The 264,387-nt window shown below is 37.8% G+C and overlaps 12 protein-coding genes across 19 annotated transcripts; 8 read left to right on the top strand and 4 right to left on the bottom strand.

The window, feature by feature from the left end:
- The first annotated feature begins 4,743 nt into the window (after positions 1–4,743).
- On the top strand, positions 4,744–18,264 carry LOC128227165 (tetraspanin-3-like). Its single transcript, XM_052937423.1, has 7 exons — positions 4,744–4,931; positions 11,464–11,655; positions 12,261–12,335; positions 12,635–12,742; positions 13,199–13,324; positions 13,659–13,742; positions 13,945–18,264. The coding sequence occupies exons 1-7, from the start codon at positions 4,869–4,871 to the stop codon at positions 14,038–14,040; spliced, it is 744 nt and encodes a 247-aa protein (XP_052793383.1). The 5' UTR covers positions 4,744–4,868; the 3' UTR covers positions 14,041–18,264.
- Positions 18,265–30,767: 12,503 nt separating this feature from the next.
- Positions 30,768–45,048, bottom strand: LOC128229139 (NAD-dependent protein deacylase sirtuin-6-like). The gene is made up of 7 exons (XM_052940854.1): positions 44,964–45,048; positions 37,480–37,685; positions 37,093–37,200; positions 36,743–36,870; positions 34,619–34,704; positions 33,957–34,037; positions 30,768–32,032 (listed from the first exon to the last, which is right to left on the bottom strand). The coding sequence occupies exons 2-7, from the start codon at positions 37,682–37,684 to the stop codon at positions 31,408–31,410; spliced, it is 1,233 nt and encodes a 410-aa protein (XP_052796814.1). The 5' UTR covers position 37,685; positions 44,964–45,048; the 3' UTR covers positions 30,768–31,407.
- Positions 45,049–45,989: 941 nt separating this feature from the next.
- LOC128229138 (uncharacterized) lies at positions 45,990–52,743 on the top strand. The gene is made up of 11 exons (XM_052940853.1): positions 45,990–46,036; positions 46,231–46,436; positions 46,835–47,074; positions 47,245–47,449; positions 47,944–48,076; positions 48,406–48,520; positions 48,702–48,878; positions 49,024–49,086; positions 49,316–49,569; positions 52,073–52,296; positions 52,526–52,743. Exons 2-11 carry the CDS (start codon positions 46,235–46,237, stop codon positions 52,650–52,652), a joined length of 1,740 nt encoding a protein of 579 aa, XP_052796813.1. The 5' UTR covers positions 45,990–46,036; positions 46,231–46,234; the 3' UTR covers positions 52,653–52,743.
- A 1,099-nt stretch (positions 52,744–53,842) lies between these two features.
- LOC128229032 (acetylcholine receptor subunit alpha-type acr-16-like) lies at positions 53,843–76,011 on the top strand. The gene is made up of 11 exons (XM_052940673.1): positions 53,843–53,906; positions 65,015–65,079; positions 65,345–65,490; positions 66,050–66,094; positions 66,195–66,304; positions 67,591–67,697; positions 67,942–68,091; positions 73,225–73,419; positions 74,823–74,909; positions 75,045–75,154; positions 75,342–76,011. Exons 2-11 carry the CDS (start codon positions 65,031–65,033, stop codon positions 75,858–75,860), a joined length of 1,518 nt encoding a protein of 505 aa, XP_052796633.1. The 5' UTR covers positions 53,843–53,906; positions 65,015–65,030; the 3' UTR covers positions 75,861–76,011.
- A 486-nt stretch (positions 76,012–76,497) lies between these two features.
- LOC128226355 (uncharacterized) lies at positions 76,498–81,602 on the bottom strand. The gene is made up of 4 exons (XM_052936235.1): positions 81,037–81,602; positions 80,684–80,769; positions 76,995–77,098; positions 76,498–76,623 (listed from the first exon to the last, which is right to left on the bottom strand). Exons 1-4 carry the CDS (start codon positions 81,600–81,602, stop codon positions 76,498–76,500), a joined length of 882 nt encoding a protein of 293 aa, XP_052792195.1.
- An 882-nt stretch (positions 81,603–82,484) lies between these two features.
- LOC128228874 (DNA repair protein complementing XP-A cells homolog) lies at positions 82,485–95,259 on the top strand. Of its 2 annotated transcripts, none has more exons than XM_052940407.1 (7): positions 82,485–82,589; positions 91,148–91,356; positions 91,635–91,741; positions 93,349–93,457; positions 93,636–93,801; positions 94,134–94,251; positions 94,568–95,258. In XM_052940407.1, the coding sequence occupies exons 2-7, from the start codon at positions 91,208–91,210 to the stop codon at positions 94,717–94,719; spliced, it is 801 nt and encodes a 266-aa protein (XP_052796367.1). In that variant the 5' UTR covers positions 82,485–82,589; positions 91,148–91,207; the 3' UTR covers positions 94,720–95,258. The 2 variants fall into 2 exon arrangements, with proteins under 2 accessions (XP_052796367.1, XP_052796368.1); XM_052940408.1 differs by having other exon boundaries at positions 82,521–82,581; positions 94,568–95,259.
- Positions 95,260–96,556: 1,297 nt separating this feature from the next.
- On the bottom strand, positions 96,557–119,642 carry LOC128226850 (uncharacterized). Of its 2 annotated transcripts, none has more exons than XM_052936930.1 (6): positions 119,431–119,642; positions 116,714–116,801; positions 115,235–115,371; positions 104,046–105,734; positions 103,559–103,624; positions 96,557–101,306 (listed from the first exon to the last, which is right to left on the bottom strand). In XM_052936930.1, exons 3-6 carry the CDS (start codon positions 115,334–115,336, stop codon positions 101,115–101,117), a joined length of 2,049 nt encoding a protein of 682 aa, XP_052792890.1. In that variant the 5' UTR covers positions 115,337–115,371; positions 116,714–116,801; positions 119,431–119,642; the 3' UTR covers positions 96,557–101,114. The 2 variants fall into 2 exon arrangements, with proteins under 2 accessions (XP_052792890.1, XP_052792889.1); XM_052936929.1 differs by lacking the exon at positions 119,431–119,642 and adding an exon at positions 119,280–119,357.
- Positions 119,643–121,992: 2,350 nt separating this feature from the next.
- LOC128226354 (mucin-17-like) lies at positions 121,993–129,084 on the top strand. The gene is made up of 4 exons (XM_052936234.1): positions 121,993–122,088; positions 122,748–122,872; positions 123,021–126,430; positions 126,518–129,084. Exons 1-4 carry the CDS (start codon positions 121,993–121,995, stop codon positions 129,082–129,084), a joined length of 6,198 nt encoding a protein of 2,065 aa, XP_052792194.1.
- A 13,350-nt stretch (positions 129,085–142,434) lies between these two features.
- LOC128227048 (C-myc promoter-binding protein-like) lies at positions 142,435–197,385 on the top strand. 6 transcript variants are annotated; one of them, XM_052937238.1, is made up of 30 exons: positions 142,435–142,539; positions 164,454–164,777; positions 166,417–166,732; positions 169,178–169,367; positions 170,662–170,718; positions 170,920–170,989; positions 171,497–171,666; positions 172,476–172,720; positions 175,138–175,260; positions 179,078–179,222; positions 179,448–179,541; positions 179,850–179,931; positions 181,482–181,662; positions 181,930–182,071; positions 182,520–182,665; positions 182,922–182,977; positions 183,150–183,212; positions 183,823–184,032; positions 184,223–184,343; positions 185,590–185,718; positions 187,756–188,065; positions 188,690–188,872; positions 189,363–189,488; positions 189,661–191,010; positions 192,848–193,119; positions 193,598–194,100; positions 194,344–194,494; positions 194,666–194,919; positions 195,184–195,356; positions 195,470–197,385. In XM_052937238.1, exons 3-30 carry the CDS (start codon positions 166,437–166,439, stop codon positions 195,604–195,606), a joined length of 5,979 nt encoding a protein of 1,992 aa, XP_052793198.1. In that variant the 5' UTR covers positions 142,435–142,539; positions 164,454–164,777; positions 166,417–166,436; the 3' UTR covers positions 195,607–197,385. The 6 variants fall into 6 exon arrangements, with proteins under 6 accessions (XP_052793198.1, XP_052793200.1, XP_052793199.1 ...); XM_052937240.1 differs by lacking the exon at positions 142,435–142,539 and adding an exon at positions 156,829–156,970; XM_052937239.1 differs by lacking the exon at positions 142,435–142,539 and adding an exon at positions 156,925–157,058.
- Positions 197,386–198,490: 1,105 nt separating this feature from the next.
- LOC128226353 (perlucin-like) lies at positions 198,491–204,578 on the top strand. Its single transcript, XM_052936233.1, has 3 exons — positions 198,491–198,598; positions 203,927–204,016; positions 204,297–204,578. Exons 1-3 carry the CDS (start codon positions 198,491–198,493, stop codon positions 204,576–204,578), a joined length of 480 nt encoding a protein of 159 aa, XP_052792193.1.
- Positions 204,579–226,899: 22,321 nt separating this feature from the next.
- LOC128227748 (tyrosine-protein phosphatase non-receptor type 9-like) lies at positions 226,900–255,420 on the bottom strand. Its single transcript, XM_052938557.1, has 12 exons — positions 255,302–255,420; positions 249,409–249,552; positions 248,359–248,448; positions 247,523–247,647; positions 244,249–244,354; positions 243,847–243,957; positions 242,531–243,195; positions 234,003–234,163; positions 233,569–233,647; positions 232,261–232,411; positions 231,561–231,765; positions 226,900–231,263 (listed from the first exon to the last, which is right to left on the bottom strand). The coding sequence occupies exons 1-12, from the start codon at positions 255,335–255,337 to the stop codon at positions 231,037–231,039; spliced, it is 2,100 nt and encodes a 699-aa protein (XP_052794517.1). The 5' UTR covers positions 255,338–255,420; the 3' UTR covers positions 226,900–231,036.
- LOC128227749 (2-phosphoxylose phosphatase 1-like) lies at positions 235,048–239,142 on the top strand. The gene is made up of 4 exons (XM_052938558.1): positions 235,048–235,670; positions 236,036–236,131; positions 236,381–237,368; positions 237,631–239,142. Exons 1-4 carry the CDS (start codon positions 235,631–235,633, stop codon positions 237,836–237,838), a joined length of 1,332 nt encoding a protein of 443 aa, XP_052794518.1. The 5' UTR covers positions 235,048–235,630; the 3' UTR covers positions 237,839–239,142.
- Positions 255,421–264,387: the final 8,967 nt, after the last annotated feature.

Below are 264,387 nucleotides of genomic sequence, written 5' to 3'. Positions count from 1 at the left end.
ACAAATATTTGATGCAATAACACAGTATGTGCAGTCCAAAAATTAACATCAAGTATAATTTATTGTAAAACAGCGAAACGCATATGTTTGCTGGACTGTGGTAGAACCACCTTCGAGCTCAGACAAATTTCAAGTGTCCGTATTCTATGAACAATCAAACAGTTAAATAAATACTGAAATTCAGCTCAAACTAATTACTTCTGATTTCAAATAGTTCTCTATCAAAACATATGTCAGTGTGTTAAAATAGATGCAAAGAAACAATAAAACAGTTTGCTTAAGTCCATATGGCTTCGACTGACACCTCCTTTGTTTGGTTATAAGCAACATCCTAATTTGTTGGCGTTTGCTAACCTGTAACAAACACAGTTGCATATTTCAAATCACAGATGTAAAAACATCTAACAAAATAATTTGTAAATAGGCAAACGCTGAAATTATGAAACTGGTTTCAATAAACAGAAACATGTTTTAACAAAAGAATGGCCTAACATACAGCATAACACTACGTATCATTTTATACTCCGGGTCCCGGCGTGAGCACATTGAAGGGTCCCAGAGTGACAGTTAACCACCGCACACCTGTCCTTGGCAGAATCAGTTGTAGGTGCCTTAACCTCTGCAAGGAACTGACAACTTATGTACATGACAGGGACAGTGGTACAGTGCGAATGGTCGTAGTAAGGATTCATTACCAATTACAACATACGTGACCTGGTCTGCCCGGGAATCGAACCCGTGTTGTCCGAATCAGAGTCCAACGCTCTACCGATTGAGCTAACCGGGCGGACGTTCTGTTTCTAAATAAAACAACACCCTTTTATGTCGATTTTTCTATCTCGATTTTTTGGCGAAAGCTAAGTCATATTTCAGCCCCTGTTGTCGAATTTCGCATATTTTCTGTGTCGGTTATGTTGGCCAGCAGATCGAGCGGAAGGGGCGAAAAATTCATGACGATTTGCGTCTTTAACATGTCAGATGTCAAATTCATGTAAAAAAAACATTTTATATTATCTGATAGTTCATATATTTTGCTCAACCCAGGCCCTGCTTACATATCCACGCTCCCCACCCCCGCAGCGCAACTGTATAACAAGACCAATTCAGTTGCGGGTGTAAACAAAGACATAACTGAAACTCAAATGTGTTGGGTTTGATGCTATATTTCTTATATTTCGTTTAGAAAGAAGAGACACAAAATGCTACTAGCCGGGTCCCCTTGTTTGACGCCTATGTTAGAATTGATTGGAGGAGACCTTTCATTTCTGTATCTTATGTATAATTTGACAACAGAATGCATAGATTGTAGGGTTTTTACAAATTTTGTACTTCTATTCGAAGACAAGAGTTTTCTCCATAATAAAACCCTATCAGTCCGGTCAAACATTTTCTCCCAGTCTAAAAATGCAACATATAATTTATTCTTATTCGCAAGAGATTTTGTGATAAGGGCGTGTAATACAAATATGCAGTCAATTGTCGATTTATTTTTTTGGAAACCGAACTGGTTGTCAATAAGTGTATCATGTTTATCCGACCATTTTATTAGTCGATTTACAAGTAATTTTGAGTATATTTTCGATAATATGTTATTGAGCGTAATACCTCGAAAATTCTTAGCCTCATGAGCCCCGCCTTTAAATATTGGGATTATAATACGTAATTATGAAAATTAGGCTACCGCATCACAAAAAAAGTATTAATACGATTGTCTGATTGTTATCTTGTCACTATTATTGGGGTATTTGGGGGAGGTACCTCGTGAATGATAAAATTAGATCAAATTACGTAAACAAACATTAGAAACGATGATTTTCAAATCCATAAGGATTATACTTTGTAGTGGACAGACGTGTTTTAGGGTGGTGGGCTAAAATTAGTAAATTTGGGAGTTTTACGGTGAAAAAATAATCAGGATTTTATGAAAGTTATACCATCGGAAAGTGCTTTTTAAGAGTTTGAAATTGATATAAAAATGGAATTAAAATGACTGGTAAAAGCAGAAGAAAAAAGAAAAAAGAAAAAAGGAGTGAAAGTGACACTGTACACATCGATGCCAAGTTTATGTCAGTTTTCGACAATTGTTTTCGCTATTTTATCACACGGAGTACGTCAGCCCCTTTTAGCAGGTTTTCGACATCTACGTTGATATGAACATATACAGTTGTTGAACAGTACAGTCGTGTTTTTTGTGCTCTCGCAAAAATTGGAATCTATTGTGGTTAACGTTGGATTTATGGTATAAAACTAATATGTGCGTATATGTCTAAATTATTGGAGTTCACTGGATTGAAATTAAAAGTTTATATAATATAATAAATAAGTTATTTGGGAAAATGAAATAAACAATAGGAAACAAAGACGCATAAAACGGTGTCCACTAACTTGAACGGTGGCTGAGAAGATCTCACCCAGCTGTAGTGATATATATATAAAGTCGGAGTCGGAGTGGTGATAATTAGGGATAATTGGATTTACCTTCGTGTGTAAAGGGGGTATTAAAGGTGTTTTAAATTGTATTTTTGAAAATATGGCTATGGGAAGCAATTTAATATAGTCATCTGATATAGGTAGTGGTGATGAAGCTGCAGCATTCGTTGAATCAGTGATGTTATCGCAGCGCGTGACGCGCGTTGGCTCACCAGATCTCACGAACAGTAAAAAGCGCCCAGCTATTAGCCCTGTAGAGCTCGTAGATTCACCTGTTAAGAAGCCCCGGCAGTCAGCTAAACGGACGCTTTATGATATTCAGCCGACGCCACCGACACCGGCACCGCGCCGAACGAGCAATAAAGTGGTTATTAATCAGGCTGACATTCATGTGGACGGTGACGTCACTGTTGAACAGCTTGTGCGTAAGATGTCTGCTGATATGCATATGCTCTTCACATCACCCAGTGAGAGGGTAGACAAACTAGAAGCTACCCTCGAACAGCGAATATCTTCAAAAGTATCACAATTGCTGGATAAACGCATTAACAGTGAACTGAATCGTATACGCAGGGACGTGGACGACAGAATGGACGTTTTTAAGGAAACCATGCGTGTTGACGTCAGCGAGGAGATTACGGAGCTTAAGGCTAAAGTCGACTCTCTCGCAGATAACCGTCCTGCCTCTGGAAATGATATTTCCAAGAACATTATTATTCGTGGCCTAGCAGAAATACAGAACGAAAATACCGTGTCTAGAGTAAACACGCTAGTGAAAGACGTTCTCAAACTCCACGGCATTACTTGTGAATCTGCTGAACACAAAACCTCAACAAACCAATATAATCCTGCTATTATAGTTGCCAGAATGAGGTCCATGGAAGATAAACGTAAAGTTATGTTGAAGAAACCCGAACTTCAGCGAAACCCACATTTCAATAAAGTGTTCATTGACCATGACCTCTCATATGCAGACCGTGTCATGTCCAGCAACTTTCGTGCAGTACTTAAAGCACTGAACAATCAGGGGCTTACCATGAAAGGCTCACGTGTCATACGTTCGCGTGATGGTTCCGTTGACATCAGTAGTCGGGGTGGATCGCAACGCCCACCCCAGCAAGACCAGCGGTCAGATGATCGGGACTTCCGAGGAGGAAACTGGAGGCAAAACTCTGGAGCTCGAGGCTGCGCTGGTGGTCGTGGTGGTCCTGATAGTCACGAATCGAGGACGTTTTCCACTCAAAACAATGAACCGGGAAGCATGGACGCACCTGACATTACTGCCCTTGATATAGCCTCTTATAGAACAATACCGTAATCAAGTTGTTAAATTAAACGACTTGATTACGGTATTGTTCTATAAGAGGCTATTAGGATTTGGTCGGCGTGAGGAAAATATTTAGCTGTTGAGAAACTAAGAAATATAGTTAGTACATTTGTACATGATGTTTGAATCTTAAAGTGAAATCTCAAGAGTGTGGTTTAGATACATTGTAGTTAAATATTGTTATCAAGGAGATTGTTCATAAACAATATCAAGGATGTAATGCTTAGCTTAGTTAATTAATAATTATACTTTTTATAGTTAAGAAAATCATGTCAATACTTAATAATAAACTATTATTGAAAGTTTTGTTTTATTTTTGACAAGTGTCGTACGTAATAAACAAAATGAGATGAAGAGTTAAACTTAAGAAACATGCACTATAGAAAGATTTTTCCGAAAAATGAGCAAAATCATTGCTCCCCTGAATTTCATGCTGGTCGTAATGGCCAGTTAGCTGTTACAGCAGATATTAAACTGATAAAAATTACATGGAGAACCATGTCATCCCTTTAACCATTGGCACAAAACCACTGAATGGAACGTAATAATTTCTTGGCATGCCTGCGTCGTAAGTAATGATAGAAAAAAACTGTATGCATTTCCATGGTTTACTCTATACGGAACTCCTTGACCATTTTCCATCGAAAACAACTTCGGAATTTATTAAAAGATAATTGTAGTGTTTAACGTGTATTTTATAAATTTAAGTTTAAAGTGAAACATCTTGCTAGTGAAGTGTATCATTTTATTGCATAGATTATTACGTTTCCCTACTGTAGAGTTATTCAGTTTACTAATTTGAAATTACTACGCGATCTACTTACAACGTATTTACATGTAAATGTACTCAGTAAAGATTTCTGACGTTGGTGTATTAAACCGACCATGTATACATCCGAGGTTGTTTTCGAAAATAGTTATTCTTAGCCACAGTGGTAAATAAATAGTTGTGTATAACCGTCAGACTTTCGATAGTTATTCTTAGAGGCAGTTAACTCAATGTCATATGACTGTGTTGTTGTTTTGGGACGCAATTAGACATTTTGTTATATCATTAATACGTGATCGAACCGTTTATAAGTTAAATCAAATCACCAAATAATTATTTGCGATGGCGAGCTGTTCTGGAACCTTTTCAAAGATAGCTTTGAGTGTCATCGGCTTCCTGTTTTGGGTACAGTATATTTTATGGTTCCAATCATGACAAATACATAGCTAAGCCTATATACGTACAGTACTTGAAATAGTGAAATAGTTAAAATACCAAAAAATGCTGTATACATTGTATAGTTGGGCACTTCTTTAATGGGGGGGGGGAGGAATACACCTATTAAAGAATTGTGAATGACAATAGATAGGTGGTGTTATAAATAAGGTCATTAAATGAACACATAAAACATAAAATTGTCAGTCAAATTTATAATAATAATGAATAATAATAATTGTTAGGTAAACTAAATTGTTAGGTAAACTAATACGAAAACGAAGCACTATATAAAATAAGGGATAATAAAGCACATGAAATTGAAACAAATAAGAAACAATACAAGTGTACTGGTTAGCGACCTATTATACGCCCGTATCACTTTTTCGCCCACCCAGTTGAAACCAGTCAAAACGAAATATGTCACACAAATCAGTTTCATTGCGGCATCATTTTTGACAGATATCAGCTGTTTTTTGCGTTCAAATGTTAGTAGTATGTTGAATTTGACCCAAATAAACATTGTTTACACTTCTGACCTTGTAAGTTGCGCGCGGGGATGACGTCATCACGCGCACACTCATTTGCATGAGGCCCCGTAAGGATTTTTTCAATTTTCATTATACCTTGCACTATCAGACGACATTATTGATTTGTCATTATAAAGTATAAAACCGGTGTTGAATTATACAAATACCAGAAATTGCTGTATTTTACGTTGAATTTTCGGTAAAGCAAATGGTAAAACCTGAAAACGGTGAAGTAATCGCCAAATTTTTTGTCTAAGAGAAGCAACTCAAATTTGAATTAATCATTACATTCTTGTACGGACATGTGTTGTCCCTCTTCGGAAGTCTATAAATAAGCATACATAATGTACATGTAGGTCATGTTTTAAGAAGGAATCTTGTTAGCTTTTCAAATTTTCTGCAGAGGTGGCTTACCAAGTAGGTGTTTATCATTTTAAACATACATAAACAGTATGTAATAGTTATATTTATTGATCAATTGTCGTTTTAAACGGTCGCTAGACTGGTGAAATAAAATAAAAATGTTTGAAGATATAGTTTAGAGAGAAATATACGAAAAACATCGTAAGAACAGCGAATTTATGGGATGGGCGAATAATTGGTACAGTAGGGTGCTTATTTTAGCAAAATAACAGGGGTACTTTGCACATGGGAATATTCGGAATCCCTAGCTAAAAAAAACAAAACAAAGTTTTTGTCTGAAGAGCCTACCTGTCTTGAGTGTAAAGTTTTATCGTTAAAGCTATCTTGTGTCAAAAGTAATGAAGGAAAAATCTCCATTTCCGGCTGAAAAGGGGTCGCTAACAATTACATGAAAGTGAAACAAAAAATAAATGATAACAAAACAAATCGAGGGCTGATCGCGAAACTGTTCCATTTGACATATTTTCAGAAAACCACTTTTTGGCAAATATATATTTAATACTGTGATACATATCCTACAAAAATATTAAGATCATATCTGTACAAATATTTATTTTATTCAACATTTGTCCTTTAGTTCCATCTGGCAAAGCAATTATATTTTACCGCGAAACTGTTCCATGTGAATGCAAGCAAATAGGACAGTTTCCAAGTCAAATTTAAAATCATTTCTTCAAAAGATAAATGTTCTATTTGAATAAAAGTGTTTTTTGTCATTCATTTCTAATAGATTTATATGAATGAAAAGTGTGGATCTAAACTTATTTTATCAAAATATGAAAATAAAATGTACTTCTTTTCTTTTCAAATGGTACAGTTTCGTAGTATTTTATCTTTGATAAGAATGAACTTTTACTGTGAAACTATTCTAAGTGCAGCACATTTCTCAATATTTGGCACATTTATTATCATTAATGATATATATATCATTAGAATATAAATATATAATTACTATATAATCATTAAATCAATTGAAATTAGAAAATATTCAAAAAATAAAGAGATGCAATGTCATTATGATCATATCTGCATAACGTGATGTGAATTGGTTTGTTTATGTTAATAAAAGTTTTGGATATTATTTAGTTTGAAAAAAAAAATTAAAACTTATTCTTATAATTACTATTTTGATAAACCTTTATTTATCATTTAAACTTTTAAAGTGAAACTCTTATTCAAAATCAATACAAACAATATTGAACCTTTGGGCGTCCGAAAATAAGATACTCAAATAATTATGTGTGTTTGAATTATCAATGTCCAAAATTTCAGTGTTTGTTTTTTGGGGTGATGGGGCTGGGTGTGCCGGTTCAACTTGGGCTCATCACTTAAATCATGGTTTTCGAAATCCAGTCCAATCTGCCCATGCATGACTGGATTATGGTCTTTGAAATTGTCAAAAACAATCAAAATACAGCTTGTTAACACATTAGAGCCTTCATTTCTTGTCGGATATTCACCAAACAGAGAAAGTACTGTAGATAAATATCGATTATGGCCCTTAAAATTGTCAACATTTCTGTGATCAATAGAGCTTCCATATTTACATTGCATGTAATATGCTACAAGAGACTAATGGTAGCGTCAATCTACTAACATGCCAAATTAACTTCATAAAAGATGCCCTATTACTCCCAAATAAGATTTAACACATTTATTACAATTGTTTTTATATACCAAAAAGGATGAACAAATGTCGACAACAATGGTTCTTATGAAGGATACCCAGTTTAATTTAAAAAGAAATGTGCAGAAAACATGGTATTGCTACCTTATGAGACTTTAGTAAATTGCAGAAATATTTTTAGCATTCACAAATTGGTCATTTAATATTTTTGCTTTTTCATCTATAAAATACACAGTTATAATATTGTTCAAAGTAATTAATATTATTATTAAGTAAGTAGTTGAGGGTGTATCACTCAAAATTTGTGTTTGTTTTACATACATGTGTATGTATTTATTTTGAATAAGAAAGTCACTTGAACTTCCCTATTGCCCATACATTTATTCTCTGGAAAGAAAATAACCAAACAAGCCTGACAGTTCAGCATAGGTCCTCATAGGCCTCTTGTTTTTATTTTATACGATTATATGAAAACAATATAAAAAAAAATATTTTGTAATTTTTAGTTTGACTATTCAAAAAACAAGGAGGCTTTACTACTCACCCCAGCGATGGCGTCTGGTTAAAGTTTGAGGGCAGGTTGTTATTTTCACTTAAAACTCCAATACCCTTCATTCAATTCACTAAATACATCTTAAATTTTACTCATTTGAATTTAGTCCCAGTATCTTAAAGTAATGTAAACATTCTGTTTGCTACGTACCATGGTATAAATTCAATTAATTTCTCTTAACTTTTTGACATTTTCAACATCCAGTTAGATAACAAAAAATTGCATTTTTCCCATTTCAACATGCCAGATAACCGAAAGTAGTCTAATTTAGCGGACAATACGGGGCGATACTATTTCCCGGTCCTGGTCTCAGCCGGTCCCTGTTTCATCTGGTCTATGTTTCAAAATTTTATAGAAGCTATCAGGCGTGATTGAGAAGGTGTGAATGATTGCCGGGGGGGGGGGGGGGGGGGGGGGGTAATACGATTACAAATGATATCATTTGATTTACATTGTTAAGAAAACAATCATTGGAGATTTGATGATAATTATTTTACCATTTATGTCATATTTAGTATCAATTAAACATATTATAAATTCTGGCAAAGATAAAAACAGCCATAAAATATACACATGTACTAAAATTAATGTCATGAATAACATAATAACAAATACATAAATTTGTGTATCACGTGACTTCCGATTGCCAAAAATACTAGATTGCGTTTCATAATAATAATTTCCAATTATTAAAGCTGCACTCTCACAGATTGAATGTTTTGACAACTTTTTTATTTATTGTCTGGGAACAAGCCAATTTTTGCGAAAATCCATGGAAGGCAGTCATATAAGACTGCTGACAAAAAATCAGATCGCAAAAATTGATGTTTAATGCATTTTTCTTAAACCGTTAGTAACCGCCATAAAACATTAATTTTCGAACGGAAATATGAAAATCTACAATCTGATTTTTTGTCAGCAATCTTTTATCATTGGTTTGCAGATATCAACGCAAAAATTTGCTCTTTCCAAGACAAAAAATAAAAAAGTTGTAAAAATGGTCAATCTGTGAGAGTGCAGCTTTAACGAAGAAGTACTGGTTTCAATATTTTTTAAACACAATATTGAAAGCTGAATCATATTCATACAGAGAAGGAAATAGATTATGACAATATCTTCATACAGGCGTAGATTAAATTTGCAATTTTTAAAGCACAGAACATGAGTTACCTTCATACTAACTTTTATAACATCATAATTAACAATGCAATTAAAATATTATCTGGAATGCGGAAAAACAACTGATATGTATCGCAAAAGAAATAGTGACATGAATAATATTCTCACTTACATGGTACTCAACACCTTCATTACTCCAATCCAATTTAGTTCTCAACAATTTAACACAAAAAAGTATGACGTAAACAAACAAAACATGTGGTGTTATATCATAAAAGTGTTGATATCAACAGGCAATTAATGAATATAAGTTGTAGGGTAAATCAATAACTGAAGGAGTTATAGATGTGTTGTTTCATTGAATATTTCTTCTTTCTTAATTTACAAGGAAAAGCTAACAAATGTGAAAATGATTGATTTTTATATATGAAATAACTGCAAATGTAATTATTTATTTACAATAGTAGCAAGGTAGTAGCAAAGCATACAACTACGAGTTCCACTTTGAAGCCAATAAAACAACACGAACACTGGTGATACTGGCAATAAACCGGCAGATGTTTACAATAAATTTAAAAACCTCTGAGTGACTGAGAAAAGTGGTAGTTTCGCGAGGAGTGTACTGTACTACACACATTTGTTTAGGACCAACACACAACAAAGATACATAACTCCATATTATCATTAATGCAAGTTATGGCCCCTGATTGACTTAGCAACTTCGGTTTAAGTTTTTGGGCAGGCCAAAGTTTTAGGGCAGGTTGGCAGTTTCACTTATAACTCCAATACCTTCATTCAATTCACTTAATACTTCACACAGTTGTTCAGGACCATCACACAATTAAGAGTTCATTACTCCATTTTAACCCTAGATACAAATTATGACCCCTGATTTACTTAGAAAATTAGGTTAAAGTTTTAGGGCAGGGTTAAGTTTTAGGGCAAGTTTGGATTTGAATTGATCACTTATATGCCCTTCATTCAATTGCCTAATTGCTTCGCTCAACTATTGACGACAATCTTACAATTTGGTTACATAACTACATTTTAACCCCAGATACAAATTATGGCCCTTCCTTTACTTTTTTTTTTATCTTTTGACTGATTTAGGTTTGACATATAATGACCAATTTAGGTATATGAGAATGGGTATATGGAGACCTTTCATGGGATTGGGTTTTTTGCCTTAGGATCAAGGTCAAGAGCACTGTTACTTTAATAGAAAATGGTTTGTATTGAATAACTTAGGTTAGGGTTATGTTGTAACCAAACTTGGTATACATGAAGAGTTTATGTAGACCTTTTATGGGATTGTTCTTGGGGCCCCTTCAGTCATGGTCAAGGTAAAGGTCACTGTTGCTAAAAATAGAAAAATGGTTATACTAAATAACTTAAGTGTTGACATATTGTGATCAAACTAGGAATTAAGGAAGAGTTTATGGAGACATTTCATGGGATTGCATTTTGGGCCTCTAGGATCAAGGTCACTGTTACTTAAAAGAGATAACTGTTTGTTACTTAAATAACTTAAGGTAGGGTTAACATATTTCGACCAAACTTGGTATGTAGGAAGAGTTTATGGAAAGAAAAAGCGGTGTAGTTTAGTGCGCTGTCCTACCACAGCTCTTGTTTACTTTGGTGCCAGTGTGGAAAAATGGCGCAAAATTATTCTGTTCAGTATTGGAATGCATAAGGTTTTACTTTATTATTAATGCACAAATAAACCTCTTTATCCAAAATGACTTCCCTGAGTTGGCTCAAATAATTTTGGTGTATGTAACTTTTTCAAGTTCCTTGAGACAACTTTGGTCACCCAAGTAGGTTAACTCAAGAAAGCAAACAAAAGGTGCCCAATGGTAACAGCCTTATATTCTATTACAACACAAAAAATAACATCGATTAACATTCAAATGGGTAAACAAGTAAACCAATCCATATCAATCATATTGCAACGCACAACACTAGTGGTGGCACACTGATGAAATTTAATCTTCTATAGGAACAGTCATACATTAAGGAACTCCTTCACAAATTTAAGATTTTGCATAAAATCTTTGGTGTGTGTTACTTAAACCCGGGTCCTGATCTTAATCTTGAGTGTCACTATGACAACATTTCCATGTGTTGTTACTATGACAACAATTCCTTTTAAGTGTCACTATGAAAAAAATCCTTGGATGCATTTATTTCACTATGACACAAATTGCTTGTTTATACTATGGCAACAATTTCTTGTGTATTCCATTGTAGGGAGCTGCTGCAGGACTGATATTCCTTGGAGCATGGGTGTTCAAGACGTACAAGCACTACAATGAGCTGACGACAGCCAACCTTACCCTGATCCCTGCCCTCATTGTGATCATCGTCGGCGTCATTCTCTTCTTCCTTGGCTGTATGGGCTGCTGTGCTGCCTTCAAGGAGAACAAATGTCTTCTGGCCGTCGTATGTACAGTTAATTCAATATCAATATACACAATAAACAGTTACAGTTCCATTTTATATGGTTTATTTTAAAGTGCGGGTTTATACTTTACATGAAAAAAACACTTAATGATGTGAAGAAAAAATATTTTTTTAAATTAGCTGTAGATTATATTGATGATAGCTAGATAAGATAAGGAAACAACCTGACTATTCAATTTAGCTTAATTTAAACCTTAGATTAATACTGCAATCTAATTAAAAAAGCATGTTATGATTTGAACATTTTAATATTGCATTCAATTTGATGGATGAAATGATTTTATTATTCACCAAAATGACTGCTACTGAAAACATGAAATGGCACCAAAAACTGGGACAGGTATCAGAAACTCTCTTCAATGTAGTAATATTTTTTCAAACATAGGTGTAATCAATAGTCAATGTATGCTTGATAATTTTCAGCGGTAAGGTATTGGTTCAAAATCCAAATTTCTTTTATGAAAAAATTAACAAAGTATTAACAGTTGCTAAATCAGATTTAAAAATAAGGAATGAATTATATCAATCGAAATCATTCAAAGATCATTTGTTTTTTTTATTATTATTCTTGATTTTTTTTGCAGTTTTTCTCGCTGATGCTGGTGATTCTGACAGCGTTGGTAATGGCTGGAGTGCTAGGATACGTTTTCAGAAACAATGTAAGCAAGCTTGTCCATCATCTTATAATTCAGTTTCTACTTCCTTGACAAGCCCGTTAAAATCTACTATTGTGTTTCTACCAGGAGCTTTGATGTAGGTTTATTTTATTGATTACCGGTAGGTCTGAATGTCTGAAATATTTCATCTATACCATATCAGTCAAAACTCTGCTACTTAAAACAGAATTAATTGAAATAATAATGTAAATATCTGAGATAAGTATATTAAATAGATGTGATAATGGTTTTAATAAGCCTTGTACTTGTCTTGACCTATTTGCACCCTGCTTATTCTGTAGCTTGAGTCCTCTGTGAAGGATGGGCTCACGCAGGCACTCAACAAGTACCCGAAACTTGAGAATGAGACAAACACCGAGAAGGATCAGATTGACTACCTGCAGAAGAAGGTAACATATCCACACGTTTGAATGTTACCACATGCATTGTCTAATAAAATAATAAATTATTGACATTATTGTGTTAATAGGTAAACAATGCAACACTGAAACTTAGGCTACACTTTGTCTATTTATTGTCTATTTATATGTAAATTAAGCATACATATATAAATATTTCAGTTATTATAAATTTTTGGTTAAATATTAAATAAAACAATCATCAAAGTTTTGGCCATTTAAAGAAAAGAGTCTTGCTACAATTAATATTAGGGTTAATACTGAAACCAGGATTGAAAGCTTTCATTGCAGACTTAAATCAGTCTTAAATAGGTTCCCTGCACTGGGTCTAAACTCAAACCTAATATTCAGGAAAGAGATTTACTGACTTGATTAACATTTTGGGCATTGACATGATAACAAGAGTAACAATGCTTCATTTTTAATGATTTAAATGTTTGTCCAAAGATGAAGTGTTGTGGAATCAGCAACTACACAGACTGGAAGAACACGACTCGAGTCACCGTTCCGCAGTCCTGCTGCATCAACGGCACGAAGTGTGATGTCTTGAAGACCTCAAACCTCTACAAGCAGGTACATTAAAGCCAACCTATGAACTATTTTATCTCTATGTACTGCAGCTGGATTTAGCACGTTAATTTATTGAAGGCAACCTAAATATTCAATAGCACCAATGTCGTAAAATAGCTCATTGAGGTAATATTTCTCGTTATTATATACTCAACTTTAAATAAAGATTCTTGTATGTGGTATCTTGCTGCCACATATTTTGGTTGTTCTTTTCCGTCAAAAAAAACCCCACAAATTTCCAAAACACAATTTTTAAATAATGTAATTGAACACTCCCTTACTTGAATGAACCAATACGGCATGTGTGACATTATTACTGTTTGTTATAAACTTGCAGGGCTGTCTGAAGCAGTTGGAGGATGAGTTTGTAAAGAATCTCAAGTATGTGGCAGGAGTGGCCATCACCTTTGCTGTCATAATGGTTTGTACACTGCCATACTGATTCCTAAATACCAATATGTACATTATATGTTTTAAATGTTGTTTTAGTCATATGTCAATTGGGCGGGTCTTAATTTGATATCTGAAAACAAGCACAATGTCTTAGGTGCTTATATATGAACAAGTGTGTAAAGTGGTTTGATACACGGCATTTCTCATTGTTTATTGCTTCATGTTTTTAGCTGCTGGGTATGATGTGCAGCTGTGTATTGCTGTGTAAGAGGAAGGAGGTGCGCTATGAGCTGCTTGGAGGGCCAAACTCCGGCCTCCGTGTGTAAACAAGCCTAACTCGCATCCAGGGTGGGGCAGTACCTGCTAGGGTAGTGATGGACATTCAACTGAGATGCTCTATTAACATCTAGAAATAATAGTGTTGATATTTAATACTACAGCATACTTTTTTAATTTATTTTTTTTCCATTAAGATTGATCGGATAACACCATGATTTTATTGATTCACATGTGTTTTAAAGTTTTTATGATCGATAAAAAGACGCATTACCGTTTGCCGCAGGTTTATGAATATTGTGTGATAATTTCCTTCTGTCTTTCTGCCTACAATGTATCACATTTTAAAAGTTAAGACTGTATTATATCAACTGTCTGATATGAACATTGCTGTTGTACGTTCATGTTAGATCATATTCACTTTTCAAGTTTGCATGTTTCTACATTAAAGTATTTTAAGTTTTAGGTTTTTTGCTATCAAACATTGTGCATCTTAACACAATTTTGTGCATATTCAATACAGAGACAAATATTGAACAATATTTAATAAGAACAGGAAGAATCTGCGTTTTTGTATGTGAAAACCGAAGAAACACATCCATAAATCAAATTGATTGGTCTTTTGAACTTTATAGCATGAAAACAAACAGCTGTAGATTTAGAAAAAATTGTTTTGAATTTTGATATTTTTATGAAAATATTCTGTTAGTTTGTAACTTTAAGATAAAAACTGCATATAAACAGGCTACTAGTGAGCATAATATTAGGATTGGACTTAGTTTGTTATTGATCTTTATATGTTTTAAAATGTGATTTTGAGATGACATTGCGGATTTTTTGTTTTTTTCTCATTTGTTCTTATTCATATGTCATGTTGTTAATGAATGCATGAAGGGTCTGTCAGACAGACAACCACAGTTGATGTGCTATGTTTGGTGTAGTTGGTTGCTAGTACCGTTCATATATCTCTGGAGAATGGTCATTACGCTGTAAAGGCAGGAGAAAAGCATGCCTTATTTAGAACTTCATGTTTTCTGGCAAGTCGTTATTAGATCCTGGCTTCTATAGTTTGATGTTATTATCTGGCTTCTATAGTTAGATGTTATCAACTGGCTTCTTTAGTTAGATGTTATCAACTGGCTTTATAGTTAGATGTTATCAACTGGCTTCTAAAGTTAGATGTTACCAACTGGCTTCTATAGTTAGATGTAAGAACAGGCTTCTATAGTAAGATGTTACCAACTGGCTTTATAGTTAGTTGTTACCAACTGGCTTCTATAGTTAGATGTAACCAACTGGCTTTATAGTTAGATGTTACAAACTGGCTTCTATAGTTAGATGTAACCAACTGGCTTTTATAGTTAGATGTTACAAACTGGCTTCTATAGTTAGATGTAACCAACTGGCTTTTATAGTTAGATGTTACAAACTGGCTTCTATAGAAAGATGTTAGCAACTGGCTTCTATAGTTAGATGTAACCAACTGGCTTTTATAGTTAGATGTTACAAACTGGCTTCTATAGAAAGATGTTACAAACTGGCTTCTATAGTTAGATGTTACAAACTGGCTTCTATAGTTAGATGTTACAAACTGGCTTCTATAGAAAGATGTTACCAACTGGCTTCTATAGTTAGATGTAACCAACTGGCTTTTATAGTTAGATGTTACAAACTGGCTTCTATAGAAAGATGTTAGCAACTGGCTTCTATAGTTAGATGTTACAAACTGGCTTCTATAGTTAAATGTTACCAATTGGCTTCTATAGTTAGATGTTATCAACGGGCTTCTAAAGTTAGATGTTAAAAACTGGCTTCTAAAGTTAGATGTTACCAACAGGCTTCTAAAGATAGATTTTACCAACTGGATTCTAAAGTTAGATGTTACCAACTGGCTTCTATAGTTAGATGTAACCAACTGGCTTTTATAGTTAGATGTTACAAACTGGCTTCTATAGAAAGATGTTAGCAACTGGCTTCTATAGTTAGATGTTACAAACTGGCTTCTATAGTTAGATGTTACCAATTGGCTTCTATAGTTAGATGTTATCAACGGGCTTCTAAAGTTAGATGTTAAAAACTGGCTTCTAAAGTTAGATGTTACCAACAGGCTTCTAAAGATAGATTTTACCAACTGGCTTCTAAAGTTAGATGTTACCAACTGGCTTCTATAGTTAGATGTTACAAACTGGCTTCTATAGAAAGATGTTAGCAACTGGCTTCTATAGTTAGATGTTACAAACTGGCTTCTTTAGAAAGATGTTAGCAACTGGCTTCTGAAGTTTGAAGGTACCAACTGGCTTCTATGGTTAGATGTTACCAACTGGCCTCTAAAGTAAGATGTTACCAATTGGCTTCCAAAATGTTGTTTCCAACTTGCTTCTATAGTTTGATGTTACCAATTGGCTTCTATTTGTGTTGAATCTCCACTGTCTTAGTGAGGGTAAGTGTATGTATAAGTACTTGTCTTTTATTGATTAATGTTTCTCTGTTGGTCAGATATGTTAGTATTGGTTGCCGATGAGTATATGAGTTTTAAATAGCATATGATTTTCTCTCCTTGATTTTCTTATTGATATCTGTCTGTTTATTAATAATTTATACAATTGATACTAATTTGTTTGTAGACTCCATGTTATTTTAAAATAATTGCTATTTATCTCTGCTTAAAAATTTTCATCAATCTCTATTGATTGTAATTTTGTCATTGTTATATCCAGTTTTTTTCCATAACTTTAGCCCAATTCCTCTTCTTTCAAACAAGTAATGTTTCACACAAATATCAATACTCCATTTAAGACACTACAGACATTTCAATTTGTAATCAAGTTTGTACAACCCTGAGAATTGTTTTCAATCCCTGATATTTGATAGTAAAAAATAATGCAATTTTGAGTAAATGCAGTTTTTGTATATATGTACACGCATGTATAATCCTTGATTACATGTCTAGATATGATAATGTGTTACTCTGCTTTCATTATAACATATGTATATATATAAATATTTGTATATATATATGCATATATATATATATATATATATATATATATATATGTGTGTGTAGTTCTCTAGCGCTTCTCATAATACACATTATTGTTATCAGCTTACATCTACATTTTGTTTTTATAAAAGAGTTGTGATCATAATGTCTCCATTGTAGTCTTATATCCCTCTATGTACTTCCCCTTCCAAATGTGCCTAATACTGTTAATCAGTGTTTTTGTGGGCATTTTGGCGTTAAACAGATGGTTTCCACTCAAAAATTGTTATTAGCATTGGTAGATTAGGATTGCTTTTCAGGTTTGTGGGGTCAATGTCAGATATTAAAAATGAAAAAATGGTTTCCGCTGAATAACTTCAGATGGGTGGAGATGAAACTTGGTGTGTGGGTAGCTTTTGTTAAAACTTGGCTAGATTTACGGGTTCATTAGATAGTATAATATATCGTCTAAGAACATGATTGCCGTGACACAGAATGATGAACAACATGACTTATTTGAATAGGCCTAAAAAATTATCTTTTGTTTTCTCGGTTCCAATATTTAGACAAAGAAGTAGTACAGTGCATTACAGATTTGATCAATTTATTTCATGGTATAACAAATATAAATAATACTTTATTTCATTTGGTTACACAAACTCAAACACTGTACTAATACTAATTTAACGTTGAAAATAAATTGGGATGTGAATCAACATGCAGCTCTGCTTGAGACAGTAAAAAATGTTTTTAGTTGGCCTTGCCTTAATCTAGACTTTAGTTATGACCTGCTGGTGTTTAGCTTCATTTAACCATTGAAAAATGTATCTGTGGCAGGTCACATTGTTTGGTTTTATGTGCTTGTACAAATGCCAAATGTTATAAATCATGTGTCAATGTACCAAGGATTGGATTAAGGTGACAGTGGGGTCTACGTCAAGGAGGCTGTTACTAAAATAGATGAAAACAAGAGGCCCATGAGGGCCTATGCTCTACTGGCATGGCTCTTGTGTTCATTTTCAATCCAGAGCATGTATGTATTGGTAATAGGCACCAAACATATTGTTTACTTGGAATGTTTTGTGTTTGGGTTAGCTGAAAACATTGCACTGTCAACATCTGAGGACAGAATTTATTGTAAGCAGATTAGTTGCATGAACTATTTTAATATGTGCCAATGACAATAGTTCATACCCAAATTATGTACATACTAGTTGCAGCACACATTCAAAGAGAACCATATGTTTTAAAGAAATGCAAAAATTAGTTTTCCTGGTAATACATCTGAAAACACTTTTTATGCCCCCGAAGGTGGGCATATTAAAATCGCACCGTCCGTCCGTCCGGCTCTGTAACTTTCCCTTGTATGGACAGATTTTAAAATAACTTGCCACATGTGTTTCACATACCAAGACGACGTGTGGCGTGCAAGACTCGTGTCCCTACCTCAAAGGTCAAGGTCACACTTAGTGTTTATTCACAATGGAGTGCTGCATATAAGGACATAGAGTATAGGTTGTCGTGTCCGGGCTGTAACTTTCTCTTGTATGGACAGATTTTAAAATAACTTGCCACATGTGTACCACATACCAAGACGACGTGTCGCGTGCAAGACCCGTGTCCCTACCTCAAAGGTCAAGGTCACACTTAGTGTTTATTCACCATAGAGTGTTGCATATAAGCATTGAGTATAGGTTGTCGTGTCCGTGCTGTAACTTTCCCTTGTATGGACCGATTTTAAAATAACTTGCCACATGTGTATCACATACCAAGACGACGTGTGGCGTGCAAGACCCATGTCCCTACCTCAAAGGTCAAGGTCACACTTAGTGTTTATTCACAATGGAGTGCTGCATATAAGGACATAGAGTATAGGTTGTCGTGTCCGGACTGTAACTTTCTCTTGTATGGACAGATTTTAAAATAACTTGCCACATGTGTTCCACATACAAAGATGACGTGTCGCGTGCAAGACCCGTGTCCCTACCTCAAAGGTCAAGGTCACACAAAGTGTTTATTCACAATGGAGTGCTGCATATAAGGACATAGAGTATAGGTTGTCATGTCTGTGCTGTAACTTTCCCTTGTATGGACCGATTTTAAAATAACTTGCCACATGTGTTCCACATACCAAGACGACGTGTCGCGTGCAAGACCCGTGTCCCTACCTCAAAGGTCAAGGTCACACTTAGTGTTTATTCACAATGGAGTGCTGCATATAAGGACATAGAGTATAGGTTGTCGTGTCCGGGCTGTAACTTTCTCTTGTATGGACAGATTTTAAAATAACTTGCCACATGTGTTCCACATACCAAGACGACATGTCGCGTGCAAGACCCGTGTCCCTACCTCAAAGGTCAAGGTCACACATAGTGTTTATTCACAATGGAGTGCTGCATATAAGGACATAGAGTATAGGTTTTCGTGTCCGTGCTGTAACTTTCCCTTGTATGGACCGATTTTAAAATAACTTGCCACATGTGTTCCACATACCAAGACGACGTGTCGCGTGCAAGACCCGTGTCCCTACCTCAAAGGTCAAGGTCACACTTAGTGTTTATTCACAATGGAGTGCTGCATACAAGGACATAGGGTATAGGTTGTTGTGTCCGGGCTGTAACTTTCCCTTGTAAGGACAGATTTTAAAATAACTCGCTACATGTGTTCCACATACGAAGACGACGTGTCCTGTGCAAGACCCATGTCCCTATCTCTAAGGTGAAAGATACACAAAGTGTTTATTCACAAGGGAATTCTGAATATAAGGACATAACAGTGTAGGTTGTCAAGTATGGGTGGTATTTTTTTATGTTCGGAGGATATTTAAAATAACTTGCCATATGTATTTGACACATAAAGGCAAGATCAACTTTTCATGTACTGACCTTGTTCGTAGGTCAATGTCACATTCGGGGGCTTTCGTCACATACTGTGACAGCTCTTGTTTTATCATTATTTTACTCTATGATATGGAAATTGCAGAAAAAATACAATTGAAATATATTTTTTTGGGGGGTTTTAGTGTGTTGCGAACCCATGCCAGTTTATTCAAGGAAAATTTGAAAACCAAGGACATATACCACAGTCGATGGATAATTTGACCTTTGAAGAATACCATGATAACATTATGTGATAATGTCAATCAACCAATCATGCTACATCGAAACGCTGAAGCTCAATAATAAGTTAGTAGGTCAAAAGGTCAAAATCAAGATATCAAAGCACATCATTGATATTTGTTATCAAAACTGTACACATGGTCCAAATTTCATTCCTGTAGCTTTAAAAAAAATTAAAGTAGGTCAAAAGGGTAGAGGGTCATCATATGATGCTCCACAACAAATATCAAAGGTACGAGCCTTGTGGTTTGAAAAAAGAAGATTTTGAAAGTTTGTCTCTAGGATACTTATGACCCCCGGGGCAGGGCAAGTTTTGACCCCAGGGGCATTATTTAAACCATCTTGGTAGAGGACCACTAAACGATGCCTTAATCAAAATAGCAAGGGTTTGCACCTAGCGGTTTCAGACAAAAAGATTTTCAAACATTTCCCTATATAAGTATACCAAACCTGGCTTGGCCAGTAATGACCCCAGGGGCATAATTTTAACATTCGTTCACAAGCAATTGTGTTCAGATGGATGCACGAACGACAGACACTTCTGGTCTTTGACCAATAAAGCTAAAAATCAACCAACCTCAACTGTTATTTTGATCCCGTTTTAACAAAGGCAAGGGAGAGTACAACCTAAAACCAACTGCACAACCATAAAACAAGTTGTCTCCTTTTAATCCTAGACTTGGCAATAGACTTGGCTTAAAATAGCATTTTTATACCCTCGACAAACGAAGTTTCAAGGGGGTATATTGTAGTCACCCTGTGGTCGTTCCGTCCGTCGGTTTGTTGGTCGGTCCGTTGCAATTTACCTTGTCCGGAGCATAACTTAACAAGAGCACCGCGAAACGGAGCATTATACGCCCGAAGAAGATTCGGCTTGAGGTCCTTTTAATGTAGTGATGATTTGTATAAAGTTATTTGAAAATCGCTTTATTAGTTACCAAGTTTTGGCCCGGACACGGAATAGCTAACGGACGAGTAACAAAGATGTGGCACGGACACAGAATTGCTAACGCCCCCCATGGTGATTCTAGTCTTTGAGGTATGGACCTGGAAATTGGGCGCGACACATCCTTTTAATGTAGTGATGATTTGTATAAAGTTATTTGAAAATCGCTTTTTTAGTTACCAAGTTATGGCCCGGACACGGAATTGCTAACGCCCACCCATGGTGATTCTAGTCTTTGAGTTATGGCCTGGACATGGAATTGCTAACGTCCCCCCCCCCATGGTGATTCTAGACTTTGAGGTATGGACCTGGAAATTGCGCGCGACACATCCTTTTAATGTAGTGATGATTTGTATAAAGTTATTTGAAAATCGCTTTATTAGTAACAAAGATGTGGCCCGGACACAGAATTGCTAACGCCCCCCCCCATGGTGATTCTAGTGTTTGAGGTATGGACCTGGAAATTGCGCGCGACGCATCCTTTTAATGTAATGATGCTTTGTATAAAGTTATTTGAAAATGACTTTATTAGTGACCAAGTTGTGGCCCGGACACGGATTTGCTAATGCACCCCCATGGTGATTCTAGTCTTTGAGGTATGGACCTGGAAATTGCGCACGACACATCCTTTTAATGTAGTGATGATTTGTATAAAGTTATTTGAAAATCGCTTTATTAGTTACCAAGTAATGGCCCGGACACGGAATTGCTAACGGACGAGTAACAAAGATGTGGCCCGGACACAGAATTGCTAACGCCCCCCATGGTGATTCTAGTCTTTGAGGTATGGACCTGGAAATTGCGCGCGACACATCCTTTTAATGTAGTGATGATTTGTATAAAGTTATTTGAAAATCGCTTTATTAGTTACCAAGTTATGGCCCGGACACGGAATTGCTAACGGACGAGTAACGAAGATGTGGCCCGGACACAGAATTGCTAACGCCCCCCATTGGTGTTTGTAGTCTTTGAGTTATGGCCTGGACATGGAATTGCTAACATCCCCCCCATGGTGATTCTAGACTTTGAGGTTTGGACCTGGAAATTGCATGTGACACATCCTTTTAATGTAGTGATGATTTGTATAAAGTTATTTGAAAATCACTTTATTAGTAACAAAGATGTGGCCCGGACACAGAATTGCTTACGCCCCCCCCCCATGGTGATTCTAGTGTTTGAGGTATGGACCTGGAAATTGCGCGCGACACATCCTTTTAATGTAATGATGCTTTGTATAAAGTTATTTGAAAATGACTTTATTAGTGACCAAGTTGTGGCCCGGACACGGATTTGCTAATGCACCCCCATGGTGATTCTAGTCTTTGAGGTATGGACCTGGAAATTGCGCACGACACATCCTTTTAATGTAGTGATGATTTGTATAAAGTTATTTGAAAATCGCTTCATTAGTTACCGAGTAATGGCCCGGACACGGAATTGCTAACGGACGAGTAACAAAGATGTGGCCCGGACACAGAATTGCTAACGCCCCCCATGGTGATTCTAGTCTTTGAGGTATGGACCTGGAAATTGCGCGCGACACATCCTTTTAATGTAGTGATGATTTGTATAAAGTTATTTGAAAATCGCTTTATTAGTTACCAAGTTATGGCCCGGACACGGAATTGCTAACGGACGAGTAACAAAGATGTGGCCCGGACACAGAATTGCTAACGCCCCCCATTGGTGATTGTAGTCTTTGAGTTATGGCCTGGACATGGAATTGCTAACATCCCCCCATGGTGATTCTAGACTTTGAGGTATGGACCTGGAAATTGCATGTGACACATCCTTTTAATGTAGTGATGATTTGTATAAAGTTATTTGAAAATCACTTTATTAGTAACAAAGATGTGGCCCGGACACAGAATTGCTAACGCCCCCCCCCCATGGTGATTCTAGTGTTTGAGGTATGGACCTGGAAATTGCGCGCGACACATCCTTTTAATGTTATGATGCTTTGTATAAAGTTATTTGAAAATGACTTTATTAGTGACAAAGTTGTAATGCCCCCCATGGTGATTCTAGTCTTTGAGGTATGGACCTGGAAATTGCGTGCGACACATCCTTTTAATGTAATGATGCTTTGTATAAAGTTATTTGAAAATGACTTTATTAGTGACAAAGTTGTGGCCCGGACACGGAATTGCTAACGCACCCCCATGGTGATTCTAGTCTTTGAGGTATGGACCTGGAAATTGCGCGCGACACATCCTTTTAATGTAGTGATGATTTGTATAAAGTTATTTGAAAATCACTTTATTAGTTACCAAGTTATGGCCCGGACACGGAATTGCTAACGGACGGACAGACGGACAGACAGACGGACAGACGATGGAGGCCATAACATAATACGACCCTTCGGGCGTATAAAAACTGCTGGATGGAATTGGAATAAACTTCATACAATGGTAGAGCATAATGAGAGGAAGTGCAGTGTACAATAACCATAACTCTATTCTTGCTTATTACTAAGTAATTGCCCTTTGTTACTTTTTTTGTCCGTAGTATAACTTGAAAAGTACTGGATGGAATTCATTGGAACTTCATACAATGGTAAAGCACAATGAGAGAAAGTGCAGTGTTCAAGAACTTAACTCTACTTTAGCTAATTACTGAGTCATTGCCCTTTGTTTATTTTTTGCTGTTAAACTTTTTTACCAGACATTAACTTGCAAACTATTAGATGGAATTTATTTAAACGTCATACAATGGTAAAGCACAATGAGAGGAAGTGCAGTGCACAAGAACAATAGCTCTATTTCAGCTAATTACAGGGTTACTGCCCTTTGTTACTTTTTTCTTGTCCGGAGCATAACTTGAAAACTATTGGATGGAATTTAATAAAACTTCATACAATGATAGATCATAATGAGAGGGAGTGCAATGTACAGGAACCGCAATTCTATTTCAGCTAATTACAGAGTTACTGCCCTTTGTTACTTTTCTTATCTGGAGTATAACTTGAAAAGTACTGGATGGAATTCATTGGAACTTCATACAATGGTAAAGCACAATGAGAGGAAGTGCAGTGTTCAAGAACCATAACTCTACTTCAGCTAATTAATTAGTAATTGCCCTTTGTTTGTTTTTTTGCTGTCAAACTTTTTTACCAGACATTAACTTGCAAACTACTAGATGGAATTTATTAAATCTTCATACAATAGTAAAGCACAATGAGATGAAGTGCATTGCACACGAACCATAACTCTATTTCAGCTAATTACAGAGTTACTGCCCTTTGTTACTTTTTCTTGTCCGGAGCATTTCTTGAAAACTATTGGATGGAAATTAAAAAAACTTCAAACAGTGATAGATCATAATGAGAAGGAGTGCAGTGTACAGGAACCGCAATTCTAGATCAGCTTATTACAGAGTTACTGCCCTTTGTTACTTTTTCTTGTCCGGAGCATAACTTGAAAACTATTGGATGGAATTTAATAAAACTTCGTACAGTGATAGATCATAATGAAAGGAAGTGCAGTGTACAGGAACCGCAATTCCATTTCAGCCAATTACAGAGTAACTGCCCTTTGTTACTTTTTCTTGTCCGGAGCATAACTTGAAAACTATTGGATGGAATTTAATAAAACTTCATACAGTGATAGATCATAATGAAAGGGAGTGCAGTGTACAGGAACCGCAATTCTATTTCAGCCAATTACAGAGTTACTGGCCTTTGTTACTTTTTCTTGTCCAGAGCATAACTTGAAAACTATTAGATGGAATTTAATAAAACTTCATACAGTGATAGATCACGAGAGAAAGTGCAGTGTACAGGAACTGCAATTCTATTTCAGCCAATTGCAGTGTTATTGCCCTTTGAGAAGGAGTTCAGTGTACATGGATCATTACACTATTTTAGCAAATTACAGAGTAATTGCCTTTTTCTGTGGGTTTTTTCGTCAAACTTTTGTCTGGACAGTAACTTGAAAACTACTAGATGGAGTTTCATAAAACTTCATACAATGATAAATCATAATGAGAGGTGGCATTCGGGGATATTAATCACCTTCAGTGATAGCTCTAGTTGTTTATACTTTCATGGGCCATAATCCAGTCATGCATGGGCAGATCTGGCTGGTTTTCGAAAGGAACTGAGCTCTAATGGATATCTAACTGCTGTACGAGATCACAAGCAATTGTTTACAGAGGCACGGACGCACATATGAAGTATACATTGCCATCGAATAAGCTCTACTGGCCTAAAAACAGTGTAGCTTGTTGAAATTGTTACAAGCCAAAGTCAGTTTCACAGACAAAAAAATGAATGCTATTTTGTATTGGGCTTAAACAGTATGAAAGTTGACAGGTTGATTCCACGCCTAACTGTCATGTTTTATTTTTCAATTGTCTTGTACATTGTATTTATGTAAGCTTGTATAAAGTCATTTGTGAAGGTGCTAAAATTCAAATTTATATATATTTGACTTTTGTTAGATATTTATACCTTCCCATTACATCGTTGATCACTACTTCAGCAGGCCTTGATGGGTGGTGATGTTAAAATCTTGAATTCATTTGGTGTACATGTCAGAAATAGACACCATGCTAATGGCAATTATAAAGGCTACGCCTTCCATGTCACGTGACCCCTCAGTACAGGCCCTCCTACATGTATGCTGAATATACAGAAGTTCTAGTACTTCTACTTTACAATCTGGTAAAAATAACATGGAAAGTGGTAACATGTCCCAAGAAGAGTAAGTATAGCATGAAATGAATTTATCATTATGATTTTAATTCAGGTAGAAATAATTTAATGTGTATATGTTAACAGGATTCAATTTTTAACTAAATATCATCAAAGCTTTTTAAAACTCAAATGTAGGGTTATAAAACGTTTTATCTTTCAAAATTCAACAAAAAAACTTTTGAGAAAAATGTCAAAACTCAACTGGAGTCGCTGTTGTTCTTCATTTCTAAAGTCAGAATGACCTGTTTTATATATTTTTTTATATAATTTTTATAAATAATTATTATGATATGAAATGCAAAAATATTCTAGCAAGCATCATATAAGTTACAAAAGATTACATGTATTATTCACAATCAAAATATGTTTTATACTGTGAAAATTTGGGACCATATATGACATAAGATCTTTAGTGCAAATTTGAAACATTTATTTAGATCATTGTAAAGTGAGATGTCTTTTTCTTATAATAAATATGTCTAACAAACACCAACAGATCCCTTCAGAGAAAAGCATGTTCGACCCTGAAGGGGTCCACTGGTCTTTATATACATTAAATTCTCTATTCATACAGAGCCCAGGCATTGCTAATTACCAACCAAGTTAACATCCGTTCTATGAACGTACTTCCGTTTATAACCGAATGTTATTATGAACCCACATCTGCCGCCTACAGCGGACCGTTACACTAATCATCTGCCTACAGCGGACCGTTACAAAAGCAAATGTATTTGAATAGGATTTATCTCTTTATGCACACGAAGGAGATAAACTTCAAAATATGAATGAATCGCAAAATATCACATATCACACATATGGTCAGTTTGGTAATAAACTAATACTATGCATAGCGCAACATTAAGGGAAAATTTCAGTTCCATCTTACTAGATTTGTCTAAACTTCTATCTGTAGTTGAGAAAGCATTTTGTAACTTAAAGCCTTTGGTTTACTAAGTTTATAAATATTAGATATACAGAAAAAAAGTGTATAACCCTACTGTTGATAAATGCGAATGGTTGAAGGTCTTGGCGGATAGAAACTGAGAAGCACCGCCTCATCTGGACACAGTCATTGATAAGTTGGGGATGGAACAGCTGATTTGAATGGCAGGCCACATCATGTTTATTTGGATTAAAGATTAAAGTCAATCAAGAGTTTTAAAAATAAAAAAGAAGGTCAAGTCAAGGTCATCCGAGGACAACATTGATGATCACTTGCCAAACTGTATGTATGGTCCATATTTCATTGCTGTAGCTTTAAAAATAAAAAGTAGGTCAAACAGGGTGGGGCCAGCTTTGCCCCAAGGGGCATCATTTCAACTGTATTGCTAGACGGTCATCATATGATGCTCCACAACAAATATCAAAGGTATTAGCCTTGTGGTTTGAAACAAGAAGATTTTGAAAATATTTCTTAAATAAGTCTCTAGGAAACTTGTGACCCCAGGGCAGAGCCAGTTTTGACCCCAGGGGCACAAATTTACCAACCATGGTAGCGGACCACTAAATTATGCCTTATTCAAAATAGCAAGGGTCTGCCTGGCTGTTTCAGACAAAAAGATTTTCAAACATTTCCCAATTTAAGTATACCAAACCTGTGAACCTGGGGCCTGGCCAGAAATAACCCCAGGGGCATAACTTGAACAAACATTCACAAGCAATTGTGTTGAGATGGATGTGCGAACAACCGACACTTCTGATATTTGGCCAATAGAGCTAAAAATCAACCAACCCCTTTAAACTGTGATTTAAACAAGGGCAAGGGAGAGTATGACACAAAACCAACTGCACAACCAAACTTGAGCTATCACTGAAGGTGATTAATACCCCCGAACGCCGCCTCTCATTATGATTTATCATTGTATAAAGTTTTATTATGAAATTCCATCTAGTAGTTTTCAAGTTACTGTGTGGACAAAAGTTTGACAAAAAAAAAAACACAGAAAAAGGCAATAACTCTGTAATTTGCTAAAATAGTGTAATGATTCATGAACACTGAACTCCTTCTCATTGTGCGGTACCATTGTATGAAGTTTTATTACATTCCATCCGGTAGTTTTCAAGTTATGCTCCGGACAAAAAATAAGTAACAAAGGGCAATAACTCTGTAATTGGCTGAAATAGAATTGCAGTTCCTGTACACTGCACTTCCTCTCATTATGATCTATCACTGTATGAAGTTTTAATAAATTACATTCAATAGTTTTCAAGTAATGCTCTGGACAAGAAAAAGTAACAAAGGGCAGTAACTCTGTAATAAGCTGAAATAGAATTGCGGTTCCTGTACACTGCACTCCCTCTCATTATGATCTATCACTGTATGAAGTTTTATTAAATTCCATCCAATAGTTTTCAAGTTATGCTCCGGACAAGAAAAAAGTAACAAAGGGCAGTAACTCTGTAATTAGCTGAAATAGAGTTATGGTTCTTGTGCACTGCACTTCATCTCATTGTGCTTTACCATTGTATGAAGTTTTAATAAATTCCATCTAGTAGTTTGCAAGTTAATTTCTGGTAAAAAAGATTGACAGCAAAAAAAAACAAAGGGCAATTACTCATTAATTAGCTGAAGTATAGTTATGGTTCTTGAACACTGCACTTCCTCTCATTGTGCTTTACCATTGTATGAAGTTCCAATGAATTCCATCCAGTACTTTTCAAGTTATACTCTGGACAAGAAAAAGTAACAAAAGGCAGTTCCTCTGTAATTAGCTGAAATAGTATTGCGGTTCCTGTCCACTGCACTCCCTCTCATCATGATCTATCACTGTATGAAGTTTTATTAAATTCCATCCAATAGTTTTCAAGTTATGCTTCGGACAAGAAAAAAGTAACAAAGGGCAGTAACTCTGTAATTAGCTGAAATAGAGTTATGGTTCTTTTGCACTGCACTTCCTCTCACTGTGCTTTACCATTGTATTAAGTTTTAATAAATTCCATCAAGAAGTTTGCAAGTTAATGTCTGGAAAAAAAATGACAGAAAAAAACAAACAAATAAAGGGCAATGACTCAGTAATTAGCTAAAGTAGAGGTATGGTTCTTGAACACTGCGCTTCCTCTCATTTTGCTTTACCATTGTATGAAGTTCCAATCAATTCCATCGAGTAATTTTCAAGTTATACTCCAGACAAAAAAAAGTAACAAAGGGCAATAACTCAGTAATAGACAAGAATAGAATTATGGTTATTGTACACTGCACTTCCTCTCATTTTGCTCTACCATTGTATGAGGTTTATTCCAATTCCATCCAGTAGTTTTTAAGTTATGCTCCGGACAAGGTAAATTGCAACGGACCGACCGACCAACCGACCACAGGGTGACTCCAATATATACCCTCCAAACTTTGTTTGTCGGGGGTATAAAAACAAGATGTCTCCCTTTAATCCTAGACTTGGCCTTACATGTAGACTTAGCTAAAAATAACATTTTTTTAAATACTTTAAGGGCAATCTAGGCATGCATGAGCGGATCTGGCTGGTTTTTGAAAGGAACTGATAGGATATCTAAATACTGTACAAGTTTCATCGAGATAAAATCAAAACTGAAGACTACTGTATTGTGTTCACAAGCCATTGTTTACAGATGCACTGACGCTCGGATACACATACAACATACACATTACCATCGCATATAAGCTCTTCTGGCCTTTGGCCAGTAGAGCTTAAAATTATTATGCCATTTTGCTCCAATGAGGTCAAACCCAGAACTGCTAAGAATTTTTCAGTTTATAGGAGTTCTCCCTTTCATATCTGCATATTATACATGTGTTTTACTGCTAATGTATGCACACTATTACATACTCTTACATGAACTTATTTTGTAAAACAAACATTATTCATGGTTCGTTTCAAAGACAGATTTTCATTACTTTGGAGTATGATGTTGTGGTCTATTACAACTAACATACTAGGATGTATTTTGAATTGTTGGTTTCAGTAAAGGCCTGTGCCAAGTAAATGCATTTATCAAAAAGTTCTTGACCTAAGTTCTCTAAAGCCTGGACATGTATATAAAACAAACCTGGTTTTGACAGTTTCATGTAAGTATTCTTATTACTATATCTCTCCTTCGACAAAGGGAGTCATACTGAGACATATTGTTTTTGTCATTAATATCCCAATCAGAAAGGCAAAGGGGATATAGGAATGGTACGCTTGCACGCATTTGTTTCTGTCACGCTTACGAGTCCAAAGCCTTACTCCAGTCTTTGTGCTATTGACTTCAAACTGCTATACATACACATCTTATTGAGGAGGAGTGCCAAGGGCCACAATAAGCATTATTTAATATGCAATATAGTTGATCAACTTGTTTCATTGAGTAGGTTGCATGGTTGGGAACACTCACCTTAAGTTTCATTGCAATAAATGAAATAGTAAATGCTGAGATATTGAATGTGCTTAAATGCTAAAACCTTAACCAGAGTTTCTAAGGCTTACAATAAGGGCCATAATTTGCATATTGCATATAATGCAAAATAGAGTTATCTTACTTGATTATTTAAGCAGGTTTGATGGTTGAGTTCTATTGTTTCAAGTATCAATGCAGTAAATTAAAGTGGCTAGACACAAGATGGTACAAAACACAGCAAATACAGTATTTCCTCAAAACAAGCCTAGAATTGTCAAAAGCGCAAGTTGCATGTGTCATAAGCGATCTGATACATCAGTAAGTAAATTTCAATGCGTCTAACAACATGATGTCAAATTTATGTTCATTTTTTACCATTTTCTTTTTGCAATCATATCATCTGGTGTCTTGCCCCTGTTTAAGTAGTTTCTGAGATACCATCATACATCCAGAACCTTAACCAGAATTTCGTACTCGAATAATAATATTATATGCAAAAAGGAATTATCGTACATGATTATTTTAGCAGGTTTGATAGTTGAGTACTGTTGTATTTAGTCTAAATGCAGTTGGAGTTACCTACTTACAGGTTAGGAACACTTGTCTTTTAAGCTTCATTGCAATACATGATTTTTTGTTATCTTAAATGTACTATTTTAAAAATTCAAACTCACTATGGTTTTGGATGTCATATATAAAAAGTTTTATTTCTTCCGTACATATTTAAACATTCTGAAATCAAATGGAATATTACACTTTTTTGGTGTTTGTCATCCAACACAATTGTTCTTTAGTTTCATTCAGTACAATAAAATATGCCTTGGTCGACAGTATTTACATCTGGTTGACAATATGCACCGTCACCCTCAAGGCAGTCAATATTTATATATTACTGAGCTAGGTAAAAATCCTTAAGATAATTGATAAGAGATCATTCCATTAATACAGTGTAAAATGCTATAACAACTTTGGACATGTTCAGCTAGGTGGAATATCAGTAAATTGTGAAGACTGCCTTTTCACTGTGCAGTCAACGGTTGCACTACCACAGACTCCCAATGCTTCCCTGAAGTGAACTGTTACTGACACCCAAGCTTCACTACTGGTCTCAACATTGTCACAGTCAACTGATGCACAAGTATTTTGACTGCTAAAAGCACTGTCAGTGTGTGAAAACTGGGAGTTACCACATAAGACCATACCATATGAGCTGTCATCTTTTCCATGCTCTAGCCTCAGACTGGTAAACTTGGAACTGCCTTCCTATTTCTTACTTTTGCAAAGTAGTTCTGCACAGTTTGAAGTATGTAATATTGAATAATTTCTTCAATTTTCACTTTGTTTCTCATCTTTAACTAAATCTGTTTTGATACAATCGCCAGGTTTATCTAACTTTTTTCTTTTAACCTCTGGTTCATTTTCAGCTTGAATGTTTTCATTACCAACTTCAGTTTTTATCGATGTATCATGTATCCTTGCATCAATTGGAGCTTTTCCAAGTACTAGTAATTTGTTTTCAACACAATTTTTGGTATCACACTCTTTGTCATCTCCCTCAGATTTCAGCCTAGACTGTTCTGTCCCCTCCCCCCTCTCCACCAGTGCTTTACACCCTGCCTGCACGGCTGTAACTGTTGGGTGGGGTTTCCGGACAAGGGTATCATCCTTAACTACAACAGCAAGGTCGTCCTCCCCTAGGCCCGTGTGAACAGATCGTAGCACCACATGCGGCCCATCATACTCTGGGACAATTACACCCAGTTGCTGGCAGACCAGCCTCATCACATCGTCCACATATGTGCAGATTTTCAGATCCGCCTTCCGGTCATGCTTTGTGGGCTGTAAGTTGACAATGACTACACGCCCACCAGATCGCTTGGTTATTAGGGGCAGGTTTCCGCTTGGTACGATCTGTAGAGATGTTCCAAGACAGATGCTGAGATCTGCCGCCCTGCGAATATGAACATATATTATTTATTTCAAGTAATACTTCATTCATGTACCAATTTCACTATTGTGCATTTAGCAAATCTGTAACATCCTTTTATTGCAAATTAACTTATAACAGTATTTAAAAGGTTATAACTTTTCAAACACTTTATCATAACAAGAGCCGTCGTAAGACAGCGCGCACGACTACGTCGCTTTGACTTAGAAGTGAATACAATAAAGATGTAATATTACAAAGTTTGGTCTCTTTATGTCAAACCTAACTAATATTATTCGATACATAAGGTGACTTTGATGCTGCCCTTCCACCAGCCGGCCTGAACAATGACGCAAGTCATTCAAATAACTTGATTTCCCATTATGAAAATGTGGTTAAGAATATACAAATATGCTTTTCAAAAGAAATAAAAAAAAAAAAAAAAAAAAATTCAAGGGCCATAATTTGTATTTAGGGTTAACATGGAGTTATGTTTAAGGAATGAATTGCGGGGTTGATGTCATTATCGGGGTATAAACGCAATTGGGCTGGTCTAAGTGTGTGGAGTCCGAAGGACTCCACTCGTACTTTGACCAGCCCAATTGCGTTCATATCCCCGATAATGACATCAACCCCGCAATTCATTCCTTATATTTACACCAATAGTTCATTATTTTATTCAAGAAACGTTAAAAAAATACTTCGTTTCATTTCGGATTATCTTTCAGTAATCCTTTCTTACCCATTCTGTAAATAGGACGACCCAACTGTTAGCGTAAACATTTTTTTCAAATGACGTCACAATAACGCGGGAAAAGATCAACCACTTGAAATCACTGTTAAACGTAAAATTGAAACACTTTTGGCAACAAAACGTTTAAAATATAATAACTTAGCACTTTCTAAAATGTTGATTTATATTTTACGGGACCTCCTGACACAATACAAACAATACCAAGATCAATAGTTTTCATGTTTATTGTTATGCGATGAATTGCGATCCGAACATATCCGAAGATATGGATGAACGCAATTGCCGAAAGGCAGTTCATTTAAGGAATGGAAGTTGAGGTGTAAATATTTCTTGTTGTAAGATGGTCGTAAATAATTTTGAATTTTATTAAGTGCATTGAATTAACGGTATAGAAGGTTTTTTTATTAAAATCCCAACTTGCCCTTAACTTTTACTTAAACCTAAGTCAGTCAGGGGCCATAACTTGTATTAAGGATATGGAGTTATGTAACCTCATTGGGTAATGGTCCTGAACAATTGTATGAAGTATTAAGTCAATTAAATGAAGGGTATAGAAGCAATTATAAAAAATATCCCAACCTGCCCTAAAACTTTAACCTAAGTTCCATAGTCAATCAGGGGCCACAATTTATATAAAAGATAATATGGAGTTATCTAACCTCATTATGTGATGGCTCTGAATAACTGTGTGAAGTATTAAGTCAATTGAATGAAGGGTATTGGAGTTTTAAGTGAAAATCCCAACTTGCCCTAAAACTTTAACCTGCCCTAAAACTTTAACCTAAGTCAATCAGGGGCCATAACTTGTATTAAGGATAACATGGGGTTATGTAACCTCATTGTGTGATGGTCCTGAACAACTGTGTGAAGTATTAAGAAAATTGAACAAAGGGTATAGAAGTTATTAATAAATATCCCAACCTGCCCTAAAACTTTAACCTAAGTTCCGTAGTCAATCATGGGCCATAATCTGTGTAAAGAATAATATGGAGTTATCTAACCTCATTATGTGATGGCCCTGAACAACTGTGTGAAGTATTAAGTCAATTGAATGTAGGGTATTGGACTTATAAGTGAAAACCCCAACTTGCCCTAAAACTTTAACCGGATGCCGAAGCCGGGGCGAGTAGTATAGCCCACCTATTCTTCGAATAGTCGAGCTAAAAATTGTCATTATGATGTCAAATAATGTACTTGGCTTGTTTTTCTGCACGGTCAAGATCCATGTCAGGGAGGGCATGTTCCCAGTCAAGCACTGTGTCCTGTAGCTGGCCCCTGGGTACAGACAATAATATATTGAATAGAATTATAAAAGTTTATCTATAAACACTTATTGCTAACTACCAGCCAAAATTGGACATACCGGTACATGTATCCGTTCAAAATACTTAGTTGTCAATAAAAACAGATTAGAATTTCAAATTAAAAATATTTGTCTCACCTTAACATTTTACTAATAATCAGATTTTAATCAAACTTCAATTGTTAAACAGCATGGGAAGGTGTGTCATGTATAAAATTTCTGATCCCTCGTCAAAAGCGGGTTAAACTTAAAGGTCAATGGAAGGGATTTCATAGTAATAGTTTACATTTCATATGAATATTTTTCTCAAAAAATCAGATTCATTTAACTTCAAAATCTTGAAGAGCAGCTTGTGGTGTAACAAGTTTAGCATATTACATATTTTCTAATATCAAAGGTTGAGGTCATATTTAAAAATAAAAACTTCATAATTTCGCTATAGCTTGGTGACTGGAGTTTTTCAAGCAAAGATATTTTTCAATATGTTCATGTACATCATGACTGTTATTGATTTTCTGTGTATAGATATGAAAAAATAGAATAGCTGACTGACCTGCAAGTACCACGGGATTTCTTCTGTATGCAGATGTTGCCTGTCAACTTCACGCCCATTGTCCTAACCACCTCACGGTTAATGTACTGCAAGAAAACTAACATCAATCATCATCCATAAATAGATTTTATTTGATAAACATCTTGAAATGAATGTGCAAAAAACATACATGTATTAAAGGCTTGCTATATATATGATCATAATCAAATGTACGGTTTTACAAGTAATTATAATTCTATTTAGATTAGTGTTTGAAAATCGGACTCCATTCGCTATCCATAATCAAATCGAATTGGACCAAGCATTTCGATATACTATCGGACAATAATCGAAAGTTCATAATATCAGCAAGGAATACATTCTTTATATACATTGTACCATCATGATCATTTAAATGGATAAACCTGGAACCAGAGTGTGTGATGCTATAGTCATGCTTTTTACATCAGTAAGTTAATTTCCATATCCTTTTTCTGACTTTAATAACTTAACGAAAAAAAAACAAAAACAGCACATACTTAATAATTGCGCATCAATTGCAGAAGGATGCACACCGCATCAAGTAAGTTATCTGAGCATTTTATCCATGTAAAAGCATATTAAATATTTGTGAAACAGCTTAACATTCATGAACCTTTTATATTAAACATTTCATTAGAACATCTTAATTTCATAAAACTTTCACAAAAAGTAAATTATTTAATTACAAACGATACCAAAAAAGGTTTCAATAACAGAATGCATCGAGCTGGGATCCCCGGAATTTGCAGGTCACCATAGAGACAGGTTATTGAAGAAGGTTTTTTGAAATATAAAAACACTTCAAAACAATTTGTTATTTCAGGAGAGTTTGTAAGTTTTTTTTGCATTCACCGCATTTGTGTAAGAGAGTGACCTCCCTTGTTAAAATGAACTCAACGAGAATTTACCGGAAAGAAAAATTGACATGAACGAGCTGTTTATGTGAAACCAGTTATACAAGATTGCTGACAAAAAATTAGATTGAATATTTTTATATTTAAGTTCAAAAATTGATGTTTTATGCGTTTTTCTTAAACCGTTTGTAACGGTAATTAAGCCATAAAACATTAATTTTTCGACTTATCAACAAAACAATATCAATACAGAACTAACAATAGTAATCATATACTAGATAGTTTCAAAAACATGTTGTAGAGTTTATAATGTAACAAGCAACAACAAAGTTATGTTCGATATTGTATTGTAATGCTTTTTTGTTAAAAAAAGAGGGTGTGCGAAAAAACAAAAACAAAAAAAATATAAAAAGAAAAATACTAAGGCAAATTGAAAAAAGACATTTTTGAGAGACATACCGGTATTCTAAGTTTGATGTTTAACGATAAAAATGCCCATTTATGTATATGGACATTAAGTTTGTTTTTCATGATAGCTATTTCACGTTCAATTTGAATGCGTATGTATATTTCAAAATTAGAAAGTTTGGAATCACTTGTCGGTATTTTGAACAAAATATGTAATATTTCATGAGTAGAATAATGAAGTTAATACTGCTATATTTACTACTTACATTTGTTCCAAATAGAACGGTAACCAGGTTGAGTTCAATAAATATACCTCTTGTTTGGAGATAGGTCTTTAAGTTATTACATAGGTCTTGTATGATATGGCACTCCCAGAATAAGTAATTAATAGTTTCTATATTGCTAGAAAACATGTCGCATAAGCTAGTGTTAGATAATTTGCATTTGAGTAAATATTCGTTTGTAGGTATGATTCTGTTTATTAGCTTAAATTGAAAAGCTCGTATACATGTATCAATTGTTGCAATCTGATTTTTTGTCAGCAATCTTTTATCATTCGTTTGCAGATATTTACGCAAAAATTTGCTCTTTCCAAAACAAATGATGATGATATTAGCTTATTGATTATTTTCAAAGTTGATTCTTAAAATACATATTATAATTCAATATTGATTAGAATTGGAACAAGATTTATTTCTGGAGACCCAAAATCTTATTCAAGGCCCATTTAGTATAAAACAACTATTTCTTTTTCATTCTATATTTGTGTATGCGCATTTTAAGTTGTCCCACAAGATCGGGCTACCCAGCTACCTGCCCATGTCTGGCCCCTCTGTCATACCTGCATAGCACACTTGTTGCACTCCTCAACAAACATATTGCCATGTAGCTCAGACATCCTGTTTCTAGGGAGACCAGATCGTACATGAAGCCCATCAACATTCTGACTGATCACATACTTTGCCAAGCCTGGAAATGATGTAACATGTTTGTGTCATATTGTGATTGGACAAGATTTGGTATGTGTTTTTTCATACATTTATAGATCACAATATTCTAGACCTCTTTTCACTAGTCTGGATTGAACTTGATTCAACAAAATAAAATATTACATCTGGAAAAAAATCTTCAAAAATATTTGCTCAAAGATTAACAAAAAGCTATTAAGGGTTTTCATTGAGGATCACATGCCAAGTATTTCCATGGCAACGAGAGCTCTGTGTGTAAAGGTGGGTACAGCACTCTCAAATGTGACATTGAATGTTGGCTTCTCCCCACGCTCCTCTAGCGTCCATACACCTGAAACAAACAGCTTACTAACACAAATATACCTAACGCAAAATAATATGTCTGCATTTATTTTTTACATATCACTACAAAACATCTAAAAATTAACAAGATCAGAAGATGTATACATGTTCACTGTTCAACTGAATGACATTTTATAATATAAACACTCAATAAATTGCTTGATCTTTCATTCATGATGAAGACAATACAGATCACTACAGATTAATCATAAATTATGGTGTTTAAGGAAATTTCAAATGTACATGCAGAAGTATGTGACAGACTTACCATTTGGTCCCCTAAAGTCCGGGATGCCTGCTGCAGTGCTAATTCCTGCCCCTGTGTGAAACACTATATGTCTACTGCTTCGGATCATAGAAACAAGCTTTGAGACTTTCTCAGCAACAATGTCAGGAGGGTCAAACTTCTCTGCCAGGCCACATTTTCCCTTATGTTCATACGCCGACAGGCCTTCTGCATAGTTCACTGACATGCTGGCAATAATTTAGGACAACAGTAAGAATGAAAGAAATTTCTATTATTCAGACAAGACTTTGATGTTTAGATAGTAAAACAAAATTGGGGCGATACTATTTCCCGGTCTCTCGCATGGTCCAGTCTCATTCGGCCTCCTTATACACGGTATCTAGGTATTGAAAAAATATTATTGCTTCTGGTAACAAATTGTGTTGCAGGCCCCAATTTCTCGAAACTTCTCAAGTTCCTTACAACAGGAATAAGCTAATCTCATTATTTTTGATTTTCAATAAATTGCTTTATATTGACTTGAAGAGTTTTAATACTTTAGATAGAAATTATCTTTATGATAATCACAATAAACCATTTTTACATAATTTAATCTCAGTATGTATCTTGGCTTATTGAATTAAGCTACTTAGGCCTATTAAGCTTAAGAAGTTTCGAGAAATTGGGGCCTGATGTTTGGTTAAGCAAAATTAACTATTTTACTTGCTTTTAAAAAGACAAAAAAATGAAATATATCATTTTCAACCAAATTAGTCAGTATTAAGATATAATTTATTTAGCTTTTTAAAGACTGGATATTTTTGGCGAGCATTTTGAGCGTAAATAAGCAAAAACATGTCTTTTTGTCATTGATTGATTATATTTAATATCTTAAATATTTACACTACATACAGTGATACTGATCACTCAATATTTGATCATTGAAAATGAAACTTTGCGTGCGAAAATATGTTTTTTAGCGTAAATAAGATATTAGGGAATAACTTAAGATAAGTGGTGAAAATAAAATGTTCTACATAAATATAGAAACAAGAGGGCCATGGTGGCCCTAAATCGCTCACCTGAGTAAGAGAGTTTAACCTTTGTAAACAATATAGATTGATATTTGTACTCAAAGAATATTGAAAAACATACTGATCCAACATGTTGCCAGGATATTCACTGACAGGACTTGTCACAGTTGATTGCACACTGACAGGACTTTTCACAGTTTCCTGCACACTGACAGGACTTGGTGATTGACTGCACACTGACAGGATTTCGTTCAGTTACCTGCACACTGACAGGACTTGATGAGTGACTGCACACTGACAGAATTTGATTCTCATACCTGCACACTGACAGGACTTTGTTCAGTTGCCTGCACACTGACAGGACTTGATAATTGACTGCACATTGACAGCACTTGGTACAGATACCTTCACATTGACAGGACTTTTTTCAGTTGCCTGCATACTGACTGGACTTTGTCCAATTGCCTGCACACACACAGGACTTCGTTCAATTGCCTGCACACTGACAAAACTATGTTAAATTGCTTGCACACTGAAAGAACCTTTAGTATAGATACACAAACAACAAACAGTGCACCATCCAATAAAATCAATAAACTGCCTTAAGTTCTAAAAATCAAATATTAGAACACATTCAGCACCTTCCACTAATATTAATGCTTTTTCCATCTTTGTTTCTTTAAATACATTAATAGGGCTTATTCACTATCCACACAGAAGATAATTTTGTAGCTTAGAATAAGTTTACAATAATCTACATGAAGTTCAATGGAAAAGTCTGATTATTAAATTTATCATTTAGTAAAAATTAAATTTCTTCTAAAGAATAAAGTGTATAATAATTATTTGAATCTATGAATCTAAAAAAAGAACAATAATTACCTTAGAAGTGACTATGTTGAAGACTTAATAAAATTTAAAATCTATTCCCTTGTTACAAAAAATAGAAAGTAGTGGAATCTCCAACAAAAAGGGAGACCATATTAGCAAGACTTGCTGCCCTTGCTTCGAGAGTTAACTTTACATTACTATCAGATTTTAACATTTTGGCCATTTTGTTCTTGTTGTTGTTGTTGTTGTTGTTGTTGATCAATCATGACCCCTTGCTTTATTTTTGTAGAGGGTCACTCAAGGAAGCTTTCTGTAAAGTTTAATTGAATTTCGACTGGTAGATTTAGAGGAGATGTTTTTTTTTAAAGCAAAATAGGAAGTTGGCCATTTTGCTGTTGTTGTTGTTGTTGTTGATCAATCGTGACCCCTTGTTGTATTTTTGTAGAGGGTCACCCAAGGAAGCTTCCTGTAAAGTTTCATTGAATTTGGAGCAGTAGTTTCAGAGGAGATGTTTTTTAAAAGCAAAACAGGAAGTCAGCCATTTTGTTGTTGTTGCTGTTCTTGTTGTTGTATTTTTGAAGAGAGTCACGCAATGAAGCTTCCTGTAATGTTTCATTGAGTTTGGACTTGTAGTTTCAGAGGAGATTTTTTTATAAGCAAAACAAGAAGCCGGCCATTTTGTTGTTGTTGTTGTTGATCAATAGTGACCCCTTGTAGTATTTTTTTTGATGAGTTTCATTGAATTTGGCCAGGTAGTTTCAGAGGAGAAGTTTTTTAAGCAATTGTTGACGGACAGACTGATGGACGGACTGACTGACGGACGGATGCCTGACACTGGACAAAGACCGATCACAATAGCTCACCTTGAGCACTTCGTGCTCTGGTGAGCTAAAAAAACAAATAAAAATGGTGAAGCACTAATGGTTCGAAATTGATATTCATATTCTGTAGTAATTCTTCTTTTTACTTCTGTTACTTAATCTTAATATTTTTAATCTGCAGAATATTATAGTCATGAACGTACCTTTCATTTGTTCCTCATTTAGTGTTGTTATATTTTTATTTAAAAATAGCAAAATAATTAGACTAAGAATAAAAAGTATTTGGCAAAGTCATCCGAGACTACGATTAACAATTAACACTTCAAAGTTTTCCGCCGCTGTCACTTGGCTACTGTTGTCAGGCGTATCTGTCATCACTTTTTTAAGAGGCCGATACTGTTTATTGCTCTGATATTGTCACTAAAGGTGCAAGTGTCAGAAAAATTACTCTTCTAAAATGTCTGGGTGTTCAACTGTGGATAATATATACTTAACCACTTAATACAGTATTTTGATAATGGAAAGAAGAAACTATGTGTGCCTCAATCCATCTAAAGCAAGCATTTGACTGAAATGATGGCTTGTAGCAAATATTTATTACTAAGCAAGGCAAATAGAAATGGTCAATTCTAAAATGTTCACAGAACACATAGAGCAATATCAAAACATGTGTTCGAAGAGTACAGAGTCTGAATATTACCCAAGCCTCATTAAAATAAAAATGGTGTCTGTCCACCAAGGGGAAATCTATCTACTCTGCTCTTATTTTCAGCCATTTTTAGTTACTCGAAATGCTTAAGCATATCATATCACATTTTTCCAATAGTTTACTAAGGTTTATTATTTGGAAAAAGGTTTTAGGAAATATATTTTGTAATTTTATTTCTAATAATGTTTTCATTGCATATTCCCCAAGTTAGTACAAAGAAGCTTGCATTATGAAACTTGATCACACATTTTTAAACCTTTTATTTAGTCTTTCTATATAACTGCCTAAATGAAGATGGAACCATGCAAAACCTTCCATGCCACAGAGTAAAAATTCTGCTGTGTTTGTAAAGGGGAAGAATATATAAATAAACATCGACTACACAAATGAGTATATTTAATACCACCTTTACAGCTTGTTTAATTGCAAAACTGAAGAAAATGAGTTACTTAAAACATTTTATCAGTGAATGAAAATATAAGATAACAATATAAAACTTGTATATATTCTAATGTTGTGAGCATAGAAGCTCCATCCTCTATTAGCCACAATAATGCGCATAAAGGGAACGTTTTTTAACATTTGGATATTTATTGTGTTCCCTATAGAGTCAACAACACAAAAATTGTCAAAGACTCTGAAGCAGCTGTTTATATGGACTACACCCTCTATATGCAAATCAGTAACCACCCTTCTAAGGCACCAAGGAGGAATCCCTAGAAGTATCAGAGAGGCAGTATGATTTAGACTATTGATGTACTCACGTGTAATACACTTGTAGAATAAATGTAGTAAAACTTTAAGTGTCTTTATTACATACCTACAGTGAAACACAACATATATATGTACTTCATGACAATTATTTTAATACATGCATATACTTAAAGTTTTTATCTTCGCCTTTAAAAACATATATTATTTTCATATAAAACCTATAATTATTTATTTTTTAATCATTTGTTTTATTGATTTTAAATATGTCGTTTTTGTTTTCTTAACAACTTTAATCAATTGTAATCCTATTATCTCCCAGTCATTCACACTGTCTCAAACATGGCTGATAACTGCTATAAAATTTGAAAACAGAGAGTGGATGAGACCGGGATTGGGGAATAGTATTTTCCACAAAATTAAAAGATATTTTCAACCAGTCATAATTATATATATATATATATATATATTATTAAACTCTTTATGGGGAGCGTTGCAGTACTCTTAAAGACTATTTCGGCTATAGAAAAATACTTTTTCACATGAGATTTACATATATCATTTGATAGCAGCATAAGGATCTCACCCATGCAGTTTTTACTTGGGGAGTTCAAAATGTATACAGTACAGTATTAACTATTAAGTTTACATTGTAGTGTGTGTGGGTAAGAACCAGCCGCCCGGTTAGCTCAGTTGGTTAGAGCGCCGTGCTAGTGTTCCGGCGGTCGTGGGTTCGAGCCCCACACTGGACATTTTTCCTCCTAGGTTTACTTTACTGGTGGCAGCGGTGGGACTCATGAAACCATTTGTCACAGCTGTGGCAAGGTCGCTTCATGATTCAATGCGACGGCTGTGACAAATGGTTTCATGGGTCATGTGTAGGTGTAACGGCATCGGACGCCCTTACTATTGATAAGTACTGGTGCTATGTGTGTAGGCAGTAAAATCTCAATATACCATTCTCTATTTTTAGACATGGCTGACAAGGATGAGATTGTTATGCCGGCGAGGGATGTTCGGATGCTTGATAATCCGGACATAGAGCGTGTAGCCTACGTGATAGAGAGGGAAAAAGAGGACTTGGATGAGGACAAGCTCCTGCGGAGTCCTCTGCTCAGGACATGGAAGTGGGAATGGCACATCTGTCCGTGTCCCCGGGACGCTCGCTACAAAAGGCAGACGCGGAAGCTTCCACGTCAACTGTTGAGGCAAACCCGCCAGCTCTGAGAACTTCTCCGAGGAAGGGGGGAGGAAAGGGTCGAGTTCCCATACTCCAAAGGTCACCTGTTAGGCGTGGCGGTAGAGGATCGGGACCCTGAACTCCTAGGTCTCCAGTTCGGAATGTGAGGGGTAGAGGACGGGGGCAGTCGAGGAGTACTGCGGAGAGAAGGCCTGTGCCTTCTTCTCGTTATGGAAAGAGACATTATGAGAGCCGTTCTCCTTCAAGGGACCAGCGTCCTGCGAAGAAAAGCCGGCAAGGACTTTGTGTGGTATCAAACTGCGATGTCCAGTTGTCTCGTGCCCATGCATTTCAGGATCATGTGCCGGGTATCTTCAATGAAAATCAGCACATGAATGAAGAGGTATCCGCAATTCAAGTGACTGCGCTGAATGTGATGGCCCGGATGTTGATTGGGTCCAGTGACTTAGAAAGGACCATGAGAATGGTGAATATGTCTATAGGACCGTGTCCATCATTTATGTTCAGTCAGCGTCAACGCCAGTGCGTTGATGGGGTGCAAAAGATCTTGGGGATATCTGCTCCGGATACTTGTGATGTGTTTCCGCTTACTTCTCCCGCGGCGTTGGTTCATTGGAGAGCGCAGCTAGTGCTGTGTGATCTCCTGGGTGGTGAGAGGACTGCGTCCCTTAGAGAGGAATTCAGGGGAGTGACGGAGTTGGAGAAACCCATTGGGTGGGACAGCCATTTTCATTTAGACAGTATGGCTAGTAGGGCGCGTCTTCCCGTAATGGACATTTCTACCGTGCTAGAGTGTCAGCCCAGTGATAGTGACTTTGCTATTCAGCTGGAGGGGGGCGTGGCCGTGTTCTGCGACCCGAAGTCTTACCCAAGTGCAGACTTAACTACTGCACTTATGGACAGGGGCATATGGACTGCAATAGGGATTCACCCTAAATCAACCTTTGACATTTCGGAGGAAGATTGGATTAACTTTGAAAGGTGTTTGGCTTTGCCAGGGGTACGTGCACTCGGAGAAGTGGGGTTGGATTATACTGTGCCGCCGAAAAAGTGGAATGTGCAACATAGAGTTCTTGACAGGACATTATCTAAATTACAGGGGGACCAAGTTCTGGTGTTGCATGCAAGGGCGAGGGAACAGGAGGACAACCTGTGGCAGCTGTTGTATATGCTTAAGGGAAGGGTACAGCCTAGCCAACGTATCCATCTGCATTGTTTTACAGAGATCGGGAAACCGTGGATTTATGGGTGACGGAGTTCCCCAATGTGTGCTTCGGGTACACAAGTTTGATTGCCAGTTGCTCAGGGGCAGCTAAGGAGGCACTACGGACCTTGGATCCGAGTCGGCTGCTGCTTGAGACCGACTCTCCATTTTTCAAAGCGAAAGGGGCTAAGTTGGGGAGCCCACTACATCTGGGAACCATGGCCAATGCCGTGGCGCGGTACAGGACGGAGTCCTGGCAGGAGATTCTACAGTTAGCTTGCGCCAATGGCAAGCGGCTGTATGCGCCCCCACAGTAGGGCGTGGCGTTGCCTCTTCTCAAGCTGGGTGAGGGGAGGCGAGAGGATCATGATGGTACAGCAACTATCATGACGGCCCAGCAGTGAGTCGTGGAGCATTCTGGTATCACCGGCTACGGAATACAAGGCAACACTTCTTTTTTAAAATGGGGGGGAGTGTAGTGGTTGTTCCTCAGCAGGAACTGTGGAGTGCTCCACCGGGGTGATAAGCGTGACGGTTCCCGAGCGGGAACTGTCGAGTGCACCGGTGCTAGGGTAAAATATCGGTGTTACTGAGTTGGACGGCGAGGCGAACATACATGCGCAACTGACTGTTAAAAGACTGTTAACTTTGTAGAATAAGATCTATTTAGGACTTCACGATATTAGGTGAGATACATTAACATACAGATACATAAATTTACAGATCTGTCACTTTAGGTTTAAGTCTAAATAGTTTCAAGCTATAAACGTTTTGTTAAATTTCTATGTGTAAATTTAATTGATTAAATTCCCTTCGCAAAGAGCTGCAGCCGATTTCCCTATACTGTAATAAGAGTTAAAGCACATAAAATATCCGAAAAATGTTTATCCGAAAAGTACTATATCAGCTATAAAATCAATGGTGATGATGCTTATAACAATGATTTATTTTCATAGTTGAATACAAGATTAAATACTGTTTAAATTAAAGATGAAAATAATATTATGATACTAACCTTTAATGAAAGTATTGATAAATTGTACTTGGTCTTGTTGTCTTTCTTTCGATGCAGACAACAGTTTTGATGATGCAGGTCTGTATGATTACGGTAGTCTTGAGTTTCTTCCCCTCACATTATCGGTGCTATATGGAATATAGGGATCAGACCAGACAAGGTTTCTATTTCCATATATTCCTTCTTAAATAGTTAGGTTGTGTGCAACCGACAGATGTTAAAAGTTGGTACAAGTAGCTCCCTTGCCTGGTGCTCGGCATTTAAAGGGTAGTGCTTAAAAAAGTGGTGTACTCAGTAAAGTTGTATCGGTGCTTTACACCAAGGAAGAGGAAAACCAAGAGGTATCTCCGCAAGGAGTTAGGGTATCGCACCCGGATATCTTGTATCTCACTCTGTTTTTTCAAGTCTTCCAATGTCTGTATTTGACTCCGAATTGCTGTCACTTCTATATCATGTCAAGTATCATTATGGCATTTTTAAAACACAATTTAAGGTAAGTGATGGTGTCACGGCGTAGTCAAGCCGTAATGCTGCCAATGGGCACGGGCAGACCTTGATAAACTCAAATAAAACAAAAAAAATGTGTGCCGAATATCTTAATCTAGTAAGAAATGTCCTTAACTGATTGAACCGAACAAAACAGAACAGAAAATATAATTTCACCAGTAACAAGCGCCTATTAGTATATTTTTATCTATATACAAATAATATGCTTTTTGGGGTTTTGATCATTAAAGTCAAACGAGTTAAACATGATAATGCATTAAAAGAATTGCATAAAATTGTATTGAGCGCTTTTAAAGATGACATAAACATTTCATATTAGATAACGACTAAATGTTTCTAAATTTGAGCCGGAGGTCGGCATTTTGACATTTTTAACCCAGACCAAGATATAAGACAACGGGTTGTATCACAAATAGTTCACTATTTGACGTTGTTACACGGTTTACTCGATAAATGCAATGACTATTGGTTTGCAACGATTCAACAACCCTCTTTTAGTAAGTGATTACATATATGTAGGATGGTTTGTCCCTATTCCGTTCATTCTCCATTCGCCACGTTCAAAGGTAAGGTGTAGTCGTTTTACTTGAAGGGTGTTGAAATGTTTGGGTATATTTTGATTAACATTTATCAGCTTAAATCTGACATCAGTTAGATGCAGTTCCCTTTTTGACATTGTATTTCGGAATACCATTCACTCCTTGAAACTGGATTGAACAACCGTGATTTTATATATATCGTTTAAATGTTTTTCATGAAGCGATATGATTGTTGCGAGGGCGCTTTTATGTCTGGCAACCTTTCTGGTTCCGGGTACTCTCGGTTTCAAGACGCTGAATCGAGCCAGCTACACCCGACTTCCTACATCCATCAACTCAAACGGTGCCGACGTCTTCCAGGGCATTAATTATGCCGCCGCCGACGGCGCCGCTTACGATCATATCAACTACATAATCTACGTCATTGGTGAACTTTTATACTTTTACATTACATGTATGAATGAAGAGTAAACTCCACGTCTCATGCGCGTTTTTTTTTTGTGTCCTGCCAACAATATTTATATTCCTCGCATTGAGATGAAGGATAGTACATTTTTTTACAAAATATAATACCTGATACGAGTATGAAGTCAGGATGCCAGACTATATTAAGTTAGCGAAAGTAGGGGTATTGGGGCATCCCGGCCCCTCTAACACCCCACTAAAATTTAGAATCATGTTAAACCGATTGTTAAGTAACACCACTTAAATAAAGCATTGGAAAGTCCTAAACTCTTTTACTTGACATGTTACTTTTGTTGGTTTCCGAGGAGTGTACTTTTTTAAAAAGAGCCATGTGGAACATTAATTTGTTCACCCATGCAGGTACAAGAAATCGTCTACTGCACGCCATTGACGTGGCCAACCCAAGCAGCCCATTGCGCATATTAACGCATCAGTTCACGGAGCATGAGGGAAACCCTCAGGCGGTGGACGTGTGTGGGGGTCGACTCGCGGTGGCTCTATCTGCGCACGTGGACGTTCTTGAGGGACACGTGCAGTTCTTCGACGTTGTCGCGCGCGGCTCATCCGTCACAGACATCCACCCCGACCATACACTGGCTGGTTATAAAGCTAATAATATAGTTTGGATTTGGTTATTTAAACTTATTTTAGTTTGTTATTTATTTACTTCAAATAAAGCTGCATTTAATGTTTTACTTCTCCCTAATGGATGCAATAAAAATATAATCCCTTTGTTCATAAACACAATATCTGTAAGCCAATTACCGCAGTGGGTGCGCACCCGAAGGACCTGAAGCACACTCCCAACTGTAATATGGTGCTGGTGGCAAACGAAGGGCGGCCGGGCAAGGACGATACCAATCAGTACCTCAACCCCGAGGGCTCCATCACCGTGATCGTGATCGATCGGAACAACGACCCCACTCTCAGAACTATCGACTTCCAGCAGTTCAACGAGGGAGAAGCAAACTTTAAGTACTTATCCATTTCTAAACTTTACATGATTTGGATGAATGCACGAACTAGAACTTAGTCATTACGTACTTTCATCGTAGTGGGCATCCAGCTTTGGACTACTTTGGTGACTCTATGTGTGGCAACGCTGGAGCAGGGAACTTTGTCCAAGTCCATTCGGTCGGAGGAAATCCGGTCAAGTCTATTTTCCGGATGGAAGTCTCATCGGGCCTGGCAAAATCTAATTTATATAATCATACAATAAATTCTGGCTGGTAAATGCACCAGACCTTTTCCATCCTTGAATGAATTCCGAGGGCGCAAATATAAAAAAACAAACATTGTTCAGTAGGTGCATGAAGCTTACAGCAGCGGTATTGAAGTTTGGTCAGATTTCCAATGGACATTATTAAGGTTATTTTAGTACGTAATTTGATATATAATATACATGATTAGCATAAAATGCAGTTTGGGGTGTTTGTTTTACTTATGTAAATGCTAACTTTCACCGGCAGCCAGAATATTCGCACGCCGTCCCGGTATATTCCGAAATCCGTGTACAGCGGGACAACGACGGTGGCGCAGGATATTGAGCCCGAGAGCGTTGTCATTAGCAACGACGGCCGCTACGCATGGGTCACGCTTCTGGTAAGACCGCGCTGTGTATACCGCAAACTATGCTTGCCGTGTCATGGAGGGATGCACTTGCGGTTTTATTTCAATATCGAAGAAAGAAGTATTAAAATATGCTCAAAAGTTTCATTATTGACTTGAAAGAAATATGGGGGATAACCCAATAACACCCGTGCCAAAAATTATATAATAAACATTGAGCTTTTTAGGGAGAGCCGCTTGCCAAAAGGTTGCCCCCTCTTACGTCAATTCCTGCCCTCCTGCACATGTATCTTACATATCCGAATATCTAAGTTCTGTAATTGTACGCTGGAATATGTTACTGATTTTACATGATACAACAGGAAAATGACGCTGTGGCGACTTTGGATCTTCGGACATATCAGGTGACGAAAGTGTCGCCGCTGCCCAAGAAGTTGTGGGACACATCGCCCGTGGATTGCAGCGACCTAGACGGGGGTAAGCACAGTCTTTGCTTTAAATTAAATGATATTTAAATTATCCAAACCTTTGAAACAATGAATCCAAACAGCATTTCATTCATCAACCAATATGCCACCATTATTACGTAGAGGTGCTTGAACGTGTGAGGTCGCACGTTTAGTTTCTGGTCGGTAGCTCATTTCGTTTCCTTTTTCAGGCGTGCACAGACGGACGTACGCGGGTCTTAAGTCAATGAGGCAGCCTGGCAAGATCACACTACTGCAAATTGGAAGTAAAAACTACCTGATAACCGCTGATGTGGGAGGTGTGACGTCATACACGTCCGCCCTGCACGGCTTCACGTGGACGGATACCATCACCGCCAGATCCTTAGGTGTTTATCGTGTTATATCGGCTATTCCATACAATACACACAAAACACTATAACTATTTCAAATATGTACGACTTTACATATTCATATATATGTTTGTGGTAACAAAGTTAATATGCTCAGTTTAAACAAGCGTTTGTGTTTCAGTGAACAGTCTGATGCCAGATCTAGTGGAACTGAAAACCCAAATGACAGATAATGGGTTCCTTGGTGAGTACAGCCGTCAGGTTGGAGTACCTGCATGATGACCGTTGCATTGTAGGTTATTGTCAATATTATTGCAATTGCAATATACTGAAACAACAACATAACGTTTTAAATGGCAATATATTTCTTTTGACAATAGTAACATATGTACAGTTGGTAGTACCATTATGATTTGTAAATGCATGGCATGTATGCGATGGTAGAGGTGTTGAATATTTTGGTGGCCTTACAGGTCGGCTGCAGGTCAGTACGATCGAGGGAAACTCCTTGTTTGACCCGCGGTACACGCACGTGGAGATGTTCGGCGGCCGCGGCTTCTCTGTGTGGGACTCCACTAACATGGCTGCACCAACCTTCGATTCCGAAGGCACATTGGAGGAGTACATGGACAGCTACTACCACTTCCTGTTCAACACGGACTACGCGGCGAACCGCGCTACCACGGGGTCGCCGGCTAATGACAGAGACACGAGCTCAGAAAACCAGGTACGACAGCGGGCACGCACCACACTATGGTGTCAGCGGCATTGTCAGACGTGCACGCCATATTCTTTTGTGAGCGACATTGTCTGACGGGCACGAAGCGAGAACACCAAAATATGCTGTAAGCGGCATTGTCAGTCGGGCACACCACACTAGACATCGAGGCATGTCACGCTAACCTGTGAGCATTGTTAGGCGGGCACGCAAAAGTATGCAGTGAGTATCAATGTCAGATTGGCGCGCCATACAAAGCAGTAAGGGGCATTGTCAGACGGGTAAGCCACACTATGCAGTAAGCGGCATTGTTATTCGGGAACATTGTCAGTCGGGCACACCATACAAGGCCGTGATTTACATTGTCAGTCGGGCACTCCATACAAGGCCGTGATTGACATTGTCAGTCGGGCATACCATGCAAGGCAGTGATTGACATTGTCAGTCGGGCACACCATACAAGGCCGTGATTGACATTGTCAGTCGGGCACACCATACAAGGCCGTGATTGACATTGTCAGTCGGGCTCACCATACAAGGCCGTGATTGACATTGTCAGTCGGGCACACCATACAAGGCCGTGATTGACATTAACAGTCGGGCACACCATACAAGGCCGTGATTGACATTGTCAGTCGGGCACACCATACAAGGCCGTGATTGACATTGTCAGTGATTGACATTGTCAGTCGGTCACACCATACAAGGCCGTGATTGACATTGTCAGTGATTGACATTGTCGGTCGGTCACACAATACAAGGCCGTGATTGACATTGTCAGTCGGTCACACCATACAAGGCAGTGATTGACATTGTCAGTCGGGCACACCATACAAGGCCGTGATTGACATTGTCAGTCGGGCACACCATACAAGGCCGTGATTGACATTGTCAGTCAGGCACACTATACAAGGCCGTGATTGACATTGTCAGTCGGGCACACCATACAAGGCCGTGATTGACATTGTCAGTCGGTCGCACCATACAAGGCAGTGATTAACATTGTCAGTCGGGCATACCATACAAGGCAATGATTGACATTGTCAGTCGGGCACACCATACAAGGCAGTGATTGACATTGTCAGTCGGGCACACCATACAAGGCCGTGATTGACATTGTCAGTCGGGCATACCATACAATGCCGTGATTGACATTGTCAGTCGGGCATACCATACAATGCCATGATTGACATTGTCAGTCGGTCACCATACAAGGCCGTGATTGACATTGTCAGTCGGGCACACCATACAAGGCCGTGATTGACATTGTCAGTCGGGCATACCATACAAGGCCGTGATTGACATTGTTAGGCGGGCACACCATACAAGGCCGTGATTGACATTGTCAGTCCGGCACTCCATACAAGGCCGTGTTTGACATTGTCGGTCGGTCACACCATACAAGGCCGTGATTGACATAGTCAGTCAGCCACACCATACAAGGCCGTGATTGACATTATCAGTCGGGTACGCCATATGCACAAGGCAGTGAGTGACATTGTCTGTCTGGCACGCCACATGCACTAGGCAATGTGTGGCATTGTCAGTCTGGCACGCCACACTAGGCAGTGAGTGACATTGTCAGTCGAGCACGCCACACAGGGTAGTGAGTGACATTGTCTGTTGCCCCCCCCACAGGGCAGTGAGTGACATTGTCTGTCGGGCACGCCACACAGGGCAGTGAGTGACATTGTCTGTCGGGCACGCCACACAGGGACGTGAGTGACATTGTCAAACGTGATTGTGAAAAAAATCAATGTTTCAACACTGTTGCCTGAATCTTAATCATATATGCGAAAACGGCACTTAAATAGATATTGTCCCCAAGTTCTTGATCAATCTTAATTCACTTATTACAGGATCAAGCTATGCTCACTATTTGTTTTAGTATCAAGTGTGTAATTATCTCCATTTAAAGGTATTCGCTCATGTGTTTGGACCAAAACTTAGTTTACTCAGTAATGCATCTGATAACACTTATCTATTCATTATTTTACTCTATGATATCGAAATTGCAGAAAAAAATGTTATAAACCAAAAAGTATTTTTCTTTTAGTGTGGTGTGAATTAACCAGGACTCTTACAAAATGGTGGATATTTTTACCTCTTAACACTACATTGATAAAATCAAGTGATAATATCAATCAATCAATCACGCAACATCAAAGCCATAATTAAGTGAGCATTTATGCTTTTGAAAATTGTGGTCTTCAAACCTTTGGGCAAATATCAACATTTGCTGAAGGGTTCCAGTTAGTATCTTAGTTTTAACACTTTGATTTGCCACGCTTTATTTCTTCATACAAAAAAATCATTTTACAAAAATATGAGTGAGTACCTTTAGTTTTTTAGATTTTAAATGAAGAAAACTGCTTTTATTTACAAAATCAAGTTTAAACAAATAGTTTGGCTAAATGATTTATGATTCTAAGCCCGGCTCCGATGAAGATTTAGGTTTTATATATATGCCAATTGATATTAAGACGTTTTCAATGTAAAACTTGGCTTACAGGGTGCGTTTGTCTCTGGACTGGACGTGATGGAGGATAACGGGACTGTGTACATGGTGGCGGGTACGCACGGTCCCGGTACGCTGTTTCTATACATGTTGAACACAGTTAGCACGCAACCAATCCCCGAGTTCCAATCCATCACACGGAGCGGCGAGTCCGAGGACATCTGGAACACTCTTTATACTAACAAGCAGCTCGGTGACCTCCGTATATCCGACATCGGGTAAACACCGCCGCAGTTTTGTGTCAATCAGGGTTGTCATTGTGGTGTTCAAAGAAGAACTCCCCTTTTTACCTGATGAGATTATATCATCTAACGGGTAATATATGAAAAGCAATAAGATCCGATATTTATCCATTTTTTGTAATTTTCAAGTGGTGTCTAATTAGTAATCACAGTGGGTCAAATAAAGTTATACTATGTCACGTGATATGGATGTTTTCTTGTGCAGGATGATTCCGAGTAACCAAAGCCCGACAGGACGGCCGCTGGTGTTCGTGACAGCCACGGGATCCGGGTCGCTCGGCTTGTATGAGATCATAGATAGCACACCTATCATACCCATTGTCTCCACATAGTGATCCCTGCACGTCGGTTGTTGGTGGGCGGATCTGCTTCTCCTGCCCGCTTAAATGTGCATTTTTTTCGGGAAATAAAAGTTGCAATATATACGATGTGATCAGTTGTTCAATATGAAAGTGAGACCTGACTGCGTGTAGACGCGTGCAAGCCATTGTGACGCGTGCATGCCATTGTGACGCGTGTTTAACATTGTGACGCGTGTATGGCATTGTGACGCGTGTATGGTATTATGACGCGTGTATGACATTATGACACGTATATGACATTGTGACGCGTGTATGACATTATGGCGCGTGTATGGCATTATGGCGCGTGTATGACATTAGGACGCGTGTATGACATTAGGACGCGTGTATGACATTAGGACGCGTGTATGACATTGTGACGCGTGTATGGCATTGTGACGCGTGTATGACATTGCGTCGTCCTTGAACGACACCAGTAGCAGCATTAACATACACAATGTGAATTCTTTCATAGAGTTATGATGGCGTTCTTCTGTACCATGATCAACTGGTATCTCCTGGACACGCTTACACTCTGAGTTTAAGTAGTGAAATTAGTTTAATTCGAATAGTTCGTTTCTTTGATGTGTTTTATTGAATCGTTCTCCTTATTAACATGTGAGCACGGGGTATTCAATAGAATGCTATTGCGTGACTGGAGGGTTCTCATTAGAATATTTTACAAATGGAACCGCACATTTATTTTACCAGAACAGTCACTGAATATCGCCTATTCAGTCCGGAAAATCAGATCAGCTTCATAATGACATTGTTGTTTGAAAGTAAGATCTAGATTACAATATAATAATTAAGTTCAATACCGGGAATTCTTTTGAATTTGAATAAGTTCAAGAAAGTGTTATCAGGCGTTCTTGTAAGAAGATATATTTACATGATTAAAATTGAATTGTAACGGATACAGTACAGAGCTCGGTCAGATTTCTTCAGTATTATAAATAGAACAGCTGGCCTGTACCTAGAAAGACCATTTATTAAATGAATTATTTTCATTACATTTTACCCAAATCCTATAGAATGATTATACTTGTATCCAAGTCTTGATAGATAAGTGAAATTAAATGAGACAATAAAGAAAACTGCGCGAGAGGCACAGGCGATCCGTGGTCCCCGATATATCGCGCTGGAGCTAACACCGCAGCCAATAAGCCAGAATCTGGACAACATACGTAGTGTTCGCTTGGAAAATAGAGTATTGTGATTCTGGAATTTGTCGTCATCGATAAGGTAACAACTGATAGTGGTACTGTCTATTTTAATGAAGTTTATTTTAATGAAGTTTGTATTAACTGTGTAACCTCTATTATGTAATTCAGAATGAATTGTTGCTGAGTGGTATTAAAACAGCAACATTATAATTATGTTCTACAGATTTTTTTTCTATAAACAATAAACAAATGAAATACTATTTAAGCAAAATGTCTGTTCAGGAAAAGAAGGTAAAACATTTCTACCAGCTAACTGACAAATAAATTGTTAAAAGGCACTAATGTGTGTAAAAATAAAAGTTACTGCACATACAACCCGAATTATTGAAACTATGTATGAGCGCTTGAACAGCGTGAGTGTGTCATTTCAATCAAGGGCTCGAGTAATTGGTGTCTTTTTGTACCATGCTGTACCATGTTGTCAAGGAGATCGAGTAGTTGGTATTTTCTTGTACCATGCTGTACCATGTTGTCAAGGAGATCGAGTAGTCGGTATTTTCTTGTACCATGCTGTACCATGTTGTCAAGGAGATCGAGTAGTTGGTATTTTCTTGTACCATGCTGTACCATGTTGTCAAGGAGATCGAGTAGTTGGTATTTTCTTGTACCATGCTGTACCATGTTGTCAAGGAGATCGAGTAGTTGGTATTTTCTTGTACCATGCTGTACCATGTTGTCAAGGAGATCGAGTAGTTGGTGTCTTCTTGTACCATGCTGTACCATGTTGTCAAGGAGATCGAGTAGTCGGTATTTTCTTGTACCATGCTGTACCATGTTGTCAAGGAGATCGAGTAGTTGGTATTTTCTTGTACCATGCTGTACCATGTTGTCAAGGAGATCGAGTAGTTGGTATTTTCTTGTACCATGCTGTACCATGTTGTCAAGGAGATCGAGTAGTCGGTATTTTCTTGTACCATGCTGTACCATGTTGTCAAGGAGATCGAGTAGTTGGTATTTTCTTGTACCATGCTGTACCATGTTGTCAAGGAGATCGAGTTGTCGGTATTTGCTTGTACCATGCTGTACCATGTTGTCAAGGAGATCGAGTAGTTGGTATTTTCTTGTACCATGCTGTACCATGTTGTCAAGGAGATCGAGTAGTCGGTATTTTCTTGTACCATGCTGTACCATGTTGTCAAGGAGATCGAGTAGTCGGTATTTTCTTGTACCATGCTGTACCATGTTGTCAAGGAGATCGAGTAGTCGGTATTTTCTTGTACCATGCTGTACCATGTTGTCAAGGAGATCGAGTAGTTGGTGTCCGAGTAGTCGGTATTTTCTTGTACCATGCTGTACCATGTTGTCAAGGAGATCGAGAAGTCGGTGTCTTCTTGTACCATGCTGTACCATGTTGTCAAGGAGATCGAGTAGTCGGTGTCTTCTTGTACCATGCTGTACCATGTTGTCAAGGAGATCGAGTAGTTGGTGTCTTCTTGTACCATGCTGTACCATGTTGTCAAGGAGATCGAGTAGTCGGTATTTTTCTTGTACCATGCTGTACCATGTTGTCAAGGAGATCGAGTAGTCGGTATTTTCTTGTACCATGCTGTACCATGTTGTCAAGGAGATCAAGTAGTTGGTATTTTCTTGTACCATGCTGTACCATGTTGTCAAGGAGATCGAGTAGTTGGTGTCTTTTTGTACCATGCTGTACCATGTTGTCAAGGAGATCGAGTTGTCGGTATTTTCTTGTACCATGCTGTACCATGTTGTCAAGGAGATCGAGTTGTCGGTGTCTTCTTGTACCATGCTGTACCATGTTGTCAAGGAGATCGAGTAGTTGGTGTCTTCTTGTACCATGCTGTACCATGTTGTCAAAGAGATCGAGTTGTTGGTGTCTTCTTGAACCATGCTGTACCATGTTGTCAAGGAGATCGAGTAGTTGGTGTCTTCTTGTACCATGCTGTACCATGTTGTCAAGGAGATCGAGTAGTTGGTGTCTTCTTGTACCATGCTGTACCATGTTGTACCATGCTGTACCATGTTGTCAAGGAGAGGTTCTAACTACTAGCGTGCAAAGTAAATAACGTTGTAAATGTATCCACCCGCTAGTTAATGAACGGTAAAGCTCCGCCTACTAGTTACCGTTCCTGTATGGGAGTTAATGTACAAACGAAAATCAAGGGACCCCACTAGCATACATGGTACACAACTGATAACTATTGCAACTATATTCGGTACAACAACACCTTTCAGGTGTTCACGTACTGTAGATGCAGTGCAATTACATTCTTATCAAATATAAACTATTCAGCAGTACAGTCAGTGCAGGAATGCCGCGTGCGTGTCACACATAATGTACTAAAATGACACAAGATAAGGTTCCCTATGGTTTCATTGAAGAACGGTGCTCAGATATTGCTAGAAGAGTTTAATTTTGCTCAAACATATGGTTCGGTTTTAAATGGCATCATATATCATTAAATTTACTACATTTCTGGAAACAACAGCATAACAAGTTCCCCCGTCAACTCCAGATGTCCTGATACAATCATAATGACTTCCTCTCCTCGCAGACAATCGCGGTGATTGTCTCTTTGAGCGGCCAAACGACGTATTGTCCGGCCGGTAGGTTGACCATGTAGGAATAACCACGCTTTTCGTGTCCATCCATCCATCGCATTGGACATCTATAGACAGAATAATGAGTGATTCATTGAGTGCCAGCAACTACATGCAATATAATAGTATACAATATAAACGCAAATTCGTTGGTAACTTTCATCTCAATTCAGGCAACATCACAATTCTAACTTCATTTACGTTTTCGGGGTTTTAAACATTTGAATTGATCGTGTCAGAGCGTTCTTAAAGCACAAAATGATTCTTATCATAAATGTTGTGCATACAGAAAACTCACAAGATCCAATGAAGATATAACAGATATCCATTTGTAAGATTTAATACCAAGTCTGGATAAAACATATTAGTCGTATTAAACGGCAAGAGTTTGAGACAATGATATTATACTTTACCCCATCAATCAGATGTTTATCAGGCTAATGGTCTATCCTTAAATTTCTTTGCCTGTAATTTCGTTACCAAAGCCTGGAAAATATCGTCCGTTCTTTACATGCTGTCATGCACGTTATTCAATTTGGTGGATGTTGATGCTCGCTTCCAGGATGTCAACAATATCATTACATTTATATAGGACGCTGTCTTGTAAGTTGTTGTTAAACTGTAATATCTGTTCTTATGATGTGTGGTTTATAATTCAACTTTATTTAAAAATACAAGAACGGTTGAGCGTCATACTAGTTCTTTGACATGAGACCGTAATACTTGCTCAGTCTTGAATACTTAACATGTTGAAAAACATGAATACCCGCTACCCTATACTAAACAGAATCTGCATGAACCTTACAAATTACTATGGTGTTCCGTAAGGGCCATTGTGATTTTGCCCTTATGCGAAGGAGCGAAGAAGCGAAGTGATGACGGCGAAGTCACGAATGCTCAAGAGCGAAGACACGAAGGCGAAGACGCTCGTATTTCGTAATTTCGTGACTTAGCCTTCGTGTCTTCCATCCTTCGCCTTTGTATGTTCGTACTTTCGCTCCTTCGCCCCTTCGCCTTCCAAGAATTCGGTGTTTACTTATGCACTGAAGATTTTTTGACACCTGCCAGCTACATGTAATAAGCAATACGTAGATGTTATCAATTAATAACTAACATGAACTTGACGTGCTATCTTCTCAGAGACAACGGTCTCGTTTATAACTCAGTGACCCTGTATAAATATGTTGCCATTCAGAAACAACAAGTTCAAAATAGATCTGAAAAGTAGTGCTGCTATATGGTTCAAATATTGTTTGATAGTGTTATATGGTTTGTTATATTTACACTATAAAACCACAGTATCAGCTGAGCTGTTCAGGCCACAATAGCTATATATCTCAATATCTCTATATATCCCGTCGTCATAGCAGATGTCCTCCGTCTGTCCGTCTGATCGTGTCCGGCTCATATCTTTTACAAGCCTTGAAGGATTTTCATCAAAGTTTGGTCAAACGATCAGGTCAGTGACACGAAGTCCAGAACCTATGTCGGTCCAATGTCAAGGTCACACGCTTAGGTCCAAAGATTGAGCCTCCAGTTTCAACTTGAGAACTACTGTGCATCTAGCCCCACAAATACAGAGCAGACAATATGTTTGGGAATTACATTCATATAAACTCATACTCTTTCATTTTGTGTTTGTAATTTCAAAGCGCCGTGAGATATTGCTGTCTCTCAGGCTACAATCTTGTTTCAGATTAAATCTGTCCATGGCATTGCCAATAAAAAGTAGTAAGAACACTACAGAATTGCAGGCATGTTAAATGATCGTATTCAACGCAATCGTGCAAACGGAGGGCAAAGGAGCGAAATTTACGAACGTCTCATTTGTCATGTTATTGGCCAACACACAAATGCAAACATCGAGTATATAAGTATCTTCTATGGCCGAGAGTGTAAGATAGGTTAATTCCGACCCGAGCGTAGGTTGTTTTGCGGAAACGAGGTTTACCGAGATTCCACAAAACACCCTGCGCGAGAGTCGGGATGAACCTAACTTACACGAGCGGCTGTGGTAGATGCTTTTTCTCCCACCTCAGTTAAACAAAATTAAGTAAAAATGTATTTTTTGCTGGAACTCTTTTGTGCTTAGTGAAAATAATTGCGTATGCATATGCGATAATTCGTGGTTGTCATTGATATGCGCGCAGTGATTTAGATTATGTTAATATCCAAATCGGTCTTTAAATAGTTCTAAGGAGAGTGAAGCATAATATTTTGATAGGTGCGTGCAAACTGGTTTATGGTGACATTTGAAGCGAGAAATAATTAATTAGCGTTCTAAACATTGCCACAAGACAAGGTTTCCATGATGCTACAGACGACAGTCTTCAACAAGGGGGGTAATTACAATGTGGTGACCATTAAAAAGGAGTTCCATACGAGCATTTAATCTTCGCCCGTGGGCAAGATAAGAATTTCTAGCATGGTTAAATTATTGCATTTACTTATCTGAGGTGGGAGAAAATGCTATCTTTACTTCTGACATGGTTTGAACAAGTAAGCCTTGGTGGAAACGATCTAAGTAACAAAAAGAAAACTTGAAAAATCCTCGATTGTCTTTGGCCAACACAAAAATACAAACACCGAACACACATAGCGATTATTGTATAACATATATTCCCACTACGTATAAATACATAACGATTATAGTCGAATATCCACCACCTTATTCATAACAGGGTAGTTTGTTTGTTTTAAACTACCTTCATAATAACAGTAATTGAAAATAAAACAACGATACCTTTTGACAACCCATAACCGTATACAAACATGTACATCCACTTCCTTAAACATAACGGTTTTGTTAAACATCATTATTCATTGAAACAATACATTGCGGTTTTCGTAGATAAATACAATAGATAAATGCTCACATAACTCACGCATACCGATTTTGCGGAGAAAAAAACCCTTCTTGCATATGTTATACAAGGATTCGTTTTCTTGAAATAGTAAAACTGACCAGTCGAAATAGTAAAACTGACCAGTCGAAATAGTAAAACTGACCAGTCGAAATAGTAATCCAACGAAAACCGGGTCACTGGAATGAGGATGTCGGCGTCAAAATGGCAGTTTCCGCGCGACAACTTTACTTAGAATTGATGTATGATGGAACTTGTTAAGTAGCTAACGTATATAATAGACGTACCTTGGGAATGCATTTGAGCTCAGTGCGTCAAGATCGATGCTACTGAACGCTTAAGTTAGGATTAAAGTAAAGTGATAAAAATTGGTATGTAGAAATCTCATGTGGAGATTGTCTATGGACCGGTGAGTCATGGTCAAGATCAAATCCAATGTTACTTAACGTAGAATAAAAAACATTTTTTCTCAATAATAAGTTCGAAACAAAATATTTTAATGAAATATGGTATCCATTTGACCTATTAACGTTTTGACCCGTGGGTCTAAAGGACATTGGACACCGATAGACGGAATTTTGACAGGCCAGTGAGACGGTCACCCGGGTAATGGACTTGGCTGAGTGTTGGTAGTATTTTGATAACGACTCAACCCACAGGCAATTTGACACGTTTCCTGCCCCTAATTGTATTTATGATTGGTATGAACAAAGTTAAGGTCAATGTCACTGCTTGCACTTGATTCATCGCATTGTGGCGTTTCTAGTTATTATTAGTTGTTGGAGACCATCCGAGGCTATCATTCTGGCACTTGTACGGTCTGGATTTCGATGGCTTTCGAGAATCCAGAAGTTCAACTACATGTAGATGAATCTTTGAAAACGCATAAGGGTGACTTGTGCACGTCGTAATGGATATTTCCAGATTTCAATCCTCATGGTGCTTCTTCGTATCCCAGCCACGTGCAGAGTGGATGTGCGGGATTTGATGGTGTATAAACATAGATCATTAATCTCCTTACAGACAATTGGCGTTGGTGTCTCCTTGATCACCGTGCTGACGCATCGTCCGTGCAGGTCCAGCGATATTGGGCAGGGTGTGTGTGTAAAACAACGTCGGTCTGTCCACTCATCGTCCGTGCAGGACCAGCGATATTGGGTAGGGTGTGTGTGTAAAACAACGACGGTCTGTCCATTCATCGTCCGTGCAGGACCAGCGATATTGGGTAGGGTGTGTGTGTAAAACAGCGTTGGTCTGTCCACTCATCGTCCGTGCAGGACCAGCGATATTGGGTAGGGTGTATGTGTAAAACAGCGTCGGTCTGTCCACTCATCGTCCGTGCAGGACCAGCGATATTGGGTAGGGTGTGTGTGTAAAACAGCGTCGGTCTGTCCACTCATCGTCCGTGCAGGACCAGCGATATTGGGTAGGGTGTGTGTAAAACAGCGTCGGTCTGTCCACTCATCGTCCGTGCAGGACAAGCGATATTGGGTAGGGTGTGTGTGTAAAACAGCGTAGGTCTGTCCACTCATCGTCCATGCAGGACAGCGATATTGGGTAGGGTCTGTGTAAAACAGTTTGTAACTTTTGGAAACCACGGGACTTAGTAAAGTGGTAAGTCTGTGACATTTTGACACACGCACACACGCACGCACGCACACACACGCACTCTCACACACACACACACGCACACATTTTTGTATTGTCAACAGGCTTTTCCAAAAATAGGAAAATTATTTAAGATTCCAAAACTGATAAATTCTTCATTCACAAAATTTGGTCAACCCCTTATTAACCAAAACGTGTTGCAAAAGATGTATGTTTTACTGACGAGTTTTCCCCTCTAAACTTACTCAAACATGAACTATTGAAACAGTTTAATTGTTTGCCTTCCCAAGCCACTTTTGCACTGTGGAAGGCCCTTAAAACATTTCCAGCGAATTGCAATTCGGCCGTGATCAGTTAATTATTGTGTTCCTTCCATAAGATGCTGTTCTTTCTTGTAAACAGAATGTTTCAATTCAATTGAACAAAAGCAAACAAACCGTCCCTAGGATGAAGTGTCGTTTGTTTTGCGAGCAATCTTTCATAAGCCAACAAACGTTTTGTTTGATTCAGTATTCCCATGATCTTGATCATTCTCAGCTGAATGAAGTGTATGTAAAACAAAGTGCCCCGACCGTTGTTTCTTTCTGATGTGAATGATTGGTAGACACACCGTGTAGGGGACAAAAGCTGTCGTTATGTCGGGTAGACACACCGCATAGTTAATAAGAGGTGTCTGTATCATTTGTGCCTGTAGGTGAACCACAAGGACTTAGATATTTGGAAAAAACGCACACTAGTGTATAAAGATTAAATACGCTCGAACTTACCATGGTAGAAGACTGTACTTTTAGTTGGAAGTGAATTTTATATTGACTTCTCATTTACATCATATCTGATGGGTACCATTGTTAACTTATTTAAATTTACTTTGAATATATTTTAGACACGTAACAAAATTGTGTTTCCTGCCTGAAATTTTAATAGTTTGTGCCATGTCCCGTGAATAGATAAAACCAAGAATAGAACAAACCAGTAAATATAGAAGCATTTTATTGACATCACTTTGTATTCACGCCTTTTTCATGATGTATCTGAGAATTGAATCAAACGCGCATGAACAGGCACAGAACTAGCCCAGTTACATTATTAACACACACATTCACATATGATTCAGTCACGGGAACATTATGTTGCAACGTACATGCAAAACCAGAAATGCCTACATTTGTTTAATTGTACAAAATCCAACTGAACTAAAGACGAAACGGAACGCTATTTCATGTATTAAGGGCTGACATGCATTAATTGCTAATTATAAGTGCTTAATTTGGCAACCACCAAACAAACAAAAATCTTACATTGGCTACTGAACGATGCAGTCAAAAGACAATATTATGAATTTATCTAGAATATAATAGGAAGAGGAGAATGTGAAATGATTTTCAAACAAAAATATCATGTTTGCTAATTATTTTTTATCATTCTTTATATCTAAATAATTAACAAAGCTGCTGGTGAAAATTACCGACAAAATTCAATCATCAATTGGTTGTTTTTTAATTGGTTATTCTGCGGTTCGCACATGCGCGCTGGCTTGCCGAGAAACATTCGCGTCATCATTTAGAAAGTTGATCGTAAATTTAATTAAAAACACACATAGTTATCAGTAACCATTTAGAAATTGTTTCTATGTACTTTTGCATTCAAATATTCTGTGGTGTACTATACGACGTAACGATTTGATGATGTTGGTTGTATGACGCGGTAACGAAGTGAACATGTGTTTGAGTGAGATAGAGGGTGAAAATAATTTGTTTCCTGTTGTCTGCCATAATTACCACTTGTAGACCTTCCTATAAGATTCCCAGACTCATTTTGTTCGTTTGTCATCCAAAATCTTCGCTTTCTAACGACTGTAATCTAATATTCCAAGATCTTTCGCACATTAATAAATTTGACAACTGTGAAAGTGCAGAGCTATCATTTTAAGTAGTGTTTCGAAGAAATTCCTGGTTATTAGATTTTAGCAGACGAGCGAGAAGACTAGCTGTTTGGTTGGTGGTGGTATGGACCTTATTTATACTCGCACTTGGGCCTTGATTTTTTCGACGAGTGCTCCGATAAGACTGTTAGTCGTTTTACTTTTTTTAGTTAGAGCTACCCTGGTTCTTTAACGTGCACGTGTGTATAGAACTGTAACAATTTAACTTCCCTTCCGGAAACGGATTACTATTTGTTTTAGTGTTGCGGCCGGGTTTGCGACCCCTGGATTGTCAGTCAAGTGTGTTACCACTAGACCACAGATCCACTGTTTGGTTGGCGGCGAAAAGATGATTTTAGCTCAACAAGCTTTCATGTATTGTGTGGGGATATATGCACGGGATAAATCATCACGGTTTATGAAGCTGACTCTAGATATGTAAAGGTTTTTATCTACACTTGTATTGAATAGGCGTTGGATGAAAACGTTTTGAAATTTCTATCTAAATTGCTGATATAGGTTCGGCGGTTTGAGTTAAAGTTTGGCATATGGGGCAATAACACTATGAAAGTTACAGAGGCGGTCCCAGTATAAAAAAATGACAGTAATAGTGTTAAAAGACACACGGATCATAGAGGTTATTATACAACAGGCGCATATTACGCTAACATAGGTATAAATATTAAAATATCCTTATTAATAAGTGTTGGGGTTACCGCCTTGGAACGGCCAGTGAACACAATGTTGGCTAGGGGGCTTAAATTTGTTAACGAAATATCACCCCATAGTTGCCGTAACAATCGTTGATAAGGATATTAACTCTAAGCAAACCAATCCTATTAACATTTAAAACTTAAATACATGTACTTTACGATCGAATACGGACGGTGAACGTCTTTTTTTTCTAAAAGTTGGACACTGGGTTACGCTCACTGAATGAAGTTAGGGATGACATTTTGAAAATATATTTTTTGTAGTTGGGTACATATGATCACTTAAATTTATATGTCAGCGAGGCAACGCAATGACCGGGTTCGCTTTCGGACCTGGGCGTATGTGAGTTTGGTTTATGGTCACCAAGCCGATGTGGGGTTCCTCTGGGTGTCCGGTTTATCCCACATTCCAGCGTAGCATCGGGATTATTTTCCTTTCGCTTTTGATAAATTGTTTCCATTCATATACTATAAACAGCATTTACAATTTTTGGTGAAGTATTTTATACTTTAGAATAAAAACAACAGCGGAAAATGTGTAACAGTTCGCTAATGACGGTCGTAGTCCTCTAAATCATAAAACACAACAGCTCGCATGCAATTGAGTGCAAATAGCTGAACGTTTCAAACACATTGAAGGGTTTTATGCAAAAATCATGTTTAGTTTCTAAATTACATTCCAAAGCACTTTATACAGGATTGCTCATTAGCCTGAAAAGAATTACTTTTACGACAAAAACGATAGTTTAAAAATGGCATTATATTGACCTTAAATTCATGTAATACGTTCATTTACTTGTGGACACTACTCCCTTGATACAATTTCCATTTCGAAATGTCCTGATCAATCATATTGCTGTGAGCATGTGTTTGTATGAGATTTAATAGCCCTGTAATTGTTCCAAACATTCTCCTGAAATAACCAGTTGCGGGCATTCCCGCAGACTTAGAGGCTTAGTCCGCATTTATCTTTAATGTACATCCCCATTTACGTCATGAGTTTAAAAACATTTTTCATCAATTGTGAAATTTATGATCACTTTTTCAAGAATTTTAAAGAAATATAATAATTCCAAATTTTACACTTAAGTTAAAAACTTGTTAAGATGTTTCTGTAATACAGACCCAGTGCTTTACAATACACATTTTACACATTTGGTTTGTGCAATTCGTGTTCATGTGTTTTTCATAATTTTATGAAAAATGTTATTTGTGAGTTTTGTGATCCAAACGAGACCGTTGTGTGTCGATCGTCGTCCATAATTCATCGTGATTCTATAGTATAGATACCCCCCCCCCCCATTATAGAAGCGCCCCTAAAAAAGCGCCCTAAAAACTATTTTTTCGATATTTGAAAAAAATGACGTATTAGGTGATGGCTGCTCCAGTTGCTCACATATGTCATGACAACGAGACTGTATATTGTGTTCGACTTATGTTGTGTATTTTTTCCACACAGAACGAAATACAGTAAAATGGCGAGGGGACTTCTCCTGGCTGGGATGATATGCCTGTTTCCTGGAGGTAAAGATATCTTAATAGTAAGATACTTATAAGTTATATCGCATGAATTTCGTTATGCAGATACATTTTGTACAGCGAAATTACCATCAAATTTAAACTCTCATAAGAATGGATTCAGCAAGTTATGAAAACATGTAAACATAAGTAACACATCTCGAAATATCTCTTGAACCCTTTTCTTGTGATTGTATTATATTTTTAACGGCAACTATAAACTGTTAACTATATTTTTTCACAAAGCTAAACCCTTGTATTCCGCCCGCAGACTGTGGCGCGGGCTCAGACGAGCGGCGGCTACTGCACTTCCTGTTTGTGGAGCGGTTTTACAGTCCCCTGGAGCGACCGGTCGCAAACGAGAGTCTCCCCATCCGGGTCAACTTCACGCTCGACCTCCAGCAGATCATAGACGTGGTCAGTATGCAGGTTCACAAAAAAAATGTGAGGAAAATGGCGTCCGTGCATTAAGAATTGACGGCAATAAAGTATAGAATTGTGCTTATTTTTTCTCATAATAAGTTGATTCAAAATGATTTTCATTAATTATCATTTCGCCTATTCTTGAAACTCTAAATAAAAATAAAAAAAACACACACCAATAAGCGGATACGTTCAGTATATTTAGATGTTTTGACCCTCAAAGATTCCCATTACCGTCTGTTGAACAAACGAAAGTGTGACATGTTGTGAGGAATTCGTGCGAAAACATTCATTGAGAAATGAAAACATGCTATAAGTTGGGTTTAAACGCAAACGTCGTGTACGTACACATCAGCGAAAGAGGGCGCTTGAAAGAGGTTCATTTATTTAGTAAAACAGGCCGATTATTACATAAAGCAATACAATTATATGCGTTGTAGAATAAAATCGCACGAATTATCTAACGAATTATCTAACACATGAGAGGAATTCATTTGTGTGAAAATAAGGTTCAACAACCATCTAACGCTGTTTGTCTTTTTTTTTCTTTCAGGACGAGAAGAATCAGATCATACACACAAACATTTGGCTTCAAATGGTGAGCACCTTTACTCAGATGAACATACGAATATCGGTAACATTAATTGTATCATCATTTGCGCTTTAAGACAAATTCTTACAAACAAATATTTGACCAGAAATGGCGGGCTGCGAACTTGGTGTGGGACCCGCTCGAGTATGGTGGAATCACGACAATACGGGTACCAGCGCAGAAAGTGTGGATCCCGGACATCCTAATGTACAACAGGTCAGACCAGAAACCAGACTTGCTCCAACTAGTCGATCTCGTAATATATTTAAGTAAAAATGTATGTCCTTCTAACAATTTTATTACCAGGGGACATTTTATTGTCTTATATCATATTTCATATTACTATCAAAGCACATTTGTCTCGTAATGAATATCTATCGTCCCTCATAGCTCATCACGCATTATACTCCCCAGACAAGTTAGGGACATATTTGTCATGAAAAATCTCATTTGATGACAAGAGATGGCTTTCAAACTAATACAACCAGTGATTTACGGTCGTATTTATGGCCAGTGGACCGTCTAACTGGGAAAGTCTGTAGGAATGCATCTGATGGTTATGTTGCAACATTCGAGATTTCCATGATAAGCATAATAAATGGAAATACAGTATATGAAGTGGAGAATGATGAGAAAATAAGAGTTATTACATCTTAAGGTGCATACGTTTACAATATCAGCTTTACAATGTAATTATGGACGTTTCTAGATACATGCAGCTTGCCACATAATTTGCTGATATTTAACCCATTTCCTTTGACATCCAATTTTTATTTTTTATTTTTGTGTACGGTTCCACATGTGTTTCAGCACGGACATGTACATGTATGTTTGTGTGTAACAGCGCGGACATGGACATGTATGTTTGTGTGTTACAGCGCGGACATGGACATGTATGTGTGTATGTTTGTGTGTTTCAGCACGGACATGTGCATGTGTGTTTGTGTGCTACAGCGCGATCATGTACGTGTATGTTTGTGTGTTACAGCGCATGTACATGTAGGTTTGTGTGTTTCAGCGAGGACACGTAAATGCTTGATTGTGTGTTACAGTGCGGACATGTCCGTGTATGTGTGTGTGTGTGTGTTACAGCGCGGACATGCACCTGTATGTTTGTGTGTTACAGCGCGGAAATGTACGTGTATGTTTATGTGTAACAGCGCGGACATGTGCATGTATGTTTGTGTGTTACAGCGCGAAAATGTGCATGTATGTTTGTGTGATACAGCGCGGACATGTACATGCATGTTTGTGTGTAATAGCGCGGACATGTACATGTGTGTGTGTGTGTGTGTGTGTGTGCGTGCGTGCGTGCGTGCGTGCGTGCGTGCGTGCGTGCGTGTGTGTAACAACGCGGGCATTTACGTGTATGTATGTGTATAACAGCGCGGACATGTACATGTGTGTGTGTGTGCGTGTGCGTGTGCGTGTGTGTGTGCGCGTGCGCGTGTGCGTGTGCGTGCTACAGCGAGGACCTGTTCATGTATATGTGTATGTTACAGCGCGGACGAGAAGTTTGACGCTACGTTCCACACGAAGGTGGTTGTGAGCAGTGACGGCTCGTGCCTCTGGGTGCCACCCGGGATGCTCAAGTCCACTTGCGACATTGGTAACATCCTGGCTACAGACAGGAGCATGTTCAATTTCGTGCGACACCAAATTGTGTATTTTTTTAAAAAAAAATAAAGAAGTTAATATGTGCATGTATTAACCCCTGGTCTATGCCATGCACATGTACAAGTGTGATATTCATAAAACTAAAGTCGTATTTGAAGAACTTGGTTTCTGAACAGATTGAGTGAAATATATGCACGTCGCTGTTCTCTCTCTATCTCCATCTCTCTCCCACGCAGACATCACGTGGTTCCCGTTTGACGAACAAAAGTGCGAGATGAAGTTTGGCTCGTGGTCTCATGACGGCCGCTTCCTGGATCTTCACGAGGAGGACCCGGCCGGTGGAAACACGCGCACCTTCTACCCTAATGGCGAGTGGCAGCTCATTGGTAAGTACAGTGCGACGCAATACAAACCCTTCACCTGGTAAGTACGCTGTACAGTGAGTCGCAATATAAACCCTCCACCTGGAAAGTACGCTGTACAGTGAGTCGCAATATAAACCCTCCACCTGGTACGTACGCTGTACAATGCGTCGCATTATAACCCTCCACCTGGTACGTACGCTCTACAGTGCGTCGCAATATAAACCCCCGCATGGAACGTACGCTGTTCAGTGAGTCGCAATATAAATCCTCCACCTGGAACGTACGCTCTACAGTGAGTCGCAATATAAACCCCCGCATGGAACGTACGCTGTACAGTGAGTCGCAATATAAATCCTCCACCTGGAACGTACGCTCTACAGTGCGTCGCAATATAAACCCTCCACCTGGAACGTACGCTGTACAGTGAGTCGCAATATAAACCCTCCACCTGGAACGTACGCTGTACAGTGAGTCGCAATATAAACCCTCCACCTGGAACGTACGCTGTACAGTGAGTCGCAATATAAACCCTCCACCTGGAACGTACGCTGTACAGTGAGTCGCAATATAAACCCTCCACCTGGAACGTACGCTGTACAGTGAGTCGCAATATAAACCCTCCACCTGGAACGTACGCTGTACAGTGAGTCGCAATATAAACCCTCCACCTGGAACGTACGCTGTACATTGAGTCGCAATATAAACCCCCGCATGGAACGTACGCTGTACAGTGAGTCGCAATATAAACCCTCCACCTGGAACGTACGCTGTACAGTGAGTCGCAATATAAACCCTCCACATGGAACGTACGCTGTACAGTGAGTCGCAATATAAACCCTCCACCTGGAACGTACGCTGTACAGTGAGTCGCAATATAAACCCTCCACCTGGAACGTACGCTGTACAGTGAGTCGCAATATAAACCCTCCACCTGGAACATACGCTGTACAGAGCGTCGCATTATAACCTTCCACCTGGAACGTAAGCTGTACAGTGAGTCGCAATATAAATCCTCCACCTGGAACGTACGCTGTACAGTGAGTCGCAAAATAAACCCTCCACCTGGAACATACGCTGTACAGAGCGTCGCATTATAACCTTCCACCTGGAACGTACGCTGTACAGTGAGTCGCAATATAAATCCTCCACCTGGAACGTACGCTGTACAGAGCGTCGCATTATAACCCTCCACCTGGAACGTACGCTGTACAGTGAGTCGCAATATTAACCCTCCACCTGGAACATACGCTGTACAGAGCGTCGCATTATAACCCTCCACCTGGAACGTACGCTGTACAGTGCGTCGCATTATAACCTTCCACCTGGAACGTAAGCTGTTCAGTGCGTCGCAATATAAACCCTCCACCTGGTACGTACGCTGTACAGTGAGTCGCATTATAAACCCTCCATCTGGTACGTACGCTGTACAGTGCGTCGCAATATAAACCCTTCACCTGGAACGTACGCTGTACAGTGCGTCGCAATATAAACCCTTCACCTGGAACGTACGCTGTACAGTGCGTCGCATTATAAACCCTTCACCTGGAACGTACGCTGTACAGTGCGTCGCAATATAAACCCTCCACCTGGTACGTACGCTATATAGTATTAACCCTCCATCCATGCCCGCGATTAAAAAGTAGAACCCTGACGAATATAGTCTTATTTACGTATTTATTTAACCATAATATTACAGATAATAGCAGAATCCTAAAGTAGTTTGTCAAGAAAACAAACTCGGATGGTAAATGTTTGCCAGTCTAGGCTACATGTTTGAGACACTGTCTCTTCTGTCCGGGTATAAACAGACAAATCGAGACGAATCAAAAGTGATGAACTGAGCAAAATACCGGTCCATTGATCAGAAGATGTAGCGAGATTTAATGATAATTAGATTTCAGATAGATAGATTTCCCAAATACGTTTCCTATCTAATTTAACTATTATCCAATTACATACTTGATGAAAATCGGGAAAATGGGAGATTGAACTCTCCTTTTGGGGAAATAGCAAAAAGACATATACCTTTTCAACATAATATATGTCTAATATACCTAGTTTGTCTATTTGTTTTTAATAACGGGATTGGTGTCCCGCACCCTGCAGTCACTGCAGCCGTGCCAAACGCGCCCTCAGTGCCTGTACCCTGGAATCTTACTTAATATTCCGCTTCGCGCTTGAGATAGTTGACGTTTTGTGTTTAATATACATTATTAAGCAATAAATAAGCAACAGATAATGTCAAAAAATAGACAATAAGGCCCAAAAGGTCAGACAGCAGGCAGATCGATCGTGAATAAATCCATGAAATCACCGGCCGTTTGAATAATTTCACAATTCTCGCTTCCCGAATTCCGTATTCAATCAACAGCCCCGGCCCTCCATAAAAGAGTAAAACCACTGTTACTTGAAAGTACTCCACTGTCAGACGTGTTTACAATTGACGCTTTAAGGGCCAATATTCTGGCGTGTAATTTGTTACTCAAGACATTTTTATTGACCTTCCCTTGCGGACGTTTGTTTCCGCATGTTTAGAAAATCCCAGAACGTTCGAAACAATTGTTAATGAAGAACGCCTTGTCAAAGCTAAAACTGAATTAAGATGAATATTGCGGTTGTTTCTGGAATCATCTTGAAGACTTAAAGGGCCAACCCAGAACATGACTGTAAAAAAATACAAATCCATAGGACATTTTTTTGTGTTTTCATTGTTGATTATTAAAAAAAAATATATATGATTAAAAGCAAATTCAACACACAGTAATGTTATTGCGTAAGTGTAGTAAGTGGAGATTCAATGGTCTGCATCACGGCTTAGTGACTTTGGCAGCACTGGCTGGTGTGGAAATATAATGGTCCTTTGGTGATATATGACGATCCTTTGGCGTCACTCGCTTGTGTGGATTCATCAAGATGCTTTGGTGATATATGATTGCCTTTGGCGGCACTGGTTTGTATGGATGTATCAAGGTCCTTTTGTTGATATATGACGATCCTTTGGCGGTACTGGTTTGTATGGATGTATCAAGGTCCTTTTGTTGATATATGACGATCCTTTGGCGGTACTGGTTTGTATGGATGTATCAAGGTCCTTTTGTTGATATATGACGATCCTTTGGCGGCACTGGCTTGTATGGATGTTTCAAGGTCCTTTGGTGGTATATGATTGCCTTTGGGCGAAACTGACTTGTGTGGATATATCAAGGTCCTTTGGTGATATATGACGATCCTTTGGCGGTACTGGTTTGTATGGATGTATCAAGGTCCTTTTGTTGATATATGACGATCCTTTGGCGGCACTGGCTTGTATGGATGTTTCAAGGTCCTTTGGTGGTATATGATTGCCTTTGGGCGAAACTGACTTGTGTGGATATATCAAGGTCCTTTTGTTGATATATGACGATCCTTTGGCGGTACTGGTTTGTATGGATGTATCAAGGTCCTTTGGTGATATATGATTACCTTTTGGCGGCACTGGTTTGTATGGATGTATCAAGGTCCTTTGGTGATATATGTAGCCTTTTGGCGGCACTGGCTTGTATGGATGAATCAATGTCCTTTGATGGTTTATTATTGCCTTTTGGCGGCAATGGCTCGTGTTGAAATATCATGGTCCTTTGGTGATATATGATTGCCTTTTGGCAGCACTGGATTGTATGGATGAATCAATGTCCTTTGATGGTATATGATTGCCTTTTGGCGGCAATGGCTCGTGTTGAAATATCATGGTCCTTTGGTGATATATGATTGCCTTTTGGCGGCACTGGCTTGTGTTGAAATATCATGGTCCTTTGGTGATATATGATTGCATTTTGGCGGCACTGGCTTGTGTTGAAATATCAAGGTCCTTTGGTGTTATATGATTGCCTTTTGGCGGCAATGGCTCGTGTTGAAATATCATGGTCCTTTGGTGATATATGATTGCCTTTTGGCAGCACTGGATTGTATGGATGAATCAATGTCCTTTGATGGTATATGATTGCCTTTTGGCGGCAATGGCTCGTGTTGAAATATCATGGTCCTTTGGTGATATATGATTGCCTTTTGGCGGCACTGGCTTGTGTTGAAATATCATGGTCCTTTGGTGATATATGATTGCATTTTGGCGGCACTGGCTTGTGTTGAAATATCAAGGTCCTTTGGTGTTATATGATTGCCTTTTGGCGGCAATGGCTCGTGTTGAAATATCATGGTCCTTTGGTGATATATGATTGCCTTTTGGCGGCACTGTCTTATGTTGAAGTATCAAGGTCCTTTGGTGATATATGATTGCCTTTTGGTGGCACTGTCTTATGTTGAAGTATCAAGGTCCTTTGGTGATATATGATTGCCTTTTGGCGGCACTGTCTTATGTTGAAGTATCAAGGTCCTTTGGTGATTTATGATTGCCTTTTGGCGGCACTGTCTTATGTTGAAGTATCAAGGTCCTTTGGTGAAATATGATGATCCTTTGGCGGCACTTGCTGGTGTGGATAAACAATGGTCCTTTGTTCAACGGTTGTCGACTTACTAAAACTTTGTCAGTTTTATCGGAGAAAAAACACAAACCAAGAGGCGAAAATGCAACATTTCATATTAAAAATAGTCGAACTATTCTTGGGTGACGAGCCCGACCCCCGGTCGGTTCTTTTGGACGGATCACATGTCAACATTAATTTTGCACCCCTAAGTTACGTCCTTATAAAGCCAAATCCTGGATTTGTCCATGATCTGGCAGTAATTAACTAAATATCCTGCTCATAAACTTTTCAACAATGAATCTCTTTAATGGTACACAACGACGTTAACTTTTTTGTATTGCTATAACATTCTTTTGTTTTACATGTTGACGTTTTTAAGGCCTGTGAGTTGTGATTTATCTCATATTTAGACTTGTGGGCGGCCTAATGGTGTCTTAGATTGTAATTAATGTTCAAATTCTAAGAAACTAAACATTCCTCAAATGGTATTCAGTCTAGAGGATGACAAGTGCGTCTCGTTCACGAACTAGGGACTGGCAAACGGTAGAGTAATTCCTTTAGAAAAACAACATTCTTCATTTTCAAATTAAAACTTAAAGTTTCAAGGATTCTATTTTATTGTTGGACGGTTCCTTGATAATAATTGTTGTACACGTGTGTACGATATATACTGCAAGTGTATCTTTCGTTGCAGGCGTACCCGTGCGGCGTAACGTGGTGGCGTACGAGTGTTGCCCGGAAGTGTACATCGACCTGGTATACACTATTCACATCCGGCGACGGACGCTGTATTACGGGTTCAACATTATCATCCCCTGTCTCCTCATCTCCTCCATGTCGCTTCTCCTTTTCCTGCTCCCGCCGGACGCTGGCGAGAAAATTTCCTTAGGTATTTCGATCTCAAATCAAAATAATGTTGTGATAAAGTCTTGTAGAGGCTCACACATGATCTGGTAAAGTCTTGCAGAGGTTCACCCATGACCTGGTAAAGTCTTGTAGAAGTTCACCCATGATCTGGTAAAGTCTTGTAAAGTTTCACCAATAATCTGGCCAAGTCTTGTAGAGGTTCACCCATGATCTGATAAAGTCCTGAAGATGGTCACCCATAATGTGACCAAGTCTTGTAGAAGTTCACACATAATCTGGTAAAGTCTTGAAGAAGTTCACCCATGATCTGGTAAGGTCTTGTCGAGGTGCACCCATGATCTAGTAAATTCTTGTATAATTTCACCCATGATCTGGTAAACTCCTGAAGATGTTCACCCATGTTCTGGCCATGTCTTGTATAAGTTCACCCATAATCTGGTAAAGCCTTGAAGAAGTTCACCCATGATTTGGTAAAGTCTTGTAGAGGTGCACCCATGATCTGATAAAGTCTTGTAGAGGTTCACCTATGTTCTGGTTAAGCCTTGTAAAAGTTCACCCATAATCTGGTAAACTTATGAAAATGTTAACCAATAATCCAGTAAAGTCTTGTATAGGTTCCCCCATGACCTGGTAAAGTCTTGTATAAGTTCACCCATGATCTGGTAAACTCCTGAAGATGTTCGACCATGATCTGGTGAAGTCTTGAAGAGACGCACCCATGGTTTGGTGAAGTCTTGGAGATGAGTTCCCATGATCTAGTGAAGACTTGTAGAGGTTCACCAATGATCTGGTAAAGTCTTGAAGAAGTTCACCCATGATCTGGTAAAGTATTGTAGAGGTGCAACCATGACGTAGTAGTCTTGTATAAGTTCACCTATGATCTGGTAAACTCCTTAAGATGTTCACCCATAATCCGGCCAAGTCTTGTATAAGATCACCCATACTCTGGTAAAGTCTTGTATAAGTTCACCCATGATCTGGTAAAGTCTTGTAGAGGTGCACTCATAATCTGTTAAAGTCTTGTAGAGGTTCACCCAGGATCTGGTAAAGTCTTGAAGAGGTTCACCCATGATCTGGTAAAGTCTTGTAGAGGTTCACCCATGTTCTGGTAAAGTCTTGTAGAAGTCCACCCATGATCTGGTAAACTCCTGAAGATGTTCACCAATAAACTGGTAAAGTCTTGAAGAGGCGCACCCATGATCTGGTGAAGTCTTGTAGAGGTTCACCCATGATCTGGTTAAGACTTGAAGAGTTTACCATGATATGGTAAACTCCTGAAGATATTTACCCATGATCTGGCCAAGTCTTGAAGTGGTTCAGCGTTATGCGGTGTATGTGCCTGTATATGCGTGTTTCAGTTGTTAAAATCCTGCTGTGTTGCACGGTGTTTAATACTGTAAATTTGTCTGTCTGTGTATCTTTCAGGAGTGACAATTCTCCTGTCTCTGATGGTGTTCCTGTTGCTGGTAGCGGAGACCATGCCGCCCACCTCGGACGCCCTCCCACTCATAGGTGCGTTCTGGCGGAGACAGCTTTACTGTTTTTATCATGTTAAGTTTGTATGAATTCACATCGTCTCCACAATCCTACATGTACTACGCGACAATATGGAAAACATAATAATTATACATATTCATTTTCTTGCAGGCATATATTTCTGTTGCATCATGGTGATGACTTCATTGTCGGTGTTGTTTACGGTGGTGGTGCTCAATTTCCACTACCGGGGACCGGAGACCCACACAATGCCGCCATGGGTAAGCGCTACCTCAATATAGTTGACGGTTGGAAAACACTATAGCAGTTTTCACAGCTGTTATTCGCATTATTAAGTTATATGTACTTTCATAATTTCATTTACTAGTATCTGTTTCCATGTTCAGAAGAAGCCCCCAAAAAGACAATTTATTCAATGATTTATTTACAAGTACTCGTTCATTTTAGATTAAACTGGGCGTAAACGTTGTTCTCGCGAAGGTATTACGCATGTCACGGCCACCTCTGGTGAAGCGGCGCCAGAGCGTCTGCCGGTACCGCCTGGCGGACGTACAGGCAAGTGAGCGGACCACGCACTCCCTCCTCCCAAACCTGCTGGAGTCGGAGGAGGAATACCGGCACCAGCAGGAAAGCAATGGACTATCCCGACATACCCGCGGGTCATCCTGCACCTCAGATTGGATTCGTCCACCTCCACTGGTGTCACGAGATACGCATGTGCAACAGGGTGACGACACAATGCTCACAGAATGTTGCGGTCACGTGACCCGAGAGTTGACTAACGTGCTGCACGAGGTTCGAAAAATAACGGCGCGGCTAAGACAGGACGAGGAGGAGACGGAGGTGAAGAGTGAGTGGCGTTTCGCAGCCCTCGTCATCGACCGCCTGTGTTTGTGGATCTGCCTGGCGGCCACGCTCATCTCAACACTGGCCATCCTGTGTTCCGCCCCACACCTCATTGCCTAACAATCAGTTACCTTGGATGGGCTTTTAGCTGCAGGCCGGCGCTATGCCTCAAACCGTTAGAAGATGAAACATCATAAACGACAGTAACCACACTTGCTTATGATAGATGGGGATGGAAAGCCTATTGGAAGCTTCCACAGCTTGCCAAACGTGCTCGAGTTATCCGTGCTTCAAGAGATACTTCGAAACGGATATTTGTAATAAGTGTTGTAATCATGTTATCATGTTGATACATATATAACTATTTCATTATTGAATTCCAATCCCGACAAACGGTTGAATGTGTATTATATTTTTGCAAATAGAAGTAGATGTACATAATAAACCAGTATATACATGTAAATTATTATATTGTAAAAACAATCGATGGTTAACAATGTCACGTATTACAATTGGATAATAAAACTCCAAAACGTGTATACAGCATTATTATGATGTCCCCTTTCCACAAATCAATATTGGATTTTAGCACTGCAGCTGGAGGAATGAGACTGTTGATACGGAGCCTGTATGTGATCCAGGCAACCAATGTTTGTAATGACAACAAGAACAACCACCATGCCCCTCACACTCGCGTTAACCTCTGGCCCAGCACAAGTATTGTAACGCCCTGGGCGTAGCCGCTTGGCTCCTGGCACTACACGAGCGTGGACAGTTCCTTCTGGCGTGCGTCTCCTGCAGACCCGAGTAGATGGGAAGTGTGGTCAAACACCGGAAGTCCTGACAAACCACGTGCTCTTTCCAAACGCAAATGGTAGACGTTCTGAAAATGCCACCAAGTCAGAAATAATTACAACTGTATGTTATGACAAATATAATCAAGAACCCCGTGAGCGGGTGTCATCGCCAGTCTGTTTTTAGTAATTATTAAATGAGGTTTTTTTTGTCAAAGTTGTGAGACTTCCTGCTTATACTTGCAGTGCTTTACTGATTGTAAAATAAGAACGAACTTTCATTTTATCATCTTAATTGCTTTCATTACTTTGTTAACTGTCATAGTTTTCGCACGACTACACCGACAGCAACTCATTGACAATAGCTCACCATTTTCTTCGAAAATATCCCCCCCCCCCGATGAACTTACACAACTCCAATTGTGCACTGTAATGGCATTGTGTCCATAAATTTCCTTACCTGCATGACGCTGAGAACACAGAACAAAGCCCCGGCAGCGAGGACAACAGTAGCCGTGAGGGCCGCTGCTGAGGTGAACGTGGATATCATAAACAGAATCAGTGCTGGAATATAATGGCAATCTTAAACAGGATCAGCGCTGAAATAACAGTGGACATCATAAATAGGATCAGCGCTGTAATATAACAGGGGATATCATGAACAGGATCAGCGCTGAAATAACATTGGACATCATAAACATGATCAGCGCTGTAATATAACAGGGGATATCATAAACAGGATCAGCGCTGTAATTTAACAGGGGATATCATAAACAGGATCAGCGCTATAATATAACAGTGGAGCCATAAACATTATCTGATATGTAACAGTGCATATCAAAAAACAGGATCAGCACTGGAATAATAGTGGATATCATAAACAGGATCTGCGCTGTAATATAACAGGGGATATCATGAACAGGATCAGCGCTGAAATAACATTGGACATCATAAACAGGATCAGCGCTGTAATATAACAGGGGATATCATAAACAGGATCAGCGCTGTAATATAACAGGGGATATCATAAACAGGATCAGCGCTGTAATATAACAGGGGATATCATAAACAGGATCAGCGCTGTAATTTAACAGGGGATATCATAAACAGGATCAGCGCTATAATATAACAGTGGAGCCATAAACATTATCTGATATGTAACAGTGCATATCATAAACAGGATCAGCACTGGAATAACAGTGGATATCATAAACAGGATCGGGAATTTTAACAGTGGAATCATAAACCGGATCTGGAATATAACAGTGGATATCAAAAACAGGATTTGCGCTGTAATTTAACAGGGGATATCATAAACAGGATCAGCGCTATAATATAACAGTGGAGCCATAAACATTATCTGATATGTAACAGTGCATATCGTAAACAGGATCAGCACTGGAATAACAGTGGATATCATAAACAGGATCTGGAATTTTAACAGTGGAATCATAAACCGGATCTGGAATATAACAGGGGATATCATAAACAGGATTTGCGCTGTAATTTAACAGGGGATATCATAAACAGGATCAGCGCTATAATATAACAGTGGAGCCATAAACATTATCTGGAATGTAACAGTGCATATCATAAACAGGATCAGCACTGGAATAACAGTGGATATCATAAACAGGATCTGGAATTTTAACAGTGGAATCATAAACCGGATCTGGAATATAACAGTGGATATCAAAAACAGGATTTGCGCTGAAATATAACAGTGCATATCATAAACAGGGTCAGCGCTGAAATATAACAGTGGAATCATTAACAGGATCTGAAATATAACAGTGGATATCATAAACAGTCTCAGCGCTGGAAAATACAAGGACAATTGTTTGCATAGTATATGGGCCGAATTCAGAACAACCACTCTCACTCACACTCATTGAGTTAATCCTCTGTAATCACATAACGGTCGAGATATTTTCGAGTGAAAGGTCTATCCGTATTCACAGGTGTGAGTGAGACTCAAGTGTTTTGCATGAGTTGGACATTTGTGAGTGCTCGGCTAGGCCACTTGAACCGCCCTCAAGGATTGATTGTGAATACGAAATGAATGAGTGTGAGAGATAAATGTACATGACAAGTAGAAAAGGTGAAATATATCAGATTTTGGAACAAATAAGGGACATCCTCGTTCCCAGAACATATTTAAGAGACGGGGATAATCCATTTAAGAAGTACGTATGCTTCAAAAACGTTGCCTTCTATAAGAATCAAATTTTCAAAAGGATGCGCCATTCATATATATTTGTTTTATTTTGTAATGATCTTGAATGCCCTACAAACTTGATGGTTGCGTTTCATCGATAGCTGCAAGAACATGCAGATAAATGTACGCGAAATTAGCAGCCTAGCGGCATAGCGGCGTGAACATGGCGGACTAGAAATCCAAATTTGTTCTCTATTTCAAAGTAATTGGTCATGCGTTTAATTGGAAAACATGATAAATAAATGTTTTTATTCGTACATAATCATAGCGGTCTTATTTTTTTCCACATCGAAGCATGTTTATATGAGTTTCCTCTATAACAATGCTTAAATAATGTTTTTTCTATGCAAAATTCGTCACGCTGGAGCATTTTTTTTTCAAAATGTAAATCAAGCATTCCAGCGGCGTAGTGGCGTGTAGTTAACGGCCTCGTGGCCTAAAATTCCCAAAAACTCAATCCAGCAGCCTCCCAAAAGGGGGAAATACTGATACTCCCTAAAGGATGTGAATTTATGAATATAACATTTAATTTATCATTGTTTTGTTTAAAATGATTTGAGAAAGGCAACAATTTTAGGTCGCTAACTATACGCCGATAGGCCGCTAGAAGTTATGTACACAGTTTTACGCAATGTTCATTTTCATTTCAGAGCGTGGTCAGATAAATGATATGTATATTTTCCAGCTTTTATTCAGTTGGATCATCATCATCATCATCATCATCATCATCATCATCACCACCACCACCACCACCATCATCATCATCATCATCATCATCATCATCATCATCATCATCATCATCATCATCATCATCATCATCATCATCATCACTACCAACAACAACACCACCAGCATCAACAACAACAACAACAACAACAACAACAACAACATAATTATTGTTATTATTATTTATTATTATTATTATTATTATTATTATTATTATTATCGTCATCTTCATCCAATTTCCTCTACATTCCATAAGTTGTTTTTCACTCAGAGGTGTAATTTCCCCATAAGAGGTAGATTCGTTCACTTATTTTATCAATGTGCTATTTTTAATGAAGTTTTTTCAACTTTCTTATTTTTTCAAACGTCAAAGACCGCTTTATGCTCACTACAAAAGCAAGATTATATACCAATACATATTTAAATTATGTGATACAATGGAAAACGGCTACATATTTAAAACAGCATCAACAAAAAAACATGCATTTAAACGCATTTTGCAACAGTTATTTACCATCCAAAACGTTTATTTTTATTAACCAAAAGTTTTAAAATGTTAAGTTTCAGAATAACAATTGGTGTCATTTGTTTGTCGCCATATCTACCAATAAGGTACTCAAATCGCAAATAAACATATGTTTACTGTAAACATCACCATAGTCAAACAGATAATCCGCTATGATCATGAAAACATACATGTATATGTACTGTATTGGTCACTTGATGAAGTGGAGTGTTAGCGATGAGTGTGAATACGAACAGATCACTTGAGGGTCACTCCCCTTATTTCACTCAAGTGATCACTTGAGTTTCCCTTACGGGAATGTGGTTGGAGTGTGAGTAAGAGTGAGTGTTCTGAATTCGGCCCTATGTCTCGTATGGCGTAGCCGCGAGTGAAATCTATTGAAATATTAGCAATCAATCATCATTTTTTGTTAAAACTTTGTCCTAGCCCTGTGTTTACTGACTTGATATGAAATTGAGAGCCGGCTAAAATTTCCAAACAGTGACAAATATACAAAATGTTATTTCATTCTTTGAAACGGAGAAATATCATTTCTATTTCGGTACTGCTAAATCTCTGTAAATCAGCGAAAAGCATATAATAAATTAAATTATTGTTAACTATTATTTACCATTTGGATAATTCAATGATACTTTATAATTTATCACTTTTACACGTCCTGGTTGAAGAGTTTTCTTACCTACAAGGAATGCGGGTATGGAGACAAAGAAGCCGGTGACGGCGATGAACCGGGAGCTGGAGCAGTCACGCAGGAACTTCGCCGCCCTGAAGGGGAAACACAGTACATAGAGGTGGGGTTGTGACCCAGGAGAATCGGGATATCGTCATGATTCATGACACTCTTACAGAACTTGACATTATAAACAATACCGACCGATCGAAGCAAAAGAACATCCGAACGTTATAATGTTGTCATTCACAAGACCACTTACGTTAGATTATCGTGCTTCTTTCTTCTACAATTCTACACATCGGGTATACTCGTTGCCAAACAAATCAAACTAAGCGCTTATAATATGTTGATATGTGTACCTTTCTTCTCCGAGGCTGACTTTGAGCAGTTTGACGACCACTAAACACTGGAGAGAACAGACCAGTAGACACGTTATATCCAACGTCACCACGAACGTCGACAGGGCCGTCGCCACTTCTGTCACGGTGTCGTAGGTCAAATTAGCGTCAATTACTGTCCGTCTGTCACGAGTCGACGTATGATGCGATGCTAGCGCCAACGTCAACTGTATTGATAAAGATCCCAACACCAGCGAACACACACAAAACAACGCTAACACATACACGTGGAATTTCAGATGTTCAAATCTCAGTAAGTCCACTTTCTCCTCTACGAGCGGCTCAACAACATCGCTGAGTTTTTCCTGGGAAAGAGCAATGCTGCGCTTAGAGTTGGAGACGATGCTTACCGGGCGACTGAGATTTCCAGTTGAGCGCAGGCTGTGCTGTGGGACGAAGATGGAGCTGAGTCGCGAGCCAGCTGAGTCGTTAAGGCGCGCGCCATCCTCTGGTTTTTGCAGGACGGCCTCAATCAGCTCGTGGTCTTGGAACATGTCGGAGCGGTCTGAGTGGTTCAGGGCGTCCATCACAAGATCGCAGTACCAAACTTCGGACAAAGACAGAAAACAACAATAATTAAAAACAAACAAACAAACAAAACAAGCGTACAGGGGTTATAATAACTGTCAAACAAATGTTTGATCCGCATGATCCAACGACTTTCCATAATTTCGACAAACACAATTAAAATTTTGTATCAGCAAAAAGAGTCATATTGTGTTCGTCTTTTCGTACACATGCAAAGTTAATAATTCTATATCAACTTACCCGATGCTTTAATTGCGGAATGAGGTCAATTATCGTCACCTGCATAAACATTGTGCCGATCTATAACTACATTATTGGAAATGAAAGAATATAAATGTACATAGATTTATTATGATTACAATACATGTGCATCTCCTTATACATCCATTTGGTGTGATAGTGACCAAGGTTCGATTCGCTCATTTGGTACCCGTTTTCTCCAAACAATTTGACCTGTCGGGGCGGAGTAAACATGCAGTTTTTGTAAAGGTTTTACTTAATAAAATAAAGAGGACATTTGTGTACTATTTTAGTGTTTTAAAAAATCAATTTTTCTTTCATGAATAATTTAAGATTTTAATTTTCAAAGATTAACACAAGATGAACGTGAAAAATGTAGATAAATTTGTATTTCATCAGAAGTTTTGACCTAGGGATAAGGTAAATTTCCAAGAAGTCCGGGGAAATGTCCCATCATAAACATTTTGATTTGTGCCAACAATTACAACGAAGTAAGTTAAATGGTATTCCATGGTTCTGACGATGATTTCCCAGTTTTCGAGCAGTTCTAAATGTTCGTCATTTCCGTACTTTTTTTAGCCATTCGACCATCACCAATGAACGAGAATTGTATGGCAACGTACGGGAATTATGTTTTTACGCCAAAAGTTGCCTCCCTTATAGATAATTTGGCCACTGTTTAATAAGACATTATCATGATTATGCAATGTTTCCAGAATAAACTTCAACGATCGGACGGTAAGAAGGTAATGAATGTGTTTTTTTCCAGTTATCAGCTTAATTAAAAGAATGTGTTGTTACCAGTTTCTATCGTGATGGAAACAATTATAGGCCTGTCGTCGGCATTTTATAAAATAAAGTTTATTTGTACAACTAACATGCTGGGACGTCCTTTGGGATGTTCACCCTAGATTTTTTTATTTAACGGTGCATTTAAAATCGTTTTAGCGTGCATTTCAGCATAAAATATCTACACTTTCGTGAAGCAGCTGTAATTTCATGCACAATCTAGTGGAATAATAATAAAAATGTTATGCTTTAACATTGTAGATTTTTTGTTTTAGCGTTTAATTATATAAAGTATAAAATGAGTACAAAATGTACCACTTCTACTGGGATATTCATTCCTTCATTTATTCATTCATTTTGTAAATTTATTTATTTTTAATTTCAATTTATGAAATTCACTCCTTGCGATTCATCAGTGCTTTTTCTGCCGAATTTGGGAAAAAGACCCTAGACATTTTGGGAAATTTTGCGTCGTGAAAATGCCGAAATTGGGAAATTTTACAGTTAAAAGAAAAAGCTGTCTAGTCTCCAGCGAATTAGGAAATGGTTTTATATTAGTTTATTTCTCTTAAAAATACCCAAAATGGCTGAAATATCAATCCTTGGGTGTAAATATCTATTGCAATAAATCGATCATGACAGATAATATTTTATACAGATATCTGAATGTGATGAAAATGAATGATTTCCGAATTCAATTATCAAAAAAACTTAACATCACATAATTGATATGATGTTGATAATAATCCAGTACATGTAAAAAGACTTTCTAAAAAAAAAAAAATTTATTTTTTTATTTTTTTTGATTGGGATTTTTTTCTGAAAATTGGGAAAAATATCTTATATTTAGCTTTGGGAATGGGTCCGATAGTCGGACCCGTGGGTACTATAGAAAAAGCCCTGTTCATTTAGATTGATTTCAAAATAAAAGAATAAACACTTGCGTCACAAAATAGTTCATTTCAAGAATGCATAGATAGATCTATGAAATAATAGTTTTCAAGTTTTTTCTAATTGTTAAGGTTTGACAAATATAGTTGACCCTAACAATGAAAGCCATGGCAGGTCTCTGAAGACTGCAGAGGGTAGCTGGAGTTTTGGGTGAATGCTGATGTGAGGTCAATAATTTACTAAAATTTTTGTTAGTTAAATGACCATTTTGACCTAAATTGGCTGAAAAGTGGTGCGGACACACCAAACACAAAGGCCTAAAACGGTTGGGTATAAAAGACTGGCCGGACTGAACCAATTCCGGACCAACGGCATACATGTGATAACGTCCCGGAAGTCCGGGATTTTCCCGGAAATCATAACTCTGTCACGGAGTCACGGAGGATGCATGTCTGTCCCGGAGTCATAAAAATAAACGAAAAAAAAAATCACAGAATCGATTATCTTAATTTTACCTATGTAAGTCAGCTATTTTGCCTGTCCGGGACACTGGTCTTAAAACACAGGACATGTTGACACTAATCCGTTAATTGGTACGTGTTGTTGAGGTCATTGTCAATCACCCGATAATAGATCTATTGGCCTATTGTTGTGCTTAACGAGTCGGGGAGGGTTCTTGTATCAAATTCATTGTTTTCATATGGATTTGTTTGGTCTTATGAATGACAGCTTTTAATTGATGAATTGATATTTTTCACACATTTTACCAACAAACGAGCATGAAGGTAAGTTCAAAGAAAGTGAGAAAATGAGTAAAAAAACAAAATTAAAACACGGAAAACATCCCATATTCCATTCAAATTTCAAAGTCGATACATCGTTATACTTTAAACAACTAACGCGTCCATAAGGAATCTTAGTGTTTTGAACTTTTTTATGCCCCCGAAGGTGGGCATATTAAAATCGCACCGTCCGTCCGTCCGTCCGTCCGTCCGGCTCTGTAACTTTCCCTTGTATGGACAGATTTTAAAATAACTTGCCACATGTGTACCACATACCAAGACGACGTGTGGCGTGCAAGACTCGTGTCCCTACCTCAAAGGTCAAGGTCACACTTAGTGTTTATTCACAATGGAGTGCAGCATATAAGGACATAGAGTATAGGTTGCCGTGTCCGGGCTGTAGCTTTCTCTTGTATGGACAGATTTTAAAATAACTTGCAACATGTGTTCCACATACCAAGACGACGTGTCGCGTGCAAGACCCGTGTCCCTACCTCAAAGGTCAAGGTCACACTTAGTGTTTATTCACAATGGAGTGCTGCATATAAGGACATAGAGTATAGGTTGTCGTGTCCGGGCTGTAACTTTCTCTTGTATGGACAGATTTTAAAATAACTTGCTACATGTGTTCCACATACCAAGACGACGTGTCGCATGCAAGACCCGTGTCCCTACCTCTAAAGTCAAGGTCACACTTAGTGTTTATTCACAATGGAGTGCTGCATATAAGGACATAGAGTATAGGTTGTTGTGTCCGGGCTGTAACTTTCCCTTGTATGGACAGATTTGAAAATAACTTGCCACATGTGTTCCAAATACCAAGATGACGTGTCGCGTGCAAGACCCGTGTCCCTACCTCTAAGGTCAAGGTCACACTTAGTGTTTATTCACAATGGAGTGCTGCATATAGGACATAGAGTATAGGTTGTCGTGTCCGGGCTGTTACTTTCCCATGTATAGACAGATTTTAAAATAACTTGCCACATGTGTTCCACATACCAAGACGACGTGTCGCGTGCAAGACCCGTGTCCCTACCTCAAAGGTCAAGGTCACACTTAGTGTTTATTCACAATGGAGTGCTGCATATAAGGACATAGAGTATAGGTTGTCGTGTCCGGGCTGTAACTTTCTCTTGTATGGACAGATTTTAAAATATCTTGCCACATGTGTTCCACATACCAAGACGACGTGTCGCGTGCAAGACCCGTGTCCCTACCTCTAAAGTCAAGGTCACACTTAGTGTTTATTCACAATGGAGTGCTGCATATAAGGACATAGAGTATAGGTTGTCGTGTCCGTCCGGCTCTGTAACTTTCCCTTGTATGGACAGATTTTAAAATAACTTGCCACATGTGTTCCACATACCAAGACGACGTGTCGTGTGCAAAACCCGTGTCCCTACCTCGAAGGTCAAGGTCACACTTAGTGTTTAATTACAATGGAGTGCTGCATATAAGGACATAGAGTATAGGTTGTCGTGTCTGGGCTGTAACTTTCCCTTGTATGGACAGATTTTAAAATAACTTGCCACATGTGTTCCAAATACCAAGATGACGTGTCGCGTGCAAGACCCGTGTCCCTACCTCTAAGGTCAAGGTCACACTTAGTGTTTATTCACAATGGAGTGCTGCATATAGGACATAGAGTATAGGTTTTCGTGTCCGGGCTGTTACTTTCCCATGTATAGACAGATTTTAAAATAACTTGCCACATGTGTTCCACATACCAAGACGACGTGTCGCGTGCAAGACCCGTGTCCCTACCTCAAAGGTCAAGGTCACACTTAGTGTTTATTCACAATGGAGTGCTGCATATAAGGACATAGAGTATAGGTTGTCGTGTCCGGGCTGTAACTTTCTCTTGTATGGACAGATTTTAAAATATCTTGCCACATGTGTTCCACATACCAAGACGACGTGTCGCGTGCAAGACCCGTGTCCCTACCTCTAAAGTCAAGGTCACACTTAGTGTTTATTCACAATGGAGTGCTGCATATAAGGACATAGAGTATAGGTTGTCGTGTCCGTCCGGCTCTGTAACTTTCCCTTGTATGGACAGATTTTAAAATAACTTGCCACATGTGTTCCACATACCAAGACGACGTGTCGTGTGCAAAACCCGTGTCCCTACCTCGAAGGTCAAGGTCACACTTAGTGTTTAATTACAATGGAGTGCTGCATATAAGGACATAGAGTATAGGTTGTCGTGTCTGGGCTGTAACTTTCCCTTGTATGGACATATTTTAAAATAACTTGCCACATGTGTTCCACATACCAAGACGACGTGTCGCGTGCAAGACCCGTGTCCCTACCTCAAAGGTCAAGGTCACACTTAGTGTTTATTCACAATGGAGTGCTGCATATAAGGACATAGAGTATAGGTTGTCGTGTCCGGGCTGTAACTTTCCCTTGTATGGACAGATTTTAAAATAACTTGCCACATGTGTTCCAAATACCAAGATGACGTGTCGCGTGCAAGACCCGTGTCCCTACCTCTAAGGTCAAGGTCACACTTAGTGTTTATTCACAATGGAGTGCAGCATATAGGACATAGAGTATAGGTTGTCGTGTCCGGGCTGTTACTTTCCCATGTATAGACAGATTTTAAAATAACTTGCCACATGTGTTCCACATACCAAGACGACGTGTCGCGTGCAAGACCCGTGTCCCTACCTCAAAGGTCAAGGTCACACTTAGTGTTTATTCACAATGGAGTGCTGCATATAAGGACATAGAGTATAGGTTGTCGTGTCCGGGCTGTAACTTTCCCTTGTATGGACAGATTTTAAAATAACTTGCCACATGTGTTCCAAATACCAAGATGACGTGTCGCGTGCAAGACCCGTGTCCCTACCTCTAAGGTCAAGGTCACACTTAGTGTTTATTCACAATGGAGTGCAGCATATTATAGGACATAGAGTATAGGTTGTCGTGTCCGGGCTGTTACTTTCCCATGTATAGACAGATTTTAAAATAACTTGCCACATGTGTTCCACATACCAAGACGACGTGTCGCGTGCAAGACCCGTGTCCCTACCTCAAAGGTCAAGGTCACACTTAGTGTTTATTCACAATGGAGTGCTGCATATAAGGACATAGAGTATAGGTTGTCGTGTCCGGGCTGTAACTTTCTCTTGTATGGACAGATTTTAAAATATCTTGCCACATGTGTTCCACATACCAAGACGACGTGTCGCGTGCAAGACCCGTGTCCCTACCTCTAAAGTCAAGGTCACACTTAGTGTTTATTCACAATGGAGTGCTGCATATAAGGACATAGAGTATAGGTTGTCGTGTCCGTCCGGCTCTGTAACTTTCCCTTGTATGGACAGATTTTAAAATAACTTGCCACATGTGTTCCACATACCAAGACGACGTGTCGTGTGCAAAACCCGTGTCCCTACCTCGAAGGTCAAGGTCACACTTAGTGTTTAATTACAATGGAGTGCTGCATATAAGGACATAGAGTATAGGTTGTCGTGTCTGGGCTGTAACTTTCCCTTGTATGGACAGATTTTAAAACAACTTGCCACATGTGTTCCACATACCAAGACGACGTGTCGCGTGCAAGACCCGTGTCCCTACCTCAAAGGTCAAGGTCACCCTTAGTGTTTATTCACAATGGAGTGCTGCATATAAGGACATAGAGTATAGGTTGTCGTGTCCGGGCTGTAACTTTCCCTTGTATGGACAGATTTTAAAATAACTTGCCACATGTGTTCCACATACCAAGATGACGTGTCGCGTGCAAGACCCGTGTCCCTACCTCTAAGGTCAAGGTCACACTTAGTGTTTATTCACAATGGAGTGCAGCATATAGGACATAGAGTATAGGTTGTCGTGTCCGGGCTGTTACTTTCCCATGTTTAGACAGATTTTAAAATAACTTGCCACATGTGTTCCACATACCAAGATGACGTGTCGCGTGCAAGACCCGTGTCCCTACCTCAAAGGTCAAGGTCACACTTAGTGTTTATTCACAATGGAGTGCTGCATATAGGACATAGAGTATAGGTTGTCGTGTCCGGGCTGTAACTTTCTCTTGTATGGACAGATTTTAAAATATCTTGCCACATGTGTTCCACATACCAAGACGACGTGTCGCGTGCAAGACCCGTGTCCCTACCTCTAAAGTCAAGGTCACACTTAGTGTTTATTCACAATGGAGTGCTGCATATAAGGACATAGAGTATAGGTTGTCGTGTCCGTCCGGCTCTGTAACTTTCCCTTGTATGGACAGATTTTAAAATAACTTGCCACATGTGTTCCACATACCAAGACGACGTGTCGTGTGCAAAACCCGTGTCCCTACCTCGAAGGTCAAGGTCACACTTAGTGTTTAATTACAATGGAGTGCTGCATATAAGGACATAGAGTATAGGTTGTCGTGTCTGGGCTGTAACTTTCCCTTGTATGGACAGATTTTAAAATAACTTGCCACATGTGTTCCACATACCAAGACGACATGTCGCGTGCAAGACCCGTGTCCCTACCTCAAAGGTCAAGGTCACACTTAGTGTTTATTCACAATGGAGTGCTTCATATAAGGACATAGAGTATAGGTTGTCGTGTCCGGGCTGTAACTTTCCCTTGTATGGACAGATTTTAAAATAACTTGCCACATGTGTTCCACATACCAAGATGACGTGTCGCGTGCAAGACCCGTGTCCCTACCTCTAAGGTCAAGGTCACACTTAGTGTTTATTCACAATGGAGTGCAGCATATAGGACATAGAGTATAGGTTGTCGTGTCCGGGCTGTTACTTTCCCATGTATAGACAGATTTTAAAATAACTTGCCACATGTGTTCCACATACCAAGACGACGTGTCGCGTGCAAGACCCGTGTCCCTACCTCAAAGGTCAAGGTCACACTTAGTGTTTATTCACAATGGAGTGCAGCTAATAGGACATAGAGTATAGGTTGTCGTGTCCGGGCTGTTACTTTCCCATGTATGGACAGATTTTAAAATAACTTGCCACATGTGTTCCACATACCAAGACGACGTGTCGCGTGCAAGACCCGTGTCCCTACCTCAAAGGTCAAGGTCACACTTAGTGTTTATTCACAATGGAGTGCTGCATATAAGGACATAGGTTGTCATGTCCGGGCTGTAACTTTCCCTTGTATGGACAGATTTTAAAATAACTTGCTACATGTGTTCCACATACGAAGATGACGTGTCTTGTGCAAGACCCATGTCCCTTCCTCTAAGGTGAAAGATACAGTGTTTATTCACAAGGGAATTCTGAATATAAGGACATAACAGTGTAGGTTGTCAAGTATGGGTGGTATTTTTTATGTTCAGAGGCAATTTAAAATAACTTGCCATATGTATTTGACACGTAAAGGCAAGATCAACTTTTCATGTACTGACCTTGTTCGTAGGTCAATGTCACATTCGGGGGCATTCGTCACATACTGTGACAGCTCTTGTTTCGAACTATCGTTGTGTATTTTTACGCCGAAATAAAACTGACGATATGGGGTTTACAGGTGGTTATATAGAGTGCTTTAATCACCCCTAGTGTGCGTTGACATTACGACAAGTGTCCCGGAATCGAATCAAAAAATTATCACATGTATGCCAACGGACATCTCTGTTCCGATCTGGAAAAGAAAGTCCGGTATAAAAGACTGGCCGATCTGGAAGGTGTATAAAAATATGTATTGTTTTGTAAAGTGCATTTATCATTTCAATACAATATGTAAACAATATGTTTTAACGTTGTGTAACAATTATAAATATCGTCCATTTCATGTTTTCAAAGTACAAATGATCGGACATTGCTTTCAGATAATATATGATTATTCATATTTAATAATAACCTAAATCTGCAATCTGATATTTTGTCAGCAGTCTTACATCACTGGTTTGCAGATATTTACGCAATAATTGGCCCATTCCAAGACAAAAAATAAAAAAAGTTGTTAAAACAGTAAATTTGTGAGAGTGCAGCTTTAAAACACACATTTATTATTTTTTACCATTAAAAACTGTAGGGTCATCATCTATTTCGTAGTTAGGGTCAGGTAACCAATCAAATATATTTTCTTTTCAGGCCGGAGCCTAACGTGATATTTTATTAGCCTCTGTTTGTTACTCTGTCTATATGGCATTTCAAGGCCAAGTCTGATTGGAGATCCACTCACGTAAACTTATATACTTTTTCTTTAGCTAAAGGGATAGCACAAAGTATGATTTTGGTATGACGAGGTGATTTTGATCTTGTTGCTCGGTGAAAGTCCATTTCCCTTTTCTGTGTGTCCTATGTAACTACGGGGTCCAGACCTGTTAGGAGGAGCTGCTGGTCATGCTCTGACCTAATCTGGCTGTGTAGGATGTCAGTTGTCAGTGAAGAGGCGAGTTCTTGGGAGAAGCCTGTCTGGGAAACTGTTGATAAATATGAGGAACAATAACGGTACCAAATAATGGTCCCATTACTGATCCATGAGGGACACTGCCTACAACTGGGACTTCCTTTGAAGACTGGCCATTGACAAGTACCCTTTGGGAGAACTTGTTTTTTCAACAAGTTTCTATCAAAACAGGCGGAAATCATGACTGCCATACAGCTAAAACCTGACCCCATACTCCATACACATGAGTATTTTACAACAAAAGCATTTACGTATTTAATTACAATAAATTGTATGTTATACAAATGTACATAATCATGTAATGATGTATTTATACACCATTTAATTTTAAGCAAAAATTCTCAATAAAATGTGTTATGGAAATTTCAATCTGTTTAAATGTTTACACTTCCAGATAACACGTACTGTGTATTCAAATAGATATTGTTGGCAATATTCTATAAACCTGTTTTTCTTCCCAGTAAAGTACTGGGCCCTCTTTGGAGCATCCACACAGCCCAATTTGATGCAACAGAGTGGCCATGAGTGAAGAGGCTGGCCCATCAGCCAGAGAGGATGCTGAAGCTCTGTCTGCAGCCCAGCGTGCAAGGATCGAGAGGAACCGTCAGCGGGCTCTGCTCCTACGACAGGCTAGACTACAGTCACATCCATATGCCACTGATGCTCTTGGGTGAATTGTGCTCTTCGTGATGACAATGTTATTATGCATCATTGCAGTCTTGTAGCAGTAAATGAGCATATTTATAGTATTGGTGTTTTTTTTCTGTTATTTACTGTTACCAAAACACTTATGATGAAGACCTCTTATAAAGTTTGCTGATATGGTCACTTGCATTAAAGCTTACAGCCCTTTCATTCACCAGTACATTTTAGACCCATGTACAAGATTTAAATCATTTTGTAACTATGCCAAATTCAGTCTAATTTATGCTTTTATTTTGCCTGAAGGAACCGCGTGAAAGGTCCTCCACGGGAGATTGACACTGGAGCGGGGTTCTTTATAGAGGAGGAAGAGGAAAAGAAGGCTCAGAAAATCAACATCGTTCACCTGGAGGGTGAGGATACTGTCTCTGTCTTACCTATTACAACTGTTTATCTGATAAACAACAAGATTAAACAATCTTACTAAACATAATAGCACCTATCAATGCGTTGTTTCACTGGCTTTATTTTGGTCATGCCCGGAATGGGCAGAATTTTGATTCTACTCGCACTTTCACGGATTTGAAAGACCTTTAGCGTTTCTTCCTCAGATCTTTATGCGTAGCATATATAGATGTTAAAATTTCAGTCAGGTTGCAAAATTAAGCTTATCCTATTGTAAGCTCGTCTGATTGTTGAAGAAGTATTGTCAAAGCCTTGGTTGGCGTCGCTGGCATCGTCATTGTATCTAATTAAAAAACTTGAACCTTTACCATAACACGAAAAATGTTCAAGATATTTAAATGTAAACATGTTACCAGAGCCAGTACAGATCTAAATAACAAGGCCCATAACCCTGACAATAAAATAACTGACTCTGCTCCATGGTGATAATTAAAAATCAAGTAAATTTCAGAATTTGTAATTAAGATTAAATAATGATAGCTGATTTTTTTGATGGAATTAAACCAGTCATAGTTAAAATATAACAAGAAATAAGCCCATGAACTTGCTGGGTCCCTAAAACGTATTTCATTGCCATTGAACTTATTCAGGCATTTAGCTCAACTATTTGAAGAACATATTCTACTTGCACCGGCGTAGGCGTCCTGTTGAAGTTTTAGGGCAAGTTGGCATTTTCACTTATATCTCAAATGCCCTTCTTCAATTCACTTTATACTTCACACAGACGTTCTGGACCATTACACAATTAGGTTACATAACTCCATATTATTCTAAATACAAATTATGACACGTGATTTATGGAGACCTTTCATGGGATTGTGTTCGAGGCCCGAGAGTCATGTTTACGGTCAAGGTCTCTGTTACTAAAAATAGAAAAATGGTTGGTACTGAATAAGTTGAGTAAGGGTCGACATGTTGTGACCAAGCTTGTTATATAGGACAAGTTTAACCAGGCCTTTCATGGGATTAAGTTTGGGTCCTCTAAGATTAAGGTCACTGTTTCGATAATATAAAAATGGTTGGTACTGAACAACTTGAGTAAGGAACAACATATTCTTACAAACTTGGTATATTGGAAGAGTTTATTGAGGACTTCCATGGGATTGCATTCGGGTCGCAAGGTTCATGTTGAAGATCACTGTTACTAAAAATAGAAAAAAGAGTTGAAACTGAATCTGACAATGAAAGCTGAAGTTCTTCTGTCATTCATTAATAACCTGGTTTCGTCACATTAAGGCGTTGCTTGTTTATTTTTAATTGGACTTTTTTTACTGCAAATATTACATCATTATTATACTCATTTCTAAAACAAAGCTGCATATAGTAAAGAAGGCTTTCCTACAACAGCTCTTGTTCGATACATTACAAAGACTTAAAAATGTACCAAATTGCAATGATTTTCAGTGTGAACAGGATATTAAAACACAACTTAAATAAAAAGTTAAAAAAATATCAAATCTACCTAACCTATATTTTTTTTGCATTTCAATCACAGGTAAACAATTATTAAATTTACACCTTATAATAATAATGTACAATTCTTTATCCTTTCCAGGTCCATTTTTGGAGCCTGATGACCAACTGCTTTGCTCTTCCTGCGGCAAAGATTTCATGGACTCCTACTTCCTCACCAAGTTTGACGAGTCCGTCTGTGATGTCTGCAGGTGAGTATCTAGGGTCAGGCAGGAACAAGAATTAACAAAAAATAAATATTGAGATAAATATACTGTTACATGCATTATATGTGTAGACTCAGACAATGATGATTAATTTAATTTAAATATTAAAGGTATGTACCTAACATAAGTTATTATAAATGTATTTTTTGCTTTTTCTATATAGACAAAATGAAGACAAGTTTCCTATTATCACACGAACAGAAGCCAAAAAGAAGTACCTTCTCAAAGATGTTGACTTTGACAGAAGAGAGCCTGAATTGAAGTTTATACTGAGGAAAAACCCACACAACCAGAGATGGGGTGATATGAAGCTCTACCTCGAATGTCAGGTAATCTTGGGTTCCAAACAGTATTGAAAAATATTTTTTTATGACTATAATTATTATTATTTTTATTATGTTGACTATTTATTATTTTGTAAATGTCATTTTTGGCCCATTCATTCATATTGGAAATTTGTATGTGACAAGTTAACAAGTTTGAAGATGAAGTCCTCCAGCATGAAAGGCTCTTGTTTCCCTGACAGGTGGAGGGTCATGCGGTGTGGGAGTGAGGCAGCTAAAAAAGGAGCCATGTCAACAGATGGCCGATAACAAGGCCAAACAGAGGGTAGTTATTGTTGTATGTTTGCTTGGTTAACCAGCCTTAGTTTCCCTTACAGGTGGAGCGCCGTGCCCTGGAGGTTTGGGGCAGTGAGGAGAAGATGGAGGAGGCCCGACAACAGCGGTCTGATAACAAGGAAAAGGCTAAACAGAAAAAGTTTGACAAGAAGGTCAAAGGTAATGCAAGAGTGGGTTGGTATGCATGATATTGTATTAACAGGGCTGAATTTGTTAGAGCATAATTTAACTGTCTTATTGATAAGAGTTCTTTCAGTTAGGACTTTATTACAAAAGACTGATTAAAAAATAATCAATACATGTACATGTATTAAATGCTGTTTTAAATAATGAAAAAAAATGTGTGATTTGATTGAAAGAAGTGTTATCTCTTTTAAAGTCAATATTAAATTACTAAGGTCAACAGTTACCAATATTAAGCTATGAGTAAAACACAGCATGTAATAAATGGAGTGAAACTTGGTCTTATGTTCAGACCTGAGGTTAGCAGTCCGGAGCAGCCTGTTGAAAAAGGATCGGGGGAAACACGAGCATGAGTTTGGACAAGAGAAGTACGACGAGGAGGAGGACGAGTACTCCAAAACATGTACAACATGCGGATACACAATGAATTATGAGAAAATGTGATAAGCCTGTCAATAATAGGTGACAATGGGAATTCACAGGGGTGATAATTGTGTTGATCAAGTGCCAAACCATAAGGTTACTGAATGTGACTACAGAAGTTGGGATTACTGATTGAAACAGATTACTTTGATGTGGTAGTGAAGTAAAATATTCATTTGATCTTCTAGCAAAAGGAACAAACAAGATTCTGTGTAAACAAGATTCTGTGTTTGTGTGTGAAATGTTTGTTGAGAGCAGATTGAAGATGTTGTTGAAATATGTTTGCTCAATTTGATCCTATTCAGTGATAAGGAATATTAAATTAGTGTGTTGCATATTGATGATAATAAAGATATACGGACACTTTGATTGCTTTCTTAATCTCAGAATTAAATTAGGGATAGATTAAGCTTTCAAACTATTTTTTTAGGAATCATAGATTTACTTCAATCAGATTGTATGAATTCCTCATTGGCATGATTTATGTCCTAAGAATCTGATTTATGAGTATACAGCCTCTAATTATGTTAGCATTATTAAATGTCACAAAAAAATCTCTTTATCTTGTCCTTCTCTGATGATTATTTATAGTTTAGCCATAAAGAAGTCCATAAACTCCCAAGTCTGTAATCCAAAATATTGCTTTTTATTTGTAATTTTACTCGCTGGTCTAAAATCAGTCTTATGAATTGATTTTCTATATAATTTGATCAATTGGCAGTTGATGGAAATTATCTTCTTTTTTTGACAATTTTTAAATTGTCTGCATTTTGAAGAAATAAGTCTAGGTAATGTGATAGCTATGGTGGGGTAGTTGTGCATTCTTAAAGCTTTAAGCCATAGCTGGAATACCGTTAAAGATATTCAAATGTACTCATGTGGTCAGGGAAAATACACACATGTAAAGCATAGCCTATTCTACTGGTGGTAATAATTTGTAGAGCAATGGCCCTCGTTTGACCATGATATAAACCAACAATATACAGTCTTGTTAAATTGTTTACTACCGTCATACCCTGTCTTTTGTTTTTGGCAACATGTCAAATTACTTGTCTCAAAAACTTTAAATTTAATGAAACTTGTTTGGGTCAGTCCTGTCAGTTGACTAAAAACCAACATGGGTCGTCTTCAGGTCAAGGCAATGAGTAACCTGATTAATGTCTAAGACTAACTGTCTCAACAATGGAAGGACACTAAGGGCGTTTTTGTTGGTAATAAACTGGTTTCGGTTTTATATCGGTTTCATGAACTGTGCATTTGTTGCAACAGTTTCAATTAAAACCAAAACCAGTTTAATCGTGTTTTTTTACGAAAAACGGTAAAGGTTTTTGAAACTATCGAAACCCCTACCGGAGGGGTTTCATCGGTTCGTTCCATCCGAAAACTAGTTTACTTTGACAGCAACATGGCGGAAAGTGATCAACCATGTTTGTTGAAACTCAATCTTTTTGATAACAATGACTTACAATGAGCTAAATGAAAAAGGTAATATTAATAATTAGGAATAATGGCTACATGCAGTACCTCCACCATGTTGTTGAAACTGTGCACAAAACCATGCATTTGTAACTTCAAGCAAAACTATCATAACCAGTTTCGAAACTGCTGAAACCATTGAAACTTAAACTGAAACTGGTTTGGTATCAACAAAAACGCCCTAAGTCTTGTTAGTGGCCAGTGTGATATCTCCCCCCCCTCCCCCCCCAAATCAGCAGTGGTCATCCATGATGTGTCTATACCCTTCCAGTTATTAATTTCAATATACATGAAGGTTTACATTAGACATAAACTACAAAGTAATGCTGCAGAGATGTATTATAAAAAAATATAAAATAAAACACAAGGTTGCAACATTCTTTTTATTACAAAATAGAAACAGAACTACAATCATTAACAAACAGGAGAGATAAAATGTGTTAAAAATGTGATCACAAAACTTTTAACAATAGCTTTAGTCTCAATAAATGCAGGCAAAAGTTGGTAGATTAACATAGATGTTGGTGGATTATTCTATATAAGGCAGCATATGATAGACACAAAACGTAACACAGATGCCACATAGTACAGTCATCAGACATCCATCTTAACAACAAGTGCACTGACAGGAATTGTTAGAAGTAAACAAAGGTTTTTCCTTCACTCTTTAAATTCCTATCCTATGGTTACAAAACAGTCTGTTGATACAAAAAGGACAGTTTTTGTGCTAATGATATAGAAAGGAACATGCGTAATCTATGGAATATTTCTGAAATGTCCCCATGAAAATGAATCAAACAATTCAACACAAAATGTGTTCTATGAAGTATGACATTCACTATGTTGTGTAAAACTGAGAGTATGTAGCTGCCACTACTCGTAACATTCACAAATGTTGTACATTTAAAATGAGGAAATAATGATATAACAATCAAAGCCAAGAAGGGGTCTAACATTTTAATGTTAGAATTTCAGTTATGTACGCTGATGTTTCTGTATATGCAAATCAGTAAAGTACAGTTTTGTGTAACCCCTTCCCACTCTGCTCAAAATAAAACTATTTTTACAATATAGGTGTCACCATATCTGTTGCTATGTAAATTTATCTTTAAAACTATTATTAACATACTGCTGTATTTCCAATGTCATATAACTAAAAAACCAGACCATGGAACAATTATTGTCAGCTCTTTAAAACACCTCCATTTAACAACAACCACTCAAGACTGATCCTTAAACAAGACTCGATAATATTTGCACAACATGACCGTGGGCGGCCTTGCAGACTGACATGAGACAGCGGAAGGGTTGATGATAGCTAAGTGAGGTTAATTTATTAGCTGAGCGTATAAAATATCTATTTAAAATTTATGTATTTATATTAAATGCAGTATAAGTGTATGTTGCTGTATTCAAGCTAGGCAATATACATACTACCATTACATTTAAAACCTTCATGTTGTTCATTCTTACCAAATCAGCCCTGATAGATGTGTGGAACAGAATGTCGTTTGTTAATCTGCAGGCCCCGATTTCTCTAAACTTCTTAAGTCCCTTATAACAGGATTAAGCTAAGCTCTCTATTTTTGGTTTACTATAAATTGCGTAATATTAACTTCTTTAAGAGTTTTTATACTTTGGATAGAAATTATCGTTACGAAAATCACATTAAACCTTTTTTAATTATCAAGATTCCATTTAAGTATGTGTTTTAGCTAATTGGAATAAGCTACTTAAGCCTTTTAAGCTAAAGAAGTTTCGAGAAATTGGGGCCAGATGTTTAACATAAACTTTAAATAATTCCTATAGTGGTATCCTTTTTAAAACATATTATTTCCTCAAGAATTAAACATTTAAAATACGCATTGTGTTGATCTCATTAGAAAGGATAATGAAAGATAATAATTCGTAATTACCAAATCTTACCAAAATTTAAGGTTATTAATGTAGTAATCGATTAGTTATAATATATTAAATTGTGATTGAAAATCACATAAGTACATAATCTGTAACAAAGATCAATTCAATCATAACTACCGGTAATAATAACTAATTTGAAAAATAAAATGAAATAATGCCTTCTTATAACAAAATATTAATAAATAATTCTTAATTATCACAAAACAATACAATCAACTGAAAACAGTATAATTTATATACAATATACCTGAGGGAAGTTATTTGTAAATTTGATTTACTATATCCTTTCTAAAAAAGTTTTATTTCATTTTTTGTAGAAATAGAATTAGCAGTATACAAAAACTGAATGGTATTTTGAAAAGCTTTATCATACTAATGAAATGTTTGAGTGATCATTTTGAAACTTTCATTTTATCATTGAGGTGTATGGTGTGAAGGTGAGCTTTCTTCCTCATATTTATGATTTGTATACTGATGGGAAATAACCATTTGTCACCTTTGTCCCCCCAAAAAGAAGTGAGACAAACTTTGATATAATGTTCTTGAAACATGTTACAGAACTAAGTCAATGATCTTTTAATTGAAGCATACATGTACATGCCATATCCCCCAGTGGGGGGGAAAATCCCCCGGAATTCTGACCCATCCCCTGGTGCCCCACCGGGGGATCTATATCCCATGGATTTATTTTTTTTAAACTAGGTTAAGGTTGACAGTAGAAAGCATCCACAATATTATGAGTGTGAAATTGAATGAAGGTTCATGATGGCGTTGGCTTAGAATTATTGAATTAAGAGTGTGTTTTCGTATTTATTCTTATATCATAAATGTAGATATTGCGCTAAATTTCGTTGCGTAAAAATCAAAATCCCCTGGAATTCAGACCAAAATCCCCTGGGAAGCCTCTCAGAAATATGGCACATATGTTGAAGCTATTTAACGTCATTTTCTAACATAGTTGTTTCAAAGCTTTGTCAATTCATTAATCACACTGAATTTTAAAAATAAATGTTGTCACTTATATAAATGGGTTCTAGATAATCAAAAGCACTTGTTTTTCTCACCTCCTTTCTCTACCGCGCTGACATGTTTCCCTGCATAGTCATACAACTATTCTGTACTTGTAATTAATTCTGATGAGAAAGAAAAAAAAAGCTACTACATTCGGGTATAAATTGGTGAGCAAAAAATGATTGCTTTCAAACTCAGACTTGCAAAATTCTTAAGTAAATGACAAAAACGTCTCTACGGTAACTATAAAACATAACCTAAAATTAACAATATATAAAATTTATGAAAACATAACAAAACACAAAATTTTTTATAGGGTTCAAATCAAAGAAACATCAACAATATGGACTATTTGAAAAAATATGGGGTTGTTTTGTTTCTTAGGTTAATAACATGTGACAGATTTCCAAGAACAAGATTGATTGAAATCTGAGAACAGGTTTTATATGTCTTGGGTTTTATATGTCTTGTGAATGTACAATGTATGTCAGATACAGATATTTGTATCTATAAATCAGTATCTTGGAGTGGTTTTAGCCCTTCTTTTTACAATTCACCAATCTCTTATTTGTAATCAAACAGTAATTTGGTTCTTTAAAACAATTATAAAATAATTCAGGTCCGAAAAACAGTTATGAAATCATAAATGTCCACAAACATATGAACTATTAACAACAGTTGACATGATATTATTCATAGTTTTATCAAGTTGACTGATAATGATCATGATCATAAGGACGTCATCATGAATTGTTGCTATAATCAGCAGCATGTTAATAATGTGTTTCCAGGTGTTGAAATAAACATTTATTCTGTACAACCAGTGGTTGTGTGACGTAATACACACCTTAGTCACTCCTAGCATTATTTTTCTGGCATTGCTAAAAATACAGTATTTGACAAAGCAAGATTACACCGGATTTTTATGAAAACCAAATAGAATGTTGTTTTTGTACAAATCTCAAACAATTGTTCCTTTTATGGCTGCTGACAACATCTTAAATACACCATTGTACATTTTTTTATAGTAAGAAAAATTGTCATAATTATATATATGTGTTAACAGTAATAGATATTATGTTAATCTATAACATACTTACTGTATATAAATAAATGAAAAAAATGAATCATTAAATCATTGAGACAGCCTAGTAAATGTCAGATTGTCATTATTATTAAAACTTGAAAATATACTACCGTACTCATTCTATCTAAACCATTTACCAAATTACCATTTATAAGGATATATATTTCTAACTGAATGTTTAATGGCCAAAGAAAACATTTGCATTTTTAAACTGTTTCACAAAATATGTCCTATTTTTATAATCAAGAGATTGTTGATAACATTGCTCAATATGCAAATCAAATAAATAAAAAGAAAACATTCACACATGTACATTTTGAAAAAAAATATAGGAGGAAGTTAAAAGTTAAACTTAAGTTTATAAACACTGATTGCATACAATACTTCAAACATCAATCTTCAAAAGAAGTATTGAAATAAATGATAAGAAACAATTTTTGAATTATAACACAAACTCACAAGGGCAAATTAATTTATTTATCATTCTGACCACAATGTTAAAAACTTAACTTCAAGGTGAAGTGACCAGTCACTAATTAATTAGGTAATCAGTTGACCATTTATAGGAATTTTTTTTTTTAAGTAAATATTAGCCTATGGTGGCATTTTCCAATGGAAAACCTTGATAAATGATCATTACAAGTGGAAATGTTTGCTCTGCCGACTAGTTTATCCTGGCAGACCTGCCATCACATAATTTTGAAAAAGCATAGAACATTCATGCCTTAACACTGACACATTTAAACACTGTTTCTCCTTGTGATCCTTCACATGAAAAATGTGCACTCTTGTCTACTAGTGTTAAATGTGAATGCTGAAATGGTGATTTTGCTTCAAAATAAACAATGTAATAAGTGATAACTAATGCGGTGTTTCACACCCAGTTTTAAAACCCTGCCCACAGGCGAGCCATTTGATGAGCTCAGGAGAAGCCCTCCTGAAAGTGGATGCCCAGCACTGTTGCGACGGCAGTGATGATGAACACTGTAACCAGCACGAGTGTCCACTTGACTACACACTTCCTCCGCTCCTTGGCAAGTGTCCGCTGGATCAGGCGGTCATAGGCTGGCTTCTCCATCCACTCTGGCAGCTGCTCTATGTCGTCATCTCCCGCCTGCAACATAAAAACAGGTCAAAATTGTAAGATACTGTAATTTTTAACAAGTAAAATCAGATATAAATAGCTCATTACAGATAGAACAAATCTCAGTGGTGAGCTGTATATGAGGTTTTCTCTGGAGTGCTCTGTAGCAACTTATATGCAACAGAATGTTTTCAAGAAAGCACTTCTCAATTGACAATTATCAAGAGACATTCTTAGAACCAAAATCCATGGCTATGATTAAAGACAATTAATTTGATATCAGGATGAAAAACAATTAAAAAATAGTGCAAGAAAAGAAATTTGTCTGCATAATTAGAGCATTAAAATATTCGTGACTTTGTCAACAACAACAAAGCTTCAAAGCTAATTTTAAGGACAACTAATTTGACAAAAAATCTCAGGATAAAAAATAACATTAGAATTTATGAGAAATTATTGCAAAAAAAGTAAAGGAAGACAAGGTAAAATTTCAGGGAAACAGACAACCCATCAAAGAGAACAATAAAGTGACTTTTTCTTTGATTTTTTTTTCTCTCATAAAATAATAAGAGGATATTATGATCAGACAATTTTCTGTAATCCTGCATCAAAATTATAATCAAGTTTTTCGTGTAAACATATACCGGTACAGATCTAACAGAATGTGGCCTGGACATATGAATGTTTATCAATCTTATAACAAGCATGAAATCATCCCTTCATTATATTCCTTTTTATATATGCCTCCTTTGATTTCTTCCATTTTGATCACACCGTTCTTAGTTTTAACCAATGAAATTGCTCTTGGCTTTCCTGGGATTCCATGAAAAAAATGTCAATATATGCAAAATATTAAAAAAAAACATGAATGTGTAAAAGGAAGCTGACAACACAGACTACAAACTGATACAAGATTGGATTTTTAAGTATGACCATGATATGCAAAAGGATATGAAAAGGCATATAATCTATAATCAATACCTCCTTGTAAGGACATTCATGTTAACAAATGTCAAGTTGATACAGTTCAGAGAAAGCCTTTAAAAAAAGAGAAAAGTGCATAAAAAGCAAATTTAACCAGATACAGTAAAACTGCGATGGCTCGAGGTCGCCGGGGACCGAGCTTAAACCTCGAGGGAACCGATGTTTCGAATGACCCGATTTTCAATTCTCCAGTCTGTTATGAAATATATTTCAGTGTATTTCAAGTATAAAGTAGTCTGTTTACTAAGGAACCGATTATGTGTTGCGTTGTTGAAATCACTCATATGTTCAAAGGCTGTCGTTTACTATATGTATACTAAATATAAAATGTAAAAGAAATATCAATAAATCGTTGTTTTTTTTACAAAATGGCCATATTGCAAAGCAAAGTGACAAAAAGGGATTCTTTTCAGAGATTACGATGTTGGATCGATGTGGAAGTGTTTATTCATATTTTTATTACTCATTTACATTTTTCACAATTAACTTCTCGTCATTAACTTCTCATAATTACCTTCTAAAATGACCATATCAACTAATATCGGTCATGCGTTAACAGTTTTAAACGTTTTTTCACACCTTATCAATTGCCTTTCAACTGTCATTTCAAATTTTACCACTTGCGAAAATTTTAATACCTAGCAATTGTTTGTTTATTTTGGAACTTGTGTTCGGGAAAAAGTGTGAAATAATGACCTCGAGGGAGCCATAAGGTTTTGTGCATGATTTGTGTACTTGGGACCGAGAATATTGCTCGACTCCTCTACATAATTAGGTTTCGATGCAGCGAAGATAAATTTTTATATGTAAATAGAAGGAAAAAAGTTCGGGACCAAGCTCCCACCTCGAGGGAATGCCAGTTCTCGAACAATCGCTTGTTCGAATGACCGCAGTTTTACTGTACATGTATTAAAATTGTTTCACAATAAATCTTCATATGCTTTTATTTATTTTTAAGACAAACATGATTGCATTTGTATGATATAATGAAATGACCATTTGCACAGAGGAATGTTCTTTCAGTTAAGTAACAGGTTTTTTTTTCTTTTCTTGTTAAATCATATTACCTCATATTACCATAAAAGCCTCAATTTAAAATTGTAAGAACCTTCCCAAGTTTTGACAAGTCTTAAGAGTAAGAAACTGCTTCAAAAAAATCACTCAGATTATAGCCAGTTTTACCAAAAGCATGAACTGGACATTGAGTACACATTTTGGTTTGTCTTTTTTCTTATTGTCCTCATATAATTATGTCTTATAAACAAGAAATGTAAGTTGGGTGCAGTGCTGTAAGTTACCTTGAGACCATGAGCCTTGAGAATAAGGTACTGTTCCATGTAAGAGGGCTGGTTTAATCCTTCTCCCTGCAATTACATTCAAATCTAAATGTAAGTTTTCTATAAGTTTTCTGAGTACTCTTCAAATTGTTTTATTAGTATTGATATTACTAGACTATCTACTTCTTACACTGAATGACATAAACATAGAATGAGAACCTGGAACTCTATCAATACTACATTACACTGGATCCAGGGGGATCCAGGGGGGTGGTGTTCTAAGATTGCCCAAGTGAACAATGTCAATCTGTCGCCCCTCTTTTGTTTTACCCTGGACCACTGATCTGGATTTAGACACCATTCAAATAACATTGTTTTAATGTTTGCAAGTCATTTATAACTGAATATGAGGTCATTTTTTTATTTGGATGTCAGTTGCACTACCATTTATCTGAGACTGTTCTTTCACCTCTTACACTAATTGACTTCCCAACCAATGTCCCCTTACCTTTGCCTTGGAAAGGGCCATGGCCTGTTTAAGCGCAGTTTTGTAAGCGAGCTTCTCATCATCTGTGATGCTGCCTGTCTTCCCTTCCTCATCTGTAAACAGTGGGTTCATTTTGGCCATGGCTGTCTCACTGACAATCTTACCATGATATATCTCCCGTAGGTTAATCCTAGCAATCCTTTCCTGCTTATATTTACTATTTTTGTTTTCATTGAATACAGTATCTTGAGAAAACTTCACAGATTTCATTTCCTGGATTTCGGAGTCCGAGTCTGAATGCCTTGAATCACTATGCTGAGAGCAGGAACACTGTGACGCACTCATACTGTTGGATAAAATGGATTTCAGAGTCCTAGTTGAGCCATCATTGGCAGAGGACCCTTTTGATGAGACTTTGGCACTTTTACTCTTTGTGTTCTTTTTATACTTTGATTCCTTTTCTCTAGTTTCATCAATAATTTGATCATCTAAATCATTATCTGTTTCATGGACGTAAGCTATAGTCTCATACCCAGAGTCTCCAGTAAAGTGCTCGTTATCAGGCATTGAAGAGGCCCTACCATGGACCTCACGCACACCTATATCAGTACAGCCAGTATCAAGGTCCCCATCCCAGTTCCTGGCAGTACGACCAAAATCAGTCCCCACATCTTCCTTGATCTCACCACCCCGCACCAGACTGCCGAGGTCTGGCCAGTCGTTGACGTCAGTGTCGATGCTGTGACAAACCCGGTCCACATCCGAGTACTTAGGTGCTTTCCTCCGCAGCCCGACAGAGTGTTCTGGAACACTGTGGACTATTACCTCTGTTACAATCTCAACTGGCTCCTTCTCTTCACCATCATCATCGGACACTATAGGATTATCATTTGTGATGATTACTAGACCAGATTTATTGATAATATGTGAATTCCCATTCGAAAATTCTCTCGGAACATCATCTCTTTTGCAATTTTCCCTGTTTTCAAATGAAGCCTTACACACATTTGTTTGACTAGGCTCCTCATTTTCAAATCCTGCATTGTTGTACCCTAAAAGCTTTAAAGAACCACTTAATTTGGATTTGTTCCGAATGTCTATCTTTGAATAATCTGAATCATTGTAAGGTTCAATTTCAACTTTAATGTTGGTAGGCCCAAGGATTTCACAGGTGTTTTGAGATGTTTTACAGCTTTCTGATATTGTATCTCCAAGAAACTGTTCATTATGAGCATTTTTCAGTTCTGTAGTTTGGTTGATCTTCCCAACAGGTTCAAGCAGCTGGAAACTTCCTTTAATATGATCGTGGTTGTCTCCTGGTAAATGTCTCGTATCTCCCTCCATGCTGCTGTCTTGCCCAGTATCAGAGTATATGTTTAGGCTTCTGGTGAAGGTAAGCTTATTTCTGTTCACATCTGTTAAAGTACTGTTATGATCTGAATATGTCATTAAGTCTGTATTTCCATTTGTGATATGGCCATTTTTCCCAAAACCATTCATTTTGGGACTATGGCTCTCCCCATTTCTGGGGGATCCATTCCGGATGTCAGTCATTTCTCTTTCTTTGGTTCTGGGGAATGTCTCATATGTGAACACATGCAGTGCTGTGTTCCTGTTAACGTCCACCACCTGGCCCCCTGTATCATTGTACACAGGGTTTACCTTGCCCATAAGGGGACTTCGACCCAAGATACGACCCCCATACACTGCCTGAAATGGACAACATTTGGAATATAAGGCATAAACTCACATACAAATTGATTTACAAGACACTGTACACAGGATGAACTCTTTGATTGTTTATAATTGATAGCAATTACAAAGACCAACACGCACAGCATCACTATATAATTTCATTTACATACTGGTATTGTATCCGAGTTCATACACAATCAAGTTAACTATCGACCTTTGCAATATATATATATATAAACATACAAATTGACTACCAGTACATTTTTATTTATGTGTCTTACTCCACCTTGTCAGATGTCGGAGGTTGAATGTCAGGTGCTCAAAGTGATGTTATGGATTATGGGACTATGTGCTATTATTTATTGGTAAAACATAATCCTCTATTGGTCGACTGAACAGCAGTGTTATTTGTGTTCATGTACCAGTAATTATTGTTACATTATTAAGAAGTCATCTTCCTTGTTAGGATCTACTGATAAGCCACTCACTCAGCCACGGTGATGTTTCCCAATATACATATACATGACAATTTTACCAGGCCCAGTGATAAGTTAGTGTGAATCATGTGTACATTCATTTATATATATAAATCTTCTACCATTCCGAGACCATCTAGTTGATGCTGATTTTTGGAAATAAAAACGAAGGAAAATCATGCAGATAATGAAATTAAATTGATTTCAGTAAATTAATAAAGCATTATGATTATTTTTTCCAGTGTAGTTAGATCTTGCCTTTACAGTAAATATATGTAAAAATAAGTTTGATGTTTAGCCCTCAAACCCAAAAGTGACTGTTTCAAGTCAAGACAATATTTATCTATCATATCATATCATATCATATCATATATCATATCATATACAATTGTTTGATGGTAAATCCAAACTACACCATTTTATCCTCAGGCAAAATATTAATATATGTATCCTTCATTTGCGCATCATATTTGGTATCGGAAATCAACTGCATTTTGTTAGTGTCTGTTGTTTAAACATTTGAAAAAGCCAATTTAGAGCGTGGCTTAAGCATGGTGACATTACCATGTCGCCCCAGTCAGAGTGGTCATATTTCTGCAGGCCGCTCCTGTAACTATACTCCATGCCCATGTCACGATATTCACTCATCCATTATCCCCCACAACTATTGTCATAGCTACCATTCCCAGGACAAACACTTCCAAGCATTTAAAAGGTGGTGACTTGACTTGTAAACCAGTAATGATTTCCACAGCTTTCAACTAAAATGAATGAGCTGAGTATTTATCAATATATTTCACAGTTCCTTTCATAGCTGGCATGGATTTCCCTGCCAGTGTAACACAGCATCTGGTCGGCCCTACATATGCTTCATTAATCATGGTAAATATGGATATTAATAAACATACAAATTTCTTAGATGAACATTAGTTGTGAAGACAATCCTTAAGAAGAAAACCCCTATCAATGTGACCTTTCAGGTTCATAATAAATAAGGACTTAACAATTACCTTGTGACAACAATTTATGGTGTTCTAATGAGAACTCTTTATCTCACAAAATGTTTTATATCAGAGACGGTTTGCATGACAACACTCCATCATTTCTAAATGTTGGCTTTGTTGGAAGCATCAAACACTTAAAACTTCAGAATCTTAAATCAAGCATTATCTTTGTGAGATTGGAAATCTTCTATATACCATTGATTTAATGATATGATTCAAGTTATAATACAACACATATTTTTGTTTAATACATTTACATTTGTATAAAGGTCAGAAATTTTGATGTTCTAAATTATAAAACATAAAAACAAGAAGACCAAAATGGCCCTATATCGCTCAAAGGATTAAAATGACAAACTAATCAGTGATCATTGAATTTGTTGCTGCTAGCTAAGAAAGTAGATGGTTGCCGAGTAATTTGTTGGTTGATAAGGAGGTCAACTTGAACAGTAGTACAAACCAATGCAGAGCAAATTGACCCAGATTATTAAGAACTTGGTGTATAAACACCACTATATATTTGCAAAATCTGAGGTATATATTGATTGATAATGATGTTGAATATATGTTCTTCCATCTATCCAACAATGCTACTCAGCGTATGAAGTCATATATTTAGCTTTCTTTACAGTATGCAAACTATTAATACATATTCTCATTTAATATTGATTTACCAAATATTTTGATGTTTATTAAGATATTGCAGGTATGTTTCACCATCTTACATGGACTCAAAATGGCCCCTGGGGTGGGGCCATTTTTCAGCCCAAGGACATAATTTTAACAAATTGGTAAAGAACCATTGCACTGACGCTGCATACCAAACATCATTTGTCTTGGCCATGGAGTTTCAGAGAAGATGTTTAAAGTTTTTAAAATGTTAATGCTGGACGCCGGACATTGAACGATCACAAAAGCTCATCTTGAGCACTTTCTGCTAAGATGAGCTAAAAAAACACAAAAAGAAGGATTTAAAAGAGTACCTGTAGTCAGCAGTTATCAAAAATTGAGATGAAAGAATTCAATCATTTTAAATGCTCATATTTCTTGTCAATGGGTGATGGTGAACATAAACTGGAACATTTTTGTTGACAAGTTTCACTCTCAAGTAATAGCATGATTATAAGGAATACTTCAACCGGCTATTTTTTCTTTATTCCTGATATAAGTCAACATAATAACCAAAGTAGAGAATTTTCCATGAACTTATGTCCCCCCTTAAGTTTCTCCTATAATAGAACGTTGTTGACATAAAAAAAAATGCTTATTTTAAAGAGACCTAATCTCCCTTTGTTTCTTCTGTCACCGGTGTTTGACCTCTGGTGACTGTAACATTATTTTTTTGTAACACAAATAGGTTTCTAATGAATGAATATTATCATGTCCAGCTTAGAAATATATTCATTACCAGATTTATGAGAAAGTATGGCTTTAGATGCTTATAAGGATAAAATTAGCGAACATGATCAAAATGGAAGCTTAGCCCTGATGTGATGCCCACATTACAAGTGTGCTGTTCTAAGTGACTATACTGACCAACGTATTGCTCTTATGTGTGCCATAAGAGATTGCCAAATAGTTACTAGATGGCTGCAACTTATAACAATATAGGTGTGAATACCAAGCAATCCACATGGGAATTTCGGGCATGCTCCTGACTTCCCTTCTGCAGTTGAGTCGTACCTGTTGTTTCCAGGCGTGGTCCTGCGTCTGGATACACGGCACATCCCCAGCAACCATTGACATCGCAGGTTTTAAAGACACTTACACAGTTAAACTGTTTTGTTTTTTTAAACTGAGAATTGCAGAAGAAGGCACAAAAGTTAAAGCACAGTGACACATCCAACACTTCCTTACTCTGTTTTCTAAGTTGTAAAACAGTCCATAGAGAAAAACAATTGGGTCACTTTGTAAGCAAATATACATCACTACAGTCTTAGATGGGCATTATCCTAATGAGTAATAGACGGCCTAGTAGCTTATCTCGGAATGCTGGCAACATCCTTTCTGTGATAAAAGCAAATACAAAACTAAAGGGGTGAATCGAAACGTAAAACCACATCAAAATGGTGAGAATCACATTCATAAAATGACCGGGACAGTTGAGTCTACAAAGCATCCTTAAGCCTTCAGAAGGGGCATGTTTGTGCTTTAAATCCCCATTAACAATACTCACAGGTCAACAGAGTTCAGCAAGATCCATCAACACAAACTTTTAAACTTTTGGACACAAAATGTACCCAGTTTCATAACAATATTTCATCGGTTCCTGTCCTTTGAATTCATAGTTCTTTCACTAAGAGTATCTGTAAATAAATCATGTTCTTGAACGAAAACTGAGACCTTCACAACAAAAAGATTTCATACATAAATCCAAGAATTTTTTTAAAAAATTGTTAAATACTGCTAAATAGTTCCTACTTATTTATGTTTGCACATGTTGACCATGTAAAATGATTCTTTTCAGGTTAATCATAGTTGATTTATGTGCTCATTAAAGATGCACTCTAATTACCAAATAAGAATTACCAGAATTAATAATATTGCTTTAATAGTCCTTTAAGGATGAATAAATGTTGAAAACAATGGTTCTTATGAAGGATACCGAACTTAATTTGAAAGAAATGTGCATTAAACATGGGTATTTCTGCCTTACGAGACTATAGTAGATCGCAGTAAACCCTATAGCATTCACCAATCATTAAACATTTTTGTGCTTTCTGCAATTAAATACATGGTTAAAATCTTATTTTCAGTAATCAATATTTTCCATAACTGCATTATTTGGTAGTAACAAGTTTATCACTCAAAAGTAATGTTTGTTATACTTGTGTATGTATTGGTTTTGAATAAGAGTGTCACTTTAAATTGTGATTAATATTAGTTGACAAATTATGCAGTTAAGATTCCGTTCCATATGTGGGCATCTATTTAAAGCAATTCATACAAAAACAAAGCATTTAGAACATTTACTACTATAGATGATAATGATGTCGAGATATGTATTATTGTATTATTATACTGCAAAACAAAATAATTTGTGAATGAGAGTTTCGCCCAAGAAGTGAACTGGTGTGGCCTTAAAAGGGAAAAATTGCAGAATGAAGCTGGAAGTTTGTGTGACAGACAGATAAATGGTCCATTAGTGAGTAGATCATCCTCTTCTAATGGTGCAAACATGTAAACAGCTGATAGGGCCTGCTATGTGTGCAGGAAATCACTTGTCACAGCTCCCCGTGCCACACCGCCACCCCTGTGAACAATGTTTTTTAGATGTCCACACTTTGACCCAAGGTTATGTGAAAACAAGCAAAATATGAGCGTTGCTACTTGTGGCAAAATGGAAATGCTGCCACAGGAGAGAATCAAGGCCCTTTGCTGACATTCAAGAACATCTAGACAAAGGCAATGTCCATTTTTCTGTTAATAAGTTTTTGCTGCACTGATATCTTGATTTCCTGCAGGTGTAGCTGTATCTGCACTTATATTTTAAGGCCCAGTAGGTGACATTACAGCTGCCCTGATATTTTAATGCCCAGTAGATGACATTGCAGCTGCTCTGATATGTTAATGCCCAGTAGATGACATTGCAGCTGCTCTGATATTTCAATGCCCAGTAGATGACATTACAGCTGCTCTGATATGTTGATGCCCTGTAGATGATATTACAGCTGCTCTGATATGTTGATGCCCAGTAGATGGCATTACAGCTGCTCTGATATGTTGATGCCCAGTAGATGACATTACAGCTGCTCTGATATGTTGATGCCCAGTAAATGACATTACAGCTGCTCTGATATGTTGATACCCAGTAGATGACATTGCAGCTGCACTGATATGTTAATGCCCAGTAGATGACATTGCAGCTGCTCTGATATTTCAATGCCCAGTAGATGACATTACAGCTCCTCTGATATGTTTTGATGCCCTGTAGATGACATTACAGCTGCTCTGATATGTTGATACCCAGTATGACATTGCAGCTGCACTGATATTTTGATGGCTAATAGATGACATTGCAGCTGCTGTGATATTTTAATGCCCAGAAGATGACATTGCAGCTGCTCTGATATTTTAATGCCCAGTAGATGACATTGCAGCTGCTCTGATATTTTAATGCCCAGAAGATGACATTGAAGCTGCTCTGATATTATAATGCCCAGTAGATAACACTGCAGCTGCCCTGAGATTTCAATGCCCATTAGATGATATTGCAGATGCACTGACATGTTTATTTCCAGATGATGACATTGCATCTGCACCAAATGTTGATGCCCAGTAGGTGACAGTGCAGCTGCACTGACATGTTGATGCCCAGTAGATGACATTGCAGCTGCACTGACACGTTGATTTACATTAGATGACATTGCAGCTGCCCTAAAATTTGATGCCCATTAGATGATATTGCAGCTGCACTGATATTTTGATAGCCTCTGGATGACAGTGGAGCTGCCCTGATATTTCATTGCCCAGAAGATGTCATTGTAGCTGGACTGATACTTTGATGCCCAGAAGATGTCATTGTAGCTGGACTGATACTTTGATGCCCAGAAGATGTCATTGCAGTTGGACTGATACTTTGATGCCCAGAAGATGTCATTGCAGTTGGACCGATACTTTGATGCCCAGAAGATGATATTGCAGCTGGACTTATACTTTGATGCCCAGAAGATGAAATTGCATCTGGACTGATACTTTAATGCCCAGAAGATGTCATTGCAGCTCAACTGCTATGTAGGATGTAATGAAATAGTAAGTATAATAGTACCATTGAATGACTGGTTCCTATGGAAACACACTTTATTATCAATGTTTATGCACTAAATTATGCAAATAGTATATTAATGTTTTACACAAAGTGTCAAGCATAAGGTTGAATGGGTTTAAAAAAGTTATATCATTTTCTGGACTGATTATAACTAAATATTACAGTATTTTGCCCAAAAAAATATCTTGATTTGTGGCTCAAATTTGGCTCTTTTTCAAATTATTAGTTTGATCAAAACCAGATGATATTATTTTAAAATAAAATGAAAATACCACAATATTTCAAATTACATTTGAGTCGTAGTGTGTTTATATAAAAATTTAATGTCAACATACTTATTACTTACATGTTTTGAAAGATGTCCATTCCAGTACTTATTTTTATGAGAAGATCGCGAATTGAGATGCATTTAAGAGGGCTTTTACATTTGACAGTAAAGTAATATTGAATCTCTATCATCTCATTTTTTTCAATGCATCACTATGGAAACAACAAAACATCCAATAATGGATAACAATTTCTTGCTTCAAACCGGTTCAACCTCTCTTTCAGGTAAAGTCTTTCAAAGCAATATCAATATTTATCTTAGCTGATCATACTATAGAAATTTATACAGAAATGTTCTCATTCGAGTTTAATTCATCACAGAATTTAGTAATTGTTGTGGCACATTTATATCCTACATTTGAAGAGATACTGAGATCTGATAGCATTGCAATCAAAACCATTGGCAATCACCAAACAAAAACTGTAATGTTGCAATTGGGAACTATATTTATGACAAGGGTTTAGGCTTATAACATTGATTTTTTTATACCTTCATCTTTTGATATCGTAATTATAATTAATTATTTTTTACAAAAAATATGAATTTCAGGTCATACCATGTAAATAAGGGGACACAGTGGACAGGATGACCCATGATTTTCCTGAGGAAAATTTCCTACATTAGCCTGCTACAGTCAGTCTGATTGGGACAACAGAAGAGCTTCTGAAAACAGTAGAATTCTTCAAAACTGTTTGTTAGTCAGTCTTCTGTTTTCAGAAGCTCTGATCTCTTCCAAATATCAAGTAGAGGCAAAAAAGACAAAGCAAAATGGTGGGAGATGTGCAGTGTAGTATCATTCATCTCAAAAGATAATGGTCCAAAACAACAAATCAAGTCAAATAAAGTAAATAAGGGGCCAGTTCTGTTCAGAATAAAAATTGATTATCAATATTAATACAGTTTTGACAAATAAAATGAAAATTTGGGTAGAATGATAATTTGGTTTTCCATTAATTTCTAAAATATATAATCATACATTAATGTTTTTTAATGAATAGTTATTCTAAAAAATTGGAAATTTTTAATGAATATTTTGTTCAAAAATTTGTAAACATCATTTCTTTTAATAAAAATATAATTTTTCTCTGCCATGATGTTTGATTGATTAAGCCTTTTTCTAACCCCTCCCTTCTCTTCTTGGTAGCGCCCAAACCAACTGGCTATAAGGCATACAATTTTTGTGATACACAAGAAGACAGTAAGTTATGGGGTCTAACTGATTTTGATAAATAAAATGTAAAAAGAAACCACCCAAGGACACTGCACAACTTCTAATGTCAAACAATATACCATCAATATCCATTACTTTAAGTCAATACTTTTGGAAAAATGAGAATCAGACTACTTGGCAGTTCCTTTTGAAGTAGTCAAGGATTGAATAAAGCCATGGTGAATAAAGCCCTACTGAATCAAGCCATGGTGAATAAAGCCCTACTGAATAAAGCCATGGTGAATAAAGCCATGGTGAATAAAGTCCTACTGAATAAAGCCCTATTGAATAAAGCACTGGTGAATAAAGCCCTACTGAATAAAGCCCTACTGAATAAAGCCATGGTGAATAAAGTCCTACTGAATAAAGCCCTACTGAATAAAGCGCTGGTGAATAAAGCACTGGTGAATAAAGCACTACTGAATAAAGCCCTATTGAATAAAGCCATGGTGAATAAAGTCCTACTGAATAAAGCCCTATTGAATAAAGCACTGGTGAATAAAGCCATGGTGAATAAAGCACTACTGAATAAAGCCCTATTGAATAAAGCACTGGTGAATAAAGCACTGGTGAATAAAGCACTACTGAATAAAGCCCTACTGAATAAAGCCCTACTGAATAAAGCCCTACTGAATAAAGCCCTACTGAATCAAGCCATGGTGTATAAAGCACTACTGAATAAAGCCCTATTGAATAAAGCACTGGTGAATAAAGCCCTACTGAATCAAGCCCTGATGAATAAAGAATAAAGCCCTACTGAAAAAGCCCTGGTGAATTAAGCCCTACTGGAATAAGCCCTGGTGAATAAAGCCCTGGTGAAAAAGCCCTTATGAAAAAGTCTTACTGAATAAAGCCCTACTAAATGAATAAAGCACTGGTGTATACAGCCCCACTGAATAAAGCCCTACTGAACAAACCTCAACTGAACAGAGCCCTACTGAATAAAACCCTGGTGAATAAAGCCCTACTGAATAAAGCCCAACTGAATAGAGCCCTACTGAAAAAAGCAATGGGATTATAGCCCTACTGAATAAAGCACTGGTGAATAAAGCCCTAGTGAATAAGGCCCTAGTGAATAAAGCACTACTGAATAAAGCCCTACTGAATAAAGCCATGGTGAATAAAGCCCTATTGAATAAAGCACTGGTGAATAAAGCCCTATTGAATAAAGCACTACTGAATAAAGCCATGGTGAATAAAGCCCTATTGAATAAAGCCCTACTGAATAAAGCCCTACTGAATAAAGCCATGGTGAATAAAGCCCTACTGAATAAAGCCCTACTGAATAAAGCCATGGTGAATAAAGCCCTACTGAATAAAGCCATGGTGAATAAAGCCATGGTGAATAAAGCCCTACTGAATAAAGCCATGGTGAATAAAGCCCTACTGAATAAAGCCCTACTGAATAAAGCCCTACTTAATAAAGCCCTACTGAATAAAACTTCAGGTGAATAACTTGCGGAATAACTTCCCTTCACAAGTCTAGCTCAAAGGGTACTGAAGCAGAGCATGAATTAAGATTTTCAGGCGAACAGGAAGACAGACAAGGGCAAATAAATTTGAGCTGACAATTAAGTGAAATGATAGTCACCATTGAAAATACATTATGTTTGCTGCAACAATAAACACTATGAAATAGAACCATGCCTTTTTGCCAAATATTATTTTATGAATAATGACAAACAGTCATATGCAGAACAAAACAATATTTTGAATAATGTTTAATTACCTGAAGGTCTATATCATTGTGAGGTCCAGACCGACATTGCCCAATCTCATCAACACCTATAATATGAGTCATTGTAGGCTGTATGTCACTTAAGCGCTTCATTTAAATAGAGGAGTGTGGTCTGTCATGATGTGTGCCTGAAACAAAGTTCACATGATCTAGTGCTCAGAATGATGGAGTTTTGTACATGTGGTGTAATAGTTTTTGTACTTGGAAAGCACTAAAACAAGAGCCGTCGTAAGACAGCGCGCTCGACTACGCCGCTTTGACTTAGAAGTGAATACAATAACCATGTAATATTACCAAGTTTGGTCTCTTTATGTCAAACCTAACTAAAATTATTCGATACATAAGGTGACTTTGATGTTGTCCTCCCACCAGCCCGCCCGAACAATGACGCAAGTCATTCAAATAACTTGATTTCCCATTATGAAAATGTGTTTAAGAATATACAAATATGCCTTTCTAAAGAAATTAAAAAAAAAAAAAAAAATAGTAATTCAAGGGCCATAATTTGTATTTAGGGTTAAATGTTTCTTGTTGTAAGATGGTCCTAAATAATTTTGAATTTTATTAAGTGTATTGAATGAACGGTATAGAAGTTTTTTTATTAAAATCCCAACTTGCCCTTAACTTTTACTTGCCTTAAACTTTAACCTAAGTCAATCAGGGGCCATAACTTGTATTAAGGATATGGAGCTATGTAAGTTCCATAGTCAATCAGGGGCCATAATTTGTATATAAGATAATATGGAGTTATCTAACCTCATTATGTGGTGGCTTTGAACAACTGTGTGAAGTATTAAGTCAATTGAAAGAATGGTATTGGACTTATAAGTGAAAATCCCAACTTGCCCTAAAACTTTAACCTGCCCTAAAACTTTAACTTAAGTCAATCAGGGGCCATAACTTGTATTATGGATAATATGGAGTTATGTACCCTCATTGTGTGATGGTCCTGAACAACTGTGTGAAGTATTAAGTCAATTGAACAAAGGGTATAGAAGTTATTAATAAATATCCCAACCTGCCCTAAAACTTTAACCTAAGTTCCATAGTCAATCAGGGGCCATAATTTGTATAAAAGATAATATGGAGTTATCTAGCCTCATCATGTGGTGGCCCTGAACAACTGTGTGAAGTATTAAGTCAATTGAATGAAGGGTATTAGATTTATAAGTAAAAATTCCAACTTGCCCTAACCACCGACGCCGACGTTGGGGCGAGTAGTATAGCCCACCTATTTTTCGAATAGTCGAGCTATAAATGCTTAAAAAATTCACTTTCAATATAGAAATGACTATGTATGTGTTGATTTGAACTCTTTGTGAAAAATAAATAAGAATAAAAAGATCAACCAATATTTTGTTTCACAAAAGCATGGCTAGCATACACCAACACCTTTTTTTCAAATAACTAAGCAGTTAAATTTATGTTAAAATCTGCCCATTATCAAACTGTCCTACTGCTACTACTCACCGGACATCCATCATCAGCAGAATGGACCAGAGCTAACGTGGAGCAGTCAACAGTCAGGGGAATTAAGAACATTCATCATCACTTGCACCTGGAAATGTGAACAAACTGTAACATGTCGAAACTTAACTATTTTGAAACACTTTTCCTTTATATAACACAACTCTTTCACTTCTTTCCATTTTGTACTTTTGATACCAATGGTAAGTGGTCCTCAATGACGAGGGTGCATGGATCAACAACACGCCACCCAATACTGCACCTTGTAAGAATGGGAGAGTCAGGAGTAATTTTGAAACTGACTGTCAAGAAATTTGTATGGAGCATCAAATATGGGCGTTTATCTTGTAAATGGCAGTTTATTAAAATTGTCCATTCAAACTCTCATACAATAGGATATCCTAAGAGGTGTATACTTAAAATGTAGTTTCATCAGAATGTGACTTGATTGAGTTATTTTTTAGTTATCTTCTGTTTTGTTGTTAGAATCTTTTTGAGCCCTATGTGATAAATGACGTCATCTAGTATACCATAATGTCCTCCTACAATAATATTAATCATCATTATCTGTTACATTATAGAATGTTACTGTCAGAAGGTGAAAAGCTTTGAACCAGCGTTTCACACATAGCCATGCTCTGTGCCATGGTAACGGCACTGCATGGATACAATCTCTGATACAAGCACACTGGCATCCTTGTAAAAGTGCAAGCTGCATGTCAACAGCCGCTGTAATGGGCTGACAAATACAATTTTAATAACTAGAACCCGTTTCCATTCCTTGGTTGGTTTGGACACATTTCCTAGCAACCAAACTATCCTCACCTGCTGGCCATTAATTAAAGATAATTATATAAATTTACAGATATTTTCACCCAAACATGTTAGTTTACATAGATGGCTCTCTGATATGAGTCAGAGCCAAACATGAGTATCAAAGTAAACTAATGAACTCTCAAACATGTCAACACAAACCACATTCATATTGAACGCAAGCTATACTGATTGTCTCCATAAAGCAACATTTTTACACAACTTTAATAATTAAGAAAAGTTGTTGAGACGAATTGAGATTTTGAACTAAACAGAACAGATGGCATAATAATGTGTGAAAGAGTTATTAAACTTCAACTTTTTGTTTGATTCCCTTAAAACCATAAGTTGTGTAAATACCCAATGGGCAAGCTTATCATGGAAGTAATGACTTGGCAAAAATAAACCATTCATCTATCCTCATTTACACTCAATCTTTTGTCTTAAATTATCACATAATTATTAGGTCTATATCGGTATTTTTTCATTTCATAACAAAGAGAAAAGAAAACTATAGAAATGTTGATGAAATATTATTATAAATCATACCTTATTTGCTCAAACTGCATGGTCCATATTCAAAATGCATCTTAGAACAAGAATCATCTTAGTAAAAATTCTCTTTTTTAAGAAGTTGTATTTAAAGAAAACTAACAATGTTTAAACACAGTCATACAAAAATTAACCAAAAAATATCCATATAATAAAAGTGTATGAAAACATTTCATTTAAAAAGGAAAGGGTATTTAAAATAATTGTTGCTAAAAATTCAAACAATTTCACTGAGAAGAAAATTTTCACTAAGAGGGTTCATGAAGACAGACTCATGTAATCATCAACTTAGATCTTCCACGAACTTTACTGGTATCAACATCAAAGTTTCAGCTACTCGAAAATTTGATTGATAATGTGATGTAGCTACATTTTAGAAGCAGCAAGTGCTATTATACATATTGTATGAAGTTTTATTAAATTCCATCCAATAGTTTTAAACTTATGCTGCAGACAAGGAAAGGTAACAAATGGCAATAACTCTGTAATTAGTTCAAGTTCAGTTATAATTCAGGTTCTTGTACACTGCATTTTGACTTATCATTAATTTAGAAGTTATGATGTGGAGAAGAAAAAGTTACAAAGGGCAATTACTCTGTAATAAGTGAAGTCAGAGTTATGGTTCTCATCCAATGCACTTCCTTCCACTGTGCTTTACCATTGTACGACATTTTATAAAAGCAGTTTTAAAGTTATGCTCTGGACGAGAAAATGATACCTGTGATCAAAATGAGGATTCTGAACAGTAAGCGCTTTAATTGGGCTTGTAATCTTAAAATTTGAATAAGCCCTAATAGAAATGAACAAGCCTGAATATATCAAAACCCTGAGTAGCCAAAAAATTCTAGTTATATCAGGAAAGAAAACAATTCGGATTTTTTTGCAGCTATATAGGGAATGATTTTACTCAAATTTGGGGGAAATTACGGCATTTCACGTCAATGATGGATTTTCCTTGCAAAGTTACTTTTCAAATAAAATCACATACCAGGAAAATTTAAGAAAATTTACAATAGATTTATGTTAGAACTGTTTAAATACTGAAGTGTACATTCTCCTTTTCAGAATTTAAATTAATTAAATTTTATTAAAACATCTGCAAAAGAGTCAAGGACAGAAAATCCCAGCGTTATGCTCTTCTTTTTACCAGATTAGCAATTATCGAAAAAAGTCTTCTTTAACTTTTGAAATGGATGTTACTCACCTGTCAGTATGACTATCAACTCCTTTGAGATGTTCGGGTAGCCAGAATGAATAAATCAGAACATTAAAGCATTATCAAAATTAATTCCAAATTAGAAGAGGATTTTGATAAATACACCAGATTTTCAAGTAACTTTAAAATTAACAATCACCTTGTTACCTCTGTTAAATATTTGGAAACTAGACTAATTTTCTCTTTAATTGCATCATACATCAAAATCACGGCCTCCTTTGGTTCGTTATCCAAATATTGTTGGCATAATCAGAAAACACACAGAAATGTAGAAACTGAATTTATTCCAATGTTTACACCCTGCCAGTCTGTCCAAATATGTACACTTATAATTTGTCAAATAAACCTTTCCTTCAATTATTATGCAAATTTCATAACCATGTTGAATTAATTGAAATTTGTCTTGAGTAAATAAAAAGTTTAAAAGTTGTGTTCCATAATTTGCTTTACTTAAGTGATGATAAAGTGGAATTGTTTCAGCTGGCTGAATATATAAAAGGTTTAAAACACATTTTTATAATAAATTAGAGCTGTCACTGAAGTGGTGAATACCCCTGAATGCTGCCTGGACTCAGGAATGGCAAACCATTTCTTTGAAAAAAAGACAATAACTCTGACGTAACTGTACACTGCATTTCCACTATCATGCTTAACCAATGTGTGTTGTTTAATATAAAATTCAATTGAGTAATTGAGAAAACCGACAAAAAAGTAAGAAAGGGCTAAAACTCTGTAGTGAGCTGAAATAGAGTTATGGTTCCTGTACACGGCACTTGCACTCATTATGTTATATCATCATATAAAGTTAACTAAATGCTATCCAGAAGTTTTAAATTTTTCCTCCAAACAGGAAGTATTACAACGGACTGACCAACCAACAAACCGACCAGCCACAAGGTGACTCCAATATACTTCCTTCAAACTTCATTTGGGGAGGGTATAAAACATTAACAAGGAAAATAGTTGCCAACAATAGTTATTGGGTGTTTTAGAAATGACAATATTTTAAAAATAACCTGAGCAAATGGGAAAAAATGTTCTGGAATAAATATGAACACAAAATTATGTCTCTTATTACATTCCAACCCTTTTGTCATGACTAAAATGGCCTTAAAGTTTAAAGACGAGCCTTGCTAGGCCATATTGTTGCTGCATTGTGTAAACTGCTTACATTCAATTTACCTGACGTTTATAGATTAACATATCAAAATATTGCTTTTCCAAATAAAAACTCCCGAGAATAAATAATATTACTTAAGACAAAATGCATTCAAATTTGCAAGAAAGGCTTAAAATGATTTTATGACACTATTATTATGTTTATATAAAATACTTAATCTTCCAGTATTTTGTCTTAGCTTGACAAAATAAATTACCAAAGTTCAAATGCTGATAACACAAAAGTTAAAATACTTAAGTTAATAAAAGTTTTCTGTCCATTACCGAGATGGCGATGTATGTACATTGCAATCAGTAAAGTAAATCCTCGATCCAAACATCAAATGAACAAAATGGAAAGCACTTAATAACATTTTCAAAACTTTAAACAAATGCTATTAATTTTTGTTCAAAATAAAGATAATACATAAAAAAATAAATCCACCATTTCAATACACACCCTTTAATTAATAAATAATTGACATAAACATGAAATTCAAACTGCCAGGGGGAGTTTATTGTAAGATGTTTAAATATTTATAGTGAACTGACAGCTAAATTTTGGTTTAACATTTAATTTAATTGCAATTTAATTTATATATCTGATGCTGCACTGGTTGTGGTGTGAAACAGTTATTGTTAATTAAAACAAGGACATTATGATTTTATATAATCTTATTACCTAAATACGATAAAACTATAACATACTAATAAGTATATTCCATTATTGTTGTTGCAATGAAATGTCTGCTTCCTTAGCTAGCAAATTAATTATCAATTAAAGCATTTAAAATGTACATATTATAATAGAAGACATTTCTGTGTATTTAGTATTCAAAATTAATTTTGACCAATGGGTTGGCAGTATTTTTAAAATTGTACATATAATTCTTACTTATATCTTTACATTATCAACATTAACCTGTTTAATCAATGGTTTTATTGTGTGATTAAACCGATTGGGTATTTTTATATTATAATTATAGGGTGCAACTGTGCAAGTCTAGAGAAACAGCTTTGTGCTGTCTATATGTCTATGCTAAAATTAGACATGTACACAGCGATAAGCAATGAAGTCTTTCTTCGTAGCAAACAAGACTAGTGTCCATGATTTTACCCTTTTTAATATGTTTTTTTTTTTATAAATTATATTATACCAGTCAAAGTTCCCACTATTCCCCGAACCAGGGGGGCCGTGGTTACTATTGACTGGTGCATTATACACTGTGCAAATGAAAACAAATTGTTGATTGTTAGCAAAATATAATTCCTAATATTCAAACAGTTAAAGGTTATTAGAATGTATTTACCAAATTAAACGATTATGCGACTGTGTCACATAAAACTACTTATTTCGGTAATAACATACCAATAACCTTTAACCATCACCGAAAAGTAAATATTTACCACAGAACTAAGGAGGCTGGCAGACAAATTCCAACTTGATGTCTGTGATCTGCTGCTTACCATTAGAACATATCAGAGCCAACCAGCCCCACCACTGAGTGTAGTAGAATTTCACAGGCTACAACAAAGCTGAAACATGTCACAGCCTACCAGCACCACTGCTGAGTGTTGTAAAATGTCACAGCCTACCAGCAACAAAGCTGAAACATGTCACAGCCTACAAGCACCACTGGTGAGTGTTGTAAAATGTCAGAGCCTACCGGCAACACTGCTGAAACATGTCACAGCCTACCAGCAACACTGCTGAAACATGTCAAAGCCTACCAGCAACACTGCTGAAACATGTCACAGCCTACCAGCAACACTGCTGAATCATGTCACTGCCTACCAGCAACACTGTTGAAACATGTCACAGCCTACCAGCAACACTGTTGAAACATGTCAAAGCCTACCAGCAACACTGTTGAAACATGTCACAGTCTTCCAGCAACACTGCTGAAACATGTCACAGCCTACCAGCACCACTGTTGAAACATGTCACAGCCTACCAACAACACTGCTGAAACATGTCACAACCTACCAGCACCATGTCACAGCCTACCAGCACCACTGCTGAAACATGTCACAGCCTACCAGCACCACTGCTAAAACATGTCACAGCCTACCAGCACCACTGCTGAAACATGTCACAGCCTAGCAGCACCACTGCTGAAACATGTCACAGCCTACCAGCACCACTGTTGAAACATGTCACAGCCTACCAGCACCACTGCTGAAACATGTCACAGCCTACCAGCAACACTGCTAAAACATGTCACAGCCTACCAGCAACACTGCTAAAACATGTTAAAGCCTACCAGTAACACCGTTGACTGTTGGAATGTGTTGCAGCCTCCCAGCAACACCATTGACTGTTGGAATGTGTTGCAGCCTCCCAGCAACACCATTGACTGTTGGGATATGTTGCAGCCTCCCAAAATCACTACTGACCGATGGAATGTTGGGCAGTCTCCAAGGCACACCGCTGACCATTTGGAAGGTGTTGCAGCCCACTAACACAACCCTCACAGTGGAAACTGCAGCAACCCTTCAGTACCAACCCTGACCATTGGGAATATGTCCCAGCACATCACCACCAACCCTGACTGCTGAAACCTGTTGCAGCCTACCAGTACCAGCCCTGGCCATTGGAACCTATCACAGCCTACCAGTACCAACCCTGGCCATTGGAACCTATCTCAGCCTACCAGTACCAACCCTGGCCATTGGAACCTATCTCAGCCTACCAGTACCAACCCTGGCCATTGGAACCTATCTCAGCCTTCCAGTACCAACCCTGGCCATTGGAACCTATCTCAGCCTACCAGTACCAACCCTGGCCATTGGAACCTATCCCAGCCTACCAGTACCAACCCTGGCCATTGGAACATATCCCAGCCTACCAGTACCAACCCTGGCCATTGGAACCTATCCCAGCCTACCAGTACCAACCCTGGCCATTGGAACCTATCACAGCCTACCAGTACCAACCCTGGCCATTGAAACCTATCTCAGCCTACCAGTACCAACCCTGGCCATTGGAAACTATCTCAGCCTACCAGTACCAACCCTGGCCATTGGAACCTATCTCAGCCTACCAGTACCAACCCTGGCCATTGAAACCTATCTCAGCCTACCAGTACCAACCCTGGCCATTGGAACCTATCTCAGCCTACCAGTACCAACCCTGGCCACTGGAACCTATCTCAGCCTACCAGTACCAACCCTGGACACTGGAACCTATCTCAGCCTACCAGTACCAACCCTGGACACTGGAACCTATCTCAGCCTACCAGTACCAACCCTGGCCATTGGAACCTATCACAGCCTACCAGTACCAACCCTGGCCATTGGAACCTATCACAGCCTACCAGTACCAACCCTGGCCATTGGAACCTATCACAGCCTACCAGTACCAACCCTGGCCATTGGAACCTATCTCAGCCTACCAGTACCAACCCTGGCCATTGGAACCTATCTCAGCCTACCAGTACCAACCCTGGCCATTGGAACCTATCTCAGCCTACCAGTACCAACCCTGGCCATTGGAACCTATCACAGCCTACCAGTACCAACCCTGGCCATTGGAACCTATCTCAGCCTACCAGTACCAACCCTGGCCATTGAAACCTATCTCAGCCTACCAGTACCAACCCTGGCCATTGAAACCTTTCACAGCCTACCAGTACCAACCCTGGCCATTGGAACCTATCTCAGCCTACCAGTACCAACCCTGGCCATTGAAACCTATCTCAGCCTACCAGTACCAACCCTGGCCATTGGAACCTATCACAGCCTACCAGTACCAACCCTGGCCATTGGAACCTATCACAGCCTACCAGTACCAACCCTGGCCATTGAAACCTATCTCAGCCTACCAGTACCAACCCTGGCCATTGAAACCTTTCACAGCCTACCAGTACCAACCCTGGCCATTGAAACCTATCTCAGCCTACCAGTACCAACCCTGGCCATTGGAACCTATCTCAGCCTACCAGTACCAACCCTGGCCATTGGAACCTATCACAGCCTACCAGTACCAACCCCAACCCTGGCCATTGGAACCTATCACAGCCTACCAGTACCAACCCTGGCCATTGGAACCTATCACAGCCTACCAGTACCAACCCTGGCCATTGGAACCTATCACAGCCTACCAGTACCAACCCCAACCCTGGCCATTGGAACCTATCACAGCCTACCAGTACCAACCCTGGCCATTGGAACCTATCACAGCCTACCAGTACCAACCCTGGCCATTGGAACCTATCACAGCCTACCAGTACCAACCCTGGCCATTGGAACCTATCTCAGCCTACCAGTACCAACCCTGGCCATTGGAACCTATCTCAGCCTACCAGTACCAACCCTGGCCATTGGAACCTATCTCAGCCTACCAGTACCAACCCTGGCCATTGGAACCTATCACAGCCTACCAGTACCAACCCTGGCCATTGAAACCTATCTCAGCCTACCAGTACCAACCCTGGCCATTGGAACCTATCTCAGCCTACCAGTACCAACCCTGGCCATTGAAACCTTTCACAGCCTACCAGTACCAACCCTGGCCATTGGAACCTATCTCAGCCTACCAGTACCAACCCTGGCCATTGAAACCTATCTCAGCCTACCAGTACCAACCCTGGCCATTGGAACCTATCACAGCCTACCAGTACCAACCCTGGCCATTGGAACCTATCACAGCCTACCAGTACCAACCCTGGCCATTGGAACCTATCACAGCCTACCAGTACCAACCCTGGCCATTGAAACCTTTCACAGCCTACCAGTACCAACCCTGGCCATTGGAACCTATCTCAGCCTACCAGTACCAACCCTGGCCATTAAAACCTATCTCAGCCTACCAGTACCAACCCTGGCCATTGGAACCTATCACAGCCTACCAGTACCAACCCCAACCCTGGCCATTGGAACCTATCACAGCCTACCAGTACCAACCCTGGCCATTGGAACCTATCACAGCCTACCAGTACCAACCCTGGCCATTGGAACCTATCTCAGCCTACCAGTACCAACCCTGGCCATTGGAACCTATCTCAGCCTACCAGTACCAACCCTGGCCATTGAAACCTATCTCAGCCTACCAGTACCAACCCTGGCCATTGGAGCCTATCTCAGCCTACCAGTACCAACCCTGGCCATTGGAACCTATCTCAGCCTACCAGTACCAACCCTGGCCATTGGAACTCATCTCAGCCTACCAGTACCAACCCTGGCCATTGGAACTCATCTCAGCCTACCAGTACCAACCCTGGCCATTGGAACCTATCTCAGCCTACCAGTACCAACCCTGGCCATTGGAACCTATCTCAGCCTACCAGAAACAACCCTGGCCATTGGAACCTATCACAGCCTACCAGTACCAACCCTGGCCATTGGAACCTATCTCAGCCTACCAGTACCAACCCTGGCCATTGGAACCTATCTCAGCCTACCAGTACCAACCCTGGCCATTGGAACCTATCTCAGCCTACCAGTACCAACCCTGGCCATTGGAACCTATCACAGCCTACCAGTACCAACCCTGGCCATTGAAACCTATCTCAGCCTACCAGTACCAACCCTGGCCATTGGAACCTATCTCAGCCTACCAGTACCAACCCTGGCCATTGAAACCTTTCACAGCCTACCAGTACCAACCCTGGCCATTGGAACCTATCTCAGCCTACCAGTACCAACCCTGGCCATTGAAACTTATCTCAGCCTACCAGTACCAACCCTGGCCATTGGAACCTATCACAGCCTACCAGTACCAACCCTGGCCATTGGAACCTATCACAGCCTACCAGTACCAACCCTGGCCATTGAAACCTATCTCAGCCTACCAGTACCAACCCTGGCCATTGAAACCTTTCACAGCCTACCAGTACCAACCCTGGCCATTGGAACCTATCTCAGCCTACCAGTACCAACCCTGGCCATTGAAACCTATCTCAGCCTACCAGTACCAACCCTGGCCATTGGAACCTATCACAGCCTACCAGTACCAACCCTGGCCATTGAAACCTATCTCAGCCTACCAGTACCAACCCTGGCCATTGGAAACTATCTCAGCCTACCAGTACCAACCCTGGCCATTTGAACCTATCTCAGCCTACCAGTACCAACCCTGGCCATTGGAACCTATCTCAGCCTACCAGTACCAACCCTGGCCATTGGAACCTATCTCAGCCTACCAGTACCAACCCTGGCCACTGGAACCTATCTCAGCCTACCAGTACCAACCCTGGCCACTGGAACCTATCTCAGCCTACCAGTACCAACCCTGGCCATTGGAACCTATCTCAGCCTACCAGTACCAACCCTGGCCATTGGAACCTATCACAGCCTACCAGTACCAACCCTGGCCATTGGAACCTATCACAGCCTACCAGTACCAACCCTGGCCATTGGAACCTATCTCAGCCTACCAGTACCAACCCTGGCCATTGGAACCTATCTCAGCCTACCAGTACCAACCCTGGCCATTGGAACCTATCACAGCCTACCAGTACCAACCCTGGCCATTGAAACCTATCTCAGCCTACCAGTACCAACCCTGGCCATTGGAACCTATCTCAGCCTACCAGTACCAACCCTGGCCATTGAAACCTTTCACAGCCTACCAGTACCAACCCTGGCCATTGGAACCTATCTCAGCCTACCAGTACCAACCCTGGCCATTGAAACCTATCTCAGCCTACCAGTACCAACCCTGGCCATTGGAACCTATCACAGCCTACCAGTACCAACCCTGGCCATTGGAACCTATCACAGCCTACCAGTACCAACCCTGGCCATTGAAACCTATCTCAGCCTACCAGTACCAACCCTGGCCATTGAAACCTTTCACAGCCTACCAGTACCAACCCTGGCCATTGGAACCTATCTCAGCCTACCAGTACCAACCCTGGCCATTGAAACCTATCTCAGCCTACCAGTACCAACCCTGGCCATTGGAACCTATCACAGCCTACCAGTACCAACCCTGGCCATTGGAACCTATCACAGCCTACCAGTACCAACCCCAACCCTGGCCATTGGAACCTATCACAGCCTACCAGTACCAACCCTGGCCATTGGAACCTATCACAGCCTACCAGTACCAACCCTGGCCATTGGAACCTATCACAGCCTACCAGTACCAACCCTGGCCATTGGAACCTATCTCAGCCTACCAGTACCAACCCTGGCCATTGGAACCTATCTCAGCCTACCAGTACCAACCCTGGCCATTGGAACCTATCTCAGCCTACCAGTACCAACCCTGGCCATTGAAACCTATCTCAGCCTACCAGTACCAACCCTGGCCATTGGAACCTATCACAGCCTACCAGTACCAACCCTGGCCATTGGAACCTATCACAGCCTACCAGTACCAACCCTGGCCATTGAAACCTATCTCAGCCTACCAGTACCAACCCTGGCCATTGAAACCTTTCACAGCCTACCAGTACCAACCCTGGCCATTGGAACCTATCACAGCCTACCAGTACCAACCCTGGCCATTGAAACCTATCTCAGCCTACCAGTACCAACCCTGGCCATTGGAACCTATCACAGCCTACCAGTACCAACCCCAACCCTGGCCATTGGAACCTATCACAGCCTACCAGTACCAACCCTGGCCATTGGAACCTATCACAGCCTACCAGTACCAACCCTGGCCATTGGAACCTATCACAGCCTACCAGTACCAACCCTGGCCATTGGAACCTATCTCAGCCTACCAGTACCAACCCTGGCCATTGGAACGTATCTCAGCCTACCAGTACCAACCCTGGCCATTGGAACCTATCTCAGCCTACCAGTACCAACCCTGGCCATTGGAACCTATCACAGCCTACCAGTACCAACCCTGGCCATTGAAACCTATCTCAGCCTACCAGTACCAACCCTGGCCATTGGAACCTATCTCAGCCTACCAGTACCAACCCTGGCCATTGAAACCTATCACAGCCTACCAGTACCAACCCTGGCCATTGGAACCTATCTCAGCCTACCAGTACCAACCCTGGCCATTGAAACCTATCTCAGCCTACCAATACCAACCCTGGCCATTGGAACCTATCACAGCCTACCAGTACCAACCCTGGCCATTGGAACCTATCACAGCCTACCAGTACCAACCCTGGCCATTGAAACCTATCTCAGCCTACCAGTACCAACCCTGGCCATTGAAACCTTTCACAGCCTACCAGTACCAACCCTGGCCATTGGAACCTATCTCAGCCTACCAGTACCAACCCTGGCCATTGAAACCTATCTCAGCCTACCAGTACCAACCCTGGCCATTGGAACCTATCACAGCCTACCAGTACCAACCCCAACCCTGGCCATTGGAACCTATCACAGCCTACCAGTACCAACCCTGGCCATTGGAACCTATCTCAGCCTACCAGTACCAACCCTGGCCATTGGAACCTATCTCAGCCTACCAGTACCAACCCTGGCCATTGGAACCTGTCACAGCCTACCAGTACCAACCCTGGCCATTGAAACCTATCTCAGCCTACCAGTACCAACCCTGGCCATTGGAACCTATCTCAGCCTACCAGTACCAACCCTGGCCATTGGAACCTATTACAGCCTACCAGTACCAACCCTGGCCATTGGAACTCATCTCAGCCTACCAGTACCAACCCTGGCCATTGGAACCTATCTCAGCGTACCAGTAAATCCTGACTAATCGAACCTATCTCAGTCTACCAGTACCTACCCTGACAGTTGAAATCTGTAAGCAGCAAGCCCTCTACTGGAGATTATCAAACACAGCTCCCATTTACCACAAGTTTGCAATTTTTTCAAACCAATTTATAAAAGTCAATAATTCTGCAGCTTATAATCAGTGGAATGTAATCCCTTTCTTTCATGGCTGTTATACTGTAAATTACACAGAGTCAGTTTATCTCTTCTTCCTTCTGATTATTTCATAATTTGCCATCATTCTTACAGGTTAAATCCAAACAGCAAACTTGCATGTGATTAGTTTTTCACTTTTCTTTAATTTCTTATTTGATCCCTATCAGATGTTTCGAAATCCCTGTATTATAACGCTAACAAACCCTTGGCCTCTGTAATCAGTGTGGGTAATTAATTTTGCAATAAATGTTGACTTTTCAATAACAAATTAAAAATCAATATTATTAACATTCACAATGTTTAAAAAACATTTTCTTTTAAAAAACAAACCTATAGCTATCCCTGTCTTGATGAATACCCCCAGAAATCCACCTGGACACAGGCACGCTTAAACGTCTAGTTGTAGAATTAACAAGTGAAATGTTAATGAAAAGGCAGGTAAACAAAAGTCAATGATGACAAACATTCCAGGTAAGTTTTATGAGTGCAGGTGAAATACTTTTGGTGCTACATGTGACTTTAATGTGCTACTTTAATGTAACCTGAAATGGCAGGTGCACAACAGCCCATGATCACCAACAGACTCAGGAAGTTTCATATTTACTACTCCTGTAGATGATGTCAGAGTGATGACAGATGATTACTGACAGTCCCCTATCATAAAGGCTCACCTTTGAGCACTTCATGCTCTATCAGAACGGCTCGCCCTTGAGCACTTAATGCTCTATCATAAAGGCTCACCTTTGAGCACTTCATGCTCTATCACAACAGCTCACCCTTGAGCACTTAATGCTCTATCATAAAGGCTCACCTTTGAGCACTTCATGCTCTATCAGAACTGCTCGCCCTTGAGCACTTAATGCTCTATCATAAAGGCTCACCTTTGAGCACTTCATGCTCTATCACAACAGCTCACCCTTGAGCACTTAATGCTCTATCATAAAGGCTCACCTTTGAGCACTTCATGCTCTATCAGAACGGCTCGCCCTTGAGCACTTAATGCTCTATCATAAAGGCTCACCTTTGAGCACTTCATGCTCTATCACAACAGCTCACCCTTGAGCACTTAATGCTCTATCATAAAGGCTCACCTTTGAGCACTTCATGCTCTATCAGAACTGCTCGCCCTTGAGCACTTAATGCTCTATCATAAAGGCTCACCTTTGAGCACTTCATGCTCTATCACAACAGCTCACCCTTGAGCACTTAATGCTCTATCATAAAGGCTCACCTTTGAGCACTTCATGCTCTATCAGAACGGCTCGCCCTTGAGCACTTCATGCTCTATCAAAACGGCTCGCCCTTGAGCACTTAATGCTCTATCACAACAGCTCACCCTTGAGCACTTCATGCTCTATCACAACAGCTCACCCTTGAGCACTTCATGCTCTATCACAACAGCTCACCCTTGAGCACTTCATGCTCTATCACAACGCTCACCCTTGAGCACTTCATGCTCTATCACAACAGCTCACCCTTGAGCACTTCATGCTCTATCACAACAACTCACCCTTGAGCACTTTATGCTCTATCACAACAGCTCACCCTTGAGCACTTAATGCTCTATCATAAAGGCTCACCTTTGAGCACTTCATGCTCTATCAGAACGGCTCGCCCTTGAGCACTTCATGCTCTATCACAACAGCTCACCCTTGAGCACTTCATGCTCTATCACAACAACTCACCCTTGAGCACTTTATGCTCTATCACAACAGCTCACCCTTGAGCACTTCATGCTCTATCACAACAACTCACCCTTGAGCACTTTATGCTCTATCACAACAGCTCACCCTTGAGCACTTCATGCTCTATCACAACAGCTCACCCTTGAGCACTTCATGCTCTTTCACAATGGCAGGCCTTTGAGCACTTTATGCTCTATCACAACAGCTCACCCTTGAGCATTTCATGCTCTATCATAACAGCTCACGACTGAGCACTTCGTGCTCAGGTGAGCTAAGACAGTTATATTGAACTTGACCCATAGTTTGTCCCACATTGTAGTTACATTTTTTCTTTCAGATCTTTGATTACCACATTATGATTCTTAAAAATAGATGAAATCTACCACATAGAACATTGAGAGTATTGCAATAACCTCTACCTTAACTGTCAACCAAGTCTTAATCAAAACAACACTGATATTTTCACAGTATTTTGGGCTGGATCAATCTTCTAAAATCTATTTACATGTGGATTATGAGTTTAAAATTAAATCCCAATGTTCTTTATTCATATCCCAAATATGACTTTAATACCATCAAAAGATATTATTTTAGAATTATAATAAAACAGAAAAAATACAGTTCAAGGGTGTTGTTATAAAAAAGGAATGCATCATTTTACAGCAGTCACCATGAATGTTCATTATCAGTCAGAAAATATACAACATATCCTTTGGAGTTGATTTTGAAATATGAGCTTAGCTATTATTAAAGCCTGCAATAGCAATGTTCTTGTGTCCCAAGGGCAGTATATCAATCTATTCAGCAATTTCTGAGCTATGAGTTTTGCAGTTGTAGAACTGGAGAATGACAACACTTACACTGCAGGTGAGTAGAAAGTTCACAAAAGCACTGTAGGACTGGTGTAAACCGAGCTCAGCCTCTAGTCTCAGTTGTTTGATTCATAACTAAGCAACATCAAAGCCAGAGGTAGGTAGTGCCTTGCTACACCGTGAAGTAAATTGTCCTCGGCAACATATGAACCGGGGCAGTGAGAAACGGGGTTAAGTGCTACACCTGGAAGTGAATTGTGACAACATATGAACCGGGGCAGTGAGAAATGGGGTTAAGTGCTACACCTGGAAGTGAATTGTTGTGGCAACATATGAACCGGGGCAGTGAGAAATGGGGCTTGCTACACCTGGAAGTGAATTGTTGTGACAACATATGAACCGGGGCAGTGAGAAATGGGGCTTGCTACACCTGGAAGTGAATTGTCCTTGGCAACATATGAACCGGGGCAGTGAGAAATGGGGCTTGCTACACCTGGAAGTGAATTGTCCTTGGCAACATATGAACGGGGGCAGTGAGAAATGGGGCTTGCTACACCTGGAAGTGAATTGTTGTGGCAACATATGAACCGGGGCAGTGAGAAATGGGGTTAAGTGCTACACCTGGAAGTGAATTGTTGTGACAACATATGAACCTGGGCAGTGAGAAACGGGGCTTGCTACACCTGGAAGTGAATTGTTGTGACAACATATGAACCGTGACAGTGAGAAATGGGGCTTGCTACACCTGGAAGTGAATTGTTGTGACAACATATGAACCGTGACAGTGAGGAACGAGGCTTGCTACACCTGGAGGTGAATTGTTGTGACAACATATGAACCGTGACAGTGAGAAACGGGGCTTGCTACACCTGGAAGTGAATTGTTGTGACAACATATGAACCATGACAGTGAGAAACGAGGCTTGCTACACCTGGAAGTGAATTGTTGTGACAACATATGAACCGTGGCAGTGAGAAATGGGGCTTGCTACACCTGGAAGTGAATTGTTGTGACAACATATGAACCGTGACAGTGAGAAACGGGGCTTGCTACACCTGGAAGTGAATTGTTGTGACAACATATGAACCGGGGCAGTGAGAAATGGGGCTTGCTACACCTGGAAGTGAATTGTTGTGACAACATATGAACCGTGACAGTGAGGAATGGGGCTTGCTACACCTGGAAGTGAATTGTCCTTGGCAACATATGAACCGTGACAGTGAGAAATGGGGCTTGCTACACCTGGAAGTGAATTGTTGTGACAACATATGAACCAGGGCAGTGAGAAATGGGGCTTGCTACACCTGGAAGTGAATTGTTGTGACAACATATGAACCGGGGCAGTGAGAAATGGGGCTTGCTACACCTGGAAGTGAATTGTTGTGATAACATATGAACCGTGACAGTGAGAAATGGGGCTTGCTACACCTGGAAGTGAATTGTTGTGACAACATATGAACCGTGACAGTGAGAAATGGGGCTTGCTACACCTGGAAGTGAATTGTTGTGACAACATATGAACCGTGACAGTGAGAAATGGGGCTTGCTACACCTGGAAGTGAATTGTTGTGACAACATATGAACCGGGGCAGTGAGAAATGGGGCTTGCTACACCTGGAAGTGAATTGTTGTGACAACATATGAACCGGGGCAGTGAGAAATGGGGCTTGCTACACCTGGAAGTGAATTGTTGTGGCAACATAATTATGAACCGTGACAGTGAGAAATAGGGCTTGCTACACCTGGAAGTGAATTGTTGTGACAAAATATGAACCGTGACAGTGAGAAACGAGGCTTGCTACACCTGGAAGTGAATTGTCCTTGGCAACATATGAACCGTGACAGTGAGAAATGGGGCTTGCTACACCTGGAAGTGAATTGTTGTGACAACATATGAACCGGGGCAGTGAGAAATGGGGCTTGCTACACCTGGAAGTGAATTGTTGTGACAACATATGAACCGTGACAGTGAGAAATGGGGCTTGCTACACCTGGAAGTGAATTGTTGTGACAACATATGAACCGTGACAGTGAGAAATGGGGCTTGCTCCACCTGGAAGTGAATTGTTGTGACAGCATATGAACAGGGGCAGTGAGAAATGGGGCTTGCTACACCTGGAAGTGAATTGTTGTGGCAACATATGAACCGGGGCAGTGAGAAATGAGGCTTGCTACACCTGGATGTGAATTGTTGTGGCAAAATATGAACCGGGGCAGTGAGAAACGGGGCTTGCTACACCTGGAAGTGAATTGTTGTGGCAACATATGAACGTGACAGTGAGAAACGGGGCTTGCTACACCTGGAAGTGAATTGTTGTGACAACATATGAACCGTGACAGTGAGAAACGGGGCTTGCTACACCTGGAAGTGAATTGTTGTGACAACATATGAACCGTGACAGTGAGAAACCGGGCTTGCTACACCTGGAAGTGAATTGTTGTGACAACATATGAACCGGGGCAGTGAGAAACAGGGCTTGCTACACCTGGAAGTGAATTGTTGTGACAACATATGAACCGTGACAGTGAGAAATGGGGCTTGCTACACCTGGAAGTGAATTGTTGTGACAACATATGAACCGTGACAGTGAGAAATGGGGCTTGCTACACCTGGAAGTGAATTGTTGTGACAACATATGAACCGGGGCAGTGAGAAATGGGGCTTGCTACACCTGGAAGAGAATTGTTGTGACATCATATGAACCGTGACAGTGAGAAATGGGGCTTGCTACACCTGGAAGTGAATTGTTGTGACAACATATGAACCGGGGCAGTGAGAAATGGGGCTTGCTACACCTGGAAGAGAATTGTTGTGACATCATATGAACCGAGACAGTGAGAAATGGGGCTTGCTACACCTGGAAGTGAATTGTTGTGACAACATATGAACCGTGACAGTGAGAAATGGGGCTTGCTACACCTGGAAGTGAATTGTTGTGACAACATATGAACCGTGACAGTGAGAAATGGGGCTTGCTACACCTGGAAGTGAATTGTTGTGACAACATATGAACCGGGGCAGTGAGAAATGGGGCTTGCTACACCTGGAAGAGAATTGTTGTGACATCATATGAACCGTGACAGTGAGAAATGGGGCTTGCTACACCTGGAAGTGAATTGTTGTGACAACATATGAACCGGGGCAGTGAGAAACAGGGCTTGCTACACCTGGAAGTGAATTGTTGTGACAACATATGAACCGTGACAGTGAGAAATGGGGCTTGCTACACCTGGAAGTGAATTGTTGTGACAACATATGAACCGGGGCAGTGAGAAATGGGGCTTGCTACACCTGGAAGAGAATTGTTGTGACATCATATGAACCGAGACAGTGAGAAATGGGGCTTGCTACACCTGGAAGTCAATTGTCATTGACAACATATGTACCTTGTCAGTGCGATATGGGCTTTGCTACAAGTAAAAGTGATAAACAGTCAGTTTTGTAGACAGAGCACATGCATTGTCCTGCCTCTTGAGCAGCCCATATGCTAGCCTTATTGCAGAATTATTTAGCTGCTACTTTCTTTCATTCAAGGTTCTATTATTAGGCAAATCAATTCTCATCAATTTATTTTTAGGCGATTGATAGCAATTTTTTCTTTCTATCTTTGTTGATGCACACTTCAGTCATCATGAGTCCATGCATTTTTGTCTGCTCTGGAGTATTTTAAGAGCTGATTTTTTTTTATCAGGCGGCTATGATGGCATAGATGGGAAATACACATGTTTTTTATCTCTTTAAACAACGAAAAACTTATCTTGTTACAAAGACTTTAATCTTTAATTAAGTAACTGTTTAAAATGATTTATCAATCTCCTTAAAACAAGTTAGTATCTCATTTAAACAACTTAAATATATATATCTGGTTAAAAGAACATAATTTGCCAATCAGAACTGCCTTATTAGTGCATAAACATGGATGAAAAAAGGGTGATCTTGCCTCAGCAATGTTACAGTGTTGTGAATTCCAATGGTATTATTATGCAATTTTGATTGGCAAATTATGTCATTTTAATGAGATATGTAAGTTGTTCAAATGTAAGTTGTTTAAATGAGATACGTAAGGGATTTTAACGATTTGCTAAATTGTTTTAACAAATATGTTATTTGATTTAACAAAAGGCTTTTTCAATATTCACCAACCAGTAAATTACAAATTAACAACTACATTTCTATAATTATAAACTTGTATGCCAAACTCAAATTTAATCTATTAATGTAGTTACAAACCTCTTAAAAAGATCATCACATGACCTAAAACGATCTCTTGGACTGGTCTATACAGGAACACTCTGTGCCAAGACCCTCTGACCTCTTGAGCTGTACCTGCTTCTACTTGAGCCCATAGTTTTGGGGCAGTGTCTGGGAGCTGAATGTGTGACCTCCAGGGATTTCTTGAGCCATACCCTGCAGGCCATTACTGCCAGAGACAGCACCCGGGAGACTTGAATAACCCAGTGACCTCCAGTGACCTCTTCGTTGATATCCTGCCATCATCAATTCAGCCAAATACAGTATGTTGTATGTACAAGCTGAAATTGGAATTATTATAATTATTAATGTAGTTACATTTCAAGGGAAATTACATATATGTAACAAATTAAAAATGAGTTTACCGATTGCCTCCCTTTTTCAGTATGAAATATACAAGGAATTTGACTTGTCTTGGCAAAAACAATTGTCGCTGCTACCAGGACATTGCCCCATGTCTTAATGCAATCTGGTATGAATAATCCTCCCTAAACTTTACATATATATAATTATAGCTTAAGTTTTTTAGCTGCCAAAGCCAATGGTCTGACAGGACTCAGCATGATTGTAAACCACAGCACCATACTGAGGACATACATGTATATTGTTAAGTCCTCTGATTGACACAGACAGGAAAATTATAATGCCATTAAATGCAATTCAAAACAAAAGGGCCATGTATCAAGTATCAGAGTCAGAAAAAAAACATAACTATGCAATGTCCAAAGTATAGGTGGACAACTCTCAAGAAAGGCCAATATAAAGTAACTTAAGAAACAAGAAGGTTGGTGAGGTCTTTATCTTAATACAGAAGTACTTTCAGAGCCTGGAATCAGCAGAGCTAAAAACAGACAGCGACACAGAGATGATCTGGGTCCAGATTACAGTGACCAGAAGCAGTCACCTCTATGTAGGCGCATTCTTCTGGCCACCTAATGCTTACTCCCATGACTATTTTTCAAGCCTCAACACCACCTTGTCATGTATTCCACCAAATGCTCACATCAGGCTTAGTGAGGACTTCAACCATAGTGATATTGATTGGGCAAATAATTCTGTCAAGGGATCTGCTTCAAAGCCAAGACAATGCAACAAACTTCTCAACATTTCAAATGACAGATTTCTCCAACAGCTCATCACTGAACTAATTAGAATAACAGATACCATATGTAGCACTTTGGACTTATTTTTCACTAACAACAGTACTCTTGTCACCAACTCCGAAGTTATACCCAGCATTTCTGACTATCAGAGGCCATCTACGATGAAGCCAGTCTCTGCCATCACAAGACACCTGCACAACCAATACAAAAAAGACAAACTTAAATTTAAACATATTTTATATGTTTATGTCCAGATAGATTTACTTACACTTATAAGCAGTCGAATGAACACTTTAGAAGATAATTTATGTATGAATATGTATTTAATATGATAACAATATTAAATGATGAATATATTCTAATGCAAGGCATTATATTGAGACTGGGAGATCGGTTGAGCATGGCAAGGTGTAGAAAGATACAGAAGGTTATCAATGTTTTTTTTTACAAAAGACAAAGAAAAAAGTTTGGTACACAACAATGGGAAAAGGGGACAGTTTGGATATTTCAAACGTGTTTTAAATCCTTAATGAAATTCTTAACTATAGTAAAGATTCTGCGGTTCTTCTGGTGGTCGAAGCCTTATTTCCATTGTGAATGAATTAAATTCAGGTTACTTCAGTTATTTCCGAGATGTCGTAAATGAGTGTTTCTCTGATGTTCGAGTTTAAAGGACATTGCATGAAAAAATGGGTGTTATTTCTTACTTCCCCATAAGTGCACAGGGGCTAAATAACAATATTTTTGCTGAAAAGGTGGTAGTTAAGTGCACTGCACTTAGTACATAGTCTAGCATGAATGACCTGCAGACATCTCTTTCTCTGGTAGAAGTAGGAAGGGCAAGTTGAAATTAGACTTTATTAAGAAACAATTTAAAGAACAAAATTGAAAGACTATTCCTGGCGTGTACTGGAAGATTATTACATGCCCATACAGTACATATTATAATTTTATTCATAAGAGCTAATACATGAAAAAATCGTTCTGATTTTAGAGGCATTGCGGAGTGCATAATTCCTAGAACTGACAGGTGATGGTGTGAGAGATGAATGATACTCTGGGGTCATACAGTTATACATTTTGTATAGAAGACATAATTTATGATTAAGGCGTCTTTCAGAAAGAATGGACCAGCTTAGCTCTCTATGAAGGACAGAAATATATACCTTAATTTGTTACTTTACAACATTCTTTCAACCTGGTTTTTTAATTTTTTGCAATTTGTTGTTTTTGTTTTTTTCGTTGTCAGTGCAGTATATTTCCCAAACAGTATCAGCATATTCAAGATAGGGACGTATGTTTGAAAAGAATCACATTCTATCAAATCTGAATAAATTAAGTTTTCTCATAATACATATTCTATTGAGAGCTTTATTAATTTACGGATATCCTCTTAAGTGTTCATGTCAGGTACAATCACCAGAAAGAATTTAGCCAAGGTGCTGAAGAGATTTAGTATCTGAAATTTGCTGACATTGTTTTCACTAGATAAAAGGTGCCGAGCCATTTTTCAGCCCAAGCACTTATATGCTTTCGATGTCTGTTTGAAGAATTTCAGTACTAGAGCTCTTCAGGGTTCTTCCACAAGGATATAAGACTAGTATCATCTGCAATTAAACTCTGATATTACTTCCAATGTTAACAACAATGTCATTTATGAAAATAAAAAATAGTCCAGGACCTAAAATAGATCCTTGCGAAACTCCAGCCTCAAGAAAGACCCAACAAAATTGAGTCAAAGAGAACAATTGTTGCCTGCATATTTTGTTCTGCAAGTGCATTACAGTATACAGTATTTGCATATGGCATCACAGTGCCTAGTAAAAAATGCTCATGCAGTGATGATATGTTGATTGATCGAATTTCCCTGGTCTAATGTCAAAATCCCATCGAATTTAGAACACAAATGTCAAAATCACCTGGAATTTCAAAATTCCCTGGAATTTAGGACACAAATGTCAAAATCACCAGGAATGGTCTATGGTATGTATGAAGCTTCACAGAAAGTTCTCAGTCCTTGATAAACAAACATTTTCCATCAAAAGTCTTCAAGGGCCGAATAATCACAAACCATGGATAAACAAGAAAGTCAAAGCAGCTAGGAAGAAAACAGCGAAGTTGTAAAGCTGCTTGATGAAATCAAATAAATCATTAGACATGAGGAATTACAAGTTTTGGAAAGCTGCAGCCCAGAAGTATGAGAGACAATCTTTTCACCCATATATCAACAGCTTAATTTAGTCAAACTGGACTTGGAAAACATACAATCTAACATAAAACGCTTCTGGTCATATATAAAATCTTCCTGGTTTATCCCCGCTCAAAGACAAAGGTGGTCTTTTCAATGCTGCAGTTGACAAGGCAAACATACTCAATTGGCAGTACCAGTGTATCTTCACCAAAGAATAACCAGGCAGTGCCCTATGTCCAGTGACAGTACTCCATTCCCAGATTTGGCTAAGATCATCGTGATAGGACATTCAGAAATGCCTCCATACAACCACTCAAAGAAAGGCACCTGGTCCAAACATCATATCAGCCATCTTTCTGAAGGAGTGTGCAGTTGAACTTAAGGCCCCATCTTAGGGATCAATTTCAACTAATTTCTCACCCAAGGCATTGTACCAGAAGACTATCACCATGCAAACGTCACAGCATCATGTTACAATAGTGCCACTAAGTTTGTTCAAATTATGCTCCTGGGGAAAAACTGGCCACACTCTGGGGTTCACAATTTCTTTTAAAATCTTCTTTTCTAATACCGCCAGGACCAGACCCTTGCAATTTTTAAGTTTATAGGAAAATAGGCCATGGCAGCACCACCCTGAGATATGAACCTAACGTGTAAAGAATATTTTCCACATACTGTATCTCCTATGATTGGTCCACGACATTTACTGCGACCTAACTTTTTGTCCTCCATTTGGGTGGTGGGGGGATACACATTTTATTTAATCTTTCACATGTTATTGACAAAATGGTGCTCTCTTGGTTTTAAGCTGCACTCACAGGTTTTGACAACTTTTTTTAATTTTTTGTGGCTAAGAGCGTTAACGAATGCCACAGGCCTATAAACTAATATTATATAAACCGTTTATAGGGACGTGCTAACGCCTAAAGAAAAAGGATTGCATAAAACATCAATTTTTGAATTTAAATATGAAAAACTGTGATCTGATCCATTATCAGCAGTTTGATATCACTGGTTCTCAAATATTGATGCCAAACAAAGTTCATTCTTAGACAATGAATGAAAGTTGTTTTATTTGTCTCAAGTATCTGTTAGTTGTAATAAGATGATGCTTCAAAGGAATAAAGGTGACATTTATGAGGCCTAAAAACAACAACATTTGGTTTATGTCACCCTATCCTACCTATAAAAATACTTAAATAGGTGCAGACCCTACCATTTTTAGTAAGTTGCTAAAAATACCTTTTTTTATTGCTAAAAATACCTTTTTTTAAAATGTGTGTTTGCAGTGGCCGATCCAGGACTTTCTAAATGGAGGGGCACAACTAATTATAAACATTTTTTTGAATGCAGTATTTTAATCATAGTATAAATGATATGGGATTAACATTTGTCTTCACAGATGTTTGGCAAAACAATTGAATTAAAAAATTAACATTTACTGATCTATGATAAACCTTTCAAAAAACAGGCTAAGTTGTTAACCACTCGTCCACCTGAGACACACATATGCTGTAGAATAAGCACACTCAACGATACTGTAGGTACCTCAGATGACATTGTTATTTAAGTTAACTGAAGTAAAAACAACTTCACAACAAATTCCAAAAAGGGTTAATTTACAAAGGCTCTAGCAGAATTCCGGGAACTAGACGATAATAAAGGCCGAAATCGAAAGTTTCAAGGCGGCAACGTTTAAACTTTTGTTAAATGCACGTCATGCACACACATATCTTGTTGACACACAATGGCATTATTCAAAGCATGACGAACATATAATGTGCACATGTTAACAGTTTTAAACAACTTATATTTCTGGTATATGATATATTCCGAAAACAGTAAACTTACGCATATAACCAGGGGCGTAGCTTGTCGAAAATATATGTGTAGGCCACTTTCTGGGGGAGGGGGGTATGAGGGCATGCATCCCCAGGATTTCATTTTAGCTAGGTGGTCGTTGGTGCATTTTATTGTATATTTTTTGTTGTTAAAACATTAATGAGAGAAAAGATATCAATATGTTTTACCTTAAATAAATGTTTTATGTAATGAACGGCTTCAAAGCGCAGACTACTGGTATGCAATTTTCGATAAATTATATACGTACAGTCATATGGATAAGTATTTTAGTGAAAAAGAAAACGATAGATTTGAAATACCTGGTTTCCGATATATTTATTAAGTTTTTATTGCAGATTTGGCATTTTTATTTTTTATTTTTTTTCCAGAAAATTGTGCAGGCCGTGGCCTACACAGCCTATTGGAAGCTATGCCCCTGATAACTGCAGCCATATTCGTCTACTTTTGATCAGCTGTCTTTTTTTATCGAATGTTCGGGCCCTGATGTCATTTTCAAGAGACTTTTTCATTTCGTATACTATATTATACTCGATAATCAGGTTCAATTGTTTATTTGCTGAAATGCTTATACATGTATAAAATTAAAATTATGACAAAACAACTTATTTGTACAGTTAAATCAATAAAGTTGTGCCCCCCCCCCAAAAAAAAAATGCTTGCTGGACCGCTGGGTGGTACGGGCCCTCTGTGCCCCCGGGAGATCCGCCAAAATCTTTAAACTAAATTAAAGCTTTATACAGAAGATTACTTTAACACCATTCTCCCATGATAACAATAACTTTTTTACATGAAGCCTAATACAAATAGACTACCATACCTGTTTTTGAAAAGGATGTACATGTAACCCTACATTACAGTACTGGTATGTAACCAAACCATTATTTTTTTGGCCTCAGAACGGATCAATGGGAAAACACGAAGGGTGAATATTTAAAGTTATCAGCCCTGTCATGAATTTGTTTAAAGCTTGTGGAATAAAAAAATATCAATGAGTTTATTTCAATCATGTTTTACACTGTCTCGTTATCAATTATATAAGGCACCAACAAATTATGAAAGTTTTTTTCTGGACTGACTGGAGTCCATAATTTTAGGAACTACTTTCTTCGGGAAAATATATTTATACAAAAATGCTAACAATTGTTCATTGTACGGTATAAATAATCAGTATTTTCTTAAAAATATATGATGTACAATTTCTAATGAAACGCCTTTTGCAAACGTAGAAATACAGAAAAATAAAAGCCCTAGTTTATAGTGGATGAAATTGCCGAATTACAATAATGGAAGTCAACAAACTGTGTTTTGAGTGTCAACCTGCATATGTTTCTGTGTCTAAACATACAGCTCACTGGTCGAAGGACTGATATATTCAGGTAAATTAGGACAAAGAAATGTCTCGTTTGTAGTATCCACTATTTAAAACGTGATATATAATGGAAGGTATAGAAAGATCCTGATTATTTCTCGTTCTATACGCGAAAATGTGTGATTTTCATTTTTGACATCTGTCCAGGTGACAATGTTTTGAGAATTGACAATGCTCTTGCTTGACATTAATGAAAATATTGCGCATTTCTTACCTTACCGGACTATTGAAATTGAAAATGAACGGAAACGTCAGTCTGACAAGAGTTAAAGTGTAGTCTGGGAGTAGTTCTAATCATGTAAATTTGTTCCAAAATTACAATTATGGTTTGGTAGACTCATGTCATTCGTAGTCCTTGTCATTTGGTGAATGCAGCACAGTGATTTTATGTGCTGTAGGTTCTAGTCAGTTCATTCCAGTTATAATGTCAACCTACACAGTATAATCAAAGAAGACTGCTTTACCAAAAAAAACGTATCAGTTTAAATGTTGTTTATACAAATTGTACATCATTAGAAAGGAAAACTAATTTGATTGATATTGATATCAAAATATACCAGTGTACGAAATTCGGATTGGAATCCACTAGCCCATTCGGGCTACCAGATAGGAGATTTTACTAGCCCGAACCCAATTTCACTAGCCCAAACTTAAACATTATAAAGTATCACACGTTCGGAATAATTTTTGGAAGTTTGAATATGATTCTGCAATGATTGTGATCATCTTATCAAGCACGCTCATACAGTTTCAATAAATGTTCCCCAATCTGAACAATGCGTCAATAATAAATTATAGTCATAATGTATAATAGTATAATGTATAATAGTATAGTCATCAAAAGGTAATAGTAACTAAAGTTTTCAAAAAGGTAATAAAAAGAGACAAATATTTTCTGAACATATCATTTATTTAAAGGAATGAATTATGCATGTACTTTAAGTTCTGTTATCCAATGCATCCTTGTCAGATCAGATATCCACCAGCGATTGTGCAATGACATTTTTCCCTTTTCAACTTTCAGTTGCACTTTCAAGTTTCGGGAGTTACAACAAAATGTTCCGATGTTTATATTGCCAATATTCCTATAATTGTTTTTTAAAATAAATGGCAAAGCAATTCAAAGTTGTAAAATAGACACTGCACTGTACACTGACAACGAGTTAACTTTGTCCAACTGTTCTCCTTTCACTTTGATTAAATTTGTCAGGAAGTAAACAGGCACCTGTTTCCTGCGCATTTAACTTTTGTAGAATGATTTTTTCTGTCTGCATTAAAAACTTAAATATCTTTCTTTTTATTTTAGCTAATAAATAAAATATATTTAAACAAAATAAATAAAATATCAATGTTCATATTGCTATTTAGCATTGTTGATTTCAACCTTTTCATAGCCATTGTAGTTGTCGAAAACTGCCGACGTTATCCTTTCATTTACATAATGGGCGGAGTTATTGACGTCATAGAGTTTGACTGCTGCTAACAGACACAGATACTGGTTAGAAACTTATCGATAATTACTTGTCACTTCGGGCGTTAATTAATTTTGACATGTGTTTATGTTCATTGATTAAATAAACAAACATTCAGCATATGACTTGAAATTTCGGCGAATCCGACTTCGCCGTTCTCAAGGCGACTTAGTTGCTCCAGTCGCCTTGAAGGACGCGTTCTTAAATAATAAGGCTTTGAGTATAAAAAATATGATGCATTACTTGTTTTTTTTTTAATCACATATGAAAAAACCGTCGGGCTAGTTTCTGTGGAAAATACGGTACGGGCCCTCTGTGCCCCCGGGAGATCCGCCAAAATCTTTAAACTAAATTAAAGCTTTATGCAGAAGATTACTTTAACACCATTCTCCCATGATAACAATAACTATTTTACATGAAGCCTAATACAAATAGACTACCATACCTGTTTTTGAAAAGGATGTACATGTAACCCTACATTACAGTACTGGTATGTAACCAAACCATTATTTTTTTGGCCTCAGAACGGATCAATGGGAAAACACGAAGGGTAAATATTTAAAGTTATCAGCCCTGTCATGAATATTTATATTTAACTAATAGTAACTAAAGTTTTCAAAAAGGTAATAAAAAGAGACAAATATTTTCTGAACATATTATTTATTTAAAGGAATGAATTATGCATGAACTTTAAGTTCTGTTATCCAATGCATCCTTGTCAGATCAGATATCCACCAGCGATTGTGCAATGACATTTTTCCCTTTTCTGTGGAAAATTGGTAGCCCAAGCTGAAATTTGGTAGCCTCGAGGAATACTCTGATAGATCTGTAATAGTCAAGATTTTTTCTTTGCTTTGTTTTCAAAATTTCAGTCAGGTTTTTGTGATGTATCGTTTGTTCACAAAAGGTTAAATTTTCATTTTATTTCCTAGCTTTGATGAGTAAATCAGTGGTCGAAATTAGCACAAGCCCGCAAGCCCTGTACTGGTAAAATGTCTTCCGGGCTTGCTCAAATTCTGCATTTTATATAGCATGGCTTGTTAAAAAATTTGATGCCAAGCAATAGTATAAAAATTCGGGCTTGTTCATCCAAAAGTCTAATTTCGATGACTGGTAAATGCAACAACTAAGATCAGTCACATCATGTAACGTCAAGTTAGGACATGGTAATATAGGAGCTGATCAATAATATTATGATTCAATTGCAAAGAAGGCTTAAAATTTACATTTAATTGTTTGAAATATTCACATGAGGCCAAAAAAAAATTTGTTTGGTTAGAGTAACCTTCCAAACATTTCTAGGTAGGGTAGGTAGGGATTTTTTTTGATTTTTTTTATTATTATTTTTCAAAATCTGTCAAAAATTCAGAGTGTTTTCTTGCACATGGCAGTCTTTCCTACATTACTGTCATTGCCTGACTTTGTTTTATCATATAAACAATAGTTCTGATTAAAATCTGCATTTATCTGCCCTTCGTAACTCTCTATTCGCTAACGAATATTTTTTTGCTCAGAAACGGAAAAAAATAGTTAGGGTCGGCGCATTTTTATAGGTAGGGTCGGGTTACCCGAAACAGACATATGTTTTTTTTTAGGCCTGATAAAAAAACAGAAAATGAAAGTTAAAACTTGACATCATTTTCAGAAAATGTCTTGAGAACTACTACTGTCACTAGAATTTGACCCCATATGAACACCTATTTTAGAACCACAGGAAAACAGATATTATTTAATTTGTGCTATTAAATTTTGAATGTATCTAAAAAAATTGGAGTTTCAGGGCTCTCGCGAGGGGGCGACTTGGGCGAAGTGCTCGCCTAAAATTCCCAGACTTCGCCTATTTGTAACATCAAAGCGACATTCACTTCGCCGAAAATCTTAGCACATTGTAAATCTGTCAATCAGCGAGTATTTGGCCATTGTCAAATTAGTCAAAACATCGCAATAAGTCATTCGTACAAATTGGTAATCTCCTAATCTGATAATTGGGCCGTGTCATCCAATTACCAAAACATCGCCAGTAGGCGGAGCTATTGAAAGTTAACCAATCAGAATGTACATTGAGAAGACCCTGACCAAATGATATAAGTTCGTTAAAATGAGATAGAAAAGGCGACCTAATTATGAAAAATCGTGTCAAGCATTAAAAGTGATAAGTAAACAGAAAATTATGCAGCTGTTTTTCTTAACCAGAGGTAAGATCTTGCTGTGTAAACGCATATCTATGGTATCCACAAATGAAGCAGGTGTTTGAATTAATAGCTGAATGCTAAATTTGGCCTATGGTATACTTTAAAGTGCTTATGATTTAGCAGACTTCGTAAAATGTTTCTTCAAATCTGAGCTGATCACCTCAAAACTTGCAGAATTTCGACAAGTATTGTCATTTTTAGGAAATATATCGAATAAATAAAAAATCTGAATCGTAGGATTTCACAAGCATAAGCTCAACTATTTTTATTGTGAGATATGGCAATGTAACTTTTAAACTGTTAAAGATATGCCCTTAGAAATGTTCACAGTACTGTACTGGGGATAGCCATATTATTTACTGGGGATAGTTGCAAAGTTGAGAAATTTGTGTCCTGGTAATAGCATATAAAATGGGACAAAAATTGATAGTAACACTGTTAATATACAATATACATGTATATGTCTATTTCAAACTTTCAAATAATCTGCAAAAAGTGAGTGTAGAATTTGATAAGAAATTATTGAGTAAACTTTAGTTAACAATGAGTTTGATCCATGCTCTCCTAAATGAATGTATAAATGCAAGCTGTGTAAATATCAGGGTTGGTCACACTACATTCTTTTTCACTGAAATGAACGAACAGAGACCATTATTCTGTTCTAAGTAATACCAAAATCGACCCAAGCTAGGAACAAAGCTTTACGTGTTCCAAATTTGATCACAATATCTCATTCCCTACTGGCGACTTTCTGTTTGCAAAAACGTACCTACTTGATTTACAAAGCAATATGATGTATATGAATAGCAAACACCACAAAAATTCTACGGCCATATGTTTTGTGTTACTCAATAAATCAGATTACCGGCGTATTTCAAATATTTAGATATTGATGCTTGTGAAAAACACATCATGGTTAACTAATATGTACAATGAATGAAACAGTTTTAAGTGCATACAGATACAAAAAACAACAACAACATGTTTTTGCTCTCATCCCTCGATATGGACAACATCGAACAATTTCCGTCGAGCTCGCGTATAGATAAATAGTCGTAATCGTTATCACAGTCTCGTTATTCTAAATACATCGGTACTATTCTCAGTCCACTTAATAGCTATCCCCTGTGCAGCTATTTATTTGCTTCATCTATCCCCAGTACACTGCCAGGGCATCAAAAGGTATAAATATCTCCGTAACAACAAATATATCATATTGATATTTTACACATTACTAGGTCATGTAATAACAATGAAATCGCTCGATTCAGTTTTTATTCTTATTTTCAATTTGTTGATTTATGTTTGAAATCGTACCACATAAATGAACATTTGTGAGCGATCATGCAACTTTCGGAGAGAATTGGGCTATTATACAAAAGAGGAGACATATTTCCATCATAGTCGTATATTGCACAGTATCAAGTAATTAAAAACTCTTAGATATTGTTAAATATATCAACATTATCCACAAAAAAAGATAGAAAACTGACCATGTGTCAAAATCAAACGCTTATCAATTGATCAATTTTTTAACTATATCCGGTGTCCATTCCCACACAGTGTTTATGTAGAGAATACTTACAGTGATTTTCTCCTGTCACAGAACTTTACGATGTCAAAAAAAATCGGCGAGGTCGCCATTTTGTCAGAACAATTTTCCGAGTTAATTTTTCAACCTCCCATTATGTATTGGTAAATTTTTCATCAAGGACACTGATTTAAATGTCATTTGGTTTTTAAATGTTAGCATATTTAAAATTATTTAGCAAGAAACAAGTAAATAACAGCATAGCTGAATGTGACATTCGTACCCTATCCCTAACGTACCAAAACAAGATTCATCCCCCTACTATATTGACAGTTAATTTATAAGGTCATTTTGATTATTTCAAAACCTTAGCTGTCTTTTTTTTGTTTGTTTCATTTTAGATGCTTTTTTGAGATAAACTATGTGACATTGACGAATACACTTTTGCTGAGCCAAAAATGATACATTATTTAATGAACATTATTTAATGAACATTTTATATAGTTATAGCAATCAATTTTAATGTGAATATAAACTTAGGTGAATGGTATGGCATAGTTTTTGTATCAGGTGTTACAAGTATCACTTCTCCCTAAAGTCTCACCACTTCTCCTTAAATTGGCTGAAGGGAGAAGTCACTTCTCCCAAAATTTTCAGCCTAGTGAGAGCCCTGAGTTTGTTGTTTAGAAATAAATATCTCAACAGATCAGGGAGGTATTTTGAAAAATCTGAGATCTACTATCTGACTGATTTCCAGCAAAACTCCTTAGCTATGTTTTAAACATGACATGCTAGTCGACAGCTTTGGGCTACCAGGTTTTTTGCGATACTTGCGGAAACATACCAGGCTGTTTAATTTTTGGTATCACAATCACAGCTTCTTACCCAGATTAATAATATTTGTTATGTCACTTGCGTTTAAGATAAACCAACCCGAGAAAACGTTCATAAGTAGGCAGACTGTTTTGCTGGTAAATCATAAAGACTCATTACTAGTGATGGGCAGACATTTGTAACTCAGCGATGGGCGACCTCATCTTTTCATAATCGAATAATAAAAAATAAATTGCTTGAATCTAGTAAATTTCCAACTTTATACAGTGGCTGAGTGCAGTGACTTAGAACTAAGGGAAGGAACCGCTATTTGAGTTTTAACTGTACTTTCCTTAAGTTATTCTTTGTGTTCAAATCGCTCCAGACAGCAACCCCAATCTCAAAATATTTGATTACTATGGTAATCGGTCATCAAGGTGCTGGAAAAGTGCAAATTATTCCAGGGAAGTGATTAGGGTCATTGAAGCCCAGATTCTTATGAAACTAGGCTTGATCGACCATAGCTGTGCTCAAATATTTAAATGAACGTCAAAATCAGTCGATGTAAAAACAGTCAACTTAAGTAAACCTCACCATGAAATGTTCCCAGACTTCATAAACCTTGGAATATATTTTGTTTAAATTATTTTTAGAATTATTTAATGTGACAGAATAATACCTGTTTTCTGACTGAAGCATTAGAATTGAAATAATAATGAAAACTAAGGTCGTTATTGATATATATAGGGAAAGTGATGCCTTTGTGATACTGTCCGATCACTACTCATTACTGAATTACACACATGATGGCCTTTTCTTTGCAACCCTTATTGAGCCATTTGTATGGATTTCATTAAATAGCGCTTGTTTACTGACATCATAATGCATTATAACTCAGTTCAGTGTTGGCCATGCCTGTGAGGATTTTGAAATAATTTTGAATGAATGTTTGCAATGAAAAGGCAGGGTGAGCAAGACCAATGTCTGTAGGTCAAATTCTTTGTGATTTGGCTTGTCCGGGCTGTTATTTGGCCATGCATTAGGGGATTTTGAAATAACTAGGCAAAGATTTTTAACCATGAGAAATGACATGTCTCTTGCAAGACAAATGTCTGTAGGTCAAGGTCAAACTTGGAGGTCATTAGTAAACAATTTCTTGTATTTCGGCTTATTATACCGGAGTGAGCTTGTCGGTCGGTCTGTCTGTCGGTCGGTCAGTCGGTCTGTCGGTTTTCATGGTTTCCGGAAGATAACTCATGAACGGCTAGACAGATTTGAACAATTTTTGGTACAATGGTTTAACATCAGAACATACAGGTCAAGTTCGATATTGGGGCTGGTGGGGCCAAGGTCAAGGTCACTGTTACTAAAAATAGAAAAACGGTTCCGGGCGATAACTCATGAAAGGCTAGTTTTTCTTGTCAGCAGTGTAACTTCTAAATTACTGGACAGATTTAAATAAAACAATACATGCATGATAAAAGAAGATGCAGTGTGCAGTAAACTTGGAGTTATGGCCTCTTTTCAAAGGAATGGTTTGCCATTCCTGTGTCCAGGCGGCATTTGGGGGTACTCGTCACTCCTGTGACAGCTCTAGTTTGGTCTGTAACTTGGCCAGGTATTGCCTTTTGGGGGATTTTTATGACAAAAAAGTTCATCTTGAGAAGAGGGCATGTCAAATGTACCCATAATTATAGATGGGCTACAGGTCAAGGTCTCACTCAAATTAAGTTTCTTCTTTTTTACTTGTTTAATATCACTGCCGTGCATAAGAAGCCACTAACTTGCAATTTTATTAAAGGTCAACCAACAACCTTTGGACATTGTTGGCATTTCCCTGACACAAATTCTAGTCTTAATAAGTAAACATCTCCTCTGTATGTCATGTTGTTCTATGAGAATTATTTGTGGCCAAATGATAGTGGAAGATTTTATTTTTTTCTGTGGCTTAATTCTCTGTAGATGCATTTCGGCAAATGAGCCCACACAGTAGTTACGTAGAGTAGATTTCTGTTTGTCTAAATAATTTCATCATTTACTTCTCATCCATCACTATGCACTATGGGTGCAGCTGAACCTTACGTCATGAACCCGAACTTGAAATGAAGTTGACGTATAAACAGAAAAAGCGATTGAGTGGTATTGGGGATAGTTCAGTACACATTGACAAGATTTATATTATAATCAGGGTTCGAATTTAACTATGAGGAGCACTCGCAAAATTTTGCGAGTGCATTTTGAGGCAACTCGCAAAATGACAAATCAACTTGCAATTTTATTATTTGCTTTATTCCCTTATAATATTGTCTAATTAAAGTAGAAATTAACACCTAAGACATATTATGAATATTGAAAAGTATCAATCTTGAGGGACTCGACTACTAGAACTTGTTGATGGCTTATTCTATTTGGGGGGTATCAGTGCTCCAGCTAGCCCGTTTTTCAATGGCGCAGCGCCCGTGCCCCTTTTCTTACCGCCCTGCCCATTTTTTGAGTAGTGCCCTTTTCACAAATGCTCTATTAGCGCCAAATATCCCTTTAGTGCCCTTTTTAATATTGAAATCATTATAAAAGATTGACAGCCCTTAATCCGCTGTCATAATTGAGACAAATTACGTAATACTTATGATAATAGTGTTCCCGCTAGGTGTCACCATGCCCCCATTGATTGCTTAAAATATGCTGTACTGCCCTTTCATCTTCCCATGTGCCTTGACCAAGTCATATGACAGCTAATTGTGTATTTGTGTAGTGAGTAGACGACCTGTGTATTCATAATCGGTCATCTACTAATCCGATAATTAGGAAGAGCCAAATAGGGAAACATCGGCAGGAGGCGTGCCTATTGAATGTCAGCCAATCAGAATATACATTAAGAACTCGTTTAATCAATGATGAAAGTTCGTAAAATGCGATAGAAAATGCGAAGGGATGGTGAAAAATGTTGTCAAGCACAATTAAATCTTTTAAATAATTATGCCCCCTTTTGAAAAAAGTGGGGTATATTGTTTTGCACATGTCGGTCGGTCGGTCGGTCTGTCTGTCTGTCGGTCGGTCGGTCGGAATACCAAATGGTTTCCGATCAATAACTTGAGAACGCTTTGACCGAGGGACCTCATACTTGGTATGTGTATTGGTCATCACCAGCAGATGAACCCTATTGATTTTGAGGTCAGTGGGTCAAAGGTCAAGGTCAGTGTGACCTTTACATGAAAAACGGTTTCCGATCAATAACTTGAGAACGCTTTGACCCAGGAACCTCATACTTGGTAGGTGTATTGGTCATGACCAGCAGATGAACCCTATTGATTTTGAGGTCAGTGGGTCAAAGGTCAAGGTCAGTGTGACCTTAACATGAAAAACGGTTTCCGATCAATAACTTGAGAACGCTTTGACCCAGGGACCTCATACTAGGTAGGCTTATTGGTCATGACCAGCAGATGAACCCTATTGATTTTGAGGTCAGTGGGTCAAAGGTCAAGGTCAGTGTGACCTTTACATGAAAAACGGTTTCCGATCAATAACTTGAGAACGCTTTGACCCAGGAACCTCATACTTGGTAGGTGTATTGGTCATGACCAGCAGATGAACCCTATTGATTTTGAGGTCAAAGGTCAAGGTCAGTGTGACCTTAACATGAAAAACGGTTTCCGATCAATAACTTGAGAACGCTTTGACCCAGGGACCTCATACTAGGTAGGCTTATTGGTCATGACCAGCAGATGAACCCTATTGATTTTGAGGTCAGTGGGTCAAAGGTCAAGGTCAGTGTGACCTTTACATGAAAAACGGTTTCCGATCAATAACTTGAGAACGCTTTGACCCAGGAACCTCATACTTGGTAGGTGTATTGGTCATGACCAGCAGATGAACCCTATTGATTTTGAGGTCAGTGGGTCAAAGGTCAAGGTCAGTGTGACCTTAACATGAAAAACGGTTTCCGATCAATAACTTGAGAACGCTTTGACCCAGGGACCTCATACTAGGTAGGCTTATTGGTCATGACCAGCAGATGAACCCTATTGATTTTGAGGTCAGTGGGTCAAAGGTCAAGGTCAGTGTGACTGTAAGCTGAAAAAAGGTTTTCTGATTGTCCATATTTTATTTTCTTATATAGTAGACAGTAGAAATTTATATGTCACTAAATGCATGAGTTGAAGTATCAGTTTTCAGTGAACATCTAGTTTAATTATGCCCCCCTTCGAAGCAGAGGGGTTATATAATTGCTTTGCACATGTCGGTCGGTCTGTTGGAAGACCAAAGCTTGTCCGAGTGATAACTCAACAATTCCCGGACCTATGGTCATCAAACTTGACATGAAGATTAGGTATGACCAGTAGATGACCTGCCTCATATGCATCCAATGACAAATCAGCTGTCATTTCAGTCCATGCATATTTCATTCAATTGTCCAAATATTTCTGGCAACTTGGCGCTCAGGGGGCATAATGTTTGACAAACATCTCTTGTTGTTTATTGTATTGTATAGACGAGACTCGCCATTTTAAACATTGTTGATTTGAAGCAGACGGTCACTGCCGATATGTAAACATGAGAACAGTGGCGCTAACACAATCAAATACATCACTTTTTCAGTAAATGTTTTGAAAGTTTATTTGTTAAATAATCATGATGAAAATGTCTTTGTCACCCATAAAAATATGTTGATTCATTATGCTGCGTTTACCTATCATGTCTACGATCATGTTAAAATTCGCCGAAACCGCCATTTTGTCAGAACGATTTTCCGAGTTATTTTATCAGGGTTCTATGTTTTATAAGTTATTTTTTTAAACAAGGGCAGTGATTTTTTTGTCATTTTATTCTAAAACATCAGCATATTAAACATAATTTTACCAAAGACAATTAAATAACAGCCAGGCTGAATATAACATTCGTACCCAATCCCGATCGTACCAAACTAAGATTCGTCCCCTACATTTTTTGTGCATTTATTTATTTGATTGCTTCAAATGTTTAACTGTCTTTGTTTTTTTCTTCATTTTACATGATATTTAGGAGGTATATGTGACATCGCACGATAGAAGACTTAAAAGTACAATCATACTAACACAGACAAAAAGACAAATTTTAATTTTGATATTCAAACACACCCTTCTAAATTTTGAGAGAAAAACAACCCATTTTGTTAGAGTCTGAAAATCATGGAAAATGATTTAAATTGAGTATGAAAAAAAAACAAAACCTTGTGACAGGGGTGGACCCCTCTCACAACCACCCCCAATCGCCCCTATACGACTCATGTAGCTTGCCCTTTTCATAACTCCACCCTGCCCTTTTTAAATCCTGGCTGGAGCACTGGGGGTATGGAAAGACTCGTCTGATGCTGGCAGCTTTTTGATAACAAAGCTGTCCAATAATTTGACATTGTTCACTTTGTATATTTTAATACCCTCGCCATCGGGTAATTTGATACCCATTCAACAAGCACGCTACAGATTTCATTAGTCTATAAGTATTAAAAACAATAAAATAATAAATTTAAAATAAAAAAGCAACAGTAAATGTAGCGTGGATACTTTGGACCATGAAATATATCGATCAACGAAGTCTATTCATTTTGACAGTTGGGCGAAAATATATTCAAAGGATGATGGGGTTTACATAAAGTGCGCAAAAGCGCTAAATTTAGCCAATGATTGAGCTAGGTGATTACGTCATTCGTATTTACTTTGTATTATGCACGCCTCGGAGCATCCCGGAAAGATTCGAGATAAAACTCCGCCTTTTCCGTATTTGTTTTATTTTTGAAAACCTACTAGAGCGTGACTCCGTACTGTCTTCTTTATACCGGTAGTGTAAACATGCCACTTATAAGCTGTTTACACTCGACTACATAGCGGAATTAAGTTCATGTTTATTCTACTTTCCTTTTAACATTTTGTGGTCTAGAAAAAGCCACTCCCAGAATTTTGCGAGCTTGAATAAAAGTCACTCGCAATTTCCAAATGTCGCTCGCATTTTGCGAGTATGCGAGTCTAAATTCGAACCCTGATAATGTATTAAAAGAATTATTGTATATAATCTACTCTATCCCATGTCCATCGGAGACATTTTTCCTACATGCCCCATTGTTATGCCCATTCATAGAATGGGCGTGAATAGGATAGGATGTATTATAGTCTCATCTGCAGCATACGGATGAGCATTTGGTGCCCAGTATATTGTCCGATCAATAAGTTTAGAAGCTTTTGTCCAATCATCACCAAATTTAGTTAGAATGTGTATGGGCGGAATATTTTGGTAAGGTTCGATAACCGGAATTGTCAATTACGTTGCTCCATGATAATGATCCTTGATTTGGCAAAATGTGTATCTCTAAATTTGGCTTATCGTGCAATCACTAATTACCAAACTTGGTGTTTTTAAAAGAGGACAGGCATATTTTGGGATAGTTGTCAATCTTGTTATTATTTGCATCAAAGCTTTGTTAATCTTTCATTGCCAAAGCGAAAATAGATCAGATTAGCAATAATGAAAAACATCAATTCATCTTACAGAAATTGATAATGCTCTCATTAAAAAAATTAAAAAAATTATTATTATGTTTTAAATTGCTATGTTACATGCCTCAGAAACTTAATTAATCCAATTGTTTACTAATAATTGTTTTATATTAAAAAAAATAACCAAACCGTTCCATACTTTGATGTTTTTATTTTCTTATTTCTAAAAAAGTAAATCCGCTTTCAATTGCAACAATAACAAATCATGTTTTCACACAATTTGGTTACTATTCACTATCACCAGGGCTCTCAATAAGATTTGGTTGAACCAACCCAAAAATAATGTGAAGAGGTTCTTGCCCCATGACAATTAGTCCTGTCTTGCATTAGTCCTGTCTTGCTCTTTTTCATGTTTCGTACGTTGTTAAATTTGTTACCTGCGTAGTTAATGCACCAGTCAATTGTAACCACGCCCCCCCCCCCCCAGGTCCGGGGGTATACCCGGGATAGCCGGGGAAAGGGGCCATGTTTATACTTTCCAGGTGACCCCGCAGTGACGGGTGAATGCGGTGGTTTTGTCTTTGCGCCAAATATAGCGTGGAATGGGCCTTACCTAGAGTCCCTGGAGTGCATGGGTTTCACCATCAGTTTGTCAATGATCACATGATCAATGTGTGTGACTTGTTTGGACATACATTTTGTGGTCTACCCTGTAGAAGTGTGTGACTTGTTTGGACATACATTTTGTGGTCTACCTTGTAGAAGTGTGTGACTTGTTTGGACATACATTTTGTGGTCTACCCTGTAGAAGTGTGTGACTTGTTTGGACATACATTTAGTGGTCCACCCTTTAGAAGTGTGTGACTTGTTTGGACATACATTTAGTGGTCCACCTTGTAGATGGGAATGACTTGTTTGGACATACATTTAGTGGTCCACCCTGTAGAAGTGTGTGACTTGTTTGGACATACATTTAGTGGTCTACCCTGTAGAAGTGTGTGACTTGTTTGGACATACATTTAGTGGTCCACCCTGTAGAAGTGTGTGACTTGTTTGGACATACATTTAGTGGTCCACCTTGTAGATGGGAATGACTTGTTTGGACATACATTTAGTGGTCCACCCTGTAGAAGTGTGTGACTTGTTTGGACATACATTTAGTGGTCTACCCTGTAGAAGTGTGTGACTTGATTATTCAAATAAATCTTTATTCTTAAAATACAATGAAAAAAATATATGTAAGATTTATCAATTATGCAATTGATGTTTCCAATTAAATTGTTTACAAACATGGGGTGCCAGATTATACATATGTGTTTTATAGATGTGATGGTTATATTAAACTGGAAACAAGGCATAGCATACATGTGATAAATGTGTATATTAGTTGAGCCTTAAGTAATAGGTCATCTCACCAATAAAATATGATTTGTCCCTAAAACATGTCACATGACAAATTGTCTATTGATGTGACCTATTGTCCAGGTGTGGAGGCTGTGACACACCTGAGATCAATCCTGCCAGACACTCAACTATTGTAGCCTATTGATTGCTGCCTGTCTTACAATCAACATTGTGACTCACTCTTAAATCGTTGCTCTAGGTTCTCTGATGCATTTATATAAATAATACATGGTCAATGGGGCCTTTGTTGCTGTTGATTATCTACTCTCATTTTTATCAGATGCACTGCTTTCCTTCAATAATATTGGTAAAGCAAATGGTATCAGCTTTACAACAACTTTGCATACAGAACCAAACGAGCTTTTATTAATGTGACAAGTACACTTCTTCAACAACATGTGACATAGTAACATGTGGCAAATGGGATATTGACCAGGATTATGTTATAAATAAAGCCTGCTTTTTGGACTTAGTATTTCTTTAAAGTGTTTTTACTAGATATTGAGAAAGCCTGTTCCTGTGTTCAATTGAGACTGGATGATTTATCAGCTATTTTATGGTCAGGATTTTTTACAGATTCTAAAAGTGCAACATGACAGACTGCTTATACATGTACACAGGATAAAAAGTTCACCATATTAGAATACGTAATGATGTTTTCTCTGTTTTAAATATCTAGGCCTTGCTAGTGAGTGATAGATGATGCATTGCCAGTATGTCATTATAGGATGGTCGGGTACTCTCATCGCTGAATGACAATGACAGCCACCCTAGCTGCTGCACCCTGTTACTTGTCATTTATGTTTTATTGAAAGTTTATTGCTAGTAGTTGTTTATGTAGTCACCTTACATTATACGAAATTAGAAAATCATTCATTCACGATATAGTTGTGTACATAAACTAAAATGCCACAAAAAAGTAATCAGATAATAAATGAAATTGTTACCTACTGTGACCTACTCTTACATAAAAAAGCATCATTGAAGTTTTTACATGAAATTGTTACATACATTGTTACATCTATAAATGACAGTTAGTTAACCACTTTAATGTAAAATCTAGATATGATCAGTTTCTCATTAAGGCCACACCAAATTGATATTTCGTTCCGCGGATTTACCGCTCCTATTTTTTTTAAAACGTACAAAATTTGTTGATCGTCTCATGCTCTAAAGGATCATTATTTAAAGCAATCATTATGCAATAAAGCATGTGTATCTGAGACTGGTAGCGATTATATTGCGTAATTAGTGACTCGTTTTGAATGGAAATCGGAATGATCAACTTAGTACTATATTATTCAAGTCATAATACAAGGGAACAAAATTTTACCTCGTTACGACGATGCTGAAGATGGTAGGTCAACTTAACTGGAACATGAGTCATTGTTTGGTCCAAATTGATGTATCAAGCTCATTTTTGATCAAATTCTGACAAAACAACAGTTTTGAACAAATATCTTTTCACAAATAGCGATATAAACACTGGTCTGGATATACCTCAACATAAGTAAGCCTAAGTTTGTCACCTTATATTTGGTTTTTATTTACAGCATAATCCGGGATTGTAATGCACTTGTCGATTGTAACCACTGCCCCGCCAACCCCTCGCCATTGTTCCAGGGGTATACCGGGGACAGCAGAGGTGATGGGCTGTGTTTTTACCTTTCAGGTGGCCCCGCAGTGCCTCGTGAATGTGGTTTTGTCTTCATATTGAAAATAGTCGGGAATGGGCCTCTTATAGGTATTCGGGGTTGCGGGGCCATTTGGCAGGGATTTTACCAGCAGTGTTTTCATGCAGGTCGGGTATTTTACCCGGGTTTTGAGAGACCGGAAGTCAAAGTTCCCGCTATTCCGGACTTGGGGGGGGGGGGGGGGCATATACAATTGGCTGGTGCATAAAAACATCTAAATAACCAAAAAAAGTACTCTGAAAAATACCCTTGTTCTTTTGTTTTAATAAGCACATGCCATTGCATTTCCTGTGATAATCAAAATTTAGTTTATGTTATATGGAGTCTGATGTTTGATGATGCCTGTGTAAGTGATAATTTTTTACAAATCCGAAATCAATCCTAAGTTATGTCTAAATAGAGTTGCATATGATGTTAAACTGATTCAGGTAGATTTATATAAGTCGTTTCAAACTTTTTACTAAAAGCAGGGTTATTTATTATTATGAATGATCGTCATATTAAAGTATGTTTTAATCATATAAGAAATTAGAGTTATCCATATAATGTTTGTACTAAACACGGATGAATAAATAGTATGTATTCCGACATTTTCCCCAATGTCCATTAGAGGTTCAGTTGAAGATGGCATTAAAATGGGTTTAAGGGCAATTATTTTTAACAATCTTTCTTATTTATATTGAATATAAGGAAAAATATATTTTTCGCTCTTCGCTCGCTTCGGTTTTTATGAAAACTGACAATTTTTTATTTATTTTTTTCGCTTGCTCGCTCCAATTTTTTTTGGCTAAAATCCGAGGAACTAAGCATTAATTTGGTGTGGCCTAATGTCTTCATTGACTGGAAGCATGACATTTCCCTATGCTTTGCCAAGTTAGGGGGAAGATGATCGGAAAATTAATGATAAAACACAAGACTCTCATTTCTGCAATTGTGTAAATGAAGGACAATGCTGCCATTTAACGCTACTTTCTGCAATATGGTTTCTGCAGAACAGTTTAGTGTATTAAGAGGAAGCACAAAAGGTCTGTGTTCACAAATACATTCAGGTAGTGTGGTGTGTGCAGGCATTGTTGTGTGGGGGCATTGTTGTGAGGCTGGTAACCACATCAGCCATGTATGAAGATGAATGATCTGGATACCTCCTCCATGAGTCACACTCAATGTGACACAGATTTATAACTCCTTCATTCTCTCATACATCTCTTACTTTCATTTGTAAAAGAATAAGTTAGCTTTTCAAGTTATATAGGTTTTCTATTTAAGACATAGAATAATAATAAAAAAATATTAAGGGATAAACAACAAATGCGAAAACCATGCAGTTGAACTTTAGTGTAAAGAAATCTTCAATATAACTTTAGAACAACTCACATCTTTGAACCTTCATTTTGTTGTCAATCATGTAGAAGTGTTTGACTTGTTTGAACACACATTTGGTGGTCCACCCTGTTAAAGTGTGTGACTTGTTTGGACATACATTTGGTGTTCCACCCTGTAAAAGTGTTACTTGTTTGGACATACATTTTGTGGTCCACCTTGAAGATGTTTGTGACTTGTTTGGATATACATTTTGTGGTCCACCCTGTAGATGTGATTGACTTGTTTGGACATACATTCTGTGGTCCACCCTGTAGATGTGATTGACTTGTTTGGACATACATTTTGTGGTCCACCCTGTAGATGTGTGTGACTTGTTTGGACATACCTTTTGTGGTCCACCCTGTAGATGTGTGTGACTTGTTTGGACATACATTTAGTGGTCCACTGTAAAAAGGTGTGTGACCTGTTTGGACATACATTTAGTGGTCAACCTTGTAGATGTGTTTGACTTGTTTGGACATTCATTTTGTGGTCCACCTTGTAGATGGGAATGACTTGTTTTGACATACATTTTGTGGTCCACCCTGTAGATGGGATTGACTTGTTTGGACATACATCTTGTGGTCCACCCTGTAGGTGTGATTAACTTGTTTGGACATACATTTTGTGGTCCACCCTGTAGATGATTTTGACTTGTTTGGACATACATTTTGTGGTCCACCTTGTAGATGGGAATGACTTGTTTGAACATACATTTAGTGGTCTACCATGTAGATTTGAATGACTTGTTTGGACATACTTTTTGTGGTCCACCCTGTAGATGTGTTTGACTTGTTTGGACATACATTTAGAGGTCCACCTTGTAGATGTGTTTTACTTGCTTGGCCAAACATTTAGTGGTCCACCCTGTGGATGTGTTTGACTTGCTTGGACATACATTTAGTGGCCCATCATAAAAAGGTGTGTGTCTTGTTTTGGTATAAATTTAGTTGTTCACCCAGTAGATGGTAGTGACTTGTTTCACTTAAGATTTACATAAGGTAGAGAGCCCTATAGAAGAGTGTGACCGTTTTGACCTACATTTACAGGGTTTGAATTTAACTTTTTTTGATACTCGCAAATTTTTGCGAGTGCTCAAATTTTCAACTCGCAAAACCAGACACTCACTCGCATTTTTTAAGGCAAACCTTTATGTTTGCTAGGAAAAAGTATATATTTAATTGAAAACAATGGCTTAAGGTATAGTTTAATTGTTTTAATGAATGATCATGTAATTGTACAATAAACGATATCATCATATATGTAACACTGACAGTACGAACTGCGGAAGTCTGATCAGGCCAGTATTGGTCTGTGCAAAACGTTCCTTTCGTCATCTGTGTTGAGAGTCAATTTAATGTTCCACTCCCTCTTCCACATAGTAACAGTTTTAACGGACGAATTATTTCATTTTGGCTTCTTTTTTGGAACTGATTGATCATTGCCATCAGCCGTCGGCGATTTTAAAATCAACACGCTTAAAAAAACTTATCTTTTAGCTTGTCATCATTATACAGACTGTGTCTCGATACGATTATCGCTAAATACCGCCACCAAAAATGGAAACGAAAGACCAGTCTACAAAAATACATAGTAACGAGTACCTGCCACATAGTAACGAGTACCTGTCTGTGCGCATTAAGTTAATCTACATCATCAATTTCTGCGTGATTATGGGAAAACGAAAGTAGGCATTTCTAAAATTAGTTTTATATCTATTGTGCAGGAATTGATCATCGATTATGATCATATCTATTTCGAGGATTGCATATTTTCTGCAAATTTTGAACTCGCAAATTTTTGCGAGTGTCTTTAAATTCAACTCGCATATTTCAATTTTGGCTCGCATTTTGCGAGTGTGGGAGTGCTAAATTCGAACCCTGATTTAGTGCAACCCTCAGTGTTCTAAATAAGAACCGGCTGCCGGCCAAAATGGACAGTTCAAATGGCAATGGGGCCGGTTCAAATTTGAAAAAATAAATTAATTTTAAGTAGATTAAGTAGTAGCCGTTCGGTTACTTTACTAATTGAGACGGTTAAACCGAAACTTATTGAGAATCCTGAACCCTGTAATATTTGACATACAATTAGTGATCTGCCCTGTAATATATGACATACATTTAGTTGTCCGCCCTGTTATATCTGACATTCATTTAGTTATCCCCCTGTAACATTTGACATACATTTAGTGATCCACCCTGTAATATCTGACATTCATTAGTGATCCACCCTGTAATATCTGACAAACATTTAGTGGTCCACCCTGTAATATCTGACATACATTAAGTGGTCCCCCCTGTAACATTTGACATACATTTAGTGGTCCACCCTGTAATATTTGACATACAATTAGTGATCTGCCCTGTAATATATGACATACATTTAGTTGTCCGCCCTGTTATATCTGACATTCATTTAGTTATCCCCCTGTAACATCTGACATACATTTAGTGATCCACCCTGTAATATCTGACATTCATTTAGTGATCCACCCTGTAATATCTGACATACATTAAGTGGTTCCCCCCTGTAACATTTGACATACATTTAGTGGTCCACCCTGTAATATTTTACATACAATTAGTGATCCACCCTGTTATATCTGAAATACATTTAGTGGCCCACCCTGTAACATATGACATACATTTAGTGGTCCACCCTGTAATATTTGACATACATTTAGTGATAGCCCTGTAATATTTGACATACATTTAGTGGTCCACCCTGTAACATTTGACATACGTTTAGTGGTCCACCCTGTAATATTTGACATACGTTTAGTGGTCCACCCTGTAACATTTGACATACGTTTAGTGGTCCACCCTGTAACATTTGGCATTGACATACGTTTAGTGGTCCACCCTGTAACATTTGACATACGTTGAGTGGTCCACCCTGTAATATTTGATATACGTCTAGTGATCCGTCCTGTAATATTTGACTTACATTTAGTGGTCCACCCTGTAATATTTGACATACATTTGTTGGGCCACCCTGTCATATTTGACAAACACATGGTTGAATGTTTTATGTTTATGACGGAATTCCTTTTTTTCAGCCTTTACGGGTCGTTTTTCCAAATTGTATTAATCCGGGGAGATTTATCAGGGGTACGTAGGGGGGAGGTGGGGTTAATTGTCTGACTTTGTCTAAGAGACGATCATATTTTCCGAAAGAGAGATATTTCATTTTGAGGTTGACATTTTAATTCTAAAAATAGAAATGAAGAGTCACAGACTATTGAATACTCGTCAATCTCCGCCTTAATAGCCCCTGCAGCACAACGATACAGCTTGAACATAGTTAGAAATAGTCATTCATTTTAGAAAATAACCATGAGTGATTTTCAAATGCTTCCGTAGGTCACGTGCAATAGCTACACATTGCGGAATTGCACGAATAACTATGTCAACATTTTGCGACCTACAGCAAATTGATGGCAAAATAATAAACATGGAAAACTGTCAATTAAGGGCCTTGAGTATATTTAAACTTGGAACATAAAAAGATAAACAATGCTGTTTCTACACGAAGCTTACACTACCAAAGAGCTTGAACAGTCTGAGAAAAACAAATGGAGATGGCAGTGTCACTGTCAAAAGTACAGTAGATTCAAAGGGTTTATAGTGGAGCCTATTTCACTGTGACAAAGTATGCTATTATGTTGATGCAACATCTATTGAACATAATCTTTTTTTGTTTGACAAAAAATTGACAGTCTCTCAATTCACATATCTCCTGACCTCTATTTGCTGTTAAGTTTTGTGATTTGTCTACCCTGCCAGAGCACACAATATATCCAAGTGGCTTTGTGGTTGAAACTGTCAAAGTTGTGTCAGGAAAGGCTTTGAAATATTTAATCTCCGTCTTAATAGAAAGCTCAATTCCATGAGCTTCAAGGGGCCACTGGCCCTAGCCGCCCCCTGGCCCCCAGCAAATGTTTCATTTTTTTTTCAAATTCTATACTTTCACGCATGCAACATTTATGTAGAAGTATTGTTCACTGCTTACTGTCATCAACAGCTAATTAAGTTGCAAGAAAAGAACAGGGAAATTGCTATTCATGAAGTACTTCCACTTACGAGAAAGTTGGATTATACTAAGATGGATCGGATACTATGAAGTTGAACAATTAGTGTTTCAAGTGGACACATGTATACGTATACATTAAGCAAGTGTGAGTTCTGAGGCATATATTGGTCTTGATTTTTCCTGTAAATGTAGAAGCACACAATTCAAAACTTGCAGTGTCATTTTGTTTAAATTGTAAAAACAATAGGGGAAAGCTGGCAGTATCAGTTAGAAATGGTAAAAACAATAGGGCATAGTTGGCAGTATCATTAAGAGATGGTAAAAACAATAGGGCATAGTTGTCAGTTTCATTAAGAGATGGTAAAAACAATAGGGCATAGTTGTCAGTTTCATTAAGAGATGGTAAAAACAATAGGGCATAGTTGTCAGTTTCATTAAGAGATGGTAAAAACAATAGGGCATAGTTGGCGGTTTCAGAAAGAAATGGGATAAACAATAGGGCATAGTTGACGGTATCGGTAAGAGATGGTAAAACTATAGGGGATAGTTGACAGTATCAGGAAGAGATGGTAAAACAATAGGGCATAGTTGGCAGTATCAGGAAGAGATGGTAAAACAATAGGGCATAGTTGGCAGTATCAAGAAGAGATGGTAAAAACAATAGCGTATAGTTGGCAGTATCAGTAAGAGATGGTAAAAACAATAGGGCATAGTTGGCAGTATCAGTAAGAGAGGTTGAAAATATATTTTGGATATAAGTTAATATTTTATTGTGTATAATTATATCCAGACATCTCTAACTGACAATGCCACCTATGCCCTAATGTTGCCTGCCTTTCTGCCTACCTCACATAACACATAAGTTTTGTCTGTAACGGAGTTCATGGTCAATTTAATAGTCTTAAGATATAGCCTTACTATTTACCATTACAGAGATTTGTTTTTTATTTTCAGCAAATCAAGACGGGGATAATTGACGTCCATCAGACGGTTTACAGTGCTGCCTTATCTTGTGTTTGATATTGCCTGGAAATACTGAACTGTGGCTATTGTGAGACATTATTGCGGTCATTTCACACAGTGTCAGGGAATATAAACTCTGTTTAATTTAACATCCTTCCAATGAAATTATCTGATGTTGACGGATCATATTGCTCATGTGACAGAAAGATTTTACTGCAGTAGTTAATTATGTCTAACATCGCAGGAAAATGAAGACAGGTCCTCGGTTCTCAATATCAGCTGGAACTTAACTGATGCAGATTCCTTCATAGAAAGGTATTGCAATGTGCATTTTATGCTTGCTTATACATCCTGTTGAAATAAGAACAACCCTGCCAGCCTTGTACTGGTAAACTTATTTCTGGTCTTGCTCAAATTCTTATTTTAGATAGCAGGTCTTTTTGGATTGTTTTGCTTCCAAGCATTAGTTTAAGAATTCAGGCTTGTTCTGCCGAAAGTATTATTTCAATGACTGATAATCCTTTTATATAGTTTTCTTAAAGGGGCTGTACTCCGTATGATGAAATAGCGGGGAAAAAAAGAAAATTGTCGAAAACTGACATAAACTTGGTATCGATGTGTACAATGCATCGAATCTAACTTACTGAAGTACCACATAGTTTACAATTAATTTATTTTTCACAGTTTTTTCGTATTTTTCCATCAAAAAAGATTACTAGGTATGTCTACCTAGTAGAATTAATTTCTTATGCGTGATTGGCTAGTCACTTGATATTACCAAGTTTGGTATATAGCTTAAATATTCCAACTGTTTAAGGTAAGCCTTCATAGCACAGTGGATACAACACTGGACTGCAATTTTGGCGACACCGGATTGATTTTTTTTTTACATTTTGGTATTTTTTTACAATTATGATATCAAAGAGTAAAACATTTTATTAAATGATTGTCCTGAGATTTGTTACAGAAAAAAACTTTATTTGGTGCCAATCTGGTGTACAGTCCCTTTAAAATAGACATGATTACCAAGAAATTCTGATCCAAAGATAGGTATTAGTCATGCAACTGTAACATTGTTTCATTCAATGAGTTGATGTATTTTGCACTGTTTTATCATTGATCAATATATATATATATCATGAAAGAAAGTGTTTTAACAATAAAATGCTCATTATGAAAAAGTATGAATACAAACTAAAAAGAAACTTTAACATTTAATTCATTGAGGAGAACTAACGTAGCATATGGCAAAAACTATTACATATGTACTGAAATGACATTGATGTATTTAAATGACACTTGATGCATCTGTGGGAATGATAAATGTGGTACAGTGTTGTCAAGCTGAGTACACGTGATCTGTTGTTAATCAGTAACTGCTCGTTTAAATACAATTATTATATACTCACTAAACAAAGTGAAAGAATAGAGGAGTGAGATAGTCAGTGGGTCTTGCCCTGTTGATAACTCATGAAAATGTCGACAGATTTGGAAAAAATTTTGGTGCACATGTTTTACACCACAAAATACAGGTTAAGTTAAACTTTGGTTACAAACTGGTATTTTTTGACAGAGTAATGGCCCCTTCCCATATTAGAATTTGTAAAAGATACAATGTCCAAACAATTACTAATGAAAGGGCGGACACATGCTTTTCACTATAGAATAGAGGACATGTTTAACTGTGGTTACAATCCACCAATGTTTGATGGGAGGTATGGTAGGGGAGTAATGGTCCCTTTTTAAAGAGTAGGTTTACCATTCCTGGTTGGCGGCAGCCTGTGGGGGTATTTGTCCCTTGTGTGTAAGCGCAAGTATTAACATATTGTCATAAATGCATTAATGAACAGGTGCATGCAAGAATCTAGTAACTATCTAATTTATAGGACATACTTTAGTCTTGCAAGCACCCTACAAATTACGTTATGGTGACCTAATGAGATGTACCTTCTAGGCCACCGCTAGTCTGCGATCATGGATGACCGGCGAGTTGCGGACTACTTCGTTGTTGCCGGGCTACCAGAGAACCCTTTTCCGCTGGAGGAGTTTTCTAACGAAGCAGCCATCAAGCCAACATACAAGCTTGACCCAATCACAGACATAACTGTCATCAACAAGTCTATCAGTGAGAAGGTGCCGCGGGGCTACACCCTCTTAGAGAAGACCCCATCCGACTACCCAGCGGACATGAACCATGGAAGTCTCCGCCAACATGAGATGTACATTTGCTACAGGCGTAGTCGCGACAAACCACCTCTCACTGATGTAGGGTAAGATGATTGGTTCATTAATGTAAGCAGCATGCGCAGAGAGTTGGAATTCATAGTCAAAATTATTTATATTGTGGAAATTGGGTACTATCTGCTTAAAGTGACACTCTTATTCAAAATCAATACATACACATGTATAACAAACATCAATTTTGACTGATAAACCTTTAACTATTTACTAAATAATGCATTTATGGAAAATATTAATTACTGATAACAAAATTGTAACTGTGTATTTAAAAGTAGAAAGCGCAAAAATATTAAATGATTGGTGAATACTTAAATATTTACTGTGGTCTACTATAGTCACATATAAAGGTAGAAATACCATGGTTTATGCTAATTTCTTTCAAATTAGACTCGTTATCCTTCATAAGAACCATTGTTTTCAACATTTATTCATCCCTTTTGAAATATCAAAACAATATTAATGTGGTAAATCTTATTTGGGAGTAAGAGTGCATATTTAAAGTAATATTATACATTAATTGACTAGTGAGCCATTGAATTTATCTGATATTCACTGGCAGAAAGTCATATTGACCGAGACACATGTTGACAATTAAATGTTAAGATTATCTGGCATCATGCCCCCAAAAATTAGGGTAAGTATGTCAGAAAATCTTTTTATTTTTTATTTGGCAAATTGTATTTGAGATTTTTCTATCAAAAATTATAAATAATGATATGCTTTAGAACACGAATACAATCAATATTAGCATCACTGATATCTTTAAAAGCCAAACACACCATGTTAAACTTTTAAAAGAAAAAAAAATCAAACGAATGATAAAAAAAATATTTCTCAAAGCAATAGAAAGGTTTACGGGTAGGGCAAACAAATTGGATAGGTCTGGATACTAGAAACTAACATATATATTTATTACGCTTGATCAGTCTTAAAAAAATAATAGAGAAATAATTTAAAGCAAAATTTTACACCGAAAGATAAGAATTAAGTATTAAGACTGCAATCAATCTGCTGTGTGCCATATGCATCAAGGATTATGATGAATGGCATGAGTGATTATATTGTTATATATCTGCAATGATTGGTATTACAAAAACAATATTTCCATACACCAAGGCCTTGACAAATCCACGCTTGTCAGTTAGGTGAGAAAGAGTCTCCAAATTTGAATATTAATCCTATTTATTTTCCAACCAAAATGATTGTGATAAACATAATATTTAAAATACCAGATGTAAACAGTCTAAACAAAACCAGAAATGTGATCTGATGGTGGGCAAGTAATTATATGGGAGTCACCCTGTTGTTGGTCGTTCATTTGGTTGGTCCGTTGCAATTTTCCTTGTCCGAAGCATAACTCCAAATCTACTTGATGGAACTTCGTACAATGATAAAGCCCAATGAGAGGAAGTGCATCTACAAGAACCATAAGTCTATTTTAGTGAATTACAGAGTTATTGCCCCTTGTTACATTATCATTGTATGGAGCATAACTTGAAAACTACTGATTGTTATTTAATTATTCTTCATTCAATGGTAAAGCACAATGAGGGGTACAAGAATCAAAACTCTACTTCAGCTAATCACAGAGATATTGCCCTAGTTTACTCAATCTTTTCTTGAGCATAATTTGAAACTAATAAATGGAAATTAATTAAACTTCATTCTTTGGTTAAGCACAATGAGATGAAGTGCAGTGTACAAGAAGAGCCATAACTCTATCTGACCTTATGACAGAGTTATTGTCTTTTGTTTCTTTTTCTTGTCAGTGTAATTTCTAAATTGTGAAATGGATTTTAATTAAACAACATACTTCGGTTTAGCATGGAAATGCAGTGTTTAATAACCTCGAAGTTATGGCCTCTTTTTCAAAGAAATAGTTTGCAATTCCTGTGTTATGAAAGCATTTGGGAGTATTCGTCACTCCTGTAGTTTAGTTTATTTTTTTTAATCAAATACACATGGTAGAACTCGTAGACTGTTTAATCGATTTTATGTTGTAGATAATTATTCAGGAATCAAATAAAACAAATGATTGAATATTGATTGTTAAATTATTTAATTACTATGTAATTATAAACTGGTAATAGGTCTAGTTCCCCACTTCTTTATAAATGAATGGCCCAGCAGTGAGTGACCTGGACTAGGTAAAAGAACACTGTTTTGAATCAAGCGAATCAAATTTGATCGTCTTTGATAGTAAATTTGAGTTGCTGCTAAACTAGCTAATTTGTAGTCAGTGTTACCTGATTTTGTTAAAAAAAAATGTTGAAAATGTAGGGCGAGTAATCTTTGTGTAGAGTGAGAAAAAAGTCAGGTTCACTTTGTCACTGGGCAAGTGACCCAAAACAATTCTTTTGAAGCCTGACACCTGTGAATCAACTGCCTTTTATTTTTTTGATTTTGAATATTAAGTTTCTAAATATAGCCATAAAAATTGAATTTTGTGAGATTTATTATTGCCTGGTTTCCAGGGTGCTGTACGAGGGTAAGGAGCGTCTCATGTCCGGCTGTGAGGTAATCCACACAACATACTTTGGAACACCTGCCAATGTGAACAACAGCAGTAATGGGCGCACATACATCACATACCGGAGGGCAGCGGAGAATGCCCCCAGTGACATGTTGGCTGTCGTTGATCTCTGTATTGTACTGGAAAATAAGGTTTGATAATTTTTGTGAGCAATATATTGTTGAAAGCAAGTTTAGCTGGAATATTCGAGGAGAGCTATACTTCTCACCCTGACATCAGCGTCACACCTTGGTTGAGGTTTTGCATGTTGGCATATTCTTGTCACTATCTCTGCAAATTCATCATTTATTGCTTTGAAACTTTAGATGTTTGTTCCAAACTATCCAACTGATTCATTTATGAAGTTTACTAACAATGTTTTGAAGATAATGCAAATTATGGGCCTTTATTATTCTGGTTAAGGTTTTGCATGTTAGCACACTTAGGTTAATATATCAGTAAGCACTTGATGTATTGGATTGAGAATTATTAATACAACAGTACTCAACCATCCATTCTACTTGAAAAACCATGTAAGATAACTCTATTTTGCATATGATGCAAATTATGGTCCTTTATTATTTGACTTAAAAAAATTCTGGTTAAGGTTGTGCATGTAACCACATTTAAGTCTATATCTCAGCAAATACATCATGTTTTGCATTTGAAACTTAAGACATGAGTTAGCAACTATCAAACCTACTTTATTAAGTAAGTAAGATAACTCTATCTTGCATTAATGAAAATTATTGGCCATTTTATTTAACTTTAAAATTCTGCTTACAGTTTTGCATGTAAGCACACATAGGTTATTATCTCAGCAACTACTTCATGTATTGCATTGAGACTTTATACAATACTCAACGATCAAGCAAAATTTATAAATTATCAAGTTAGATAATTCTATTTTGGATATAATGTAAATTAAGGCCCTTTATTATTCTACTCAGCAAATTCTGGTTAAGGTTCTTATTTTACAGTGATTCGTGCATGTTTCACCAAAACTTTGCAATCCTTGAGCTTAAAAGGGTGGAATAGAGAAGCGCACTGTCCCTGTGACAGCTCTTGTTTGTATTACAGTAAAATGTCAAATTATGTTCCTTTCCATGTTCTAGTTTATAAATGTTGCCTAGATCTCAAAATGATATGGAGATTTTTTAATTCTATAACTAGCTCTTTATTGCTTATTTTTACTTTATGGTTTTATGTTATTGCAATAACATAGTATTTTATATTGATTTATGGCATTGTACCTGAATGTTTTAATGATAAATCATGAAATGCTGCACAGAGGATGAGACATACTGCACATGATTTGGCCAAACATTTTAAACCCAGTTGAAAAGCAGGTAGATTTATGTTTTAAAGAAGAAGATTTTGTGGTTTATGTGTGTGTGTGTGTGTGGTATGAGATGTGGTAAATGTGAGCGTGTGTTTGTATTGCAGGGAGAAGGCCCACCCCACTCCTACTGCCAGATACATAAGAACCTCAACAGGGGGCTGGTAAGTCTTTCCACCACACTCAATGTCTCTGTGGGTGTAAAATCAATGTTTGTCTTTGCTTTTAAAACAAATTTCAATGAAGATGACTCAAGGTAGAATTGAAAGAAAGAAAAGAAATCTGCATTTTCGTTGAAAAAAAATATGTGTCTTTTGTCGAAAAAATATAATAATGCAAGTTTACATTAAACTGCTTTGTTTCAGATGGGATCGGATGTTTATTTGTGCTACAAAAAGGCCATGACAAAAACAGACATCCTAGCCTACAAACCAGGTCTGTCACAGCCTTGTCACCATTCTTTATCTCTCAATTGTTAAGTTTAAATTGAAAAAAATGAAGAGGATTATTCTACTGCAGTGTTAAATATGCCCAAAATAAACCACAGCATGGTCATTGATGATTTTATAGTGGTGAATTGCAGATAATGATGGAACATTTAGATGATGAAACAGCAGAGCTTTTATCTCAAAAGGATCAAACTGTATTATTAATGTGAAAAAATACAATTTATCCATTCTGGGAGCAATTTTGTTCACTTGAGGGTTATTAATTTCGGGTCAATGCTTTTCCACCATTTAACTTGTTTTGTGCTGAGAACACATTAAGGTAGAAACAGTATGATATATTTGTAGGAAAGCTTATGTAATCCTAACATGAAAATCATGCATTCATGTTTAAAACTGAACATATGTTCTTAAAATGCATGAAAAGAAAATGTATTTTATTAGAAGTGTTAGAACCCTTCTAAGAATATTGTTATAACTGATAACTTGTTTGCAGCTATCCTGAATCGCTACCCTGCAGAAGATTACGCAGACTTCCCGCTGCCAGAGTCCGTCTCGATGTTCTGTCTGCCGATGGGGGCGACAGTGGAGTGCTGGTCAGCCAAGGCTCAACACCCATACCCAGTGTTCTCAACATTCATACTCACTGGCATTGGATGGAACAAGGTCAGTACGGGGGCTCCATTTGTAACACTAGTGGCTGATGAATGATAATACAGTGGTGTTTGTTGTCAAGTTTGATTCTTTGGTTTATGTACAACAATGTATCATCACTGGTTTTGACTGTTGTCTCAATGACTGAAGTGAATGTGAGGTATAGTCCAGTATTAACGTCTTGGATATTTCAAGATTTCAAGCGAGTCAAAGTTATTCTATGCCTTCTACCGCAAAACTGAAGTGCCCATTCTCTAAAACAACTACCATTTATTCGAAAAACACCACCTACATAACCATGTAAAAGTACAACCTGCTACACGCTTCTCCTATCTTAATACGAAAGTGAGCCAGAGTCATGAAACAGAAGCAGAATGTTATCAGCATGTGTAGTTGTGCATCATGATGTTTTTGGCTATGCGCAGCAGAGTTATGGCCTTTGACATCATTAAAAATATGCATCAAGAGCATGGAATTTAGTGTTACACTTATCTGCATTTTAAGTTGTACACCTTTGGATCAAGGTCAAGATATCTCTTTAATAAAAAAATCATATCATCATAACAGTTCAAATTAAACGATAGTCATAAAATATTGTATGTAGGTATATGTTGAGATGGAGAGATTGTGCAACTGGTAATTATGATGCACATTCATAGACTATGGAAGGAATAATGGCCCTTGCTTTTGTGACAAAGGCAGCAAGTTGGGGTATCTGTGTCCTATACAAAGATTCCTAGTTTAAGATAAAAGTTGATATGAATGAACATTTTTATGTAAATTGAAAGTAAATTCTGCATATGGCTACCTCCACTATGTAGGTATATGGAGCCGCTATCACATTCTACGAGGAGTACTCGGAGGACAAACTGACAGATCTTCAGATGCGCCATCTTGGCCTGAAGAACAAGCACATTCGGGAGCAGTACCGCATCATGAAGACCGTCCACTCCAACAAGTCCATCTGCCTGCTGTCTCGATGGCCATTCTTTGAGGCGTTCAAGCATATGCTTCAGTACATCCATCGTATCTCGATTACCGGGCCTCACTCTGTACCCATAGAGAGGTAATACATTATGTTACATTACACATTCAGGACCAATCTTATCAACAAACTTACTGGAAGATGTCTCCTTGGAATCAATCAATCATTTTGAGAAATTATAGAACTTGTTTCAAAAATAACTTGTTGATTGGTCACTTTGTTTGTGATTGCAATTTGAACTTCAGTTTAATATGTGGCTGTAGACTTATATTGAATTGAAATTCTTGATTGGGCCACAGATTGTATGATCTTTTGTTGCATGCTGGATGATGAAGTTTTTATGCCCCCCTTCGAAGAAGAGGGGTATATTGCTTTGCACAGGCATGTCGGTCGGTCGGTCGGTCGGTAGACCAAAGCTTGTCCGAGTGATAACTCAACAATTCCAGGACGTATGGTCATAAAACTTCACATGAAGGTTGGGCCTGACCAGTAGATGAACCCTATTGATTTTGGGGGTCATCGGGTCAAAGGTCAAGGTCACAGTGACCTTTAATGGTATTTTTTTTTTAAAGCTTGTCCGAGTGATAACTCAACAATGCCTGCACCCATGACCCTCAAACTTGACATGGAGGTTGGGCCTGACCAGTAGATGACCCCTATTGTTTTTGGGGATCATCAGGCTAAATGTCAAGGTCACAGTGACCTTGAATGGTAAAAGGTTGTACGAGTGATAACATGACAATGCCTGCACCCATGGCCCTCAAACTTGACTTGGAGGTTGGGCCTGACGAGTAGCTGACCCCTATTGTTTTTTGGGCTCAATGGGTCAAAGGTCAAGGTCACAGTGACCTTGAATGGTAAAAGGTTGTTCGAGTGATAACTCAATAATGCCTGCACCCATGGCCCTCAAACTTGACTTGGAGGTTGGGCCTGACCAGTCGATGACCCCTATTGTTTTTGGGGGTCATTGGGCCAAAGGTCAAGGTCACAGTGACCTTGAATGGTAAAAGGTTGTCCGATTGATAACTCAACAATGCCTGCACCCATGACCCTTAAACTTGACTTGGAGGTTGGGCCTGGCCAGAAGATGGTCCCTATTGATTTAAGGGGTCATTGGGCCAAAGGTCAAGGTCACAGTGACCTGGAATGGTAAAAGGTTATCCGAGTGATAACTTGACAATGGCTGCACCCATGGACCTCAAACTTGATTTGGAGGTTGAGCCTGGCCAGAAGATTGTCCCTATTAATTTTAGGGGTCATTGGGCCAAAGGTCAAGGTCACAGTGACTTTGAATGATAAAAGGTTGTCCAAGTGATAACTCAACAATGCCTGCACCCATGGCCCTCAAACTTGACATGGAGGTTGGGCCTGACCAGTAGATGACCCCTATTGATTTTAGGGGTCAAAGGTCAAGGTCACAGTGACCTTGAAAGCAAACTCGACAATTCTTGGACCTATGGTCATCAAACTTGACATGAAGGTTGGGCCTGCCCAGTAGATGACCCCTATCGACTTTGGGGGTCATCAGGCCAATGTCACAGTAACCTTTAACGCAAAAAGTTATCAAATCTTCCCCCACTGATATCTTAACAATGCCTGAACCTATGATCATTAAATTTGACATGGATGTTAAGCCTGACCAGTAGATCACCCTTATTGATTTTAGGATTCATAGAGCCAAAGGTCAAGGTTACAGTGATCTTGAATGGTAAAGGTTGTCCGAGTGATAACTCAACAATGCCTGAACCCATGGCCTTCAAACTTGAATTGGAGTTGCATCTGACTTGTAGATGACCCCTTATGATTTAAGGGGTCATCGGGTCAAAGGTCAAGGTCACAGTGACCTTGAACGAAAAAACATGTCTTGTGATAACTTGACAATGCCTGCACCCATGGCCCTCAAACTTGACATTAAGGTTTCATGTGACCAGCTGATGACTCTGGATTTTGAGTTCATAGAGTCAAAGGTCATGACTGTCATATCACACTTTATCCTCACACTTTAATGGTCATAATCTTAAAACAGCAACAAAACAGCTGTCATTTCGGTCCATGCATATTTCATTCAATTGTACATATAATCCTGACAACATGGCGCTCAGGGGGGGGGGGGGGGGGGGGCATAATGTTTGACAAACATCTCTTGTTATTACATGTATCAATTTATATTACATGAATTGCTGGCTCTTCTAATGTAGAATTTGCAATAAAAGCCTTGTTTTACATTGATATAAACTATGGCTAGACAGGCTTAATTCAGGTTAATTACAGGGTTATACTCAGGAAAATTCAAGAATACTCTGATATGCTATACAAAACCTATCCTTCCTGAATCAAATGACTTGACAATTGTTTCCTGGTTTGAAGGACCAATTACTGCATTCCTCTTTTTGTGCAGGATTTACAGTTTATTATTATTCCTTCTGTGAACTGATTTATGATGGCCAAATACATGAACACTAATACTGACATCCCCTGTATGTTGTATTTTCCTTTAGGCACATATCACACTTCATGTACGACGTACCGTACCCGTCCCCCCAACGACCCCGGATCCTTGTGCAGCTCAGCCATGATGCTATCTCACTCGCCATGCCCGAGGACTCGCCACTACCACAGAGGTAGAGAACTTTTATTGTCCTGTCCTCATTTTGTCTTAATGCTAAAGTAGGTTTCTCAGACTACCATATATATCCTAATTGAAGTTTGTGAAATCTACTTGAGCATACTCTTGTTTACTAGATGTCAGCAGGTGTGCTTGCATCAAAATTGTGACAGACACAGCCGATTATGCTGCATTTTTAGAAGTTTCATTTAAGTGAACTATTGTCCAAATTCCAGAATCAAACAATAAGTGTCTATCAGTATATGAACATCTATAAGGACACGGTATACGGATATAAGGATACGGTTTTCATACAAGTTTCAAACTGTATTCTTGTTTTTTTTATAAGGTTACCGTAAATGACTGGTTATAAGACGATAGGGGGTATTAGACGCAGGGAAAAAAATATGTGCTAAATCGGGGAAAAAAACTTTTAATTTATGTTTTGGGTTAAAAGACGCATAGAAAAAATGTCAAATTGTCTGGCATTTTCGGCCACCATGTTTGTTGACAGTGACAAAAAAAAAAAATTTCATGAAAATGGCGATGGTTATCTTTAAAACCATACAATGATAACACAAAGCAAAATAGGTTTCATTTTTATTCGTTTTATGTGATATAAAACATAACAGATTATTTAAAATAAATACATTCAACCAGCACATAAACAAATTGCACAAAGAAACACACAAATTGTCATTCACAAATCCTTAAATCGCTTTCCTCAAAGCCCTCAAATTCCTCGTCATCGTCGTCACTCTTGAAGAAACGCTCCATTTCATCCTCCGTCATGTCTTTGGTCGTCTTGTCCGTGTAGTAACCGCATCCATCATCATCTTCTTCTTCGTCTGCCTCATCTGTCTGTTTGTGCGCTGGGTTTTTGACAAACTCCTCCCATATGGTGTCATCTTCGGTCCCGTCTATAGCGTTTGATATGGAGCACTTCTTGAACGCATAAACAATGATCTTCGGATCTAGCTCTTTCCATGCGTCTACGATCCAAGCGCAGATTTGATCAAGTTCTGGCTTCCTTCTTCGCCCAGTCTTTGTGTAGGAGTGTGTTTCACCGGCCATCCAATTATTCCATTTATTTCTCAGTGCCACTTTCATCGGTTTGTTAATGGAGACGTCTAGAGGCTGTAGAATGGATGTCATCCCTCCGGGAATGACAGCTGGAGTTGTCCTTGACTCTTTCATCAACTCTTTCATTCCGGGGGTTGTGTGAGCCCTGAAAGCATCCAGGACGAGTAGAGAGTGATGCAGGTCTGCTCCTGGTCGTTCATTCCACACGGTTTTAACCCAGTCGTAGCAAAGAGCCTGGTCCATCCAGCCCTTTTCCTGCACACGAACGTGGATCCCTGCTGGCCATTCAATATTCTTCGGCATAGTTTTCCTCTTAAATATAACATATGGCAGGAGCTTGCCTCCGTCAGCTGTACAAGCCAACATCACGGTGAATCTGTTTTTCTCGTTTCCTGTTGTATGTATGGTTACAGACTTAGAACCAAGAGCATTCAACGTTGTTGACGCAGGCATGTCGAATGTCAGTGGAGTCTGGTCAGCATTGCCTATTTGGCTAAGTGGGAAGTCGGTGGCTTTTCTTTGGCGGATAATAAATCGCTGAAAGTCTGTGATTTTAGTCTCAAAATCATCTGGTAGCTTCTGGCTGATGTGAGTACGTCTTCGGATGGACAGCTGTTGACGTTTCATGAAGGCGCGGACCCATGTTGTTGATGCCTTGAAGGTTGATTGAACTTGATGTGTCTTCGCCAACTTCATAACCTCGAGATGGATATCAATCGTTGATACGGCAACACCCCCCTCTCTTCGCTCTTTGACGTATTGTAGAATAGCTGTCTCAATAGCGGGATAGAGCGCCCCCATGCCCCGGTTGGCTTTTCTCGTTTTCGTCATGGCCATTAATTCGTGCTTCTGTTTTCGTCATTTGCGTACGTTGATCTCATTCATGGTGTACTGGCGACCCGCTGCACGATTGCCGTGCTCTTCAGCATAGCTGATAACAGCTAGCTTTTCTCGTGCTGTGTACGATGTACGCACTTTCCCCATGATGGCACTAAAAAGTACCTAGTGTGACAATTTGTTGTTGGATGGCACTAAAAAGTACCTTTTATGACAATTTGTAAGATTCTTTCTGACAGTATATCGTAAACAAAATACGTCAAGAATGATAAGTTAAGTTTTGCAAAGACCTTATATTGTACGAGTTTGTTCTCAAAATGTCAACACCTACAGAAAAGAATAAAGAACGTGACAAAGTGCGAAAAAAACAAGACCATTATCGCAACAGTTTGTAGTATTGGTATGTTAACAGGTTAAAGGCAGTCGAGTTTTTCACACCTTATCGTACAACTGACAAAAAATATTTTGACAGTGCCCAACTTTGCTTTCTTATATGCAAGTTTAATTATTGTTCAATTCAATTTATTATTCAAAATTAAATTGAATAACTTTAATCGAAAAACATTTAATCCAAAAATATTTTTGTTAAAATTATAAACGTCTTACGATATACCGTATACCGATCTGTAACTTGCTGTTTTAACCCGTATATAATCGATCGATATGACGCGAGTAACTTCCCTTTCTACATAAATGTAAACAAACTCTCAGCTTAAAAATCGACCTCAGAAAAAAACTTTGAAAAATTGTTACGGGGTATTATACGCAGGCATTTTTTTGCATCGAAATCTGAGGAAAAAAAGGGCGTCTAATACCCAGTCATTTACGGTATATCTGCTATTGTGAGGGAGTCATTTAGCTTTCTACTTTCCTTTAAAGAAGCAGATGTATATTAATTGAAGTCTGTTTTCATGATCTGGTAAGAGGTCATTGACTGAGCCTCTCGAGAAACTGTATTGTGAAAACACTGTTTTCAGATATGTTAACATAGATTTGAATCAAGTACAGACTTGTGGAATTTAACAAGTATCTTCTGTATTTCTTTTAATCACAGCAGCTAGTTTATATTGATAACGAGGCCTTATTGCATTTGTTTGTTCCTTTACATGGTATAAATACAATGTTATATACTACTACCATTGCTGTATTTTTGCATTTCAAAAATAATATCCATTAGATTTTCCACTAACATCCTGACTATTCCCTATTTTGTTCATAAAACTACTTAATGCAATATGGGAATGCAATATGGATATTTGTGACGATGAGAAGTGACTGGACAATATGGAAATGTCATTGGTCTATAATTCCCAGGGCGTTTCAACACTGAAGATAGAGAGAGTTCTTCTCTCTTGTCAGGCTGCTTCCATTTTCTTTTGTCGCAGACTTCTCATAATCAATTTTTTGATGGCTGGCAATTATTATTGAATGAAATTATTTCCCTATTTACTGCAACAGGAAGGAAATTTATAAGAAAGGGAATCTCATTGTCTGCAATTTTTGTTTGAGGACGTCTCTTAACTCTAAAGTACCTGTACATAAATATCTATTTATCTTATAATTTGTTTGATGTGAATGTAATATATGTCTTATCTTGTCTCTCCATATGATCCTAGTTTTAAGTATATATATTTTTGTCTTTACCCGTTATCATTTTTATTCCTATTTCCTAGCTGTTACACATCTGTTGTTTTAACACATTTTGTTTAAAATTGTTTGTTGAAAAATCCCTGTGAGCTTATGTTTATTGTACATTGCTGACTTTGAATAAATCTTCTATTATCTTATCTTAGGGAGAGAAGAAGTGATCAAAATAAAGCAGTATGTATTAACCCTTGGAAAGTTGACCCCTTCAATACCTTCATGATCGTTATAGATACACTAAAGTCGATATGTGTTTATGTTCTTTCCAGTGGTGCGTCTTTTGTCGCAATGTTGAAGAACTTGGGTCCAGAGAATTGCATGACTATCTTACTGTACGTCCTTCATGAGCATAAAATCCTAGTGCACTCGCTCCGAGCATCCGTCCTCACAGCCGTCGCCGAAGCCATATCCACGGTAATCATAATTGCACTGTAATAATCTCTACGCGTATATTTCTAAAAGCAGCCTGCATTTCTTTTTTGAAATACATCAAATCTAATTAATCTGAATTGGTTCCAATCCCAGTAATTTCTGATCATCCAGTATTCAAACATATTCTAATGATGAATTGAGGCTGTAGAGGGCATTGTTGTGTTTGTGCAGTGTTATATGTATAAACCATTGCCTTATATATTACAGCTGATATTCCCGCTACAGTGGCAGTGCCCTTATATTCCTCTGTGTCCCCTGGGGCTGTCAGATGTACTCAGTGCCCCCACCCCCTACATCATAGGTAGGTGTCTCCTTCCTCGGTAGACATGATATATTTCAACAGCTTTTATCTATATAAGGATAATAAAGAATTATGAACATGCTGCTTAGATGTACATTTACAGCCATATCTTGAATGTTATAGACACTTGATTATAGTAGAAATGTATGTCTTTTTTACAGTGTCACTTCCTTTTCTTTTGAGTCCTTACTGTTGAAGTGTTTGCTTAAAGAACATTTATATAAAAAAAGCAAACTTTATACCTCATTTCTGATAAACATTAGGAAACGGCAACTTTTACTCACCTGTGTTGTACCTGTCTGTTATAGGGCTAGATTCACGCTACTTTGACCTGTTTGATCCGCCCCCGGATGTGTTTTGTGTGGACCTCGATACCATTCGCATCTGGCCGTAAGCTATAATTTATTCTATACATTTTAAGAATATTTTTATCTTTCAAATTCAAAATTTAATATTGTTAAACTTGATGTGGTATTTGATTATTATAACCTCACTTTACAAAGTAAAGTGGGGTTTATATAGGCATCACACATCGTCATGTCCATCTGTCTGTCAGCTGTCTGTCAGACCTTTTTTTTTCAGGTTTATATCTTTCTCATTCATGGCAGAAAAATAAGCATGTGATGCACACAACACTCTTGTCCCTATCTTCAAGGTCAAGGTCATAACACCTTCTAAACTTAGTATGTTTTGCTACATATGCTGATAATGATAATAGTTGTGTCCAGTCCATACATTTCTCATTAATGATCAGATTTAAAAATTATATGGCAGAAGTGACCACAATTGTATGAGGACATGTCACACTTAAGACCTGTGCCAGTACCTTCATGGTCAAGGTCACAGTAATCTTCTGAAATTAATATGTTTTGCTATATAAGTTGTACGGATGAAAGTTTGTATCACATAATAGTACCAGTATTTTCCAATCTTCCTCAGGTCTCTACATTACTGACAATTCTGTGGTACAGTTACCTTCAGTGAAACACGTTCCACATCATTTTTAGTTGTTCTATCTAGGCAGTATTTCAGCACTTCGACATTTGTGGGTATTATTTGTTATATAAATGACAGCTTATGAATTGGCTGGTACTTATGGATGTCTGCTTTCTGTAGTTTAATTCACAGCAGTTTTTCCATCAGTAATGCAGCTGATGAGATCAATTGTGTCCCTGTTTGCTATGAAGATATGGGAGTGTATTATTCAGGCAATATCCAGATGTTTCTGACAGCTTTTAGTTGCTCATATTGTCTTGAGCTGTCTTCCAAACAATTGGCGTCAAATCTGATTAAAAGATTGGGTTAAGTGTATTGCCATGCCTACAACACTGCCTCACTGTGGTAAGTCCCTGGAAATTCCCAGAACCCTGCTTGAGAGAATAAGACAAGTTATTATCAGTATCTTGTTCCAAGAGATTCTAGATATTGGATTTGTCTTATCAATGGTCAATGAAGGAACTCTGTGAAGAAAAATGGAATGACATAATTACTGCATTTTTTCCAGTATGTTAAAGCTATAATAGGGAGCAAAGAGAACATTTAATATGTCTGAAATGCCAATGAATGATGTTGAAAGAAATTATTTGTTAAGATTAAAACCAAAGTAATGGGAGTGGGATTTAAGAAGTATTTGTTCAATCTTTAGTTGGCACAATTTCGTACTTAATGTTAACACTGAAAAAGAATTAGAAATGGAAAAAGTATCAGAAATTATATTCTTTTTAGGAAAAGTTTTATGCTAACAGAAAGTCTTGAACTGATTTTCTGTTAAATATTGTGTACTTCATGATTTGTTACAGCATCTCATTTTGAAGCTTCGCAGAATTTTTGAAATTGCCCATCTTGTAAACAACCACAATTTAATAGTAGGTTGAAAGCTCAAGCCTACTTCAATTCAATATACACATCTACGTAAACTTACACCAATTATCACTCTCCAGGCCTGATGACAAAAAGAACCTGTCATACAAGCTGTTGCCACGGAAACCCACAAAAGTTCTACAAGAGTCATTACACCGTCTATATGACCGTCTGGTAGTGGAACTGCCACGGCATGGCCAGGACGACAGCACGGTGGACCTCGCACCACTTGACCAGGACTTCAAGAAGAAACACAAGGAGGTATGAGATAGACTGGGAAACTCGTGATGGGAGTTGAGGAGGTTATTTTTGTGGTTTGAGATCTAGATTTCCATTGTGTATAAATTTGAACATGCAGATTTGAGAATACGATTTACTTATATACTTTTAGAAATATGATCTTTCTGGGTTTAAATTGCAAAACTCATTAAAAAGATACATGATTTAGGAATCCTAAGAATTGCATAGAATAAACATCTGACTTACAGTGAATAATAAAACAGGTTCATCTATATTTCCCTCCCCCAGATTTTGCTAGAGCTGGAGATCCAGGAGGTGTTTCTACGATTCATGGCGTGTATCCTCAAGGGCTACAAGAACTTCCTGAAGCCCATTGCCAACATGCCAGACCTAGATACAACCAATGCAGCCTCACTTTTTGATATGCAGGGTACGGACTCCACTCATAGTGCTCACAACTGCTTGCATTGTCTCACTGTCAGAATAAAGTCCTAATTCAAAATTACTAAATCCAGTTTTTTTAACATTGTTGTTCTTTCAAGTGAAATAGTAACAATGCAACAATTCTTGTTATTATAAAGTCATAAGTACTAAGATATAAATAAGAATACCAGTTCTTCTACCCCTGTTTTTGTGTCGTCTGTGAAGCATGGCACACACAAATGAATTCCTTTATCTGGCGGCAGATGACACATATTGATATTCACGTCAAAAGGTCATGATCTTGATGACTTTCTAGAAAAATTTAAGCCACTTCTAACAAGAAACACTTCCGCTTTGTGAAATTCTTGTTTAATATTTTACTTGGCGAAATAAAAGAAGCTTTTGTTACAACATAATCTCTTTAAACTGTATTAAATGGTGGTCTTTCTTATCAGGTTTCTTGAAGAGTCGTGAGAAGGCAAACCACAAGTTTTACCAGACACTTTTGCGTACACAACTCTTCAACCGCTTCATAGAGGAAAGATCATTTGTCTCAGATAAGGATGACAGCCTCGCGTTTTTTGATGAGTGCACAGAAAAGGTTGGATTATCTGATAACCTGCTTTCATTTGCTTGTGTGACTTTATTAAGTTTATATAAGTTATTAATTATTATTTTACCTGCAGGCCTAGATACTAGATGTTGGTTGCTGAAAAAGTAGATCTTTCATTCCCCATTCAGCATGTGCCCTTGCATTTGGGCAGTTCCTGGTTTTCCTATCTGGAGGAAACACAGTCCTGAAAGATACTTATATGTATTGTGAATGCCTGTTATCTATATATTTCTTGCTGTTGCAGGTTGTGGAGACATCAGAGGAACCAAAGCTGATAGAGCTGGAAGACTCATCTAAAAGGTACTGGCATTTACTGTTTATGTCGTTTATATAAAATAAATGCTTTCAATAAAGTCATACTTAATATTTATAAAGCATGCAAACAGTCTTTTGATTTCATTCATCCTAATGCATCAGTGTTAAAGATACAATTCCTTCTCAGAATGTAACTGTGAGGTTCCTTGTATTTTAGTGAGAGGACAATGTTTATCCTACCCCCGGAGCCGGTTGGCCTGCCTGATGGCAAACAGTACAGGTATGTCAGTGTAGTGATGGCACATGTACAGGTATGTCAGTGACTGATGGCTAGCATAGGTATGTCAGTGTAGTGATGGCAAATGTACATGTATGTAGTTATTGTTCAGGCAAGCACTCAGTCCATATAGTGATTGTACATGAACAGTTGTCCAGACAAGCTGTACAGGCATGTCAGTGAAGTACTGGTACATGTACATGTATGTCATTTTTGTATGGTACATGTACAGCTATGTAGTTATTGGCCAGGCATAAAGTACAGTTATGTCAGGGAAGTGTTGGTACATGTACCAGCATGTCAGTGTAGCGATGGTTCACAGGTATGTCATAGTCATTATGTATGAAGTTATCATCCCAGCAAGTGGTGGAAGTACCCTGTGATGGAATCAAGGTTCAAGACCCACGTCCCTACTTCAAAAGTCATTTGACTTACAGGCTCATCATGATGGATTGATGCTTATATGCATATACAGTGCAGTTGGTTGTGTCCGGGTGCATACGAATTTTAAAATAAATTGGAACATTTGTTTGTTACATAAAGGCGATGTGTTGCGTGCTAGAAATCTCACCATGCCGGACTTGGAACCATTCCTGTTTGGTGTATATTTCAGCTACAATGGTTTCCCCCAGCTGCAAGGTGATCTGTTCCTGGAGAAGAACAAGCCGGCTCGCTCCTCCTCCCAGCAGCGAGACCGCGGAGGCCCATCCAGCCCCGTTGCCCGCCGTACCAAACAGGAGATTCGAACAGCACAGAAACATGCACAGCAGGTCTTCAACCAGCCCTCACTCTGGGCAAAGTGCCTTCTTAGCCATGCTTACAGGTGGGTAATCATATCCAATGGAAAAGAATGCAAGAAAAAAAGAAAGTTTTAAACTCTATTATTTAATCAGACATTTCCTTTCTTTCTTGTGCTAAAACAGCCAATTAAATTCCATTGTTAAATCATATTGTATTCTCTGCCTGAATCACACTGTGATATTTATCCCTGTCCTGTGTATCTTCTCTCTTAGCCTGTGGTTCATGCTGCTGCCGGCCTATATCAAGTACAGCCAGTCAGTTACCAAAGCCCTCATTCTCGCGTACGACGTGCTCAAGAACATGCAGAGGCAAAAACTCAAACCTCCAGATGAGGTAACACAAACAATAATGAAATTGTATAATACCGTATTATATCATGCATAGGACGCACTTTTTTACCCCCAATTCTCGTCTTAAAAATTGCCTGCGTCCTTTCTATGCTATTAGAATTTCATCTGTTTTTCCCATTTTTTTCCAAGTCTTTTTCAGGTCGAAAATATATAATCTTTTCAAATGTGCGAAGGTGTGAAAAACACCCGCTGTCTGTCATTAGAAATACATCAATAGAACAAACTATTGCGATGGTAATACCGTATGGTTGTTTGTTCGCACTTCACCCGACGTGCCTTCCACTGGCAAGGCTTATTACTGACACGCATTAATTATGCCGACATGCTTTAATCTGCGCAGCGACACGCCTTAACAAAACAATCATCAGTTTTGACAATACACAGTTGCGATTGCAACGGCTGCAACGGTTGCAACGGTTGACTGTTATTCAGAAGGCATGCGGGGACTATTGCAACGGATGCAACGGTTGACTGTTATTCAGAAGGCAGTGGGGACTATTGCAACGGATGCAACGGTTGACTGTCAGTCAGAAGGCGTGTCGGGAATATTACGGCATTTGTATAAGTCTTATAATATGTGTGAATGTTCTCAAAATGTCAAGACTTATATCATTGTTGTGTACGCTAAATTACCGAAATACGACGATAATTATCGAAATACACAATACAGTTATAGAATTATGCCTTATATACAATTTTTTGTTTGTTTTTTAATTCAATATATGTTATAAATACTTTACCAACCTCAATTTTTCGGCCCCGATTTTGACATTTTTCCACTGCGTCCTATCTTATATATTAAGGGTTTCTACCCGTTTTTTCAACTATTATTTTGCCTGCGTCCTATCTATGCTAGCGTCCTATACATGATATAATACGGTAATATTTATTTCTGATGATGTGTTTGTACATTGATTATGCCTTGAAGCCTAAAGTCAGCTGAAACAGCTGTATAGGATCTGTCATGAGTGGACACAATTTTATTGAACAAGTTCAGGAATAATGTTATTTATCGAGCCTTTGGCAAGCTTACTAACATATTTCCCGGAGGAGTTTAATAAAATTGTGTATTCAGTGATGACAGGTGTAAGATTCTTGTTATCACATGCTCTTCCAGTAATAAATAGTAAAAACTATCCACAAAGCAATGCTATTGCTTTGCCATTGCCGCGTCTGATGTATTTCAGCTGTGTTATCAAGTGATGTTACATGTATGTGATATATTTCAGCTGTGTTACCGAGTGATGTTACAGCTATGTGGCCAGTACAACAAGCCTGTGCTGGCAGTCAAAGTCTACTCAGAAATGAAGCACGCAGGGGTACATCCAAACGCCATCACATATGGATACTACAACAAAGTATGAAACTTCAAATGTTATACATGTGTAGATCTTTATGGTACTTCCAAATTTGCGCAAATAAATATGTAAATATTTAAGTAAGCTTAATCAACCAGGGTTCCCACGCTACCGGGAAAACGGAAAAAAAGTCGGGAATATCAAAGTCTGTTCCCGGTTGTGAAAATGCCTTGAATTTTGCGATATAAGGTTAAAATCGGGAAAAGTACTTAAGTTCGAACCGTTTTGGGTACGAAACTAGTAAAAGTAGTCTAGACACTTGCACCTGACACTGTTCTGTATTGAATTGACTCTGAACAGAGCGGCTGAATGATCGAGACTAAGAAGGTATCCGTTAGCCTGGAACCAGATTAGGTATCCGTTACCACATGTAAGGGTTTATTGATCATGATTAGTAGCTGTGTCTGCACTGCCGTCTGCATGTAAAAAAAAAAAATAAACGAGAAATTGGCCGCAGTTTGTCGGGATTCGCTTTATTATAAGCTGTCAGTAAGTATCGTAGATGCTATTAACAACGATCTTTTTATTCTACAGTATGCTATTGATCAAGGATATTAGCGATCTCTGCATTCATAGAAAGTTATTTTAAACGTGAAATTGGACCTAGTTCATTAAACTAAACTTTACATACGCTGTCAATAACATACATGAATGCTAATTGCAATGATCTCACTAGTCTGCGAAGTGCTACACAGCCTGACAAATATTTGCTATTCAAGTGTGAATCTATGAATAATGCCTTTACTGCTTTAGACTGACCTGAGTTGCTCGTATTTATAGACATTGAGAAGACCACAGTTCTTTGGCCAGAAGACATCATTATAGTTTTAAACTTGTGCAAAAAAGTCACTTATTTTGCATTTTCACCCTGAAGCGAAGAACATGAATTGATGAAGATTGATGTTCAGATATAGCTGAATTGCATGCTCACTGATGCAAGTAGATTTTTTTAAAGAGAGTTAAAACTCTTTTAAAATGACACTGGATGTTATGAGTTCAAGTTGTTCAATAAATGTTTAAAGCTTCCCTCTCACGGATTGAACAATATGACAACTTTTTTACTTTTGTCTTGGAACGAGCCAATTTTGGCAAAAATCCATGAAACCAGTTATATAAGACTGCTGACAAAAAAATAGATCGCAGATATTTATATTTAGGTTCAAAAATTGATGTTTTATGCATGTTTCTTTAACTGTTAGTAAACCATAAAACATAATTTGAATGGAAATATGAAAATCAGCGATCTGATCTTTTGTCAGCAATCTTTTATCGTTAGTTTGCAGATATTTACGTCAAAAGTTTCACTATCTAAGACAAAAAATAAAAAAAAGTTGTTAAAATAGTATATCTATGAGAGAGCAGCTTTAAAAATTGTTCAGAAAGTAAGTTTTTGTTCAAAGAGTAAAAGGTGATATTTGATTATATTTACCTTCAGCATGCATTTATCCACCTATTACGAAAATTGGTATTGTATACGTTGGTATTGTATACGGAGATCAGCAGGCACTAATCCATGCTGGCTGATCAGGGTCCACACTGTTCTATGCACAGATAGTAGGTAAGCCTTTAAGTTTCCAAGTAGCAAATAGCCTAGGCCCTAATCATGCCAGCTGGTCCGTGTCTACACTGTTCACAGAGGCCAATAGTATTCAGCATGCTAAAGGTTAATCATGTTGTTCAATAAATGTCTAAGAAGTTCAGAAAGTGAAAGGTTTTGTCTTTGAGATTAAAACCCTTTGAAAATGACATTTGATGATATTTAATAAGTTGTTTATTAAATGTTTAAAATGGCCAATACATTTATTTTTAACATGTTAAAATGTTAACAATATTTCACTGAAATGTTTCGTCGTAATAACTGTGAAAAAAGGTTGAGAGAAAGTCTGGAATTTGCAAAAAAAACCTTGAAAAAGTCTGGAAAAAGTCTGGAATTTTACTTGCAGAAAAATGTGGGAACCCTGATCAACTTAAACACTGAGTTCAAAGTGCCAACTATTGTTTATAATGATAATGAACTGTTGTTTTCTCCACTTGCAGGCTGTTCTTGAGGGTCGTTGGCCGACCACCATCAGTCAGGGTCGTGTCTTATGGAGAAAATTACGTAACGTTGTGCTGGGTGTGGCTAAATTCAAGCGTGCGGTGAGGCGACGGAGCATGTCCATCTGCTCCAACTCGGGCAGTGAGTACGACCAGGTGAGCCACGCCAGTTTGGACAGCTGCCTTGAAGAGGAGAGGTTGGATACTCGGCATGAGACAATCATGCTGGCCGGCTCACGCTCAGACCATGGACAAGTCCCCGGGTCACTCCAGGTGAAGGTCAACGGCAAGATACCTGAGGAGGTTGAAAGTGAGTGGCACTGAGTTACATTAGCTGCATGCACTGCAAGGCATTTCGTACAGCTGTACTGAAACTAACAGGCAGAAAACTATTTTGGTAGATATTTATGTGCATTGCGTGAAAGTGTGTTGCTATGCTTAGGCTCGAAAGATTGGTTCTAATTGTGGTTGCGTGCAATTACAAATTTCAGTACAGTTGTACTCATCTGTTTTCTGTTACACACCTCTTCTTTGCTAGCTTTTGCAAGTTTTATCTCTTGTTAATCAGATTGGAACTAATCCTCCCTGTAACCTTTTGCAGCAAACAGATCACCCTGCATAATAATCAGGATAATAATGAAACCTTTTAGCATTATACTATCCATGTTGCTTACAACTTTTTGTGCCAGTTTATGATGGAATATTTGAAAAAATTGTACAGACTTGTAAGAAATTATTTCAATAATGTTATTGTACATTTATTCATTTAAACAACTAAATTATATTCTGAAACTGTTCACCGTCAAGTTGTTTTCATCATGAGTTTGCGTCACATGGACCTGTTCCTCTTTCCTACCTGTTTGTTAAAAATCCAAGGTTATTGAGGGTTAACCCTGTGCCGTTTCATCTCACACCCTTCCCTGTGTTGATTTAGGAGCCCCCTCTGACCGTGGCTATAACTCTATGACCCAGGAAGAGGCGAAGAATTTTTCAGACCTGATAAGCCAAGAGTGTCCGGAGGAATCCAGCTTTAAGAGAGATCTGAAAAATGCTCTCAGATTTAGTTTTAGAAGAAAACAGAAAAAGAAAGAATCCGAAATTACAGAAGAAACTCAAGGTAAATCCGGGGGAGAACAGCTGACTGATTAATGAGAAATAGGAGGGTTTAATTGCATGCTTTACACGGAAATTTCTAACCTGTGTTTTAGATCTAAAATAACATGGAATCTCATAACCATAATGTTTTTGTGTGTGTGTTTGTGTGTTGGTGTTGGAGCTTGGCTATGCTACAGCTTTATACTTTCATAGAATATAATCATAATCATACAAAGACATTTTGTTATAAAGGAGCTGTGCTGTTACATGGTTCATGATAATTTAATTTGATACCAAATTTCTGTTGTTTGTCATCATTTTCAAGCATAAGAGTTTAAAAATATACATGTTTAATATGTTAATGTGTTATAAGCAATCTGCTTCATTGTTAATTGTCAAAACCTTTTGTACATCTTCAATAAAATAAAGAGCTTTGTGTAAATGGAAAACATTGTACAGCTGTGATAGATTTCCAATCCTACTATATGCTATGTATTTTATGTTTACAATAGATGATGAAGATAAAGCATTTAAAGGCTCATCCGACCTGTCAACAGCAGATCAGTTCCGTATGAGGGTGAAGAGCATAGTGCGTCAGATCTCACTCCCGGCCCAGGGATCACCCAGAGGATCATTTCGTATGTACACACACTAGAGTACACAATCAAATAATGTGTCATAATCTTGATTATATTTCAACAAGATCTACCTGTCTACTAGCTCCTACTAGCTCCTACTAGCTCCTACTAGCTTAGCTCCTACTAGCTCCTACTAGCTCCTACTAGCTCATTGTGTTTCTTTTACTTACAGATGGGTCATCAGCAGCAGGAGTGTTGATGGTGAGTGAGTCTCTGATGTCTGGGGACGCTCTCTCCAAGAGCATGGGCCCCACTGTGGGGCATGTCGGACTGACCATCGCCAATGACAAGCAGAGGAAGCGACACCGCAGTGCCGGCGACTTCCAGACGAAAGCCCGCTCCAATAGTCTCTTTGCAAACTGGCGACAGAAGCACAGCAGTGAGGATACAAGTATAAAGTTCTCGGATATACTTGCCAGTGAGGAGGGTGGGGATGGTATGAAAACCAGGAACTTGAGGGGAGGAGAGGTGTTGAGCCCTGGGGGGACAGAGATGCAAGATATCTCTGAGGAAATCAAGGACAGTGGGGTTGGGCTAGACGAGAATGAGGCCCTCGGTGACGTGGTAGGGGGTAATGAGGGCGGAGCGCAGACTCAGGGTACCAGCAGTGTTAGTAAACCAGTCAACTGTGATAGTGAACCTCATAATATTGGTGATCATGCATCTCTTATAGATGGCAAAGGCTTAACAGATGAACAAACATTGGATAACATAGCGGAGATTAAGAGTCGGTCGAGCAGTTTGAAATCTGCCACATCTAGTCCATTACATTCCGTAGCTACACCAGTGACAGAGAATGATCCTCTCGGTCTGTTTACTGCTCCTGACTTGCGGGCAACCAAAATTCAGGAACAGAGACAGTCACCAGAGAAGAATAAGGAAGAATTTGTGGCAAAGAAACCATTTGAGGGAGAGGTGAAATTGACTAACAAAAGTTTACCTAAGTTGGACCTGGGCTTGTGCAATTCCATACCTGCCTCATCTAGTGAAGGCAAGACAACAGTGGATTCTACAGGGTCTGCAGGGGAAAGACTGCTGGAAAAGGTGCTGTCACCAGTTGAGAAGGTGCAAAAGACTTTACTGAAACTGGAACGGACCAATAGTTTTCCAGAAAACCTTGGTAATTCAAGCAAAACAACCACTCCTTCCAAGTCTCACTCGGTGAGAGCAGAGGTGGCCTCCTTAGGGAGGTCTAGTTCATCTCTTTATGAACAAAAGACTGAGCCTATGGCAGGAACTCCAAGATCTGGGGGCCTGTTTAGGACAGGCAGTTTTAGGCGACACAAACAAAACTTCAGTGGAATGCTCAAAATAGCCACAGGTGCTGTGGCCAACAAACTCTCAGAGATGAAGTGGCTGACTCCCACTAAAATGGGTTCCAACAATTCCTTAACACCGTCATATGATGATTCGGACTCAGAAACTGAGAGTTATCAGGAAACTCAGCGTAAAAAAGGCAGTCTGGATTTTCTACATCGTAGCATAGACAGACTGGATGCTCACAGTATAAATGGAACCCATGGTAGGTATTACAACAGAGTTGTAGAGGAACATGCTGGGATAATGTCACTTTTATTTATGTAGATAGTGATTGTGTTTTCTTTTTCTTTGTATTTTTTACTCAGTTTTAAACATTTAAACATATGACTCGGCTTAAATTTATGTGACCATGTATTTTAACATGATTCTGTTGCTATTCAGTGAGATATTCACGTAAGTAGTATTGATTTGCTGTGATGAGCTAATAGAAATGGGTTGTCAGTGTGGTTTTAGACAAAAACATCACACTCATCAGTATTATGTTAAGCACACAGGTATTTGACAATGATATGGTTGTGTTTGGGAAAGGGTCTTTCAATCTTAGTTAAAAGTGCAGGTTCTTCTAGTGATTAATCCTGCCATCTGAACCATTTGCCTGTTTCTATGAAGTGTTTTTGCACTGAGCTCTTTCAAGTTGGTTACTGACTGTACCTATCAGTATTTCAAATAGAAATATCTTGCCACATTTACCTGTTTGCCTGATAAATGATATTAGGCCATGTAAGTCCTGTTGTTTAGGGTTTAAGCAGGACAGGGTGCTGCAGAAGAGGAACAGTGTGCTAAGGAGAAAAGGGCACATTGTATTGGGCTATGAAAAAAAGGAACAATATAAATTGGACAGAAAATGTTTTAAGTTGTGTTTAATAATAAGTAATATTAGGTTTCAACTGCCACATATGTAAAGATTGTATGTGTTTATAATCATATTATAAGTTTTAATCAAATCAAAAGAAGTGCTGGTCTCAATTAGGGCAGAATGGTGCTACCAAAAAAGGACAGAGTGCAGCATGTTTCCATACAAAATCCTGTTAGAGCTATCGCATCTTTTTCCATCCCCCTTGAAATTCATTTTTAGTTTCGTGCATATTCTTTTACACTTCGTTGATTCTTTCAACAGCAAAAACATATGTGAGGTTTGATTTTGACATTCCGGCTTCCTCGCCCTAAAGAAAAATTCAAAATCTTGGGGTAAGGAAGTGAAGAACTGACACTGTTAAAATCAAACTTACCTGGGGTTCTTTTTGCTATAAAAGAAACATATTTAAAATAAAAAGATGTGCGGAGTTTACACCAAAAACCTCGCATCTTTTTCATTTATTTTAAGGCATAAATTCATATGTGTCGGGGGGGGGGGGGGGGGAGGGGGGGAGGTAACCAACAAACTACACATATTTTTCTTGGGCAATTTCAATGGGCATTTGTCTGAGATGGCCCTAACAGGATTTAGTACCTCCATAACTCTTTAGCTAAACCCTATTGTAAGATTGAATCATACATGTTTACTAGGCAATAGTTGACATCTTAATTCAAATTGTATAGCCTAGGCTCAAGTGTTGAAGAAAAATATGAGGATAAAACAGTACTCATTTTCATCAAAGAGTTTCATGTAGCTGACTTTGTCTTTTGTAGGTGTCCAGGACAAACAGTGTACTTGCTTTTTACAGTTCCACCATGCACATTTCTGTTCCTAGAGAATCTCTTAGTTGCAACACACTTCTTAACCCTCATCCATGTGCATCATTTCATGGAACTGTTGGCATTGTGTTTAGTTTAACAACTCATTGATTACAAAGGAGTGTTTCAGTAACAGTGTAACATTCTTAAATATGTTTGTGAAGCATAAAAAGCAGTTGATAACTTTAAGACAAATGAGGCCAATTAGAAATGCATTTCAAATTAAATAGATTTATATTCAAATAAAGTTGGATGATGGCATTTACAGTTTTTAAGAAAAACAGAATCAATTCCAAAAGATTTCTATAGATTATCTTGTGAGGTGTTTTCCCTATTTATGTGACAGTTGTGTGTTTATGCTACAGAGAGCGCGCCTTCACACCCATCATTCCTGGAGCAGATGGAACGAGAGTGTGAGCTGGAGAGGGCTAGTGACGTTGTCATGGCGACAGGGGGTGAGGCAGGGGAAATGGTCATTGACGTGGAGATGTCATCCTGCAGCAGGTGCCCAAGATGTCGCTGCCTCCTGTACGATGAGGAACTGATGGCTGGCTGGAATGCTGATGACTCTAACCTAAACACAGCCTGCCACTTCTGCCACAGCAAACTTGTGCCACACCTCCTCATATACATTAAGGTACATATTAAGGGAAGTTTTACAGGTGTTTGTTGGAAATATGATGTTTTTGCAAGAGATATCATGAATGTTATATTGTGCTGTATGGTAAGCATGTTATATAGCGACAGATAGACCAAATTTATATATATTCCGACAGATAGACCAAATTTATATATATTTCATTCATTTTGTGGTTATTCAATATTCAATTAAATCATTTACTAAGTAGGGCTTTGTTCTATTTTTGGAACATTTCATAGATTTCATTTGGAATGACCAAACATGTAATAACTTCTATGAGACTTTCTGAGTTAAGTCATTATCAGTATGAGTTGATATATATGTTGATATAAATAAATAATCTACATGATTTATATGCACTAGAGTATATTCAGAATCTATATATGTATAAATTTCTCAACTTATATTGTTTTTCTTTAAAAAGATAATTTGGTTAAAAAATCTAAAGAAACTTTTTTTCCCACATATTTATCAGGATTACCGGAGATGTAAAGTGTCTGAGACTGCTGAGGATGATACAGAGGCCTTGATAGACTTTGGCAGCCCTGGCGCTCACCACCCCTCCCCATCCTATGGTAAGGATGTGAACATCTGCCCACCAACTGATCCCAGTGGCCACTTCATGTTCGGTGAGGACATGGAGGACAACACATCTGTGAGCAGCTTTGACACGCACCACGACCCCTGGCAACGCCACTCCGACCACGTTCCTGCCTCACCACCTGATGTTTCCAGCCCCAGTCATCCAAAGCCAGCAGAGAATGGGCCAAGTCTGTCTGAGATGGCCAACATGGGGCACAGACGGACGACCAGTGAGTGCCTGACAAGTGCCACTATGTACAGCTCCTCCCTCGAGTCCCTGGAGAGCCTCACATTCAAGAACCTGCGCTCGCCACTCAGCATCTCAATGGATGAGAGCGATGACGGCCACGGGAGGCCCACACTTACCCCAGAGAGGAGGAGGGCCATGTTTGAGGGGTATTTTCACGTTTGTTTGTTTATATGTGTTATTTAGTTGGTTTGAAAGTCTACAATAATACAAACATTAAAACATGCATAAGAATGCCATGTATTGGTACTCTGCATTCATCAACAGATTAAATGATTTATTAATGTTTGGACATGGTGCTATAAAAGGGATCCTTGCATCTGTAAGAAGGAAGAAATTTAAGAAATTATGTTGTCCTCACTACTTTTTACATGGCTATGTTATTTTATCAGTGGCCTGTCGTCAATGGAGCCTGTGTCAGTGCCGTATTTGAGCCCACTGGTTCTGCGTAAGAACCTGGAGAGCATCATTGAGAGTGAGGGTAACTCTGCCCTGGCCAAGGACTCCTTCCTCGATGACCACCCCATCATCTACTGGAACCTAGTATGAACCTCTCTCTGTCGTGTCTTGTATGGAAAAAAATTAGATTGCAGAAATAACATTGCTTTAATTACTGGCTTTTACCTTCCTTACCATCTTCTGAAACGTTTCTCTTCTTCTGTTTGAATACTAAATGTTTAAGTGAAATGTATTATCTTACATATCTGTTTGTAGATGTGGTACTTCAAGCGTATTGGAGCATACAACCACCTTACTGCTTTCCTGCTCACGTCCCAGCTGTTACATCGCGGCAGGGAGCCGCTACCGGTGGGAGAGTATGGCCCGGAGAATGTGCGCGTGCGGGCCTGCTGGGACAACCTGCGTATTCACCAGGAGGTGGGCTTGCCGATGCATGTGGCCTGGAACAACCTTCACAGCTCAACCACCGTTGATGCCCTCCTCACCGAGGCTCAGCCTTTCAACAGGGCGTATGTATTTCAATAGTTACTTTGTGCTTCAATGTGCTTCAATGAAATTGATATCAAATTATTTGAGTTTGAAATAATGATACATGTATGTTCATCACATCATTAAGGTTTAAACTGTTCAGATAAAGCATTTGCTATTTGAACTCAATGTATTATATATAACAATAGTTATGTATTATGTATTACATTTTGTGTGATATGTGTATAGTTCAATTTTTATTTTATGGACCAAGTCCATTCAATTATTATCAATTGCCATCCCAGTGTGATGCACCAGATTATCAGCAACATCCAGTGTAACGATGTGCTCACGCCAATCAAGCTTGTGATGAACGGTCGTCGACGTCTCCGCCCACGCAAGAAACGTTTCCGCAGCATGTATCGCGACATCACCTACCTTGCCTTCAAGGCCTGTGGCAGGGACAACATTGACAATGGTATGCACAGGGTAGATCAGATTAGAAATAAAAATAACAAACATGAAGCTTGAATACCAGGATTACAAAGTTTTAGTCATTGTTTAATTTATCCACTTGCTTTCTGATTACAGAGGCTTTTGACCGCGAGTACAAGATGGCATTCTCCCGGCTGTCACCAGGGGAGATGAAGCGACTACAGCGAGACGACAAACCCCGGTCTCCCCTTGTACAGGCATGCAGGAAGGTCTTCAGTGAACTAGATCTTTAGACTGGTCTTGCTCACTATTTGTATTTTAAATTTTACTGGAAACCAATCTAGGGGCTAGACTGGTTCAATGTTCTGGACAGGTGAAATGGACACATCCAAATTGGAATTTCAGATTGTTCTGGAGACCAGTGTAGGGACTTGCTCATCATGAATTTATAATGGACATGTAGACATGGAATGCTATCAGGAGGAATATTGTGAAAGAAGACCAGTCTGGGTGCTTCACTGATTCATTGTCGTGGAAATATAGACTGGTTGAAGCAATCACTTATCTTAGCTTTAACATCAGAAGAGATTGGTATCAGTTCTATACAACCATAGATTTGCTGTGACCGTGGACATTCAGTCCGTCCAGTTGCTGCGAATTTACCACCTCTGCATATTGGAAACAGGTCAACCAGTAGCGAATACAATATTGAAAACATCAGAGGTAGTTGAGTTATTGGGATTGTGTACTTATAACGACAGCGTATGAATTTGTAGATGGAGCTCAAAGTAGTATCAAAAGTACAAAAAATCATGTTTGATTTCTTGAAGTCTTGGAATTTATTCAATCCTTGATGTAAAATGTTTAAAATAGATAACCTGTATGCTAAAAGACAGTCATCAAAGTTGAGAATTTAGCAAAATGTTCAGTGACATGGATGTGATGCAGCTTGAAGGACGGATTGTGCTGGTTTAATATGAAAAGTTGGATAGCTAAAATAATATAAACACTGTTTTATATTTGTGCATTTAGAACATTATTTCATTGATGAAATGGCCTACAATTTCCATTTTATACTCAGTATTCCGTGTCAGTAAACTGGCCTTACTTAGATAGTAATCATGTAGCATTGAAGATGTTTTAGAAACACGGGCATTCCATTAAATAGACAGCTAGTTTTGTATTCATATTTCCAGCTTGTAGTCCTGTTGACTTGTTGCTGTGTTGTTTACGTTGTATTTTTCATGTTGACCGTGTGCAATATCCTTGGGTTAAAGGTTCACATAAAATGTACATATATTACCACTTGGTTTGCCAGACATTATACTTTTGTGTTAAACACATTACATTTTATTATATATCTACCAGCTATAATAGACTATGTTTGAGAAATCATATCCAATTTCAGAATAAAAAAAGGTCAGAATAATTAGCTAAGAACATTTTCCTAAGTACACAGTTGTGCAAAGCGGAGTCCCTGCACTCTGGTTCTGTACAATGTGGAGTCCCTGCACTGCTCGTTGTGTGCAATGAGGAGTCCCTGCATTGCTTGTTGTGTGCAATGTGGAGTCCCTGCACTGCTCGCTGTGTGCAATGTGGAGTCCCTGCACTGCTCGCTGTGTGCAATGTGGAGTCTCTGAACTGCTCGTTGTGTGCAATGTGGAGTCCCTGCACTGCTCGTTATGTGCAATGTGGAGTGCCTGCACAATATCATGTCATGCAATGTTGTTTTCTGGTGGATTGCATTCCGGATCTCTTACACAGACAAAAATGAAAAATGCAAATATTTTATTACAATTCCTTAGTTAGCAATGCTTGTGTAACAATGAATTATTTCATATACTTGTTAGTGCTGTTTATTTAAAAAAAGCTCATTATGTTTTTATTACAGGTATTGCAGTTATTTAAACATTTTATCTCTGTTGTATTTTATTTTATCATGTATCTTAAATGATTGCATTGCTGATAAACAAAATCCATTGCATCTTGATATGTATAACAATAACTGTGCTTAATGAATTGTAAATCATGGTCAAATAAATTGTTATTGAAGAAGAATTTGACTTGATTTGAGAGCTGCATTTATATACAACATTTATTAATAAAGGCCTATTTGCAGCTCGAATTACACATGTATTTTTCCATTGTCCTAGCAAGTTGGCAATAAAATAAGGTATAAATCCAAGAGTACAACACGAGAACTCATGTGATAGAAATAGGTATGTTTCTACATACAGTACAAGGTACACATGAAGGATAAACACTTGAAGGATGTGAAAATATTAAAACAAAAGTCCACAAACATAAAGGTTCAAAGTTTTGTCGTCTTGACAATCCAGCCATGCTTTGCGTCACAGTCCATTTTATAATAAATTAACTGCGGGGACCATTTCGATAAAGAAAAATGAAGGCAATTTCTAAAACCACAGGATGCACATATTTTACTATGCCACACCAGTAACCGTTTCACGCGTTTTATTTCCTTCTTTATATAAAGCTGAACTGGTCTAGGATGCAATTAAAATAAGTGTTTAAATCTCAGACGATAATAAAGCATTAGGATATGTGTCAAAAAGAAAACCAGAATTTTCAAATCAGAATGTAAACGATCATTTTATTCAAAATCCATCAAAGCCTCAAATTCCCTTATTTTGCCGTTTGTAACAAATATAAAGTCCCTTATTCCTCTGTTTTATTATAACATATTATTATGAGGCCAAGGTAGAACTTCATTCCACCATTAGCACCATACACTGCATCATATCCACTATGAGCACTTAACATTGCACCAGATTCACCATGAACACCATACATTGCACCAGATTCACCATGAACACCATACATTGCACCAGATTCACCATGAGCACCTTACATTGCACCAGATTTACCAAACCACCTTTCACTGCACCATATTCACCATGAGCACCTTTATATTGCACCAGATCCATAAAAATCACATACCAGTGCCCCAGATCTGTCATGAGCACCTTACATTGCACCAGATCCACCATCATCACCTTGCATTGCACCAGATCCACCATGAGCACCTTATATTGCACCAGATCTACCATGAGAACATTACACTGCCAAGATCCGCCATGAGCACATACCACTGCGTCAGATCCACCATGTTAAACCGTTAAACATCCACGTATTTATAATTTGTAAATGACAAGTATGCCTGTCGCCGTTCCAGCCCTGGCCGACTGTCTGGATGGGTTTGAGCACCATGACACCCAGTGTTACAAGGTCCTGCCACTAGAGGCAAGCTGGATCGAGGCCAAGGTAGAACTTCATTCCACCATTAGCACCATACACTGCATCATATCCACTATGAGCACTTAACATTGCACCAGATTCACCATGAACACCATACATTGCACCAGATTCACCATGAACACCATACATTGCACCAGATTCACCATGAGCACCTTACATTGCACCAGATTTACCAAACCACCTTTCACTGCACCATATTCACCATGAGCACCTTTATATTGCACCAGATCCATAAAAATCACATACCAGTGCCCCAGATCTGTCATGAGCACCTTACATTGCACCAGATCCACCATCATCACCTTGCATTGCACCAGATCCACCATGAGCACCTTACACAGCACCAGATCCACCATGAGCATCTTACATTGCACCAGATTCACCATGAACACCTTTCATTGCACCAGATCCACCATGAGCACCTTATATTGCACCAGATCCACCATGAGCACATTACACAACACCAGATCTACCATGAGCGCATTAATTTGCACAAGATCCACCATGAGCACCTTACATTGCACCAGATCCACCATGAACATCTTCCATTACACCAGTTCCACCATGAACACCTTTTATTGCACCAGATCCGTCATGAGCACATTACACTGCACCAGATCCACCATGAGCACCTATATTGCACCTTATCCACCATGAGCACATTACACTGCCCCTGATCTACCATGAACATCTTCCATTACACCAGTTCCACCATGAACACCTTTTATTGCACCAGATCCACCATGAGCACATTACACTGCACCAGATCCACCATGAGCACCTTATATTGCACCAGATCCACCATGAACATCTTCCATTACACCAGTTCCACCATGAACACCTTTTATTGCACCAGATCCGTCATGAGCACATTACACTGCACCAGATCCACCATGAGCACCTTATATTGCACCTTATCCACCATGAGCACATTACATTGCACCTTATCCACCATGAGCACCTTATATTGCACCTTATCCACCATGAGCACCTTATATTGCACCTTATCCACCATGAGCACATTACATTGCACCTTATCCACCATGAGCACCTTATATTGCACCTTATCCACCATGAGCACCTTATATTGCACCAGATCCACCATGAGCACCTTACATTGCACCTTATCCACCATGAGCACATTACACTGCCCCTGATCTACCATGAACATCTTCCATTACACCAGTTCCACCATGAACACCTTTTATTGCACCAGATCCACCATGAGCACATTACACTGCACCAGATCCACCATGAGCACCTTATATTGCATCAGATCCACCATGAACACCTTTCATTGCACCAGATCTACCATGGGCACATTACACTGCACCTGATCCACCGTTAGCATCTTACATTGCACCAGATCCACCATGAGCACCTTATATTGCACCAGATCCACCATGTGCACCTTATATTGCACCAGATTCACCATGAGCACATTATACTGCATCAGATCCACCATGAGCACCTTATATTGCATCAGATCCACCATGAGCACATTATACTGCATCAGATCCACCATGAGCACCTTATATTGCACCAGATCCACCATGTGCACCTTATATTGCACCAGATTCACCATGAGCACATTATATTGCATCAGATCCACCATGAGCACATTATATTGCACCAGATTCACCATGAACACCTAACATTGCACCAGATTCACCATGAGCACCTTACATTGCACCAGATCCACCATGTGCACCTTATATTACACCAGTTCCACCATGAACACCTTACATTGCACCAGGTCCACATTGAGCACCTTATCCACCATGAACACCTTACATTGCACCAGATTCACCATCAGCACCTTTCACAGCACCAGATCTACCATGAGCATCTTCCATTGCACCAGATTCACCATGAGCACCTTACACAGCACCAGATCTACCATGAGCGCCTTACATCGCACGAGATCAATTGTGAGCACTTTTAATTACACCAGTTCCACCATTAGCACCATACACTGCATCATATCCACTATGAGCACTTAACATTGCACCAGATTCACCATGAACACCATACATTGCACCAGATTCACCATGAACACCATACATTGCACCAGATTCACCATGAGCACCTTACATTGCACCAGATTTACCAAACCACCTTTCACTGCACCATATTCACCATGAGCACCTTTATATTGCACCAGATCCATAAAAATCACATACCAGTGCCCCAGATCTGTCATGAGCACCTTACATTGCACCAGATCCACCATCATCACCTTGCATTGCACCAGATCCACCATGAGCACCTTACACAGCACCAGATCCACCATGAGCATCTTACATTGCACCAGATTCACCATGAACACCTTTCATTGCACCAGATCCACCATGAGCACCTTATATTGCACCAGATCCACCATGAGCACATTACACAACACCAGATCTACCAGAGCGCATTAATTTGCACAAGATCCACCATGAGCACCTTACATTGCACCAGATCCACCATGAACATCTTCCATTACACCAGTTCCACCATGAACACCTTTTATTGCACCAGATCCACCATGAGCACATTACACTGCACCAGATCCACCATGAGCACCTTATATTGCACCTTATCCACCATGAGCACATTACACTGCCCCTGATCTACCATGAACATCTTCCATTACACCAGTTCCACCATGAACACTTTTATTGCACCAGATCCACCATGAGCACATTACACTGCACCAGATCCACCATGAGCACCTTATATTGCACCAGATCCACCATGAACATCTTCCATTACACCAGTTCCACCATGAACACCTTTTATTGCACCAGATCCGTCATGAGCACATTACACTGCACCAGATCCACCATGAGCACCTTATATTGCACCTTATCCACCATGAGCACATTACATTGCACCTTATCCACCATGAGCACCTTATATTGCACCTTATCCACCATGAGCACCTTATATTGCACCTTATCCACCATGAGCACATTACATTGCACCTTATCCACCATGAGCACCTTATATTGCACCTTATCCACCATGAGCACCTTATATTGCACCAGATCCACCATGAGCACCTTACATTGCACCTTATCCACCATGAGCACATTACACTGCCCTGATCTACCATGAACATCTTCCATTACACCAGTTTCCACCATGAACACCTTTTATTGCACCAGATCCACCATGAGCACATTACACTGCACCAGATCCACCATGAGCACCTTATATTGCATCAGATCCACCATGAACACCTTTCATTGCACCAGATCTACCATGGGCACATTACACTGCACCTGATCCACCGTTAGCATCTTACATTGCACCAGATCCACCATGAGCACCTTATATTGCACCAGATCCACCATGTGCACCTTATATTGCACCAGATTCACCATGAGCACATTATACTGCATCAGATCCACCATGAGCACCTTATATTGCATCAGATCCACCATGAGCACATTATACTGCATCAGATCCACCATGAGCACCTTATATTGCACCAGATCCACCATGTGCACCTTATATTGCACCAGATTCACCATGAGCACATTATATTGCATCAGATCCACCATGAGCACATTATATTGCACCAGATTCACCATGAACACCTAACATTTCACCATGAGCACCTTACATTGCACCAGATCCACCATGTGCACCTTATATTACACCAGTTCCACCATGAACACCTTACATTGCACCAGGTCCACATTGAGCACCTTATCCACCATGAACACCTTACATTGCACCAGATTCACCATCAGCACCTTTCACAGCACCAGATCTACCATGAGCATCTTCCATTGCACCAGATTCACCATGAGCACCTTACACAGCACCAGATCTACCATGAGCGCCTTACATCGCACGAGATCAATTGTGAGCACTTTTAATTACACCAGTTCCACCATTAGCACCATACACTGCATCATATCCACTATGAGCACTTAACATTGCACCAGATTCACCATGAACACCATACATTGCACCAGATTCACCATGAACACCATACATTGCACCAGATTCACCATGAGCACCTTACATTGCACCAGATTTACCAAACCACCTTTCACTGCACCATATTCACCATGAGCACCTTTATATTGCACCAGATCCATAAAAATCACATACCAGTGCCCCAGATCTGTCATGAGCACCTTACATTGCACCAGATCCACCATCATCACCTTGCATTGCACCAGATCCACCATGAGCATCTTACATTGCACCAGATTCACCATGAACACCTTTCATTGCACCAGATCCACCATGAGCACCTTATATTGCACCAGATCCACCATGAGCACATTACACAACACCAGATCTACCATGAGCGCATTAATTTGCACAAGATCCACCATGAGCACCTTACATTGCACCAGATCCACCATGAACATCTTCCATTACACCAGTTCCACCATGAACACCTTTTATTGCACCAGATCCGTCATGAGCACATTACACTGCACCAGATCCACCATGAGCACCTTATATTGCACCTTATCCACCATGAGCACATTACACTGCCCCTGATCTACCATGAACATCTTCCATTACACCAGTTCCACCATGAACACCTTTTATTGCACCAGATCCACCATGAGCACCTTATATTGCACCAGATCCACCATGAGCACATTATACTGCACCAGATCCACCATGAGCACCTTATATTGCATCAGATCCACCATGAACACCTTTCATTGCACCAGATCTACCATGGGCACATTACACTGCACCTGATCCACCGTTAGCATCTTATATTGCACCAGATCCACCATGAGCACCTTATATTGCACCAGATCCACCATGAGCACATAACATTGCACCAGATCCGTCATGAGCACATTACACTCCACCTGATCCACCATGAGCACCTTATATTGCACCAGATCTACCATGAGCACCTTATATTGCACCAGATCTACCATGAGAACATTACACTGCCAAGATCCGCCATGAGCACATACCACTGCGTCAGATCCACCATGTTAAACCGTTAAACATCCACGTATTTATAATTTGTAAATGACAAGTATGCCTGTCGCCGTTCCAGCCCTGGCCGACTGTCTGGATGGGTTTGAGCACCATGGCACCCAGTGTTACAAGGTCCTGCCACTAGAGGCAAGCTGGATCGAGGCCAAGGTAGAACTTCATTGACATGTCTTAGGGTGGAAAACGAAAATTAGTAGATCCTCAAATGGAAACATATTTCGTCAGGTATACGTATATACGACCGTCTATAGATTTAAACGCAGTGAAAATCTTCGGGATGTACAACTCAACACTCACGTTAATATGCGTAATTCACTACTCTGCAGTTCCTCTTAATTATGTTTTAATGACATATTAAAGCAGTATTGCCGGCTTCTGGGAACGGAGCTGTTGGTGATCGAGACGGCGGCGGAAGAAACCACCATCGAGGGCATCCTCACAAAGTTGCACGTAACCAACCATCTTTAGCTTTAAAGAACAACTTCTATTTAACCCATAAACCATTTCAGAAATTAAAACAAGGCAAAGTTGTCAAATACTTTTGACCAAAAAGCATGACGATTATGTTTACATTTTAGTTGGTTTCCCTTTGAATCAGCTTCAATACCTTGTCTAACAACATGGCACAACAACAATATGTTACAGCGACATACTAGCTGTTAATTATGAATTGAGTGGTTTTAAGTCGCGAGCCCCTCCGCCCTGGCTGTATTGTATGGTACACCCAACAGGTTCTCACCTGGACGAGGTTTACTGGGTGTCCGGTTCGGACATGATCTCGGAGAACAACTGGCTCTGGTTGACGGGAGACGGGTTCAGTGTTCCCATGGGTTTCACCGACTGGGCGGTAGGGCGGCCGGATAACGTGGGTGGCCACGAGGACTGTCTAGTTATCCACTACCACGGGGTCACGCGGACCTCGTGGAAAGACGAGATGTGCAGCAACCAGCACAGCTTCATCTGTGAGATCAATAAGAACGACCTACACCGACTTTCTTATACGTACTTCTAAGCTCTATATAATAGAATCAATTGGTGTAGTCATTTGTTGTTCGTTCATTAAATTTCAAAAGGCCAATTTATGCCTGAAAAGTGTATATATATATATGTCAAACGTTTTGTTGTTGTTGTTGTTGTTGTTTTTTTTGTTTGTTTTTTTTGTTTTTGTTGGGGCTTGTTTTTTTTTTTGGGGGGGGGGGGTATTTTCTGCAAAAGATAAATCAGTTTCGTTTTATTTTGTTTTTCAGATATGTGGATCACGAGTCGGCTGTTGTTGGTTAAATGTGCTACTCAAACAATGTCAAATTCAGTATTCATATCAGAAATTCAAAACACTGTTGTAGTTTGTATCTTTTATATCCTCTGCCGCAGGCTATACAGGTATATAAATCGCAGGCATATGTGAGCGCCGGCGGATGTGTGCGGCTGAGATATTTATGAGTTGTTGCCCTTGGTTCATTTTTCTACTTAATTTTTTTCGGAGCATAACTGGGATATTGACTTTTAACCTGATATGTCATTTTGAGGATAAGAGCAGAGCACATAAAATATAACTCTGGCTGCGATATGTTTTGAGCTATGCATTATTGCCCTTTGTTCTATTTCATATTTTTTGTCCTGAGCATTACTTGATTTCAAACTTCATATACAGATATATCATGGTGTACAGAAGTGTGATGTGCAGAAGCTATGACTATATATCTTTATGAGTTTTTGCCTTTGTTCATGTTTGTCCGGAGCAAACCCCCAAAAGCCGTGGAGGCATTGGCATCAAACATTACTAACAAATATATCGTATTGAGGAGAAGTGCATGTACATGTGTCATAATTCAGGCTGCAATATTAATTGAGTTAATGTCCCCTGTTCATTTTCAAACTTAGTTTCTGTCCGGAAATTATATCCAACAGTTTTTGAGGTATTGAGGAAATTCATTATACAGTGCAATACTATTAAGGCGAGTCTTGTGCAGTGGATAATAACCATGACTTCGGCTGCAATAAGATATTGATTTTCTCGGAGCATTACTCCAAAAGTTTTTGAGGTTTTGACAACAAACTTCATATTAAGATAGATCTTAGTAAAGTGAAGTGTACAGAAACCATAACTCTGGATATTAGTTTCATACCCATATTATACAGCAGCATATAGATTTAAATCCCCCAACTGAATTTAAAATTGTTTTCACAAAAGGCACATTAGAAGATAAAACATAATTGTTACTATATATAACAAAACCAATAAACTATGTATTCTTAAAATGATTGCGAAGAAGATACTTTACTTCATTCGTTGGGGGTTATGTCAGCCTGATACTTTTCTTGTTATGATCACGCCATTCTACGCTTTTCGGATACAATTCAGTATTTTCTACGCAAAACCCCTTTGAACATATTTTAAACAGAACTGAACAGTCATGTACTTTACATGGGTATGTGTGTGTTTTCAATGTTGTTTATCAACATAAATAATTGTTTAATAGTCGAAAACCACCATGCGACTCTAAATCAGAGGACAGTAATCACAATTAAAAATACATACTTTAATTTTAAAGATTGCCTCGCCGCAGACCGACCATTACCAAGACAACCAGGATGATGTGATACAAAGAGAACTGTAGCGGATGAGATAGCAACATGTATTTCATTGAAATGATTTTAACAATTCAAATAGCTTTTACAATATTGATTAGTGTCCGTTGTCGTTTTCATCAAGGCAGAGAATTTCCGGTTCTACGTCTGGGATGTGGGGGACGGGTCGGGGTCGAGTTTCACGTGCAGAGACCGCAAAACTTCCGACAGTTAACGAGGGCAAAGGTGAACTTCTCCTTCTTGCAGAAATTGTTGTTCCGCGCCGCAATCACTGCGCAGTCTGACCGCTGGTCAGCGCAGATAACGGGCGCTGGAAGAGGTGGTAGCAGGCAGGAAATCATTTGGTGTCACCAAATGTACTCATTTAATAAAATAATGTCTTCCAACAGTTTTTCTTTTTTTCTACCGGAAAAAGAGTTGAGTATCTAATTTCAGCACATATCGATTTAATATAACTGTTATAAAAGATAATATGGCTAAATTATGTCTGTACCTTGTAGGTCGTACTGACAGGCGAAGCGGGAGAAGTAACTGCAGGAGGAGTCCGTCCACTCACAGTTTGAGTTCATGTTCGTACACATCTTGCCTGTCGGCTTGTCGTCTGTTGGGAAGAAGCACAATGTCATAGTGGACTGTACAAATGTTAGTTCTAGTATACGACGCTTAGACTACGAGTGTCGGAAACTAAAACTGAGAGTGTCTGACACCAACACTCCGAACGTCCGGCCCCAACAGTACGAGTGTCGAGCCCTAACAGTACGAGTGTCGAGCCCTTACAGTAAGAGTGTCGGATACTAAGTCAGTCATTAATATTCTTGTTGAGTGTTGAGAACAAAATTTGCCAGTGTCGAGCACCAACAACACAATTGTCGGATACCTATAATGCGAGCATAAGTCAATCACAGTACACGTGTCGGATACCTTCAGTACAAATGTCGGGCTACAGGACGAGTAGCGGACAACAACAAGGGGAGTGTCTGATACCTCCAGTACGAGTGCCTGATACTTACAATATGAGTGTCGAACAATAACAGTACAAGTGGTGGACAACAACATTACGAGTGTCAGATACCTACAGTGCGAATGCCGGACAAAAAACAGTACGAGTGTCGGGCACCTTCCGTACGAGTGTCGGATAACATCAGTGCGAGGGTCTGAGTAGATCGCTTACCTGCCCAGTCAGAAAAGGCGGGCGTGGTTTCGTCCCCCCAGTTGTACTCCCCGGGACTGTCCACAACCACTAGGAGGTCTAGCCACACGGAAGTACACTCGCCCCTGCAACAGACACACGTGCGTGCTTTGATATGTGCAACTTTGGATGAACTATTCAAATAACAAGCTGCTTTGTGTTTTAATAATTAAAATTTTACCAGTATGACGAGCAAACTAAATGACTATTGCCTTGTTAAGAAACACATACAATCATATAACGCCGAGTATCCGCAACAGAAACTCACTTCCCGTTTTGTAACAGACTCTTTAGGAAGTTGTTTTCTTTTCGTGTGCGGGGTTGCGGGAGCTTGGCGCCTGGCCGCTCTTTGCTACACACCGTCTCCGCATCGAACCGCTTCTTCCGGTCAGACGTAAGCTTCAAGCAGGTGAGCCCGAACTGCATCCACCCTGGTAGACACACTGCATAACAAAAATATGTTGTAGAGCATACACGGGTTAGGCTATATAAAACCAATGTGAGTTTACGTGGACTTTATACTGATTATGGGTATTTGTATACACTAGATTCTAAAGGCTTTTAAATCAATAAGTTATCAAAGCTTAAACTAAAGACATACTCCCACAGACGTAGTTTAACGGCGTCCAGGTGCCGTTTGACAGGCACGTGATGTAGCGGAAGTCGTCGCTTGTGTTGCACGTGATCTTGATGGACTCTCCGACCTGGTAGCTATCAGCCAGCTCAATATCGGTGGCATCCGCAGGTAACTCGGGGGGCGGGCACCTCGTCTCATCAACTGGCAAAGTAAAACTTAAATGCGTCCTAATATTGCAAACCTTATGTCACTATTAATTTTCAAAGGTATAATGCCGAGAAATGAACGTTTTAGCCGCATATATAGAAATTATGCGCGGCTTGTTCTGATAGAATGCCCCACAATTGCGATACGTTTGAGATAGACCTACTTCCCGTTACGGGTGAGTGATCGTCACAGAGTCCACAGCGGTTGCGGCACTCTGAGCGAAGAACAGGGTCCGTCCCGCACTGCGACTCGTCCGCGTTGACCCTCTTAATGCAACCTTTCACTGCGTTACGACAGACACCTGCAAAGTGAATATTCAAAAATGCAAATAGTTATTATAAGTATCCGACTGAATAAAGCCTTAATTAAAAAAGTTCTCGTTGATTAGATATCAACTCAAATTAACAATGAGCAATTATCTTTACCAAGCTGGCATGCGTCACAATACGCTCGTGCGCACGTGGTTATGTTTGTGTAACACCAGGGGGCGGCGCTGTTGTCCGGGTTCCGGCAGTAGTTCGCTTCAAGGTTGGCGTCAACGTCCCTACCGAAAAGAATTAACGTGTGGATGGTGCAGTCAGAAAGAAACAACAGATTTTTTAATTACCATAAACGATTTTTTTAAACATACGTACCGTTTGTTGAATAGGCTGTGTGTGCAGGCGTCCGTGCGGTCCCAGTGAATGCACTCACGCATGTCGTCCGTGAACGCCTTCCGGCCGCCATACACGGTACCCTTCGTCTCGAGCGGGTAGCAGAATTCTGACTCTATCAGATGAATAAATTATATTTGTAAAATGGTTAGTGTTGTGTATTTTCCGTGTTCTTGTTAAAAGTTTTTATTGTATTTGAGCACTGTTTCTTATACATGCATGTATTTTGAATAGGACAAACTAGTCGTTTTGAAATCCTGCAGTAATTTCATTTTATTTTTTTTAAGTCACTTTTTTATTTGATTATAACTCAATTTTGATTTATATCCCATTATCGAAACTAATAACCATTTAAATAACTGTGAATAGATAAGGCAATACAATGTCTTAGCACCTGGCTTTGTTTTAATCTTAATCGACACTTGGTAACCCTTTTACGGTCTCACCTTTCTTGAACCTGACGACGGCGGTGAATGAGGAGGCTGATGCGTCTGTGGGCGCCTGGGTGAAGCTGAAGGCCAGCATGTTGGAGGCGCTCATCACGGCCTTGAAGAACATGTCCCCACAGTATCTGGAAGTAGTTATGAATACACACAATAAGTATATTACTGTGGTTTTGGTGGTGACACAAAATGACAGGGAATAGGATAGATACATATCTGGCACACTAGCGGATCGGGCGGGGGGGGGGGGGGGCACCATAAAACGCCCAAGTTGACTTTTTATGTCGATATTGGAGAAAGAAAGGATTAGAAAACTTTCAAAATACACCATTTCTGACACGAATTGTTAAAAGTTTAAAGGGGAGGGGCGCATGTCAAAAAGTTGCGCCCCTAAGTTAAGCCCCCTCTAACGTCAATTTATGGATCCGCTCCTGTGGCAAATAGGTACGAAACACACTTCATCGGTGGTGTACTCACGGTGATCCCCAGAGGCCGGGCAGGTACGGGCGAACGGCCAGCTCGTCTACGCATGCACCCCCGGTGTCTGTTCGTACGGAAAAATTAGGCACCGTCATCAGTAGCCGGGAACCCGGCGGACTCTGCATGGGAATGTGGGGAAATGGTAGAAAACATATTTATATATTTATCTGAACAACTTAACATGCAGAATGGACTATGTGAGCTGTTTTTATAAAGTGCAACCTTATATTAATGTACTTTGTTGGTTCAAAGGCTAATAACAAAATCAAAAGGGAAAATGAGTGAAATCTGCAACTGATTTATCTCACCTTGACAAACCAGTAGCAGGTTTTTGGTTTGTTTTTGCCGATGATGTCAGTAGAAGTGATGGTGACCGAGTCCGTGGTATCGTCCAGGTCCAACACCGCCCCACAGTTGTAATCTGCGATAGGGAAACGCAGGGGTGGTGTCACAATTGAGGGCTTACAAATGAAACATGTTTGTAATGGTTGTTCAAGTTTCAGAAATGTTTAGCTATCAATTCATATCCATGTACTCCCTCCCCCCCCCCAAAAAAAAAATGAACAAAACCAAAACAAACAAAAAACGAACTAATATATTTTGAGCGGTAGTTATTGGCGGCATCTGCATGGTGGAGGCTTGTTTTGATATTTTAAAATAAAATGCATAAAGTCTCTCTCTGTAAGTTTCTTTGGTATACAAACAACGATATATCGGAAACGCACCTTTCTTGAGCAGTGTCTCGCAGTTGCTACTTGGGTCCAGTCCCTCCGGACACCTGCAAGCGCATGCGCCATCCACATGCGCCACATAGCCACCATTGACGCAAGTTACGTCACAGTCCGCTTTAAGGTCGAAACATCAAACAAGAAGACGGTGAATACATTTTATGTAGATTAAGTACTCCTTCAATATATACGCGTAACATAACATTTAATAACCATGTAGAATTATAAAACACGTTGAAGACCTCATTCTGAGTCTTTATCATGATGAGCGTGATTTTTTGAAATGTTTTACAAATGCTTGTGGAGTCGCGCAATGTACTAGCACCAAGCACCGTGAGTTGACGACATATACTGCCTCATATGGTGCACACATCATGGTAATAGTGAGTTGCAAGCATGTGGTGCTGAGGTTTACCTGTGCACTGATACATGGTGTTGATTTCCATGAACAGGTAGAAGTAAGTCTCTTTGTCCGCGAACTGGGAGGCAGGGCGCATGGACGGATCCAATAAGGTAATCGTCTCCTCTCCGTTAGAAGACCATGCCTGCAAGCCAGAGACACACGTATGTGTTAATGCCGCATCTGGATGTATTCTGAACATTTGGTTCAACTCGGAGATTTAAAGTTTGAACGAAGCTTGAAGACTCCGTAAAACTGACTGCAATCAGCTGAATGTATTTATGTAGATTAAGAAAAGCATACTAGTTTATCATGATAAGTATACACTATATCTACCTTAAGTCCATAGTGCATTGCTGAATCGACGTCATAGATCCCAAACGTTTCAGAATTCTCCTCCTTAGAAAACTGCGAGGACGCACCTAGAACAAGTGTAACGTGCAGGGGCTAGCTTGTATTGAATTATAATTATATAAAACAATCCTCTTGGCTACTTTGCCAAATGATTGGTAACAAAAAATTATGGAATTATTTAAAGCGAAAACAATAACGTTTAATTAATGCTTAATCAACCAAGACTGAACACAATTCTTCTTATTTCGCTTTACGATTGAAAGCAGGAAACTGTGTTTTAATACACACCACGTTACCATTATAATCAAAGCACTGACAGTGCTGAACGTCCTGAGAGATGATTCCTTCCAAACGATATTAAAAAAGATCATATGAATGATAGCATGGCACTCGCTCGCTTGCCGTCACGCCTGCCCGTCCACAAACCCAACCGCCCACTCACTGCTCAAAACCAAATCACAACCCTCCCACCATACTGATTCGGTGTATCCCATACGCTCATGGAATAAAACGGGCATCACAGCAAAAGGTGGTATACAGATTCAACTTGACTATTATACTAGTGTTATTATATTATTCAACTTCAATTTTTAAGAGAATGTGAGCACAACTGAAGTATAGAAAATACTCTTTCAATTCAGATATAGCTTAAACAAAGAGAGTATAGCAAATATTTACAAATGTGCATATTTAAACCAATTATCTATAACAGCACTTTATGGAAATAAGAATCATTAGAATGATCATAACCATATGACTTACATACGCAGAGGTGGATATTTTTTACACACTTACACACAATTACATAGTAATACAGAGTATAATGACCCAGCTTATCACAAAGTTAGAGTATGAACGCCATTATGCGTTTGCAAAATCTGAGATTTATTAATGGATTTGTAATGATATACATGTATGACATAAATATGTTCTTTCATCTTACGCACAATGCTATTGTTTTGTCTATTTAGCCCCTGAAGTATCTTTAATTATTTTTTATGTCACATAGTTCTAATGAGTTAAAAACTTCAAGGATATTTCCAGTTTATAGGAGTTTTCCCTTTCATTTCCGTGTTTTATACGTGTGTGTTTTACTGTTTATATGCGCAAAACATTACATACTCTTACATAAACTTATTTTGTAAATCAAACATTATTCCAGGTATGTCTCAATGAGTGATTGTCATTGAAATCCGATACTTTCGAGTATGATGCTCAACTCCACATGGACTCAGTTGAATTTTTATGTGGTTTATTACAAAAATCTTGAGCTAAAGGTCAAGCCTAAAAACTAACGTTTTACTATAAGTGCAGCACACAACAATTTTAGGAAATATCGCTTGGCTAAATTTGCTATACTACACTCTTTACCTGGCTGAATGTTCTGGTAGTTGATACGCACTAAGTCGTCACGAATAGGACTCTCCTGCTCGTGGTACATGCCCAGCGCATGCGCCAGCTCGTGAATGCACGTGTCCTGGCCGGAAATACTCACAATTCATATTTGTATGCAGTACTATTATAGTAGTTCGCTAATCTTTCCTAAACCGAGTTTAACCGTTAGCTATTGTAGTCTAAACCTAGATTGGATAAGAAGCAGCTGAGCAACTGACCATAATGTTATACTCGGAGTTAACGACGGCAGGCAGTTGCCGTAGTGCTAGTCCGAAAGCTAGTAGAGACCCAGTGCTCATGAAAACAGGACATTTCCACTATTAAATAAGATTTTAAAGGCAATATAAAAATATCAAAAATTATGATGGTTCAAGATGTTGGTGTTGTCTGTATTTAAACGTGATTTGGTAATTAAATATGTAAAAGGATGTGAAAGGAATAATTACTTGATTGCATCCAAAATGTTGTATCAATTACAAGGTCAGAATCTTAGAAATTTATACTGATTTTTTTAATTTGGGAAGGTCAATACCTTAATTGTACCTTAATTGTATCTTCACTGACAGCGATGAAAAACAGTTATGAATGTTTTAACGAAACCTAGAATTAAATGCAAAAACTGAATTCGTGTGTTGGCGTTGGTGACTCACGGGCTTGCAGCAGTGTATGCTCTGGTTACCGTTGTTTAGCTTGGAGCCCACATTGGAACTGCACGTCCTGAACAACACCATCAAAACGAAAATCAGTGGTCTAAACTATGGAAGCGCCCTAGTGCAACAGTCTATACATAGTTAGAGAAGAGAGTCAAGTCATAGTAAATTAGGAAAACATAAGTCATAATTAGCATATACTTGTAATAAGTCCTGATTACGAAATACTTGGTACAGGCTCCTTGTCACTTTTTTCGAGAATATTCTGAGTAGGACTTTATATCTTTTAAATGGAAGAAACATATTCAATATGATGTTCCCATACTTTAAACGCTAGTTGTTGATATACTTTTTAGTGTTACGCCTAGCACACACAACAGCTTCAACAATCTGTACATTGAATTGTTCGAACTATGCCTTCCAGGTGCATGCCTACCCGTTGTCCTCCATGAAGACGAGGCGCGTGTCATGGCCCAGGCCATACTGTTCCTTAGTCTGGGACGTCCACTGTACAAACCTGCCGACACAGATATATGGGGTGAATAGTTGAAGTCGGGGCTGAATCAGCTTGGCACTTAAATTGTTGGAAGTAATGCATTGAGAACGTTAAGTTTAAGCAGAGGTAGATGTTTGTATCATCGGTGCAGCTGTTTTTATCAGAGCCAAATCCACCAAAAAAGATTGTGTATATGATCTTACTTGATACAGGAGTACTTGTGGTATAGGGGAAACACAATGTCTTTGTAATCCTGTCGGTACTGGCTCCCTGAAAGACACATACTACCATCCGTTAATTGAAGTGCCGGGAAAACTTTATACGCTCAATTTATGCAGTGCACTTCAAGAACTGCATCGCAGAAAATATGTTACACACGTATAGGCGCATGGAAATGATGTAAATTCATCCAACTCACTGAGGCTGTCGGCGAAGATGTAAGGGATGACACCCTTTGGCCAGAACTTGTCTGAGCCGAGCGGAAGTGAGAGCCGCCTCACCCGCGCGTGCACATCTGACACCTGGAAGGAAAAACGAATCCGGAAAGTTGTCTTATTTACTTCGGCGAATATAAGGTTAGGAAATAGTGCAACGCTTCCGTGTGTCTCCAGTTACCTATGTGCCAGATACAAAATGTATACAATGTCCACAATGTCCACCATGCCCACAATGTCAACCATAACCATGCCCATGCTATCGACCATGGCCACCATGTTAACCATAACCATACCCATGCTCTTCACCCTTGGCGCCATGCCCACAATGTCAACCATGCCCACAATGTCAACCATAATCATACCCATGCTATCCACCATGCCCACCATGCCCACAATATCATCCATAACCATACCCAAGCTATCGACCATGCCCACCACGCCAACAATGTCAACAATAACAATACCAATGCTATCGACCATGCCCGCCATGCCAACAATGTCAACCATAACAATACCCAAGCTATCGACTATGTCCGCCATGCCAACAATGTCAACCATAACCATATACATGATATCGACCATGCCCGCCATGCCAACGATGTCAACCATCCCAAAACCCATTCTATCGACCACGCCCACCACGCCAACAATATCAACCATAACAATACCAATGCTATCGACCATGCCCGCCATTCCAACAATGTCAACCATAACAATAACAATGTTATCGACCATGCCCGCCATGCCAACAATGTCAACCATAACAATATCCAAGCTATCGACTATGTCCGCCATGCCAACAATGTCAACCATAATCATATACATGCTATCGACCATGCCCGCCATGCCAACAATGTCAACCATAACAATACCCAAGCTATCGACCACGCCCACCATGCCAACAATGTCAACCATAACAATATCCATACTATCGACCATGACCACCATGCCCACAATATCAACCATAATAAAACCCATACTACCCATCATGCTCACCATGCCTACAATGTCACCCATTACCATACCCATGGTATCCACCATGCCCACAGAGACAACCATATTCGAGAAAGTTCGATCCGTGTGAACGAATATCGCCATTTAGTTTGATTGTTTCAGAAATGTTTACATAAATAAGCATGGAGACCAATTGGTTTATTTGCATTTTGTGCGCAATGGAAAACCAGTTTAAGCGCGTTTATCGAAGTTTATAGAATGTACCTCTTCCGCTGGAATCGTGGCGCCCTCGCATGACGGCAGCAAAGAGCTCGCACATAGGAGCACTGCAAATATGGAAAACATCTTTCACTGGTTTGCAAGGAAGTTCTTAGAAAGTTGAGAAAAGTATATCAGTATATATATTCTTTCTGAAAGCAGGTGAATGGATCTTTTACATGTCAGTTATAGTCATTTATGTGTCAAAGAACGATGCCATGAAGATGGCATCTCGAATGTAGATATATAGTGTACATAAACTTGCCTTCCTGTACATATGTGGATACTGGCAGTTATGTGTCGGCTGGCGTATGGTGGCCATTGATTGACATGTATATGTGACCGTGCCACCGTCCTGCAACAGTCCCAGCCGTCCATGGCTGTGCTGTCATGCCGGGAGCCGATCGAGACGCGCCATCTGCCTGGGCAACGACCCACACTGCAACTCTGTATACATTTCAAAGCCATTAATTTTCTTACAGTTGTGTTGCAGTTACTTTGAAATAATGATGCGTATTAGCATTTTTTCTCCATTGCATTATAGCTTTTTTATTTTGTAAGTTCGACTGGGGTTTAATATATAACCTGGTTCTGTTAATTTTATTTGTGTTGCTCATGTTTATGTACATAGCATCACTTGTTTTGCAGCAAAGATAGATCCAGGCTACAATAATGAGCGATCAGGGATACTTTATTACAATTGTGACATTTCTTATGTATCCCTGTCACGAGTCTGCCATATTAAAAAAATGTCAAAAGACTCGTTGACGGCCATTAAGGTGGACTACAAAGATAGAGGGCCCATCTTATCAAGTATCGTACGACAAAAACTCTTTATTTCAAACATAATTAACTGAAAATAAAGTGAGTGTCGCAAATTGAATTGAAAGTTGTGCTTGCAAAATAAACACAACAATAACAACAACAAACCTATTCGCCTAAACTGATCAATGAAACTATAAGTTTCGAAATATGTATGTTAATACTCATAAACATTAATTGGAAATAGCTATCGTATAATAAATGAGCTAAAAAGATGGCATCGTGAACATATAACCCCGAATGTGAGGAGTCGGGTCGTTGTTGAGTCTGAATTCAGACCAAGTAAAGCGATTTTTTTATTATTTGAAGTAAAGAAGAAGTGAATATCGGTATAACCCGAATAAGGCGTCCATTAACGTGCGATGTATTTTCTATTATATCATCTTATAAAAGAATCAAACTCAATGTGAACACATTTCAACCTGGCCTCAGTTTCATAAAGCATCATAATTATCAAATGTTCAAAATGGTAAGAAAGTCTTAGCGGACAGTTTATAGACTTCTTACAGTTTTTAACGCACCGTTGAACTTAAAGCCGTTGAGCAGAAAATGAGGCGTTATTGGCAGGAGGTTTCTTTTTAGTTTACCAAGTTCTGACCTTTTATCTTCAAACAGATCTGGTAAGGCAACACATCTACTATATGCAACACATCTACTATATGTAACATGTTTACTATATGCAACACGTTTACTATATGTAACACCACTCCTATAATTTATGTAACACAACTCCTATAATTTATGTAACACCATTCCTATATGCAACATCTCTCCTATATGCAACACCACTACTATATGCAACACCGCTCCTATATGCAACACCACTACTATATGCAACACCTCTCCTATATGAAACACCTCTACTATAAACAACATCTCTCCTATATAAAACACCTCTACTATAAACAACACCACTACTATAAACAACACCTCTCCTATATGAAACACCTCTACTATAAACAACAACTCTCCTATATAAAACACCTCTACCTCTGCTATATGCAACACCTCTCCTATATGAAACACCTCTACTATAAACAACAACTCTCCTATATAAAACACCTCTACTATAAACAACAACAACTTTCCTATATAAAACACCTCTACCTCTGCTATATGCAACACCTCTCCTATATGAAACACCTATACTATAAACAACAACTCTCCTATATAAAACACCTCTACTATAAACAACAACTCTCCTATATAAAACACCTCTACCTCTGCTATATGCAACACCTCTCCTATATGAAACACCTCTACTATACACAACAACTCTCCTATATAAAACACCTCTACCTCTGCTATATGCAACACATATCCTATATGAAACACCTCTACTATAAACAACAACTCTCCTATATAAAACACCTCTACTATAAACAACAACTCTCCTATATAAAACACCTTTACTATAAACTACACCACTCCTATATGCAACACCACTCCTATATGCAAAACCACTACTATAAACAACAACTCTCCTTTATAAAACACCTCTACTATAAACAACAACTCTCCTATATAAAACACCTCTACTATAAACAACAACTCTCCTATATGCAACACCACTACTATAAACAACAACTCTCCTATATAAAACACCTCTACTATACACAACAACTCTCCTATATAAAACACCTCTACCTCTGCTATATGCAACAACTCTCCTATATGAAACACCTCTACTATAAACAACAACTCTCCTATATAAAACACCACTCCTATATGCAACACCTCTCCTATATGCAACACCACTACTATATGCATCACCACTCCATTATGCAACACCACTCCTATATACAACACCACTACTATATGCAACACCTCTCCTATATGCAACACCACTCCTATATGCATCACCACTCCTATATGCAACACCTCTCCTATATGCAACACCACTATTATATGCAACACCACTCCTATATGCATCACAACTCCTATATGCAACACCTCTCCTATATGCAACACCACTCCTATATGCAACACCACTCCTATATGCAACACCTCTCCTATATGCAACACCTCTCCTATATTCATCACCACTCCTATATGAAACACCTCTCCTATATGCAACACCACTATTATATGCAACACCACTCCTATATGCAACACCTCTCCTATATGCAACACCACTCCTATATGCATCACCACTCCTATATGCAACACCTCTCCTATATGCAACACCACTCCTATATGCAACACCACTCCTATATGCAACACCTCTCCTATATGCAACACCTCTCCTATATGCATCAACACTCCTATATGCAACACCTCTCCTATATGCAACACCACTCCTATATGCAACACCACTACTATATGCAACACCTCTCCTATATGCAACACCTGTCCTATATGCATCACCACTCCTATATGCAACACCACTACTATATGCAACACCTCTGCTATATGCATCACCACTCCTATATGCAACACCACTACTATATGCAACACCTCTCCTATATGCAACACCACTCCTATATGCATCACCACTCCTATATGCAACACCTCTCCTATATGCAACACCACTATTATATGCAACACCACTCCTATATGCATCACCACTCCTATATGCAACACCTCTCCTGTATACAACACCTCTCCTATATGCAACACCTCTCCTATATGCAACACCTCTCCTATATGCAACACCACTCCTATATGCAACACCACTATTATATGCAACACCACTCCTATATGCAACACCTCTCCTATATGCAACACCTCTCCTATATGCAACACCTCTCCTATATGCAACACCACTACTATATGCAACACCTCTCCTATATGCAACACCACTCCTATATGCAACACCACTCCTATATGCAACACCTCTCCTATATGCAACACCACTCCTATATGCAACACCACTATTATATGCAACACCTCTCCTATATGCAACACCACTCCTATATGCAACACCTCTCCTATATGCAACACCTCTCCTATATGCAACACCACTATTATATGCAACACCACTCCTATATGCAACACCTCTCCTATATGCAACACCACTCCTATATGCAACACCACTACTATATGCAACACCTCTCCTATATGCAACACCACTCCTATATGCAACACCACTCCTATATGCAACACCTCTCCTATATGCAACACCACTCCTATATGCAACACCACTATTATATGCAACACCTCTCCTATATGCAACACCACTCCTATATGCAACACCTCTCCTATATGCAACACCTCTCCTATATGCAACACCACTATTATATGCAACACCACTCCTATATGCAACACCTCTCCTATATGCAACACCACTCCTATATGCAACACCACTACTATATGCAACACCTCTCCTATATGCAACACCACTCCTATATGCAACACCACTATTATATGCAACACCACTCCTATATGCAACACCTCTCCTATATGCAACACCTCTCCTATATGCAACACCACTACTATATGCAACACCTCTCCTATATGCAACCCCACTCATATATGCAACACCACTCCTATATGAAACACCTCTCCTATATGCAACACCACTCCTATATGCAACACCACTACTATATGCAACACCACTACTATATGCAACACCACTCCTATATGCAACACCACTACTATATGCAACACCACTCCTATATGCAACACCACTCCTATATGAAACACCTCTCCTATATGCAACACCACTATTATATGCAACACCACTCCTATATGCAATACCTCTCCTATATGCAACACCACTCCTATATGCAACACCACTACTATATGCAACACCTCTCCTATATGCAACACCACTCCTATATGCAACACCACTCCTATATGCATCACCACTCCATTATGCAACACCACTCCTATATACAACACCACTACTATATGCAACACCTCTCCTATATGCAACACCACTCCTATATGCAACACCACTACTATATGCAACACCTCTCCTATATGCAACACCTCTCCTATATGTCACACCACTCCTATATGCAACACCTCTCCTATATACAACACCTCTCCTATATGTAACACCTCCCCTATATGCAACACTTCTCCTATATGCAACACCTCTACTATATGCAACATCTCTACCTCTGCTATATGCAACACCTCTACTATATACAACACCTCTCCTATATACAACACCTCTACTATATACAACACCTCTACTATATACAACACCTCTACTATATACAACACCTCTACTATATACAACACCTCTACTATATACAACACCTCTACTATATACAACACCTCTACTATATACAACACCTCTACTATATGCAACACCTCTACTATATACAACACCTCTCCTATATACAACACCTCTACTATATACAACACCTCTCCTATATACAACACCTCTACTATATACAACACCTCTACTATATACAACACCTCTACTATATACAACACCTCTACTATATACAACACCTCTACTATATACAACACCTCTACTATATGCAACACCTCTCCTATATACAACACCTCTCCTATATACAACACCTCTACTATATACAACACCTCTACTATATGTAACACCTCCCCTATATGCAACACCTCTACTATATGCAACATCTCTCCTATATGCAACACCTCTACTATATGTAACATCTCTCCTATATGCAACACCTCTCCTATATGTAACATCTCTCCTATATGTAACACCTCTACTATATACAACACTTCTCCTATATGCAACACCTCTACTATATGCAACACCTCTACTATATGCAACATCTCTCCTATATGCAACACCTCTACTATATGTAACATCTCTCCTATATGCAACACCTCTCCTATATGTAACATCTCTCCTATATACAACACTTCTCCTATATGTAACACCTCTACTATATACAACACCTCTACTATATACAACACCTCTCTTATATGTAACACCTCTCCTATATGCAACACCTCTCCTATATGTGACACCTCTACTATATACAACACCTCTACTATATGTAACACCTCCCCTATATGCAACACTTCTCCTATATGTAACACCTCTACTATATACAACACCTCTACTATATGCAACACCTCTCCTATATGTAACACCTCCCCTATATACAACACCTCCCCTATATACAACACCTCTCCTATATGCAACACCTCTACTATATACAACACCTCTCCTATATGCAACACCTCTACTATATGCAACACCTCTACTATATACAACACCTCTACTATAAACAATACCTCTCCTATATGCAACACCTCTACTATATGCAACACCTCTACTATATACAACACCTCTACTATAAACAACACCTCTCCTATATGCAACACCTCTACTATATACAACACCTCTACTATAAACAACACCTCCCCTATATGCAACACCTCTACTATATACAACACCTCTCCTATATGCAACACCTCTCCTATATGCAACATCACTCCTATATGCAACACCACTCCTATATGCAACACTTCTCCTATATGCAACATCACTCCTATATGCAACACCACTCCTATATGTAACACCTCCCCTATATACAACACCTCCCCTATATGCAACACCTCTACTATATACAACACCTCTCCTATATGCAACACCTCTCCTATATGCAACATCACTCCTATATGCAACACCACTCCTATATGCAACACTTCTCCTATATGCAACACCACTCCTATATGCAACACCACTCCTATATGTAACACCTCCCCTATATGCAACACTTCTCCTATATGTCACACCTCTACTATATACAACACCTCTCCTATATGCAACACCTCTACTATATACAACACCTCTACTATAAACAACACCTCCCCTATATGCAACACCTCTACTATATACAACACCTCTCCTATATACAACACCTCTCCTGTATGCAACATCTCCCCTATATACAACACCTCCCCTATATGCAACACCTCTACTATATACAACACCTCTCCTATATACAACACCTCTCCTATATGCAACACCTCTCCTATATACAACACCTCTCCTATATGCAACACCTCCCCTATATACAACACCTCCCCTATATGCAACACCTCTACTATATACAACACCTCTCCTATATACAACACCTCTCCTATATGCAACACCTCTCCTATATACAACACCTCTCCTATATGCAACACTTCTCCTATATGCATCACCACTCCTATATGCAACACCACTCCTATATGTAACACCTCCCCTATATGCAACACTTCTCCTATATGTAACACCTCTACTATATACAACACCTCTCCTATATGCAACACCTCTACTATATACAACACCTCTACTATATACAACACCTCTACTATATACAACATCTCTCCTATATACAACATCTCTCCTATATGCAACACCTCTACTATATACAACACCTCTACTATATACAACACCTCTCCTATATGCAACACCTCTACTATATACAACACCTCCCCTATATACAACACCTCTCCTATATGCAACACCTCTACTATATACAACACCTCCCCTATATACAACACCTCTCCTATATACAACACCTCTACTATACACAACACCTCTACTATATACAACACCTCTCCTATATACAACACCTCCCCTATATACAACACCTCTCCTATATGCAACACCTCTACTATATACAACATCTCTCCTATATACAACATCTCTCCTATATACAACACCTCTCCTATATGCAACACCTCTACTATATGCAACACCTCTACTATATGTAACACCTCCCCTATATGCAACACTTCTCCTATATGCAACACCACTCCTATATGCAACACCACTCCTATATGTAACACCTCTCGAATATACAACACCTCTCCTATATGTAACACCTCTCCTATATACAACACCACACCTATATGTAACACCTCTACTATATACAACACTTCTCCTATATGTAACACCTCTACTATATACAACACCTCTACTATATGTAACACCTCCCCTATATGCAACACTTCTCCTATATGCAACACCACTCCTATATGCAACACCACTCCTATATGCAACACCTCTCCTATATACAACACCTCTCCTATATGCAACACCTCTACTATATGCAACATCACTCCTATATGCAACACCACTCCTATATGCAACACTTCTCCTATATGCAACATCACTCCTATATGCAACACCACTCCTATATGTAACACCTCCCCTATAAACAACACCTCCCCTATATGCAACACCTCTACTATATACAACACCTCTACTATAAACAATACCTCTCCTATATGCAACACCTCTACTATATGCAACACCTCTACTATATACAACACCTCTACTATAAACAACACCTCTCCTATATGCAACACCTCTACTATATACAACACCTCTACTATAAACAACACCTCCCCTATATGCAACACCTCTACTATATACAACACCTCTCCTATATGCAACACCTCTCCTATATGCAACATCACTCCTATATGCAACACCACTCCTATATGCAACACTTCTCCTATATGCAACATCACTCCTATATGCAACACCACTCCTATATGTAACACCTCCCCTATATACAACACCTTCCCTATATGCAACACCTCTCCTATATGCAACATCACTCCTATATGCAACACCACTCCTATATGCAACACTTCTCCTATATGCAACACCACTCCTATATGCAACACCACTCCTATATGTAACACCTCCCCTATATGCAACACTTCTCCTATATGTCACACCTCTACTATATACAACACCTCTCCTATATGCAACACCTCTCCTATATGCAACATCACTCCTATATGCAACACCACTCCTATATGCAACACTTCTCCTATATGCAACATCACTCCTATATGCAACACCACTCCTATATGTAACACCTCCCCTATATACAACACCTCCCCTATATGCAACACCTCAACTATATACAACACCTCTCCTATATGCAACACCTCTCCTATATGCAACATCACTCCTATATGCAACACCACTCCTATATGCAACACTTCTCCTATATGCAACACCACTCCTATATGCAACACCACTCCTATATGTAACACCTCCCCTATATGCAACACTTCTCCTATATGTAACACCTCTACTATATACAACACCTCTCCTATATGCAACACCTCTACTATATACAACACCTCTACTATGAACAACACCTCCCCTATATGCAACACCTCTACTATATACAACACCTCTCCTATATACAACACCTCTCCTATATGCAACATCTCCCCTATATACAACACCTCCCCTATATGCAACACCTCTACTATATACAACACCTTTCCTATATACAACACCTCTCCTATATGCAACACCTCTCCTATATACAACACCTCTCCTATATGCAACACCTCCCCTATATACAACACCTCCCCTATATGCAACACCTCTACTATATACAACACCTCTCCTATATACAACACCTCTCCTATATGCAACACCTCTCCTATATACAACACCTCTCCTATATGCAACACTTCTCCTATATGCATCACCACTCCTATATGCAACACCACTCCTATATGTAACACCTCCCCTATATGCAACACTTCTCCTATATGTAACACCTCTACTATATACAACACCTCTCCTATATGCAACACCTCTACTATATACAACACCTCTACTATATACAACATCTCTCCTATATGCAACACCTCTCCTATATACAACACCTCTCCTATATACAACATCTCTCCTATATACAACATCTCTCCTATATGCAACACCTCTACTATATACAACACCTCTACTATATACAACATCTCTCCTATATACAACATCTCTCCTATATGCAACACCTCTACTATATACAACACCTCTACTATATACAACACCTCTACTATATACAACACCTCTCCTATATGCAACACCTCTACTATATACAACACCTCCCCTATATACAACACCTCTCCTATATGCAACACCTCTACTATATACAACACCTCCCCTATATACAACACCTCTCCTATATACAACACCTCTACTATATACAACACCTCTACTATATACAACACCTCTCCTATATGCAACACCTCTACTATATACAACACCTCCCCTATATACAACACCTCTCCTATATACAACACCTCTACTATATACAACACCTCTACTATATACAACACCTCTCCTATATACAACACCTCCCCTATATACAACACCTCTCCTATATGCAACACCTCTACTATACACAGCATCTCTCCTATATACAACATCTCTCCTATATACAACACCTCTGCTATATGCATCACCTCTACTATATGCAACACCTCTACTATATGTAACACCTCCCCTATATGCAACACTTCTCCTATATGCAACACCACTCCTATATGCAACACCACTCCTATATGTAACACCTCTCGAATATACAACACCTCTCCTATATGTAACACCTCTCCTATATACAACACCACTCCTATATGTAACACCTCTACTATATACAACACTTCTCCTATATGTAACACCTCTACTATATACAACACCTCTACTATATGTAACACCTCCCCTATATGCAACACTTCTCCTATATGCAACACCACTCCTATATGCAACACCACTCCTATATGCAACACCTCTCCTATATACAACACCTCTCCTATATGCAACACCTCTACTATATACAACACCTCTACTATATGCAACATCTCTACCTCTGCTATATGCAACACCTCTACCTCTGCTATATGCAACACCTCTACCTCTGCTCTATACAACACCTCTACCTCTGCTATATGCAACATCTCTCCTATATGAAACACCTCTACTATAAATGACAACTCTCCTATATGAAACACCTCTACTATAAACAACAACTCTCCTATATGAAACACCTCTACTATAAACAACAACTCTCCTATATGCAACACCACTAACATATGTAACACCTCTCCTATTTGCAACACCTCTCCTTTATGTAACACCACTACTATATGTAACACTTTTACTCTATGCAACACCTCTCCTATATGCAACACCTCTACTATATCTAGAGATGTGTTATATATATGAAAGCTGTTTACCTTATGTGGACATATAAATCAAATATGTATAAAAATTGACTAGTATATTTGGAAAACAAGAGGCCCAAAAGGGCCTATGCTCTACTGGCATGGCTTTTGTGGTCATATCAATCTACAGCATGTATGTATGGGTAAAAGGCAACAGACATATAGTTTGTTTTGTGTTTGGGTTACCTGAAAACGTAGCACATTCAACATCTGAGCCCAGAAAGTATTGTAAGCAGATTAGTTGCATGAGCTATTTTAATATGTGCCAAGTAAAAGTCATCTGACAAAATAAAATGCTTTCAAAACTGTACTCATAGTAAAAATTTCTGTAGTTTTAAAAGTTAAAAAAAGTTGGTCAAAAGGTCAAAGTCAAGGGCATCCTAGGACAACATTGATCAATTTGAACAAACATTCACAATCAATTGTGCTGAGATGGATGCACGAACACACAAAAAGATTTTCAAACCTTTCAAGATTTATATTTATCAAACCGGTGAAGCCTGGGTGTGGCCAGTAATGACACCAGGTGCATAACTTAAACATTCACAACCAATCTGGTTTTCGAAAGGAACCGAGCTCTAACGGATATCTAGATACTGTACAAGTTTGATCGAGATACAATCAAAACTGAAGACTGTATCGTGTTCACAACCAATTGTTTACAGACGAACGAACGCACGACCGCAAGGACGCACGGATGCACATACTACGTACACATTACCATCGCATAAGCTCTTCTGGCCTTTGGCCAGTAGAGCTAAAAATCAAAATAAAAAACCAATACTATTTAAGTTCATTTATTCATGACAGTAACTTACAATTTTAAACATATTGTTATAAATAAGGCCATACAAAATCTGCCCTTTCAGGTATTAATTGTGTATGTATTCAACATGAGAGAATTAACATAAAATTAGCTGATGAATATATATATATATATATAACCATTAGGTCAGATGATGTATATTTTGTAAGGCCAGATAGAAAATATGCTGTAATAGCAAGTTCATATCTTTGCACACAGCCAGCTTTAGCCTATGCCACCAATATATGTATCCATTTTATCAATGAAAGTATAACTAATAAATGGTTTACTAGAGTAACAATATACTAATTTCTAAGATGTTTAATATACAGTTCAATTGCACCAAAACTGGTAGGACTAGTATGTGACAGTGAAATATCATGCAATTTCATCAAGCAGTATAAACCAAAACATTTTGAGATTCAAAGGATTCTCTGTTTAACTTGAACAATATTTCTGTTTTGTCATGACAATAAATATATACATCTTAGATCTGTTTCAATAAAGATTGTAAGACTTAAGATCGGAAATTTCCAGGTGAAACCCTGTTTACGGTGTCAACTTCTTTTAATAAAAAATATTGTTGGGACATTTATCGCATAGATTCTGCCCGTGACAGGTGTCCACAAGCACTCTAAAGCAACATATGGTTTATGACTCAGATATCATATTGAAACACGGCCCTAGATGAATTAACTTACCAATCAATAACGTAAGATATCATGTTCAATTCATTATACGGAAATAATATAATTATAAATAAAAAACAGGCATTATAATTAAAATAGACATAAAACCTACAAGACTACTACCAGTATATAAACAGCCCCTCACAGATCAGACTGATGTCAAAGAAATGAAAAAAAAAAATGTCTTTTTGTGCAACATTTCTAGGTTTTAAGTATACCTAGCAATAAATAATAGTACAGAATAAATAAGAAATCAAAAGATTATTATTATGTGAGATCTTTCCCCAAACCATAAATCCTAAAGGAATCTTTAAAGCATGAAGCCAGCTCACTTATATGCGTATAAAATATCGATAGTATCTATCAAACATTGTACATTAAATACTTCAACCAACATCTCCATATCTCGAATAATAATTGTTATACCATCAATCCAAATTATTTCTTCATAAATATTTTATTTATTATATACAATTGGTTTCACCTGATGAAGTTAAATGTCAGCAGCTGGGAATTTATCTCCTTTTGAAAAATAATTACTTGTATGTCAGATGAATACTGACAGAGGGTGTGGGTGTATATTTACTCATTATAGTTAGCAAGAATAACATGCATTGACAAAGATAAAGCAAATAAGGACAAGGTGTATACATTAAGAGTTAGCAATTGACAAAAGAAGAGCACCCAATACTCCTGACAATGCTTGTCTGTTTTTTAGTCAAAAATGGCTTAACTCATCAATTATTACAATAAGAGTACAATAAAATGTGCCTTGCTACACATGTCCATATTGTCTCTGGAAACATGTGTACTTTATATTTATGTATCTAACCAAGGTCTTTGAGTTATGTCCAACTTAACAGTTTTTTACAAGCTGCCAGTGACAATACCTCAGAACAAACAGGTAACATATACATTTTTATCTTTGATCACTAGAGTCTATATACCGCATTAGCGTACATGTATATAAATAATCATGTACATGTACATGATGGTTCAAAATGTATTTGGTCTTCTATTTGAGCTGAAACACATGTTGCACACTTGCTCTTATGAAAAGTATTTGTTAAATATAAGTAAAAAGAAAACAATCTACTTTGTATAGATAAACTACTTCAAAGTTAATATCTGGCAGCTAAACCAATACATGTATATACATAAGTACATAATTATGATGTTGACCATTACTGAAAATAAACACATTCTGTTTCCAGTGAAATACAGAATAGCATAATTAATATAACTTGGCTTAATTAACACAATTCAAGAATGATAATTAAACACAACATAGTGGTTACAGAACAATAAATAATTCAACAAATATAATGAATTAGACATAGTAAATGGAACACGAGATACAACAGTAAATATTAACAAGAGCCGTCGTAAGACAGCCCACTCGACTATGCTGCTTTGACTTAGAATACAATAACAATGTAATAATACCAAGTTTGGTCTCTTTATGTCAAACCTAACTAAAATTATTTGATACATATTAAGGTGACTTTGATGCTGCCCTCCCACCAGCCCGCCAAAACAATGACGCAAGTCATTCAAAAATTTGATTTCCCATTATGAAAATGTGGCTAAGAATTTACAAATATGCCTTTCAAAGGAAATTAAAAAAAAAATAAAAAATAATAATAATAATTCAAGGGCCATAACTTGTATTTAGGCTTAAAACGGAGTTATGTTTCTTGTTGTTAGATGGTCGTAAATAATTTTGAATTATATTAAGTGCATTTAATGAACGGTATAGAAGTTTTTTTTATTAAAATCCCAACTTGCCCTTAACTTTTACTTGCCTAAAACTTTAACCTTAGTCAATCAGGGGCCATAACTTGTATTAAGGATATGGAGTTATGTAACCTCATTGGGTGATGGTCCTGAACAATTGTGTGAAGTATTAAGTCAATTGAATGAAGGGTATAGAAGTTATTAAACAATATTCCAACCTGCCCTAAAACTTTAACCTAAGTTCCATAGTCAATCAGGGGCCATAATTTGTATAAAAGATAATATGGAGTTATCTAACCTCATTATGTGATGGCTCTGAACATCTGTGTGAAGTATTAAGTCAATTGAATGAATGGTATTGGAGTTTTAAGTGAAAATCCCTACTTGCCCTAAAACTTAAACCTGCCCTAAAACTTTAACCTAAGTCAATCAGGGACCATAACTTGCATTTAGGATAATATGGAGTTATGTAACCTCATTGGGGGATGGTCCTGAACAACTGTGTGAAGTATTAAAACAATTGAACAAAGGATATAGAAGTTATTAATAAATATTCCAACTTGCCCTAAAACTTTAACCCAAGTTCCATAGTCAATCAGGGGCCATAATCTGTGTTAAGAATAATATGGAGTTATCTAATCTCATCATGTGATGGCCCTGAACAACTGTGTGAAGTATTAAGTCAATTGAATGTAGGGTATTGGACTTAAAAGTGAAAATCCCAACTTGCCCTAAAACTCCGGACGCCGACACTGGGGCGAGTAGTATAGCCCACCTATTCTTCGAAAAGTCGAGCTAAAAACAAACCTTTTTATAGATTTTTTACTACCTTGAAACTGCTAATGTATGACAGTTAACTACATTCAGCATGGATTCAACTATGAATGACACTAGACAACTCTTTGCCTAAAAATACTCTAAAATGCTTATATTAAAAGTAAAAATACTATCGGTGATGAATCTCGAAACAAGTTCATATTTACACAACTTAATGATCTAATGGCACATAAATACTACTGACCAAGCTCCATGTATATCACACTATTTATACACAATTCATTGCACAATTTAACTTCCTATATAACAACTGTCATGTCTTGCTCCTGTCATGTAGTAGAACTGCTGTAATGTCACAGAGAACCCTGACAAGATGCTCATGCTTTCAGCCATCAACAATGAGTGTTAAAACAAATCCAATGAACTTTAACAAGGTATGTCACTCGTACAGGAGCACAACATGAGTTTGTACATTCGAACTTTACATGAATAAGTGAGAATTCATTTCTGAAAATATATCTGTATGCCATGCACAATTACTAACACATGAAACTGGAGGCATCTCAAAGATTTTTGTTTCCCTAGCATGTGGTTATTACCAGCACATTGATGCAGCTCTAATGCCCACTACAACATTGACATATTGTAACAGGGTCAACCTTAATATCCTGACTGGCAAACACTCCAATAGGAACTGGGCCTGTGGTATCACCAGGTAAACATACGATGGAGATCACCTTGCTTAGTGACAATAAGCATGATCCTTATCAGAAAAGCACATTGCTTATGAAAAAGATGTATTAATTAACCACAAAACCAAATCCCCACAAACACTTCTGGCTCGTCATAAACCTCCTGCCCATAGTCTTGCTGTCCTCCCCTACTCCATAGTCAACTAACATATTATGAACCCTATTCAAAGCCGTCACTATCACTGTCCATAGAGGACCAGTCCGCATCCTTAAGGAGACCGTGTTTGCGGGCGTAGTCGATGATAGCAAGGTGACAGAAGACATACTGGTCTGGCATCTGGATGCTGAATGCTCGCTGGGACCGGATACGTCGTACTGTCTCTCGAATATTCACTGTGTGGATGTGCTCCAGGCGGTGAAGGCTGATGTCTGTATTGATGAATGTACCTGAAAACGTCATTAATGAATGTACTTTTCTCCAAGTAGTTTGTAACAAAGTGTCAGGAGTTATGACCATAATATTAAATAATAACATGCCTGAATGACAGAATAAGTGATTCATTTTGTGAATTTCATTGTGAATATTTCACAAGAAACTGTTTAACACACAATATTTTCATTAGAATTTAATCATTCAGCCTGTACATTGATAAATAGTAGCTATGGTTCACCTTGATTTCAGACATTAGGCAATTAATTGCAAAGAAGGTGTTTTAGCTTTGTTCCATACTGAAGCCAGTGTACCTGTGCGTCCAATGCCTGCACTACAGTGTACAACAATAGGTGGGCCATTTGGGTGCCCTGACCAGCCGGGCTCCACAAACTTGAGGCTGTCTGCCTGGCATGCTCGCACACGCAACAGAAACTCCAGGAAGCCAGAGGCTGGCGGGATGCCGTAATCTGGCCAGCTTGTAAACTGCAGGTGCTTGATATTCCGCATTTCACCAGTCTGGAATGGTAAGTGGTTTTGAGGTTCAAATTACAGTTTTTACAATATCTGTGCTTATGTCATAGTGTCTATAAGCTTATCAGTGATGACATCTTATTAATAGTGGATTATTGAAAAATAAAGTGAATTATAAGATGATAAACTCACAGTTCGAAATATAGTTTCTCTGTTTCTGACATGTTTTCCCATTTCACATGTCAGTATGACATTGTAAAGCTAAAAGTGGTGTGGTTTTCCAATTTAATGTCAATTAAATATCATTTTTAACCACTTTACAAGCGCAATTAGCCAAGGAGATAAACTATGTGTTTTATTAAGCAAAGCCACTCATGAATTATAACTGTTGGTGCTCACTCGGTGAATTATAATGCTATCTTACATAGAAACAAACAATGGTACTCTATGTATTTTAAAGTTCACCATTCAAATACTCTACAAGTATGATTCCCTTGCAAGAGCATGTCATAAGCTGCAACTAGCACGAGTACAAGGTACCTGTCTGTTCTGTACACGGAGAGCTGTGATAGAGTACTCCCGGTTCTGCTCTGTACCGGTGTTTGTGACTACAAACTCGTCACACTGGACCTCTCCCTCCTCCTCAGCTGGCCAGTACTGTCCACACTTCACACGACCCTTCTCCTGTGTTCTGAAACACGCAACAACACATCAATAGTGATCTATACACTGATTCTCAATTCTACATTTTGAAGCTTTTTATTACGCTACTGAAGTATCAGAGGTGTTAACACATAAAGAAAACTAGATGCAGGTAATCTTATAGTCAGCAGTATTTTGGGATCAACATATTTTCATACATTGAATGTTTTTTTTTAATGTTTAACAGCATTTCATCTTCAATAGCTTATTAAAAAAAGCATGCTATGTAATATTTGGTAATTTAATGAACTTTTCTACAAAGAAATAACTAAATAAAGCTGCCACAGTATTGAGTTTTTTTAGTGGGCATTGAAGCTAAAAACTGGATTTCCTCAAATTGGATGTGTTGCCTTTTTGGAGCACCTGTCAGTGTCGAACCCAATTTAATACAACTTTAATATAAAAGCCACAACTTTGACCGGCTGACATCAACATTACAATAGGTCATCTACTGACCATGACCATTGTGAACACAAAGTTTGAGGACTCTACAACAAGTCATCACAAATTATAAATTGAACACATCTTTTTCTAGTAAAGATCATCACAACCTTGTCCTTTGACCTAAGGACCCCCACAATCAATAAGGGACATCTTATCACAATGACCATAGAGCACACAAAGTAAGAGGACTCCCAAACAGAATCTTCAAAGAACTCCATTGATTGGAAATCTGATTCCTAGACCTTAGAGCATAAAATCAAAATGGGGTCATCTGCTGACCATGACTAAAGTGCATACAATGTTTGAGGGCTCTACCCAGGTCTTTACATGTTACTGATTTGAAACAAGTCAGGCATGAACAGAAAAAAGGAAGCCTTTGTGTTTGCAATGCTTCGAACGTGACACAATAACTACCTGGTATAAGCATCCAGTGTGCTTCATTCATGAATGATTGTTAAAAATAAACTAGACAAATAAAACTTACTGAGATTTATGGCAGTGATATTCATGAAGTAATTTGGCACATGAATAAACTCTATTCATGATATCATGATATAATTTCAGTAAGTGTTTTCATTTTTATTTTATATCCAATACACTGCAAAACATAATGACCAGCTTGCAAATGAAACCAGTAAGTAAACATTTGTGCTGAACACATCTATGCAGTACACATGCACGCAATGTCTAAATGAAGCCTACCTGGTGGTCATCACTACAGTAACACAGTGGGAGAGCCACACCATGCGCCAGAAATCCCCAAACGTCTTTACAAACGGACCTGAAAATATATGTCACTCTGAATAACTGTGATTTAAAAAGACTTCTAAACCCAAGAAATTGTATGTAAATGTACATTTAATAAGAGAAAAAACTGATGTCAAAAATGGAACACGTACATAATGTCTTAGGAATACTGTAGTAATATCATTGAGTTACATGCATTGAAACCGATGGGTATGTAAAAACATCTAATGGCCAGACCAATTAAGGTTTTTAACTTTTAGTATGCCCTGATCTGAAGTGTGTTGATGTCTACAATTTTATGCAAGCTATTTGAACATACTTTAATTTTCACTTGAGAGATATCTATAATTGTTGGCATTCCAAAGTATATATATGCACTGATAACCTACCTTGTGTTGAGATGTATGCGTTCTTTTGCATGTAGCCATCCACATAGTTTGCGTTGATGTAGTCTGCTGATGGGTCCTTGTCATTCAAAGGCAAACCAAATCGGGAGTGGTCCAAACACAGAACATCCGAGTAGCGGTTCTTGGGAAGGTTGTGTTTGGCTCTGAAATAATGAAATGTTTCCATATAAATTTGGGTTTTAATTCTGATCATTGGGTTAGTTATTACAACACAAAATGTTTTTCAAATTAGAGTATCAAAACATTTCAGGCTTGCCATTTTTATTCCAGAAAGATGTGGTTGAAATTTTAAACATTTAAAATTCTTACTACTTTAGCAAGCAAAAGTGTCAATAGTGGTCAAGGGCAGATTTATCTTGTACTTGGTACCAATCTGAAGCTAAAAAATATTTTACATGATATGAAAAGTTCATGGGACCTTCACAGAAGACTTTGTTTTTATTAAAATATAGTCTATAACAGTGAAATCTTGATATTTCTGTCAATCAAACATAACACCTGTTTGCAGAATACTAGTAGGGTATAAAACATAAAACAAATATCAGGGTGTGTGGTTCTGCATTTAATTAAACTAATACGTTCTTTCACAAAATATGAGTATCATATGTACTATGTAAATAACCAAGCACTTCCCAGATCTGGATTCAGTGAAATTGACAAATTGTTATTTCACACAAAAACTAGTCTGTTTCATAAATCTGTGAATTCCTCATCCATTTAATGGTTTACCTTTCAAAAAGAATAATGCTTAACGCTAACTGTCTCAAGTTTGAGCAATTGATCACACTTTCCCGAAACTTTTATTATGTCATAAGAGAGGGGTAATAGTAGTTAACTGAATAATCACCAAAAAAAAGTCATCATGTGAAAGCCACATGACAACATGTAAATGTCAAATGACAAAAAGCAAAAAATTACGCTTACGTTTCAATATTCGCTAACATATACATAAATAAAGAAAAAAATAAATAATAAAAGCCACATATGTTCAGGAACAGTTTCAAAATCACCCATAGGGCTTTTGATTACTTACCATATATATGTAACTCTGGCCATGGTATTTGGTCAAATATGGTCAATAGTCCAACTTGGCCCTCAATTAAATGGCCATACATTAAATTTTCAAATATGATTAGGATTGGTGAAAAAAGGTTGCTTAGTGGTAACAATATTGGTGAATATTGGATTTATTTAATAAATCAAGGACAATAACTCTCAACCTTTGGTCAGATTTTGGCCTGCATGTGGATGCATGGTGGTTACAAGTTAATTGCGGACACCTTGCAACTTTGATCACTTTGTGGTAAGGTGAGCTAAAAATGAGTGACATTGAAGGATTGAATGAAGTTAACTTTTTGATACAGTGTAATTCAAAGGTAATTCAAACAGCACACCTCATGCTTTGTCATGTGATGATTTCTATTTACAGGTGTGGTATGTGAACATAGACTTATGTTCAAGGTTGACAGTTTCACGTGACGAAGGGGATATTTTAGTACAGTGTGCACTTGGGTGGAATCTAGCATGGGTACAGAGTGGACCACAACATGCAGCCTTGAAGGACTCAGTTCCGTTCTACAGATACTAGATAAATATCTGACATCTTCGAAATGGGACTTAAAAACCTTTTGAGAATACTCATAATTCTTTGTAAGGTTTTACAAAGCTTCATTGTTCTTGTGTATTAAAGAAACAATTCATAATAAAATGTTTTAAGAAAAGTAATTCTCAAACAAGAGACTCAGATGCATGTGCCAACACTGGACTTTGGCTATATCTCAGTTAATATATATGCGCATAAGTCTTCATGGCTTCAACAACTATACATACTCTATATTCTCTTATAAATCAAAAATGCTAAAATTGATTCCTAATTAACAGTTTTGAAAATAGCTTCCAGGAAAAACATGTTTTCATGTTATCTTTTGATACTAACATATTCTAGCCAAATTGTACTGCATGACAAGAAACAACAACAATTCCAAATGTCAATGACAGCATTCATACTCTTCCAGTTGAAGGATGGTTGGAGATCTATGGAACAAATGTAAACCAGTTCAATATGGAGGCATCGTACTGCAACATGGGAGAGAATATCACAGGAAAGGAAGGTGGGTTTGCACAATGTCATGTGTTAGTTTGTGCTTACTTATATGATGAGATTACAGACCCCTGTTTAGATGGTTCTTCAAGAGTTAAGAGAGCTGTTCTAAACTCAGGCACGGCAGTTGCTAGGACATGACCTTTTTTCACGTAACACTAACCAAATGAAGTATTTAACATTTTATATGCAAGAAGAAACTCAGTTGCATTTATACATAAACAACAAACTCTCAGTTTTCATGACGTTTTGTTTACAGGGGCAGCATTACCCGGGTACAGTCTGCTCCAGGCCCATGTGTTCATGAGCCCCGGCCTGACAGACATGAGGGGACATTTTGGAAAGCAAGGGCAGAGGTTACCTCCACTACTCTGTGACCTTGACCCCAGCTCACACAATGTTTTGTCATGGATACAGGAGCAACTGAAAATCTCCATTAGGGCTCATGTTCAGCATGGCAGAAGCCACCCAGAGTTTCAAAAGTACATCCCAAATTTCAACTTGAACTGCAGTACTCAGGACCTGTCAATGGTTGGATTTGAACAGTTGGCAGGAATTGGTCAACACCTGAGAAGGGCCTACTTAGATAGAATAGCCCATAAGGCGCTGAAAGCCTGGCACTCCTCAGTGTATTTAGAGAGTGTGATATCCAGGCCGGCGTTCCACAGTGTCCTAGGGCTGGTCCAAGGACTGCTGCCCATGCAGCAGACACACAAACTCAAGATCCGCACAGCTACATACAACTTCTGCAACACACATGAGATGAACCTCTCAACGTGTGTCTGTGAGGAACTGTTTCAAACAGCCCCGTTCATATCACAGGCATTAAACACTGGCAGGTATGCCTTTAAACATTCTTCACCTGACAAGGGAGCAATAGAATCTTTTTACAATATTTCCCTACAGACTGAAGTATCCACTTTACAGCTGGTGAAACTCATCTTGCAATACAAATGTGCAAATGTATCAGTGAACTGTGATAGTTCTATTTGCTCAATATTTAAGGAAAATAATATTGGTGTTGTTCTTAACCTGGCAAAACAACACACAGAACGTTTTTTAGAGAACCCAATCTATCCAAATGTTGCCAAGCTGAGTACATATCCCTACCTCCAGAGAATGGTTTCCAGGGCTTCCAGGATACAGAATCAGTCTATGTTTGTAACCATGGGCAACCAGCACTTCCTGCACTACCTCGTAACCAGTCTTGGGGTCCACTCACACAGCATACTGCCCCTGGCTTCCAGGTATGCTCAATCAGTTTGTTATGCAGCTTATCTATTTCATTAGTCAATAATTAACCAGCAAATGAAGTATGTGCTGAATTGTATGGTTCTGGCTTGTGATTAAATGAAATCTGCTGAAATAATCTTATTTCTGATGTCTTATGGCAATATAGACTAAAAGACTCTTTGTTGTAAATCCTGAACTTAAATTTCATTTAAATTAGCAACCAACACGTGGAATTTTTAAAGCAAAAAGTTCATTTGAAGTTTTATTTGATTGCAGGTTGGTAATAGAAATTTACAAGAAGAATGATGGGAAGCTATTAGGAAGTCCGCTGTTCTTTAAGGTGCTAATGAACGGGAAGGATGTGACCCCTGACATCCCAGAGTGCCTGCCACACCACCGCCAGACCTCCCTCTGTAGCCTTCATATTCTTGTCTCCATGGTGACACACACCAGGGAACATTATCTCGCACGTTGTAGTAGATAGCAAATTAGCTCCACACCCCGGACATCCAATAGTGCCTGCCACACCACTGCTGTACCTCCTTCTGTAGCCTTCATATCCTAGTCTCAATGGTGACAAATACAAGGGGACATTATCTCGCACGTTGCGGTAGATAGCTCCAGGACAGACATCCCAGAGTGCCTGCCACACCAGCCCTCATATCCTTGTCTCCATGGTGACACACACCAGGGGACATTATCTCGCACATTGTAGTAGATAGCTCCACACCCCGGACATCCAATAGTGCCTGCACACCACTGCTGTACCTCCTTCTGTAGCCTTCATATCCTAGTCTCGATGGTGACAAATACCAGGGGAAATTATCTCGCACATTGCAGTAGATAGCTCCAGGACAGACATCCCAGAGTGCCCAATTTTTAATAAAATGTTTTACTATTTGATATCATAATTGAAAAAAAATAAAAAAAATGTAAAAACAAATCAGGTCGGAGACCAGGTTTGAACTGGTGTCGTCAAAATTGCAGTCCAGTGTTGTATCCACTGTGCTACGAAGGCTTACCCTAAATGGTTGGAATATTTAAGCTATATACCTAACTTGGTAATATCACATGATAACATCAACTAGCCAATCACGCATAAGGAAAAACTACTACTAGGTAGACATACCTAGTAATCAGGGCTTCTAAAAACCGGCAATTTTCCGGTCTGGACCGATTTTGACCAAGCCAGACCAATTTCAGTTTCAAAAAGTGTTGAAAAAATCAGTCTGAAATGTTCTCATTTTTTTTATAATTTCGGTCCTAAACGATTAAGTCAGTAAAAACTGTAGAAATTTTACTACACAATCATTCTTGGGTCATTCAAAATTACCACTAATAAAAGTGTCCTAGTTACGGTACCATCAGACAGATGCGACCAGCTGCTTTTTCCGCTATGCTGAACACTCGATATCTGTTAATTAACAAATAATGAGCTTGCAGCTATCCTGATTAGGTGTAAATTGTTAATCCGGGAAAGCATTAAAATTCCGAATTAATTAACCTAGTCCTATAGGATACCAACAGCGACACCCCTGATTAAATACAGAGTCTGAAAGCTGAGAACGCTGCTAGCGTCATTTTAATACACTGTAATGAAAAATTCACTGCGATATCAAACTTAAAGCTAGAAGTACCGATAATAAACCTAGATATACATGATTATTGAAGATTATTACTTGAATGTTGACCCACTGTAATAGCATTAAGCAAATAAATCATAATACTGTTTCACTTTTTGTCGTCTGACCGCTTCACATCGGCCGCAGTTAATTACATTTGCAGCCCTCTTACGAAGTGTCACATCACGAAAAAATATTGACAGAATGTACATCCCTAAAATGAGTGACATTTCTATTTAATAGGACTTTTTCGAACAGGTCTTTTTTCTTGGAGGGGGGGGGGGGGGGGGGCATTTTGTTTGGATGGGAGGGGTTGTCGCTTGGTCCGGACCGATTGAGGTTTCAAACTTTTCGAAGCCCTGCTAGTAATCTTTATTAATGGAAAAATACGAAAAAACTGCGAAAAAAAAATTAATTGTAAACTATGTGGTACTTCAGTGAGTAAGATTCAATGCATTTTACACATCGATACCAAGTCAGTTTTCGACAATTTTTTTCTTTTTTCTCGCTGTTTCATCATACGGAGTAATTTGGCAACTGTTTAATATAACGAACTTCTCTAAACCATATAATAATTCCATTTGATTGCAAAGATTTTTCCTAATTATTTTTTTCAACATTATTGAACCGATGGAAAAAGTCCTTGATAGACATTCTAGAAATAATCACACTTTTGTGCACCATTTATTGAACTGAGGTGATGGTGTAGTTTCTATTTTGATAATGGGTTCAATACAATGACATCTCCGCACGTCATGATATGGTTAAAAAGTCTAGACACCTTACCAATTTATTTGATCAATTTGAAATATCAGTAAATGATATAATTAAATCCAAATTACAAAATGTAACAGACCATTTAATTTCACTGTACTATGGAGTGATATTTATTTTTTATAAAAAAGGTTTATTGGTGCAATAAAGTGCACCTCTCTAGTAAAAGAAATCTATAGAAAAACAACAATAATGTATGATCAATAGGAGCTTTGAGATATATGTGTTCATGGATTAATATTTCAGGGCTTTTTCTGCCCAATTTGGGAAAAAGACCCTAGACATTTTGGGAAATTTTGCGTCGTGAAAATGCCGAAATTGGGAAATTTTACATTTAAAAGAAAAAGCTGTCTAGTCTCCAGCGAATTAGGAAATGGTTTTATATTAGTTTATTTCCCTTTAAAATACCCAAAATGGCTGAAATATCAATCCTTGGGTGTAAATATCTATTGCAATAAATCGATCATGACAGATAATATTTTATAAAGATATCTGAATGTGATGAAAATGAATGATTTCCGAATTCAATTATCAAAAAAACTTAACATCACATAATTGATATGATGTTGAAAATGATCCAGTACATGTAAAAAGACTTTCTAAACAAAAAAAAACAATTTTTTTTTTTATTTTGATTGGGATTTTTTTCTGAAAATTGGGAAAAATATCTTATATTTTGCTTTGGGAATGGGTCAGATAGTCGGACCCGTGGGTACTAGAGAAAAAGCGCTGTATTTACACCTCAACTTCCATTCCTTACATTAACAGCCTTTTAGTACTATGCTATTAAATTGTTATTATTCTTCCCTCTTATGCTAACATCATATATTTGTGTCATCTGGTTTTAAACAATTTTGTTTAGTTATCATGTAAGTAATCATTGCCACGAGTGAGACTATAATTAGATTTTTGAGGCAAGGGACACAACTCTTTCAATTTCTTAGCTGATTTTGATATACTTGATTCCCATTTACAGCAGAACAGTTATGGAATAGTATGTATTTTTTTATTAAAAGGGATATGGATTTACATACTCCATGCCATCAGGTTAGGGGTGATTTACTGTGTATAAAATGAAGATTTTTTCGACCATGAATCAAAATATTTTGTGAATATGTACTTTGGAAGATGCTGAGGTTCGAACCAAACATATTTCAAGCTAAGTTTGAAGAAACTACAGCCAAACCTTGCAACGTTATTGTTAAACAAGTAAAGTCGTTGAATTGATATTCTCCGCCTGATTGGGCTAAGTCAAGGAATGGAATCAATTGTTGGTGGAATATATATATATGAGTTTGAGTTTGATTTCAACTGTTTGAAATAAAAAAATATTGTATATAATGTAGCATTTAGAATTGACCAAGAACCCTTGTTTATGACTCTTAGTTACCCAGTTCAAAACTAATATAAGATTTAATCAAGGCAAACATTCTGATTAAGCTTCATGAAGATTGGTCCAGATATATTGCAAAAAATATAGCCTCTAGTGTCCACAAGGTTTTTTCAAGATTTGACCCAGTGACCTCATTTTTGACCCCTCATGACGTACTAGTTTCAAACTGTTCAAGATTTCATCGAGGCAAACATTCTGATTAAGTTTCATGATAATTAAAGCAGAGGTATTGCCTCTAGAGTGTTCCCAAGATTTCTGTAAGATATGACCTGGTGACCTAGTTTTTGACCCCATGTGACCAATTTTAAAACTCTTGTAAGATTTCATTAAGGCAAACATTCTGACCAAATTTGAACATAACTGACTATTCAATACCAATGTTTGGTTCGAGACACAATTTTTCAAAGATTTCACCTACTGACCTGGTTTCTGACCCCATGTGACCAAGTTTCGAACTATTCAACAACAATCAAGGAAAACAGTCTGATAACGTTTCATGAATATCAGATTGTCTCTAGTGTGTTCCCAATATTTTTTTTAAGTTTTGATCTATTGACCTTGTTTTTGACCCATATGACCCACTTTTAAAATGCAGTCCAAATTTAACCCAAGAGAACTTTCTGACCATGTTTGAACAAAATCCGACCAATCACCTCCATAAAATAGTTTCGGACAAGATTTTTGAAAGATTTGACCTAGTGACCTAATTTTTATCACATGTGACCCAGTTTAAAAAACATGTCCAAGAGTTCATCAAGGAAAACATTCTGATCAAGTTTCATGAATAATAGACCATACATAATGCTTCTAATGTGTTTCAAAGTTTTTTCGAAGATTCAACCTAGTGACCTAGTTTTTGACCCCATGTGCCCCACTTTTACAAGCGGTCCATATTTAATCAAGGGTACATCATGAACAAGTTTGAACATAATCCAACCAATCATTTCCATTCGGACAAAAAATTTCTAAGATTTGACCTAGTGACCTAATTTTCAATCATGTCGAGATTTGATCAAGGGGAACATTCTGACCAAGTTTGAACATTTTCTGATCAATGTCTACCAAGATATGGTACTGGACGGATGGGCGGACGGACGGACAGAAGGACGGACAATGCCAAACAATATCCCCCTCCTGAAACCATCGATTCAGCAGGGGATAAAAACTGTCAAATCTATTCGGATTTACATACACAACCAGTAGAAGTAAGTCTCAGTCACCAATACTGTTTCAAATAGATCTAGATGGGTTTACTAAAGCAACAATTATACAAAGTCAAGCAATAGAACAGAATCAGTAATTTTTTGTGAACCTAAACTAAGTAAGGGCAAATCCTTACCCTGTTATATTGATTATACCCAAATTCGCTACACCTGTGTACACTTACTTAGAGATGTTAAATGTTCCCGCTGGGGGTTCCCGTCTGATTTCTGCATACTCCTCGTGGAGGCCCTTCTTGCCAAGCGACCGTATGTGCTGTGCCAAGGCCTCTACCGTCATACCCCCATCCTCTGGGCCGTGGATGGACTCTGAGCTCGAGTCAGGCATCAGTCGCTTCTTACAAGGCTCTGGAGGAGGAGTGCCAGGGCTTGAGTTTTGGCCAATGGAGTGAGGATCATTCAAGTCTCCAGATTTTCTAATTGAATTCACTGCATTTTGATTGTCAAATTCTCGCCTTCGTTTAATATTCCCTCTGTTATCATCTTTTTCAAAATTAACCTCTTTTTCGACACCATTCATATCAATAAGCTCATCCTTTTCATGCTCTTCGTTGGTTTGTTTTTCTGAAACACTTTCCTTCGAATCATCTGAGTCAGGGATTCCTTCAACATGCACAAAGTCTGACTCACTTGAGTCCAATCCACTGAAGGTGGAGTGGCGCTTGCGGGACACAAAGTACGAGTCTATGATGCCTGGGTCACATGACTGGTGGATGGCCGCACAAACCTGCAGCCACAGGCTGTTGTTCACAGCCAGATTACCACCAAACTTTTGGGGCAGTGAGTCGAGCGGGATGTGCTCCAGCAGCTGGCTCTGTGTCACAGTAAATACCTGCAGGGAGAGAATCCTTCAAAGTCATATATGTTTATCAATATGCAATATGGACTTATTTTTACAGGCTGATAAATTTTACGTACTGCATTTATCTAAATAACATAGAGTCATTCAAAAGCCAACGCAAAGAGAATTAGTTCATCATTAGCATTATTTTATGAAATTTTAAATGATTTTTTTTTAACACTGTTGTGCATAGAAAGATTTTAGCTGCTGACCCACTGCTAAGTAAAACTATTAAACTGTTATTTTATGGTTATTCGGTTTAGGTCACAAGCCCATTGGCCTTAGGCAACAGTTCAGATGTCATCCTCGACAACAAGGGACATGTTATGACTATCACCCAAATCACCATGAAATAAATATTGTATAACTTGATAAAAAGTTCAAATAAACAAAACGGAAATAAAAGTTTTATTACTTGATCAAAATTTTATTTGAACAAAGAGTTAAATCAATACAAAAAATATAATGACATGGCATATGAAAATACAATCCGTAAGTTCCAATAATGTCATAGTGCGATGGTGAAACGGTTCATACTGTTGACTGGGGAATAGTTCAATCCAATTTATAAAACAAATATCTTATAAAATGTATTGTCCTGAACTAAAATGTATCAATATTTAGATAATCAGGTTGCCTTACCCTGTCCCTGAGCTTTTCCCTGACAAAGAGTCTAAGGATTTTGAAGGGTGCCTTGAACCAGAGCGGTGCCGTCACAATGAGAACCTTCTTTAGCCTGGCTGGGTACGCACCCTGGGGAGACATCTCAATGTTTAATACCATACTTTTAAATGCTTAGCATAAAAGGGAGAAGTTGTGAAAAAGAAGAGATATAAATTTGTTGGCCACAGATTCTCAAATCTTAACATGTTAATATTAAAGATTGTGATTTCAAAGACAACAACCAAGATTAAAAGAATAATTATTGTAATATAGGGACACATTGGAAATATTATTCAAAGTTAGATTGTCCAGAATGAAGACTTTTATTAGCAATCTTATTAATCCAATAGATCTATTGATTTAAATCCAAGGAAATATTACCTTGAGCATGTTAAGAATTTTGATACTCAAGTCGTAGTCAAAGTTACTGTACTTTGAGCCTGACATATCATAGACGAAAACAAGGCCGTACCGCTGGGTCTCTTCACTGAAATACACAAAACTAACATGACAATCAGAGGGTGTCACAATCAGAGGGTGTCACAATTGTCATGATGGCCAAGGTTCAAGTTCAACCTTGCACCATAAATAGATAATTCAGTGGTGACAAAGCTAACCAGCTGCTTGTTTGTCAAGCAAATATCAAATTAAATCTAAATGTAAACATTCACTTTGTTATTAAGGATACAACATTTAAAACTTGCAATCTGCTCTTGCCTGTATGAGAGGTAATTACAATTTAAAGGTCCATAATGTTTGAACAATTTATTTTGCAAGAACTTCCATGGATAGTTTCATGGCCATTGTCAAAACCGACAGCCTGTTATTAGCCGTCAACTCATTGTAAAAGAAACCAAAAAAAACCCCAGAGCTCCTACAGATAAATGTAAAAATCTTACTTAAATCGCTTACAAATGAGTTGATTTTTATCATGGCAAAAAAGTGTCATTAAACACCTATAACAGTAAAGGTAGGTTCACATACAGGCTAACAACTATGGTTAGCTTCAAATTTCTTTAATTAATGTCACACATCATAGTAAGAACATCTGGATTTAGAAAACAAATGATGTAAACACTACGATTTTGAGGCAGCCAGTCATATAAAAAAATGTATAACAATAATTAAAGAACATTGGAAGTGTATGTGAATAAAAAAAAATGCACAAGATTATGCATAAAAGTGCTAAGTCTACTGTAGTCAAATGAATGGAATTCAGAAAAGTGCCTTAGCCATAGACAAGGACACCAGGGTACAGTCGCCTGTAGCTGGTAAATATAGTCAACAGTTGACACATAGGCATTCAATCTAAACATCATCATGTGGGTCGTTTCAGTTACACAAGTGACATAGATCAATAAGTCATTTGATCAGAAGTGAGGAATAAAATCCATGAGATGTTCTTACATGACTCATTTTTTAGTGCAGCTGTCAGAAATTCTCATTTTACAAGAAATGACATACCCGGTACTTTACTCGGAAATACATATGAAGATAGGCATTGATTTTTATTATGAACACAAGGAATATAACATAAATTTATGATGTTTCATGTTCAGAAATAAGGAAGGTTAGTATAAAGACCTTGTCACAGCTGTATGAGACTGAGTCAGTGATGAAATAGGATTAATTTTCTTCCTGTAAACCACAAATCACATGCATAAGATGGGCAGACCTGTACATTACAATGGCATGACAGCTTTGTATACTGAATTCAAATTAACTCTGCCCTGGTAAAATACCAGCCCTAAATCAGGGCTTTTTCTGCCCATTTTGGGAAAAAGACCCTAGACATTTTGGGAAAATTTGTGTCATGAATATGTCGAAATTGGAAAATTTTAAAGTTTAAAGAACAAGCTTTTCAGTCTCCAGAGAATGAGGAAATTTTTAATATTACATTCTTTTCCTTTTCAAAAGACCCAAAACAGCTGATGTGTAGTCCACACCATAACTGACCATCCAACAGTTGCATCCAGGGTATATAGATGTAGTATACAGAACTACTGACCTTCCAAGAGTGGCGTCCAGGATGTATATGTATAGATGTAGTCCACTGAACTACTGAACTACTGACCTTCCCACAGTGGCATACAGTATGTATATGTATATAATTCATGTAGTCCACACCACTACTGACCGTCCCAGAGTGGCGTCCCGGATGTGTATGTATATATGTAGTCCACACCACTACTGACCGTCCCAGATCGGCGTCCAGGATGTGTATGTATAGATGTAGTCCACACCACTACTGACCCTCCCAGAGTGGCATCCAAGATGTGTATGTTAAGATATAGTGCACACCACTACTGACCTTCCCAGAGTGGCATCCAGGATGTATATGTATAGATGTAGTCCACACCACTACTGACCTTCCCAGAGTGGCGTCCAGGATGTATATGTATAGATGTAGTCCACACCACTACTGACCTTCCCAGAGTGGCGTCCAGGATGTATATGTATAGATGTAGTCCATACCACTACTGACCTTCCCAGAGTGGCGTCCAGGATGTATATGTATAGATGTAGTCCACACCACTACTGACCTTCCCAGAGTGGCGTCCAGTATGTATATGTATAGATGTAGTCCACACCACTACTGACCTTCCCAGAGTGGCGTCCAGGATGTATATGTATAGATGTAGTCCACACCACTACTGACCTTCCCAGAGTGGCGTCCAGTATGTATATGTATAGATGTAGTCCACACCACTACTGACCTTCCCAGAGTGGCGTCCAGGATGTTTATGTAAAGATGTAGTCCACTGAACTACTGTTTTTCCAAGAGTGGCTTCCAGTACAGACAATGCGAATGTTTCTAAGCAAAATGTTCAGAGTTATTTTTTACTATTATATCATGATTATTCAGCGTGTTAATCCGTGTATCACTATTTGTTAACCCTGTTTCGACATGTTTCCGTAAAAGCCGATAAAACGTGTAAGGTTCCGATTCAGCTCGTACGCTAATACTTTAATTTAAAGACGAATTAAAAGAGTAAGATCTAGCTGTTCCATAGATAGACGAACCAGAAATGAGTTTTTTGGGAGGCAAGGGAAGAAAAAAATTATGACATAAGATCCGAATATTGATTTTCTTTTTACATGATGTTTAGCTTCTTTTTTGTTATTTATTATAGTAGGACACATCTAACCAAGAAGATCTAAACCGGTTATAATGGGGAATTACAAAACTTTCAGTGTTTACCTGTCACAATGTCCTGTGAAGAAGAAAAAGTTTTCGCGTTGTATGCCAGTATGTATATGTAAAGATGTAGTCCACTGAACTACTGATCTTCCCAGAGTTGCCTCAAGGATGTATATGTAAAGATTAAGTGCACACCACTACTTACCTTCCCAGAGTGGCGTCCAGTATGAGTATGTATTCTACAACACTACTGACCTTCCCCAAGAGGCGTCCAGTATGAGTATGTATTCTACACCACTACTTACCTTCCCAGAGTGGCGTCCAGTATGAGTATGTATTCTACAACACTACTGACCTTCCCCAAGAGGCGTCCAGTATGAGTATGTATTCTACACCACTACTTACCTTCCCAGAGTGGCGTCCAGTATGAGTATGTATTCTACAACACTACTGACCTTCCCCAAGAGGCGTCCAGGATGTGTATGTAAAGATAAAGTCCACTGAACTACTGACCTTTCTAAAGCAGCATCCAGGATGTAGATGAGAGCCTTGAGAACGGACTGGTGTGTTGTGTCTGGAGGGAAGTGGAGCCTTGCAGTGAACAGCGCAATCCCCGCCCCATGACTGTCACGCCCGCTCTGTAATTAACCATGTACCACTCAAGACAATGTTACAAATAATGAGTATCTTTCACCAACATTTATATAAAATTATATTATACATAGTGTCTTTTACCTATATTTATAAATATCCTGTTATACATTGAGAAAATACTACACAGCATGGTGAAATAAAAAAACCAACAGTGATTACTATAATTTGTTATTTTATTTCTCCATGCTTTTTTTAAATATTGTATGCTTATGGATTTACCTGTACTTGTTTATACACCTGTAGCCAATTGTTTCAAACTGTTTATCTTACTGATTAGGTCAAATTTAGCCAAACTGTTCAATATTGATTGGCAATATTTATCCAAAATATACTATTTATCAATCAAATCACTGAAATATGCAATCAAGCCTGAAATAACCTGTGGACTTCTTAGTTTCATACAACTGGCCACAGGTAAATTAACACACAGTCCAAATTCTTTAGTTATTCATAAAACAGCTATATACACTCATTCAAAGGACAGGATTTTTCCTTGATTTACGATAATGAGTAACTTATAGAGCATTTAAAACAGGAGGTGGTGTCAAGTGGTAAGTGTCCGCCATTCAAGAAGTCTAAGGTTTGATTCCTGGAATTGGCGCTTTCTCTTTGTCTTAGTAATATTTCATACTAGACATCAGTTTTGCTGTCTATGCATGCAACAGAAGCAAGTTGTGGCAAGTGTTGTTGTATACCAGAATGGTGAATTTGCCTGTTCTCAGTTCTCGCTGGAAGGACAGATCTTTCACATCAACGTCCTGCAGGTTCTCCTTATCTCGCATCTCCTACAACAAAGTAAATGTGGTGAAATTGGGATAAATCAAGGCGCATAACTCCTCAATGAATTTGACTACTTGTCTAGTTATTTAACTAGTCTGAGATTCTTAAAGGATTAATACTTTAATGGACCATTCATAGGGAAAGTTCAGTAAGATTAGGTTTCCTTCTATATTTAGATGTAAATGCACAAGGTCCATGATAATAATTATTCCAAACTTTGCGAAGCACTGAAAAAATATATTATTTGAAAGTAATTGGCAATAAGGTGTGACCATTGATAATAAAAGATATCTGGATAATTCAGCTATAAAGTCTTCAAATAAAGCAGTGATGCATGAAATACAGCTAATGCAAGAGACTGTCCTCCTTCCTGGTAACAACATTGGGGTTGGCCTTTAAAGCTGCACTCTCACAGATTTACCGTTTTTACAACTTTTTTATTTTTTGTCTGGGAAAGAGCAAATTTTTGCGAAAATGTCTGCAAACCAACGATAAAAAAATGCTGACAAAAGATCAGACCGCAGATTTTCATATTTCCGTTCGAAAAATAATGTTTTATGGATTAAACCGTTACTAACGGTTTAAGAAAAATGCATAAAACTTCAATTTTTATAATTAAATGTAAAAATCTGCGATCTAATTTTTTGACAGCAGTCTTATAACTGGTTTTCATGCATTTTCGAAAAAAAATGCCTCGTTCCAAAGACAAAAAATAAAAAAAGTTATCAAAACATTAAATCTGTGAGAGTGCAGCTTTAAATGTACATGCATAAGATTTACATGGTCCACTGTTAATTTTTTCACCATTTTTACTGCAGTTCATGCTATTTGATGTATATGTCTTGAATATCTTTTGTATCATGTCAAAACATGCGCAAACTTTTGATAAAGTTAATCTGATCATTAATGGATGACACCAATGTTACAAAAGCCATTTCTACATAATTTTTTATATTAGATTTTACCTCATGTGAATGGTATAAATCCACAGCTCTATGGAAGTCAAATTTCCTGGCCATAAGAAACTTGACGGCCGTGTTCCGTGGGATAGGAGGCTTACTCTCATGTTCTCTGTAGGTGTTCACCTTCTGTAAAAATGTTATAATTTGCTGAAAAAGAAAAAATGAGAAAAGGAATTATTTATTTGATATTTAATCACGGAAACTTGATCAAACATTTTTTCACTTTTAAAGATTTTTTTTACACTTTTTCTAAATGTTTATTGTGACAATATGAGCCATACTTATGAATTTTAAGTAACAAAATTGTACTACAAAATGTATTAAGATATCTGCTATTTACGACTTAAATCAAATAAGATCTTGAAACAGCTCCCAAAAGTTAATCAAGGGTCATAACTCAACAATAATTTGAGTCTGAGTGAATCATGACATCTGTGACATACTCTTGACAGTTCGATGAAAAAAGTTCTGCCATTAAACATACTCTATTCCATTGTTTGCCATTTTTATTTTCTGTATAAAAACTGAAAAAAAAAGGTGCACTATGATTCTCTGTGTGTATGCCAGTACACTGCAGTTCCAGCGCCTTGCGTTTTGATTAAATAGCAGAACTCATTATAATGCGATGCACAACCGGTCCTGAATTTTTTTATTGTCTTCATATACGCTGGTATGGTGAATTCCTAGAATTGCCGAGGTATCCCTGTGACCTTATGCAATCCCTAAATGATATTCTTTTTATTTTTAAACCTGGTTTCCTTCCTGGTAACATTCTTGATACATTTATATAGCATGACTTGTCGAAACAAAGAATTCGAAAGTCACAATATGTTAGTTGTCAAATCGGATGGCCCCTGGATGTTTCCATACTATGAACAGAAAATGCATTTCAATGGTGATTCAAACTCATTCACCTAGGACACAATCTAATGACAAAAGGTGTTCCACTTTTGGTAAAAATAGGAAGTTATAGCACCACTAGATTGATCATTTCACATGATATTTGAGTCATTTTAGAAAAACCAGTCCTTTCAGCTTTATGATCTAGAGGATTATTGTTTGCTTCAGTGTAAGATTGTGATATGTTTCACTGAACAAAATTATATTTTACCAGTGGCAAAGCCAGGAGTGAAATATTTACTTTTGGTGTTTACGTGGTGAAATATATTGCAATCTTACACTGAAACAAACAATTTCTTTTCTTGCATGTCTACAATTGATGTTTTAAGTCTTTTAATTACACCACAATTTATATGCACACATAACATCATATGCAGTTGGCATCGCTAAAATTGTGTCCCAGCCCTGCGCGCACTGACGTTTGAGAGTAGGCTTTAATTTCAAAGCAGTGAAACATCAATTTCGTTTCACTGATAAATCTCTAAAACCATGGGAAAGCATATACATTACAGAACAATTAATGGTACTTTTAAGTTTTAGATGAAAGAAGTACAGCAAAATAAAATTACCTACAATTAATATATATCCATTAGGACAGGGTATTTTCTTCTATCTAATCTATTTTTGATCCTGATATGATGAAATAAAGAAAATAAACATTATTTCCTCAATATTAATCCATATAAAAAATCATAAAAAATATTTGAATGGAAAGTTTGCTAAATTTCTATAGCATTGGGGTGCTAAGACATGGTATCGATATTGTGACAAGCCCTGGTATCAGTGATACTTTACTTCAATTTTATCATTGTACTATTATAAGAAAATAATAGATTTAAAACAAATTAAATTTTTTGAATCTTATCTTTTTTGTCGATTGTTAAAATTTAGATGACAAGCATATAAGATGCAAAGTAGTGTTTCTTGGATGGTTGTCAAAAAGATGATCAATACACACAATACTGTTTGTACAGGTGAGTCTTATTGTTCCTTATTTGTCAAAATGATGACAAATACACAAAACCATTTGTACATCTTGTTTTTTTGACTGATTTAATGGGAATTTCAATACAAATGCTACTACGGGAAACAAAAAGAAAAATTAAGACATCTCCTTATTATATATGTACATTTTTAGTGGATACCTAAATGGTAGAGATGATAATCATGTGTTTGATATATATAGTATATTGTGTTAACTGAAATCATAAACAAGGCTTTACTAATGAGGGCCATTCATGGTTTAAAGAATTTGGTACAAAAATCTGATTGCTGACTTTGATACTGTCATACTGTGATCTGTCAAGTGCTGTGCTTTGCATTAGGATTCATTTCTTGTATGTTTGTTTTCCTGGAGAAATTAAGATGTACATGTGGTATTAACAGGGCTTTTTCTGTCCATTTTGGGAAAAAGACCCTAGACATTTTGGGAAATTTTGCGTCGTGAAAATGAGGAAATTGGGAAATTTTACAGTGAAAAGAAAGAGCTGTCTAGTCTCCTGTGAATTAGGAAATGATTTAATATTAGTTTATTTTCCCTTTAAAAGACCCACAATGGCTGAAATATCAATCCTTGGGGTGTAAATATCTATTGCAATAAATCATGACAGATAATATTTCATATCTCTGAATGTGATGAAAATCAATGATTTCTGAGTTCAATTACCAAAAAAACTTCACATCACATAATTTATTAGGATGTTGAAAATGAACCAGTACAGATAAAAAGAATTTCTACCAAAAAAATAAAAAAAAAATTATTTTTTTTAATTCGGGATTTTTTTCTGAAGAAAAATATCTTATATTTTGCTTAGGGAATGGGTCCGATAGTCGGACCCGTGGGTACTATAGAAAAAGCCCTGGTTTATAAGATAAAGTATAAAATAATAAATTCTAATGTGGCCATAACATTTTATTACTGAAATTATGTGCATTTGAACATATTTTTTTTGTGATTTTAATTTCCTTAGGCCTAAAAAAAAAATACATTTGGTTCGGGTTACCCGACCCTACCTACGGAATAGGCGCCGACCCTACCGTTTTTATAGTCAGTTTGAAAAAAAATAATGAAAAACTAAAAAAAAAAAAAAAAAAAAAAAAAATCCGTTTTTTTTAATTGCTTTTCAATATGTAGTTTAAACCTTAAACGCTTATACAGAAGATAGCTTTAACACCATTCTCCAATGATGAAAATGATATTCTTATATAAAGCCTAATAAAAAAAAATAAATAAAAAAAAGCCTACCTACCCTACCTATTTTTGAAAAGGATGTAACCCTAACCAAACAATTTTTGTTTTTAGGCCTTATTGTTTCATATATTTTGTAAAACATCCAACAGGCTAAATGCAGATGCACAAAATGTCCTCATAATGAATAAGAAGTTAATCATTTATTAACTAAACATAATATATATATATACTGAAAAGGAAGTTGTTCTAATAAACTAGAGACTGTGAATTATGACTTATGAAAAAGCACTTGTCTTCCCCATTGTGTGGTCGTATCTGAGAAATAATCAATGATGGACATGAAATTTGTCATTTTGGTCTGGAGATGAACCTGACCCTGAAGTTTGCTGTTTACACTCGTATTCAATAGTGAACATCTACTGCACAAGATCAGTGATCCTATGAATATTAACAAGATCTGTCACAGAGACAGCGGGCTCGATTATTCCGCCGCTTTTTAATGTAAAGATTGAAAAGTTTTGGCGAAACATGCATGGACCACTGTTAATTTAGATTTCAATGCAATACATGATGTGCTGAGATATTAACATAAATGTGGTTACATGGAAAATTTTAACCAGAATTTTGAAGTCTAATAATAAAGCGCCATTATTTGCAAAATACAGTTATCTAACTTGGTTATTGAATTACGTTGGGTGGTTGAATACCATTGTATAAAGTCTCTACGCAATACATCAAGTAGCTGCTGAGATATTATCCTATGTGTGCTAACATGCAAGACCTTAACCAGAATTTCTAAGTCTTAGAATAAAGGTGCAAAAATGATATAATATGAAAGATAGAATTACCTTACTTGATTAAAGAAGAAGGTTAAATGGTTGAGAGCCTGTGCGTAAAGTTTCAATGCAATACATCATGTATTCCCTGAGGTATTGACCTAAAGTGGTTATATGCAAACCCTTAACCAGAATTTCTAAGTCGAATAATAAAGGCCTATTATTTGCATTAATGCAAACTAGAGTTATCTAACTTGGTTAATTAAGTAGGTGGGATGGTTGAGTACCGTTGTATCAAGTCTCAATGCAATACCTCAAGTAGTTGCTGAGATATTAACATATGTGTGCTTGCACACAAAACCTTAACCAGAATTTCAAAGTCAAATAATAAAGGGCAATTAATGCAAACTAGAGTTTTCTAACTTGATTAATTAAGTAGGTTGGATGGTTGAGTACCATTGTATAAAGTCTCAATGCAATACCTGAAGTAGTTGCTGAGATATTAACCTATGTGTGCTTGCACGCAAAACCTTAACCAAGGTGTGACACTAATGCCGACGTTTGGGTGAGTAGTATAGCTCTCCATATTCTTTGAATAGTCGAGCTAAAAATTAATGTAAAAGATGGATGCATCATTTTGTTTTACAGTACTTATCTCAAAATCAATAGGGTTCATCTTCTAGTCATGACCAACTGGGGGCAAGCTTCCTTTAGTTATTGAGCCTAAAACATTTTTTAGCTTAATGTCACCAATGCTACCTTGATCTTTGACCTACTGATCTCAAAATCAATAGGGGTCATCTACTTGTCATGACCAACTTGCATACCAAGTATAGTCAAGGTTCTGGGTCCAAGCATCCTATAGTTATTGAGCAGAAACAAAGTGTGACATACAGACTGACTGACGAATGGGCCAAATCAATATATCCCCATGAATAGGGGAGACATTATAATAAGCTAACGTGGGTATTACAAATAACTCAAATATTGAAAGTTGACTTTATATAACCTAAAAAGAGAACATATTGCGTGGATGATGGAGGGGTTACTCTAGTCCACCTAAATGGCCGTCAACGAGTCTTTTGACAATTTTTTTACTATGGCAGACTCGTGACGTCCACCATTCCAGCAAAAAGTAGCAAGCGGTCCTTGCGCAGAGAATTTTGAAATTATCTGCTTATAAATTCAAATTACTACGAAAATATTATTGCCTACTATTAAATACATATTTAGTTATGTCAGTATGCCCAAAAACATGTTAAGTCATCATAAAACACTTACAAGTGTCGATTGTTTATCAAGTTTCCCGATATTGATAAATCTGGGGAAAAGCTGACTGGTTGTGTACATGTATAACAGTATTCGTGATCCATAATATATTAATGTGAAAATAACAACTGATGACAAATTAAATCCAGTTCCGATCACTGTCGGAAAAAAATTGAACAACTTTGTCATTATTATTTAACATCAATGCATATTAAAAATTGAACAACTTTGTCATTATTATTTAACATCAATGCATATTATTAAAGTATATTATTTCGCCCGTTGATAAGCGGTAGTGAGTTGTAGCGTTTCAGGGATACATAAGAAATGTCAAAATAATAAACAAGTATCCCAGATCGCTCATTATTGTAGCTAGGGGTTACTCGTGTACCATCCGAACCGCTGTTCCAATGATCAATACTCTCAGATGGTATTTTCCAATGCCAACATCAAATTAGGTGTAATATAACCCCTAAACCAAAATGCTTTATATTGTTTGAAGCCTTGAAGGGCTATTTTTTCTGCAATTGGGATTTCTTTAACAGGACAACATTGATATAAGAATTTAAACAGAGTAGCTTTAATTTGATTATATTAAGTGTCATCATACTAGTCAATTCAGTCGGCAGGAACAAGGTTTGGTTGATTTGACAATCCCTTCAAAAATCGTAAGTAGCATTTCCTGTTGCAGCAACATTGCAAAACACAAGGATGAACAAATGTGTTCCAAATTAGTGTTAATGTATATGATGATAAATACCTTCTCTTCCTCCGATTTAAATTGTGAGGATTCCATCCTCGTTTAAATTGAACATCAAATTTAACGATTATATTTTTCTTCGTTCATTATCATCAACTCCGGAAATGCGAACGAATTACGGGCTATGTCGCAAAATGTTTTTTCGTACCCTTTGATGTCGACCATTCGATTCGTACCACTCATGAAATTCATTTCAAACGTTTCAGTATAAAGCTTTAAACGTGGTTAAGTGATCTTTAAACAAATACTGTTGAAGTAATAATGAAAATTACTTATTAATTAATTAATTAAAAATAATTTCACGAGGAGGTTGATGGTCGTTGGAGGTCCTTTTCAATGGCCTTAATTAATAGTGTAACGTGCGACGTGAAACATAGGCCAACAGATCCCTTCAGTGAGCATGCTCGACCCACAGGAATTTGACTCAGTGTTAGGTCTAAAATGATATATTAAAGTCATTTTATGACCAAAAACTGACAAAAAACAGCAATTTCGGACAAAGACCTGGTCACTTATACTATCAATCTTTAGACAAAACACTGAGTCAAATTCCTGTGGCCCGGCCCAGAAGGGGTCCCTTGGTTTTTTTTATACACTAAATTATCTATTCACACAGAGCCCGGGCTTTGCTAATTTGCAAATTACCAACCAAGTTAACCACCGGGGATGAGCAAAAAAAGTCACGTGACCACAAATGCAAACGCCAGTAGTATTTTGGCTCGATTGATCGTCAATCAAGGTAAGTTTCTTATCGATATGTTTGTTATACGCGAGAGTTCGTTCAAATGACATAGCGCAAAAAAGAATGCATTGTTTTGTCTTTCGATCGGTGTATTGGTCACCATTCATGTCTGCATAGTTTTCGAGAACACTTCGATACAAATTGTGTCCATGAATGCAAACGCACGTAGGTAATGTTAAAATGTCACATATAAAGATAAATTGCCACATTTTTTCAATTGTTTTGACTATCAGTTGTTCAATAATGGCTTTTATTTGTTTTATGAATGTTTTGTGCGATGCAATTTGTACAAACAAATGCATTTTCTAAAGTATTTAAATTTGGCAAACGCACGTTGGCATTTTCATAAGGCAAACGTACGTAGTCTACCTAAAATGACAAACGCACGTAGGCATCTTACATAATAATATCGTATATGTAGAAAGCTTTTAAAACTTTTTATTCTTTCTATATCCATAACTATTGCTGTAAGATTTTTGAATTTATATTTAATTATTATTATGACCATAATTAATTAAGCATTATTAATGCTTACGGTCATATGCATAAGGGAAAGTGAAACGCTTTATGTCGTTTTACTTAGCTAGATAAGCCATCTTTTAAGATTTTAATAAGCGTTTGTTTGCACGAGACGTATTTTTTATGAAAATGCCTTTACAGATGATATTCTTCTAACAAACTACAATTTGTGTAATATATTTTGCGAAGTAAATCAAGTGGCGCTTAATTAATGAATGACAGTGTCTGTTTCAGTGATGTCATTTGTTTGCCACGTTTGTGGGAATGCGTTGAAAACGACATGGGGGCTGAAATTGCATGAGCGCCGCCATGACGGTGTAAAAGCATTTACATGCTGTAAGAAACAGTTATACACCACGGAGAGCTTGACGCGCCATATGTAAGTGTATTCTAGCATTAAAAAATGCTTATATTATTCTTGTTTTATTCTATATTATTATATAATTAAGCAATTATCTACCAGTCACAAGCTCAGGCGTTTTTATTAAAGGTTACCAAAATATTGCAATTACAAGTATTTTAATTGCATACTTTTAAAGGCATACATGTATTTATACAGGTGCACCACACATGGATCCAATAAGCAGTTTCTGCGCCCGAAATGCATGCAGGAGGTCACTACACATACATACCTGAACAGACATTGGCGAGGAGGAGATGGCACGACACGTTATACGTGCGACATGTGTGGGATTTCAATGGAGGAGAAATAAACCTGGAGGCTCATATGGACGGCCATACTGGCGAGAAATCATACCAGTGCGCTGAATGTGGGAAATGTTATCGGCATAGAAGTAGATTGTGCAATCAAATGTTATTAAACACACTAAATAAAACATCAAATTTTAGATAATAAATATCTTTCATGGGCGAGAGTGCAAGGTTCATCCCAACCCGAACATAGAGTCTATTGCGGAAGCGGGGTTTACCGTGTTTCCGCAAAACACCCTGCGAAAGAGGTGGGATGAACCTATCTTACACGAGCGGCGATGATCCTGGAAAAACCTGGAAATCTTTTGTGTGTAGTGAATATAATGCGCGTATAGATTTGTAATAATTCGTGGTTGTTATGGATATGCGTGCAGTGATTCAGATTATGTTTATGTTATGATTAAATATCTATAGTTCTAAAAAGAGGACAGCGTCATTTCTTGAATGGAGCGCGAAATTTTTTCTATTGCTCCATTTGAAGCGAGAAATAATAAATTTTGATTTTTAAAATTGCCACGAGACAATGTTTCCATGATGCTACAGACGACAGTCGTCTACAAAGGAGGTAATTGCGTGATGACGATTGAAAAAAAATGAATTCCATACGGGTACTTGTTTTATCTTGGCCCTTGCCAAATTTTTAGGTCAACTTATCTGATGTGGAAAAGTAGAATCTCAGGCAGACAAAAGTATTGTTTATTAATTAATCGTTATGTTATTTGATTACTTATCTTTGATTTGATCTGAGTATCTGTGATCGCTTTTATTGTCAATCATTTTATTCCATGTATAAAACAAATCTAAGATATGCAGTTATAGAATAAATGAAGAACATTTCCATTATAATGTCTTTATTTCTGTAAAACAGCACTTAAACATACAGTTCAAAGAGTATTTTCAGTGATATAAACATTGTTCCGGGTAGAGCATACATTGTCATTGTAACATCGCAATATCATTTTATGGTTATTATTATCACAATATCTGTCTTTAACAATTATCATGACAGTATTATCATCACAACATGAAGAATGGTTAAATAAAAGGTTCATTAAAGATGTTTAAATTATGTTCAAATGAAACGTTTATCCCCATGCGATCTGTTACAAGCATCTTAGAATCGTTGCGTCTGGCCCGCTCCCAGCACACACCAATGGTTCCCTTCTGTAATGCATTTCTGTTTATCAAAACAGTCCCGTACTGTACTGTACTCCGTCTCTTTGTATCAAACGTGTGGTTCCTGAAATGTGACATTACAACAGCTGTTCTAAATGTTCGAGATAAACATTTAACAAGCATTGTTAAGTTAGTTAAGTCTGTATACCACCAGTATGGCCGGATGAGAGTTTGTTCGAGAACTCATATTTCCCGCAACACTTCCGCATAATATCGTGTCAATGTCATTCGGAGCTCCTCGGCCATTTTTTTAAAAAACAACCTCGGATGTATTTGGACGGTTTACATACTCAAAAAGTGGTACGTTTAAGTCCGCTGCAAGTAGATCGCGTAGTAATTTTATTTAGCAGTTAAACTTAGTGACATTACTCTTGGGATTCTTAATTATGTTTGCAATAATACAATTTAATGGCAATCAAATTAAACTTAGATCAATAAATACAACTCTAAAACACTATATTTAATTAATGATAGAATTCAAAATTTTACGAACTACTTCAACTGATGTACCTGCATACATCCGAGGTTGTTTTCGATAAAATGGCCGAGGAGTTCCGAATGTGTCAATGTTTGTTACGTATCATAAATTTATATAACTTTTATTATGATGGACATTTAATAATAAAGCGGATAAATATCTTCAATATCTTGAACACATTTTCAGTTTTTAAAGGCCAACGAAATATTCGTTTGCTCCTTATTATAAGATGCCTACGTGCGTTTGCCATTTTAGGTAGACTTCGTACGTTTGCCAAATTTGAAATACTTCAGAAAATGAATTTTTGTACATATTGCATCGCACAAAGTATTCATAAAGCAATTAAAAACCATTATTGAACAACTGAAAAACAAACATTTGAATAAAATGTGGCAATTTATCAAAATATGTGACATTAAAACACTACCTACGTGCGTTTGCATTCATGGACACAATTTGTATCGAAGTGTTCTCGGAAACTATGCAGTCATTGGTGACCAATACACCGATCGAAAGACAAAACAATGCATTCTTTTTTGCGCTATGTCATTTGAACGAACTCTCGCGTATAACAAACATATCGATAAGAAACTTACCTTGATTGACGATCGATCGAGCCAAAATACTACTGGCGTTTGCATTTGTGGTCACGTGACTTTTTTGCTCATCCCCGGTGTTAACATACGTACTATGAACGTACTTCCGTCTATAACGGGATGATATACTATGGACGCACAGTCCGCCGCCTACAGCGGACCGTTACACTAATCCGCCGCCTATAGCGGACCGTTACACTATGAATGCACATCCGCCGCCCACAGCGGACCATTACATTTATGATCACAACTTCATTCGGCGTTGTCAAGCAGAACACCGCCAACCAGCCCAAGCGCATACCAAAGGTACACAACTTACCTTTGGAAACGTGTAAACTATAATGGAATCAGTTAACATTATAAGAAGTTTAATGAACATTTAATTTCAGAAAATATACACTCCTACGAGGCCGCGTTGACGTTATTTAAATCAACAGATACTGCTGCAATTGATGAAAATGTACATGATCCGCGAATATGTCTATACTTAGGCAAAACCACTTCATCGTCGGATACCTCCGATACACTATACTACGTATACCATAAGTGTAACGGAAAATGTGCGCCGTGGTTGCCGACGATGATCCACCCGGAACGAGCAATATCAATTAATTTGCAGAAATCAGAGCGCTCACTGACGCAAACATGATGGATTGGGACAGAAGCGAGAATGAACGAGACCATTTTATGAAATCATGACGGTAAAGTTGGCAGGTAGTTGGAAGTTTGGGATTCCAATATACAACTACCTATGAGTTGGTAGCTGGCTATTCGAATATTCAACAACCTGCTAGTTGCCAGTTGCAATCGAATAATCAATAAATGGTAGTAAGATGTTGATGTTGAATGATAAAATGATGTTATTTTCAAATATCCAACAACCAATTAACCAGTTGGAGGTTGGGGATTCAGATTTTGTCCTGTTAAATAATTATATAGTTAAAAGGTACATATGTCAAGAAATCATGCACACGCCATATGCATTTTTATGCATGTACAGAGATGTATCTTCATGGTCAACACTGTTTTCTTTGAGTATATTTTCTACATTCGCCAGCTGGATATTAGAACATTTCCAGTTGATTATTCGCGAATATCAAACTACCAACCAGTAAGTAGTTTGGGAATCAGTTTTTGTCCTTTTATATGGTCTAAAAGTATACGTGAAGAAATCACACAATAAATGTTGTTGTTTTTTAACTCATATGTATCTTCGTGACAAACATTGTTTTTGTGCGTTCGCCAGAAGGTTATTCAAACATTGCCAACTAAATTTCCTTTATCAGCAGTCTTTTAACACTGGTTCTCAGACATTTACGCAAAAATAGGTTCATTCTAAGAAAAAAAGTAAAAAGGGTCCATCTGTGAGAGTGAAACTACATTCGAAACACCTCGGCCATTTTCCATCGAAAACAACCTCGAATGTATATTTTTACTTGTTAGTAAGCATTTTTTTTTTGAAAAATAGGTTCTTCCTTATAATAGTCGCCAATGGTTCAATAAATTCACAAACTTTTTTGAACTTCGGAAAGCTAAAACAGTTTGAATTAAGAAAGTTGTTCTCTGAAAAGAAAATTGCAATACAATGTAATTGAAAGCATGCTTGCTCACTTACAGCATATAGTTATCTATGTGTTTTGTCGGCTTTATCAAACCCATCTTTTCTTCCGATTATTATCTCTCGTGTTTGTCAGAGTCTTTATATTCTGGGAATGTTACTTTTTCCCCATTTTGTCATTCTGTAAATCTTTCCTTCTGATACTTTGCCACCCCCGGCACATAATGTTATGGTTGGTTACATTAGTGACACCCCAAAAGGTGATTGTATAATCTCTTTTCGGTTCATTTACACTCGTGTTATCCTTCTATGTTATCTTATATATTATTTTACTTTTCCGTACGCTCTGACTTTTATATATCTCCTAAATGTGTTTCCCGAATTAAATGGGTTAAAGTTGTGTATGACTTATCCGACATCAACTGAATAAAGTAATTAATAAGACAAAAGCAATGCGAGTTTAAAATGCAATTGTAACACCGATTTCTTTTGTTTCTAACGATTTGGTTTTTTAAAACATGAGTTTTTTTTCAAGTTTAAAATTTTTGAAAATATGAGATGAAAATCAAAACTTGCTTTCCTCGTGAAAGTGAATAAATCACTCCCGTTTGAAGCACTTGAAGAGACGAAAGTTTTCATTGTGTTTTAATTGTGTATCACTCGATCGCTGAATACGCATGAAAAATATAAACATAACAACACACATATGTATAACATATTTGATTCATGAAACACAAACAAAAGCAAAAAAACAAACAAACAAACAGTTTATTTGCTAGAAGGCCACCAGCCCATGCAAACATCACACCATACATACATGAAAACTACTTGTGCAAATTAGTGAGCATGGATAAAATAATAGTATCTGTCAAAACATAGAAAAAGTACATTTTGATACAATGACATTGATAACTTATATATACAATACGATGTACTAACAGTCAAAACTTGTAACACGTATGTAATGTTTAATCCTGGAAAAGTGAATTTCTCTTTTCCAAAGCTGAGTATAAATAGTGAGCAGTTTTTTTCACAACATTTTCAATATTACAAGACATCAATATACTAAATATATAATATATTAAACTTAATTATATTTGGGTTCTCATAATATTTTCTTTCTATATATTCTTGTCTAATAGTATCATATAAAGGACACACCAAAAGAAAATGACATTCTTTCTCTACAACATCTTTACAATGAGGACAAAACCTTAACTGTCTTTCAACATTCGTATAACGGCAACGTTCAATTGCTAGCGTATGAGCTGAAGCTCGAAAGCGAGCATAATTATACGTTCCGAAATTTCCTAACACAAAGAAAATTTACATACGCTTCAGTCTCAAAATTGGTTTTAAAGCCGATATAAGCTTGCAATTTGGCACTATTTATACAACTGCTACGCCATGACTGGACATATTGATCTTTAAGTCGTTGTAAGTATGTTGCCATAAAGCATTTTTATTGGTAATACACTGGGCTTCCAAACATAACCAAAGCCATTTGAAAATAAATGTTTTCTTAAGTGGGTTACCCAATTCACATAACCAACAGTATCCAAAGATTTCAACATCGCATAACATTTGGACACATATCTATGTTTTGGCATACTTAAACTTTTTAACCAATAGCATATAACACGCTTACAAGAAAAAATATACAACGGGAATCGACCACAGTCTCCTAAAATTGGAGCATTACATGTAAATAGAGGTACAGAAAGAAACCTTTTACAGGCATAATTGTGCACTCTTTCGACACCTTCATGTCTATGTAATCCCCAAATTTCGGACCCGTACAGTAATATAGGTACAACTTTTGCGTCAAAAGTTTTGAAATAACTATGTTTTTGTAAAGGCATTTAATCATACAGGGAATTTAATAATGCTACAAGAACCCGTTTGCCTTTAATAGCCATGGTGTCGGCCATTTTATTCAGTGACAGAGTAGAAGTAAAATGTACCCCAACATAGTTAAAACCGTTTACACATTCAATTTTTTAATTGTTATAATACCAATGTTCGTATCTAGAAAGACAACCGCCATTTTTAAAAACAACAATCTTTGTTTTGTTAACATTAACAGTTAGTTTCCAATTTTCACAATATTCATACAACAGGTTAAGTTGCGATTGTAGACCTACAATAGTATCAGACATAAATGCTACATCATCAGCAAATAAAATCATGAATATTTCAATAATTTCAGGTGAAAGTTGTATTCCGCGTACTCCATTTTGATGTAGGAAGTCATACAATTCATTAATAAACAGACTAAATAAAATCGGACTTAAATTACATCCTTGACGGAATCCTAGAGGGCAATTCATACTCTCACTTAGTTCATAACCATTTTTGATTCGACTTTTAACAGACACATATATAGCTTTTATTGCATTGAATAGTTTACCTTTAATTCCGCGATTAAGAAATGACATATATAACTTTCTACGGTTAACATAATCAAACGCCTTTTTAAAATCGACAAATGCAACATACAATTTACCATGTATTTCGATATAACAGCATTTAAAATAAATGCATTATCCACTGTCGAATGATTTGCTCTAAAACCCGCCTGTGATTCAGTTATTTTGTTAAACGCGTCACAATAAAAAGTCAAACGCTTGTTCAAAATGTAAATGTATATTTTACTAAATACGTCAATTAAGGATATTCCCCTATAGTTATCGGGAACATCTCTTGCTCCTTTCTTGTGTATGGGTATCATCAGTGTTGATGTCCATTGTTCAGGAAAGTCGCCTGATGAGTATATACGATTGAAAATTCTACGTACATATGATACTATATGATTAATACTGTGTTTAAAGTGGTTTGCAGTTACAGTTTGCCCGCTGTAGCCTTATTAGATTTTAACCATCTGATGGCATCAAATATATCATCGTCTGTAATTTCCATGTTCAATATTGATGATTCGACATCACTCTCTATGACTAATTGTACAGTTGTTCCTGATAATTCTACGTCCGGCAATTCTGGATTAAACAACTCTTTAAAATGATTAAACCACTGTTCTGTGGAAATTTGTGATTTATAAATACTATTACTTTGTGTTAAGTCTTTAAGTGTTTTCCAAAAGTCGATTTAACTTTTTGAAACATCGACCAGTTTTTGCACACATAATTCATTGTAAGATCTTCTTTTGGTTTTACATGTATTTTTATATCGCTTTTTCGCTGTTAAATAATTATTGAGATCATGTAATTTTTTTGATTCACGAAAACGACGCAGACTCATCGAGACTTTCGTTTTCAAAGTTTTACATTCCTTATCAAACCACTTTAT

The sequence above is a fragment of the Mya arenaria genome, chromosome 3 (assembly GCF_026914265.1).
Source record: "Mya arenaria isolate MELC-2E11 chromosome 3, ASM2691426v1".
NCBI lineage: Eukaryota > Metazoa > Mollusca > Bivalvia > Myida > Myidae > Mya > Mya arenaria.
Note: the sequence above shows the minus strand (reverse complement) of the source record. Positions and strands in the feature narration are given on the sequence as shown.

Excerpts from the sequence above, each read along its gene's own strand:
- LOC128227165 (XM_052937423.1), top strand. The coding sequence starts at position 4,869 with ATGGCGAGCTGTTCTGGAACCTTTTCAAAGATAGCTTTGAGTGTCATC. Across the intron at positions 4,932-11,463 it reads TCATCGGCTTCCTGTTTTGG|GGAGCTGCTGCAGGACTGAT; the intron begins GTACAGTATATT and ends ATTCCATTGTAG. Across the intron at positions 13,743-13,944 it reads TCACCTTTGCTGTCATAATG|CTGCTGGGTATGATGTGCAG; the intron begins GTTTGTACACTG and ends TCATGTTTTTAG.
- LOC128229139 (XM_052940854.1), bottom strand. The coding sequence starts at position 37,684 with ATGTCAGTGAACTATGCAGAAGGCCTGTCGGCGTATGAACATAAGGGA. Across the intron at positions 36,871-37,092 it reads CGTTGCCATGGAAATACTTG|GCTTGGCAAAGTATGTGATC; the intron begins GCATGTGATCCT and ends CATCATTTCCAG. Across the intron at positions 34,705-36,742 it reads GCAACAAGTGTGCTATGCAG|TACATTAACCGTGAGGTGGT; the intron begins GTATGACAGAGG and ends GTTTTCTTGCAG.
- LOC128229138 (XM_052940853.1), top strand. The coding sequence starts at position 46,235 with ATGATTGTTGCGAGGGCGCTTTTATGTCTGGCAACCTTTCTGGTTCCG. Across the intron at positions 46,437-46,834 it reads CTACATAATCTACGTCATTG|GTACAAGAAATCGTCTACTG; the intron begins GTGAACTTTTAT and ends TCACCCATGCAG. Across the intron at positions 49,570-52,072 it reads ACACGAGCTCAGAAAACCAG|GGTGCGTTTGTCTCTGGACT; the intron begins GTACGACAGCGG and ends CTTGGCTTACAG.
- LOC128229032 (XM_052940673.1), top strand. The coding sequence starts at position 65,031 with ATGGCGAGGGGACTTCTCCTGGCTGGGATGATATGCCTGTTTCCTGGA. Across the intron at positions 66,095-66,194 it reads CAAACATTTGGCTTCAAATG|AAATGGCGGGCTGCGAACTT; the intron begins GTGAGCACCTTT and ends ATATTTGACCAG. Across the intron at positions 66,305-67,590 it reads GACATCCTAATGTACAACAG|CGCGGACGAGAAGTTTGACG; the intron begins GTCAGACCAGAA and ends TGTATGTTACAG.
- LOC128226355 (XM_052936235.1), bottom strand. The coding sequence starts at position 81,602 with ATGGACGCCCTGAACCACTCAGACCGCTCCGACATGTTCCAAGACCAC. Across the intron at positions 80,770-81,036 it reads GTCAGCCTCGGAGAAGAAAG|GGCGGCGAAGTTCCTGCGTG; the intron begins GTACACATATCA and ends TTTCCCCTTCAG. Across the intron at positions 76,624-76,994 it reads GTGTTCTCAGCGTCATGCAG|AACGTCTACCATTTGCGTTT; the intron begins GTAAGGAAATTT and ends TGGCATTTTCAG.
- LOC128228874 (XM_052940408.1), top strand. The coding sequence starts at position 91,208 with ATGAGTGAAGAGGCTGGCCCATCAGCCAGAGAGGATGCTGAAGCTCTG. Across the intron at positions 91,742-93,348 it reads CAACATCGTTCACCTGGAGG|GTCCATTTTTGGAGCCTGAT; the intron begins GTGAGGATACTG and ends TATCCTTTCCAG. Across the intron at positions 94,252-94,567 it reads GTTTGACAAGAAGGTCAAAG|ACCTGAGGTTAGCAGTCCGG; the intron begins GTAATGCAAGAG and ends TCTTATGTTCAG.
- LOC128226850 (XM_052936930.1), bottom strand. The coding sequence starts at position 115,336 with ATGAAGCGCTTAAGTGACATACAGCCTACAATGACTCATATTATAGGT. Across the intron at positions 103,625-104,045 it reads TGGCCCTTTCCAAGGCAAAG|GGAGAAGGATTAAACCAGCC; the intron begins GTAAGGGGACAT and ends ATGTAATTGCAG. Across the intron at positions 101,307-103,558 it reads TCAAGGCTCATGGTCTCAAG|GCGGGAGATGACGACATAGA; the intron begins GTAACTTACAGC and ends TTTATGTTGCAG.
- LOC128226354 (XM_052936234.1), top strand. The coding sequence starts at position 121,993 with ATGTCACAGCCTACCAGCACCACTGCTGAGTGTTGTAAAATGTCACAG. Across the intron at positions 122,873-123,020 it reads AATGTTGGGCAGTCTCCAAG|CCTACCAGTACCAGCCCTGG; the intron begins GCACACCGCTGA and ends AACCTGTTGCAG. Across the intron at positions 126,431-126,517 it reads GGCCATTGAAACCTATCTCA|TACCAACCCTGGCCATTGGA; the intron begins GCCTACCAGTAC and ends TCAGCCTACCAG.
- LOC128227048 (XM_052937238.1), top strand. The coding sequence starts at position 166,437 with ATGGATGACCGGCGAGTTGCGGACTACTTCGTTGTTGCCGGGCTACCA. Across the intron at positions 179,223-179,447 it reads TCGCCGAAGCCATATCCACG|CTGATATTCCCGCTACAGTG; the intron begins GTAATCATAATT and ends TATATATTACAG. Across the intron at positions 195,357-195,469 it reads CAGGGACAACATTGACAATG|AGGCTTTTGACCGCGAGTAC; the intron begins GTATGCACAGGG and ends TTCTGATTACAG.
- LOC128226353 (XM_052936233.1), top strand. The coding sequence starts at position 198,491 with ATGCCTGTCGCCGTTCCAGCCCTGGCCGACTGTCTGGATGGGTTTGAG. Across the intron at positions 198,599-203,926 it reads CAAGCTGGATCGAGGCCAAG|CAGTATTGCCGGCTTCTGGG; the intron begins GTAGAACTTCAT and ends GACATATTAAAG. Across the intron at positions 204,017-204,296 it reads GCATCCTCACAAAGTTGCAC|GGTTCTCACCTGGACGAGGT; the intron begins GTAACCAACCAT and ends GTACACCCAACA.
- LOC128227749 (XM_052938558.1), top strand. The coding sequence starts at position 235,631 with ATGGGACTTAAAAACCTTTTGAGAATACTCATAATTCTTT. Across the intron at positions 235,671-236,035 it reads GAGAATACTCATAATTCTTT|TTGAAGGATGGTTGGAGATC; the intron begins GTAAGGTTTTAC and ends ATACTCTTCCAG. Across the intron at positions 236,132-236,380 it reads GAATATCACAGGAAAGGAAG|GGGCAGCATTACCCGGGTAC; the intron begins GTGGGTTTGCAC and ends TTTTGTTTACAG.
- LOC128227748 (XM_052938557.1), bottom strand. The coding sequence starts at position 255,337 with ATGGAATCCTCACAATTTAAATCGGAGGAAGAGAAG. Across the intron at positions 249,553-255,301 it reads TTAAATCGGAGGAAGAGAAG|CAAATTATAACATTTTTACA; the intron begins GTATTTATCATC and ends TTTCTTTTTCAG. Across the intron at positions 231,264-231,560 it reads TGCAGGCATTGGACGCACAG|GTACATTCATCAATACAGAC; the intron begins GTACACTGGCTT and ends TGACGTTTTCAG.